This window comes from Anastrepha ludens, chromosome X (genome assembly GCF_028408465.1).
Source record: "Anastrepha ludens isolate Willacy chromosome X, idAnaLude1.1, whole genome shotgun sequence".
NCBI lineage: Eukaryota > Metazoa > Arthropoda > Insecta > Diptera > Tephritidae > Anastrepha > Anastrepha ludens.
In genome coordinates this window covers 57815316-58103673 of record NC_071503.1, presented here as the reverse complement: position 1 = coordinate 58103673, position 288358 = coordinate 57815316, and the positions used below count along the sequence as shown (strand labels likewise).

At 38.5% G+C, this 288358-nt stretch overlaps 4 protein-coding genes across 6 annotated transcripts; 1 reads left to right on the top strand and 3 right to left on the bottom strand.

Annotated features, from left to right (window-relative positions):
* Positions 1-31370: 31370 nt before the first annotated feature.
* LOC128870102 (uncharacterized) lies at positions 31371-31898 on the bottom strand. Its single transcript, XM_054112703.1, has one exon. It carries the CDS (start codon positions 31896-31898, stop codon positions 31371-31373), a length of 528 nt encoding a protein of 175 aa, XP_053968678.1.
* A 15942-nt stretch (positions 31899-47840) lies between these two features.
* LOC128870101 (uncharacterized) lies at positions 47841-50525 on the bottom strand. Its single transcript, XM_054112702.1, has one exon. It carries the CDS (start codon positions 50523-50525, stop codon positions 47841-47843), a length of 2685 nt encoding a protein of 894 aa, XP_053968677.1.
* Positions 50526-71074: 20549 nt separating this feature from the next.
* On the top strand, positions 71075-217489 carry LOC128869275 (GATA zinc finger domain-containing protein 10-like). 3 transcript variants are annotated; one of them, XM_054111811.1, is made up of 7 exons: positions 71075-71504; positions 92244-93464; positions 135206-135225; positions 136564-137912; positions 146772-146836; positions 191544-193964; positions 215654-217489. In XM_054111811.1, exons 6-7 carry the CDS (start codon positions 192699-192701, stop codon positions 215759-215761), a joined length of 1374 nt encoding a protein of 457 aa, XP_053967786.1. In that variant the 5' UTR covers positions 71075-71504; positions 92244-93464; positions 135206-135225; positions 136564-137912; positions 146772-146836; positions 191544-192698; the 3' UTR covers positions 215762-217489. The 3 variants fall into 3 exon arrangements, with proteins under 3 accessions (XP_053967786.1, XP_053967787.1, XP_053967788.1); XM_054111812.1 differs by having other exon boundaries at positions 135206-137912; positions 191548-193964; XM_054111813.1 differs by lacking the exons at positions 71075-71504; positions 92244-93464; positions 135206-135225; positions 136564-137912; positions 146772-146836 and adding an exon at positions 164875-165038.
* A 65002-nt stretch (positions 217490-282491) lies between these two features.
* On the bottom strand, positions 282492-283484 carry LOC128870100 (uncharacterized). The gene has a single exon (XM_054112701.1). It carries the CDS (start codon positions 283482-283484, stop codon positions 282492-282494), a length of 993 nt encoding a protein of 330 aa, XP_053968676.1.
* Between the last annotated feature and the right edge of the window lie 4874 nt (positions 283485-288358).

The window sequence follows — 288358 nt, the reverse complement described above, 5'->3', positions numbered from 1 at the left end:
GAAAAACGCCTTATATGTATCTTTTTTAACGTCAGGATCAGGACTTGTAGATGGTACAGGGCTTCGCGTGTCCCCATTGCTTGTCTTAAACCAAATTATGCGCGCCCCATAACATTTTGGCTTTTTTGGCAGAGGCAAAAACTTGATTGTAGCCATACTTTTGAATATCAGCCAGAATAATAAATTTTATTAAACAATGTTACGAATATTGCCATATTTTCCTTGTTTATGATCTGGAATTTCAGTTGGGCCCACAGATTTCTTGTTTTTACTGCTTTCAGTACTCCATCTTTGGTTATGTTTTGTCCAGATAATTGATTATTTTCAAAACTCTGCTCTGCATCTTGTCTCGTAACAGATTGCAGGTATGTACTTTTTCCCGGTGACTTTTTGTGCTTCATGCCCTAAAATGATTTGATTTTCATCATCGGTTAATCATTTTTTATATACACCGGATGCCTCTTTAATTTTGTATGTAGATCATAATCGTCATGAAATAGTTGTAAGTTCTCGGCTTCAGAGCACTGTGAGTCTAGCCACCTATATTTAGATTTCTTTATTGCATCTTTTATTAAATTTTGCAACCGCTTGTATTTAACTTCATCCATCTACTAAACTTCTCGTCTTTCTTCCATTAATTTCAAAATGTTGTCGTTCATACATGTCTGCTTTCTAGCGGTCTTATTTCTTACAAATTTTTCTACCTCTGCATCCGGTTTTCCCAAAGTCGGAGCATACACTTGGATTATGTTTAAGTTAAGTGGCTCGGAGTTAAGTCATATAAACTTCTTACATTACAGGTACCGATATTTAATTTTTTGCTTGTTTTACCTCCGGGGACTGTTAGCACCCCCTTAATGCCACACGTATATCATTGCTAATGATACAACCAGCTGTCGTTGCACATTTCTAGTTTTATAGTTCTTGGAGAGACTCCTCAATTTAAAGTCTTGAGAAACGTCAAGGGAAAAAAGTTGGAAGAAGATTGTTATTTAAGGGGGTATTCTAGTCTAGAGGCCCGAATTTCGAGCATTTTTTGACGATGAATAAAAAGAAAGCTATTGATATTTTTACGATACATTTTTTTATCATTTATTTATTCATATATTAGGAGCACACAAAATAAATTTGAAAAAAAAAAATGAATTTTCATGGAGTTATGCGTCCTTGAAGTGGAAGGGGGGAAAAAAGGCAGTGTCCCCGTCGTCACGATTTCTACCCTTGTGGTCATCTGAAAAAAAAAAATACAAATTCTTAATTAATATGAATGTCATTATCGTATGAACCAGAAAACACGAAAAAAAAAAATTTTTACATAAAATGGCGGCTACTCAAAAAATTGAGGTCGATTTTTCTCTTATTTTTAAGCTTTCTCGAATTGTTTACACATATTAAAAAATTGAAATTTCCAGTTTTTCGAGCTTCATACGATAGAGATATATTTAAGGAATATTTATGACAAATTTCAAGGAAATCGGTTGATTAGAACTTGAGATATCGTGCCGACCGTATCGAACGAAGTAGTTTCGAGAAACACGCGTTTGAATTTCGCCGTACGCTCAAATCAGTCTAGCTGTCGCGTCACTAAAATAGTTGTAATTTCGAAAATAATTCGAATTTTGCAAAATCCTTTTAGGGAGATATTTTTGAATACCTAAACTATCGAATTTTGAAAAAAAAAAATTTCGATTTTTTCAAATTTCTAGACTAGAATACCCCCTTAAAGGCGGCATCAACTCGCCTTGACAGTGCCAGTTGCAGGTTATGTGGGATTTTGTGTTCAAGCCGTAATAATGTCCCTCTACGGCCTTCCATACCCTAGCTGGCCACCCGCTACTTGTTCGGGACTACTTATTTGCGTAACTTATTCGCCGCTAACTTCTTTATCTAAAGGCCGTCCACTATCTGCAATATCTTAAATGTTCTGTTCGAATTAATGGGAAAAAGTGAATGTTTTCACTATTCAATAGGTTGGTTTCGATGAATTCTTCTTTTTTCACTTTTACAGGTTGTTCAACAAGTAGCTGTTGACTGCCTGAAATAGCTTGACAATCTGACATATTTATTACTTCTACAAGACTAAGTACGAGTATACCATATTTATGAAAATATTTCCATCTTGGATGTCAAGAGAGAATTTTATGACTGCTTTTAAGGTGCAAGGAATGATATGTTTGCCAGAGGAAAGGTTTAAATTTTAAAGGAATTACTGCGTTTTTGGTTTGATCTGTTGTTTTTTCAATTCTATTTTGGCTTCTAATTGAGTCCAGAATATCGATACCAATTAGTCCATCGAATTAGTTGTGAAAATCAAATCTCAGCTGTTTAAATTCGATAAAGTTTGGAAGAGTCCATTCTTTGTCTAATTTATATTTATGAAGAATTATTGTTATTGGTTTGCAGTTAGTAAGGTCTGAACGGTCAACGTATTTTGGACTTATGAATGTTCCGGATGCTTCTATATCGATTATAAATTTTATATCGAGAAGTCAATTTACAATAAGGAATACACACTGGTAGCCTTCCTTGATAGCGAGGGCGCATTTAACAACATCCTACCTAATACCATAATATAGGCATTGACTGATTTCGGGATCTCCGGAACTCTGGTGGAGCTCATCAAAAACATGCTCATGAGCAGATGTGTGATCGCAACCCTAGGGGCCTCAAAGATCAGGAGAAGAAACATATATATGTTTTAAGCAGCCACGCGTCTCATGGACAGTTGATGGTGTAAAATGTTGCGAATTGATTCGTGAGACACGCTATGGCCACGAGCTACCTCCCTCAAACTTAAATGATGATTTTCCAGCACCATTTCCTTGACTTTGTTGACGTTTTCATCCGTTGAAGACGTTGATGGGCGACCAGATCGACCAAAAGCAGTTTGCCCCTCGTAGTCCCGTGTTTTTGATAAAGTACACTCGCCATAGGTGTACAATCTGTAACATTTTCAACGATTCGGCACACGAAATTCCGTTCAAAATTACATTGATAAATAGCTGCCACATAGCCACATTTAGGTAAGTTTTTTGTTGCAGATTATCAATCTGATTTTTTGTTAATAACTGCTTAAAATGTATATACACAGGTGTGATTAGAGCCCGTTGCTGCGATCCCACAATTGTGATTTTCATTGCGATAAATAGCTGCCACATAGCCACATTTAGGTAAGTCTTCTGTTGCAGATTATCAATCTGATTTTTTGTTAATAACTGCTTAAAATTTATATACACAAGTGTGATTAGAGCCCGTTGCTGCCACCAATACTTTGCGTTTCATCAAAAAAAAAGAACCCAGTTTTAAATAATAGGCATTTATCCACGTAAGCATGGTTTCTGTGACAAAAAATAACACTGACACTTAGCATCTTTTGACCGCAGAAACGTACGAGGGTTGCTATTAATATTTTTTTAGCAGTTTGACATTTCAAAACACAAAATTGCTTTACCGGCTCAATATATTTAGTAATCATTTAAGTAAATTATAAGAAAAAAAATGCCAGAGAATAAGAAAATAAACGGAAAAAAAAGATTTCTTGAAGTGCTTTATTTTTAATAGCTTAAGATTTTTCGCGAAATAACATTTTAAGTAAATTAATAAAATTGAGATTTTTAGAATTATATTTAAAGTACAATAAAGGAAAGCACTCAAAACACTACATTTTTCTTAACAACTTTCGGGGAAGATTTTATCAAAAATGCCTGTGTTTTCTTTACTATTAATTTTTGGATTGAATCTATTAACAGACGAAATATGCCAAAACCAAGCTGTGTTTTGTGCCACAAAACGTGGACAAAAGAGAAAGTTAAGTTTGTTCATGTTCCCAAAGACGAAGTGAAAAGAAAAAAATGGATAAAATCATGCAGCACTTCGTTGAAGCCAGGCGAAAAAGTTTGCATGTATCACTTTTCGGCATAGGATTTCGAGATCGGACCAGATCGGAAAAGGGCTAAATTGTATAGTGATGCTCTTCCGATGCCTATCGAAATTTTGCATTGTTGGAATGAGCCTGAGACAGCCCCTCATTTAGTTGACGCTTCTACGCAAACAGAGTAAATTATTTTTTATTTGAAAAGTGTAGTTTTACTTAAACGAATTTTGATTTAGATCATTTACCGATTTTCGTGTATCTCAACTGGAAAAAGAATTGGCCCATCTTAAGGAACGACTAGTGAAACTGGATGAATTCAAATCAAACGTCAGTCAAATACTTTCTGAGGGGCAAATTAAAAAGTTAGAAGACCCGACCAAAACAATTCATTGGGCTTGGGACGATATGGCACAGGCTATATCCTTGCATTCTGCTGGGCGAAAGGCGTATAATTATTTATACAACAAAGGATTACCGTTGCCTTGTGAGTCGATTGTCTCAAAATGGCTGCAAAAACTAAAATTTGAGGACGGTATTTTAAATTTTTCATTGAGCATGATGCGCAGCGTAAAAGATGCCCCGTTAGAAGATAGGTTGTGTATAATAAGCTTCGATGAAATGAGAGTGGAATCGGTATTTGAATACGATTCTTTAACTGATACGGTGCGCAAACCATGTAAGAACGTGCAAGTAATGATTGTGCGAGGGTTAGGGTCTTCATGGAAGCAGCCGATATTTTGCGATTATGATTGCAAAGTTTCTAAAAGCATTTTAGGAAAGGGGAATCAGCAAATTATATGACGTTGGCTATACCGTTGTTGGAATTGTTTCGGATATGGGTTCCGCAAATCAAGCCCTATGGACGGACCTTTCATGTGGTACGTGAAGGTCGTTTAAAAACTAGGATTGATATTTTATAGATACTTATTTATATTTAGATCAAACATGGTTTGCCCACCCAGCGACAGACGGAAAGGTTTTCGTGTTCGTAGATGTTCGACATTTGCTGAAACTGTTAAGAAATCATTTCGTCGACACCGGGTATTTATACAAAGGCAAGCTCTTAACGGCAAGACATATCGCTCAGATTCTTGCGTATACGTCATTGTCCGATGCTCGAATAACGCAGAAGCTAACGGAGCTGCATCTAACCGTGCATCATTCAGGCCGCCAGAAGGTGAAGTTAGCAGCACAGTTGTTTTCGCACACCACAGCAAGTGCAATCCGAAGGTGTTATGCGTTGGGGCTCGATATGTATCAGCCCATGGAAACAGCAGAGTTCATTGATACGGTGAATGATTGATTCGATATTTTCAATACAAAGTTTTCGAATTTTCAAACTGCTGCTGCAAAAAAGCCCTATGGGATGGACTTGGGCCAGCAGGATGAAATTATAAGTAAGATGGACGCCTTGAACGATGAAACACGCGCTTATGGACGAATTTCAATGTTGCCTTTTCAAAGAGGCATACAACTAAGCAACAAGTCCCGCAGGGACTTATATCGTTGTGTTCAGGAAAAGTACTGCTTTCAGTACATTCTGACTTATCGATTAAATCAGGATGTACTGGAGCATTTTTTCGGGGCGATGCGTACCAAAGGCGGGTTGTATGACAATCCTAGTCCTATGGAATTTAAATATAGATTACGAAGATATTTATTTGGTGAATGAATGCATATATTACTCATTTCTGTATAACTTAACGATTTCTATTAACAGCACGAAATACTTCAATATTAGTTGATCGTGGCAATGTTGAGGCCGACGAAACTAACTGGCTCCGTCTCAATGATACTTCTTTAGAAACTTTACAAAGTTTGCTAACAGAAGATTAGATAGTTTCAGACGACTCTCTCTGAGGACGCTGACTTTGATAGCTTACACGAAGATGCCCTTGAATATATTGCCGGTTACATAATACGCAAATTAAAGTTGACCGATTGTTCATGCAATGAGCCTACATTTACTTGGGTTGACACTTTATCTAAGGGCGGATTGGTTAAACCAAGCACCGAGTTCTTGGACAAAATAAAATGTTGGAATCAGTGTTTAACCAGTTCAACGGCAGGGAGCTTTATGGTGGGATATAATTTTTACAAAAATTGTTCAGATTAAGTGAAAACGCGAGTTTACGCGATGATGTTAAACGATTTTTTTTTAAATGCCGGATGCACTTTCGAATAAAGCATCTTAACCGGTGCAATAAACAAAAGAAGAGAAGAATGAGCATTCGATAAGATAATTGTAAGTAAAGTATGCAATGCTTTGGGCGTCTACTTGTGTTTCTGCGTATATATAAATTTATCTTTTTTTAACACAGATTTTATACTTGTAACTTTGCAGGTAATCTCGTTAAAAATCAAATGTATGATTAGCGGACGTGACGAAATAAAAGTGGGTTTTCCTCGTTAAGAGATTCCACTATTCTCAAGTTGTTTTATTTATTACTTCAGTGTAGGTTTACAAGTGGCACATATAGATTCCAATCCGATGCATGGTCAAAATACATATATATGTGACACAAATCCATGGGAATAGTTAAGTTAAAAATATAAATAATTAAGTACCACTTATAAAATAACATAAAATTATTCTATGGCTTACAACGACCTTTTTCAATTTTTTACTACATTTTCAGAAAGGGGATAAACTTATGCCCTTTTTTCCCCTGCTTCCAAATTGCATCCATGGATTAAGTAGCATCCGAAATCAGTTGTCAAACTTTACTTAACCTTGTATAATTGAATCATGATCAGTAGTAGTGCACAGTGAAAGTAAGTGTTAAAACTGACAAGAAAGTGTTTTATTTGGTAAAGTGTTCAAGTGAAGCAGTTTCCAGGCATCAACCAAAGAGATAAAAAAAGTGCGTCAGAAATATTTAAGAGAAGATATTGTTTTCACATTTTCCAACGATATTTTCACGAAAAATTTACAAAATATATATTAATTTTGCAAATGATTGATAACAAGTGAAACAGTGAATAAATGGTGTGAAAAATACACACAACAGAAATCGGCAAAAATAATTAATATTTTTGAAGTTTTTCTTCTTCTTCTTAATTGGCGCTATAACCGCTTACGCGATTTTGGCCGAGTTTAACAAAGCGCGCCAGTCGTTTCTTTCTCGTGCTAACCGGCGCCAGTTGGACACACCAAGTGAAGCCAAGTCCTTCTCCACCTGATCTTTCCAACGCAGAGGAGGCCACCCTCTTCCTCTGCTACCACCAGCTGGTACCGCATCGAATACTTTCAAAGCCGGAGCGTTTGTATCCATTCGGACGACATGACCCAGCCAACGTAGCCGCTGGATCTTCATTCGCTGCGCTATGTCTATGTCGCCGTAAAGCTCATACAGCTCATCGTTCCATCGTCTGCGATATTCGCTGTTGCCAACGTGCAAAGGTTCAAAAATCTTACGCAGAATCTTTCTCTCGAACACTCCAAGCGTCGCTTCATCGGATGTTGTCATCGTCCAAGCTTCTGCGCCATACGTTAGGACGGGCATGATGAGAGTCTTGTAGAGTGTTAGTTTTGTTCGTCGAGAGAGGACTTTACTACTCAATTGCCTACTTAGTCCAAAGTAGCACTTGTTGGCAAGAGAGATTCTACGTTGGATTTCAAGGCTGACATTGTTATCGGTGTTAATGCTGGTTCCTAAATAGACGAAGTCTTTTACAACCTCAAAATTATAACTGTCAACAGTAACGTGGGTGCCGATACGCGAGTGCGCCGACTGTTTGTTTGAAGACAGGAGGTACTTCGTTTTGTCCTCGTTCACCACCAGACCCATTCGCTTTGCCTCTTTATCCAGTTTGGAGAAGGCAGAACTAACAGCGCGGTTGTTAAGGCCGATGATGTCAATATCATCGGCATACGCCAGCAATTGTACGCTCTTATAAAAAATTGTGCCTGGGCGATTAAGTTCTGCGGCTCGTACGATCCTCTCCAACATCAGGTTAAAGAAGTCACACGACAGCGAGTCACCCTGTCTGAAACCTCGTTTGGTATCAAACGGCTCGGAGAGGTCCTTCCCAATTCTGACGGCGCTGCTGGTGTTGAGCAACGTCATCTTACATAGCCGTATTAGTTTTGCGGGGATACCAAATTCAGACATCGCGGCATACAAGTAACTCCTTTCCGTACTGTCGAATGCAGCTTTGAAATCGACGAAAAGATGGTGTGTGTCGATTCTCCTTTCATGGGTCTTTTCCAGGATTTGGCGTATTGAGAATATTTGGTCTATGGTAGACTTTCCAGGTCTGAAGCCACTCTGATAAGGTCCAATCAGTTGGTTGACGGTGGGCTTCAGCCTTTCACACAATACGCTCGCTAGAACCTTATAGGCGATATTTAGAATACTAATCCCGCGGTAATTGGCACATATTGCAGGATCGCCCTTCTTATGGATTGGGCAGAGCACACTTAAATTCCAATCGGCAGGCATGCTTTCATCCGACCATATTTTGCATAGGAGTTGATGCATGCACCTTACCAGCTCCTCGCCGCCATGTTTGAATAGCTCACCCGGCAGTCCGTCGGCGCCCGCGGCTTTGTTGTTCTTTAGCCGTGTTATTGATATGATCACCTCGTCATGGTCGGGTAACGGAACGACAACTCCGTCGTCAACGATTGGGGTATCGGGATCTTCACATTCTCTATGACATGCGCAGCTGTCACCATTTAACAGGTTCGAGAAGTGTTCCCTCCATAATTTAAGATTGCTCTGTACGTCAGTCACAAGATCGCCGTCTTTGTTCTTACAGGAAAACGCCCCGGTCTTAAAACCTTCTGTAAGCCGCCGAACTTTCTGGTAAAATTTTCGGGCGTTGTTCCTATTGGCCAGCAGCTCAAGCTGCTCGCACTCACGTATTTCGGCCTCTCGTTTCTTCTGTCGGATAATACGTCTCTCTTCCTTTTTCAGCTCTCTGTAGCGATCCCACATGGCTCGCGTGGCACCCGATCGCAGCGTGGCTCTATAGGCGGTTTGGCAGTTTTTACTTAAGATATTTAAGAAAAGAGATTGTTTTCACACTTTCCGTAGATATTTTCAAGAAAAATTTCAAAAATATATATTATTTTTGCTGATCATTTCCCATTTCTGTTCTGTGTAATTTTCATTTCAACGCGTGCTCACAGTTCAATTATATTTCTAAAAGATGGCGCTAACAGTATGTTAATTTGAATTCCAGTTTAAAAACAAGAAAAGTAGCAATCAAGAGCTCAGAGTGACATAAAGAAGACTACTTTGATTCGGTGAAAGAAATGCCAAGAGGTAGAAGATATGCTAACATCGAACGTAATACACGTCACAATAGAAATGTGCAAAATCACAGACAAAATGAAAGTGAGGAAAATCATGCTGATAGATTCAGTCAACAAAGAGATCGTACTAGGTCACGTTCTCAAAATCGGCCAATAAATATCAATTCTGTAAATTTGAATGGTGCAGCATTTCAATATAATCCACAACTTGATTATTCGTCTCACAAATACGTTGTCATTCAAAACTGAAACATCAGGCATGTGTTGGGCTGCAGGAATAGTTCGTTTACCGGACATACAATATCCGCCCGAACCATTAACTACATTATTATCGGGAACATCACCCGATTCCAAACATTTTCTTGAAAAAATGTCCACATATAATTCATGTTTTCAAATGACATCTTTTGGTGCTGGAAAAATTATAACCGATAGCTTCGTGCCAACGTTCAAGGTAATACATAAACTTCAAAGTTCAACAACATTCGCTGACACATCTAATGAATCATAAGATTTTATGGACACAAATTATGGCTTTTTTCAGATTCAAGGGCAAGCATATCACTTAATAGGTTCATTACTACCACTACCCGATCAAGAGTCAAAATTTTTGCAAATTTATTTCATTAATGACAAAGATGATGAACTTGAAGGTGTGCATTTTTCTGAAATATAAACAGAGTCATTATGAGAGAGTTACAAGATTTATTACACACACTCAATGTTTTGGTGCAAAGTTTTAAAACAACAATCGAAAGATTGTCCTCTGATAATCATAAAATTAAAATTGATGCAAATAAAACGCCTGCCGGCGAACATCGTGGAAGATAAAATCAACCAACTTCAAGCAACGAGGTTGCAATTGTTATATCTGGAGATGAATTTCAACCAAGAGATATTGTTTTGCAAAGAAGAAATGATACACTGCAACGTGTTAATGAAACGCATCGAAAATATGATGCATTACAATATCCTCTTATGTTCTGTCGTGGTGAAGATGGTTATTCGATTGATATAAAACAAATAAATCCAGCAAATGGTCAAGAAACAAATAAAACTGTAAGCGCGATGAATTATTATGCATACAGAATCATGATAAGAGAAAATCAAGAGCATCACATTTTAAAATGTCGTAAATTATTTCATCAGTATATTGTTGACATGTATGCGAAAATAGAAACAGAACGATTGAATTACATTCGATTCAACCAAAGAAAATTACGCTGTGACGAATACATACATTTACGAGATGCAATTAACAACGATACCAACGTTAATAACATTGGTCAAATGGTAATATTACCTTCATCGTATACAGGCAGTCCAAGGCATATGCATGAATACGCCCAAGATGCAATGTGTTATGTCAGAAATTATGGTCGACCCGACTTATTCATAAATTTCACATGCAATCCGAAATGGGATGATATTAAGAATCATTTATATACTGGGCAATCAGCTACTGATAGGCATGACATTACTGCAAGAGTGTTTAGACGAAAGCTACAGCCTCTAATGGATTTCATTGTAAAACATAAAGTTTACGGAGATGTACATTGTTTCATGTATTCTGTGAAATGGCAAAAAAGAGGCTTGCCTCATGCGCATATTTTGATTTGGTTAAAACAAAAACTAACCACAGATAAAATTGATCATATTATATGTGCTGAAATTCCAGATATAAATGAAGATCCAGATTTACAGACTACTGTAACCAAAAACATGATTCATGGACCGTGTGGTACGTTAAGTCAAAATTCTCCATGTATGGTTGATGGTAAATGTTCAAAAAACTACCCAAGGCAATTAATTGCTGAAACAATGACTGGAAATGATGGGTATCCATTGTACCGTAGAAGATCACCAGAAGATAATGGAAAAATAGTCACTGTGAAAATAAATAATCAAGATGTGGAGATCAATAACCGTTGGATAGTTCCGTATTCCAAATTATTATCGAAAACATTTCACGTTCATATAAATGTTGAATATTGTAACTCCGTAAAATCCATCAAATACATATGCAAATATATCAGAAAAGGAAGTGGCATGGCAGTATTTGGAGTTGTAAATCGAAATGATGAAATTACTAATTACCAAATGGGAAGATACATTAGTAGCAACGAAGCAGTTTGGAGAATATTATCATTTCCGATTCATGATCGCCATCCAGCTGTTATTCATTTGTCAGTCCATTTAGAAAATGAACAAAGTGTTTATTTCACTGAAAATACTGCTCAACAAATGGCCGAACGACCACCAGCAACAACACTAACTGCATTTTTCAACTTATGTGAAACTGATTCATTTGCAAGAACATTGCTTTATTCAAATGTTCCTAAATATTACACTCGGTTTTGAGCCGAAAAACAAAATTGCCGATAACTCTTGAAAAATTTTTTTTTCGGGCGAACAAAAAGATACGTGTCTCATTATTTTGACCAGAGAGCAACATATTTGAGTTACATCGAAATCGAAGAACATGACCCGAATAGCCCGGTTGAATTGAAATGGAAAGCATCCATTGCAACTTTTCGAAACATATCGCCTTTCGTAAATTTCTTACGTATTCTAGTATGAAATTTACCAATTTATTTGTGACTGGTAACATCAAGTTTTGCTAATTTAATTACGGATATCTATAATATAACGTTTCCTTTCGGCCATAAGTTCCTTTTCACATTGTTGTCAACGATGACAACTACGTCGTTTATTTCGATTGGTAGAATCGGCGGGTGGAACCACTTAGACCGTCTGCTAAGGGAGGGGAGATATTCTTTGATCCAATGCTTCCAGAATTGGTTAGCTAGCTGGTTTGAAATTCAAAAGCATCGACAGAGAGCTGTCCCGCTGTCATCAGCACAGCCTGATTCGCGAATTCCGCTTGAGTTTCCTAACAGAAAGTGATTATTCGGAAGTGCAGCGTCGTCTGCAGTCTCCAATAGCACGTATGTCAGAGGTCTTGAATTGAGAATATTTTCAATGTCAACCAGAATAGAACTTCTTCACGTAGTATTGCTTCGTGCGCGATATCCATTAAAATAGATTTTCTTGCCGGCATCATTCGCTCCCATGCCCTACACAAGTGAAGAGCGGAAGGCGGAATGAAGAAGGATGTCTTCTGTCTAGGTCATCGGATGACACCCTTTCTATCTCGCTGATAAGTGCTTGGCTAGCGCCACGAAAGTTTGTGCCGTTGTCTGCAAATGCCCGCCGACAACGACGCCGCGATCTCAACGTGAACGGTACGATTCGTTAGGCACGTAAATAGAACACCCTAGTGCTTTTCACGCTGGCGCCCAACAGGTACGTCAATGGGGCCAAAATAGTCCACTCTTGTAAACGTGAATGACTTTGTAAATGGTGACAGTCGATCTACAGGCAGACTTCCCATTTGCGGTGGTTGCGACTTAGCTTTACGATTGCGACACATTTGGCATCTTTTGGCGCACTTTTTTACCACTGTCCGCAAAGCACGTACGGAGTATCGCTGGGGTATTTCATTGACGATAATCTCATTATGATGGTGGTGAAATTGGCTATGATAAAAATCAATTATCAAACGCGTTACCAAAAGATTTTGCGGGAGTATTACAGGCCGGATCGCATTGACTGCTACTCCTTCTAAGAAGTCGATTCGTCCTTTCACGCGAAGAATCTCGTCCAGATGCCTAGACCATTTATAGATAGCAGACAGCCGTTGAAGATTTTGACCGTGTTGTTGGCTCTCGATTTCTTCGTTATACGCATTTTCTAGGCTTACGGCTGCAGAAATTTTCTCTGCTGCTTCAATATCGCTCAATTTAAAAAGTTTTAGCAGCGAACGTGGCGTAACCTTCAAGATCCGGTGCAGCAATCGCCAAAAAATTTGTTGTGTGAAACGCAGTCTCTCCCATGTGATAAACCTTTGTACGTCTGGAAATATTACAAACTGGGTAGGGGACAATGGTGTATCTGTGCTTATGTGATGCAACTCTAATGTAGTGCCTACTAGCTCCGCTACAGGACAACTACCTTCGGACTGGACAAAGATCTGTTGCCCTCGAAACTAGCGTGCATTTTCGTCAAAATTGCTAACGTCGAACCATTTTGTGCCCACCTCCGCTCTTTAGTACAGGAACCCTCAAGAATTTCACCAATACATAACGCAAAGAATTGGTGGAATTTTCTTGCTTCTGAGCGCACCCAGCATATAACATTTCTGGAAGCTGTCCAAAAAATTCTACGGCTTACCTGAACAGAGAGTTGCTTGCCTATACAAATTGCTAACCGTAGACCCAAAACTGCTGGCATTAACTCCAACCTCGGTATTGAAATGGGCTTTAAGGGCTCGACGTTTGTCTTCGAAGACAGCAATGAACAGTTCACATCGTTACCAACTTCAGCACGAAAATACGCCACAGCAGCGAAAGCGTTAATAATAATTGCGTTACGACAATGTGCAACTGGTTACCCTGGCTACAGCTGGAAAGTAAGTAACAGCGAGGACTTTTCACGTTGTTTATAGAAGAAATTCTTTTCAACCAGTTCCACCAATTCCTGCCTTCATCCTCTCTGAGAGGTTCGTCCCAATTGGCAGTTTAGCGCCAAATGTCCTGTAGGACGATTTTTGCTTGTAGGACGACGTAATATTTTTATGATTGTACGCAAAACTTGTCGCTTCGACGGAAATGTGTGCTCATCAAAAACTTCTGCTGGAAACTTCTCCACAAATGTAAGCTTAAACCATCTGGATAGTATCATAGTATGCTGTCAGCAGAGAGTGCGGCCGAAGTTTGCTTGGAATTGGAGACCCAACTTTGCATCTCAAATCCTCTTTCGCTAATTCCTCTTTCCAGCGACCAACAGTGGTCAAACGCGATTACTCTTCCTCACTGTCAGCACTCTGAGGCTAATCATCGACAATAGTGTTATATATAATGGGCTGTACAGCTTCGGGATAAGTTTCGGAAAAACAGTGAGCATTTCGGTTTTTACGTAGTTCGCAAGCGATGGAGAAGACGAAGCGCCAAAAGTCATCACACACATGGCAAAAGGCTTTTCGCTGAAGTGAAGTAGAATGCCCATCATCGAGTTTAACTGATCAGGCCCTTTTAACAGTGTGTTGTTAATCGCAGTATCTTCAACTTTGGCTGCAGCGTCTCACCGTCTTTTGGTGAGCTTGAATGACGTTCATGGTATAGCGGTATTTGCTCATAACCGACGTTGCTCTTAACGGGAACAGGTGTATGCAGAAGAGCGTTGTGCCATCTGGCAGCCGTCAACTTCACACCTACTCTTCAAATTGCATCGGCGAACATAGTGAGAATTGAATAGTAAAGGTAAAGCCTAAGTAAAGGTTTTTCTCTCGTATAAACCACTTTGCGTTTCACGAACTAAAATTCTCGCCTTGTGGGAATTGCAGCCGCCGCTCTTCATTTCAATATTGTCAAAGGCGGTTGTGGATGGCTCACATCTCGTTACTCGACTCGCGCATGTAGTAAGTCCAAGAAGTCAGTCGTCAAATACAGCAATGTCGACGCGACTGAGCGACACATAATAGCTGCGCCAATTCAGCCTTTGATCGATTGGCAATTTAGTAACACAGGATCGTTTAAATAATCGGCCAGGCTAACCGCCTGTATTATAGCACGATAGTTTTGAACTCAGTTTCAGCTGCATTGTTTCATGAATAATGTTAGGCCATCGTAAAGCACACTCAGCGAAGCCACATCGCTCGGTGGACTGCTCGTAATTCATGGGGCGCCAGTCCTCAGGCGTGCCGGAAAAGATCGGTAAATCCTTCGTTATCACCTGCCTGCTGGAAATTCTCGTTGGTGTTAAATTGATGTCGGATGTGCTATATTGGCTGAAAACATTATAAGAGGCGTCATGATGGCATGATATTCGGCTGCATGAAAACAGAAGTATTTGGTGGCGGCGCCATGCGGCTATGCGTAGTCGCCTGTGAACAAAATGGCTGAAATATGTTATCGAACGGTCGATAGGTTAGTGCGCGAAAAAGCAGCTAAAGAGAGGTTAGATATGACACCATTAGCAATGTCGGGAATACATGTGCTCGTATATGCATTCACTGGCACGGTTTGAAACAGCGGTTCAAAGTGGTACATACCCTGTAGTGCGGTTGAGTTGCATGGTCTATTGTTATCATGGATGCGTTGTTCACGCCCGGTACTGTAAGTGTCGAAGGGTGAGTAGTGGGCGTTGATGCGTGACAATACGGTGCACTAATAAATGTCGATCCGATGTCAGTTGCTGTATCGTTGCTAGGTCTGTCAGCCTCATCAATGGTCGCTGCCGGTGGTATTTCAATACCACAAGTACCCTAATATGTTCCAAATTTCGATGGCTATAAGGAACAATAACAAATGAATCCAAGAACTATGAATGATCCAATGTAATTCAAAGGAAGTGAAGTATTTCTGATTTCAAAAAAGACAAAATATTTCAGGATGTTGTCCCGGCAATTGGCGGCCCACACTTGAATCAATACTTGAGTCTCCTTTTAAATGAGCTGAAATCTTTATTAAATTCAATTGATACAAGTTTTAATTATTCAATATGTGCAAAAGATTATTATAAAGAACTTACATTTTGTTTTACTTGCGGCGCCTGTGCGCCACAAAAATAACGAGAGAGAAATAACGTTAGCTGTTACATTTATAATTTGGAAATGTGCAAGGAATGAGAAAATCGCAGAATGCGATGGGTTGCCATTCCAATTTTTCGCAAAGGTCACCATATAGAACAAAGAAACTTAAACTTCCCAAATTCGATGTAATAATGGCCAAGCAAAGAAGTCGTGAGGACATAGGAAAATATCAACAGTACTTTTAAAAATATTTAAATTAACGTTAATTATTTAAAAAAAAGGTGGTTTTACAAACAGTTATTAGTTATTTTTATAAATTAAGCGAAACAAAAATAATTTTTCTTCATTTTTTTTAAACTTTATATAGGAACAGAGTTTGTCAATAAATTTTGATAGTCCATAAATCCGTACTTTTTATTGACAACGTTGATTTCGAAAATTACATGACTCTATTTAGATTATGGCCATAAAAGGCCTTTGTATTTTTGAGGCATCGGCCGCCAACTCCATCCCCATCAATTCCAAGGGCGGTTTTTTTTTCAAAATTTTAATAGAAAACACATTTGGAACGTCTATTTAATTGGTAGGTATTTAAATCTATCGTAGGGGTTCAATGTAATATGTTTTAATCATGCATTAATGATTAATATAAAAACAAAGAATACTATTAATTATTATTATTTTTGCGCCTGTTGAAGTAGTTATAGCCCTTGAGTATAACATGTTGTTACAAGTAATCCATTTTTTCCGATACTGTGTTGGTTATTCAAAACATAATAGTGCAAATTTTAATTGCATTAATTATTCTTGTTTTTTGCATATTCCGCGTTTCCATACAAACATACTATTTTCTAAACCATTCGTACAGCCACGTGTATCGTTGTGTAACGTGTAGTTTATCCCTCTTGGGGATAAAAGGGTTTCTCTATTATTAGCAAGTCCAAAAACTGAGAGCAAAGATACTCAAAACTCAATAAGTAACAACTTTCCCTCATTGTCACAATAAAAATACATAACCCCAAATACTTGGTTGCAAGCTATAAAAACTCCAACAGACCTCTGAATAAACATTCATGCTTCGCGGTTCACACAGCCCCAAAAAACGTTAGCACAGAAATTATAAGTATTTCGGAACTTAAGGACTGTAATTTACTGGTGTTAAGCCCTATTTATGCACCTTGTCTGAACGAAATGGCGGAGAGCGAAATAATCGAAAATTTAAGTGAACAAGGTGTTGTTTCAGTGTTCAAGTTCCTGAAATTTGTTACCGCTAGTCCAGCTCCTAGTGGATTAGTCTATTAATCCCCGCTCAAGTCCTAAGAGGATCTAGGCAGACATAAAAATGCTAACTGGCTCCGCATCATCATCCTACATCCCTACTATTCATTCACCTCATGGTCCTATGGATATACCCTTCCAAACACTTTAAATATAAGACTGGTCAACTTATAAAAGGAAATAATGTTAGGTTAAGGGCTATGCGCTGTTATTAATTTCAAGAGCTAATTAAAACTATCTTAAAAATATTTTCAGATATCCACTTGGCACAATTTCGGTGACAATGTTGCTGTTGTTAGTGCAGCTCTCGCTAGTATTGTTGTTGGTACTGTCGTTGTTTGAGCAATTTGTTGCTGCTAACATTCGTCCGTAAGCTTGGATTTATATGGCGTGGGAACATGCTGTAGCGAATATGTAGTTCTCGCACTTACACTATGGCAGAATTGCAAGCCCATGTCTGCTCTGTGGTGTCGTGGTGGAGAGGGGTTGTATGTGTTAACTTATTTGGCGAGGGAACACCCTGACCCGAGCAGTTCTCGCGAGTACACTCTGGTAGAATTTGTATGACATAATCTGCCCTGTGCAATGTGTTAACTGACCCCTCCAGTAAGTCAAGGCGGCCCGCGGCCGCTCTTGCAATCTCTGCAATCATTGCTTCTCTGTGGACCGCATTTCTGTCAGCTCTACATGCTCTCCATTTTTTGTAAACAAAGACTGCAATAATGGTGATTACTATCACCAGCAATATCACTATTGATTGAGTCGATCGTGTTTGAATTGCCTGATGCAGTTTTTCGATATACGCAAGTCTTTTAAGATTGACGTAGAAAAGGAACGCTAAGGATTTCCAAGTGTTCCGTTATATTGACGAACTGCGTCGAAAGGATTTCATGGTAAAGTGTTGTCATCACTTTGTAGTTGACAACTACCATTTATGCGGACTTCTTTTTCGAAAGCTAATTAAAAATTATCACTTAAAGTGACCGTAGAATCGTTTCCTCTTGAACTTCAACAGTTTGGTCATTTATGATGATGAGACCACTGTCTATTTCAGTTACTGGATCGAGTTGGCTGAGCATGGTTTTCCATGATGCCTTGTAGTTGTTAAATAACTATTGTACGGATGTGACATCTGTTTTTCTTTTGCAAAAACTAGCAGTTGATGATAGGAAATGCTGAGCTTCCACAGTCTGCAACTGCGCTGGTTTCCAAAAATATTGTCGTTTCGTTGTGTGCTACTGGAAATACCCTAACTAAACTGCAAATTTTCTTAATTTTTGCAAAATTAATTATAAAGTAAATCTAGTCTTGATTTCGTAACGTTTTTAAATTAAAATTACTTATATATATATTGCTTTTGCTAACTGTAAGAATCTGGCAACTTTACACGGGTGACAGCCCATTTGCTATCTATCACGCAAATGTAAACTCTCATTTCTACTTGAATAAACTGCATCGAAGCAAATGGTTGTGTCATTTTACTTAACAACATGCGTTCGATTTAGGCTAACAAAGGTTATGGGCCTAGAGCCCAAGTAAAGTTAAAAGGTCTAAAATAATAAAGTTGTTCGCGCAACACAAATTTTGTGGAAACCGAATTTAAGGAACGATGAATTCAACAACGATCACGAGGAGCCGATAAGCAAATTAGCAAAGTCAAGTGTTACGAGTGTGGAAGAAGAGGCCACATACGTGCTGAATGCAGAAGACGCAAAGTTCAACCTGCTCCAATTGCACTAATTGTAGTAAATTTTGCAGAGCAAAACGGATCAAAAAGTGTGGATATTGGACAGTGGTGCTTCGTCTCATATTTGCCCACATAAGTCATTCTCAAATTTCACAGAAATCATTTTAAATAAAGTGTTGTACATTCCGGATCTACAAGCAAACATTTTACCACTGAGCAAAGTGATAAAAAATGGAAATGAAGTTTATTTCAATGAAATGAAAGCGGAAGTAACAAGCAAAGGCAATAGAACGGTTTTCTCGGCTAAACAAGACAACGGTGTGTTTTATACCTATTTAGAAAAAACAATTAGCAACAACAACAAAGAGCAGTTAATGACAATGAAAGAGAGGGAATTAAAATTATGGCATCAACGGGTCGGTCATTTAAATTGCACGGATTTACCGAATCTGTCGAAAAGGGAAATGGTCCGCGGATTGGAATTTCGACCAGTAATTATATCCGAGAATATAAACTATAATACTTGCGCGTTATGTAAAATAAGTCGTAAACCATTTCCAAACTAATCCATTGCCAGCAGCTCGAAATTGCTAGAAATCATACACAGTGATATATGTGGCCCAATGCGTGTGTCTTCACAAGGTGGTGCAAAATATTTTATCACCTTCATCGATGATTTCTCTCGCTACGTTTGCGTTGATTTTTTAAGGAGAAAATCAGATGTATTCAATGCATTTAAAAGATTTTTAAATCAAGTTGAAAGGCAGACGGGCAACAAAATCAAAAATTGAGAAGTGATAACGATTAAAATATGTGAATTCTGGTTTTAAAAATTTTTTGGACAGCAATGGAATCGTACACGAAAAAACCGTTAGCTACACTCCGCAACAGAATGGTGCTGCCGAAAGGTCAAATCGGACGTTGGTGGAGATGGCAAGATGGTTGCTAGAAATGTAAAGCCTTCCACAGTATTTATGTGCCGAAGCAGTATATTCCGCCGCATACATACGAAACCGTTCGTGCACAAAAATATTAAAAAATAAAACGAAATTTGAGCGTTAGGTCGGTATAAAGCCTAGTGTAAAACACTTTAAAGTATTCTGGTTGTGAGGCCGTTGTGCTTGATAAGCGAAACAAAAAATCTAAATTTGAACCAAAATGTGTAAAAATTGTGTTCGTTGGATACGCGTCCAACACAAAAGAAGTCTATAGTCTTCTTAAAGTCTATAGTCTTTTAACTTAAAAGAAAGAAAAATCGTAATTGCAAGAGATGTTTTATTTTTTGAAGAAACTTTCCATAAAACTGAAAACGAGTACAAAATAGGAACATAACGAAAAGAAGAAGAACAGTATGAAATAGATTTAGGAATGAAAGAAGAAAATAAAAGCGGAGAAGAGGCAAAAGAAAAGGAACACGAAGAAAATTTGTAAAGTGCGAGTAGTGACGATAATGATCGTGACAGTGACTATGAAGACATAGAAATAATCGCAAGTCGAGTTGTGGCGCGAAAAAAGCACAATCGGTCGGGAAGATTCGGTAAATCAAAAAGAGTCATGGGACATAAAAACCGTGACTTACACGCTATAATCGAGAAACCAAATTCGGTTAAAGGAGCACACGAATCGTCACAAAATCGCGAATGGGAAAATATAATGCAGACGGAGTATAACGCGCTTATGAAAAACAGCACGGGAGCCTAGTAACCTGCCCAGAAAACAAGAACGTCATTGGTGGCCGGCATTGATTACACAGACACATTCACCCCGGTGGTAAGGCACTCAACTATACGTCTTATTTTTCGCCAGCAGTGCACTGTAAGCTACTAGTCAACCACGTCGATATTTTTTCGGCGTACCTTAATGGCGATCTCGAGTAAGAGGTGTACATGCGGCAACCAGAAGGCTTCATAGACAACAATTTTCCTGAAAGGGTGTACAAAGGTCCTGTGCGAAATCGGTTTCAAAAGATGCAAGGTCGACAACTGCGTATACAAGGGGATTAACATAATTTCAGTATACCTATGTCAATGACATTATACTAGCATGTTCGTCGGCGGAAGCATGTATGTATGTATATGCACTCACATGTCGAGGCAGTCGACAAAGGCCCTCTTAGATACTATTTGGGGATGGACATCCGTCGTGATGGACAGCGCGGTTCTATGTCTATACACCAATATCGATACGTGGCGGAAATATTAAAAAATGGAACATGGATGAATGCAAAGGAGCGCCAACGCCATCCAAACTAGAACAGTTCCATGGACATCCACATATAGAGCATATGTTGCCAGCAAAAATAGTGCTTAGATACCTGAAATCTAGGTCCCAGGGTAAATATGTAAACTTTTCTACCTAATAACCATAGTCTTATTTGCTTTGCAGATGGTGATTAGGCTTCTGATAGTACGGATAGATTATCGTACAGTAGATGCGCTTTGCTCCTAGGCGAAAACCGGATTGCGTGGGAATCCCAAAAACCAAAGGTGGGCTCACTTAGTACTATGGAGGCGGAGTACATCACAGTGTGTTCCGGGGCAAAAGAAGTGACATTTCACAGAAGTCTGCTGCATGAAGTCTAAATACACTAAGAAGCCAACAACAATCATGTGCGACAACCAGAGTGCTCAATTCTTAGTGAAAAATCCAATTATGCATCAGCGAAGCAATCACATCGACATTCGCTATCATTACCTTCGTGACGGTTGGCAAAAATCCTCCACTGAACTCTCCCCGAGGGTGCCGGCTGGTAATAAGTACCACAGTTTTCCTATTTTCAGGAGGTACTCAGCATGGTTAAGGGTACAATGGGCAGGGTTCGATACTCCTCAATAGTACAGTACTACTCAAAGTACTTTTAACGTGGTCGGGGGTGAAGGGCTGGATTAAGGCGTGATGCGACCCGTGCCGAGAATCTGTCAGGCTTGGGGCCCTTCTAATAAATAACCAAGTCTCTAACGGAGCTTACGGATAACTGGCGCCCTCCGTAATAACTAGCCTTACCCGTGTAGTTCGGAGCTATGCACGGGCGGACATCCTCTCTCCGACACTCGTGGGTACTAAATGCACAGTCCTAATTCAAAAACAAAAAAAGGAGGTCGGACCTCCTGCTAACAGACCGATAGGAACAATCAGTTCCGCAACACGAGCACCGATCGCACCGATCTCAAAGAAAACACCATCCATCGGTTTAATAAGTCGATCTAAGCAAATAGCGACAGCCACAGCGAAAGCGAGGCCAGTAGCTACACAATCAGTACTGGAAACAGGTCCAAGTACAAGTAGAGGTGCGCTAGCCCGACAGTCAACTGCGATTCAGCTCCCAAAAACAGTCCCGACCAGAAGCACTGCTACTGCTAGCTCCGGTACCGAAGGATGGCCGCTTGTGAGGGTGGTAGACCCAGCGAAGGCGAGCTACCAGGATCGTAGAAACGCCTCAAGGCTCCTAAGGAGGGTGTACGAAACTCACCCAAAGGAAAGCGAAATGTCACAGGAGTTGAAAGAAGCGAATGGAAGAGCGATAACGATCATTCCTGATTTCAACCCCGACTTCAAACCAATACAATCAGCTCCAAAACGACAGCTGTCCTTGAAAGATAATAAGCCAAGCGCAAAAAGGCATAAAACAATTGGCGGAGGTTGCAAAAGTCCTCATTATTATAGGAGTTCTGGAAGAAAACCATCCTGAAGGGATGATCCCCAAGGCCAAATGGAAATGGATTGAAGCCGAGCTAACAAAAGTGGCACTGAAGGTTATTCTGGAGAACCCCGGCCCCCTGCCTGCATGCGAACATTTAGGCTGACACCAAGGCCAGATAAAGATAATAGCGTGTGACGATGAGAGATCGGTTCAGCTGTACAAAGAGGCCATCTTTAAAGTCGGCGAAGTATACCCGAATGCTAAGCTAGTGGTCGTGGACAGGAAGGATATTCCGTCCAGGCCGCGAGCAAAGGTCTGGTTACCTTCAACTGTCGACCGGTAGAGATAATGAAGCTCATTCGGGTCTGCAATCCGGACATCCCAACGCAGGAGTGCAGATACGTAAAAACACTAAGCAACAAGAACAGCGTTGAATAATCGAAAGAACAGAAGCGCGCCACAATGCAGGCTCTCCTGCTCTTGACTGAAAACTCCATTGAACCGTTAGTGAAATGCGATGGGCAATTGAGATACGGTTTTGTAAAAGTAAAGCTTCACATCTACAAAACTTATACGGAAGCAATAGAGTTCCTCACCACGAGGGAAAGTACAAAGTCCGTGAGTGAACTAGAGCCCATGAGCGAAACAGAGCCAATGAGCGAAAACGACCATCCCACCGAATAAAATTTGAAGATAGAGAATCACTAAATGAACACGTACAAATCCTTCCGGAGGTTTTTAGATCTGCGCCAAATAAGGCCTGCCCTATCATTAAGTATAAGGGGAAGAAAAAGCCGCCCTGGTGGTCAGAAGACTTGACAACATTAAGATATGACAGCAGAAGACAGTTTAATAGAGCGAAAGCGACACGAGAGGGTAAAGACTGGGACTGCTGTTACAGTAACACATAATACTTATACAAGAACCATGGGTATGTCACAAGCGTATCTGTGGTCTAAGTGCTACGTCGTGGTGACAAATACTTCATTGTGAAGAGAATGTGAGACCGCGAGCATGTATTATCATGCCGAGGTTGATCGAACACACGATGTTAAAAGAGCTATGCTCCGGACATATCGTTGTTGCAAAAATAAAGTACTTGAAAAGTGGGAACAGTGTCGAAGCTATCATAGTTTCGGCCTACCTACCCTACGACTCTTTACAGCCACCTCCTTCGAGGGAGCTAAGAGAAGTGGTCAAGTACGCAGAATCCAATAATCTGGGGCTAATAGTGGGCTGTGACGCAAATTCACAGAAAATTGTGTGGGGAAGCAGCAAATGCAACCCCAGAGGTCTCAAGTTACTGGATTTTATCCTATCATCCGATTTGGTCATCCAAAACACTGGTAACAAACCAACTTTTGTGACCAGAAGGAGACAAGAGGTGATTGATTTAACACTTACCAATAGGTCAGTTGGAAATCAAATCAACCGATGGCGAGTTTTGGAAGAGGACTCTCCTTCTGATCATCGTCTTATCGAATTCCGACTGGGAATTGATACAATATCAATACCTTCCGGTAGGAATCCTCGAAATGTGGACTGGGACAGGTATGGTAAGCTTGTAACAGAGCGATTACCAAACCTGAGAAAACTCAAATCAGCAGAAATGATTGAAGATGCTACTAAGAAATTAGAAGGTACTTTAATCAATTGCTTTGAGGAACTGTGTCCTCTCAGGCAAAGCAGACAGGGGAAAGCGGTTCCTTGGTGGAACCCTGAACTGTCGAAGTTTCGTGTACGGTCCAGGAAACTTCTTAATAAGGCCTTGAAGACCAAAACAGAAGAGGACTAGGCCAATCATCGACTTACACAGAGAGAATATAAGAAAAAAGTACGGCAAGCCAAACTTGAATCCTATAGAAATTTCTGCAGTAACGTCGAAGAAATGAGGGAAACAGCGAGACTTTGTAAGGTACTTCATTTAGACCGCTCAGTAAGGCTGGATTCCATTCGAAAACCTGATGGTTCATACACCATTTCCAAATCGGAAACGTTTAATGCTCTACTCGAAACCCATTTTCCGGGTAGTAGAACTCTCTCTGAAGCTGAGAGTGGCATGAACAATGACGGTGGCAACGGTGGAACCTCTAAGTACAGCTGGTATATTGCTAGTCGGATAGTGACAAGGGAATCGATAAGGTTTTCCTTATCTTCCTTTGAGAACTTTAAGTCCCCTGGACCTGACGGAATATATCCAGCAATGCTTAAAAAAGGAGGAGACTGGCTGATTGAGGCCCTGAAAAGGATCTTCACAGCCTGTCTTGCATTTGGTTATATACCATCCCAATGGCGACGCGTACGAGTAGTATTTATTCCGAAACCAGGAAAAGATGACTATTCCCTAGCAAACAGTTTTAGACCAATCAGTTTGACATCGTTCATGTTGAAAAGTCTGGAACGAGTGGTGGAGAAACACATTCGAGTGGGGGTATTGCCGAGAAGTCCACTTAGTAGAAATCAACACGCTTACCAGAGTGGAAAATCATGTGAATCAGCCTTACACGATCTTGTTAGCAAGATTGAAGCTGGGCTGGAAGCTGACGAATACACAATGGGCGTGTTCGTGGACATTGAGGGGGCTTTTGAAAATGCCTCTTTCGGCACGATATGTTCTTCTGCCGAACGACACAGAGTTAATCAAGTCATTATAAAATGGATATATTCCATGCTCTCTGAGAGGCTGTTAACCGCTGGTGGGAGCGATGACGAGCAAATCACAGTCAGGGCCAAGCAAGGATGTCCCCAAGGGGGTGTTCTTTCTCCGCTGCTGTGGTGCTTCGTCGTAGACTCCCTATTAGCGGAGATGCAGGAACTCGGCTTTCACGTCCAAGCATATGCGGACGACGTCTGTGCGCTAACATCGGATAAATCCTTAAGGAGGCTTTGCCCGAAAGTGCAGAGGATTCTTGACAAAATCGATGATTGGTGCATGAGACAAGGTCTTTCCGTTAATCCGAACAAAACAACCATAGTCTTGTTTACGAGAAAACGGAAATTGGATGGACTCAGTCTTCCAACACTGAAAGGTGTGACACTTGGTTTTTCCAACGAAGGTAAATATCTAGGAGTAATCTTGGATAAGAAGCTGACCTGGGAGACACACGTTTCACTGAAGGTGAATCGTGCATTGAAGATTTTTCAGCAATGCCGTAGAGCCTTTGGCAAAACTTGGGGTCTGAAACCTGCTGTGGTCCTATGGATATACACGGCACTTATCAGACCAATCATCACTTACGCTTCTGTGGTCTGGTGGTGACGGAGCATGGTTAAGTCCACAATCCGGGAACTATACAGGCTGCAAAGAAGTGTATGTTTATGCATCACGGGTGCCATGAGTACAACCTCTGGTGATGCCCTAAATGCTATGCTTGATTTGCTCCCCCTGGATCTTAAGATACAACAGGAAGCAATAAAAGCAATGTGTAGACTCCATAAATATGGTTTCTGGCACGAAGAGGGAACTTCGGGACACAGAGAAATCTTTAAGTTGCTGTCGGAGCAGTATCCACTGTTTTTGGCACCTAAAGATGACCTGATACCCACAGTTTTATTCGGAAGGAAATTTGATGTCAGATTTCCATTGCGTGAGCAATGGAGCAATCCAGAATGCATGCAGGGAGGTTTGACGGATATTTTCTTTACCGATGGGTCCAAGACTGAAATAGGGTCTGGAGCCGGATGGTACTTAAACGATAGTAATAAGTATCACTATGCTATGGGGGGAATGGCAACTGTTTTCCAAACAGAAGTTTTTGCCATCCTAAAAGTAGCCGAATGGATAATCGAGAGGAGATGGAGCGGGAAACAGATTGGAGTCTTCAGTGACAGTCAGGCTGCATTGAAGGCCCTGGAGAACGCGAAGCAAACCTCAAAGATTGTTCAAGAATGTAAGAAGAAGCTTAATTCTGTCGCAAGACAAAACAGGCTTGTACTTATATGAGTTCCGGGACACTCCGGTGTTCAAGGAAACGAAATTGCCGACGAATTGGCCAACCGTGGATCAGCGGTGCCCCCACAGGGGCCACAGCCAATAATCGGAATCAGTCCCGCAGGAATCAAGAATTGGATCAACGATTATGTAGGCAATCTACATAAAGAGCGATGGTCCGGTCTAGAACGCTGCAGAACTGCAAAATGTTTTGTGACAAGTCCGAACAGAAAACTGTCAAACTTTCTACTAAAACTTAGAAGGAAAGACATTCGGTTGATGGTCGGCATCATTACAGGACACAACCCATGGGGTCAGCATATGACCACCATTGGAATTATCGAGGACCCGGTATGCCTGTCATGCTTGGAGGATGCGGAGAGCACTGAGCACTTTCTCTGTGAGTGTCCTGCCTTTGCTAGAGCGCGACTACGAGTATTGGGTTCCGATGTCATGGGAATGAGTAATATTCGTTCTCTAAAACTGGAGGATATTTACAAATTTGCCAAAGAATCTGGAAAATTCTCACAGGACTAACTATCTCTATCTCTGTCTCTACTCTTTCCTATCTCTTTCTCTGATACTTTTCTCCCTCCCTCCTTGACTATCTACCCCCTTTCCAGAGCTTTAAATACAATGGGCTTTTTAGCCTGAGTGTTTTAGGAGCCACCAAATCTCCTGGTGCTCCTTGGCTCGACCTCTTCAAATTCAAATTCAAGCTAAAAATTTACAAAAAAGAAGTTAGGAAAGCGAAAAGGTCTGGTTGGAGAACGTTCTGTGGAGAAATCGAAGGAACCACAGAGGCTTCCAGACTGCGTAAAATCCTTTCAAAAAAACACTATTCCACCGGATACCTCCAAAAACCGGATAAGAGTTGGACTATCTTGAGTCACGAAGCTCTGAACTTGCTAGTGGCCACACACTTTCCCAGCAACGAATCATCTAACGTATTAATCAACAATAGTACAGAAAGACCTAATTGTGACTTTGAAGAAATAATCACTGAATCCAGGCAAACCTGGGCAATGAACACCTTTAAACCATTTAAATCACCGGGTCCAGATGGATTATTCCCGGCCCAAATACAACATTCACTCAATTATATTATGGAGTGGTTAACGGCTATATTCAAGGCTACTCTGAAACTTAAAAGTGTCCCATCAGTATAAAAAGAAGTAATAGTTGTCTTTATTCCTTAATCGGGAAAAAATTCACACACAACACCTACGGATTTTAGGCCAATTAGCCAATCCTCTTTTTTTCTAAAAACAGTAAAAAGAATAATAGTAGAGCATATTAAAGCTAACATCCGCCCTAATAAGCTTAGTATCTCATAACATGCGTACTGTAAAGGGAAATCTACTGAAACAGCACTTAACTCACTTGTTGCAGAAATCGAGAAGTCAATTTATAATAAAGAATTCACACTGGTAGCCTTCCTTGATATCGAGGGCGCGTTCAACAACATCCTACCGTATACCATAATAAAGGCACTGACTGATTTCGGGCGCTCTGGTTGAATTCATCAAAAACATGCTCTTGAGCAGATTTGTGATCGTAACCCTAGGGACCTCAAAGATCAGGAAAAGAGTCAGTAGAGGAACACCTCAAGGTGGTGTGCTGTCCCCTCTCCTATGGGTGCTGGCATCAAACTCCTTGCTTAAGAGCCTAGAGGAGAGAGGACAACACGTCGAAGCATGGTTAATGGTTAATGGTTGTAAAGGGTTAAGGTATGGCCCTTTAGCACTGCGACCATATTGATCTATTGTGCACCCTATGCTGCCTATTGACTGTTAAGTATGCTTATGAATTGTACCAGCTCCTTCTGAGGGAGTGATTGAAGGTCTTCATCTGTAAGCATGAACTTGTTTAAAAACCTTTTCCTTCTATGCGTCAACCCCGGACATTCGATAATGAGATGTTCTATAGACTCCTCATCCTCGCAGCAAAATCTGCAGGTGCTGGTGTTAGTTATGCCTAATTTATGTAAGTGTTTGTTGCAGGTGAAGTGACCCGTGAGGGCGCCTGTGAGAGTGCGAATGCTCTTTTTGTTTAACGTGAGGGGCATGTTAGCTCTTTTAGCGTTGAAACTTAGGAACTTTTTGGAGTGTCTAAGGCCCTCTACGTTGTTCCAATGCTGATTTAATAGAGTTTTGGCCCAGTATTTTACTTTTTGTTTCAGGTTGTTTTTGTTGAATCCGAACATAGGACTAGGTCCGATGAAGTTTACATCTGCTCCTTTTTTGGCTTGAAAGTCTGCCTTTTCGTTGCCGTCATATCCCTCATGTCCCGGTACCCAAATTAATGAAACATTGTTTTTGGATGCCAGGTTATTGAGTGCCTTGTGGCATTCTAAGAGGGTTTTTGAGTTGTAGGTATAGCTATCTAAAGCTTTTAGAACTAATTGGCTGTCCGAGAGTATTTTGATCTTTACTCTCTTGTGGCTTCCATTATTGCGTATAGTTCCGCTTGGAAGATAGTGGTGTCCCTGGTGAGAGTGTACGATTTGTGGATTCTGGGCCCCACTACTTCTGCTCCTACACCATAAGGTGTTTTTGATCCATTAGTGTACCATTTTTGTGAATCATCATTCATCCATTTCGGGTTTGTTTTCCACTCGATCCTCTCAGGAAAGGTAACTGTGTATCCTTTTGTGAAACAGAGGGTTGGGTCAATGTGGTCTGAAACTTGAGCCATGCTTATGGTGTTTTTGATTTTATTTAGGATATTTAGGTGACCGGTGAGGTTGCCCAATTTGAAATTTTCTTTCATGTGTAGCATGAGTGCTTGCGTAGCTGCTTCCTCTTGGATTGCTATATGAAGTGGTGGGAGATTAAGGAGTGCTTCCATGCCAGCTTTTGGGGTAGTTCTCATAGCCCCTGTGATGCATAGGCAAGCAAGCCTTTGTACTTTTCCCAGTTTGGTTATCGCTGTTTGTCGGATAGATTTGCTCTACCATACTAGTGCCCCATACAGTATGATTGGTCTAACCATTTGGGTGTATATTCAGAGGACCATACTTGGGCTGAGGCCCCGGGATCTCCCTAGTAGTTGTTTGGTTGTCCACAAGGATTTCGTGGCTTTTTCTGTTATATTATTTATATGTGATTCCCAAGTGAGTTTTTTATCTAAGGTTAAACCTAGATATTTGACCTCTTCCTTTAGTTCTATCACTGTTTCATTTATTTTCAATGCAGGAAACTCTAGCTTTCTTTTTCTTGTGAAGGGGATTATTGTGGTTTTGTTAGGGTTGATCGACATCCCCTCCTTTTTACACCATTCCCATGTTGCGTTCAAGGCATTTTGCATTATGGGGTTTGCATATTGGGTTTGCACCTCTTTTCTCGAGTGCTGTTTGCATGGATTTGTAATTTGCGTTGTCGAAGGCTCCCTCTATGTCCATAAAGGAACATATTGCTATTTCTTTTTGATTTGAACGAGTGTGTGCAGTGCTGTGACTGTGGATTTCCCTTTTTGGTAAGAAAATTGCAGCTTATGAAGGGGTTTTTTGAAGATTACTTCTTCTCTTAGATGGTATTCAAGTAGTTTTTCCATTGTCTTTAACATGAACGACGATAGACTGATTGGTCTGTAAGATTTTGGAGAATCCGGGGGTTTGCTACCTCCCTTAGGAATAAATATTACCTTCACTTTCCTCTATATCTTTGGAATGTATTCCAATATTAGGCTAGCTCTGAAGATTTTCACCATGACTCGGATCAGTTCCACAGTGCCTTTGGATAGAAGTGCTGGGAATATTCCATCCGGCCCTGGTGATTTAAAGGGTTTAAAGGAGTTAATTGCCCACTCTACCCTTTCGAAATTTATGATTTTATTGACAAATGAGACCGTCGATCTCCGTTGATGGTGAGTTACCATGTCTAGACTATTGTCGACTGATGTGTCATGACTTTTACAATCTGGGAAGTGAGTCTTTAGAAGAAGCTCTAGTGTTTCTACGAATGTGTTGGTAATAGTTCCGTTTGGACCTTTTAGTGTGCCTATGGGACTTGAGTCACCTTTGGAAAGTGATTCTTGGATTCTAGCTGTTGCTGGAGTGTCTTTTAGATCCTCGCAGAAGTTTTTCCAAGAGTTTCGTTTGGATTTCCTTAGTTCTTTGTTATAGTTAGTTAGGGATTTCCTATTTTCGTCCCATTTGTTTGTTTTCTTTGCAGTGTTGAATAGTTTTCTTGTTGCTTTCCGAAGTTTGTCAAGTTCGTTGTTCCACCAGGGAACCCTCTTCGTGGAGGATTTCATTTTTAGTGGACAACAATCTTGATATGAGGCCATAATTGAGTCAGTCATGTCTGTTACTGTCTCTTCTAGCTCCTCTGTTGACGTTATTTTGCTTACGCTGTTATTAAGCTTAGGTGAAAGACATTCATTGTATCTTTTCCAGTTTGCTGTTTTTGAGCTTCTGTAAAATGTGGAGAACTTTACCACCCCATTTAGGTCAAAGAGTATGTGTTTGTGGTCAGACATTGAGTCCTCATCCAAGACTCTCCAGTTACTGATCATATTCAAAGATTTGTTAGTAATTAGAGTTAAATCGAGTACCTCTTGTCGTATTGCGTTTACAAAAGTGGGTTTATTACCCCTGTTTACTACTGTTATATTACTAAGTAATAAAAATTCAAGGAGTGACTCACCTCTGTTATTTGTATTCGTGCTCCCCCATGCCACATTGTGGGAGTTTGCGTCGCATCCAATAATGAGGGTTTGATTGTGGGTTTGGCAATACTCCACTAGGCCTCTGATTTTATCTGGTGGTACTATGTCGGCGTCTCCGGGGAAGTAAGCTGAGGCGATTACGACCTCTCTCTTGCTTCCACCAAACTCCGCTTCGACCAGTATTGTTGATGTGTCGCCATCCATGAATTCTGTGAATGGCAAGAATTTAATATTGGTATCTATGATTATCGCAGCCCTAGGTTTGACAGCGCTTTTGTCATAAATTACCTGTGTGTTTTGGACATTGAGGCCTTGAGGACGACCTCTGTAGATCCAGGGCTCTTGGATAAGCCCTATGTTGATACCTCCGGCAAATCTTCTGCTAAGCTCAGTGGTAGCAGCCTTAGCATGGTGAAGATTTGCCTGGAGGCACCTCATTTTGTTGGTTTGTTTTCGGAGTCTTTGGGAGGACTTTCATCCTCTTCTTGTAACTCCACTGCCTCCATTTGGTCAACTAACTCTTCGGTCGTTATGTTTTTAGATTTCAGCCTGAGGGTCACTTGGATGAAATGGTAGTTTACTCTACCATTGTACTCCTTCAGGTTGGCGGCTGATTTTTGATCTACCGCTACGACTAGCGTTACGTCGGAGCCTTTTTCGGCTCTTTTAAGCAGGCGCCAGGAATCAAAATTGAGGCCTTTATTCTGCCCCTGCACAAAGTCCAGTATCTTGGCTGTCTCGACTTTGACTGAGTTGGGAAAGTATCCCACTGCGATTCGAGAGTGAGGAATTTTGGATTTCTCTGTGGCCCACAGTGTTGCACCTTCCCACGGCGACGCATTTGAGATGGCCGCCTTGACCCATTCCGCCGATGTGCTCTCCTTACAATGCAGGACAAGGTATCCTGCCTTGTAAGTAGTGCCCAAGATCGCTGGTTTTGTGGCCAAGTTTTTCCCCGCCATTTGTTCGGTTGTCAGTACCGTATTGGGGTAGTCCCTAGCAAGTACTGCCAACCTGACTCCTGTTGTTACGTCTTTGTATGTGTAAAGGGGTATATCGGTCACCTGCGCCAGTGCCCCGGTAGCGCAGGAAGGCTTTTTTGAAATGGGGCCTCGCCAGTGCGCCCCAAGTACGCATACTAGCGACTAGATCCACCTCTAGCCAAGCATCCCTCGGGGTATGCTGTTCCACCTTGGATTTGGGATTTATACTTACCCAAGGAAGTTTACCCTTCCCGCCCGACTATATTAGCCAGGACCCCAACAGAGACATGACCGTGCTGGGGTATCCTGTTTCCAGTGGCCACCACGGGGAGGAATAGTCGCACTTCCAACAGTCTTGCAGTTACGGCACAAAGTCCACGTAGGCCTTTGCGTTGTTCCCCCTACAAAGATTGCCAGCAATGACCACCGTCAAATTCCAAATATAGCTCCGCCGACTCTAGGTGGAACGGCACTGTCATTTAGTGATGAGGCCCGCTACTTAGGTCTAATACTAGACAGAAAACTAGTTGGAAGGCAAAAGTCGAAGATAGAGTAAAAAAGGCGACAATAGCATTATACTCTTGTAAACAGCTGATAGGACTAAGTTAGGGTCTCTCCCCATCTATCGTATATTGGCTTTACACAGCAATTGTCAGACCAATCCTAACATACGACATACTAGTATGGTAGCCGGCTTTAGATAAGCTATACATTAAAAGAACCATGGTACATGTACAAAGAATGGCCAGTCTTTGCATCTGCGGGGCCCTTAAGACCACACCCACAGATGCACTACATATAGTATTATGCTTAACCTTTTACCAATAGAGCAATTCGGTAAGCAAACAGCTGCCAAAGCAGCTCTCAGACTAAGAGAAATCGGCCTACTCAGAACGAATCAAAGAGGACACTCTTCAATTTTAGAAAAATTCCCCTGTATTCCTGGCACAACGGATTTCTGTAAGGCCAAGGACATCAACTTAAATAAATCATTTTGTCACAGTATTTCCTTCGAAAGAGGAATGGAATAACGGGCTTATTGTTAAGAAAAATGATTTAAACATCTACACAGATGGCTCAAAACTGGACAACAAAGTAGGTGGAGCGGCTTACTCCGATAAACTCGGAGTATGCCAATCATTTCGCCTACCTGATCAAATGCAGTCTTCATTTACTCGGACAGTAAAGCGGCAATAAAAGCGCTTGAATCTAAAACACTCTCGTCAAAAACAGTTTTAGAATGTTTTAAACTACTAAATGACGTATCTAAGTGCTACAAAGTGCACCTTATCTGGATGCCAGGCCACAGGAATATAGCAGAAAGCTGCAAGGCGGATGAACTTGCTCGAACCGCTACAACGCTTGATCTCAAACCGGATAAGGCGCTCATACCCATGCCTATAGCCACTTGTAAATTACTTATAGACAGGGAGACCATCAAAAAGGTAAATACAAGCTGGCAAAACCTCACAACATGCGAACTAAGTAGACAGACATGGCCGAACTGGAACAGCGGTCTATCGAAGATCTTGCTAAGATTTAACAGAGAAGCTGTAAGAAAAATGATAGGGGTATTAACTGATCATTGTTTAATAGGCAGCCACGCTAGAAGGTGAGGACTCCCGTACTTCGATCTCTGTAGAAGCTGTCTAAATACAGAAGAAGAGGAAACAGTCAGACACCTTTTATGTGAGTATGAAAACTTAGCGACAAGGAGGCTCCGCACTCTTGGCATGGCATTTTCAATTGATGTAGCGGGCATAGCGCATCTAAAACTAACTACGATTTGCTCGTTTATTAAAGTTATCGGATGGCTTGAAAAGGAACACGTATGGTGAGGATAAGCTCCAGTGGTATCACAATGCAGCTATGAAAGGTCTAAGTGTGTCTTTATGACAACCACCCTACCTTTCTACCTACCTACCTTCGTGACAAATATCATGGAAATTAATTAAATATTGAATATGTCCCGTCAGATAATGTATTGTACGAAAAATATTGAAGTGTTTTTTTTGGATTCATTCAATACTATAAAGCAAATGTAAATTCTCTCATTCTCTCTTTTCTACTTGAATGAACTGCACCGAAGCGAACGGTCATATCTTTTTACTTTACGACGTGCATTGCATTTATGCTAGCACTAACGTTGACGCTGTACTCAGTGATCAATGTTTTTGAAATTTCATTGAATCAACAACAATGGTTTAACAATGCTTAGTTTCCCTAAAAGGACGGAATAAATGATATTGCCCAAGCCCGTTATTAGCGCTCTTTATCTAGCTATCAGTAATCCAAACAACTTCCCTATATCTATTGCATTTTCTTTGGTGATTTTTAAAATTCGGCTGACTGTCTCAGTTTTGTTTATTTGTAATTGTATTTGCATGTTAATAGAGAATTAACGTTCATTAGCTTCATTGAGCGCCGTGTCCCTGTATTTCACCTCATTAAAGTCGTCAAAGTCTGTCGTTCCGGCAATATATAATACCTGAGTTCCGTACCTATTAAATTTCTACGTTATGCATGTCTGTGATGATTTTAGAGAGTATCTATTAGTCTGATAATCTGGTAAATGTCTGCTTGGAGAATATTTTCCCAAATTGCAACTTTTCCATCTGTTATCGGTATATAATTTGATTTTGAAAAATCAGTTATTTTGCTCCCAATCGCTCACTGAACAGTCACATTAAAAATCTAAAAAGAAAAGGAAAAAATGAAAAAAATGAAAAAAAAAACTTATGAAAAAAGGTGCATTTATGAACCGCCTTTGTGTCTATTGGAAAGGTGGAACCTAAGTCCTTCTGTACCATTTTTTCAATAAAAATTTTAGAAAACTTACTTCCTATTCTTTTGTTTGAAGTCTAACAGACTTTATCCTCTTGATTGAAAACTCTTTAAAAATGTCATTTACCTATCTATCTTTTCGCAGTATAACGAAATTTTACTAATGGGAATTTCCTTACAATTTTATTCTGAATTTTGCCTAAAGTCGATAAATCGCATTGAATAACGTTTGCAAAGTAAGTATTATTGCATTCTCCAACTAACGCCACAATATCCAGTTTTGTTTTGAATGTGATTTGATGTCTTATCTTTTATTTGGAAACAATTTTCGGTATTAGTATTATTTGGTTCCGGAATGAGTGCACCGGGGTCTCGACTGCTGAAATTACTTCGAATAAAGACTCTTCACTATGCATAGTAACGGATGAAGAATCTTTTGAATGTTCTACAGCACTTATGTATGTGCTGCCGGGGCAATGCATCGGCAACAAGATTATTCTTACCGGGTTTTTAAAAAGGCTTAGGAGAAAATTCCTCAACGAATACTACCAACGCTTTATCTTTGCATTTCGATTCATATCAGAAACAGCAAAGGTTAAGGGTTAATGGTCCGTTAAAATGTTCAAATGCCTTACCCCATACAAATAATTTCGACGTTCTTGAAGAGCCCACACAATTGCTAAAAGTTCTCTTTATCCATAAAGCTCTTCGGCATATAATAACGTTCTCGAAATCATGGTACTTGGTCTTCCTCCCTGCGATAACACTATCGCAACAGCATGTGCTGATGCATCTGTTGTCAGATCAAAAGTATGATCAGGACACAGGAGAAGCACATTCTCTGACGACAAAATCCGTTTTGCTTTCTCAAAAGACAACAATGCGTCGTTTTCCAATTTAATTTTAAAATTTTTTGATTAATTATCCCCAATGTGGCCATTTTCTCCTCTTAACATAATAATAAGTTCAAAATTTTTTCATTTACAGATTCCGAAGCCGCCATTGGATATGAATATGATTTTGAATAAACCGGCTCGTCATCCACTGTCCTTATTTTAGCAACTATTTTACGGCCGCCGTACCCGAATGAGTTGGTGCGTGACTACCATTCGAAATTCGGAGTACGTTTATTTGAATCTCCGCACAGTGCGGCCGATTCCCGAAAAGCTGGCCAAAACTCAAAAAATTAAGTAATTGATTCAAAATTTCTTACTCGGGGGTTGTCGGGGTCGCTGATTACGAATTTGATCTTAAAATTTTGAAAATCCGCCCCCTTCCACCCCTATTGGCCACCCCCTCACGTGAAATAGCGTATATTCTAGAACATGATCAAGATGCATGTTAATTTATATGTTTTCGGGGTCGCTGATTACGAATTTGATCTTAAAATTTTGAAAATCCACCCCCTTCCACCCCTATTGGCCACCCCCCTCACGTGAAATAGCGTATATTCAAGAACATAATCAAGATGCATGTAAATTTATGTGTTTTCGGGGTCGCAAGGTAGCAGCTGAATCTTGTTTTATTCAGTAACCATTACTTTTTTGAGTAACCTTTAACAGGTTTCAAAGCAGCATATGACGGCGTTGTATTACTATACAGTTTGAAAACTCAAATTTTATAAAAAAAATTGCAAAAAATGTATCTACGTATTGCTGCAGCTAAAAATTTTGTGTCGAGGTATTGATATGTACTAAAGATTTCTCGTATTTTACTAACCTTCCGAAGATGATTCCATTTGGTTTTGTTCAATTTACTCCATTACAAAATCTTTCAAATGTGTACAACTTTCACTATTCATCGACAGTAATACGATGCTCAAACGAAGTCCACGTTGCGACTGAAAATACAGAGGATACTTAGGGTACAGGACGTTGCTATGAACGGTTTTCACTACTCAAGGCATTACTGTAGCCAACCCAAAGACAAAAAAACTCTATCTAGAAACTTTTTTTTTCGACTTTTGGCCAGCTTTTTGGGAATCGGCCACACTGTGCTCCGTGACCAACCAAAATGAAGAAAAAAAGTTGTTTTAAATAGCGGTCGCCTCTCGGCAGGCAACGGCAAACCTCCGAGTGCATTTCTGCCATGAAAAAATCTCCGCATAAAAAATATCTGCCGTTCGGAGCTGGCCTAAAACTGTAGGGAGTGAGCTAAGGTGAGAAGGCCGGGAACCCGCCACATAAAAATCCCCCCAAAGGAAAAGATTAAAAAAGCCTCGGATGAGACCTCCCTACACTGATGACGACCCCCGCAAACGAAATAAAGATTACGATTTGAGAGCATGCACCTGGAATGTCCGGTTCCTTAATGGGGAAGGTGCCACTGCCCGGCTGGTTGATGTCCTCGTGAGAGTAAAGGCTGACATCACAGATGCGATGGAAGGGACAAGCCAACAAAACCATAGGACCTTGTGACGTCTACTACAGCTGCCATGTAAAGGAGCGCCAATTAGGTGTTGGATTTGTTGTGGGAGAGAAACTTCGTCGCCAAGTACTGTCGTTCACTCGGGTGGACGAGCGTTTCGCAACAATCCGCATCAAAGCCCGTTTTGTTTAAGATGTCGGTAGTTTGCGCCAACGCCCCGACGGAAAAGAAGGATGATGCAACCAAAGATTCCTTTTATGAGCGCTTGGAACGTTCCTATGAGCGCTGCCTCCGCCACGACATAAAAATCGTGCTTGGCAACTTCAACGCCAGGGTGGGCAAGGAGGGAATTTTTGGTCCCACAGTCGGAAAATTCAGCCTGCACAACGAAACATCCGGTAACGGACAGAGGATGATCGACTTCGCCGGGCCCGAAACATGGTAGTCTGCAGCACCAGATTCCAGCATAAGAACATTCACCAAGCCATTTGGCTGTCTCCTGATCGAAAAACCCGAAACCAGATCGATCATGTTGTGATAGATGGAAGACACGCTTCTAGTGTATTAGATGTGCGTACGATCCGAGGACCCAACATCGACTCGGATCAATACCTTGTTGCAGCCAAACTGCGCACATGCCTGTGTGCAGCAAAAAAACGTACATCTACCTACGCACAGAATGTTCAACATCGAAAAGCTGCAATCACAACAGACAGCCAGAAGACTCGCCACTTGACTATCACTCCTGCTCTCAGAGAGTACTGCCCAACAAACCGGCACGCACGAACAATGGAGCAACATTTCTCGTTCTCTCCGTACCGCCGCCGAAGAAAAAATCGGATTCCGGCGAGCCCAAGAAAACAGTTGGTACGACGAGGAATGCCATGCTGCCGCAGAAAGAAAGGATGTCAGCTATAGAGCCACGCTGCGATCGGGCGCAACGCCAGCCATGTGGGATCGCTACAGAGAGCTAAAAAAAGAAGAGAGACGTATTATCCGAAAGAAGAAACGAGAGGCCGAAATACGTGAGTGCGAAGAGTTTGAAATGCTGGCCTATAGGAACAACGACCGAAAATTCTACCAGAAAGTTCGGCAGTTTACAGAAGGATTTAAGACCGGGGCGTTTTCCAGTAAGAACAAAGACGGCAATCTGGTGACTGACTGAAGATCCCGATACCCCAATCGTTGACGACGGAATTGTCGAGGTGAGAATAGCGATAACGCTGCTTAAGAACAGCAAAGCCGCGAGCGCCGACGGACTGCCGACTGAGCTATTCAGACAAGGCGGCGAGAACCTGGTAAGGTGCATGCATCAGCTTCTATGCAAAATATGGTCGGATGAAAACATGCCTGCCGATTGGAATTTAAGTGTGATCTGTCCAAACCATAAGAAGGGGGATCCTGCAATTCTAAATATCGCCTATAAGGTTCTAGCGAGCGTACTGTGTGAAAGACTGAAGACCACCGTCAACCAACTGATTGAACCTTATCAGTGTGGCTTTAGACCTGGAAAGTCTACCATCGTCCAAATATTCAAAATATGCCAATCTTGTAAAACACCAATGATAAAAGAGTCCACACACACAATCTTTTCATCGATTTCAAAGCTGCATTCGACAGTAGGAAAAGGAGTTACCTATATGCAGCGATGTCCGAATTTGGAGTCCCCACAAAACTAATACGGCTATAAAAGATGACGTTGCTCAACACCAGCAGTGCCGCCAGAATTGGGAAGGACCTCTGCGAGCCGTTTGATACCAAACGAGGTTTCAGACAGGGTGACTCGCTGTCGTGTGACTTCTTTAACCTGATGTTGGAGAGGATCGTACGAGACTCAGAACTTAAACGCTCAGGCACAATATTTTATAAGAGCGTAAAATTGTTGGCGCATGACGATGATGTTGACATCATCGGCCTTAATAACCGCGCTGTTAGTTCTGCCTTCTCCAAACTGGATAAAGAGGCAAAGCGAATGGGTCTGGTGGTGAACGAGGACAAGCCGAAGTACCTCCTGTCTTGAAACAAACAGTCGGCGCACTCGCGTATCGGCACCCACGTCACTGTTGACAGTTATAATTTCGAGGTTGTAAAAGACTTCGTTTATTTAGGAACCAGCATTAACATAGATAACAATGTCAGCCTTGAAATCCAACGTAGAATCTCTCTTGCCAACAAGTGCTACTTTCTCTACTTTCTTACCTCTCTAGACGAATAAAACTAACACTCTACAAGGCTCTCATCATGCCCGTCCTAACGTATGGCGCAGAAGCTTGGACGATGACAACAGCCGATGAAGCGACGCTTGGAGTGTTTGAGAGAAAGATTCTGCGTAAGATGTATAGACCATTGCACGCTGGCAGCGGCACATATCGCAGGCGATGGAACGATGAGCTTTATGAGCTTAACGGCGACATAGACATAGCGCAGCGAATTAAGATCCAGCGGCTACGTTGGCTGGGTCATGTTGTCCGAATAGATACGAACGCTCCAGCTCTGAAAGTATTCGATGCGGTACCAGCTGGTGGTAGCAGAGGAAGAGGAAGGCCTCCTCTGTGTTGGAAAGATCAGGTGGAGAAGGACTTGACTTCACTTGGTATGTCCAACTGGCGCCGGTTAGCACGGGAAAGAAACGACTGGCGCGCTTTGTTAAACTCGGCCAATTAAGAAGAAGATATATATTTATATATATATAATTGGCGCGTACACCCATTTTGGGTGTTTGGCCCAGCTCCTCCTATTTGTAGTGTGCGTCTTCATGTTGTGGCACAAAGGGAGCGACCTACAGATTCAAGCCGACTACGAACGGCAAATAAAGCGTTTTTCAGTAAGAGCGCTTCAACTTTTTTTTTGAATAAAACACAAACGGTTTGACTTTTTTAACTAATTTTTTTTTATTATCGAGTTTGAACATATGCATTTAAGTGTAAAATTCGATTTCTTTTGCATGACCACCGCGTGCACGTTTTACGAAGTCCAATCGTTGAACCCAATTTTCCACCACTCTTTTGCATAAATCGGCCGAAATTCCAGCAATTTCCCGTTCAATATTGGCTCTGAGCTCACAAATCGTCGCCGGCTTGTTACTGTAGACCAATGACTTCACATAACCCCAAAGAAAATAGTCTAGAGGCGTCAAATCACACGAGCGCGGCGGCTATTCGACCGGTCCATTTCTGGAAATAATGCGCTCATCGAACTTACTCTTCAACAAATCAATTGTAGCGTGTGCTGTGTGGCATGTGGTCCCGTCCTGTTGAAACCACATGTCGTCTAAGTCCATAGCATTCAATTGCGGCCAAAAATAATCGTTTATCATGTCGCGGTATCGATTTCCATTCACAGTAACGTGGCGATGGTTCTCGTCAACGAAAAAATATGGGCCAATTACGCCGCCGGCATGTAAACCGCACCAAACAGTGACTTTTTCGGGATGCAACGGTGCCTCATGAATCACGTGTGGATTACTTTCTGCCCAGTAACTCATATTTTGCTTGTTGACAAAGCCATTGAGCCAAACGTGAGCTTCATCACTGAAAATGATTTTTTGGAATTATTTGGATTTAAAGTAGCAGCAACAGAACGATTATTTTCATAAAAAATGTTCACGATTTGCTATCGTTGCTCAAGTGTGTAGCGTCCCATGATGAAATGTATACTAATGAAGTTACAAATGACAAGCGAAAAATAAAAAATATTGCGTCGTTCACCCTCCCTATCGGAAAAAAGTAGAAGCGCACCTATTGAAAAACGCTACATATCCACTTTTTTATCGAAAAATTGTGTTCAGCGACGAAGCTCATTTTTGGATCATGGGTACGTACATAAGCAGAATGGTCGATTTTGGAGTGAAGATCAGCCAGAAGAATTGCAAGAGCTACGAATGTATCCAGAAAAGGTCACAGTTTGGTGCGGTTTATGGGCTGGAGCTATCTTGCTTGACTTGGAGGATATGTGGTTTCAGCAAGACGGTGCCACATGCCGCTCAGCAAGCGTAACAATGGACTTGTTGAGAGGCGAGTTCGGTGAACATTTTATTTCACGTTCGGAACCTGTCAATGGGCCACCCAGATGGTGCGATATAACGCCTCTAGATTATTTTTTGTGCGGCTATGTTAAAACTGATGTCAATTCAGACAAGCCTACTTCAATTAACGCATTGGAAGACAACATTAAAGCTTTTATATGTGAGATACCGGTCGAAAAATTGGTACGAGTATGCCAAAATTGGACTAAGCGGATGGACCATTTGAAGCGCAGTCGCGGTCAACATTTGCATGAAATAATCTTCAAACATTAAATGATATGGACAGTACTATCGATTTAAATAAAAATTTCATGCCATTTTTCTGAGTTTTACGTGTGTTTTTTTGAAAAACTTTCCTATAGCTCTTAAAAAATCACCCTTTATATATACATTATATAAGTACACATATATATACATTTACATAGATATATTTATATATACAATATATATATTGGTATTATGTAGAAACACAGGTGCACGCATTCCACGAGCAAAGTGCATTTTTTACCGTTGGATTCCACGTAGACCCTAGAGCCGGAAGCGTTCTCGGTCGTGAAGCCATCCGTGAAAATGCGTACACAGTGTTTGCCGAGCTCATATTCAGATTTCGACCACAACTGAGCCTCTGGCAACACCACACCGTATCGCTTTTCAAGCGGAAAAGCTCCGGTGCAACAGATGGCCACAGTGCGTTGTAGTCTCGATAAGGTCCTCCTAACTCCCACGAGAGAAAGTCTACTGATCCAGACCACTGATGCACAGGTTATAATAGGTCTTATCATAGCCGTGTAGATGCATAGGATCTTGCTAGGAGATAGACAGCACGTTTTCCCAAAGACACCTTTGCACTACCAGAAAGCTGTCAGTATTTTGGATGCCTTTGTTTCAACGTGGGACTTCCAAAGAAGTGTACTATCAAGATATTTTACGATTGGATAGCAGGATTGTGACTCCTTTTAGCTTAAGCAGAACGAGTCTATTAAGCTTTCTCATTCTGGTAAAGACGACAATACCCGTTTTGGTGAGGTTTGCCGATAGCCCACTCGCACAGCACCAAGTGTCAATCAGATCCAGAGTTTTCTGCGCTTTTCTACAGATGCTGATAAGCAAAGGGCCCGTTAACAAACAGGCAACGTCATCCGCATATGCTTGTTGGTAGACTCCAGCATCATTTAAGGTGGTGAGTAGAGGATCTATCACCATGCACCAGAGCAATGGAGACAGCACACCACGTTGGGGACAGCCTCTATTAATCCTGGACGACACCAGCAGAGCCTCCTCCGCCCGCACCGTAATGATTTTTTGGGCTAGTATTGAACGAATCCAATTCACTAGCACCCGGTCTACACCATGTCTTCTGGTAGAGCTGTACATGCTGCCATTTATATCCAAAAAGATGCCGATAACGTAGTCCCTTCTGTCAATGGCCTGCTATATCCTAGCAACAAGGTTTTGTAGTGCCGACTCGCAAGATTTTCCACTTTGATAGGCTTGCTGAAATGGGGAGAATGGGTGAACCTTCAGCGACTTCTGACGCATATGCAACGCCACTAGCCGTTCGAGACTTTTCAGGATAAAAGAGGTCATGCGGGTAGGTCTGAAGCTTTTGCGGCTGGTGTAGTCATCTCTCCCAATCTTAGGGAAGAAGGCGACGCTCACCATCCTCGACGAGCGTGGTATATGTGTGCAATAGCAAGTGCCAGGCATGCGCTGAAGATTTTCTTCACAGCTGCAGTCACTGACTCTGTGCCTTCCTTTAGCATTGCAGGATAAATGCCATCTGGTCCGGAGGACTTGTAGACGCAAATCGAATGGCGGCTTAATTCACCATAGATCTGGCAACGTACCAGTCACGCCGAGAATGTGTAGCAAGTCTGACAACGTTTCGTTTAGGGCTGTTGCCGGCCAATGCTTATCTAATTTTCTGGAAAGTGAGAGTCCATCAGCAAGCTGAATGTCTTACTTTGCTTCTCCGTGAAGGAGCCATCAGATTTCCCAAGTGACCCCAGCTTTGCGGTTGGATCCCTTTTCAGGATCCTAACCAATTGCGCCATGTCACTTAGAGATTCAGTACTGCCGCAGAATTCCCTAAACGAAGCTCTTTCCGACTCACGAATCATCTTCTTGTACTTCCTCTGAACATTACGGTATCACTCCCAATCCATGCGAAAAGAATTTCTTCGCGAAAATACTGTGGATTGCGTAGCCGGAGTTGGACTGATGAGGGTTTATTTTTTTGAAGCGCGGCCGAAGGCCGGCTGCGCGGAAAGGATGCTACGCAAAAATACTCTGGATTTTGGGCCCGGATTTGGACTGATTAGAGTTATTTTTATGAAGCGTGACCGAAGGCCACCCACGCGGAAAGAAGTTCTTTTCGACAGAAGTTTCTTTTCAGGTTCTCTGAACCTGACGGTATCACTCCCAGTCCACGCGAAAAGAAGTTCTTCGCAAAAATACTGTGTATTGCGTACCCGGAAATGGTCTTATGAGGGTTATTTTTTTGAAAGAAAACCAGTTTTTTAATAAAGACAACTACAACCACCCCAGACATGATAATCGAATTTTTGGGGAGAAATCTGTTTATTAAAAGCATGAGGGCCTGTTTGTAAAATTGATCGAAGCAATACAATATACCTACTTATAAACCGTAATTTTTGGGTTTTAATTACTTTACTATTTTTTGCGTTACCTTTCCTGCATAACTTAATCAAGTCAATCGCACTGCTTTTATTCCAAATTTCCTCCTGCAACGCTGTTTTTTGTATGTTTATATTTTCAAAAATGTTTCTCAATTTTAAATTACAGCAAAAATACGTCAGATTTACAATCAACCCTCCACTGAACATCTCTGCATAGAAACTTCGTTTTTATTTCAGGTGTATGGCAACACCAACTTTTCTCTAAATTACACGACTTAAACAATAAATTACTGAAAAACTATAAGCCTCCGAAGGTTGCGATTTTCAGTTTTAAGATGGGGATACCCCCTCTATCCCCCCCTTTAAAACACCAATTGTTACGAATTTTCTTACGCTAAACTTCGAATAACACTCTCACAATAATTTTTTTAGTTCGACCACTAGGATGTCAAATTAATGGCAACACACTTGCTTGCTTTAGTGAATCATATTATTACTTTTTGTTTGTTCGCTTACACGTTTAATTTACGATTGAATACCCTATACACATGCGCTTCTGATTATTTACAGCTATCGTAATTTCTAGATATGGAATCTCGCATCTTCTGGTGAGTTCTGTCTCCCTATCTGCTGTCGCCAGCAAGACGCATTAATGTTTTTGTTTTGGCATCTCGTTCGCCCGCTATTGTAACCAGTCCGTTCGCAAAGTTTCACCGTCCGGAACAATATTATATCCCATAAGAGCACGTTTAGCTCCGTTAAAAAAATTAAATTATTTACCACTTGTGTTATATCAACCTCATTACCATGAGTTTATCATGGTTTCGTTAGTCAAAAAGGTACTTGACCAAATTTTAATTACTGACAAAATTGTAATACTCAATGACTGACAAAGAACCCTGTCAAACCCATGATTTGTTCATGTATGATTTGCGTCATTGATTCCTTAATACAATACCCCTTTGAAACCAACGGGCAGATATCTACAGGCACCCAGGGCAGTTGATGTGTAATGGAGAAGGTTAATGAGGTTTAAGTTGAAGCACTGCCCCAGGATGTTGAAGAAAGGAGCACCCAGTGACCTTAATCGTCTAGCTGCCAAGACCGGACATATCCAGGGAAAGTGCTCAACAGTCTCCTTCTCTAAAATGTCCCGAGTGTGAATGTGCCGATCGTCCAATGGTCGGTAAACCCAGCTAAGAGTTAAAAAATTGAATGGCGAGGAGTCACCAGAACTTTCTGTGGTCCTATGTGTGTATCTATGTGCATATATGTTGTTGGCAATGCAGATGTACTAAATTCTGCGCAAAGAAATGACGATGAGCAAGTGATAACAACGAAAAGTGTAAATGAGCAAAGAGCGAAATAAACGATGAGAAGAAGTTTGAGCGATGAAGAAGATAGCGAAGTGAAAGGAATAGGGTGAGCCCAGATTGTGGGTGATGCGAAAATAAAGTTTAAAACCTTAACATCCTTCCCCGGTTTTAGTCAACTACTCCAAAATAATCAGCAAATTATACTGGTAATTTGCAAATCTTTGATATTGCTCGTGTTTGTAGACCATTTCTGGTTTTTACTACCACTACACGAACATGACCATCGTCGCCAGGCTTGACTTCAGTGATACGACCTGTTGTCCACTTAAGTGGAGGTGTATTTTCCTCCTTTATTAAGACCATGTCATTCGTTTGTAAATTTTGGCATTCCGTTTTCCATTTTGTTCGCTGTTGTAAATTTTTAAGATACTCGCAGTGCCATCTTTCCCAAAAATTTTGGTGTATTTGCTGGACTATTTGGTAGCGCTTCAGTAAGCTATCATTACGGCCCAAAGAGTTCGAGTCTGGAATTGTTGTCAGAGGCCGTCCTATTAAAAAATGAGCCGGTGTTAATGGGCGCATGTCATTAGCATCTGTCGACATCGGTGTAAGTGGACGGCTGTTGATTATTGCCTCGGATTGACAACAAACAGTTTGAAGCTCATCCAACGTTAGGGTGGTGATTCCGATAGCACGACGAAGAAACTACTTTGCTAATTTAACTGCACTCTCCCAGAGTCCACCAAAGTGTGGAGACCTGGGAGGTATGAACTGCCACTCGATTCCATTCTCCAGGCATGTACGTTGAACCTCTTCTACATGTTCCTTGGTAACGAAAGCGGACAAAAGCTGGCGTAGTTCTCGATTGGCACCCACAAAATTGGTAGCATTGTCGGACACTATTTTGCGACTTTTCCCCCGTCGAGCAATAAATCTCTTTAAGGTACCTATAAATGCTTGTGTGGACAAATTGGGTACAACTTCTAAGTGTACTGCCTTAGTTACAAAACAAATAAATACTGCAATATAAGACTTAATTGGTGAACAGCCGCGAATTCGTTGAGTTATAAGGACAGGTCCACAATAATCCACTCCTGTCACTTCGAACGGGTAAGTTTGCTGGACTCGATCGGCTGGAGGATGCCCCATAATTTGCTCAGCAATAATTGGGTTACTGCGGTAGCATAATACGCTATCGTGAATTACCCTTCTTATAACATGGCGTGCGTTTGTTATCCAGAACTTATCTCTCAAAATGTTTTGAAGCGTTTGGACTCCGGCGTGCAAGTGATGATGATGAAAATGTCGAATCAATGTATTTACAAATGCGTGTGATGATGGAAGTAGAATTGGATGTTTACTGTTAAAAGGCAATAATGAATTTTTAAGTCGCCCTCCAACTCTGAGTAAGTTCTTATGCAAGAATGGCGACAATGAAATTAGCTTCGAGTTGAGATGTTGTTCTCCAATCTCAATGGCGTGGATGTCTTCTGAAAATGAAATATATTGAATGTGTCTGCATATCAATTCTAATGCTTCATCCATTTCAGGTGCCGATATGTTGATGTAATCATTAACTGATGACTGCTTTCGACATCCACGAATAAATCGATTTACATAAGCAAAAATTCTCAGCAATTTCATGTAGCTATTAACATACTTGTGTTTACTAATGAAGTCAGAAGTTGGAATAGCAATTAATGCAGTTCTTTGAAGCCGTTGATCTGGTAATTCGTTTTGTAATACATGCACTGCTGAAGGCCAATGATCACAGCTCTGTTGGATAAATTCTGGTCTGTGCCACCAAAGTGTATTTTGTAAAAGTTCGCTGGCACATGCTCCACGTGATACAATATCAGCGGGATTCTGGTCTGTTGGTACGTGATTCCAGGAAAAGTTTTTCGTTAATTGCTGTATTTTTGCTACCCTGTTGGCCACGAAAACGTTCCATCTCGACTGTTCACCTGCTATCCAAGCAAGCGCAATTGTGTTATCTGACCAGCAGTATACATTTGCGCTAGGAAGATTAAGTATGTTGTTAACTGCTGACATCAGTTCTGCGGCCATTAGGGCTGCACAAAGTTCTAGCCTAGGTAATGCAATCTCTTTCGTTGGTGCCACTCGAGATTTAGCACAGAGTAGTGACGAATGCTCACCATATGCATCACTCCATGCTGCATACACACATGCTCCATATGCCTTAGTGCTTGCATCTGCAAGTGCGTGAAGTTTAGTATCGATATTAATATTAGCATACCTGGGTATTTTTAATGTTTGTAAAAGCGGTAATTGTTTATTGAATAGCTCCCAATGAACCTTAATCCCGGGTGGGACTTCATCATCCCATGGCGACTTCAGCTTCCACATTTGTTGCATCAAAATTTTGCATGTTACAATCAAAGGATTGAGGAGACCTATCGGATCAAAAAAACTTGACAATTTTGATAGAATTGAACGCTTTGTAGTTTTAACGCCATTATCCACTACCAAATGAAATAGAAAGCAATCCTCAACTGGTGACCATTTTAACCCTAACGTTTTTACAAACTCAGTGTCGTAGAAACGAATTGTCTCTTCTTTGTCTTCTGGTAAAATATCGGCAACAATTTCGGATGCGTTCGATGCAAACTTTCGTAAAGGAAACCCCGCGCAGTAAGTTTATAGTTTGATTTTTGATTTCGATGACCTCGCCGATACTAGCTGCGCCACTTATTAAATTGTCTACATAGAAATCGCTTAGTGTTACCTTTGATCCGATTGGGTAAGTTTTCGCTTCATCAATTGCCAGCTGTTAAAGGCATTTTACAGCAAGGTACGGTGCGCAACTAGTACCATAAGTAACTGTTTGTAGCTGATATGTGGTAAGTGGTTGTTGAGAGGTAGGGCGCCAGATAATGCATTGCCATTGGGTATCTCGTTCGTCGACCCAGATTTGCCTATACATTTTGGTAATGTCAGCAATAATGACACATTTGTGTCTTCTGAATCGGGTCAAAATTGTGAATATCGTATCTTGTAGCTGGGGACCAACTCTCAACATATCGTTTAGGCAATATCCATTTGAGGTTTTGCAGGAGGCGTCAAAGACTACCCGCAGCTTAGTAGTCGAGCTATCAAGTTTTGTGACCCCGTGGTGGGGAATATAGTTAAGGCGATTTCTTGGTGAATATTCTAAATTAACTGGAATCATATGCTTCATATTGATATACTCTTCCATGAATTCATTGTAATCTCTGCGAAGATTTGAGTTTTGATTCAGTTTGGATTCTAACGAAAACGTTATTTTGCCTGCGGTTTCTTCTGAACCACCCAGGTGATGCGGGTCTTCACGAAATGGAAGGCGAACAATGAACTTATTGGTAACGGGACACCTGTGAGTAGTAGATCTGAAATAGGATTCACATTCGAGCTCATCCGATGATAGAATCGACGATGACGATGCCTGAATGTCTTCGATGGCCCAAAACCTTTCCAGGAGCTTATCTAAAATGGACTCTGATGTGACTGATGTGAATGCTTTGTATGGAGGTGATGGATCAGCTGCTGATATTACGTGCGCAGGAATTGCACCTGCAACCACCCAACCAAATTTGGTATTTTGTATTACTGGACCATTGAGACGTATTTGGCCCTTACTAAGTATCTCAAAAAATAATCCTGCTCCAATGAGTATGTCAATCTGTCCTGGTATGTTGAATGTCGGATCAGCGATGGAAATGGTATCTGGAATCGAAATGGTTGACTGATCGGTGCGACGACTAGGTTGACATGACGTAATGGATGGTATGATTAGTGCATCAATGGTAGCACTATACTCTTCGGTTAGAGATTTAATCGTTATGCAACATAAATGTTGTGCCTTTGCTCTCCTTTGACCTATTCCACTGACGTCAATATCTACGCCCTTTTGAGTTACTCTTAAATGTTGTGCCAATTTCTCCGTGATGAAATGCAGTTGAGATCCGGAATCTAGCAGAGCGCGAGCTCGGATGCTCTCTCCCCGAGAATTAAAAACATGAATAATTGCTGTTCCAATAACTTCTGATTGATCGAGACTCACCTTAAGAGCAGATGATGAGAGCAAACCTGCTCTCGGTGATATGTTGGTAATGGCTGAATCATTTCGATGTAATAGTGTATGATGTTTTACATTGCAGTGTTTACAGAGATTGACTGAAGGACAATCATTCGATTTATGACCTGATCCAAGGCAATTCAAGCACAAGTTCAGTCTTTTCACACAGTTATATCTTGCAAGTGGATCCATTGCACGGAACGTGTCGCATTTGAAGGCATTATGATGGGGAACCGCATTGCAAAATTCACACTTTGCTTGTTTGGTAGTCACCATAGCCCATTTTTCGTCACGTTTGTTGTGCCTATGTGTTGTTAGCTGAGTTCTTGGTATGATTGTTTTAGGCTGCCCGGCTTCCAAAATATCTGCAATTTGACAACGACGTTTTAAGAATTTTGCTAAGTCCTCCCAAGTGGGCAGATGAAAACTCATGGCAGTTGATCGCTGATCAAACAAGTGGGTAACCTCTTCCTCCCACTTGGCCTTCGTGTCTGTATTGAGCTTTGAGGATACCAGATGCAAGAGTATGCCATCTGACACTTGCTGATTTGAAGCTAGTGATTGCACAGCTCGTAAATTGGTATTGACGACGTCTATGAACGCCCTCATAGATGATGCATTCGGCCTTGTTTCTCCCTGTACTTCGAAAATATGTTGGATATGAGCTTGGAAAATTACCCGCTTGTTTCCATATCTAGACCGTAACAGATCCAACGCCTTGATATAATTTTCATCGGTCACCTCAAACGATTGTATTAGGCTAGCTGCTGAGTCGACGAGACATGATCGAAGGTACTGAAACTTCTCGATGTTTGCTAATTGGCTGTTGTTGTGAACGAGCGCTAAAAACATGTTATAAAAATCCATCCAATTTCGATGATGACCATTGAATTTCGTGAGTTGAAGCTTCGGAAGGTTGACTCGATGTGACGGAGATGCAATCGCTGTGCTGTTGAATATAGTTTCTCGGCGTGCGGGGTTAAGCACATTTATGCGCTGCACTATTATTGCCTTCGCCGCACAAAAGGATTCATCGAATGTATCCCGATGTGGTTGATTGAGTTCTTCATCGTTCATTAGCTCCAATTCTGATTGTAGATGGTGAAATGATTCGTACTGACGTTCCAGTACCGATAATTTTGCCTCGAGCTCGTGCACGGAAATATTGCTAAGATGCGGAAGTATGCGTTCGATGTTGATTCTATCCAGAATTTGTTGACGCTGTTTGACCTTGATGCGGTACTCATTTTGCGTTTTCAAATGAGCAGACGCATCATTAGCCTGAGACCACACGGATTGGGAAGTTCGTGGTGTTCCCGCCTCATGATGCACCGAATCGCTTTCTCTAAAGGGGGTTGTTGATGGTGGTGACGTATCCGCAGGTATATTGTGAGGCTCCATTTCCAATACTTGTATGTGATGATTAAAACTTAAGTCAATTGGTTGACAACGATGGCGATGGCCAGCTCTTCAAATCCGGCTCGAAGGACCAATTTATGGATGATGAATGGCCAACCCAATTGACTTAACTCCGCAAATTTAAACAAAAGGTTAAATTGAACACAAATCTTTATTTTAATAAACGTATGTGCCGAATATTTACACAGATTACTTAAATCCGAAGCGAAATAAAAGCAATGAAAGTAAATTACGGTTAATTAAGTGCCCGGTTAATTAAGCCCCGATACCGGGGCAGCTGATGGCAATCGAAAACGAAAAGTGTATGTCAAATGCTTAGGCTAATCCTTTTATAATGATTTTCAGCACCGCTATTCCTTTATTGATGCTAGGTGAAGGGGAAATTACGCGAAGACGAGGCGACGTGAGCTTTATGTATTGTTTGGTATACATATGTATCTATGTGCATATATGTTGTTGGCAATGCAGATGTACTGAATTCTGCGCAAAGAAATGACGATGAGCAAGTGATAACAACGAAAAGTGTAAATGAGCAAAGAGCGAAATAAACGATGAGAAGAAATTTGAGCGATGAAGAAGATAGCGAAGTGAAAGGAATAGGGTGAGCCCAGATTGTGGGTGATGCGAAAATAAAGTTTAAAACCTTAACAATAGATATGCATGAATTTCAGTGTTTTTCTTTCAACTGAAATGAATTATTTCGCTAATACGTCTTGTTACCAATTCGGATTTCATCATTGCTGGAGTGGGTTTTCATAAACCATGTCCGGTATTGGGATTTAAATATCAAAATTCCTTGTCCTCACATGTATCTTCTCTACTTATGTTGGCAATCTCAGAGACAAGGTTATCCAAGCCGTAATGAACTAAAACTAATTAGTTGTATACAAAAAATAATAATATTTGGTTTAGTGCGTGATAATCACCAAGAGCCTGGGCCCGAAGCCCAGTATGAGTTTCCATGAAACACCAAAGGGAAACAATTTGCCATCGACAGGCAATGGAAAACCTTCGAGTGTATTTGTGCCATGAAAAAGCTCCTCATAAAAAACCCAACTGCAGTTCGGAGGCGGCGTAAAGCTTTAGGTCTCTTCATTTGAGATAAAACGTCAAGACGCATACAACAAATTGGAGGAGGAGCTCGGCGAAACACCGAAAATCTCAGTAGCACCAAGGCATAAAACGCGAGCAAGATTAGGTCCTTAGAAAATTCCGTCACTTCTTATCAAATTTTATTACATTCAAGTTTGACCAGTTTACTCATAGAAATTTTTTAAACATTCTTTCATCTAAGTTCAGTGGGACAACAGAAATAAAATTTTTCGACTTTCGCATCGGATTAAGTCGAAAAGGGCTGCTATATCAAAAACAGTTTACAGTCAGAGTCTAGAAGAAGCTCGAGCTGAACTGAGAAATTTCTGAACTTCGGCATTATTTAAGAAATTGCGAAAGGATGCATTTCCGAAAACAGCCTCGAAAACTTTAGAGATTTTCAAGCTTTCAACTTTTCGCATTTAGGGGCATCTCTCAAATATTTAAGAAAATAATGCTGAATAAGACTCACCGTCAGAAAATTTTTGCCCGCCCAAGAGAGGCGTGCGCAAAGAAGAGTAGCTTATTGTAGAAATTTTAATTAACTGAATACTATTTCTTATTTCAATATTGATATTATATCATTCAACCCAAAATGTGTATGGGTGTTTTCTAATGTGGATAAGTGCATATAAAGTAATAACAAATATAAAAATGAATATCACATTTCAGTCAATATGGTTTCCGTTTGAACTTTTGCCCTTCTTTCACGAAATGTATTGCCTCGAAGACATACATATAGTATGTATATATTTTTTAGTCAAGCCAGTCACTAAGCCTACCAAAATTTGCTTAACTTAAAGGTTTCGATAATAAATTTTAAAATTTCAGATCACTCCTTGATATAAGGGCTAGCAAACTGAGGTCGTATTACTAGGCAGAAAAAATATTTTGATATTCTTCAAACATACATATGTATATCACGAGAGTGAGATACAGCGTTTTCAAGAAATAATAGTTTCAAATCACTGCGTAAACCAAACTAAATAAGTGCATGAAACAACATCACACTTTATACGGGAACCCCTTTTTTTTCTAGTAACTAAGTATTCACGTGTGTTCAAAAAATAAGGTGATTTTTAAAATTTCGCGGGCTATGCAGGTTCGAATTTCGATTATTTTTTTTTTATGTCGGTGCACTCGTCTCGAACATATATGTTAAAGGTTTTAGCAATATAGCACGTTTAGTTTGTTTGTGAGAGGCAGAAATAAGGCAAGTGTTTTGTGTGTTCGCCGATTTTCTGCTATCGAAAAAATGGATCAAAGAAAATGCATAAAATTTTGTGTAAAAAATGGAATTAAGTGCTCAAAAACAGTTGAAATGTTGACAGTGGCATACAGTGAGAGTACCCTGAGTCAAAAAAGTATTTACAAGTGGTACAAGCTGTTCACAAAAGGTCGAGAAGATGTGAAGGACGACGCTCGCTCTGGGCGCTTCAGCACATCAAGAACCAATAAAAATGTTGAGAAAGTGAAAAAATTGTTATGGAGAATCCTGATATCACATTTAGAAAAGTTGTTGTCGGTTGGCTCATGCCATGCAATATTTTCGGAAATTTTGGGCAGCGAAGTTCGTTCTTGACCAAAACAACGTCATATGAGCATCGCTCAAGAATCGTTGAATGACGTCAACGATGATACAGATTTGCTTAAAAGGGTCATAACTAGTGACGAATCATGGGTTTATGGTTATGATATCGAAACCAAAACCCAAACGTCTCAATGGAAGAGTCCACGAGACCCAAGACCAAAAAAAGCACAGCAAGTTCGATCAAATGTCAAGGTTTTGCTCACTATTCTCTTCGATTACTATGGCGTATTGCATAAGAAATTCTTATCACAAGGTCGTACGGTAAATGGGGAGTATTACCTTGAAGTTATGCGCCGTTTGCGCGAAGCAATACGAAAAAACGCCAGGAATTGTAGAAAAAATTGCAAGGCTTTTGCATCATGACAATACACCTGCTCACTCATCTTTGCCTGTGAGAGATTATTTGACCAAAAACAACACCGTTATCACGCCTCAGCCAACGTATTCACCAGATTCGCACTACATTTCTATAGCTCCAATGCATTGTCTAGCCGAGACTATGCAGAACAGATACCTCTGTTGGGCTCGTAAAATCACGTGGTCGTGTGAGGCAGACGGTATAAGTAAAAGAGGGATCGATGAGAATAACGGCATACAATTTACACAGTACCTCTTTCTTGTGTTGCCTCTTCTTACATTAGTGATGGATGGGATGGCCATTGTAATGGACGTACGCACTGTTATGCCATGGACTGCATCTAAGACAGCCAAGAAAAGATGGAAGCAAAAAGATTTTAACGCAGTAACTTGTGGACAAGTGTGGACAGGCACCTACAGCTTTCGCAAATCAGCAGATAAGATAGCAGAAGATACAGCCGTGCGGTTAGAAGCTTGCGAGGCAACGATGCCAAGATCTAAATACTGGGGAAAACGAAAGTCAGCATATTACCGGACGGATGAAATAGCCAGGGGCGGATCAAAAGGTAATTTTTGGGAAGGAAAAATTTTTTTCAGAAACAAAGCTATAACAATATATTGTAGTTTTTTTTATTAATGTTTATTTATTGAATTCTAAACTTTTTTTGAATAAACGTTCTACGTGAAAATATTTTATAAAACGAAACGACGAGGTCCGAGTTTTCCGAATCTTTCAATGACTGCTTCAGGACTGACTTTAATGTCTTGGTGTGTGTATAGCAAAGCCAACCCAATCATTCTTTTTTGTAGCATCGTTGACCTTAACCACGTTTTCATGCAGCGGAGAGTAGAAAAATAGCGCTCGGTACTTGTATTCGTCACGGGAAGTGTGCAAAATAGACGGAGATAAGCATGAATGGTCGGGAATATTCCCACATCACAGTTCTCTAAAGCTTGAAATGCAGTGGTTGGAAGTTTACTATTGGAACTTTCCTCTTCTGCTGCCAATAACATTTCCAGTGGTTCAACTCGCCTTTGAACTTTAAACGTTGTACGATGTTATTAGATATGAGTCCTTTGAATCTTTCCATCAAACAGCTGATAAGATTTTCAATCTCAGTCGTATCAAGCGCATATACTTTTAGAGGAAGCAGCAAACACAATTGGAAACCGATTTAAGATCATCGCAGATGGTATCCAACAAAGGAATGTACACCGAAACCCTGTATGTAGTAATCTTTGCTGTAATTATCGTTTGTCGTCCACAAGTTCTTGCTTTCTGTTCGATAATATCAAGTTTCTGTGCCAGTCCTTTTGCATCTGAATTAATACTTCTGAAGTTTGCATCAGCTTCTTCTCTTCGATTTTGAAAAGTTGCACGCAACGTACCTGTATCTATCATTGCCGATACTTTTGCATTATCGATGGATTCTTTCTGAAGCAGTACGCTGAATGAATGAGTAAAAGATAAAATATCACACAAACAGAAAAGCCCAACGATAAATTCAAATTTGCACAAAGCTGCTATGAGAACTGTTGGTTCCCTGCTGTTTCCTTGTTTATCCACTCACTTAGTTTTGTCAAAGCTTTAACAATTAACAACATTTTTGCGGCAAATTGAATAGCAGCAACATGTTGTTGAACCCATCTTGTTTCGCATAGCTGTATAAGTTGTTCTCCAAGTATTTTTGCTAACGCAGTTGAACGTTTAGGAAACGATTTTTTGAATAACTTGTCAACTTCGCGAATAGTGTTGCAAACCATTTCAATCACTCGAATTTTCGCAGACTTAGAGATAGTGCTGTTTAGTTTGTGAGAAAAACAGGGTGTTACTACCGCGTTTTCTGCTACTTTTCGAATTTCGTTGACAGATCCACGACCTGACAGCATAACAGCACAGGCATTAGTCCCTATTGGGCGCACAGTTTTAAGTCAAGATTCATCTTCTTCATCCCCGCCAGAACAATTTTCCCAAGAGCAACCTACGTGAGAGATATTTCCACATCAGTTTGGCTTTCTTCTTCAGTGGTCTCAGTAGAGGGCTCTTCATTTTCCACTTCAGAGTCGTTGGAGTCACTATCTTCTGTGGTGTCATTCTTTGACAGTTCACCAAAAGCATCAAGCATCATGTCATAAAATCTTCTCTGATGCAAGGTCCGTTTGCAGCAACATATCGCAGGATAAGGCCCACCTGCAACAATGCAAAGTACCAAATTTCTACATTATTAAAGATAACAATTTACATGGTGTATATTACTGTAAGGCGTTTTTCAATAAGTGTGCTTCAACTTTTTTCCGATAGGGAGGGCGAACGACGCAATATTTTTTATTTTTCGCTTGTCATTTGTAAACTTCATTAGTATACATTTCATCATGAAACGCTACACACTTGAGCAACGATTGTAAATCGTGCAAATTTTTTATGAAAATAATCGTTCTGCTGCTGCTTTCCAAAAAATCATCTTTTCCATATTTTCCAAAAAATCATCTTCAGTGATGAAGCTCACTTTTGGCTCAATGGGCACCGTTGCATCCCGAAAAAATCACTGTTTGGTGCGGTTTACATGCCGGCGACGTAATTGGCCCATATTATTTCGTTGACGAGAACGATCGCCACGTTACTGTGAATGGAAATCGATACCGCGACATGATAAACGATTATTTTTGGCCGCAATTGAATGCTATGGACTTAGACGACATGTGGTTTCAACAGGACGGGACCACAAGCCACACAGCACACGCTACAATTGATTTGTTGAAGAGTAAGTTCGATGAGCGCATTATTTCCAGAAATGGACCGGTCGAATGGCCGCCGCGCTCGTGTGATTTGACGCCTCTAGACTATTTTCTTTGGGGTTATGTGAAGTCATTGGTCTACAGTAACAAGACGGTGACGATTTGTGAGCTCAGAGCCAATATTGAACGCGAAATTGCTGGAATTTCGGCCGATTTATGCAAAAGAGTGGTGGAAAATTGGGTTCAACGATTGGACTTCGTAAAACGTGCACGCGGTGGTCATGCAAAAGAAATCGAATTTCATACTTAAATGTATATGTTCAAACTCGATAATAAAAAAAAAATTAGTTAAAAAAGTCAAACCGTTTGTGTTTTATTCAAAAAAGTTCAAAAGTTGAAGCGCTCTTACTGAAAAACGCTTTATTAATGACATTCTACAAAGAATATTTTGCTAAAATAATGAAGATTTTTATGGATGTTCAGTTATTATAACTGAATGTGTTCCTGAAAGAGTTTTTGCATTATAAACTCTTTCCAAAATCAAATGTTTGACAAAAATCTAAAAGAAACTCACACCAAATGAACAAATATATGATTCAAAAGTTTTTCATTTTAATAAAAATGTTAATTGAATGAAAAACTTTTATAAAAGAAGCAATAGAGTGTTGAACGTCTGATTAATGAATAAAATATAATGTTAATGCAAACGCTCAAACTAATTATATATGAACGAATAATGAATTACCTGAGCTTTTCCTGAAAGATCTGGAGATTCAGCAAACACAAGTGAATAGAACTTTGCCAGAGTAACTTTATTTAAACTTTTCTCCTGTATTTCAGCCTTGCAGCACTCGATCAATTGATTTTGGCTCTTCTTGCAGATATAAGTAGCTCGTGGAGATGCGTTCTGAAGATGAGTCTTCAAAATTGTATCACCTAAATTATCCATCAACCTTAGTGTTGCCCGAAAATTCCCCTCATTCTTCATTGATGGTTCATCTGTATTCATTGGGCCATCATCTCTGTGACCACGGATCGAAACGTTTTGCCTGCCCAAAAAAATTGTTGCTACTGCGAAGCGAGAAAGTTTCTCTCGATTTCTTTGTTTCTCTGCTGCAAAACTCTGATCGAGGAGATGATTAATATCATAATGAGGATTATGATAATTTTTCAGGAAGTCTTTCCCTGGGGACATCGCATTTTTATGATAAAACAGTTGCGAGTGAACTTGTAAAGCGCTGTTCTTTCCAACTAAAATTTTGAATTTCGTTAGCGGCCGACTGACGAGTACTCCCAAAGGAACGTTCTGTTGGTATCCTCCTTCATTTCCAGGCGTAAACCATGGAGAATATTTACAGAAAACCCATTTCTTTACATCGGATAGTACGAGCCAATCTTTATACAGGTCTAAATGTTTTTGTGAGATATAATGCTTTATAGCTTTACCAGAAACAGTTCTCGTTGAAAATGGAAAAGTATAATCTTCTGATGGTTTCCTAGGGTTTTCAAGTATAGCTTTTCTGACGTGCTTATCAATTCTCTTCCCTCTTCACGTCTTTCGAAGCGTTGACTGGTATGCGAGAATTTTCAGGAAGCGTCGGAGTTTTTAATAATGTGTAATATTTTCCATCGTAATAACGGGACATGGGTCGTTTTCTATCGGCGTTGAGTCCATTGGAACACTTGTATCATCTTCGTTGTCCTTTTTTTTCTTTGCAGGCGGGAAGAAAGACGAAATAGACTTTTGTCGAGGTGTCTGCAAATGAAACAATCAGTATAAGTCCAAATTTGCTTCTAGCATTTCACTACTTTAGATAAAAAAATTTTGCAGAAAAATTGATAACATATTCTACTTTTGCAGCTTTAAACAGGTCATAACAAGAAATTATGATTTTTGGTTATATTAAACACAATTAACAATAAATTTTGTTTGTAAAGGCTGTGGATTAGTGGACAATATCTCAAATAATTGGCTACCAAGAATTCAATTGGTATGAAGGCGTAGCATACTATAGGTGCTTGCGACTATAACTGCGCATTATACTCTGAAACTATAATATATTCCACGTGTAATTGACACCCTTTGAGAAAACTATCACATTCATGATTAACATGTTTCAAATTCAACTATATTACAAATGACTTTGATTTTTCTAGAATTATGTAGAAGTCAAAAAATCATAAAATTCTTATCATGATCTGCAAGAGCTAATATATATACAGGGAGGGCCATGTAGCATTTGCTTTTTGAACCACCTATTTTTTTAAGAATGGTAACACAAATGACATGTCAAATGTGTTTATAATTTACTTAAAGGTTTGACATTTACGAAATGGGACGCTATACGCTGGAACAAAATTGGGAATTATTGAAAACCTATTTCCAAAGTGGTGAGTCTTCTTCTTCTTCCGCGGTTACAGTAAATGGCGAGCGTTACCGTGACATGCTCAACGCGTTTTTGTTTCCAAAAATTGAAGAGGATGACATGGACGACATTTGGTTTCAACAGGACGGTGCAACTTGTCACACTGCCAAAGTTATACTCGAACTTTTGGCTACCGTTTTTGAATTCCGATATCAATTGGCCGCCTCGGAGCTGTGATCTAAGCCCTTTGGACTAATTTTTGTGGGGAGCCGTTAAGGATAAATGCTATGCGAACCATCCAGAGACGATTGATGCTTTAAAACACGAAATCGAAGTTGCCATTCATGAAATTGGAGCCCAAACAATCGAAAATGTGCTTAAAAATTGAGTTGATCGAATGGCCTGCTGTAAAGCCAGTCGTGGCAGTCGTTTGAACGATATTATTTTTCATTCATAAATGTCCATGTTCAATCTACAAAATAAAAAAGAAGTTTGAAAAAATATTGATTAGTTTGTTATATATATAGTCGATTCAAAAAGCAAATTTTACATGGCCCAACCCATATATATATATATATATATTGCATATTTGAGTTTTCCCAAAAAAAGATTGTTGCTTTTATCGAGAAGTTTATATATATATATATATATATTATTTTCAATGACATGGTCATGCAATAAATGCCGAAAACTATGAATATAAATTCTTAAAAACGCAATCCAAAAAAGCAAAATTATTTCTTTAAAGAGCTGCGAGAGCAAGCCGACAACGATTTACGAGAATTAGCTTATATTATAGTTATGAGCAAAATTAACTGACCAAGAGCGCCACAGCCAACTTGTTCGCTTCTAATGGAACAGTCTATGTCGTCGTAAGGCTCATCGTTCCATCCCCTGCGATATTCGCCGTTGCCATCGTGCAAAGGTCCGAAAATTTTACGCAGAATCTTTCTCTCGAACACTCCAGGCGTCGCTTCATCAGATGTTGTCATCGTCCAAGCTTCTGCGCCATACGTTAGGACGGGCATGATGAGAGTCTTGTAGAGTGTTAATTTTGTTCATCGAGAGAGGACTTTACTGCTCAGTTGCCTACTTAGTCCAGGGTAGCACTTGTTGGCAAGAGAGATTCTACGTTGGATTTCAAGGCTGACATTGTTATCGGTGTTAATGCTGGTTCCTAACTAAACGAAGTTTTTTACAACCTCGAAATTATAACTGTCAACAGTGACGTGGGTGCTGATACGCGAGTGCGCTGACTGTTTGTTTGATGACAAGAGGTACTTCGTTTTGTTCTCGTTCACCACCAGACCCATTCGCTTTGCCTCCTTATCCAGTTTGGAGAAGGCAGAACTAACAGCGCGGTTGTTAAGGCCGATGATGCCAATATCATCGGCATACGCCAGCAATTGTACGCTCTTATAAAATATTGTGCTTGAGCGATTATGTTCTGCGGCTCGTACGATGCTCTCCAACATCAGGTTAAAAAAGTCACACGACAGCGAGTCACCCTGTCTGAAACCTCGTTTGGTATCAAACGGCTCGGAGAGGTCCTTCCCAATTCTGACGGCGCTGCTGGTATTGAGCAACGTCATCTTGCAAAGCCGAATTAGTTTTGTGGGGATACCAAATTCAGACATCCCGGCATACAGATAACTCCTCTTCGTACTGTCGAATGCAGCTTTGAAATCGACGAAAAGATGGTGTGTGTCAATTCTCCTTTCGTGGGTCTTTTCCAAGATATTGCGTATTGTAAATATTTGGTCGATGGTACACTTTCCAGGTCCAAAGCGACACTGATAGGGTCCAAACAGTTGGTTGACGGTGGGCTTCAGCCTTTCACACAATACGCTCGCTAGAACCTTATAGCCGATATTTAGAAGACTATTCCCGCGGTAATTGGCACAGATTGCAGGATCGCCCTTCTTATGGATTGGGCAGAGCACACTTAAATTCCAATCGGCAGGCATGCTTTCATCCGACCATATTTAGCATAGCATGCACCTTACCAGCTCCTCACCGCCATGTGTGAATAGCTCAGCCGGCAGTCCGTCGGCGCCCGCGGCTTTGTTGTTCTTTAGCCACGTTATCGCTATTCTCACCTCGTCATGGTCGGGTAGAGGAACGACAATTCCGTCGTCGTCGATTGGGGTATCGGGATCCTCACATTCTCGGTGACGCAGCTATCACTGTTTAACAAGTTTGAGAAGTGTTCCCTCCATAATTTAAGATTTCTCTGGATGTCAGTCGCCAGATCGCCGTCTTTGTTCTTACAGGAAAACGCCCCGGTTTTGAAACCTTCTATAAGCCGCCGATTTTTCTGGTAGAATTTTCGGGCGTTGTTCCTGTTGGCCAACATATCAAGCTCTACGCACTCACGTATTTCGGCCTCTTGTTGCTTCATGCGGATAATACGTCTCTCTTCCTTTTTTAGGTCTCTGTAGCGATCCTACGTGGCTCGCATTGCGCCCGATCGCAGTGTGGCTCTATAGGCGGCGTCCTTTCTTTCTGCGGCAGCATGACATTCCTCGTCGTACCAATTGATTTTTCAGGCCCGCCGGAATCCCATTTCTTAATCTAATACACTAGATGCGTGTCTTCCATCTATCGCAGCGTGATCGATCCGGTTTCGCGTTTTTCGATCAGGAGACATCCAGGTAGCTTGGTGGATCTTTTTATGCTGGAATCTGGTGCTGCAGACTACCATGTTTCGGGCCCCGGCGAAGTCGATCAGCCTCTGTCCGTTACCGTTCGCCGCAAGATAGAAAATTCAACGTCGGGTTCTGCTGTTTAAACTGGATGAACAACCTAACCTATATTTGTTATACAGGCACCTATATATGCTGGGCGGAAGTCCAACGCATTATCTGCGAACGACTTCAGAAGCATCTAGAAAGCTCGACATATCTCTCGCAAAGCTAGATCTACGACCGATGCAATAAGAACGATGGTAGAAATAGTGCAAAGGGTTATAAGTGCCGAAAGATCAAAGTTTTAAACTGTGATCACCTTAGACGTTAAAAATGCTTTTAACTCGGCAAACTTTCCGAGTATCATCCGGGCCTTTAGAGGCTTCAACGTACCAGCCTACCTTGGCCGTATTAGCAACAGCTATCTGATTGACCGAATCCTGCGATATGACCGGTGGTGTACCACAAGGATCAGTGCTGGAACCAACTTTGTGGAACGTCATGTACGATGCAATTGTAAAGGTGAAGCTTTTGGCTTACTCCGAAATTGTGGGATGCGCTGATGATACACGCGGAGGTTTGCCATTGCCTGCCGAGGAGCGACCGCTATTAGAAAAATATTTTTCTTAATTGTTTTTTTTTTGGTCTTTCACCGACCTACGAACCTACGTTGTGAATTCCAAATGGTAGTCACGCACCAACCCATTCGGCTACGGCGGCCGCTGGAGCGTGAAAGTCCCTTAAGCTGAACATAGGTAGCCTCCGCATAATCTCGTAAAAGGCGATCAAATATCTTGGGGTCTGGATCGACACAAAACTTTGCTTCAGGCAGCACTTAGTAAACGCAAGTTCCACGGCGGCAGAATCAATGGTGCCCTGACGCTGCTTCTCCTTAATATAGGAGGACCCAGGGAAATCGCTGGCGACTACTGTCATTGGTTACTGACTCCATAATTCTTTATGCAGCACCTATGTGGGCGGGGCCAAAAAATCCAATCTACGGAGAGGCACCTAGACATACAGGCAAAGCGTGCTGCGGGAATCGTGCGCGCACAAAACGGTAGCTAATGATGCGTTCTGTGTAATAGCTGGAATGCTACCTCTGGACCTCTTGGCAGATGAAATGCATTGCAGCAGCGGTGGGATGAGTCACAAAGCGGGCGTTGGACTCATACCACGTGTTGTAGAGTGGTTAGTAAGAAATCATTGAAACACCGACTATCACCTTTTGCAGTTGCTCAGCGAGCATTGCTGTTTTCGGGAATACCTGCAAAGTTTTAAGCTGACAGACAGCCTTTCTGTCCAAACTGCCGGAATACTGACTAAAACGCAGAACACGTGATGTTTTATTGCGACCGCTTCAGAGAGGAATGAGCTATTCTCGAACCCGCATCATCAACCATCCCCCAGCACCCTCATACGAGATATATGCGCAACCAGCAGTAAAAGCGAGGCAACCCAAACGTTCGCAGATCATGACGTGACTCCGCCATATTGACTGGGAGCGCATAGCGATGCAGCATCAGAGAAGACGGACAGTTTCTGACGAGCCGACGACAAACACAGCATTTTGAGTGAAACACTCAATATCGTACATAAGACAAGACTGTGGTGGGTTAACATAACATTACTACAACTTTTACGAAGTCTCCTTTACTTTAGAACCACCTGTAAACACAGTGGAAGTAATTGGGACTATCGACGGCATATCTCTGCCTTCAACTGCCTGCAGGGAGGAACCTGGGCTCAGGTGCCTATTGTGTCTTCAGATATAAACGCGGGCCCACCCAGATGTTATACTTTTGTGGTCCCTAGGTAGAACTAGCCGACGTGGGACGATTGTTATAGTATTAGTGGATGCGTATCCCACATACCATTGAGGTGGCGACATCTTTGAGATGTTTCTAAAATTTTGATTTACACCCCCTTCACAAAAAAGTAATATATATTATTGATGGTACATTACATTATGTATTACACTTAGATGGTAGCGATAGTATGTACTTAACATTACAATAATAGTCACCAAGCAACAAATAAGTCAAAACATTATCTTGCATCACATTATAATAGCCTCATGAACAGGATTCACAACTGACCACTTATGTATATCTGACCATATAATCTAGGGACAACTGGGAGCCACCAAGTTTTACCGCTTCTTTGGATTTTACGAAAAAGCACTTTTGCCACCAAATTCATTACTTTGAATTTCTCTTGCTCTGCAAGGATCCAATTATCAGTTATTTCAGCCAAGAGGACACGCTTATTTTCGGTATTCGTACGAACATGGGTTAGTACCGGATTACCTGAAAGAAAATCCACGTGATCCATTTTGGCTCCCGCTCTATACCGAATATCAAAATCAAATGACAGCATGTATGTCCACCATCGATGAACTCTTTGTGTGAAATCAATTTTATTTCTCGTAGTCTTTAGGGAATTGCAATCGGTAAACACAGTAAAATGTCGGTCATGCAAATTGTGTCGGAAATGTTTCATCGAGTTAAATACAGCTAATGTTCCAAGCTCGTTAGAATGATATCGAGATTCAGTAGAATATGTTTGCTTGCTAAAATACTCAATGACACGAAGCTTAATGTCAATTTTCTAAAGAACAATAGCTCCATAATCATCCATATTGGCATTAGTTTGCAGTTCTATGGGCTATGGGCTACTGGGGACCAAATATAAAGAGCACACGTTTACCCGTCAATGTTTTTATAATTGCTTGGCGTATTTGCTCATTTACATTGGAATATTTTTTTTTTTTTTTTTTTTTTTTTTTGCCATGGTTTTATTATTTCAGAGAACCTAGGTACAAATTGCTAAATAGAAGGTACAAATTGCCAAAAATATGACGTTAGACCTATGAATTGCCTCAATTGAGTAACAGTTTATCCATGCTTAACTTGAAACCCAAAATACTCAAATTACTTATTTACTCAATTGAGTTCCCTCCATACGGACGACATGACTTAGCCACTTTAGCCGCTGTGTGGTGACTCATTTTACTATGTTAATAGTATCTCCGTTAAGCTCTTACAGCTCGTAGTACATTCGAATCCGTTAATCGTCATCCACGCGAGCAGGGCCAAACATTTTAGGAAGTACTTTCCTCTCGAAAGCTCCAAGAGCGGCTGCACCTGATTGTTTGACCGTCCAAGCTTCAGCACCGTTGAGAAGGGCCGGGATAATGAACATCTTGTAAAGTGTTGTTTTGTTCGTCGAGAGAGCCCAAAGTAGCACCCGTTGGCAAGAGTTATCTTTCGCTTGATTTCAAGGCTGGTTGATGGTAGCGGACCAATTGACCACATTGAATTTAACTTTAACCACATTTGTTAACTTCGATATGTGGTTCAAGGCACCGCGATTTCCTGCAGGACGCCATCACAAACTTGGTTTTGCCCTCGTCCACCGCCAGACGCAATCGTTCGAACTCCTTTTCAATAGACGTAAAAGTGGCGGCGATATCGCCCTTGGTATGACAGATGATGTCGATGTCATCAGCAAGGATCTGGAAACTTTTGAGGAAAAAATATCGGTTTCTTACATAACATTGTCGCATGACAATGGGTCACCTTGTGTGAAACTTCGAACGATATCAAGAGGTTTAAAGAGGCTCTTTCCTATCTTGATGAAGCTTTGCGCAGATATCGAACTCAGGCATTATGTGATGTAGTTGGTATCGAATAGCGCTAACAAAGCCTGCCTTGGTTATAATGGGTTTTTCCAGGATCTGCTTTAACAGCTCGCCAGGCAGGTTTTGTTGTTTTTGAGCAGCTGCATTGTAACTCTCACTTCGGCAAGACTTTGGGGTAGGATCGGCTCACCATCATTCCTGATTGAGGATTGCGGAATATCAACTCCACATTCAGGAATGTTGTGTATGCATCTGCCAACAGTTTGGAGAGGTGTTCCCTCCACAATCTCAGCACACCTTGTGAATCCATTCCAGCCGCTCTTAAAACCTTATGACACACACTTCACTTTTTGGTAAATTCTCGGGCGTCGTTCCTGTTGTTACTCATTTCGATTTCCTCTCGCTCGCGCCTTTCTTCTTCCAATTTTTTGCGTCTGATGAGGCGCCTCTATTCACTTCTCAACGACCTGTCTCGTTCTCGCACAGCATGTTGTCCCAGACTGCAGCGCGCTTCAGTAAGCAGTGTTTTTCGCCGCGATCGCCGCCTGGCGCTCATCGTCATACTATCGGTTACGTTTGACAGGGCGCTGGCAACCAAAGACATTTTCAGCAGAAATGTGCACTGAGCGCGATATGTGCGTCTAATATTTACCGACTTCGTCGTAACTTGGCTGCTAAAAGGAGGGGGTCGGAGTCGATGTTCTGACCCCGCCTGGTACGTACATCGAGGATGCTGAAAGCGTGATTTCCGTCAATTACAGCATGATCTAAATGATTCCTGGTTCGTTGATCAAGTGACAACTAGGTTGCCTTATGTATATCGAGATGTTGAGATCTGGTGCTACAGACTACCATGTTTTATGCGCCGGCTAAGTCGATCAGCCTTAGACCGTTATTTGAACTGGTGTGGTGTAGACTGAATTTTTGAATAGTCGTGCGAAATACTTCCCCTTGCCCAATTTTGAGTTGAAATCCCCAACAACAATTTTCTCACGGTTTTATCGAGTAGTGCGTAAAAGTCGCCTTTCGAGGATGAATCGACTCCTTCTCATCCGTCGGTGCATGCGCGCATGTGAGGCTGATGTGGAAAAACTTGATTTTAATACGTATTACGGCCAGCCGTTCGCCAACAGGTCCAAATCGCGACACGAGCAGTGAGCATTCGGCAACGGAGTCAAAACAAAATAAATAGAGTCATTAGATGAAGTCAGAGTACCAATTGGGTCGTCCACATGACACAAGTTTACACGTTTCGAATCTATCTTGTTTTGAAGAGCCGATTCTTGTCATCCAATACAACCCGATGGGATATGTCTAGGAATTCCACAGCAGGCAATTACTATACTCTTTGCGACGGATAAATACTTGCTGAGGTTAATGTCGATTTTTACTCGAACGGAAGCCACAATTTTGTGACCAATTTTTCCGTAGAAGTGGCATATAATGTCTCTTGCCTACAGAATCTTCCTTTTAGTAAAGTCAAATGCCGCAGCTCATTTGGCAATTCGTTAAGTGTTCTGATGTAGCAGTATGCGCCGATACAACAGACACGGATATTTGTTCCATTCTGCTGTAAATATTATTAGCAGTGGCTGCTAGTCTCTTTGCCTTTAAACTGTTGCAAAAACAATTTCTTGAATTCGCGCCATGTGATTCCAGCGAAACAAATTTGTGACAGCCAGATAGAAGCGCTACCTTCCAGTGATTTACTTAAGATAATGAGCAAAGCACATCCATACAGAGGATTTTCTGCTACTATGAGTGCCACCGTGGAGCACAAAGCAGCTGTACTAGCACCAGCAGAGACGGGTCTAAACTATGGCAGTAAAACTGCTTTAGATTCGCCTGGTGTTGACTGTGTGCCCCTATTTGCATTTACAACTTCGATCAGATTGCGATGCTGCGTTTCCAAAAGTATGCGCAAACGGTCATCGGAAGTGGCTTGGTGTGGGGCGATCCCACTTCTGATGTCATAGATTGGTTTTCTAATTCTACCAGATCATCTTCTTCCTCTCCTTCATCATAGCGCGAGTCTTGTGTTTCCTCATCGTTGACATTTTTCCAACTTCGTCACTTCAGCTTCAACTTTAGACTTCCTCGAATGTCACAATTATAATTGCATCATATGTGCACAGAGTATTGGCACCTATCAGTTGCGCACTACATTTCTTTATCTCTAATGCATTGTCTGGCCGAGACTACGCAGAGCAGATAACACTGTTGGGCTCGCAAAATCACATGATCGTGTGAGACAGAAGGTACAAGCGGAAGAGGGACAGATGAGAAAAATGGCTTACAAATTATGCAGTACCTCTTGCTTGTTTTGCCGCTTCTTTTGTTAGTGATGGTACATCACATTAGATATTACACTTAGATGGTAGAGATAGTACTTAACAATACCAATGAAAATAAACAACTAAGACGCGACGTGTTTGTAAGTAACTCAGTAACTCACTCACATTTTTTATATTTTATCCACCTATAAGGAGTTCGCGTCCGCTCAACAGAGGTTTTTGTTTGATTCGTTATGAAAACAAACCTTAATGTCTTTTAATAAGAGTTTCGCGTCCGCTCAATAGAGGTTTTGTTTAAATTTTATAAAAATAACTTGTTTTTACTTGAATAAAATGAATCGGATGTCGCGTCTTAATTTCTGTCGGAATCACCCTCCTTACCTCCCTGCATTCAGGAATCCTAGTTTAAGATCAACAGAGCGACGTAATGTAATCAATGGTTAAGTTGATTTGACTTGATTAAACAGCATACTCTCAACATTAAATAAAAATTCCACATGTATAATTTTTCACTTCCCTCTTCGTACGCTCACTTGCAGAATTGAACGAATGCAAACGATTTTTTTGAAGTCAGGAACCCCGTGGCCTAAAATTTCCGGGCCTATAACACCGTACAGTAGTCCCTTAATGTTAATTAATCTCAACCCATTGGAAGGTTGAAGATCTGTGCACTCTTTGCCTTTTGCTTTTAAAGTTGTTAACGGATTTATATGTAGATTGACCCTTTTTATTGGAACCAATTAATTTCCATATCCCGCAAAGAAATTTAACTTTCTTAACGGGCAGATATGAGAAAAGGAGTAATTTAAAATTAAGAAGTTACTTATTTTTCCCCGTTAATTCGATATAATTTTCAAACCGAACTTATATTGGTAATCCTCGTGACGACTTTTAAAAAATCAGACACAAAATATTTCCAATCAATATTTTACACTTTCGTATGAACTTTTTAAATGACACAGTATAAGAGGTAGGACTAGTCGGGTAAATTACGAAATTGTGTTCAAAGAAAAACAAAACATCGCTCCAGACTAGTTAAGTCCTTGAAGCGGTATTCCGGCATTCATTTGTGATTGTACTATGAACTAAGGAAAGTAAATAATGTCGATTGTGACAACATCGGCGATGCCTCCAATCTGGAAGTGGAGAGGAAAGAAACAGGGACAGATGGCAGGATTTGGCGGGTTGGGAAAAATTGGGAGGCATTTTAACCCTTGGTTATACGAGAAGTATAGTTAAATTAGAGCATATGCTTTACATAAATAAATATACACACTTAAACCCTCGTGTACTCATGCATGCGTGGGTATGTTGGCGTAATGTGCAACCTTTCTAATAATTTAGCGCTCAGGGGCCATAAGTGGTGGTTGCATTCGTTGCAATTTGCGACATATAAGTACAACCACACGGACATAAATAGTTGTGCGTATTTCTGAGTGAATGCATTCTGCAAAATGCAATCTGCTAAGCTGCCAGCAGCAGCAGAATTTTCGCAGTTGCAGTAACTTCATCAGTGTCAAAAGCTTTTCCTGCAACTCCAATGCTGTCCAATGCTTAGCTGGTTGGCAGATATAATTTACATTTATTGGCAACCACCACCAATAGCCACGGTAGTTACAAACGTAGCGAGCCAACTCGTAGTTTGACTACTTGATCACTCCTCGCTTCTACTTGTACATGTGTCTTCATAATGTATATATGCATGCTTAATATGTTTGCCTGTGTATGTAATTGCAAATTCAGCGGCAAGGCCGATTACTGGAATACACATATGTTGGATTTGAAATTCTGATTGGGCTCGGGTTGTTTCTCTCGTCGTTTCGGGCGTTTGGCTTAGTTACAGGAATAAGAAACGAAGCAACTCATTGCATTCTGTCCAACAATAAAACCCGTGAGGCAAGAGCTGAACATTTGATTGCGGGAGACTGCAACAACTAAAACGTAAAAAAAAACTGAGAGTGCCTCCGCCCAGTGCAGCACGTGAGTGCAATAGGATAGAAATAAACCCCTGAAACGGTCATTGATACAAAAAAGTACAAGCGCCACTTCAAAGCAGTCTGACCGAGAATAACTGAAAACAAAGTTAATCTAAGAAATTTAAAATCACCTATTAGTGGAAACGTTTGTCGCCAGTTATGCCGAAAATTTTACTTTCCAGATAACATACAATTTTTTAGTTCAGGTACAGCAAAATGGGCCATAATAGTGTTAAAAATTTCCTTGCCCCACTAGGTATACTCTAATATAGTCATTTTTAAAGCACTCATCGACGGAGCATACTTTGTTTTGTAATTTGTTAGTATTCCGAGAAAGTAGAACTATTATTGCAATTCGCTGAAGATGAGTTCAGATGAAAAGATCTGCACGTCAAATAATATTTTTAAAAGAATTTTTAATAAAAATAAAAGAGTAGATGATATTAATACAAAAAAAAGAAAAAGGAGAAATTCATATTCATTACAATGAACTAAACAAATATATCGAAAATTCTTTCAATTTTTATACAATTATACTGCAGTGAATTTTTTGAACTTTTACAGAATAGCAAAAGTATTTACAAAATTAAAGAATGTGCGATTTGCCAAAGCGTACATGTTTCAAGGCCAGCTGATTGTATTTTTAATTAAATTCAAAAGCATAATATAGATAAAATTTAAATATTAATTATTTTCATTAGTATGTTTGTCGCTTAATCATTTTGTCTAAAAAGATGATGATGACGAGAGGCGTAGAGCGGACCAGTGTAAGATCTGTCTCTCATTATCGTCGATGAAAGAGAACTGCCGCCTGTTTGGTGTGCTATTGTGTTCTTAGGAGCACCACCACCACCACGATTTCGATAGTTTAAGGCCGCCGCCGTAGCTGAATGTGTTGGTGCGTGACTACCATTCGGAAGTGCACAAGTTCGAAGCCTCGGCCCAGAAACACCAATTGATAGAAAATGTTTTTTCTAATGGTGATAGCTCCTCGGCAGACAATGGCAAACCTCGGAGTGTATTTCTGCCATGAAAAAGCTTCTCATGAAATTCCGACTGTCGTTCGGAAGTGACGTAAAATTGTCGGAAACCATCAAGACTCAGACCATAAAAAGGATAATATATATGTATATCCTACTACGATGATAAAACTTTGCTAAAACTGACATTTAATATTTTTAAGCATACATATATTTCATTGAAAATATTGTTGGAATGATTGGTATTTTATCACTCGGGGCTATGGAAATGTATGCTATGACTCAGCGCCTATTGCACTCATCGACCACTCAAGTTAAAGCTCAATACGTCGCACCAATGGGAACGAAACCTGGGACTCCATCTCTATGCTACCCCTGCATCTGCCTGATTGTACCATTACCTAGCAACTTTTACGTGTCAGCGTCGAAGATGACACGGACGCGGGTATCGCTAAATCGACGAACATCACCAATACGATCTCAACAACAGCAATGGCAGATGCAATTGTAGCGACCGCTGCTGGTATCTTCTGCATCCGTGGTGGTGTTTATGTTTAAGCGTACCGTAATGCAGTTGCCCTTAAAGGCCGAGTCCCGACCACAAAACGATTGCTAACGACGCTGAATTTGCCGGTGTCGTTGCCGCTGTTGTCACCAGCTCCGAAGCTGAAGGTAATTCCAATTGTCTTCGATTACGTTGACGCTGACGCCAACGTTGTTGCCGACGTCGGTGCCGATGACGACGTCGCCAACCAAGTTGGCCGTTTCGAGCTGTTGGCAACCTTTTTGTTTATCACATGAAAATTTTTTAACTCATAATAAGCCAATTGCTGGGTTCTTCAACACACACAACATCATTTTTTCCGGCAACCGATTTTTCCTAATTATTTAACTACAACCATACAACAACAATAATAATTAATAAAAATTGTACTATAACTAAATAATATATACGAATAAAATTTAATAAATGAATACAACAAGACAACAACAAATACAAAAGCATAATGCAGCAGCAACAAGAAAAAATAGTAACAGAAAAAAGTAAAACCAAACTAAGCAACTTAACAGAGAATGCAATTTTTTCAAGAAACCTAAATGCAATAGAAAAGTCCACAAACAACAATAGCTTCAAAGCAACATAAAATCATGAAATAACAGCTGTCTAACAGCAACCAAAAATATCAGCAGCGGCAGCAGACTACAGCAAACAGAAAAAATTAATAAATTTTTCCAAATGTACGTGGTAAAACCTAAATAAAAAGCAATTTGAACCCACTCAAACGCATACCGATCTCGAAAAGACCTTTTGATATTCCAAGTGTGAAAAGATATATATGTGGAAAAGATACATAAAACGAAAAACTTGCATGCGTGATACCGGTGCACATAAAACATAGAAATTCTAGAAATATGTATTGGTTAAAGAAAAAATTGTTGAGTTGTTACCCAAAGATGTATTGGAAACTTATTCTGAAATCCTTTAACATTACCAAAAATGTTTAATCATTTGTTTGTAGAAAAAAATGTAACAATTAAATGGTCCGTCACATATGCTCGGCAGTGAAATTAGAACTTTGAATGCACTCAAAGCTTTTCATAAAACATTTTTCACAAAATTTGAATTAAAAAATAATTTTAAAAATAATTTAATTTAAAAAATTAATTAAGAGAAAAGTACTATTTATTAAACTTAAATGAAATAAAATTTCATTTTGAAAAACAAATAATTGATTTTAATAAAAAAGTGTTTAAAGCAAACGAAAGTGTTTATTGAAATCGAATCATTATAATATTGAATGTAACTAATCGTTATATTATTTGCCCTTTCGTTGAATTTCTTTCGTTTTTAATACCTACGTGTATAAACAATATTTGTGTGCACCAAATCATTTGCTTTTAACAACTGGTTTGTCTAATCAAAAGCAGGATTTAAACCTTTAGTTCTACATAATACCATGAAGAAACCAAAATCTCCTTGGGATTTACCACATTATAATTTATACCACAAATTTTTCTAAGGGAAAAACAAATTTCCAAAAAAATTTGGTAAAATTTGAAGTGTAATACGGTATAAATCTCAGGTCCACCTATATCTGTGGAATAAAGTTTTGTAGTGGTAGGTACATATGTGTATACCACACTGATTTCAAAAGGTACTGGACAACTTTAAAATCTCCAGTCTCCAGTACCGAATCACCGAATGTCCCATGATAACAGAGTAGATCTGAAAATTATATATGCACGAGTATATCGCACTCTCTACGCTATTCGACAGTTGACTTTAGAACTTGCAGGCGTGAATTCGTTCTATGTACATGTGAACCATATTTTATATTTATTTATTTTTTGTCCTGAGCAGTTGTCCCGTGATGTAACTAATATGCTTGGTTGATGCATGTCTGCCTAGTTTTTCATGGTTTATGGTACTAGCGGTTGAAATTAAATTGAATAAATTATATTCACTGTATTTTTAAAAGATATATTATTAATGTTTAGCGATCTAGATCATAAGTCCCGCGGATCCGCGACAAGCAAAAAAATCAATCTTAGTATTTGTTCTAAGTAGTTATTTTCAGAACGCGTTATAAAGAAAGACGAAAAGGTCTTTAAAATGTACCTTTTTATTTTTAATTACGTGAGAACTTTTGAGAGTATGCTTTTATAAATTATAAATAACACGGTGTGACAAAAAAAAAAAAATTAAATATACTTTTATGGAGACCTAGCACAACTTGTAGGTATAGTAAAACTAAGAAACATGGTATAGGAGAAATTTCCAATACACCCCCAAAATCTCATTTTATGGCCATAAAACCGTTTTTCAGTAGGTTGATGTGAACAATCACTCCTAACTTCGCCAATTTCCGTCCGATTTCGAATTTGTTTCTTTAGTTCGAAAGAACAAAAACAAGCCTTTTTGACAGTGTGTTGACATTTTTCTGAAATGACAACTGACGAGACTGTAGACGGAAGTATTTGGAATTTTTTTATTTTTTCTCTATTTTTTCAACTTTGACATAATTTTTACGAAATTATCCGATATTGAGGATTTTTTTTAGTACCCTATTGTTATAATAAATTTAATTTTGCGTCAAATGAGCTATATTTGACTGTAATTGAATTAAAATTAAAAGAGTTGTGTGAGTTATAAGATTTTATTTTTTTTTTTACTAATTTGGTATGTAGGTATAGCTTGCGCTAAATGGGAATAAGGACGTGTTTTGATGCGTTATTATAGATACGTAATATTTATTGGAGTGTATATGTATACATAAGAGTACACTGTACTGCATACACCAGAACTGGTTAGAACTTACGAAAATATCTGACATATTATAGCACTTTTTTTTTTCAATAGAAATATGAAAAAGCTCCCAAGTGTACCAAAGTTCACACTGTACATTGATTAACGAAAGAAGTTTGTTATTATAATTTAACCTTATTAAAACGTCAAAGTTTTATTGTTTGTTTCATTGAAATTCAAGAGATATAAATCAAAACGTTGCCAGAGAAGTCGAATTTCTCAATATTCTCCGATGATGTGGCATTATCATAAACCAGATGATTGTTATTTTTGTAAAACGGACGTAAACGGTCATCATTATAAAACTCGAAAGCACATAAAGTATGCTGATGTTGCAACTGCTAAGAACCCCGTAGTCTTGGACGATATGATTGACTCAACTGCAAGTCATGAACTGAAGGAAGTTCAACTCATTGCTGATGATGATCAAACTGATAACAATAAACCTGATGATGAAGACTACACATTGTATCAAATTCCGACTTTCAAGATCTTTCTCGTGATTTACTTCTATCGGGAAGACAATCTGAAACGCTCGCTTCTCGATTTAAACAATGGAATTTAGTTGATGACGACTTAAGATGAATGATGATGATCGAATTTCTTACAGAGAAGTATTCAAAACTGATGAAGAGAATGACAAATGTACCGTACCATACTAAACTCCAAAGGGCCGTTTCCCATGCATTTTTAAATTTGGAACCAGTTCCGCACCGTACCGCACCGTACCATACCGTACAATGCTGTACTGCACAATACTCCAATAAATATTATGTGTTTATAATGACACTTGTTATCATTTTCATGTTTCGAAACGCATACCAAATCTCGTAGTAAAAAAAAAGAAAAAATCTTAAAACCCACACAACTCTATTAATTTTAATTCAATTACAGTCAAATATAGCTCATTCGACGCAAAATTAAATTTACTATAACAGCAGTGTACTAAAAAAAATCCTCAATATCGGATAATATCGTAAAAATTATGTCAAAGTTGAAAAAATAGAGAAAAAATAAAAAAATTCCAAATACTTCCGTCTACAGTCTCGTCAGTTGTCATTTCAGAAAAATTGTCAACACACTGTCAAAAAGGCTTGTTTTTGTTCTTTCGAACTAAAAAAACAAATTCGAAATCGGATGGAAATTGGCGAAGTTAGGAGTGATTGTTCACATCAACCTACTGAAAAACGGTTTTATGGTCATAAAATGAGATTTTGGGGGTGTATTGGAAATTTCTCCTATACCATGTTTCTTAGTTTTACTATACCTACAAGTTGTACTAGGTCTCTATAAAAGTATATTTTCACTGTCGCACAGTGTAATTTAAAATTCCACCCTTTAAACTCGATTTTATTTTATTACACTTATACCTAGCGGTGGAAAGCTTCTAATTACTTTCCTCTATTGCCTCCGTTCGGGCGGCAGTAAGCACAGATGGATAACTTATCGTTACGGTCGTCTTGATCATAGCCGTTGTAAACTTGCCGGGTCTTGGTTTGAGATTGTGGCTGGGCGTCCAAAACAATCTCTCAATCAATCATATTTCTAACTAAAAACTTCTATTGTTAGTGCCACTTTGTTTGGAAATAATAAGAGTATATTTTTTTCAGCTGTAATCGCATGATCTTTTTCTAAATAAGTCGTTGGATTGTTCAAGTAAAGCAAGATGTTAGAAGTTCCGTACTTCATATGGTATTTTTTGAGTTTAAGATCAATAAGAGCTTTAGACTCTTTATCACTGTTCGACTTTATTGCACCTTGTTATCATTTGCCATACACGACAGACATTTTGTGAGTCCCGCATGTTGATCCTGTAAATACTGTGAATTTATGGGATTGGATTCCCTAGTTAATACAAATGAGAGCTTCAAATCTTTTCAACATTACTTGAATCAATTCATGGGCATCATAGGTCCTATTACCGAGAAAATCATACAAAAGCCTTGATTTACTCTGTAACCAATTTTTTGTATTTAAATATTTTAATCTTTTGATTTTTGACTATAGTACTGTAGTTGACTGTAGTTACTATACATATATATATGAGTTATAGTTGAGCAGTTCTCTGATAGGTTTTCTTCACATTCGTTATATAGCGACTGAACTAGAGGGCTTTTTATTATATCAGGTCAGTCCATAAGTTCGTGCGCATTTTACCCATAATTTCACTTTTGTACAATTTCGGCATACAAAAAATTATTCGAGGAATATAACGGAACTATTTATATTTTCCATGATATACTATATTGTGCATTCATCAAGTGATGTTAATCGCGGATAGAAGTACGTGTTGCTCAAAAATAAAATGGAATCTTCGAACGCGTATAAGAGCATATTTTGTATTTTTTTTATAAAAGTGGTAAAAATGCAACAACTGCTACTGCAAAAATAAACACTGTTCACGGATAGGATACTGTGAGTGTAAGGTCTGCGCAAAAGTGGTTTTGAAAATTTCGAAGTGGTAACTGCGACGTGGAGGATGCCCCGCGCGCTGGTCGTCCAGAAGTCTTTAACTTCGACGCCTTCCTCGAACTCGTCGAAGCTGAGCCAAATTTGACAGTCGATATGATAGTTCACCCTAACTTTCCAAACTACAGTCTGATCTCCACCCGAAAAACATTCCTTTTTTCCAAAAGTCCGCCATTTTGTTATTTTTCAAAAAAAATGTCCCATTGTAGCACCTGCCAGAAGGACAAGCCTACAGAATAATAATCAGTATAACTTTTTCTATAAAAAATGAGTATTTGACCAGACGACTACCTTAATGTTAATGTTAAATTTTAGCCTAATGTTATATGCCCTTTTTTGTATTATACCGCCCTATGTCTATACCGCCCCATGTGTATAAAGATACTACTAATATAAGTAGTAGTAGTAGGAATTCTTTATTTGATTAATAAAAAATTATGGTTAACATTTGATTTGATTCATGCATATTTTGATTCATTTAATATTATGTATTAAAGTAAATAAGGAAATAAATAAAAATGTTTGTGACAATACGATGTTGTATGTCACAGCTCTTAAATTAATTAATAATAGAACTCTGCTATAAGAAAATCTCTATAGTGCAAGGCTGAGTATATGAAACTAGTTAGTGTTCTCCAATTTGGGCCATTTAGTATATACATACATATATTACTTCAGCGTCGTTTAGCTTCTCTGCATTTAAGTATCTTTGCTTGATTTTCTTCAGTACAGGGCACATTCCTACGAAGTGATACATATCTTCTTCTTCGTTTGAGTTGCATAGTGTGCAAATTTTTACCGCATTTCCATAAGCTATTGCATTCAGTTTTAACAAACCACATTTTGCTTTAAATTTTGTTGTTATGTCAGCTAGCCGCATATCTTCTCTAAAGTATGATTCTCCTTTTGCGTGATCTAAGTGTTTATATTATATATTCGTGTCGTGCTTGATAATGCTTTTTGCTTTGCCATGTTTAAATTTTGTATTAAATATTTGATGAAAGCTGGGTACAATGATCTTGCCAGTCCGTAGCAGTCAAGCTTTAGGCCGATCTTCATACATAAGTCATTGAGTTGTTTGGGCCAAAATACGTTTTTTCGTAACATGCACTGTGTAAGCTTGCGCGGGAGTCTACTGCTGTTTTATTCATAGATAGTTTTCCAAATGTATTTCATATGTAGTTCTAATGAATATAACTAGCTATTTTCTACGTTAGTTTTTAGCGTCATTGGATAATTCGGGGTGAAGTCAGGTAGTTTGAAAATTATTTTAATAAAAGAAGTTAAGTTTATTTACTTCTTCGAACAGTTTAGTTTAGCTAAGAAATGGCTCCATGTACAATTAATGCTAGATTTTGCTGAATTATTTCTGGCCTGCACATGTTTAGTTAAAGCCATTTTGGATGTGAGAATGACACCAAGATATTTATATTCTGCTACCACTTTTATTTCCTCACCATTGTACCACAATTTTTCTGCCTTGGCTAGTTGACCATCTTTTCTAAAGACCATCATCTCAGATTTCAATAAATTTACTTCCATGTTCATTTATTCCATCAATTAGTAGACCACCTTTCAAACAGTAATGTAGATCATTCAGGTATAATGTGAAGAGCAAAGGTGATAAGGGACAACCTTGTTCCACCCCTGTACCGGTTTCAAAGTAATCTGATACTTCCCTTCCTGTCCAAACTGCTGTTCTCGTATTCGAATATACAAAGTGAAGTCCAAAATAAACATTACTGAGCTAAAATAGCTAAAAACAAGCGCCGACAAACGAGCATCGACTTGATTTTGGACTTCTCCAAACGCGATTTTTTGGCTGGTGGCTCGTATGGGGTCTTCCATTCAGCACTTTGACGCTTAGTTTCAGGTTCATGTTGGAAACACCATGTTTCATCACCAGTTACAATGTTGGAAAGGAACTTCTCGTCTTTTCTCTCCTTCCCTTCGAATGTTGAATTCTGAGCAAGTGTTGGTCCTCAGTTAACTTGTGCGGAATGAAACGAGCACAAAATGCCATAAGTCGAATGTTCTGAAGATATTCAACTCCGATTCCATGAATTTCAACGATGATTTCGGTTAAATTTTATAAATTAACAAACACTTTTGATGGAGTTTTCAGTGATTACTGATTTTGAGCGGCCCCTATGTTCATTGTCATTTATGTCCTCACAACCATATCTGAAACGTGTAAATCACTCATGAAGTCTGGAATGTGATAGACAATAATCGCCATACACTTTTTTGATCAATTCAAATGTTTTGATAAACTTTTTACCGGTTTTAAAACGAAATTGGATATTAGCTCTTTGTTCGAGACTCTTTTTGTACCGATGACACGAACGTACTAACACTTTGGATGCAATAACTTTGCTTCAACTGAACCGAATGTCAGCAAGATTTCATTGGAAGCCAGCTAGAGATGTAACTTCCAACGCACTAACTCATTAAAAAGATGGTGCGATCAAAACGTTTTTATGACGCTAGTCTTGTTTATTTTGGACTTCACCTTGAATATTTTCAATTATATTTGTTATTTGGTTGTATAATCCCATCTGTCAAAGTTTGTAGATTAATGGCCCCCTGGGTACCCTGTCGGAAGCCGCTTTGATATCCACGAAGTATGCTTAAGCTTTTTTGTTTCATTGAACTTTAAATGTACTATAGGTGCAAGACTGTATATGCTATCCACCGTGGAGTAGTTTTTTCTAAAGCCGGGTTGAAATTCAGTGAGCATGTTAATGTTTTCTATCCAGTTTGCAAGTCTTGCATTAATCAATCCCATTTAAACTTTTGCGATACAGTTCATAAAGGATATTCCCCGATAAGTACTTTCTATATTTGCATTAACTTTTTCAAAGATTGGGAAAACTATTGTTTTAAATAATGCTTCGTCGATTCTTGCGCTCTCGAAAATGATGTTGTATACTTTCGTTAGCTCCATGATAAATTCTGTTGAGGCAGCCTTTAGTAGCTCATAAGGTATTCTGTCTTCTCCAGGTGCTTTGGTTATTTTAGCATTTTTAATTATTTGTTGGATCTCGATTATTGTTACATCTTTATCAAGGTCCGTATCTGTATGCAAAGCAGTTGGATAATGATTATCTTTTGTTAACTGAGGTTGATTTAGTAAGATTAATCATAATGATGAGATAAGTCGATTTAACCATGTCTGACCGTCTGCCATTACCCTTTAACCAAAATGCGTTCGTGTTGAAAATGCGCACAAAATGTCAATGACCTGTGATATCTCTCTTAATAACAAAGCATTATTACTCAAGTTTGCCATAAATGATTAATTCAAAAAAACTATACGACACAAATCTCAGTGCGTAACAAAAAAAAAAAACTAAAAATACTTTTATGGAGACCTAGCACAACTTGTAGGTATAGTAAAACTAAGAAAATTGGTATAGGAGAAATTTCCAATACACCCCCAAAATCTCATTTTATGGCCAAAAACAACGTTTTCCAGTAGGTTGATGTGAACAATCACTCCTAACTTCGCCAATTTCCATCCGATTTATAATTTGTTTTTTTTAGTTCGAAAGAACAAAAACAAGCCTTTTTGACAGTGTGTTCATAATTTTATTAAATTAAAAACTGACGAGACTGTAGTTGTAAGTTTTTGGAATTTTTTGTTTTTTTCTCCATTTATTCAACTTGGAAATCATTTTTACGATATTTTCCGATATTTTCCGATATTGAGGATTTTTTTTAGTACACTATTATTATAGTAAATTTAATTTTGCGTCGAATGAGCTATATTTGACTATAATTGAATTAAAATTCATAGAGTTGTGTGAGTTTTAAGATTTTATTTTTTTTTACAAATTTTGTATGCAGGTATAACTAACGCTGAATAGGAACTAGGGCGTGTTTTGATGTGTTATTATAGATACATAATATTTTTGGGAGTATATATGTATGTATACATAAGAGACGGTGTGGTACGGTACTGTACTGCATACAACAGAACTGGTTAGAACTTTCGAAAATATCTGAAAAATCCTGATTGAATCAATATTCTGAAAGAGATTTGTATTATTAATACTATAAAGTAGTTGATTATTATTTGCCACTAATATGCAGCGTAGTTTATAAAACGAAATCCTTTTTCCAAATTTTTGTATGCTGCTATTGTCTCCTCCAGCGTTATAAATTTGCTTCATAGAATTTCTATCATCAACTTTAGCCGACTAGCGAGATTCTGAAATCTTCCTGCAGCATATCGCGTTGTTTAAATTGAAACGCAAGCATCTTGGATGATACAATGTAATGGGAGCAGATAAGTAAATTCGAAATTTGTAGCAACTTTTTGATTTTCATTTTTCAAATTTCGCAGAACAATTGGCTCACGTGAATTGCGGTTCATACTAAAGGTCAAAGGTGGTATACGTAAGCATGCAACAAAAAGTCGTTGTGGACATCAATCACAGTTTCAAACGATGCTTTCAATCCGCGAATAAGCCGTAGATAAAAGAAAATTATATATATATATATAATTGGCGCGTACACCCTTTTTGGGTGTTTGACCGAGCTCCTCCTCGTATTTGTGGTGTACGCCTTGATGTTGTTCCACAAATGGAGGGACCTACAGTTTCAAGCCGACTCCGAACGGCAGATATTTTTGTGGAGCTTTTTCGTGGCAGAAATACACACGGAGGTTTGCCATTGCCTGTCAAGGGGCGACCGCTATTAGAAAAGTGTTTTTCTTAATTTTAGTGTTTTCACCGAAATTAGAACCGACGTTCTCTCCGTGAATTCCGAATCGTAGTCGCGCAGCAACCCATTCGGCTACGGCGGTTGGTTGAGATTATTATGACGCATTTCTTTTTCAATAGAAATATAAAAAAGCTCCCAAGTGTACCTAAGTTCACACTGTACATTGATTAACAAAAGAAGTTTCTGTACTGTACTATAGTGTACCGTACTATACTGTACCGTACCATACTAAACTCCAAAGAGCCGTTTCCAATGCATTTTTAAGCTTAGAACCAGTTCCGTTGTGTACTGCCACGTACCGCACCGTACCATACCGTACAGTTCTGCACTGTACTGTATATCTATACTCCAATAAATATTATGTGTTTATAATGACACTTCATGCTTCGAAATGCGCCCTTATTCCCATTTGGCGTCAGCTATATGTACATACAAAAATAGTAAAAAATAAATAAAATTTAAAAACTCACACAACTCTATGAATTTTAATTCAATTACAGTCAAATATAGCTCATTCGACGCAATTAAGTTTACTATAATAATAGTGTACTAAAAAAATCCTCAATATCGGATAATATCGTAAAAATGATTTCCAAGTTGAATTAATGGAGAAAAAAACAAAAAATTCCAGAAACTTACAACTACAGTCTCGTCAGTTTTTAAATTAAAAATATTATGAACACACTGTCAAAAAGGCTTGTTTTTGTTCTTGCGAACTAAAAAAACAAATTATAAATCGGATGGAAATTGGCGAAGTTAGGAGTGATTGTTCACATCAACTTACAGAAAAACGTTTTTTTGAGATTTTGGGGGTGTATTGGAAATTTCTCCTATACCATTTTTCTTGGTTTTACTATACCTACAAGTTGTGCTAGGTCTCCATAAAAGTATAATATCACTGTCGCACAGTGTTTTGAGAAATAAGTGATGTCACATCTAATTTTTGGTAAATACACGCCTATTTTTTGTACACGTATTGTTCCAGGCTTTATTTAGATCCGTCATAAATATTACTAGATCGTTAGATAAAGAAAAGTCTAAGCTCAGATGTGTGGTATATTTGTATGTAGCTTAATAAGCCTTTTTTTAATTATTTGTTTGTTAAATATGTTATAAATAAACCTTAGAGCCTTAAAAGCAAATCTCATTGTCTACGAGTGTATTTAATTCTCAAAATTAACAGTCAGCCCAAATTAAATGGCACTAAAATGTGCGTGATTATATAGAGTCCGATGCCACCAAATTTAGCAGTTCTTTATTCATTTTTCATTTGAATTTAATGATCTTAGGCTTGTATGTAACAAAGCATGCCCAATATGCGACGTTGCACCCTTTTATTACATAAAATACCTACATATGTGTATAAAGCCTTTGCATTCAATGCCTTTTTCGCTTGCGCGAACCAGCAATTCAAGACGATTTCGGCCATTTAGGTAAACGTTTTATGGGTACTTTAAAAACATTTATAAACTAACTAACTGGGGCTAACTGAACTGAGCTAAGAATAAAATGCCGTAGCAGCATCTTGTTCTTCTTAATTGGCGCGATAACCGCTTACGCGATTTTGGCCGAATTTAACAAAGCGCGCCCGTCGTTTCTTTCACCGGTGCCAATTGGATACACCAAGTGAAGCCAAGTCCTTCTCCACCTGATCTTTCCAACGCAGAGGAGGCCTTCCTCTTCCTCTGCTACCACCAGCTGGTACCGCATCGAATACTTTGAAAGCCGGAGCGTTTGTATCCATTCGGACGACATGACCCAGCCAACGAAGCCGCTAGATCTTTATTCGCTGCGCTATGTCTATGTCGTCGTAAAGCTTATACAGCTCATCGTTCCATCGCCTGCGATATTCGCCGTTGCCAACGTGCAAGGATCCAAAAATCTTCCGCAGAATCTTTCTCTCAAACACTCCAAGCGTCGCTTCATCGGATGTTGTCATCGTCCAAGCTTCTGCGCCATACGTTAGGACGGGCATGATGAGAGCCCTGTAGAATGTTAGTACTGTTCGTCGAGAGAGAATTTACTGCTCAGTTGCCTGCTTAGTCGAAAGGAGCACTTGTTGTACGCACTTATGAAATATTGTGCCTGAGCGATTAAGTTCTACGGCTCGTACGATGCTCTCCAACATCAGGTTAAAGAAGTCACACGACAGCGAGTCACCCGGTCTGAAACCTCGTTTGGTATCAAACGGTTCGGAGAGGTCCTTCCCAATACTGACGATCCTGCTGGTGTTGAGCAACGTCATCTTGCATAGCCGTATTAGTTTTGCGGGGATACAAAATTCAGACACCGCGGCAAACAAGTAACTCCTTTTCGTACTGTCGAATGCAGCTTTGAAATCTACGAAAAGATGGTGTGTGTCGATTCTCCTTTCATGGGTCTTTTCCAAGATTTCGCGTATTGTAAATATTTACGGTACACTTTCCAGGTCAAGAGCCACACTGAAAAGGTTCAACCAGTTGGTTGACGGTGGGCTTCAGCTTTCACACAAAGGCGATATTTAGAAGACTGATCCCCCGGTAATTTGCACATATTGCAGGATCGCCCTTCTTATGGATTGGGCAGAGCACACTTAAATTCCAATTGGCAGGCATGCTTTCATTCGACTATATTTTACATAGAAGCTGAGGCCGCAATGTTTCAATAGCTCAGCCGGCAGTCCGTCGGCGCCCGCGGCTTTTTTAATCTTTAGCCGTGTTATTGCTATGATCACCTCGTCATGGTCGGGTAGCGGAACGACAATTCTGTCACTGTTTAACAGGTTACAGAAGTGTTCTCCCATAATTTAAGATTGCTCTGTACGTCAGTCCCCAGTTCGCCGTCTTTGTTCTTACAGGAAAACGTCCCGGTCTTAAAACCTTCTGTAAGTCGCCGAACTTTCTGGTAGAATTTTCGGGCGTTGTTCCTGTTGGCCAGCATCTCAAGCTCTTTGCACTCTCGTTTCTTCCTCTCTTCCTTTTTTAGCTCTCTGTAGCGATCCCATATGGCGCGCGTTGCGGCCGAGCGCAGTGTGGCTCTATAGGCGGCATCCCTTCTTTCAGCGGCAGCATGATATTCCTTGTCATACCAACTGTTTTTTCGTGCTCGCCGGAATCCCATTTCTTCTTCGGCGGTGGTAGGTAGGGAGCGAAAAATGTTGCTCCATTGCTTGTGCGTGCCGGTTTGTTGGGCAGTACTCTCTGAGAGCAGGAGTGAGAGTCGAGGGGCGAATCTTCTGGCTGTCTATTGTGAGTGCATCTTTTCGATGTTGAACATTCTTTGCGTATGTAGATGTACGTTTTTTGCTGCACAGAGGCGTGTGCGCAGTTTGCCTGCAACAAGGTAATGATCCGAGTCGATGTTGGGTCTTCGGATCGTACCACCGTCGATCAGCCTCTGTCCGTTACCGGATGTTTCGTTGTGCAGGCTGAATTTTCCGACTGTGGGACCAAAAGTTCCCTCCTGGCCCCCCCTGGCTGTCGCCAAGCACGATTTTTATGTCGTGGCGGGGGCAGCGCTCATAGAAGGAATCTTTGGTCGCATCGTCCTTCTCTTTCGTCGGGGCGTGGGCACAAATTAGCGAGATGTTAAAAAACCGCTATTTGATGCGGATTATTGTGAGACGCTCGTCCATCGGAGTGAGCGACTGTACTTGGCGACGAAGTCTCTCTCCCACAACAAATCCGACACCGAATTTGCGCTCCTTTACATGACAGCTGTAGTAGACGTTGCAAGGTACTATAGTTTTCTTGCCTTGCCCCGTCCATCGCATCTCTTGGATGGCAGTGCTGTCAGCCTTTACTCTGACGAGAACATCAACCAGCCGGGCAGTGGCACCTTCCCCATTAAAGGACCGGATGTTTCAGGTGCATGCCCTTAAATCATATTCCTTATTTCGTTTGCAGGGGTCGTCATCGGTACAGGTAGTTCTCATCCGAGGCGTTGTAATTATTTTCATTGGGGAGGATTTTTAAGTGGCGGGTCCCAATCCCAGCGCACAAACAGCTATCCTGGAATGTTTCGCCTTCTCACGTTAGCTCACTCCCGAACGGGTGTTTAGAAGCTACCCAGAGGACACGTGGGCTAATCCCGGACGCTGTGAGCTGCTTGAACCATATGCAGAAGAATCGTCCTGGCCACTTTCAAGTGAATGGCGATCAGTAAGTTTCCCCACTTGCGTGGACTTCACATGGAACCATCCTCCCCGTAGCAGCATCGCCCGATTTAAAACTTGAAATCACTTAGCACTTCACATCGACCTCTCGTCGTATCGGACCCGCTCGAGGGCAAAGGTTTAAAGCATTATTAAAAGCGAAAATCTATATTTTTTATTTTACTTCAAATTTTTATTATTTCCGGAGATAAAAAAGAAACTTTTTTGTTACATATTTCAGAGTACTTCGAGGACTACAACTTTTTTGGCTTTGCCATTTAATAATATTGTACTTCCATATGAAAGGCATTCTGTACGGAAATCTATGCCAATATATTTGGTACTATATAAAAACTTTGGCCTTAAGCTTTGTTTATTGTAGTACTAATGTGATAATGAAACTTTGCAAACTAACATATCTTAGTGAAACTATTGTCCTCTCGGACGCACAATTATGCGGTTTCGTTAAAATATTTTTCCAGTATCGGTATATACTTCACTCGTTTATGGTCTGTACCATTTTACCAAATTTGGAGTCTATGTTAACGAATCCTTCGATATTTTGTACACTCGCGTCTCTAATACTAAGCAAATATTGAATGAACTCAGAATTAATATCATGAACACAGGCTCTCATATTTGTCGGCAAATTTAACTTTTTAACCGTTTGTCATAAATTCGATGTTTTAAGACACGCTTTGATAATGTCGGCTCGAATAACTTTTGCCACGACCGGTAATGTCTGACGAAAATCGCGACCGAACAAAAAAGTTACACCACCAAAAACTCATAGCAGTTTCCCAAAACTCTTAAAGATGGATCGAGAGCTTCTATATGGGAATGGTTACTCATAGTGCACCCGTCCTACATTACAAATTTGTAATGTTCTTTGTTTAAGTTACTTTTTCAAAAAAACTTAAATAAATTAATTCAAATTCGGTTGCCCTAGCCGAATCGGTTGGCCATGGTAAACCTCCGAGTGTATTCCTACCAGGAATACTCCGTTCAAAGTCGGCTTAAAACTGTAGGTCTCTCTGTTTGTGAAACAACATCAAGATGCACGCCACATATAGGAGGAGGAGCTCCGCCAAACACTCAAAAAGGGTGTAAACTCCAATTATATATATATATATATATATACATAACTTTAATTTAACCCTCTAGTGCATAGAAAAGATTTTTTATAATAAAATTATGTTTTGTACTAATTAGAGGCCATAAAACATAAATATAATATTATTTTTATTTGTACGACCCGAATTCGCTCTGTGGCCCTGGAAATTAGCACCCCGCCTCTGGACGGTCTTATGCAGGTAGCTTAAAAAAAAATTACTAAAAATACAATACCACTTAAACAAGTAAACAGAAAACGTGTATTTATAAAAACTTAAGTAATATATAAAATAGTATACAAATTGTTAAGTTTGGTTCAAAGTCTAAGAAGAACGAATATATGTACATATACATTTACTTAGAAATAACTTCCCATCATATCTTCAAAAATGTCCTTTATTCAGCATGAAATTCCTTAAAACATGATTTTTTGACAGGCATGCAAAGTGGTATGTTACATTTTTCGCAATAAACTTGAGTCTTCGATTTACATGGCTTGCTACGACATTGACGTTTACTACTTTTATCGCAGAAATTTGGCCAATGATCGAGACAATCATACCTTATATTGGGTGGTGGTAGGTACAGTAACTTGCTTCCCTTTGGTACTTCTTCGGCTTGTTTTTCTGCAGTAGTGGGGCGACCAAATTTTTTCGTTTCCGATATGAGCAGGAGAGTTTCGGCGATTTCTTCCCGAAATCGTGGAAGCTCGACACGCTGACGTTTTTCACGATTGATACGATGGTATAAAACGTAAGCATTCACTATTGCCAAGTCGATAACATGGTGAAATATACGAGATGGCCATTTACGAGTCTTCATGCGAATTTTGTAGTGACCAATTAGACTGTCCATCAAGTCCACTCCGCCCATGTGCCGGTTGTATTCTTTGACAATGTTTGGACAGCTCACATATTCATACTGTTTTCTATTGCGGTTATAGCGACGGGACAATGTGTTTCGGTCGCTCGGATTATTAGAGTTAAATGGCTGCACACCTGCATACGTTGACGCTAAACGAACTGGTTTGCTGTCCTTCCAAACAACAGTAGAAGTATCTACTCCAAATGCGGTGGCAACGAAATCCTCCAAATATCCACGAGGAGCTTTTTTCACCACTAGCTGTTCATCGGCAGATAGTTTACAGTTTTTCACACGGTTGGCTCGAAAAGTTCCAAGCGAATAAATTCCACGGGAAAGAGAAAGATCAGATACAGAAATGTTGTTTGCTGTTTCTTGTAGAAAGGAATCATTTTGATTGGGGACCACAAAATCTGGGTCATTCACGTCGTTGTCACTATCGAAATCATCGCCTTCAATTTCCTCATCACTGTTTTCGCAAAAGTCCATAAAGTCGTTGAACTCCTCATCTGACATCTTCGACAGGTCGTATTTGCGTTTGCGTCCCCACCGCGACATTTTCCTAGTGATAAAAAATATAAATCAGCATAATATGTGAACTTGAAGTTCAAAATAACTGAACTTTTTTTTTTGAACGCACTGCATACGGCCTCCTGTAGACGGTTGCAGCGTGAAGCACACAGTGGCACAATGTACATAAAAAAAAAACTTGGAGAGCACTTTATCTCACTCTACACTTCTCAATCTACTTACGAAATATTTTTTTAACTCAATATTCCAATAGGGCACTTCTTAGGAAGTCTCACAAAAACACCTTCTCAAAAAAATACTTTTTTCGGTTATTTGATCACTTCTTTTAATTCCACTTGCAAAATTTTTGTAATATGAGCACATGCAGCTTTTACGATCAAGGGTAAACTGAAGAATATGAATCGTGTAAGCTGCATGACAAACAAAAAAGCACTTTGTGTTTTTAGTTTATTTTTTTTTTGCTTTTAAGTGTTGCCCGCCTGTAGGCGGTTATATACACTAGAGGGTTAAGAAGAATATTTACAACAAAAACAAAATCCATAGTAAAATAACCTTAACTTATTTTCTGTGCTAACTGTACTGTTTTTGGCGTCAATATTGCGTCTTGCAACTGAAAAAAAATTCTTTCAAGAGTTATCGGCAATTTTGTTTTTCGGCTCAAAATCGATTTTTTTTAATTATATAAGAACATTTTTTTTCTAAATGCTCATAGCTTAGTCTAAAATTAACCGATTTTAATGATTCTGGATTCAAAATGATCGTCATTACTTACACGAACGACTTCATGTAGAAACAATTGCAAAAAAGTAGTTGAACATTTCTTATTTAGCAAAAAAGAAAAAAATTGAAAATTTTCCGAAATTCAATATTTCAAAAAGTGTATTTTTTTTTTTTATAACTTTTTCCAAATCAGGAGGACACCTCAAACTTCAATTGAGCTGAATGCCCAGTAGTTAAAATGAGGTGTTTTTGAGTAATGAATTTTTAAGTAAAAAACCTGTTTCGCACTTTTAGTTTTTTGGAAAATAAAAAATGTTCAACTACTGTTTTGCAATTGTTTCTACATGAAGTCGTTCGTGTAACATCGGTTCATTTTTGACTAAGTTATGAGCATTTAACAAAAAAAAGTCTTATATAATTAAAAAAAATCGATTTTGAGCCGAAAAACAAAATTGCCGATAACTCTTGAAAAAAAGCAAAAGATTTCTTTCCGGCGAACAAAGAAATACGTGTCTCATTAGTTTGACCAGAGACCAACATATTTGAGTTACATCGAAATCGAAGCACATGACCCGAATAGCCCGGTTGAATTGAAATGGAAAGCATCAACTTATTTTAAGGCTACTTTAAGTCTTTTTGAGTGATTATTACATTGCGAGATATCGGAAGTTAATATGAACTTTAATATACCGTGAAGGGTCACTGCACGACTTTAGAAATACCCGAATTTGTGTTTCAACTCTATAAAGAAATGTATATATAATATAATATATACAGTAATATACAGAAAAAGATTGCTGAACATATGTTTTTAATTACCTCTACAGCTCAGTGCATCTTTCTGTTTTTGAAAATAAGGTGGTTGGCCAAGGTAGCTGGGTCTCAAATAAAAGTTTTACAGAAGCTGACAAAAGATGTATATTGAGGAAAATCAAGAATGACCCAACCATAAGTGCACCATCGTAGACTAAAGAAGTTCAGCTGGTACTCGGAAAGTCTTGTAATTCCGAAACTATTAGAATAATTAATTCTGCGTGATGCTGATTTTCACAGCTCGAAATAATCCATTTTTTGCGCAAAATATAAAATACAGAATGTAGTTTATTAATTCATGTTTATTTATGTTAATAAGAATACAAAATTTTGGAATGACGTCATTTTTGCTGATGAAAACAAATTTAATATTTTCGGTTCCGTTGGGAAGAACTTACGAGGAGCTCTAAAGCACAGTGGAAGACGTTTATGGTTGTGTGTCATCAGCATATCAAATATTATATATTGTTATGGATTTGTTACGTTTCTATTCAAATAAAATGTCCCAAACTAGTTCCTCTGAGTTCGATCACTGGATTGTTAAACAAAAAGTCACACATTAATGAAAACACAACTTTCTTGGTTTATTGAATCCTTTTATTGCTTTCCTCTTCGTTTACACGTTCACGCGCTTAACTTAAGACTGTGTTTGTATTTCTGTTTATAATATATGTAAGTATAGTACAAGTGCTCAATAACTATCTTAATTTCTAAATTTGGCAACCCGTTCTGGCGATTTCTCTCTCGCCTTGTTTTGCCTTGTCATCTGGTGTCAAGGCAAATTCATGTTTTTGTTTTAGGATCTCATTCTTTCGGCATTGCCACAATTGCCAGTCGGCGCGCGAAGTTTCGTGTTTGCCGCAATATTGGTTTTTGAATGTACTTTGAATGTAAAATTGAAATTTTTTGAAAATGTAATAAATAATAATAAATATCACACATTTTCTTTCAAATAAATCAACACTCGAAATAAGCTGTGAGCCACTGTAATACTTTGTGTAGAAGTATAGATAAACTATACTTAACTTCAAATTTCCGTAAATACGGCGAGGATAATTTTTTTAAATACGGAATAATAACACTGTGTGACAAAAAAAAAAAAAAATTAAATATACTTTTATGGAGACCTAGCACAACTTGTGGCTATAGAAAAACTAAACAAAATGGTATAGGAGAAATTTCCAATACACCCCCAAAATCTCGTTTTATGGCCATAAAACCGTTTTTCAGTAGGTTCATGTGAAGAATCACTCCTAACTTCGCCAATTTCCATCCGATTTCGAATTTGTTTTTTTAGTTCGAAAGAACAAAAACAAGCCTTTTTGACAGTGTGTTGACAATTTTTCTGAAATGACAACTGACGAGACTGTAGGCGGAAGTATTTGGAATTTTTTTATTTTTTCTCTATTTTTTCAACTTTTACATAATTTTTACGGTATTATCCGATATTGAGGATTTTTTTAGTACACTACTGTTATAGTAAATTTAATTCTGCGTCGAATGAGTTATATTTAACTGTAATTGAATTAAAATTAATAGAGTTGTGTGAGTTCTGACATATTATCACACTTTTTTTTTCAATAGAAATATGAAAAAGCTCCCAAGTGTACCAAAGTTCACACTGTACATTGTTTAACAAAAGAAGTGTGTTATTATAATTTAACCTTAATAAAACGTCGAAGTTTTATTGTTTGTTTCATTGAAATTCAAGAAATATAAATCTAAACGTTGCCAGAAAAGTCGAATTTCTCAATATTCTCCGATGACGTGGCATCATCAGCCTTATCATAAACCAGATGATTGTTATTTTTATAAAACGGATGTAAACGGTCATCATTATAAAGCTCGAAAGCACATAAAGTATGCTGATGTTGCAACTGTTAAGAACCCCATAGTCTTGGACGATATGATTGACTCAACTGCAGGAACTGAAGGAAGTTCAACTCATTGCTGATGATGATCAAACTGATAACAATAAACCTGATGATGAAGAGTACTTTCCGTCTGGTTCTAAGTCTTCAGAACAACACATTGTATCAAATTCAGATTTTCAGAATCTTTCTCGTGATTTACTTCTATCGGGAAGACAATCTGAAACACTCGCTTCTCGATTTAAACAATGGAATTTAGTTGATGACGACTTCGGATGAATGATGATGATCGAATTTCTTACAGAGAAGTATTTAAAACTGATGAAGAGAATGACAAATGTACCGTACCATACTAAACTCCAAGGGGCCGTTTCCAATGCATTTTTAAGTTTGGAACCAGTTCCGTTGTGCTGCACCGTACCGCACCGTACCATACCGTACAATGCTGTACTGCACCATACTCCAATAAATATTATGTGTTTATAATGACACTTGTTATCATTTTCATGCTTCGATGCCTACATACCAAATTAGTAAAAAACAAAATAAAATCTTAAAACTCACACAACTCTATTAATTTTAATTCCATTACAGTCAAATATAGCTCATTCGACGCAAAATTAAATTTACTATAACGGTAGTGTACCAAAAGAAATCCTCAGTCTCGCATAACACCGTAAAAATTATGTCAAAGTTGAAAAAATAGAGAAAAAATAAAAAAATTCCAAATACTTCCGCCTACAGTCTCGTCAGTTGTCATTTCAGAAAAATTGTCAACAAACTGTCAAAAAGGCTTGTTTTTGTTCTTTCGAACTAAAAAAATAAATTCGAAATCGGATGGAAATTGGCGAAGTTAAGAGTGATTCTTCACATCAACCTACTGAAAAACGGTTTTATGGCCATAAAACGAGATTTTGGGGGTGTATTGGAAACTTCTCCTATACCATTTTTCTTAGTTTTACTATACCTACAAGTTGTACTAGGTCTCCATAAAAGTATAAAATCACTGTCGCACAGTGTAATTAAAGTTTTGCAAGTTTCGAAAATTATACAAGATTTTTTATCTTACTTTTTTTATTTTTACAGCTTCTTTGAAAAAGAGTTTGATATGAGCTTTATCGTAGAAATCCATTTTTTTGTAAGGTTCCTTTATTCAAAACCAGCGTTATTTATTTATAACACTATATCTAAAGGAAATAATTTTGTTCAACATATCATTACATTGGCCCTAAATTGTTCGCTTATTACCTATCTTTTAGAGCACTCCACAAAAGAGAAGTCTGACGATAAAAAAACTTGTATTTGGGCCACGCTGTTCTGTAAATGCGTAGACAAAAACTTCTCTTAATACGTGAATGCGCTAGCCTTTTATTATTTTTACAGCCAAAACATTACCCATGTAATCTGACATGTTTTTTCTCTCTTTTTTACAGGTCATCATAATTTAAACTAAATGCAATAGACCGTCAAATGTTTTAACAAAATTTTGCATAAACAGGCAATAGAACTCCAGAACAACCACTCTTAAGTTATGTAACCCAATAGAATGGACAAATAGTTTTAGTTTGAAAAAAAAAAAATTATAAATTGATACCTAATATATTTTGAAAGCGGAAAAAGACAAGCTATGAAGCAACAGCAAAAGTGTGAAAAGTTATAAGAAACCGTGCAAAATTTGGCCTTAAAGCAACTAAATTAAAAATGAAACTAAACTTAAAAAAATATATTTAAATTTAAAAAAACGAAAAACCTAGTATAAAAGTAAACAAATTAAAAAAATCGAGAATTAACATATTTTAAGAGAAGTCGCATATCACGCAAAGTTCTAAATTTAAACGAAACGGCTAATGCGTGGCAACGTTAGTTCAAATTAAAATTTCGTAGCAATTTAAAAAGCAACTAAACGAAATAAATAAATAACTTTGGTAACAAAAAGTACAAAAAGAAATTTTTTGCAACGTCATTAAGCCCTCTCACTGGCACGAGCGCATCTACACTAAAAATAAAAGGAAAATAAATGTAACAAGTAGAATTTTGGATTTTATATATAAAACCTAAAAGTTAAAATTCGAGCAGGAGCAGCAAAAAGCGTACACAGTGTTTTAATTAGAAAAAGTTTCAAACATATTTTCATGTCTAATCATTAAAAAAATTAATAACACCAATAAAATGTTAGCGAAAATATTATGTAACTAAATTTTGGTTAGCTAAGCTAGAGTTTTGAAATCTCCACAGAGACCACAAAAAATTAATAAAGTGTTGTCAGGCCGAAAACTGCTACTTGGAAACAAATAAGTTTTCACATAATGCCAAAGCTTATGCGTAAAACAACTGGAGGTAGGCAATTACGTATATAAACTGTTATTGCGTGAGTTACTCAACTCAGTTTTAATCGCTGGTGAAATATTCAATGCATAAATAACTTAAAAAAACGGAGCCCCTAATGTATTAAAAAACGCATAATCCCCACACAACATTTCCAAAAATACAAATGGAGTAATATAAAAAACCGTGCGAAATGCTTACACTTTCACACAAACAAGCATATCAAGGATAATTAAGCAGACACGCAAGCAATAGAGGCGAATGAAAAATAAATAAAAAAACAACTACACTTATTTCAATAAAGTCGTCACAAATGGCAACAAAACAGCGTACGTATACAAGTACCTCAATGGACAGAGATATAGCATTTATAATAAATGACGTTAAACGGCATTATTTAACAGGTGTAAAGGGTGTTTCTTAGAGGTATAGAATATTTTCAAATAAAAAACAAGATAAAAAATTCATGGCTGATACAGAAGGTTGCGTATATTGGGGTACCGCTAATCGGCACTCAGTGAGTTTGATAAAACCAAGTGCTGGGCTAACGTAATAGTAGGGATTCGTTAATTTGATTTTTTTGAGTATGAGCAACCGCTTTCCCTCTATTTATTCCCTTTGTTTACATTTAGTTCTCCCACACACCTCGTGCAATCGTGTATTCTCTCATTCTTGGGCAAAATCAGTGAAATTACCAATTCTTTGGGTTCCAATAAAGTGATACTATATATGTATATTTATTGTGTAAAGCACACTGTTGGATATTTAACATTTTGGTGTTAACATTTAACAGGTACTATGGCCAAGAGGTGTTGATGTGAAAAGCTAAAAGTGCGAATAGGAGTTGCCAATATGCCGCGAAGTCTGAATTTGTTGGCTATGCCGAAGATATTGATTAACAACCGCATTGTTAGTTTTGCTTTTCCAAACTGGATAAACGTTTGGGTCTGGTGGTGAACGAGGACAAAACGAAATATCTCCTGTCATCAAACAAACAGTGGACGGGAACGCGTGTCGACACCCACATCACTGATTATGTTATGATTAAGATATGATTTCGAGGTTGTAACAGACTTAGTTTATCTAGGAACCTAGGAACCAGAAACCGATAACAATTTCAGCCTTGAAATCCAACGTAGAATCTCTTTTTCCAGCAAGTGCTACTTTGGACTAAGTAGACAATTGAGTAGCAAAGTCCTCTCTCGACGAACAAACTACCACTCTAAAAGGTGCTCATCATGCCCGTCCTAACTTAAGGTGTAGAAGCTTGGACGATGGTTATATCTAATGAGGCCTCTCTTGCAGTATTTGGGGACGGCGGGCATCGTAGGCGATGGAACATTGAGCTTTATAATGGCATAAACTTCATGCAGCGAGCAAAGATCAAGGGGTTTTGTTGGCTAGGTCGTTTCGTCCGAATGAATATAAACACTCCGGCTCTGATTCGATGCGGTACCAGTTGGTGGTAGCAGAGGAAGAGGAAGGCCTCTTCTGCATTGGAAAGAACAGGTGGAGAAGGGTTTGGCATCATTTGGTGTGTCCAACTGGCGCCGGTTAGCACGGGAAAGAACCGACTAGCTTATAAGAATTTTCTCTTATTCACCACCAGGCATTCTTGTTCTGAAGAGGAATTTGCGTGAACGTGTGTGAATTTGTATGTGCCTTTGTGCATGGGTTTCATTCCCAATATGGAAATTGCCCATCATACAAATTTATTTTAAGGCGTATAGCACCCGTACATACTCTGTATGTATTTCTATCACGAAAATGCTGTTCATAGATATCGACTGCAAAAAAAAAAATAAACAAAATCTACCATTTATCTAGTTCAAAAGCTGGTTCTGCCAATTTCATTGCGAAAGGGGTAGCCATATTGCGTTATGTAAAATCTTATCTGTGCTCAACGCTGGTTTAGAGGAGACATGAAACTGTAACTTCATCCAAAATTATTATTAGTATTATCATTGTATTATCTGAGAAGGAGCTCGGCCTAACACCCAAAAAAGGTGTAGATATTATCATTCTTATTATTATTAGCACCGAAACACCGGGCTCGAAACACCAACTGATAGAAAACGTTTGTCAAACCTACGAGTGTATTTCTGCCATGAAAAAATTCTCCATTAAAAAAAACATCTGCCGTTCGGAGGCGGGACAAAATTCTAGGTAATTCGTGGAAAAACATTAAAACGCGCTCCACAAATAAGGCCAAATCCCCAACAAATGGTGTACGCGCTAATTATTATTATGTTATTATCCCACGCCCCTCTCCCTCCCACACACCGCGCGAGGCGGGGTCCATTTTCAACAAGCACGACGGCAGCTTCAGGCTGCAAGTCAAGTTCTATGTACTTCTCTATTTTTTCAGAATATTTCTTGTGTATGTTTGTATCACTTATGGTGCTAATTTCAATGAAGAAGGTGGTTTTATTGGTGTTGTTAATGAGTGTTATATCTGGTATATTGTTAGTTATGGTTTTATCTGTATGTACCAATACCGGCAAGTATAGGACATCCTGTCGTCTGACACGTTCGAATCTTTCAAAACGTATTTTTGACAATAACTTGATTTTTGTGAGAATAACTTGATCCTGAATGGCGATCGAAAATCCTTCAGTTTCAGACAAAAGTTCTCCTTTCTGTAGCCAGGTGTAGCTACTCTTCAGGTCAATATTTTGGTCCCGCATTATATATAAATGTCTGACGTGTAAATCTTTCGGCGCGCAAATGGCTTTTTTTCGTTTATTGCTGTACATGTTATTATATGATCTGTAGTGTGAAGATTTAGTGGGGAGAACTTTCTCTATGTAGATTAGATGTTTGGCTTCCGAAAAATTCTTCAAGATTATTTATATGATTGTTGCATAGGTTGTGAATGTCTATAACGCCAGTTCGTCCTTCTTTTCTCGGGATTGTAATTCGTTGTATACATGACTTCGGATGCAGGTACTATATTTTGTCATTTGTTTTCGAGTTGCTATACCCATCCTATAGCATACATATGAATTTATGGCGTTGGTAAGATTTTTGGAACTCAGATATGTTTTAAGGATTGTTTTGATTCGTTTTTCACATTGTTTTTAATAGTTGTGTGGTTGTTGTTATTGTTGTAGCAGCAATACTAAACCCTGTCAGTGTAGTGTAAATTACTAGTCGTCCTCGTCTAACGGTAGGCCCAGGAAGCTTGCTGTTTCGCCAGGTGCGGCCCAGAGGGGGAGAGGTATTAGATGAGTGGGTCTTATGGGGCACGTGAAAAGGTGGTTAGTGTCGTGCTTGGTGCCTTCATTTAATAGGTGTCTGGGAGGTGGCTCAGGCTTAAGCAGGTGTCTACTTGGGTGAAACCTGCGGTAGCACCGAAGTAGAAATTGTTTGCTGAGCAGTTTGCTGTGCTCCTTTACAGGAAGCATTTGTGCCTCGTTGTGAAGGTGTTGAAGAGGGGATATCGGGAGGCAACCCATCGCTGTCTGAAGCTGTATCCATTGCGAGTCACTAGCTCCAGACGAACAAACGGGCGCAGCGTAGTTTAGAACCAGCCGGCCAATTGCCTTAAGCGGACAGATACCTGTAAACGGCCATATTTCCCTGATTTTCGTAAAAATTATTCAAAATGAAGAAGTCAATATATTTTTTTCAATATTGGCATACAGTTTATTTATACATTAAAATAATATTATTATTATATATTAATATTAATCGGCAGCCAATAGCAAACCTCCGAGTGTATTTCTGCCACGAAAAAGCTCCTCATAAAAATACCTGCCGTTCTGAGTCGGCTTGAAACTGTAGGTCCCTCCATTTGTGGAACAACAACAAGATGCACACTACAAATAGGAGGAGGAGCTCGGCCCAACACCCAAAAAGGGTGTACGCGCCAATTATATATATATATATATATACTAGCAAACCCGGCCCGCTTCGCTGGGCACACTAAAATAGAATAGATATAGTTTAGAACAGAAAAGATATGGTTTTCATATTATTTATTTCTTTATTCTTTATTCAAGCGCTTTGGCATAAACAATATTTTTTGTTTTTCTATTTGTTTTTGAGTAAATATATAATGTTGTTGGCTTCCCAACACGTGAACAGCCAACGTATAGTTGACCATGGGTGAATACTGGTTCTTCTAAATTCATCCCGCATATTTCTAAAGTTTGCCCTTGTGATTTATTGATAGTTATTGCAAATGCTAAACGAATGAGCAGTTGCAAACGCTTGAACTCAAATGGCATTTCAGGCGGAATCATTGGAATTCTTGGTATTAGAACGTCTTCATTCTTGAATTTGCCAATTAAAATAATTGCTTGGATAACATTATTCATCAATCGTTTGACTACTTCATTTTGTTCTTGACGTTCTTCTGATGTCGCGTTATTCCGGGCATTTGTCATGCGCCTATTAATATTTGTCGAACGACCAATATGATTACGTGATTGTCTTGGCATTTGTACTGTAATAAACATGATTGTAATTATGGTATTCTGAGATTTTAAAACATGTTTTTTTTTTCAATTTTGTGGATTATACTTTCGATGCATATGTGTTTAAAAGCCCAAGTCCACATGGTCAGGATTATTTTATTTTGTTGTGATTTTCTTAAATCATCTCTTTTCTTCTGAAAATTGTTGACAATTTGCATGATAAGACTATTAATTTTTTCATCAAAGTTACGCATTTTTCGTGCTCTTCTTTTGCATCCTTTAACAATTTCTTTTGTTTTTTATTTTTTTTTTACCATTTTTTTCACTCATGGTGTATCGTAGCTTATCGCATATGAACCGAAAAACTAAATCCACAAAACATAATTTCATTTGAACATTCGGATTGCACATTAAATTCTCAAATTTCGTAAGAAATTATTCACTGTTCCAAAATCCACTCCGAAAAAATTCACAAAAAATGTTTACACTTTGCACTTACGTCTTCTCCTTATGGCGTCCAAATCAGAAAGAAATATTGACACATTGTAACTCACACTGTCAATTTGACAGTTCAGTTCCATCCCAAGCGTTAAAAAAGTAAGCGACATTATGGCTGGTTCAAAAGTACGCGTTGCCGGTGTTCCGAATTACACCAAACTTTACGAAACCCATTTTCAATACTTACTTAACAATGTGTGTAAGTTTGGTTTAATTCGGTGCAAAGACACGGCGGGTCCACGTTTTGGCATATATTTCGAGACCCTAGTCATCAATAGGTATAAAAATTACCCCGTATTAAAGCACTTATCAACAGCTTTCATTTGATGCCAATATTGTACATACACAACCAAAGGTTACCCGGGTCCACGTTTTGGCCTATTTCTCGAGACCCTGGTATCCGATTCTTAAAATTCAAAACACAAACCTTCTCCACATGTGTCTCTTCAATGTGGCAAAGTTTGGTTAAAATCGGTTGAGCCATTCTCCGTCAAGTTCATCACAACGCGAAAATCGGCTGAATTTTTATATCACTACATATTATAAAACAAAGTCGCTTTTTCTGTTCCTATGTCCCCTTGAACGCTCAAATCTTTAAAACTACGCAACGGATTTTGATGCGGGTTTTTTTTAAAGATAGATTGATTGAAGAGGAAGGTTTATATCAATATAATGTGCAGAAATATATAAAGGGGGCGTGGCAATCGGTCAAAATATGGAAAAAAACATAAATTTTTTATTTTCACGGGCATAAATCATAAACGAATCAACCAAATAAAATGAAACTTTCTTGAAGTTTAACTATGAAATATTTACTTTCGTTCTGCATCAAAAAAAAAAATTGATTTATTTGTTATTTAACCAAAATTGTTTAACCCTTCTACTATGTTTGGGTCAATTTGACCCAATTTTCAGTAATACTCATCGAAATTCGCCTGTTAGTCTAGTCATATTGTATTGATTCTTCTTCTATTTGTTAACTGCAGTAAAAGGAATAGATAAATATGAAAATTAATATAACATCTGTTTTTTATGTTGCTGGAGGATGCCAAATGTAATTTCCTTACACTTATTACGTTGTTGGGTCAATTTGACCCACCTAGTATTTTGAAACAATTTGCCGTTTATTATTACATCACTCGATCAAAAACGCAGACATAGAAAGCTAGTTATCGAAGATCGAGTATATTTTGCACAGCTCTATGTTTATATGTATATTCTCGATAAATTGATAGCCTTTTCGAAAAAGGGGAACTCCCGTTTTATGCACCTGTCATGATCAGTCACTTCCAATTTCAAGAGGCAAAATTCCGCGAAATCAAATTTTATATCAATGTCTTGGCTCATCAAAGCGTGCTATTTCTATGGTCACAGATATAAAATCCTCTTTTGATATTTTCATGCCCTCAAGTATAAAAAACATAGTGGTAGAAATGAGCAACATCAAAGGATTGCAGTTTTTTGGAGACAATTGGAAAATTATAGACCTTATAGAATTGGAAGCATACATAGGATTGCAAATCTCAGCAGGAGTATACAAATCGCACAATGAAAGTCTAATTCATTTGTGGGATGAAAATAATGGCAGACCAATTTTTCGGGCCACAATGAGCTTGGAAAGATTTATGATCACGATGCCTTCGTTTTGACTCCGCTGCAGACAGGGATGAGAGAAGACAGCGTGATAAATTAGCACCAATAAGAAACATTTGAGATCAATGGAATCGGCAGCTCAGGTCATATTATCACTTATATGAAAATGTAAGAATAGATGAGCAGTTAGTACCTTTTCGTGGTCGTTGCATCTTCAGGCAATACATTCCAACGAAGCCCGCAAAATACGGCTTAAAAATATGGCTCTATGTGATGCAAAAAGCAAGTATGCCTGGAACATGGAAGTTTATTAAGGACGGGCAAGAAATACGCAACCGGAAAGGAACCAAGGGAATGCATTTAAAAATTTGGCTTCTTGTATGTCTCAAACCTATGTACAGTATAAATAAACCGTCTCTATACAAATATTTTTAGGTGAACGTGTTGTTCTATCTCTATCAGAGGTCACACTATTACTTGCGATAACTTTTTTACGACGTACAATCTCGCCGTTCAGCTACTTCGCAGGAACATTACTTTAGTCGGTACATTGAGGAAAAATAAGCTTTTTTTGCCACGAGAAATTGTCGACATGAAGAAAAATAACGTTTTAGAAAGCCAATTTTTATTTACGGATAATGTAACTATTAATATAAAAAATATAAATTTGTTGTAGCATTGAGCTCCCTTCACCATTCTCCACTTGTCGATGAGGGTGACAGAAAAAAACCTGAAATAATACTTCACTATAATGAAACAAAAGCTTGTGTGGATGCGCTTGATCAGCTGGTTGCTAACTATACATGTAAACGTCAGACCAAACGTTGGCCAGTTGCCCTCTTTTCGAATATGTTAGATATTTCGGCATATAACCCATACGTAATATGGACAGAGATAAATACCTCATGGAACTCCAACAAGCTTTATAAGCGAAGACTTTTTCTTGAAGAGCTGGGAAAGCAAATGATCGAACCAAATATTGTCCGCAGAGAGAGACTGCCGCGAGGAATCGCTGCTAAGAATATAGTAAAAAATACTCAAGAAAACTCCAAATCTGCAGAATAAGCGTCTACTTCTAATATTTCTACCAGAAATGAATCCACCAAAAAACGACAGCGATGTTTATTCTGTCATCATCCTAAAAATTCGAACAAATATTCAACTGTTTGCAGTACAAGCCAAAAGTTTGTTTGCAAGGAACATAGCAGCTTAGTTTGTGAAAATTGCCGTTAAAACATACATATCTCAACTATTTTCTACAATTAACATACCCTTAACTTGATTCAAATAAAAAAAATATGAATTCTTTCAATAAAATAGTGTTATTAGTGGAGTTTTTATCAGTGGGTCAAATTGACCCAAAACACTATATGTGTAATTCTTTCCTATCATAGCTGAAGGGTTAAACAAAAGCAGCTCTTTTTCCAAAAAAAGCTGTTTGTGTGTTTGTTCGCTGTCAACCGAATGAAGCAACAGGCGTTAAGCGATAATCTCACCACACCTTATTAATGTTGAATTACATCGTATGGTAACGTATGTATTAGGGTGGTCCTTATTTTTCGAAATCAAAATTTTCAATGCAGGAATCTCTCATTATGTTGTTTTTGATAAAAAAAAAATATTTCCTAAAGTTTCATACCGATAAATTACCGTTATCACGTGCCGCAATGCCATTGAAATCATGCTTAGAAAAGATATATGAAAAATTGACGATATGTTTCATTAAAAAAAAAAAACATAAATAAAAAGAAATTCAAATAATAGGACTATGAATAAGTTAGTGCGGTTTTTTTTCGAAATTTGAAACTTTATTGACGTAAAATGGTTACAAATTTAATATTCAAAATATTGTCCATCGCTTACTACTACTTTTTCCCATCTTTCTGGCAATTCACGGATTCCCTTTGTGAAAAATTCGGTCGGTTTTGCCGCAATCCACGAATCGATCCATTTTTTGACTTCATCGTAATTACGGAAGTGCTGGTCAGCCAGGCCATGTTGCATCGATCGGAAGAGATAGTAATCGGATGGCGCAAGGTCTGGACTATACGGCGGGTGGGGTAGGACATCCCATTTGAGCGTTTCTAAGTATGTTTTGACCACTTGTGCAACATGTGGCCGAGCATTGTCATGTTGCAAAATAACTTTGTCGTGTCTATCGGCGTATTGCGGCCGTTTTTCTCGCAGTGCTCGGCTCAAACGCATCAATTGTCGTCGGTAGACATCCCCCGTAATCGTTTCATTCGGTTTCAGTAGCTCATAATACACAACACCCAGCTGGTCCCACCAGATACACAGCATAACCTTCAGGCCATGAATATTCTGCGCCGACGTCGATGTTGAAGCATGGCCAGGGTATCCATACGTTGCCCGACGTTTTGGATTGTCGTAATGGACCCACTTTTCATCGCCAGTCACAATTCGATGCAAAAAACCCTTTCTTTTGTGCCGTTGAAGCAGTTGTTCGCATGCCATAAAACGGCGTTCAACGTCTCTTGGCTTCAATTCATACGGCACCCAATGGCCTACCTTTCGGATCATTCCCATGGCTTTTAAACGTTTGGAAATGGTTGATTGATCAACTCCCAAAGTTTTTGCAACCTCTTCTTGCGTTTGAGCCGGATCTTGATCGAGCAATTCCTCCAATTCGGTATCCATGAACTTTGGCGGCGCACCCTCGCGTTCTTCGTCTTCCAAGCCAAAATCACCACTTTTAAAGCGTGCAAACCACTTCTGGCACGTTCGCTCAGATAGAGCATGCTCACCATAAACTTCCACCAAGATACGATGACTTTCGGCTGCTTTTTTCTTCATATTAAAATAATGAAGAAGAATTCCCCGCAAAAACACATTATTTGGCACGAAATTCGACATTTTCAAGTGTGGTAAAAATATTGTTGTTTACGCTTCAAATAAAAAACTTATACTGACGTTTGTGCCTTACGACAGTAGCTCTCCAATGAATGTTTGGAAATGTGGATCGATGGAATAATAATCAAGTTACGCCATCTGTTGTAAAACCGCACGAACTTATTCATAGTCCTATTAATTTTTGAATAAAAACTTAGTTCACTTGTTATTTTTGTTACTGAAGTCGACACTCATAGCCTCTCTGGTGTGTTTAGGGTAAGTTTTTCTATATTTCTCCACAACCTATAATTATAATATAAATGAAAATCGTTAATTTTTAATAAATAACAAAATTTTGTATGACGTGTTTTACTTACTTGAAGAACGAACTGCTTTTGGTTTTCATTTTAAGTGAAAGAATTGTTGAATTCTTCCATCAACTTCACCCCCCTTTCAGCTGTATCGTTGACTACATTAATGTTGTCCAAGATTTTTTTCCCTTCAATATATTTCGGGTTAAGATGCCATTCAGCAGCATTTTCATTCAAAAATGCGGGATTTATATTGATGCGTTCAAATAAATTCATTGAATTTTCAGTTATTAAACAACTTGGAAGGTCTTTTTGTAAAAAAATTTTCAGGTCCATGTATTGAACAGAAAGTTTTTTCGAGGCATCGGTTTCATTTTTTGATTCACTTTGTTTATCCTGCATTATATTTTTAAGCTTTTGCGCCATCTTCTCTCTTTCTTTAATTGGCACATTGTGATCAAATAATGAAAACACGACCGCCTCATCTGCCAAGTACCAGAGATGATTTATAAACTTCATTATACATGCTTTTGCCACTGTTTCGTCTTTTTGTAGGTAATTATTCAAGTTTCTCAAAAGACAAGTATCTTGCCATGGAGCCTCGATTGCTCTGTTTGCTCTAAACCATGGTTTTATGTAGTTAACAACAATAAAACCACATATTCTGCATAATGCTTGTTTTTCATCTTCCGTTGTTTCGACTTCATTCCGTAATAGAAATATTTTTATACTATAAATGGCCTTTGCCATCCACCGAGCTTGATGATAAGCACCTGGCTTTCGTATGATATTGCCCTTAGGAAGTGTTCCACCCAAGAGTATTATCGATAATTCAAGGAATTCCTTATAATCATTACGTGGTTGGTGCTCTTTTTCAAGTGTTGTCAAGCAAAATTGTAATATTTCATCGCGTTTTCCTTCTAATAATGTCATTAACATACTGCTTGTGCTAAAGTCACAGATATTTTGTGTATTGATTTTTGAAAAGTTAGCTTTGAATTTTTTAAATAATGGAATGTCCGGACCAGTAGATTTAAATAGTTTTACACTTGAAATAGCCGATTGCAGCACCAACTCATAAACATGATGCCGACAAGCTAGATATAAAATGCTGCGACCAAGTTTCATTTCCAACATGGCACAGGCTCCATTTAATCGGCCGGTATTGGAAGATGTTGTATCAAATACAAAGGCTTGAACTTTATGTTGCAATGACCACTTTTCTAATGTGTCATAAACTGCGCTGGAGATTTCTTTTCCACATCCTGAAGGAATATGTGGAACTCCTAAAAGCTGCTCGATTACAGGCGTTTTGACTATAACGGGTAGGCGGTCAACTTTACTCGTATTGGTCAAATCTGGCAGTAATTTGGTATCCCAGTGCACTATTGCAAAGTCAACGTTTAAGCCTGAAAAATTTCTTTCGATATCTTTTGCTATATCTTTGCGATATTTATGTCTTGCTCGTCTAATAGATGGCCGATTTATGACAAAGTCCATTGGATCTAAAGAAAGACTTTCCACACAAGCATTTAAAATATGTACTGCATCCCTATCACTGACATGACATTTATCTAAAGCAGCAGCAAGTCTTCCAGTCAGAATCAAATTTCTTGCTCTGCGGAGTTTTCTATTATCAGGCACAAGCGATAAATTATTTTGTTCTTCCCATGATGCTGTAGGATCGGAACAAGTATTGAGAAGTCGAGGTTCTGCCTCACCAAAAACGCTGCCTCTTTCAGAAGTTTCTGAATCAGAAGAAGAAAATCTGGGAGTTGGAACTAGAAATCAAAAATATTTATTTATGTATTTTAATTGCTATTTTATAAATTTAATATATTACTTACCGTAGGTTTGATTTTTTTCCTTTTCAGCTTGTAGTTTTTGCTTTTTCAACTCTTTCTTTTTTTCAGTTACCGCTTTTCGTTTTTCTGCTGCAGTTATCTTGTTATCTATGCCAAGCATACTACCTGCACGATTTGGTTTTCTTTGGGCAATTAAAAACTGTTTGTCTTTTTCAATAGACATAATGTTCAAAGCATTTGCATGGGCAATGTCAAACAGATTATTTAATTTTTCGCTGAACGCCTTTTCTTTACCTTGTTGGTTATCTGTTCTTCGTTTACAGCTTTTTTCTAAATTTCGCCATTCTTCATACAATTTTTTTAACTTTTTCACACTATCACTCTTGTCTTTGGTCGGAATTCTTGCCTTTCGCCAAAATATTTCACACTCGTCGATCACTAAATTTGCCGCTTCTGACAAATTCAAGCGCACATTTCGCATATTATTAAATAAAACAGATAAGCAATCTTGATTAGAAGGCAGCTTGCTGCCAAGAATTTGATTTTTCATTGCACCTACTAAATAAATTCCTTGTCGCGGCATTTTAAAGTTTTTCTTAAATGACAAATTTATGCCTCTTAATTTTTACTTCACTTCACTTATAATGAATCACACAAATTGCGTGGAGCTTAAAAAATTTTTAATGCAACTACAACGCTAACAGAATAACGGAACTATTCGCAAAATAATTACAACACATATGTGTTATTTAAAGCAGTCAATATGCCCTTTATTGCTTGCTTCTTTTACGCTAATTATGATAACGGTAAAAAGAAAACCAGAAGATAGCAAAATAGCAACACAGCAGTGTATGACAATTTCGTCACTATTGCCTTGACAACGTAACTTCAGTGGCATTGCGGCACGTGATAACGGTAATTTATCGGTATGAAACTTTGGGAATAATTTTTTTTTATCAAAAATATTATATTGAGAGGTTCCTGCATTGAAAAGTCACCAAAATGTTTCATGCAGTACATTTAAGGACCAGCCTACATATTGTAAAAGGCCCGACATCCTTTGCTCACCTAAGCACTTTACAAGGTGTTGTTTACAATACTTATCAAGCAGCATGCAAAGCTATGGGGCTCTTGGAAGACGATTTTCACTGGGAAAATACATTATCAGAAGCAGCTGTTTGTAGTTCAGCTACATTATTAAGATATTTATTTGCCGTCATAGTAGTGTTTTGTCAAGTAACTGATTCTGTTAGTCTATGGAATAAATTTCAAGAAAATATGGCCAGTGATATTCTGATTCGGCGACGGCAAGAGTTAAACTCTGTTGATGTACAATATGACCAAAACATATTTGACGAAGAATTATTTGAATTAAACAAAATAGTGCAATTACTTTCGGGTAAAACGATCAAGGATTTTGGGCTGCCGATGCCAGCTTATACTATTAACTCTGATTTAACTAACAGTGCCGAATACACAAGAGAAACATCATACGATCAAACGAGACTTTTACAAAATATAGCTCAAGATGAGGCACGATTAAACATCGATCAGAAAAAAGTACTCACTGCATTACTATCAACAATTGATAACAATGAAGGGAAATTATTTTTTCTTGATGCCCCAGGAGGCACAGGAAAAACATTTTTAATCAATCTGCTTTTAAAAAAAGTGAGACCTACCGGAAAAATTGCGTTAGCTGTTGCGTCATCCGGCATTGCCCCTACTCTTTTGGAAGGGGGCCGAACCGCACACTCTACATTCAAGCTCCCGCTGAAAATTGCCACCGATGATGATAACAGCGTCTGTAGTGTTTCTAAACAGAGCAATACAGGAAAATTGATGCGTGACTGCTCATTAATAGTCTGGGACGAAGCTACCATGTCAAACAAGACGTCTGTGGAAGCACTGGATAGGACAATGCGCGATTTGCGCAACAAAAATTCACCTATGGGTGGATGTACAATTCTGTTCTCAGGAGATTTCCGTCAAATCCTACCATTTGTGACTCGAGGAACACGTGCTGACGAAATAAATGCTTCGCTAAAAAGATCCCACCTTTGGTCGCATGTCAATAAATTAGAGCTTACAACTAATATGAGGGTTTCGTCATCTTCACGTGAGAACAGGCTATTTCCAGAGAAGCTGCTAAAAGTTGGCAATGGAGAACTAACACAAAGTGAGGGAAGGATTAACCTAATATAGAAAACCTTTGTGTTTTGATAGACAACATCCAAGAGTTAGTCAACAATGTCTATCCTGACATTGATAACATAAGTTATAAGACAATATCTTGGTTGAAAGAAAGAGCTATTCTGTCACCAACTAACGAACAAGTAGATAAAGTAATATAAATAACTTGATTATTTCAAAGATTGATGCGCCGACGAAAATATACTACTCGGTCGATACTGTTCTCGATTTGGAAGAAGCTGTTCATTTTCCTACAGAATTTCTAAATTCTTTGAACCCGTCTGGACTCCCTCCTCACAAAATGGAGCTGAAAATAGCTTTTCCTGTTATTTTATTAAGAAACCTAAATCCACATAAACTTTGCAATGGCACGCGTTTCCTGGTAAAACCACTGAAAACTTTCATAATAGAGTGCACAATACTCACAGAATGTGGTACCGGAGAAGATGTATTGATTCCCCGAATCCCTCTGATACCATCGGATCTACCATTCCAATTTAGACGCTTATAATTTCCGGTAAAGGCATCTTTTGCAATGACCATTAATAAATCTCAGGGTCAAACCTTCAACGTTGCAGGATTAGATTTGAGCGTTGACTGTTTTTCATATGGCCAACTGTATGTCGCTCTTTCAAGAGTAACCTCTAGAGAAAACACGTTTGCATTGTCTAATGACAAGAAAGCTATGAACGTTGTATATAAAGACATTCTGTAATATATTAATTGTTGTAAAAATGAAATAAATACATATGTAAAAATGCAAAAAGTAAATATGTAAAAGTGTAGGGTATGAATTTAGATATTCCAAAGATAGCAGGAAATCTTCATGCTGTAAAGAAAGGGGAATTGTGTTACTCCAACTTTAACGCGTGCGGGCTACGGGCAGTAATGAATAAGCCAAAACTACTGGATCGATTTTAATAATTTTTTCAGTGATTGACATAGGATATATATTTTATACCCGCGCAAAGCCGGGCGGGTTGCTAGTATAATATAATATATAGATATAATTTTAATCATTTAAAATGGCAGATGTACACTCAATTCTTCTAGGAAGGTCGTAGTGGGGCTTCTAAATCGGCGGACATTGAAGCATCGGCGTCAGTGACCTGAATACAAGCACCCAAACCTTTTTTTTTAATTAATGTCATAATTTTTATATGAAATAAAAAAAATTCGCGGAACCAAATGCTTCAAAAAAAAAAGAATTATTTTGGGGCGAATTTTCCTACTATATTCGCTTCGAAAAAATTATTTTTTTGAAAAATTTTCGAAAACTTGTAAATTCACATAGACAGTAATATTATAAAAAAGATTTCAGGGATATCGGTCAATAACTTTTCGAGTTATTTTACACGTATCTGTCCCCTTAAATGTCGGCAGCAACATTTCTTTGCCTTTTCCCCAAGGGCTGCCGGCAAGCGATTTGAGGACCTTGTTGCGATTTGCACTTTAGTGGAGAGCAAACTGTCGAAGGTTACACCCAAAATTTTGGGATTGTTAACGGTCGGAATTGGTATGTCATCGACTTTGACCTGCTTTGTCCAAGTGGTAAAGAGGGTCGCTGTGGGTTTTGTGGGGGAAAGTTGTTGCAGTGAAAAAGCGAGAAAGATTTGGGAGGTAATAGTTCACTTTGACGTACAGGCCATCAATTTCATTGCCCGACACCATTATCGTGCAATCGTCAGCGTAGAAGACTAGGGAGACTTCCTCTGGTGGCTGGAGGTGCTTCGATATATAGAAGTTGAATAGCAAAGGAGAAAGGACACCACCTTGCCGAGCACCTCGCTTTATCTTCCTCTGTTTAGAGATTTGGTCTCGAAAACTCACTGACGAGTGTCGACCACTCAGATAGTTTGCGGACAACCTCTTCAGCCGTGGCGAGAGTGTCGACTCTAAAATGTCATCTAGTAGCGTGGAATGGGTGACAGTGTCGAAAGCCTTCTTCATGTCCAAAAACTAGGACAGTCCTCTCGCAGCGACAGTTTTGGTTAAGTCCGCTGTTAATCCGGGTGTTTATGACGGTGAGTGCTGTGGTGGGACTGTGGACTCGTCAAAAGCTATGTTGGCTGGGGCCAGGTGTTCCGTGAAAAGCGGGAGTAGGAGGGCTTCCTGTGTGTACACTACTGGGGAAACGAGTGTTATCGGCCGATAAGATTACCCTTGGTGGGCGGGTTTCCTAGTTTCAGTAATGGGACCACTCTCCCTGCTTTCCAGTTGTCAGGAATGATGAGAGTGGCCATAGGCAAATTGAAACCCCTTGTGAGACACTCTACTCCCAATGGACCCAGCTTTTTCAGCACCAGCATGTTAAGGCCATCAGAGCCAATGGCTTTTGATGCCTTGGTTTTGTTGATGGCCCCCTGAACCTCAACACAAGAGAAAGTAAGTGGTGCACTGGTGTTCGTTAGTTTGCGCAGCCGTCTGGTGGCTCGACGTTTGGATCTGTCGAGCGGAGGATGCAGTATGAATTGCCGACTAAAATAGCTCGCGCATCTCGTCGGATCCGACGAAGTGCAACCGTTGAAGGTCTTAGCCGCCTTATCGAGGTGTTTTCTTGGGTTCGACAAGGAGCTTACGGTGGACCAAAGCTTTTGCCATTATAAGTTTCGGAATTCGAGGACGTAAAGTTTGATCTATGCCTTCCCATTTTAATTTGTTTGTTTGCATTTCACTTACATTTGTATCTAATACATTTCTTGTATCTTCTATTCTGTATTTATTCGGGCTATGCTCAGCGTTATTGTACATATTTACCGGCGTGATTGTCTATTTGTGGATCTACAGTGACTCCCAACTTATTTGATGCAGGAAATACTTTTTTAGAAAAAAGACAATGACTCGACGTCTATTAAATTTAATAAAAAAGATACGACTTCTAATGAGATATGTATGTACTGATTACTAGTGCAGAAAGAACAAAAACAAAAACTAAGCTTGCTGAAAAAATAGAGAAACAGATAGTTTTCTCAACAAAATACGCTCACAGCTTAAATGATGCAGTGTATTTTATATTTTCTCTGAGAATGCAATAGCGGTGAAATGTATTTTTTTCTTTTTAGCATAGCGTCTTAAGTCATTCTCAAAAAATTTTTGTAAAGAAAAGTTGAAAAAATTTAAATTTTTTAAAATGGTAAAACTGATCTCACAAAGTCAACGAAGAATTGCAGAAATTGTTGCTATTAGTTCCTCAACTGTCTAGCATATTAGAGAAAGGGCTCGCCACGAAAAGAGGATGGAAGATAAGGGCAGATCAGCGCCAAATAAAATATTTCATGATGTGGATAAGAGGTGGATTGTTCGCAAAGTTAAAGAAAACCCCGATTTAAGCGCTACAAAATTAACGAACGAAGTCGAAAAATACTTAGGCAAGATCTGTAACCCTGAAAGCCTGTCATGGAAGGACTGCCCAAAATAAGCCGTTGATTAAGGCTCGTAATAAAAAACCAAGAATAGAGTTTAGCCGACAACATCTGAACAATGACATTTCGTTCTGGAAGTCCGTTGTTTTTGCGGATGAAAGCAAAGTTAACCTTTTCAGGTCTGATGGGAAGTCCTGCGTTTGGAGAAAACCAAACAATGCGCTTCAACCATGTAATTTGCGCTCTACATTTAAACACAGCGGGGTAGTGTGATGGTACGACGTTGCATACCCTATTCAGGCGTCGAAAATTTTACATTTATCGAAGGAAACATGAATAAAGAGATGAGTCTTGATCTGCTAAAAGATTCACGCTAGAGCTTTTTGGAAAGCTCTTTTCACGTGCTAACACGTGTTTGATTAATTGTTGTTTGCTTTTAGTCGTTCATGAGTTATAGCGTCGCAAACATGGAGCAAAAGAAAGAGAAAATACGGCATATTTTACAGTACTACTATGATAAAGGCAAAAATGCATCTCATGCTGCCAATAAAATTTGTGCAGTTTATGGACCCGATACAGTTTCCATTTCCACCGCACAACGATAGTTTCAACGTTGCGATAAAATCGCTGAATTGATCGAAAGAGACCGGCATAGTAGCAGCCGTAGCATCGGCCAAGAGCTGGGCATGAGTCATCAAACCGTTATAAACCATTTGAACAAGCTTGGATTCAAAAAGAAGCTCGGTGTATGGGTGCCACACGACTTGACGCAAAAAAACATTTTTGCCCGTATGGATGCATGCGAATCGCTTCTGAATCGCAACAAAATCGACCCGTTTTTGAAGCGGATGGTGACTGGCGATGAAAAGTGGGTCACTTACGACCACGTGAAGCGCAAACGGTCGTGGTCGAAAAGCAGTGAAGCTGCCCAGACGGTGGCCAAGCCTGGATTGACGGCCAGGAAGGTTCTTCTGTGTGTTTGGTGGGATTGGCAGGGAATCATCCACTATGAGCTGCTCCCCTATGGCCAAACGCTCAATTCGGACCTGTACTGCCAACAACTGGACCGCTTGAATGCAGCACTCATGCAGAAGAGGCCATCTTTGATCAACAGAGGCCGAATTGTCTTCCATCAGGACAACGCCAGGCCACACACATCTTTGGTGACGCGCTAGAAGCTCCGGGAGCCGGGATGGGAGGTTCTTTTGCATCCACCGTATAGTCCGGATCTCGCACCAAGTGATTACCACCTATTTCTGTCCATGGCGAACGAGCTTGGTAGTCGGAAGTTGTCCACAAGAGAGTCCTGTGAAAATTGGCTATCCGAGTTTTTTGACAATAGGGAAGCGAGCTTCTATAAGAGGGGCATTATGAAGTTGGCATCTCGTTGGGAACTCGTCATCGAACAAAACGGCGCATATTTGACTTAAATCGCATTATTATAACCAATTTTATGAACAATTCAAAATTCAATAAAAATACCGCAAGACTTTTTTGACAACCTATATTTGATATTTTAATAATTTCTTTTGGCCGCATCAAATAAGCTGTAAGTCACTGTTTGTTTTGAGTGTTATTGTGTTCTTCTATCCGGCTACTTTCAATATTATTCCCTAGTTCGTCGGCACTTGTTGTTTTATATTTTCAATTTCTTCGAGATCGTTTCTTTCTCGTGCTCGTCGACGCCAGTTCGCCAAGTCCCGCTCCGCCTGAGCTTTCCAACGCAGAGGAGGCCTTCCTTTTCCTCTGCTTCCACAAGTTGGTACCGCGTCGAATACTTTCAGAGCCGGAGCGTTTGTGTCCATCCGGACGACAGCCAACATAGCCGCTGGACCTTTATTCGCTGCGCTATATCTAAAGCTCACACAGCTCAGCAATAAATGACGCCTTTTACAACAGTGATTTGGGTGCCGATACGCGAGTGCACCGACTGTTTGTTTGGAGACAGGAGGACTTCGCTTTGTCCTGTTTCAACACCAGACCCATTCGCTTTGCTTTTTTATCCAGTTTGGAAAAGGCAAAACTAACAGCGCGGTTGTTCAGGCCGATGATATTGGTCTTCGCCAACATATGTACGCTCTTATAAAAAAATGTGACTAAGCAATTAAGTTCTTCGGCTCGTACGATCTTTTCCAAGATCAGGTTAAAGAAGTTACACGATAGCGAGTCACCTTGTTTAGTATCAACAGGCTCAGGACGTCCTTTCCAATTCTGATGGCACTGCTGGTATTGAGATCTTGCATAGCCGTATTAGTTTTGCGGGGATACCAAATTCAGATATCGAGGCATACGAGGTGTGTTCAAAAAGTTGGCTCGTGCCATTCGATTTTTTTCATTGATTTGGGTAACTGCAAAATTCGTACCAAAACCGCTCAATTCCGACCAAAAGCAGAATCGCATGAACATTGCTAATGAGATGTTGGACTCTGTCCGCGACGAAATAGATAGAAATTAATGAATAAATAAATATTTTTTGAAAAAACAGAAAATTCACGATACTTTTCAAACACGCCTCGCGTATGTAACTCCTTTTCGTCCTGTCGAATGCAGCTTTGAAGTCGACGAAAAGATGGTGTGTGTCGATTCTCCTTTCATGGGTCTTTTCCAAAACTTGGCGTATTGTAACTATTTGGTCGATGGTGGACTTTCCAGGTAGAAAGCCACATTGATAAGGTCCAATCAGTTGATTGATGGAGGGATTCAGTCTTTCACACAATACGCTCGCACGAACCCTATTGGCGATATTTAGAAGATGCGATATTTGGCACAGATTACATGATCACCTTTCTCATGGATTGGGTAGAGCACACTTAAGTTCAAATTGGCGGGCATGCTTTCATCCGACCTTATTTTGCATAGAAGCTGATGCATACACCTTGCCAGCTCCTACCAACGATGTTGAAATAGCTCAGCGGGCAGTTCGTCGGCTCCCGCCTTTGTTGTTCGCATTATCGCTATTCTCAACTCGCCATGGTCGGGTAGCGGAAGGATAGTTCGGTCGTCAGCAATGGGGTATCAGGATTTCCACATTTTCCGTTGCATGCGCAGCGGTCACTATTTAAAAGGTTCGAGAAGTATTCCCTCCATAATTTAAGTATTCTCTGGATGTCAGTCACCAGATCGCCGTCTTTATTCTTACAGGAAAACGCCCCGGTCTTAAAACCTTCTGTAAGCCGCGGAGCTTTCTGGTACAGTTTTCGGGCATTGTTCCTATTGGTCGGCATCTCAAACTCCTCGCACTCACTTATTTCGGCCTCTCTTTTCTTCTTTCGGATAATACGTCTCTCTTCCTTTCTTAGCTCTCTTAAGCCATCCCAAATGGCTCGCGTTGCGCCCGATCGCAGTGTGGCTCTATAGACAGCATCTTTTCTTTCTGCGGCATGGCATTCCTCGTCGTACTAACTGTTTTTTCGTGCTCGCCCGAGTCCCATTTCTTCTTCGGCGGTGGTAGGTAGGGAACGAGAAATGTTGCTCCATGGCTTGTGCATGCCGGATTGTTGGGTAGGACTCTCTGAGAGTCGGAGTGAGAGTCGAGTGGCGATCCTTCTGGCTGTCTGTTGTAAATGCAACTTGTCCATGTTGGTAATTCTTTGCGTAGGTAGATGTACGTTTTTTGTTGCTCATAGACGTGTGTGTAGCTTCGCTGCAACGAGGTAATGATCCAAGTCGATGTTGGGTCATCGGATGGTACGTACATCTAATCACAACATCTTTCATCTATCACAACATGATCGATCTGATTTCGTGTTTTTCGATCAGGAGACAGCCAGGTAGCTTGGTGTATTTTCTTAAGCTGGAATCTGGTGCTGTAGACTACCATGTTTCGGGCCCCGGTGAAGTCGATCAGCCTCTGTCTGTTACCGGATGTTTCGTTGGGCATGCTCAATTTTCCGACTGTGGGACCAAAAATTCCCTCCTTGCCCTCCCTGGCATTGGAGTCGCCAAGCACGACTTTTATGTCGTGGCAGGGGCAGGGCTGGTAGGAACGTTCCAGACGGCCATAGAAGAAATCTTTGCGTGAGCGCAAATGAACGCGCTGTTAAAAATCGCGGTGTGATGCGGATTATTGCTAGACGCTCGTCCACCGAAGTAAACGACAGTACTTGGCAACAAAGTCTCTCTCCCACATCAAATCCAACACCGAATTTGCGCTCCTTTACATGGAACCTGGAATAGACGTCAGAAGGTCCCATGTTTTTCTTGCTTTGCCGCGTCCATCGCAATTTACTCTCACGAGGACATGAACCAGGCTGGCAGAGGAACCTTCTCCAATAAGGATATTCTAGGTGAATGCCCTAAATCGTAGTCCTTAGTTCATTTGCAGTGGTCGTCATCAGTAAAGGAAGTTCTCATCCGAGGCTTTGATCGTGTTTTCTTGGGGTTGAGGTGAGCATTTTTACGTGGCGGGATCCAAACCCAGCGTACACCCATTATCCTGGAATGCTTCGCCTTCTCACGTTAGCTCGCTCCCGAACTAGTGTTCGGAAGTTACCCAGAGGATAGGTTAGGTTTGGCAGCCGCATCGCACATAGAGACAACGATGCCACTTAGACCACGAAATGGGTCCGTTGTGAAGCCGCGGGGGCTGAGCTACATTTCCCTCTCCATATTAAACCATCCTGAGCTTTTGACAAAGCGTAAAAGGTTTGTTGATACCTAAAATGTATAGATTATCTTTATTCGTTAAGAAGTAGGATTTTAAAAATCGATTCCTGCTTCTGGCTAGAGCTGGGCATGTGCAAAAAAGGTGTTGAATTGTCTCCAACTCCTCGTCATTTTTGCAGCTACGACAGAAATCATGCGTGTAAACGCCTAATCTCTTTGCATGATTTCCTATGAGACAATGTCCTGTGAGGGCCCCTACTAAGGTCCTGATTTGAAGTCTATTCAGTTTTATAATGCTCTTGGACAGACGTAAATTTAGCCTTGGCCATGTTTGCCTAGCAATTTCACAGGTGTTAACGCTAATCCATCTCTGATTTGTAGACCTGATTAATGCGTCCTTAATGAGAAGCTTACAAGTTGCGAGAGGTATCTCCATAAAATAACTTATGTCTGGCAAACAGGTACTTTTCTCTCACAAGTTGGTCTGCCCTACAGTTCCCTGGTATATCTCTGTGGCCTGGAACCCAGCACAAGATTATACGATATTGTTTGGCCATCTCATTTAGAGATTGGCAACAACGTAAGACACTCCTTGATGTTGTTTGGAATGCATCCATGGCTCGTAGGGCAGCTTGGCTGTCTGATAGAATGCAGATATCCGTTGATGATATTCTGTTTATCTTTAGCCATTTTAAGGCTTCATGAATAGCGTTTAGTTCCGCTTGAAAAACACTACAGTGATCCGGTAGTTTAAAGGATTCACTAATAGAAAGCTCTTCGCAAAATAACCCTGATCCTACACCGGTATCCATTTTAGACCCGTCCGTGTAGATCTTAACGGGTGTGTTGGGTGTTGGATCTTCTTCAAACCATTCCAGTCTAGAAGGGATTTTCATTAGGAAATTCCTTTCGAAGCAGAGAATGGGAGGGTGATAATCACAGTCACTGAGTATATCCGTGTAGGAGTCTAAGATGGTTGAATGTCCCTGTGTGACAGTCTTCCATTGTGAGCTCGCTTTGAGCCTTACAGCGGAGCAGGCCGCTAAGTATTTGCAGAAGAGATCTAGGGGTGGCAGATGTAGTATGATATCCAAAGCCATGGATGGCGTGGTTTTCATGACGCCACATATTGCTAATTCCTCTGATCTCTACACCTTATTCAATAAATTAGAATAGGTTTTTTTCTGCATAGCACACCACCAGACAACATTTCCATATAGAAGAATGGGTCTGACGACAGCAGTGTAAAGCCAATGAGCAACCTTAGGTTTCATTCCCCAGGTCTTACCTAAAGCTCTCTTACAGGCATAAAAAGCTAGGTTCGCTTTCCTGACTCTTTCTAAGATGTTTGACTTCCAAGTCAGTTTCCTATCTATGATTAGTCCCAAGTACTTGGTTTCTTCCGAAATCACAAGAGCTTCCCCCTTGAGCATAATTGGACTTAGTTGAGGGATTTTGTGTTTCCTAGTGAACAATATAAGTTGTGTTTTGTCTGGGTTGACTCCTAGAACACACTTTCCTGCCCACCTAGAAAGTATATCTAGAGCATTTTGTATTAGGTCTCTTAATGTAGATACAAATTTACCAGAGACAGCAATAACAACATCGTCGGCGTAAGCTATCACCTTACAGCCCACCGATTCCAGTATTAACAGAAGTTTATTTACAACTGCGTTCCATAGAAACGGTGAGAGGACCCCGCCTTGCGGTGTACCTCTACTTACCAATCTCCTGAGCACCGATTCTCCTAGTTCCGCTTCAATGATTCTGCTATTTAGCATTTCGCCAATGAAGCCTACCAAGCCCGGTTCTACCCCAAGATCAGTGAGTGCTGCAGTAATTGCCCCCCCCCCCGCCCCCCCTTCGACATTGTTAAAGGCCCCTTCAATATCAAGGAAAGCGGCTAAAGTAAATGCCTGTTTGTGCAGTGAACTCTCTGCCGTGTAAATAAGGTTATGTAGAGCTGTCTCTACCGATTTCCCTTTCGTGTAGGCATGTTGTGACGTAGAGATAAGATTTCTATGTATAGTTAGGCTTAAATAAAATTCTATCAACCTCTCCAAAGTTTTCAATAGGAAGGAGGAGAGAGATATCGGTCTTAAGTCTTTTGGATGGGTATGTGAGTTTTTACCCGCTTTTGGGATGAAAACAATTCTGACTTGTCTCCAATTAAGAGGTATATGACCGTAGAGAAAGCAACCTTTGAAGATTGCTAGCAGCCAGTGTGCTAGATATCCGGCGGTCTTTTGCAGTTCCACTGGGTAAATACCATCTGGACCCGGTGATTTAAAGGGTTTGAAACTTTCAATCGCCCATAAGAGCCGATCCTCAGATATAGCATCTATTCTGACTTCACGGCAGTGTACTGTATCTTCCATATCATGCCCAGTAATGACTGAGCTGCCTCGAAAATGAGTGTCGAGTAAAAGTTCTAAAGACTCTTTACTGGTTGTAGTGAAAGTACCATCACTTTTCTGTAGCAGTTCCCAATTTTGAGGGTTTCCCGCTAAAATCTTACGAAGTCTGGAGGCCTCAGTTGCCCCCTCAACCTCTTCACAAAAGGATTTCCAAGATTGCCTTTGGGCATTTCTGATTTCCTTCTTGTAGATTCTCAGAGCATCTTTATAATCTTTCCAATCTTCGGCGAGACGTGTTTTCTTTGCCTTATTAAAAGCACTTCTGCTTGTTTTTTGAAGCTTGCTTAGTTCAACCGTCCACCACTTAGGCTTGGGTTTACCCCTCAGTCTTCTTATGGGACAGGCTTCCGCTAAGGCAGCATTCATGTTGTAGGTAATTTTGTGCACCAAATTTTCTAGTCCTTCTATGCTTTGCGGTACCACTGATGGACATGTTCCTAGGGTAACCCCGATACAATCTACATACTTTTCCCAGTCTGTTTTCCTGATATTTCTACCAGGCTTAGGTTTCGGTAGATTTTTACTAACCTCGAAAGAGATATATCTATGGTCAGAGAAGGAATGTTCTTCCAAAACTTTCCAGTTCCTAATTCTGTTAATAACGGAGTCAAAAGCAAAAGTAGCGTCTAACACTTCCTGCCTATTACTAATGACAAAAGTAGGTTTATTACCTTTATTGCAAATCTGTAGCTTAGTACCTATCAGATAATCAAAGAGACACTCACCTCTAGCGTTAGTATCAGTGCTGCCCCATATCTCGTGATGCGCATTTACATCCGCACCAATAATTAGCTTTGTGCCAAGCTTCTGCGCCTGCGCTACCAGATCTTTGAATATTAATCTCGGTAGCTCCTCGTAGTCATGTGCGAGGTAACAGGAAGATAGCCACATCCGTTCATTTCCCGACTCCAGGCTAATGGTCAATTGATCGGTGTCGCTGTAATTAGAGAGCATGAAAGCATTTATCCCTTTTCTTATTAGTACGCACGCTCTAGGATTACCTTTGTTGCGAGCATACATCAGTTTATATTTTTGAGTCCTTAGTCCGCACACAAGTCCATGTGTGCAACTTTGAGACGCAACTTTGAGAGGTGAAGGTTAGTTTGAAGAACCCGTAACATCATGGTTACTGGGCTTCCTCTCCACCACCGTTTTGTTGGGCTCATCTGAATCTGACGCCAGTAGCTCTTCCTCATCAGTGAGAGTAGTATCAAGTACTCTATCTAACAAGGAAGAGATACTGCCGTCAGCAGATGCCTTCCGTAGCGCTGTAGCAGTGTTAGGACCAGAGCCAGATTCCGCCGTGGGACCTATCTCAGCTCCAGCCGGGTCCTTTAAGTTAAGCGCCTTGTCCTTATTGTAGACCCTCAGAGTTATGGACGAAAACCCATAGCTTACTACACCGTCAGATCGCGCCAGTGCGTCCACGGAGTCCTTGCAGACTACGAAGGTAGCGCTTCGGTACTCACCTTTGGGATCGTCCAGCTTTGTGGCCTTCCACGACGATGTAGGAAGCTCCGGATTACATACCCGAAGCATTTCAAGGATCCTCTGAGGGTCCGATGGCTCCGCTGGTAACCAGGCTCTAGCTCTTGGTAAACTGGGGATGTCATCCCTTGAAATTACCTCGAGTTAGACCCAGGCCATACTTCGCCGATCCTTGAAATCGCTATTTTATATAGATCAGTTGATCTCTGATCGGCACAGGCGATAAGTTTCACGTGGCTCTGATGCCATCCACTATCGCGACAGAAAGGAGCAGGACCAGGATTCTCCTTCAGAATTTTGAAGAAAACGCTTGAGAGTCTGGCTTCCACTTTCTTCCAGTTGTCAGGCGAAATAGTGCCGTCAGGGTTGCTTTTGTCAACCACCGCCCATAGTTGTTGGCCTCTGACAGCTTCGCTGTGTGTAGCTGGAGAAGTCTTGGTGTTTCGCGGCGTCTTCAACGTGCTGGGGTTGCTGGGTGGGTCGTCCGACAACTGACGTTTTGGGTTCGGTTCAGAACCCCGAGGGGACTCCTCCGTTACCCTTGTCGCCCAGCTGAAAGAGTGCTTCTGCTTGTCAGACCACTCCCCCTCTGGAATCGTTTTTAGGCGCTCCAGTAGCCTGAAGGCAGCACGTCTCTCCTTGTAGCCATGCCGTGCAGGCTCTGCTACTGCGGAGGTATCAGTCGTTTCAGACTCAGTTTTATCACCTTTACCAGGGCTAGTCCCGGTATTGGTGGTACAGGAAGATGACTTCTTGGCCAGAGGTTTGTTGTAGGTACCGCCACTTCTGCTGTTGCCAGGTTTGTCCTCAGCGCCAGCTTCCGCCGTACGAAATGGGCTAGCCGTGAAGGGCTTGGATGTACTGACACTTCCACTAGGCTTGAGTATCCCAGCTTCCGCCGTACTAGAAAATATCTGGTTTGATCCAGATTTGGGGGTGGAAGCTATAGCTTCCTTTGCATTTAAGGACTGCTTGTCCATAGAGATTTTTGGTTTGAAGGACTCTTATTAAAAGGAAGAGGAAACATAATGGTCGACCGTGGCAGCACCCCATACCACGGCAAGGTCATGGTTATACCCCGAGGTGACCCGGTATCGAGGTAGCTCCGTAGAAATACAGTCGGACAGAAAACCCCCTGACTGCAAACCACCCAATAGGCACGGGTCGCATGACACCTTGGGTTAGGGGGGTCGAGGAGAGGAAATGATGGAATGATGGGAGTTTAGGATTGACAGGGGATCTTCGTCGGTACGGTGATCTTCATATGGTGATTGGATGGCCACCAATTTTGCCGTAAAGCGGATGGATGGCTAGCCAATCCTCATATGAAGCTTCCCTCTTAGTTCGTGTTGGGTTGGTCCCCATGATATGGGGGTCAAACCACCACTTAAGCCTCATCCCCGCGGAAAGGAGACCAGAGGATTATTGGGATGATTCTGAAAGTTGTGAGCTGCTTGAACCATATATAAAAGAATCGTCTAGACCACTCCCAAGTAAATGGCCATCAATAACTATCCCCACCTGCCTGCCCTTCTAGATATGAAACAATCCTCTTTCCAATTCCTATGCTAGTCAATTACGCCATTAACGAGATCAAAGGTATATGAGACAGCCTGAAAGGTACCTCTGTGACTTAATGCAAAAAGTGTAATCAATCGACAGCGAGATTCGTAAGATGGTTTCGGGTCTGAGAAATTGACTGAATGTAGTCCGAAACTCAGAAAAATTTTTTGAGCCCTCTCCACTCGATTTATACGGGCTGATTGATAAGGTATCGAATTAAATCACCATAATCTAATTTGGACCGAACAATCGGAAAATATAGTAATATATCTTAAGGGTATATCGGTCAGTGCAGTGCGATGAGTGACGTCTTACAAAAGCGAAAAGAGCAAGTGAATATAACAACAGTGGAAGAGCCCTGGGTCTTTAGCGACCGCGTCTGTGCTTTAGCGCGTTGAAAGGGGCCACGGTATTATATAACAGGAGTTCAAGTAGACCTAGGACCGGTCTTATAGTATCATTCCATCTCACTGTGACGAGTCTTAAGCAATTTTGTTCCCAAGACCTGGAAGCTGCTGAGGTGTATTATAAGGGTAAAAGCAGATGGCTGAGATTTGTAATTGCATCTGGTTATTTTCTTACGATGCCCTGGAACCACCACCTCCTGGGAAGGCCAGCAGTCTCGTAAGGTTCTGCGAGCAACGCGGTCTGGGTCTCGTTCTCTGCTGCGATGCTAATGCCCAGTATACAATCTGGGGCAACAGCAAATGCAATGAACGGGGCTCTCGGCTGTTCGAGTTTATCGCTTCCTCTTACCTAGATATACACAAAAAGGGCAGACAGCCTACGTTTGTTACTGCTAGAAGGCAGTGAGTGATGGATCTCACCTCACCAAATTCAAAACTTAAGTGGTCAATCAGGAACTGGAGAGTCCTTGCCGAAGATTCGCGCTCGGACCACATGTACATTGAGTTTCAGTGTGCCGAAGAGGCACAAATACAATTGCCCTCCAAAAACCCCAGAAAAACAGAGAAGCAGAAGTTTATGGGGGCGTTGCGGTGCTTTGACGTGACGCCACCAAGACTTCGTAAAGAACAGGGGATTGAGGGGATAGTTGAGAAACTCAGCGCTGCCTTAGCTGAATGTTTTGAGTCAGCCTGTCCAATTCGACCTCTCCTTGTTCGGACTCCGATTCCGTGGTGGAACCGAGAGGTCCAAACATTGAGGCATGAGTCGAAAAAACTTCTAAACCGGGCCCTCAAGACAAATCTTGCCGAGAACTGGGAGCGATACCGTCATGTTCAGAGGAACTACAAGAAACTAATTCGTGAGTCGAAAAAGGCTCCTTTTAGGGAATTCTGCGGCGGTATTGAATCTCTGAGTGACACTGTGCAATTGGCTAGGATCCTGAAAAGGGATCCAACCGGAAAGTTGGGGTCACTTGGGAAATCTGATGGCTCCTTCACGGAAAAACAAAGCGAGACATTTAGATTGCTGATGGACTCTCACTTTCCAATCAATCAGATAAGCAGTGGCCGGCAACAGCCCTTAACGAAAGAGGCTACTATCAGAGCTGCTACACCTTCTCGGCATGACTGGTACGTTGCCAGATCTGTGGTGAATTAAGCCGCCATTCGATTTGCCATCGAAATTTATTGCGGCTACAAGTCTCCCGGACCAGATGGCATTTATCCCGCCATGCTGAAGGATGGCATAGAGTCAGTGATTGCAGCCCTGAAGAAAATCTTCACTGCATGCCTGGCACTGGCTTATATACCACACTCATGGAGGATGGTGAGGGCTGCTTGCATCCCTAAGGTTGTAAGAGATGACTACACTAGCCACAAAAGCTTTAGACCTATCGACATGACCTCTTTCATGCTGAGAAGCATCTAACGTCTAGTGGAATTGCATATGCGTCACAGGTCGCTGAAGGTATACCCACTCTCTTCATTTCAGCATGCCTATCAAAGCGGCAAATCCTGCGAGCCCGCACTGCAGCATCTTGTTGCTAGCATGAAACAGGCCATTGACGGGAGAGACTTCGCTATAGGCATCTTTTTGGATATAGAGAGGGCTTCTGATAATGCTAATTTCGACAGTATGTGCAGCTTTGCCAGTAAACATGGTGTAGACCGGGTACTGGTGAATTGGATTCGTTCAATACTAGCCCAAAGAATCATCACGGTGCGGGTGGAGGAGGATCTGCTGGTGTCGTCCGGGGTTAACAGAGGCTGCCCCCAAGGTGGTGTGCTGTCTCCATTGCTCTGGTGCATGGTGATCGATCCTCTACACACCACCTTAAATGATGCTGGAGTCTACACACAAGCATATGCGGACGACGTTGTCCGTCTGATAATGGGCCCTTCCCTTATGAACATCTTTAGAAAAGTGGAGAAAACTCTGAATATGACTGATACTTGGGTGTGGTCCTCTTTATCAGAAGAAGGATGCTTGATGAACTCGTTCTGGAGTCACAGTCCAGCTATCCAAAGAAATCAAATATCTTGGAGTACTCCTCGATAGTAAACTTCTTTGGAAGTCACACGTTGAAACATAGACATCTAAAGCATTGACAGCTTTCTGGCAGTGCAAAGGTGTCTTTGGGAAAACGTGGGGTGTATCTCCTAGCGAGGTCCTGTGAATCTACACGGCTATGATAAGACCTATTATCACCTATGCATCAGTGGTCTTGATGAGTAGACTCCCTCTCGTGGGAGTTAGGAGGACCTTATCGAGACTACAACGCACTGTGGCCATCTGTTGCAGTGGAGCTTTTCTGATTACTGCAGGCCCGACATTACATGCTCTGATTGGTCTACCACCACTTGATGCTTTGATCCAAGGAGAGGCATGGATCAAGAGTTCTACTTGAAAAGAGATACAGTGTGGTACTGCCAGAGGCTCAGTTGTGGTCGAATTCTGAAAATGAGAGGGGAAAACTCTGTTTTCGCATTTTCACGGATGGCTCCAGAATCGAGCACGGCCCGGCTCTGGGGTCTACGTGGAATCCAGCAGGACAAAACTGCACTTTGTTTTTGGGATGCATGCATCTGTGTTTTAAGCGGAGGTGTATGCAGTTCAAGAAGCGATGAACTTTGTTGTGGAAAATATATGTGTCTGCAGCGACAATCAAGCTGAGCTCATGGCCTTAGACAGCCCCGCAACCACATCGGGGGTAGCGAGTCCGGCAAATCCAGGCTGAACTATGTCGGTAGACATAATAGCCTGATGCTAACGTGGGTAACGAAACCTCTGACTCCTTATCTAGGATGGGCTCTGAGGCCAACTTCTTTGGCCCAGAGCCCATTTTGCCACTCCCTTCTGCAGCCATCAAAGTCACGGCAGTGACTAAGGACTTGACTGATGTTATCTGTCATGTCCGACCGACTGTCGCAAGCGATCCTGTCACTAAGCAGAAGGGAGTGCAGACGGCTGGTTGGACTGATGGCGGGCCACTTTCTGTGCGATGAGACGGCGGACCGCTTCCTGTGCGTCTGGCCGGACTTCGCTCGAATCAGGCTTGAGGTCTTTGGCACTGATGTATTAAGAAGCGACCACCTTGGCTCCTTTAAAAAATTAAAAAGGAAGTTAAGTGTAGTCCAATGGACTTAATTAATGTCTGAGTGCTGCACTTGCTAGTTGTCCCGAGCAAAATAAAAAGTAAAAAAGCAAGTGAATTGGAACGGCATAATTTAAGTGCGTGATACAATTAGGCTTTGTATCAAAGAAAACCCCTTAAACTTTTATCACATCAGACGAAGCAAGATATATATAAATAATATGATAAGAGGTAATAAGAGGGTTTGTAGCTTAGAAAATGAATATTTATGACATTTTCCTATATTAAGAAATATACGATTCATAAAGCATCAGTCCAGACTGTAGGACGGCTGATCACTAGAATTTTTTGTTTCAGCATAAACGTTTAGATCCTCAGCATAGAGAAGAAAATTGGCGAAGGGAAAACACGAAGAGATATCATTAATAAACAAAACAAAGGACCTAAAATATGACCCTGAGGTACATCAGAGGTGGAAATGAATTGTTTCGAAGAAACTCCATCGATAACTGAAGCACTGCATTTCTTTATTAAATAGGATCGAGTCCAATCAATGAAAGTTGAAGGAAAACCAAGACATGACAATTTAGTTACTAAACCCATATGGGAGAATGTATCGAAGGCTTTAGAGAAATCTGTGTACATCGCGTCAATTTGGCAACCATTCTGGAAGCCTGCGGAGCCTCTACAGGAAAAACGGATAAGGTAGATAACGTGGATTTTGCAAACTACAAAACCAAGTTGTCTAGGACTAATCAGACGTTTTACGCTAAAAATATAACTTGTCTTTGATAACATATTCAAAAAGTTTAGATATAACAGATAATTTTGAAATTGATTTCAATTTGCAATATCGCTGTTACTAACGCTTTTGTAAATTGTATTCACTGAAGTCAGCTTCCAATCATTGATAAATATTCTTTCAGCCAAGGATTTGTTAAAAATAATTAAAGAGAGAGAAACTTATTAAGCAATGTTACTGAAAGAAAATCGACATCCGGTTGCGAAGAGGTTTTAATCTTTGACAGTCCCTCAATGACATCAACGTCTGATAGAACAAGTGAACCGAAGTCAACTGTGGAAGAACAACTGAAAGATGAAACGAAGTCGGAAAATAAATTTACTGCATCCCTGACAGAGAAAGCAGTGACGTCCTTATCAAAAACAGTATTGGTAATATAACAAGTCTTTTTAATCGATTTAATATATCGCCAAAAATTCTTCGAATTACTTTTTATGTTAAGCGCAAAATTATGAATGTATTCTTTATAAAGGGTTATTCAATAGGTGCGGTTCAACTTTTTTCCGATAGGGAGGGCGAACGACGCAATATTTTTTATTTTTCGCTTGTCATTTGTAAACTTCATTAGTATACATTTCATCATGGAACGCTACACACTTGAGCAACGATTGCAAATCGTGCAAATTTTTTATGAAAATAATCGTTCTGTTGCTGCTACTTTAAGAGCATTACGGCCATTTTACGGTCCATTTAACAAGCCGTCCCGTTTTGGGGTTATGTGAAGTCATTGGTCTACAGTAACAAGCCGGCGACGATTTGTGAGCTCAGAGCCAATATTGAACGCGAAATTGCTGGAATTTCGGCCGATTTATGCAAAAGAGTGGTCGAAAATTGGGTTCAACGATTGGACTTCGTAAAACATGCACGCGGTGGTCATGCAAAAGAAATCGAGTTTCATACTTAAATGTATATGTTCAAACTCGATAATAAAAAAAAAAATTAGTTAAAAAAGTCAAACCCTTTGTGTTTTATTCAAAAAAGTTCAAAAGTTGAAGCGCTCTTACTGAAAACCCCTATACAAAGACTTATTTAAACTATGAAACTTATACCTGTGTGAAACGGGTTTCTTTAGTTAACTTGAACTTCTTAAAAAAACTTTTTTCTCAAATTTTTATGATGTTAGTTCTTTCGTGAACCAGTGAATCTTATTATTCACATATAGGAACATGTTTAGAACACAGACCTGGCACTAAAGTTTTAAATACCTTAAAGCATTCTACTACTTCAATATTGCCTAAAAACACTTCTCAATCAACTTCACGTAAAGCGTTATCAAAAGCTTGGAAATGACATCTGGCAAAATTAAAGAAAGGATGAGGACTGATTTCAAGATATTCAAAGCGTAGCTTTAGACGATTATGGTGAACATTAATCAGCTATATTGAAGAAGGAGTCTGCGAACAACAAAACTAATTTTGTCGCTTATAAAAATCAAATCTAATAAAAGACTCACACTATTAGTTAACCCATTACTTTGAGTTAAGCCCTTGTAAATTATCACTAAAATAAAATATATGTACTATATAGTATACAAACAATTATTTGTGATTCTTTGCTTCTAACGATGAAAATAAATATTTTACAATAACTCTCTGAGTTCGATCACTGGGTTGTTGAATAAAACACAAAAATTAATGGGAACAATCTTGCTTTACTTTATTTCAACACTTTGCTTCTAAATGTAAACGTTCAGCTTAAGACCGAATCACTCTATTACTTTTTGTTTTTTCGCTCACAAGTTTAATTTCCAACTGAATACCCCATGCGCATGCAACTCGGCTTATAGTATATACATACATGTAGGAATTCTTTATTATTTAGCAATTATTTACAAAGTTATTAGTTATATTAAAAGTAAATCTATTACATAGTTCATTGTTCATTTAATACGTACACTATTGAATCGCTCACATGTACCTCACTGTTCACCACTCCGTTCTCCAATGTCTATTGTATTCTAACATCTGTGGCGTCCGTTCAGTTTGATGTTTGTTCGTCGTGTTAGGGTTGCCGTGCAGGGGTGCATTTTATCCTACATTCGGCGATCCTGACAGTCATTCGTCCCGAATGATAGGTCCCCATGGCTTCATGAATTCTGCCACCGATATTGTTTTAATAGGCCCTTCGTGTTCCCCTACTTTCTCTAAGCTATATCGGTCATGGTTAAGGATGTCTGTCACTTTATATGGTCCAAAAAAACGTGGTCTGAGTTTCATGCTCACTCTGAATTGTGTCCTTTTTATGGCAACTAAGTCACCGACCTTATATTTCTTTGCTTTTTGACGGTTTCGGTTAAAATATTTGCGGTTTTCTCCTTGAATTTTTTCTATGTTTTTTCTAGCTTCGGACCGTACTTGTTCTCTTTGTTCATCTAACTCGTATAATTCTGCATTCTCTAGTAACTCTCGCAAGTCTGGATTTTCAGCAGTTCGCATGTCTAGTCCAGTTAGAATTTTAAAAGGTGTTAGTTTCGTGCTACGCGGAAGAGTATTATTTATTACGCGTTGAACCTCTTCCACACGATGGTACCATTGGGTGGGATTACTCTGACATAGTTTACTAACCATTGGAACGATTACACTGTGGAACAAATTCAGGTTAGCAAAAATTAGGTCCATTCTGAGAGTGGCGGGTGAAAATAGAGGCGAAATTAGAAGACCCGTATCGCGCCGTTTTTTTATGTTAGTTCGAATTTTTTTTAATCGGCCTTCGAAGTTCGAAATCGGAGCAAAATTGTTTATATGGTTTTTCGGCTATAACTCGTCGACTAATTGATATTTTTTCAATCTGTAAAAGCCAAATTATTGCTAGAGACCTGTGCAACAATTACAATTTTTGAAAATATTGATTTCGAAAATTTTTATGGTACTTATGAAACAATATACTGATAATCGGCATTTGACTGCAAACTTCGAAGGCCGATTAAAAAAAAATTCGAACTAACATAAAAAAACGGCGCGATACGGGTCTTCTAATTTCGCCTCTATTTTCACCCGCCACTCTCAGAATGGACCTAATTTTTGCTAACCTGAATTTGTTCCACAGTGTTATTTGACTTTTTTACATTCAGTTTCATGTTCGGAAAATGAATTTTTAGTAAAAATAAACAAAATAAACTATGAAAAGAAGCTATTTTTCTTGTTGCGGTTACACTGTGCACCAAATTCAGGTTAGCAAAACTTAGGTCCATTCTGAGAGTGGCGGGTGAAAATAGAGGCGAAATTAGAAGACCCGTATCGCGCCGTTTTTTTATGTTAGTTCGAATTTTTTTTTAATCGGCCTTCGAATTTCGAAATCGGAGCAAAATTGTTTATAAGGTTTTTTGGCTATAACTCGTCGACTAATAGATATTTTTTCAATCTGTAAAAGCCAAATTATTGCTAGAGACCTGTGCAACAATTACAATTTTTGAAAAAATTGATTTCGAAAATTTTTGTGGTACTTATGAAACAATATACTGATAATCGGCATTTGACTGCAAACTTCGAAGGCCGATTAAAAAAAAATTCGAACTAACATAAAAAAACGGCGCGATACGGGTCTTCTAATTTCGCCTCTATTTTCACCCGCCACTCTCAGAATGGACCTAATTTTTGCTAACCTGAATTTGTTCCACAGTGTTATCATGTGCATGCGTTCAACCTGCCCGTTGCCGCGAGGAACGCAAGTTGCTATCAGGAGGTGTTGGATACCTTCATCCGTACAATACTTTTTAAATTGATTGCTCCTCTATCTGTAACTATACGTTTTGGATTACCAAAACTAGCTGCTTGTTTGCGCAAACGTTCTATTACAATACTTCTTCGGCACCTGTCGAAATCGTGGGATACAACCAAACAAATTTAGAAAAGCTATCTACAACCACAAGAATTTGGTTATTTTGTTTTCGTGTCTCTGACAAAGGACCCACGTGATCTATATGATACGTTCCTAATGGTTCAGAAGATTTGTCAATTGGAGTTAACAAACCTTCCTTCTTCCCTGCCTTCGCATCAGTCACTAGACATTCTACACAGCTTTTCACAACTTTGTTAACCTTGTCACCTCACTTTGGTATGAAATATCGATTTTGTAATAGCTCCTGCGTTTTTTTAGCCCCTATGTGTCCCTGTCGATGTGCTATTTTAATAATTTCTTCTTCCATGTCCGTTGGAACTACCAGAAGCTCTTTATTCGGGTCCTTATATAACAGTTGATTTTTTTCATAATAATCGTCATAAACATCTTTCTCAAGTACTTTCTTCACCGCCCGAATCCAGTCATATCTACACTGAGCTTCTTTTAGTCTACATTTTAATGAATCTTCGACTAGTAGTAGACAGTACACGCGACTGAGTGCGTCCACGTGTTTCATTCGAGTTCCGCCTCTATGTTCAATTGTGTAATCAAATTGTTGCAAATACATTGACCATCTCATTACTCGGTCTGGTATGTCTCCTTTCTTCATGGTCATAGCAAAAGCATTGCAACCGGTCACTATTTTGAAACGTACGTCCTTAAGGTATACTCGCCACTTTTTTAATGCCTGGATGATGGCTAAAACTTCAAGCTCGTATGAACAACACTTTTCTTCGCAAGGTGTGGTTTTGCGGCTGAGGTACTCGACTGGATGGAAACTTTCATCTTCAGAGTCTTTTTGTAGTAGTACTGCGCCATAACCATATTTCGATGCATCTGTATGTACTTCCGTTACAGCTTGTGGATTATATAATTTTAGAGCTGGAGCTACTACCATTCTTTGCTTCAGCTCTTTCATGGCTAAAATTTGATCCTCATTTATCACAAATTTAGCGTCTTTCCGAAGCAAGTCTGGCAGAGGTTTGGCTATCTCTGCATATTTGTTTATAAATCGGCGGAAGTAAGATGTTAGACCCAAAAGTCGTTGCATATCCTTTTTATTTTTTGGAACTGGAAAATCCTGTATTGCTTCCGTTTTACATTCCGACGGTAAAATCTTACCATCCTTGATAACGTATCCTAAAAACGTGATCTGTTTTTCTAGAAATTGACATTTTTCGCATTTTATTTTCAGCCCATATCTCATAGCAACTTCTAACACTTTCTTAAGCTTAACCATGCCCTCATCGACATCCTTAGCTGGAATGACGATATCGTCCATGTAAATTACTACTATTCCTTCTTTGAGTAAATCTCGAAAAACTGCCTGTATGTACCGACCGAAAACTGCGGGAGAGTTGCAAATACCGAACGGTGCGTAACAAAATTCAAACTGCCATGGGTAACAAAAGCTGTATATTTCCGTGAGCTCGGTTCTATGGGCACGTGAAAAAATCTTTCGCTAGGTCTAGGGTTGTAAAAATGTTTGCACTTTGCAATTGCTCAAGTACTTCGTCTATAAGAGTCATAGGAAAGTTGTCCCGCACTATTTTTCCATTTATTTTCCTATAATCGCAACAAAGACGTTTGGTGCCGTCGTTTTTAGAAACTAGGACTACGGGTGTCGCGTATTCAGACGTACTTGGAACAAGTATTCCATCTTTTAACGATAAGTCAATTTGTTCATTGATAAATTTCCTGTCACCGAATGACATTCTACGTGGCGTTTGATATACAGGGATGTCATCTTTGACGATAATTCTCATCTCAATTGGTGATTTTGGAGTCTTATTAGGCTTGAAATTACGGATCCAATATTCTATTGTTAAGGCAACCGACTTTGGAAGATGAGTCAAATTTACCGGACAGTTGGGTACTCCACCATCGATATTGATACAACATAAAGCTGAAAATTCGTCAAACAAGTGAACATCTGGATTGGGCTTACCCCAGTTTTGGGTAGACTCTACCGCTTTCAATGACACCAACAATCCTTTCTTTTTGAATGTTGCGCCTGCTTGCCCTATAACCATGTCGACCTTCTCAAAAATACTACTGTCTAGTATTGCCGAGTATACCGTATCCTTCTCACTCACAACATAAAAGGTGACTTTTATAATGATATCATTAAGCTTAATTCCCGCATCGAAACAACCAAGAGTGGTTAATCTACCTTCCCCAATGCCACTCAAATGAACAATCTCGTTCTTTAACTCAACATCCCCAAACATTTTTACCATATCGTATCGAATAATGCAAAGTTCACTACCAGTATCAACAAGCGCGTTAAATGTTTTATCTTTAATTTTAATATTTGTAAAAATCATGTTACTTTTCGGATTTTCTTTCGATAGAGTTTTTCCAAGTATATTCACATGTTCACTTTTTACTACTTGTTTTGCCGGTTTATCTTTACAATCCTTTACGAAATGCCCCTTTTGTTTACATTTGAAACAAACTATTCCTTGTCTATTAAATTTCCTAGCTAAATGAGTATTAGAACCACATTTGAAACATGCTTTCTTATCTTCTCTTGGTCTATGTTCATTCGTTTTTGATATATTCGTTGGATTTGTTTTGCTTGATGACGGAAAATTCCCACGAATCTTTTCAAGAATTTTAATTTTTTCTTTCAAGACTTTCAAAGTGGTGGCTTCATATAGCGTAGCTTTATTTAGTCGCGAATCAGGTATTCCATCTATAAAATACTCAATGACGCTAGCCTCATCTAACTTAATTGGGTTTCCTATCTCAATCAAGGCATAAAGGTATTCGTTGAGACTTTCTTTTGGCCGCTTATGCCTCTGTCTCATTATTCGATGTATTTCAGCAGCGCTTAACTGCTTTCCAAACTCTTCAATCAATTTCTCTTTTAGCGAAAGACAGCTCCTTATTCCTACTAAACCTCTTACAAACAACTTGGCTGCACCCCGCAGCAACTACTCTGCGTACACAAACTTTTGCAGATCGCTCCAACCCACAGTGTCAGCAATATCCTCAAACTCACGAACCCAATGGGTTACCTCGTAATGATCGTCTCGGGAGAAAGACGTTACGCTATCCTCAATGTCACGTAAAGTAAAATTAACCTTTTCATAGTTTTTCCTGAGTTGTTTACCTGCAGTCGTTCCAGTGTAATTGTTGTTGTGTTGTTGATTCGTCATCACTGCAACCTACCCCTAAATGGTCCATCAACCGGCCACAAAGAGTTTGCTTCCGTCCTGATGTGTCTAAATTTAGTTCTTTCAATTTTTCTTTTAACTCAGTTACGGTAATTGAGCGTATTGTTTGTCCGTCAATTATATCAAACAATATAATTCATTTAAATATTAAAGGTTATATAATGAAAAAATTCTTATTAATAAGTACATAAGCAAAATTATAAATATATATATTCCGGCTGCTAAGGAAACTGCTGCAAGTTGACTGTCACCTTTTGCTCTTTGTTGGAATTGTTTCACCGTATACAAATATGACAAACATATATGCTTCTTGTTCACTGTTCCACGCAACTAGCTACTAGTCCTATGCTTATTCGCTCTTCTGTCTCATTCAGAATGTCGATACCTGAACGCAATGCACAGCGACTCTCGCAATGATCCTTTGTTTAAATGTTCTGGTCTCCTTTCGCAATTCTTTCAACGCTCTCTTTAGTTCAATTGCCTCTTTCTTTCGCACTGCACCAAAGCAAAATCTTAAAATGTTTAAATATTCTGGTCTCCTTTCGCAATTCTTTCAACGCTCTCATTAGTTCAATAGACTCTTTCTTTCGCACATAATCTTATCGGATTATGCTTACATACCTCGCTGAGTACCCTTTAACATTTCAATAACGCAAATTGATGCGACTCCATAGATGCAGCAAACTATATCGCTTACACTTTCGCATACTTTGCAAATGACGCCACTAATGTAGGCATGTACATACTATATGTCGTAATGGCTTGATTTCTTTGAGTAGATCCGCGCTTCCCAACGGAGCACCACTTTAGATTTGAGGTTATGTTTCGGCGCCTACGTATTACACGTGTACTGCTCAACACACGCACTATTAGTTTTTGAACTTTGAGTTCTATTTAAATTTTAAAACGATTCACTAAAACTCCGGTTTGCGTAACTTTTGCTAGTTAGTAATCCCGGTTGAGCCCCCAATTTTGTAGGAATTCTTTATTATTTAGCAATTATTTACAAAGTTATTAGTTATATTAAAAGTAAATCTATTACATAGTTCATTGTTCATTTAATACGTCCACTATTGAATCGCTCACATGTACCTCACTGTTCACCACTCCGTTCTCCAATGTCTATTGTATTCTAACATCTGTGGCGTCCGTTCAGTTTGATGTTTGTTCATCGTGTTAGGGTTGCCGTGCAGGGGGGCAGTTTATCCTACATACATGTGCTTAATAACTATCGTAATTTCTCGATCTGACAGCTCGTATCTTCTGACGACTTCTGTTGTAGCAGCAGTTTACTAGTCACCTGTCGTCTTCGTCTAACTCATATAGCGGTAGACCCAGAAAGAGTGTACTGTCCCGCTATCAGCTGTGGCCATCAAGACTAATTCATGTTTTTGTTTTGGTCTCTCGTTCGCTATTGTTGACAATCTGTTCGCAAAACTTTGGGATTATAACACTGCCCTCTGCTTAAGTCTGATCGTCCCAAATAGACACCAAATCTTTCGGTCTAAATGGAGTCAATCTTTCCAGATGTACTACTTTGACTTTTTTTCAGTCAATCTTTTAATCACCTCCTATAGACATTCCCAGGGCGCTTGTAATTTTGGAGAAATCCTATTCTTTCTTTGCGGATCACAAAGATGTACCAAACTTCCTTCGTGGAATACTTCGGAGTTCATCTTCATCCTTCATCTTGTTACTTTTAGCTGGATATGCTGCTTCACATGATGGTGTGCTCCTCCAGAGCACTTTCTTTATTCGAATTTGAAGTTCCTGCATTGGTCTGAATGCAACTCAGTAGGTACTCTAAACGGAGTCACTCAATTCTGCACAAAAGCCTCGGGAATGGCTTTAACCTTTTGGTTTGGTAAAGCGTACATTTCTGGCCACTTACTGAAGTAGTCCATAACAACGAGCACATATTTATTGCCGGAGTCAGTTGCTGGAAACGGGCCTGCAGCATCCATGGCCACTCACTTAAATGGTGATCCTGCGTTGTATTGCTGCCATCTTCCACGACTTATTTCCATACACTCGTCGCAATTTCCAATCCATTCGGCTAATGATTCTCTGCAATTTACCGAGTAAAACCGCTACTTAATCTTTTCGAGCGTTTTGGTGAAACCCAAATGTACTCCACTTGGGCCCTTGTGGAATTCTTCTAACACAGATGCAGTTCTGCATTAAAGAACTATAGTCAGATCATGGGAATGGTTTCCATCTTTACTTTCCCATACGCGATGCAGAGCTGAATGAATTATTTTAAGACCAGTCCACAGTACACCATACGCCTTAGCCAGAGGACTTTCGTTCGCCATTTAATTTTTAGATGGTCTCTCTCCAGTCTCTTTCGATTCCATGATCTTTCCCAGGTCAGCATCATTCAACCGGCTTCTTCTTATTGCACTTGGTTCCCACTCATCTTCAGGTTGCAACTGCATTAGTCTGATATCAACTATCCCCTCATATCGGTCCACTTTGAAACAATGCTTACCCTATATAACACAAGGTCGCCGAAACAGTGCATCAGCATTTCCATCGTTTTTTCTTTTTGATGCTCGATCTCAAAGTTGTAAGTTTGCAATCTTTCTATCCACCGTGGAATTTGTCCATTCGGATGCTTGAACTATGGTAATGCTGCATGTTTGGTTCTTAATTGGAATCGTTGACCGTACAAGTATTTGTGGAAATGTTCTACGCACTCAACCACAGCTAACAGTTCTCGTCTGGTCACACAGTAATTCATCTCTAGCTTTCCGAGGACTCTGCTATAGTATGTGATCACTTTTTCACACAAACGCGAAATTTTTCTTAGCGAGATTATATATACTCCGCCAATATATATATTCCCTTTCCGTCCAATTCGGGAGACAGAGGCTGCGCGACATTAAGTTGTGGGAACCATTTCTGGCCCTTCGGAGCTGGTTCGTTTTAATATAACGCCTGCTGTGCATCGGGGGCGGCATTGTCAGTTTCATCGCTGCTTTCTCCTGGATTCGTCTTCGGTTGGCTGCGTGGTATACCTATTGCAATTGCGAGTTATATGTCCTTACCGCAGTTGTAACACTTTAAATCCGAGCTTCTTAACGGAGGAAATGACTCCCTTTTTTCATGGTTTTCTCCAGCAAGGTGGGCTCGTCAACATCAGCCCGATAAACTGTGTGATTGCTCAAGAGAGCTACTGTTTCCTGTGTCGGCGCAAATGACACTGTTTCAGCAAACGCACCTTTTTTTGTAGCGATCTCGTATACCTGTTATGAATGCCTGGCACTTAATCTTCTCAACGAAGTCTGCCGTTTCGTTCGTATACGCCAAATGTGTTTCAAAAAAACAGCGAGAACTTAGTTGCGTACCTTACTATATTGCACACCTAATGTACATATGCTCAGCAGTATATTTTTTCTGCACAGTTCCTCTTCTATTTAATATTTTTGAACCCCAAACCCTTCCTTAGTTGCGTGCATGGTTCTAATGACAAAACCATTAGCTTACAAATTTTTTATAATAATTCTTTCAAATGAAGAAATGTGCTATTTCTCTGTCCATATACATACATATGTGAGCTATTTAACTTAAAAAAAATAGAGAAAAAACAGTTTTGTAGTTCGTATATTTTTACTAAGCTCAAAGTTATATATTTTCAGTTCAATTCAACAATAAATACGTAAGTGAAAACAAATGTTCGAGGAAAGCGATTCTCACAAACAATGACAGTATGCCCACACAAAATAGGAAAAATCTGTAATTTCATATGATGATGTAAAAGTATATAGCTTCAAACATACATAAAAGGAACAAAATGCAAAATAACTACCATGAATAACATTTACTTAAAACTTTAAATTTAAAAATAACATAAAAAATAAAAATAAAGTAAAAAGTTAAACCAAAATCCATTATCATCAAATAATAGATAAACCACTTTAAATAAAGTGTTATTAATTTCGCTCAAGCACAAACTTTAGTAGTAGGAAATAAAAAAATAATCTAAAAGAACAGTTTAAAACTGTTAATATGAATATGTCAATATCCAGTAAATACTCATCACATATATTTTTGTAAAAAAAAAATTAGTATAGAAAATATATATTAGTAATAATAGAAACAAGTAGAAAAAAAATTCGCAGAAACACTGATTGAATATACACTAACACAATTTCTATAACTTCTTCAACTTGATAGAAATTTCGTTTAGTGCGGGCGATATTCAAGCGAAACAAAAATTTGTGATCAACCGAAATTCGTAAATTTTTCAAAATTCATCGTAATGTAATTGAGAGAAAACACACTGACACCGGCACATACAGTTTTAAATACCATTTACCATACAGCTAGCATTTGCTAAATTATACAAAAAAAAGAATAAGCAGCAACTGAAAAACAAATAAAATAAGCAAAACACAAAACAGCAGTCACAATTACAGGGATCAGGGTAGCAAGCAAAAAAAATCGCGCCTACTAACCACTTAACACTCTTATAAACACACTCACACATATTATACTCTTAGAAAGTTAAAATAAAAGAAAACATACTTTATTTCATTGTTTTAATATTTAAAAATAAAATAAAAAAATACAAAATCATAAAAAAACACAAATCTGTACAAAGACGCTAAAATAACAGGACTAGGGGGAAAAAAACTTAAGTAACAAACTCGGTTCTTAAACACATACGTACACCTAGTATACTTGCATTTTAATATTGAAATTTCTGATTCAACTTAAACTTATGTGAGATTTTTATAAAGACAGCATAACAAAAAAAGTAATGGAAAGAACGCGAATTAAGTAATATAAGTTTTTAGTGATTAAATAAAAAAGTTAGCACGAGATGAATACATCATTTCTGGTATAAAAAATACGTAAATAAGAATCTTAGCTTACTTTAACTCCATCTGAATGTTTACGGCGATCAAGAAATGTTATTATGCCAACTTAAGCGGCGCAGAAAGTAGGCTACAATTTTAGTTAAAAGCTAATATTTTTCACAATTTGCAAACAGTACCAAAACACTATAAACAATAAAATGATGTATGCAAATCTAAGTAATAGAATATAATATAATTCAATAAAATATAATATATCAGAACATAACATAGTATACATAACATGAAGTCAACGCTAGTAATTAAAGCGAAATTTAGTGCGCAAAACCAAAAACTCTGAAATAGTGCGCGACATAATATAAAATAGTTGTGAACTAAAATCATACATATATAAAATAGATGCATAAATATTTAAGCACCCGAAGAAAGTTCCACCTGAAATCAAAATCAAAACAAAAAACACAGAATTTTATACTACAAAAAAACAAGACTGACATATGAAATAAAACATGTTGACCAAAAATTAAACAGACAATTTGTTGAACATGAAAATTAACAAAAACCTAAAACGACTACTGCAAAAAAACCAAATTAAGCTTCAAGAAGGCCATAGTAATTCGCCAAGTGATAATTTTGGGCTACAAGCACGTATACCCACAGATAGTGCAGTGTAATTAGGCGGAGATATCAAATATATAAACATAGATGGGTTATCAAGTATCACAAAACCATAAACATATATGCATACATACATATGTAAGCGTATACGCAAATCGTCAATATGCAACGAATGAGTTGAGTAAAAAACATGGTAAAGGAAAATAATAATAGAAGAAAAAAAAGTAAAATAACAACACACAAATATCCAAAAAATTAAATAAAAATAAATAGCCCATAGAATATATGACCCACATTCATAACCTAAAGTAAATATTAAAACGCAAAAATCGACGAATAATAGAAAACACTTCAGAATTGAAAGAAGTATGGTCTACACGGAAAGCAGATAAGCAGAAAGTAGTAAAACAATTGAAAACTTTTCTATTCCCAAATTGAAAACAAGGATTAACATGAAATTGAAACGCGACTGGGAAACGTGGTGCCTTAGCTTCGCCTTTATTTAATGACACAAAAAAAATCACATAAACACACGAAGCATGCAAAATTAAGAACATAGAAAAACAGTTATTTAAAGAATTTTAAGGTCAGCGTTCCAAAATTAACAACAGCATGATTAAAATTTTAGAAAAATGAGCTCACTAGCGTAAATACAAAAAACAAACAATTAGACAAAAAAAAAAAAAACAAAAAATAAAAAAAATAACAACCTGGAAAAAAACTTCAATGCCGTTGTCGTAGTATAAAGAACAAAAAAAAAAGAAAGGGCTGTTGAAAAAGATTCGACAAACAGCACGCTTAATTCAAGCAAATACAATACCGCGCTTTTAACGAAAACCATTCGAATCAGTTGGGGTTCCTTCATTACAAATAATCGGAATCACCTAATTACCTAGAAAAATGACAGGTAAATATAAAATATTGTTTTGCTTTTGTAAAAAAATGTATTGCATTTGTTTTAGATAGATTGTAGAATAAGATTTGGAATGTAAACTTCAAAGCTGAGGTTATTAGTTTTGCAATTAGCTGTTAGTTTTTAATCAGCATGATAACCTATTTGCAAGTGTTATTGATTTGCAATTCAAGACAAGGTATTGTATTCACCAAAGAGCTTAGGCGATTGCTTAGACGTACCTACCAAGATGCTATTGCCATAGCAATGTGGAATCAAACCTATGTACCATTATTATGGATATTGATAGCACAAGTTGAATACGTTTTTTTAAATGGCTATAACAATATTGTATATGCTTAAAATTTTGTTAAAATGCTCTACATCGACTTTTTCACTATCACTCAATAATAAAACGTAATTTGTCTATTCATTAATCTGCATCAGATCTATCTCGTAAATCAAAGTAAATTTTCGAAGGTTAGATGGCTCAGATATGTGTCTACCAGCACATGTTTTTTAAAAGTTTTATACCTAATGCCAGCAAAGATAAGGCAGCAATTTTGTTTCCAATTGCAATTTAGAGACGATATAGAAATCTTTAACACAGAGCTACACGGAAAAGTATTTGTTACGAACAGTCTGGCAGTACAGTCAGAGTAAATCCCACTATTGCTCAATTGCAGTACTGCAATACGTGTCGGCCGCCGTATCCGAATGGGTTGGTGCGTGAATACCACTCGGAATTCGGAGAGAACGCAGGGTCGAATCTCTGTGAAACACCAAAGCAGTCGGCAGTCGGCAGTCAATGGTAAACCTCCGAGTGTATTTCTCCTATGAAAAAGCTGCTCATAAAACCATTTTGTAGGTAAATTAAAATATAAGTGGCGTGTCCACCAAACTTTTTCTTCATTTTGGTACTTCACTGAGATTCGAACCCACGTTATCCCTGAATTCCGAATGGTAGTCCCGCACCAACCCATTCGGCTACGGCGAGTGCCAAATATACACTGAAGAGCAAAACTGTAACAAAATGTAATACTTTCTATTTCAACACATTTTTTTTTAGACATGTTTTAACAAATCAAATATTTTTTTTGCATAACTTTATTGGCATGTATGTACTCTCTCTCTCAAACCGGTTTGGTGTCAATGCAACAACAACAACACTAGTAGCAAGCAATAATGCAAATAAAGACAAATGTTACAGTTTTGCACTCAACCCATTTTTTATTTTTTACAATAAATAAAATAAATATTAATAAGATGTCCAATATCCTTTGGATTTTTTCAGCTCGTGGATACGATTGGGCATACTTCGTGTATACCTCAAGACAAAGTCAGTCGGAATAGCATCCCATACATCGCGTGTTCGCTCCCACAGCTCATTAACTCCACTGGGCGGACTTGAATATTCGGCAAGCTTCGATTTTACATGACTCCATAAATTTTCGATTGGGTTCATGTCCGGTGATTGTGGAGGCCACTTCAAGTTACGAAATTTTTGGCGTTGCATCCAATTTCGTACAACATGTGCGGTGTGCTTAGGGTCTTTGTCTTGCTGAAAAATTACTTTTTCAGCAGCAAGACCCATACTTTCCACTACACCCGGCAGATTTTGTTGCAATATGGCCAGGTATTCCTCTTTCCGCATTATACCGTCTATTCGTACTAAAGGACCCACACCATTTTTGGAAATGCAGCCCCACACCATAATGGAGCCACCACCATGTTTTACTGTCTGCTTGATGTGATGTGGCTGGACTGCATTTGGGTCTTTAACCCAATACCAGGCCCGACCATCTGACTGAAATCGATTGATTTTGGTTTCATCAGACCAAATAACCTGCAATCGTTTTGAAATTTTATGAAAAAAGGTCTTTTATAATCCATTTATAAAGACGTACCTGATCCCAATCTTCAACTGTCCAGCTTTGGTGAGCCGCAACAAAATCCCGCCTCAACCGCACATGTATTTTTGTCAGCATTGGCTTGGTTTTCTTCTCCGCTGCCTTTAGCCCCAGTTTTGACAGGCTGCGCCTGGCTGTCCACTGACTGGCATCAATATCCAGCATCTTTAGTGCTTCTTTGGGAGTGACCGCCTTGCTGCTTGTTACCAAATTTGCCAGATGGCGGGCATCGCGGTCGCTTATCTTCCTTGGCCGGCCTCCTTTGTTACTGGGAACAGCGTCTGGTACATTTTTCCGCAGCCTTTGCACAGCCATGTGGCTCACTTCGAATTTTTTAGCTATTTTTCTTATAGACTCGCCCTTCTTCAGCAAATCAATTATTTGGCGTTGTACTTCCCGATTTAACATTTTGTCTTATTCACGGTCACGTTTATAATAATTAAAAATCCACCAAATATATAATTACGAGAAAAATAACGGAAAATTTGAAAATTAAGAGTGAGTGCAAAACTGTAATATTTGTCTTTATTTGCATTATTGCTTGCTACTAGTGTTGTTGTTGTTGCATTGACACCAAACCGGTTTGAGCTCTCTCTCTCTTTACATACATGCCAATAAAGTTATGCAAAAAAAATATTTGATTTGTTAAAACATGTCTAAAAAAAAATGTGTTGAAATAGAAAGTATTACATTTTGTTTCAGTTTTGCTCTTCAGTGTATATATATATATATATATATATATATATATATATAATATATGTAGATCGTTGATTGGTCTATAAAAAAGTGAGAGAAGGGGTAGAAACTTAGTAAAGCAGGAGTCGCGTGCGCAAAAAAAGAGGCATAATTTTTAATCGTTTCTATATTTATTTGCAAAAATTGTTCTCATTTTATCATTTTTAGTTCTGCCCACACCGTGCGTGCGGTGCATCGCAACAGCTTGAATGTTGGTAACGCGGCACCCATTTGGAAAACACCTTTTTCATACCCAAATATTCGTGTATTATGGTGTGTACACTGCCTGCTGATATCTTTAGAATGTCAGCAATCTCCCTCACTTTCACTGTACGGTCAGACATAATGATTCTCAGTGTTTTTTCAACGTTTTCCGGAATAACAGCGTCATTTGGCCTTCCAGTAGATGGAATGTCATCGGTGTCTGTACGACCACGTTTGAATTCGGCATACCAATAACAAATGCTTCTTTTTGATGGAGCAGAGTCCGAATAATGTTTTTCAAGCCATTCCTGGCATTGAACAGTACTTTTTTTTCATTAAAAAACAATGATAAATCAGCACATGGAATTGCTTTGAATTCGTTTTTTTTTTTAACTCAAAAGTAGCGTCACTTAAAGCACTGTAACTTGTAAACAAATGATCGGATTAACATATGAATTTGACAGTAAGCCTAAAAAGGTTGCCAACTTTCGAAAAAAATATTGATTTAGTACTAGTGCCGCCATCTATGTGTCACACACATTATTGAACGCTCTGGTAAATTGTATGGAACTCTTTCCGCACCTAATATGGCGCCCGCCATGCTATCCGGTGAGAGTACTCCTCCAGGGAAACTCACCGATCAATCCCGTTCACTCTATAAACTCTGTTGGTTCGGAAGGGATCCGCCGCCGGGCTGAGCTAATACAAGAGCAAAGTGAAATTTTAAGACATAGATAGGATTTACTAAGAGAAAATCATAGCTTTTTGAATCGCAAAGACGCAATAGGTTTAGACGATGACATATATGATAAACAATACAATCTCCGTACGTTTTCAACTTCTGCACAAGATTCAGTTCCATACTCAACGCAGATTATAAGCCACCTCCAAATTTTATTACACCAGTCAACACAGCTGCTTCTACTGCCCCGGATGATTTCAATTTGATAAGAGCATCAAATGCTCAGCAGCCAGGGATGGTCTAGCAGCACCGGTTCTTCAATTCCTATTAGACAGAATACAGTACCTTGGACAGCAAGTATAAATAAAAAACAAAAAATAAATAAAAATAAATCGAGGACGTTCCCCGCCACAACCGCAACCGGTGCAAACTTCTTTGCTAACAACTGGGCACGTTTAGTTTATCTATCTGTTTCGGTTTATTGACGCCTGACTAGAGACCATAGTTAAAAATAGAAATAGTTGCCCAAATATGATGGCAAGCCAATAGAGAGACCGTTGTTTTAGGCCGCATATAACCAATCGACGAAGGTTTGTGGATTTTCTGACGATGAGAGTCTTATAAGACTGCGTCAGGCAGAACCAGCGCGGAATGCAGTTAAAAATGTACTGCTGCATCTCTCTTATATATATAAAAAAAATGGGCGCGTACTGGCCGAGCTCCTCCTCCTATTTGTGGCGTGCATCTTGATGTTGTTTAACAAATGGAGAGACCTACAGTTTTAAGCCGACTCCGAACGGTAGATATTTTTAGGGCAGAAATACACTCGGAGGTTTGCCATTGCCTGTCGAGGGGCGACTGCTATTAGAAAAAACCTTTTCTTAATTTTGGTGTTTCACCGAGGTTGGAACCTCTGTGAATTCCGAATAGTAGTCACGCACCAACCCATTCGGCTACGGCGGCCACCTTTTGCGTGCCATAAATTATTTCTACCCTTCAAATGCGGAATGGACGACCAGAATTAATAATCAGTGTTCTACAGCGACAAATTCGCGAGCTTCCTTCACCGTCAGAGGGACAGCTGGGATCGATTATCGACTTCGCCGTAGAAGTGCAGAATATCTGTGCAATGATGACAGTGCCATGCCTGACCAGTCATTTGAACGATCCCGAATTCGAATAGAAGCTGGTTTCTAAATTTCCTGACATGCTACCAGCTTATTGAGGAATGCATAAGCAAAGTTTAGCGATCTGTAATTTATTTATTTATTTATTTATTTATTTATTTATTTATTTATTTATTGTCTTTAAATGGATACATTCTTACAGACTATATTAAGCTAATGTACAATAGTTTAGTAGTTACTAAGAAAAGAACGATTTAAGATGATTGACTAAGATCCCATACGGCCACGTAAAATCAGCATCGGAAGAATTGAAAAACATATTTAAATCTGCACATGCCCTAGGAATCGGAGCATTCACCCCATAGTTGGTTCTCGAGAAGCCAATTTTAAAGGTTTCGTACTGTCGGAGCCTCATATTGGGTATATTAAATTGAATTTTACTTAAAAGAGAAGGACAATCAATAGATCCAGAAATGATACGAATAATAAATGAGCACGATAGAATAGATCGTCTGCTATCAAGAGGTTTTAAGTCAATCAATAAACATCGAGAGCGGTACGATGGTACAGGTTCAGAAAAGTTTAAAGATCGGAGCGCAAAACGAAGAAATACTTTCTGAACTCTCTCAATCCGATTAGACAGTGTTACGATGTGTTTCGCGCCTAATGACTCAAAAAAGGTGCGCACATCCCGCGCAAATAATTATCCTTTTAATACAGTAAGCTGTAGCATTTGTGAAGAAAATTGCAGTAATGTCTCTAATTATGTCCCCTTTAAGGAAGTACCACGTAGTCAAAATTGATGAAAAATATTACCACTGGAATCCTATTCAAATGCGGTACCACAACTATTGATTGGTTTGAACCACGGTGCGCTGAGATCTCCGATGAAATCTTTATATGACCCCGAAAATTAGCCAATAGCAGAGAAGTTCAAACTCGGATGGATATTGAAAAGACATGCGTGAAATACCAGCCATGAGGGTACACACCCATTCTTTCACATTTGCGACTGCTCTGCACAGGCTGAACTTGCTCAAATTATAAAACCGATAGTTTAGGCATGTCAAGGGTTCATCTTCGCCCTTGTTCTTCGCAGTGTATAATAGAAAATCACTACGTCGACGACATGTTAGTTAGTGTAGATACTGAAGTAGAAGCTATTAAATTACCGAGAGATGTGCGTCACGTTCATACGAGAAATTTTTGTCGGATTCAAGTCGTGTGCTACCTGTCTTAAATGGAAGTTCCACTGACGCACTATATCTCGATTTTGAGAACGACCTATCAACTGAGAATGAATACAAGCGCAAATTTTTGAGCTTGGTTATGAATATGTATATACTACCCAATTGGACTGATCGGTTTCTACGTGATATATGCCAAAGCTATTTTGCAAGAAATAGGCGACTGGAGCGAACAAATTTACAAAATGGCTGCGGTGGCTTAAGCTTATTCCACAAATAGAGAATTTAAGGAATGAGCGCGCCAAATTTTATGATACACATAAAATAGAGCTACATGCCTTTGTCGACGCTAGTGAAAGAAGCTATGCTGCTGTATGCTACCTATGATACTCATGGAATTACAATTGACTATATGATGAGCGCCAGTAAAACAAGAGTGGCTCCGGTAAAATTAATGTCCATACCACTGTAAATAAGGGCAGCACTGTAGGGAGCTCGTCTTGTCAAGCATATCATCGAATCGCATTCTATCTACATTGATAGTTCTGTATACTTATCAGATTCACGAATACTATTAGCGTGGCTGCATGCCAATCATCGGCGGTATATACAGTTTGAGGCTTTCCGAGTCAGAAAAATTCTAGAACTTACCAGCGTCAGTGAGTGACGCTTGGCTCCAACTGCGGTAAACATTGCTGACGAAGTCACCAAATAGAACGGTTATCCGATGGCTGTTTAGAGGACCATTCTTTCTATACATTCCGCGTGACGGATAGCCCTGAAAAGTACTTCAACAGAAGAAGTCCGTCCTCAGTTTATTGGTGCTAATTATTTACTTCAGCACAACTTCTTATTGCGCTCAAGCCTGAGAGATTTTCTACATGGGGCCGCCTCATTCGAGAAACCGCCATGACCTTGCAATGTGCTCGTATTTGGTTAAGCGTAGTCCGAGATAATCATGTCTTACGCAGCGTCCCAAATACCGACGATTTTCGTAAGGCAGGAAACTATCTTTAGAGGAAAGCCCAACATGACTTTTTCAATGATTCAATAGCATCTTTGTCGGTTAGGAAAGCCGTTGCCAAATCTATAAAAATATTCAAATTATCACCCTATCTATGGGTATGGGTGTGAAAATAAGTTTCCGTCCTTTTTAGCCAAAGTTACGAATTATTTAAACAATTAAATAACACATGATATTATGTGAAGTAATATATATGCCATTGGAAGCTACAACTTTACTTTACCTTCAGCCAGCACACGGATTCCTCTGACGAAAAATTCGAGTTCTTCTTACTTGATCCATTCATTGAACCTGTTTGCGATGCTCTCGTAAGAGGCGAACCGCTCTTCAATAAGGGCTGACTGCATTGATCGTAACAGATGGTAGTCCGAAGGGCAATGTCTGGAGAATACGGCGGGTGGACCAAGATTTCCCAATTCAGTCCCTCTAAATATATCTGGGCCGATTTAGCAACGTGTGGCCTGGCGTTGTCATGCAGCATAATCAGTTTGTCATGTCTACCGTTCCATTCCGACCGCTTTTCTTTGAGAGCTCGATTCAAACGCATTACCTGCAGTCGGTAACGATTGCCAGTGATGGTTTTCGATGGTTTAAGGAGTTCATAATAGATGTCACTCTTCTGATAACCTGATACCGACATAACCTTTCATGCATGAGTATTTGTTTTCGCAGTCGATGGACCTGGTTCACCTGACAGGCTCCAACATTTTCGACGTGTAGGGTAATCATAATTGAACCATTTTTCATCGCCAGTGACGATGCTATGCAGAAAACCCTTTCTTTTCTGCCGTCCAAGAAGCATTTCACACGTCACCAAACGATATCCCTCTCCTTCAATTGATGTGGCGCCCAGTTACCTGCTCTCTGGACCATTTCCATCGCGTACAAATGTTTAACGACAGTTGATCAGTCAACATCCAACTCTTTAGACATATCATCAAGGGTTCGACATTCGGCTTCATCCAATAATTGTTGTAGTTGAGTGATTTTTATCAGTCACAACGAAATTGTCACTTTGGAAGCTTCGAAACCACTCTTTACAAGTTGTATTTGATGAAGCGTGAGTACCGCAAATATTGATCAATGTGTCGCGGTAGGTAATAATGAAGGATGACTTTCCGCAATGCTGTTTTTCGGGACGAACGTAGAAATTTATTCGTCAGATAAAAAAGGATCTTTACGCTTCAAACGAATATCAACTACTGCGATCGAGACCTCACATATACACCATCAAATCACTAACATATTACTAGAGCGAACAAAAAAATAGTATCAGCAGCGGCACCTCTTTTACGTGGGCGAAAACTTATTCCCATACCGTAGATGACTACGATGCCTTCCGAATAGATGACCGAGTTAAGATAATATAATAGGGCAAACGGACTAAGTTCTGCTTCCTCACAGTCACCATAGTATGTACCTGATTATAAGGCACTTTCAAATTAAGTAAATAAATTTATTACGGATTTAAAAAAATTGAATTTTACCAGTATTAATGCAGATAAAATGAGATTACGTAAGAATACTTCAATTGTACATATTATTGGTCTTTCTACAGAAGGTTGGTGGAGTTTAAAAATTATCGGCCCGCAAAGACTGGAGCCTACAGTTTTATACTGATATTCAGCCTACTTGTGATAAGATTAAGCTCTTAATATGTATAATATAGTAATATCTGTTCAGAGTGGGTCATCTAACGTTTGGAACAGCGCGGTAGCTAACGAACATTTCTAAAACGGCTAATAACGTAATTGTTTTTTAGTTTCAGAAGGGAATCACCTATTTGACAATGAAATTTTTAATATTTTCCAATTTTGTTTAAGCGTATATCATAAGCTGCAGATGTTAACCTAACTTTCTGCTTTAATACCAATATATTGTATTTAGAATGTTAAGAACTATCACTAGTTCAAGTTTCAATCGTTTGACGGCCCACCCTTAATTTAACTTAGTGTTGACTATCACTCCAGCTGTGTGATTTTACTTTTCACTATGATCTTTCCAGGAGAACGGCTCATCATGTACAGTATGACGAGGATGCTTTCCCAAGAAATCGACATGTTCAGTAAAGTAAGTCATATAAATAAGCGAGATACACCACAAAAAGTAAAAAACATTTTTTAAGGATTTCAAAGTCAGAAAATTCTTGCTTTTATTCTTTAAAATCTGGAATTTTTCCCAAAATTAAATGTTATTTTTTAATAAAGTTTGTTTTACATAATATTATTATTTATGCCATTCATTTAGTTCATGTCCATAAATATTGTAATAACATATGAAAGGCGGAGCAAATACAAATTTCTTTAACTCGTCAACATCGGGAATAGGTTATGTTCGGTTAGGTAGTGATGGTTGCCCAGAGAGTGGTCCCACTTGGACGAAGAAGTTTGGTTCATCCTTTGTGATACCATTGCTAGAGGGGAAAAAGAGGTGAAGGAAAAAAGAGGACGAAAGGGAAAGGGATGGGGAAGGTTTTGTGTTTGTGGACTACGAACGGTGACTCTTTATGCTGCTGATGAAGTTCATCGGATTTTTGTTTTCAATACCTGCTATATCAGCAGGCGCAGAAAAGAAGTGAGAACCAAGGTGCTTGAATCTTAGTCCCGCGGGAGCTGATCAGCCGAAGAGCAGGTGCTGAGATGAGTCCACCTCATCCTCCATACAGCTGACGCAAAAAGGACTCGAAGTAATTCCGAGTCTCACGGTATGTGTACCTCGCGGACAGTGCCCCGTGATGATGCCCACGAAATTTGAGAGATGACATTTTGTCATTCCCAGGATATCCCTCGAACGCCTCCTATCCAAACGTGGCCAGAAGGACTTCGCGACCCTATACATTCGTGTACTTGCCCAGCGTTCGCTGAGTTGGTGCATAGCCCATCCTTCCAGGAGTAGAGCGCAGGTTGTCACAGGTCCCCTGTCTGGCCAGCTCGGCGGCTTCGCCGTCTCCTGCAATGTCACTGTGACCAGGTACCCAAATTATCTTTATATCGAAGAATTCTGATGCAATCGAGAGAGAGACCAGGCATTCCCTGACCAGTTTCGAATGCACCATCACAGAGCCTAGGGCCCTAATTGCCGCTTGGCTATCGGAGTAAATATTTACCTTCTTAACAGTTATTACGCACATTAAGTAGCCAGTCAGCTACTTCTTTAATTGCGGCCACCTCTGCGTGGAACACACTGCAGTGATCCGGTAGCCTGAATTTGAGTTTGATGGGGAGCTCTTTGCAGAATACTCCCCCTCCAACCTTACCGTCCAGCTTCGAGCCATCCGTGAACAGGTAAACTAGGCCCTGTCCCCAAGTGTTGCCACCGGTCCACTCCTCCCTTCTTGGAATGTGGGTGGAGAAAGTTCCGCTGGGACTAAGCGAGGGCACACACTGATCCGTCAAGGAGGAGATGAACTCAAAGTTTCTGAGGACGCTTGAGTGGCCATATGGGAGATTGAGCTTATAGCCCAAGCCCCTCAGTCTGATTGCGGTACGTGCAGCGGCAATTCTGCCTACGATGTCTATAGGTACCACATTAAACATTACATTAAGTGCCAGGGAAGGAGCATTTCGAAGCACCCCACTGATTCCAATGAGTGCAGACCTCTGAGCTCTCTCTAGCTTTTTAACATATGTCGCCCTCTCCAGTGAGTTCCGCCTGACAACGACTGCATATAACAGGATTTATTATGGTGAGAGCCCCATCTTTTGCCAAATGCGCCCTTGCATCCATACAAGGCGATTGTTGCCTTCCTTACTCTCTCCTCAAAGTTGGGCTTTCACGTTAGCTTACTGTCAAGGATTAGACCTAGGTACTTCACCTTGCCAGAGAGCTCCAACGAAGCGCCCCCATCGAGGGGAGTTGAGCTCTAGGTATTTTATATTTCCTCGTGAAAAGGACGGGCTCCGTCTTAAGAGGATTCACCGATAAGCCGCAGTCTGCTGCCCCTCGAACAACTATGTTCAGATATCCCTGCATTAAATCGTACAGGCTATCTATAAACTTTCCTCTAACAATTAATGCCCCATCATCGGCGTAGGCAATCACCCTACAGCCCCTCCTCACCAGCTCCTCCAGCAAGTCATTGATAACAATGATTCAGAGAAATGGTGAGAGAACACTGCCTTGCGGCGTGCCTGCTCGCGGAGAGAGACTCCGCCCCACTCTGCGACGACCGTTCTGTCGCTAAGAATTCTGTAGATGAACCTGGAAAGGTCGGCTTCAACCCCCAGCTTTCCCAGAGATTTAGTGATTGCCTCCAGGAGAACGTTATTAAAAGCCCCCTTAATGTCGAGGAAATCGCCAACTGCGAGTTCTTTCTGATACAGAGATTGCTCAATATCCTTAACAATTGTGTGCAGGTGTACAGTAAGCATGTTGGGTGTGCGAAAACGCCCCCGAGGAATTTCGCTTTTTACGTGTAGGTCAATCAGCCTCTCAAGGGGTTTCAGCAAAAAAGATGGGAGGCTGATTGGCCTAAAATCCTTAGGATTCACCGATAAGCCGCATGACTGGTCTGTCCGTTCTCCTCAGATTCCTGTAGGAGGGTGTTTTCGGACGGGTTTCAGTGAGAGAAAATTGAATATACCTGTGATCCGAAAAGGAGTGGGTGTTAAGCACCCTCCAATCGGAAATTCGGTTTAACAGTGAGAAGGAGGCCAGGGTAAGATCCAGCCCCTCTTCCCTGGTTGCAGTAAAGAAAGTGGGGCCTTACCCCTATTGCAAATAAACAAATCTTCGTTTAAAATAGAATCAAAAAGTGACTCCCCTCTTGCATTTACGTTGGACTTCCCCAACAGGTGTGGTGGGAGTTTGCGTCCGTCCCTACAATAACGCCGGTTTTCTTGCGCTTCGCTTCAGCCAGAGCTTTCCCTTAGCACCCTCATGAAGAATTTGAATTTGAAGAGGATGAGCCAAGGAGCACCAGGAGATTTGGTGGCTCCTAAAACACTCAGGCTAAAAAGCCCATTGTATTTAAAGCTCTGGAAAGGGGGTAGATAGTCAAGGAGGGAGGGAGAAAAGTATCAGAGAAAGAGATAGGAAAGAATAGAGACAGAGATAGAGATAGTTAGTCCTGTGAGAATTTTCCAGATTCTTTGGCAAATCTGTAAATATCCTCCAGTTTTAGAGAACGAATATTACTCATTCCCATGACATCGGAACCCAATACTCGTAGTCGCGCTCTAGCAAAGGCAGGACACTCACAGAGAAAGTGCTCAGTGCTATCCGCCTCCTCCAAGCATGACAGGCATATCCGGTCCTCGATGATTCCAATGGTGACCATATGCTGATCCCATGGGTTGTGTCCTGTAATGATGCCGACCATCAACCGAATGTCTTTCCTTCTAAGTTTTAGTAGAAAGTTTGACAGTTTTCTGTTCAGACTTGTCACAAAACACTTTGCAGCGTTCTAGACCGGACCATCGCTCTTTATGTAGATTGCCTACATAATCGTTGATCCAATTCTTTATTCCTGCGGGACTGATTCCGATTATTGGTTCTGGCCCCTGTGGGGGCACCGCTGATCCACGGTTGGCCAATTCGTCGGCAATTTCGTTTCCTTGAACACCGGAGTGTCCCGGAACCCATATAAGTACAAGCCTGTTTTGTCTTGCGACAGAATTAAGCTTCTTCTTACATTCTTGAACAATCTTTGAGGTTTGCTTCACGTTCTCCAGGGCCTTCAATGCAGCCTGACTGTCACTGAAGACTCCAATCTGTTTCCCGCTCCATCTCCTCTCGATTATCCATTCGGCTACTTTTAGGATGGCAAAAACTTCTGCTTGGAAAACAGTTGCCATTCCCCCCATAGCATAGTGATACTTATTACTATCGTTTAAGTACCATCCGGCTCCAGACCCTATTTCAGTCTTGGACCCATCGGTAATCGGCGGAGACGGCGGACGCTACCCTCTTCCATTTCTCCCTGGAAGTAGCGCCGTCCTCCCTACCGCTGTCCATGACCCCAAGAGTGATGTAGCTTGCCAGTTTAGCGACTTCGCTTAATGATTTGGGCAGACCGGCATCAGTCCTGGGTCTCTTTTCGAGGAAGACTTCCTCCTCCTGGGATCGCTTCCTCTTTACCCCCAAATCCACTTGTGGTGCACCCACTCCGTTTCCTCTGCCTTCGCAGAACCTTCCTGGCCCACTCAAGCGTCTAAGAATGTTTCTCAGATAGCTGAGAAGCATTTTGGTCGCCGTATCGTTCCAGAATTTTGGTAGCAAGACCGTGTGCTTTGCCCTACTTGCTGTTTAAGCTTATCAGGGGGTCGCCGAATAGGCAACCCCGAAGCCCTCGGAAAACTGAGGGAGGACCCCTTACTGGTACTGGCCACCCCATCCAGTACCGCTAAATTTGGAAACGCAGACGGTTCCGCTTGCAGTCGCCTACATACCATAAGCGCGTTCCCGCTTGTGACCCCCACGTTCTTGCTGGAAGTGGGTTCCGACTTCCCCTCAGTGTCCCGTTTGTGTTCTACCCGACTAGTTGATTCCGACATTTTTCTGCCACTAAGAGCTTCAGCCCTCGGGGTTGTACCCCACGGGAATTTGCGAGGAGGCGATTTCGCCCCTCCTCTCTTACGAGAGAGGATTTTAGGACACGGCTCCGAGTTCCCGCTACCACCTGAAGTTCTGTGTGTTGGTTTGTTTTGTTGTGCTTGTTGAGTTCGTATTCATGTTTTATTTTAAGTGGGTCCCCACTCGATGCCGCTATCGTAAGCCCTTAAAGTGTAGTCGTCCCTTAGAGGTCCCATGGTTGTCTATGCCGCGGCAGGCATCGCCACCACCAACCTAATGGCTAATGGTTTGGAACGGTACTGCGAGACCTGCTGTTTTAATGGGGCGGGAGCGGTCACGGCATTAGCCCACCAGCCATTTCTGTTAAGTTTCACCCTAACATATTCAGGTGGCAGAATGCCGCAACCACCAGCACAGGAGTCAGAAAAATTCTAGGACGTAAAAAAAGTAGGATTAGTCCAAAGGCGAATGCAGGGGTCGTCACCGTTCAGGTTATCAAAAAATGGCCGTTAAGGCCGCAGATCATTTAACGCTATCCAGGGTGCACCACGCGGAGGCGATCTGCCTTACACCCTATCGGGAATAGAACCCGTGTATATATTTTTATGATTTTTTGTACAGTAGCTACTTCTGCCTTCTACATGATACAAATAATTTTAAAAAATTTCTCCCAGGCTATACTGTATAAAGTACAACCGGCATTACTATGTATATACATTTTCTTCATTTAATATAATACTGCACACGATTTTATTTTTGTTTTATTATAAGCACGCAGGATATGTGTTTGTAGGTGCATAAGAGTGCGTCGCCAAAAATATGCTATTTTTTCTACGGGATTGTAAAGTCTATTATATTTATTTTAAGACTTCTGTAAATTTACAATATATTTCGGAAAAATAATATAAAATATTTACGTAAACTTACCTATTTAATATCTTGAAAAATAAATGCATTCTTGTCACAAATTTACATATATCAATATTTTGATCACTTGAACCCTATCTTCATCTACATAAACCTCATCAAATTATTTTGAGTCAGTTACTAGGTCTAGCTCGGGTAAACTGGTGATCAGATGAGGATTTTCTGCATTAATAGTTTCACTATCATCACACAATAGAGTATTAACACTGCGTCAAGACCTCTAAAATAATTTTGGCCACGAAAAGCAATTTTCTTTGTAGTAATACATTTACTATGTAGGTACATTATGCCGGCTGTACTTTAAAAAGTACGCTAAACTTTCGCGCATATCAAATAAAATATAAACCATCTTGCAAAAAATCTTAGATAAAGTTTATTATCTAATATAACTATTAACTATTGTCTTCTGGGACACTTTTTTTCTAAGAATGTTATTTAAATCACTTTTTATTCTTTGCAAACACGCACTGCTTAAAAGACGGCACCTTTGATTTTGCATTGCTTTGTCATAGCTTACATGTCGCATTGTATGGTAGTATAAAAAATTTAAAGTCTAGATCGGACTTTCAATTAAACTTCAGAGTGGCCACTCAGAAAAATTGGCAATAGTTTGCCCGTTAAAATTTTGGAAAAGCATCCCATTTTTCTGTACTTTATGAAGTACAAATGGCGGAAATAGGCTAAATAAAATAAAATAATAATTATTGGCTTTCTTCATTTCATTTTCTATTCTTATATACAACTTGAAGGTTTGAACCATTTCTGGGTTGCCAACAATCACATCAAGCAGTCACTCTGTGCCGATATATTAGCTGTTTAAAAGTCAGGTGCGGAGTTCTCAATCCCCATTTGCTGCAATTATACAAGATGTATTTTGAACAAGCTCGTGGTCCAATTCGAGTTGTTCTGAGGCAAAACTAAGGAAACGATAACGAAAGGTATATGCATTTACTTTCAATTCTTAATGCAATTGGAATTGGTAATCGTCTCCCCAAAACTTTCACTACTCCGAGTGATTTGCACAATCTGCGCACATCGCGCAGTAGTACTATTGTATTATCCATGATTAAACCTCAATATTCACTCATAACGGCTGTCAAGCAACAAAGATGTATAATCGACACTAAAAATTATGCTATTCAATGACACATGCTGGTTAAAAGAGTTCGTGGAATCTGTTTTGTAGTTTTCTTATAACAATATCTTAAATAATAATAATCGGATATAAAATAATATCATACTATCTAATTTATCGAATTACGTCGAAGTAAACAACACAAAACAACCGACTTAAGTTGATACAATTGATTTGAAAGCGTTTAACTATATGCGACCCGATTATTTACACATTTTGGAGTAGTAGAATACAATTATTCTTATATATTGCTATATATACATATAATTGGCACGTATACCCTCGTTGGGTGTTTGGCCGAGCTCCTCCTCCTATATGTGGCGTGCGCCTTGATGTTGTTCCACAAATGAAGGGACCTACAGTTTCAAGCCGACACCGAATGGCAGATATTTTTATGAAGAGCTTTTTCATCGCAGAAATACACTCGGAGGTTTGCCATTGCCTGTCGAGGAGCAGCCGCTAATAGAAAAAAAATGTTCTTCATTTGGGCCGTTCACAGAGATTCGAATTTTTTTTTTTTCTTTTGTCGGGATAACTAGCAAGCGCGGCAGTCAGACATTAATTAAATCTATTGTACTACACTTGGTTTCCCTTTTAATTTTCTGTAAATTTACCCGATCTTCGAAGAAATCTGAGTAGATCTTGTGGTGCCAAGGAGCCATGATGGTCGCTGCTTCGCGAAGGCCGGCCAGACGCACAGGAAGTGGTCCGCCGTCTCATCCTCCTCTTCACAAGCTGGGCAGAGTACACTGTCTGAGATGCCTACCTTTTCCATGTGCTTCGTCCATAGAAAGTGGCCCGTCATCAGTCCAACCAGCCGTCTGCACTCCCTTCTCCTTAGTGACAGGAGGGTTTGCGACAGTCGGTCGGATATGACAGATAACATCAGTTTACTCCTTAGTCACTGCCGTGACTTTGATGGCTGCAAAAGGGAGTGGCAAAATGGGCTCTGGGCCAAAGAAGTTGGCCTCAGAGCCCATCCTAGATAAGGAGTCAGAGATCTCGTTACCCACGTTAGCATCAGGCTATTATGTCTACCGACATAGTTCAGCCTAGATTTGCCGGACTCGCTACCCCTGATGTGGTTGCGGGTCTGTCTAAGGCCATGAGCTCAGCTTGATTGTCGCTTCAGACACATATAGATCTGCCTCTCCTTTTATTTTCCACAACAAAGTTCATCGCTTCTTGAACTGCATACACCTCCGCTTAAAACACAGATGCATGCATCCCAAAAACAGAGTTCAGTTTTGTCCTGCTGGATTCCACGTAGACCCCAGAGCCGGGCCGTACTCGATCGTGGAGCCATCCGTGAAAATGCGAAAACAGAGTTTGCCCGGCTCATTTTCAGAGTTTGACCGTAACTGAGCCTGTGGCAGTACCACACTGTATCTCTTTTCAAGTAGGACTCTTGATCCATGCCTCTCCTTGGATCAAAGCATCAAGTGGTGGTAGACCAATCAGAGCATACAATGTCGGGCCTGAAGTAGTCAGAAAAGCTTTGCTGCAACAGATGGCCACAGTGCGTTGTAGTCTCGATAAGGTCCTCCTAACTCCCACGAGAGGGAGTCTACTCATCAAGACCACTGATGCATAGGTGATAATAGGTCTTATCATAGCCGTGTAGATTCACAGGACCTCGCTAGGAGATAGACCCCACGTTTTCCCAAAGACACCTTTGCACTGCCAGAAAGCTGTCAACGCTTTGGATGTCTTTGTTTCAACGTGTGACTTCCAAAGAAATTTACTATCGAGGAGTACTCCAAGATATTTGATTTCTTTGGATAGCTGGACTGTGACTCCTTTTACCTTAGGCAGAACGAGTTCATCAAGCATCCTTCTTCTGATAAAGAGGACAACACCTAAGTGTCAATCATATCCAGAGTTTTCTGCACTTTTCTACAGATGTTCATAAGGGAAGGGCCCATTATCAGACGGACAACGTCGTCCGCATATGCTTGTGTGTAGACTCCAGCATCATTTAAGGTGGTGTGTAGAGGATCGATCACCATGCACCAGAGCAATGGAGACAGCACACCACCTTGGGGGCAGCCTCTGTTAACCCCGGACGACACCAGCAGATCCTCCTCCACCCGCACCGTGATGATTCTTTGGGCTAGTATTGAACGAATCCAATTCACCAGTACCCGGTCTACACCATGTTTACTGGCAGAGCTGCATATACTGTCGAAATTAGCATTATCAGAAGCCCTCTCTATATCCAAAAAGATGCCTATAGCGAAGTCTCTCCTGTCAATGGCTATGTTCTATGCTAGCAACAAGATGCTGCAGTGCCGGCTCGCAGAATTTGCCGCTTTGATAGGCATGCTGAAATGGAGAGAGTGGGTATACTTTCAGCGACCTCTGACGCATATGCAACTCCACTAGCCGTTCGAGACTTCTCAGCATGCAAGAGGTCATGTCGATAGGTCTAAAGCTTTTGTGGCTAGTGCAGTCATCTCTTACAACCTTAGGGATGAAAGCGACCCTCACCATCCCTAATGCCCTACTTTAGGAAGAATTTTTATAAAAAAATGTGCGAAAACTACAATATTATAAACATTGTGAATATGTATAGAAAAAAAACTGAACTGGGTATGTCGATATTTACACTTGTGCATTATGTACATATGTATATTTACCAAATATTTTTTTAGAATCAAAAAAATATATTTTGAACAAATATTTTTTCGAATCATTTATTTTGCATTGTACTGTATTTCGACAGATACCGCCAGTGTAAAATATAAGTGGTTTGGAATTTTTTTTTCAGACCAAATTCAATAATCACAAAATACAAATTTTTAAAACATTTCTAGATTTTTAAATATTCTCAGTATTTATACATTCTGTCAAAAAAGAACCGGAATTCGTTCATTGAAACGCAAAATAGTTTTTTAATCATCAAAATTTATTTTGTCGCCTTTAAAATAGGCTCCATTCGAAGCAATACACATATGCCAACGATTAGTCCAGTCAGCAAAGCACCTTTTAAACGCGTTTAAAGAGATCTTCTTCAGCTCTTACAGCGAATTCTCTTTAATGACTTCTATCGACTCAAAGCGGCGTCCGCGGAGTGGAAATTTAAGTTTTGGGAAAAGGGAAACGTCACATGGAGCTAAACCCGGTAAATGCGGTGGTTGTTCGATGATATTTGTCGAGTTTTTGGTCCAAAAAATGTTCACAATATGAGCCTTGTGAGACAGTGTGTTATCACGATGCAAGATCCATGAGTTTTTTTCCACAAATTGGGGCGTTTCCTACGCACATTCTATCTCAAACGAAGCATAACTTCCAAATAATATTCCTTGTTTACTCTAGAACTATTTGGAATGAATTTCGAGTGCATAACATCATGATAATCAAAGAAAACGAGTAGCATGACTTTCACTTTTGACCGACTTTGACGTGGTGTTTTGGGTTTCGGCTCATGTGGATAGCGCTATTCAGCCGCCTGTTGACTGGTTTGCATGTCAAACTCATATACCTACGTCTCATCGTCTGTTATGATGCGCTGGATAAACGTTAGATCAGAATCCACTTGCTCAAGCATGTCTTCAGCCACCTTCTTCCGATGAATTTGAAAAAAATTCAACTCTCTTGGAACCGCCCTCAAACTTAAATGATGATTTTCCAGCACCATTTCCTTGACTTTGTTGACGATTTCATCCGTTCAAGACGTTGATGGGCGACCAGATCGGGGCAAGATCTTCCACGACTTCTCGGCCCTCTGCAAATGCCTTTTACCACTCGTAGACCCGTGTTTTTGATAAAGCACACTCGCCATACGCTTTCTGCAACATTTTCAACGATTCGGCACAGGAAATTCCGCTCAAAAAATAAAATTCAAAACAAATTCTTTATTCGATATTTTTATCCATAGTGATGACTGATATAATTAAATGCCAAAAACAAGATAATTCACTGATCACGCTCAAACTATGCGACACTATAGAGGACAGTTGTACCAACATTCCACCAAAAAAATTAGACATAGGTGCAACACGCGCTTTTTAAATGAACGATTCCCGATATCTTTTTGACAGAATGTAGTCACTACATTTGGTATAAAAATACCCATTTCTTTATGTTCTACAATCAATTTAACTAAAAAACATTTTTCAAACTTCCATTTCTTCCTTGTGCGTTGTTATATACATACAAGGTGAATTCCAAAATAAATATAAAAATGTTTTTGATGGCACCATCTTTTTAATGAGTTAGTGTGTTGGAAGTTGCATCTCTAGCTGACTTCCAATGAAATCTTCCTGACATTCTACAAAGTTATTGCATCCAAATTGTCAGTATGTTTTTGTCATCGGTACAAAAATGAGTCTCGAACAAAAAGCTAATATCAAATTTTGTTTTAAAACCAGTAAAAAGTTTACCGAAACGTGTTTGAAAATGCATAAAAATTAGTCGGAATAATCGTTGAAATTCATGGAATCGGAGTTGAATATGTTCAAAACATCGATTTATGGCATTATAACTGATCATGTGGGTTAACAAAAGGTCTGTGCACGTTTCATTCCGCACAAGTTAACTAAGGACCAAAAATTGCTCAGAATTCTACATTCGAAAGACCTCATTAAAGAGGCGCGAAAAGACGAGAAGTTCCTTTACAACATTGTATCTGGTGATGAAACGTGGTGTTTCCACCATGAACCTGAAACTAAGCATCAAAGTGACTAGTGAAAGGCCCCAGACGAGCCACCAAACAAAAAATCGCGTTTGGAGAAGACTAAATTCAAGTCGATGCTCGTTTGTCGACGCTTGTTTTTATGATTCCTAGGGAATTGTCCACAAGGAGTTGGTGCCAATGCACCAAACCGTCAATGCAATTTTCTATCTTGGCGTTTTGAAGCGTTTGTTGCATCGCATTCATCGAATTCGCCCTGAATACCGCGAAGGAGGAAGCTGGCGCTTATTGCATGATAATGCACCATCACATCGATCCACTCACTATTTTTTTGTCTAGAAATAGCATTTTAACCATCAATCACTCACTGTATTCGCCTGATGTGGTTCCCTGTGACTTCTACGTATTCGGTTTTGCGTCCGTAGAAGGTATCCAAAAGGCTTGTACCGACATCCTGAAGGACATTCCGGTCAATGAGCTGAAACACTCTTTCGAAAGCTTTTAGATCGCGCAAAACAGGGTATCGACGCCACATTGTTCGTAACACTATCCAGCTGCAGGGCTACCAGCTCCCTGGCAGTCGGCCCTTCCTGATATGGAATCGTCCCCGATTCCGTTGTCTTCAGAATCGTTACTACTTGAGTAGTCATCGTCGAGTTCAGGAGAGATGCCAGGGTTTAAGTTTGCTAGATTTGTAACCAGAAGAAAAATTACGCGATCTTATGAATTCTTCTATTATTTTTCGTCTATCGAAATTTTCCAGTGGTTTCGCTTATGCCGTCGTGTACGGCGGCTACTAACTGATTGTGTACAATATCGTGCAAATTAAAGTTAAATATTAGCTCATTTGGACTATAACTGGTTGTTTTATTATTTTTTGAGTTAATGCTTAATTGCAAATCTTGTAATACCAAGTTCCAATATTTCGGAATATCAACGGAAGTACCTAAATAGTTTAAGATAGTTTGGTTAGCACGCTCGACTTGCTCATTAGACCGTGGAGTTCGTATGGCAGTTTTAATGTGTCTTATACCGTTTTGCTGGCAATGTGAAATAATGTCGACGTATAGGCGGTCCCAAGATCGATGATTACTTTAACCGGCAATCCGAAATATCCGGACTTAACTAGAAGATATTTGGAGAATGCGTCGGAAATTGCTAATACGTAACAATTTCCCTTCTTACTACGAACAAACGGACCGAAGTGATCAATGTGAATCAGGCAGAAAAGTATCGATTCTAACGGATCGAAGTGCATTGGATCTTCTACCTTACAGGGTTTTGCTTTCCGATATCAGCATTCAGCACACGCCGCGATATAATTTTTAATATATTTATGCATTTTCGCGAACCAAACCTTTTTGCGTAGTTTTATATTTTGGATCTGCATGGTATAAACGTTATTTGCATGACGTTATTTCGAATATAGAACCGGCTGGATCCACATTTTCAACGTGCTGCTCAGACAGTCACTAAGCGAAATTTCTGGCAAGTGTCGACTCGCGGTGTCTGTACAGTGACGACTGTAGTACAATGTTGATTGTCATGTCTTATCGCCGTACGATTGCATCACTACGCTTGCGGGCCTGATACTTCTAGCGTCGATGTGAACCTCATCCTGCGCACATTGGTCGTAGAGGGCCAACACTGGAGTGGTTGTCAAAAGTTTGTTAACTCTTTCAAACACTGTCTGCTGTAGCTCAGTCCAGAAAAAAATATTTTGTTCGAATTTGTGTAAAAGTGTTGTTAATGGCTATATTATCAAGGAGTAATCAGGGACAAATTTTCGGAAGCCTATGAGACACAAGAATCATCTCAGATCCCTTAGTTTGCAAAAATTTGCAATTGTCGATTCGGAGTGTCAACCCACTTTTTTTAGAAGAACCCAAAACTTCTCGAGATGCTGTAGACCTTCCTCAATAGAGCGACTTGGTATAATGACGTCATCTAAATATGCCAAGAATTCCCGCGGTTTCATTTCGGCGGCCAATCTATTCATTACTCTTTAGAACACAGTCGGAACGTTGACCAACCCAAAAGGCATTCTATTGAATTCATAGTGGCCTTCGTTGGTAACAAATGCCGTAAACTGCTCGAATGTTCGTCGAGCTCTATTTGATAATACCCCATTCGTAGGTTTAATATGGAAAACTATTAATTACCTGCTAGCTGGGCGAAATGATCATCCATCACTGGCATCGGATATGATGTTTTTTTCGTTACTTTATTCAAACATCTGCAGTCTACACAAAGTCGAGAACAATGGGTAAGGCAAATCAGGACTCTGATGGTCGTTACTTTATTCAAACATCTGCAGTCTACACAAAGTCGGAAACAATGGGTGAGGCAAATGAGGACTCTGATGGTCTTATAATTTCGTTTTCGAGTAGATCTTTTATTATATCTGCCACGATCGGACGTTATAGACATACATAGGATAGGTCGACATGGTTTCATATTCACAGGTGTTTCAATTTTCATTTTTACTGACACTTGTTTATTTTTAACTTCACCTTGTATATACAATTTTTATACCCGAGCGCTCTTGTGGACAAGAGTTATATGTATCCTCAACTATCTGCGCGATTTTTCTGCCAGAAAAATGTGAAACACAGATGGCGCTCCTAGCAGTAAGAAGGCGTTGTTCCTAAGCAACGACAGGTGGGCATTCCCACTACTTAGGACTGGTAGCGGCAGGCTAATCACCTACCCTGTCAGAAATCAAAATGGATTAGCGAAACCAACGCAAGACTGAGTCTTGTCAGGGCCCTATGCGCCCGAGAGGAGTGAATAAGGAAAAAAATGTTTAAGTAATAACATAAAGAAATCGAGGTTTATATAGACGTACACATATATACCTCAGTATGAGGAATTAAGGCCATTTAACAATACTCTTCCGTTCGTCTGGCCGTGCGCACGATAAATCGACCAGCAATGAATATACAATATGTACATAGTTCAATGAAACTTGGCATATAGGTATATTAATTTTTGTCGGAAGTGGGTATTGAAAATGGGAGAAATAGGGCCACTTACCTAACTACCACAAAGACGTTATTTCAATAAGGAAACAAACGTGATATATTCTTTATAAATAAAGCAAAATTACTTAAATTGGTACAAATGATGGTCCTAGAAAAACAAATTCACCACAATTAAAATTGTGAATAATTGGGTAACTACGTGTTTCTCGATAACGACTCAAACGACCAACTCCAACTCAGCTGATAACTAGAAAAAATTGTTAAATTAAAAAATTTACAAATTAAAGTTATGTACATACATACATTGCAAACTCACAAAAATACTCATCCAGAATGGAAAATTGATAATGAGTAATGTTATGAAATTAAAGCTGGAAAAAGAATTACCTAGTGTTACAGAAAGGTATAAATAATAAATAAAGGTAGCAAAAAAAAAAAAATTATGAATCCATAAAACTAGATCAAACATGGTACACGTATTGCTCCATGTCTCATCTAGGTCAAATATAAATATCAGAGAAATTGGATTAAAACCAAGCCAACTTTTTATTATTATAATACTAAATTTCCGTCCTTCTGTCGAAATTTGCAAACTATAATTCTCATTATCAATGAGTTTGTTTGACTCCAAAAATTAGCAGTCAGCCTTAATAAAACTGTACTAAAATGTGCAAGGGTATATAAAGTTTGCCCGGCCCAATTTAGCACTTCCTCGCTTGTCTTATTTAATATAAATTTCACATAACTTGTACAGTAGTTTTTGCATTACGTCCGGAAAATATGAATTTTGTTCTTTAATTGGACCTCTAATACAGTAGTCAAAATCCTTAACTTTAATATACCCCTTTACTGATGGCGAATTATAAGTGATGATCGTTCTTTTAACACCCTTTTTGGGTGTTTGGCCGAGCTCCTCTTCCTATTTGTGCGAACTACAGTTTTAAGCCGACTCCGAACAGCAGATGGTCATTGCCTGCCAAGGGGCACCCGCATTTGAAAAAATGGTTTCTATCGTTTGGTGTTTCAGGGACGGTTTATCGTACAGCAGAGTCGTCCAATATCCTGTACGCCTGTAGTTTGTTTTTGATTTTCAGTGTTAGAATTTTGTTTTTGAATAGTCGGCTTCAAAATTTCTACAAGCTCCTTAAAGGCTTTTTTAGAAATTCTGTAAAATGTCTAAAATTTTAAATCGGTTTAATCAATTATGTAAGCAAAATTTGAAATCATCGTCTGCTGTTTGAGTTATTCCTAGTGTACGGATGCACCCAGTGCCTCCTGTTTCTTTTATTTCTGCCCTGATGGAGAAGATAATATAATAAAATAAATATAATAAAATAAACATTGGTTGGCCGAATATTTTCAGGATAACTGCTCAAGTTCATTTATTCGCATCCTTTACTTTTTTAAGGATAGGAAAATTGTTGTACGCGTGCATAAAGATGGAAAATCATACTCAAATGTCGAGAAAACCATCAGCAGGACTAAAGCAACAGTGCAAAAGAGAATACATAGATTCAAAAGAGAGAAAAGGATCGAAAATAAGCAGAGATCACACCGCCCTACGAAGTTTACTGAGAGAGATGAATGCCTTATCAAGAGAAAAATATAAGAAAATTCTTTCGAAAGTGATCCGAATATAGCTACTGTATTGCAAATATCTCTAAACACCATTGTTTTATCGGACACAGTGCGAAGGTCAATCAAGAGAAATGGATATAAGGCATGTATTACTAGAAAAAAACCTTTTGTCAGTGATACTAATAGAAATAAAAGGCTCGAGTTAGCCAGAACTTATCAACTCAAAGAATTTGGCTTCTGGGACAAAGTAATTTTCTCCGACGAATCGAAGTATAATATTTTCAGATATGATGGGCAACTTAAAGTGTGGAGAAAACGAAATGAAGAATTAAATCCAAAAAAGTACAACTAAAACGGTCAAGCATGGAGATGGAGTCGTCATGGTTTGGGGCTGCATGATGTGGTCATGCTATTAGTCATGATGTTAGCAATCTTGTTTTTTATGGATAAATAATGACAGAAGAAGTATAGTTACAAATCCCTCAGGAAAACTTGTTACAAAGCGCTGAAAAAATGGGATTGTCTGGTGGATTTTATTGTATTTCCAGTAGGACAACGATCCCAAACAGATCGCGCACATAGAGCCCAGATATGAACCCTATTTATGGGAACATTTGCCAAACGATTAAGGAAATACCACATAACTTCCAAAAATCAACTTAACATCTTGCTACAAGTCGAATGGCAAAATATAAATTCGGGTTATACAAAAAATTGATTCTCGAAATGCCTGATCGATTAAAAGAAGTTATTCGATTACGAGGATATCCTACTAGATATAAAATGTAATTTCTCTCAAATTATTAGCAAACTTTTTCCTACATAAATGCTTTATTGCAAGAGTATCAACCGGTTGCTATGCGAATTTTCAGATTTTCTATGGTTTTTTCTTTCTTATTTGAGAATGAGACAGCTTATATTGTATATGTTCTTATATTTCACACCGGGCCAATTGGATTTATTTTGAATTTTGAATAAAGTATTAAAACACTCAAAAACTTCAGTGATATTTTTTATAAAACATCTTCGAAGTGGTAGGGTGCAAAGACTTCTGCTGTACACTATATGTGTAAATAAATACGAAATATATTAAAAATACTTTCTATTCTCAACTAATTTATTAACAAGAAAATTTTTTTGCAATAACCATTTTCTTAAAATTAAAATAATATACATTTTTTAAAGTCCAAACCTTCATTTAACATAAGTTTAACATACTAAAAGTTTGAAAAAAACGACGTACATTAATGTTAAATCGATTATAAACCAGAAACAAATGGATATTTTTTCAACAAATGGTACTTTATTTTTAAGAAGTTGCATGAAATAATTCCAACACTTGGAAAAAGGGAAGCGCACTTCTGAAATTGTCGCTCAGTAATCAAGCTAGTTTTTGTTAAAATTATTGCCGCCATATTAATTTTTTTTAATAAGTGGAGATTTGTTTCACTGTGTTTCTAGATACTGTTGTACTCTTGACAATTGTTTTCTCTTTCCTTAATTTCTTATCCACTCGCATTTGCGTTTGGCATACTTACGCGTAATATTGTATTGCACACCGTCTTATCAACGGTCGCTCGACGTACGCAGCCAACGAACACATTCTATTGATGCTCCTTCATGAAAGAGTTGACATTAGTTAAAATTCAACACTTTCGTGAATTTTGTAAGCAATTGAAGGAATTTAAGAGATGACTAAATCCGTCTTCTGCACTCAATTTCACGAAGCGCCTGTGTGTATGTTTGTATGTCTATATGAGGCATGCGTGGGAAGACTGGGCACCTTTTATTTAGTTGCATCGGAGACCGAAAAAAGCAGCGATGACTTTGGAGAAGACGAACTCCACATATACACACCAACAGGCAGATACACAAACAAGTTTAGTAACAATAACAACAGTGCACTAACAATACTTTAGGCGCTGTATGCAAGACCTTTATAGTGAGAGCACAAGCAGCACTTCCAAAAACAATGACTAGGGTGACGATGTAGAATACAAGAATTATGACGTTGACGTTGGCAAGGCAGTTTGAAGGTGGACGTCTTCGCCAAGACGTTCATCAACTATAGCTAAGAAGGCTTCAACGCAGGCTGCTTGCGTGGTGTGTTCTGTTGTATTTATTGGTGTATTTGGTGTGTTTTGGCATGTATGGTGAATGGTGGCTTCTACTGATACACTGACTGTGGCGTTAGCACTGGACGTCTTAGGTTGGGGACAATCAACGTCTTAAGGATATTTTCTTTCTTAGGCGCGCAAAATTAGAAAATGTGGTTAAGAAAAATAATATTTATAGTTGTGGAAGCGCAGCAACTAAATTAGTTTGTCGGCAACACTCGGGCCATCAACAGTAGTACGAATATAAACGGTAGTTTCTCAATAAAGCAGCGTATCAAATAACGAGAAAGCGCGGGCCAGCAACACTAACGTTGAATGGCCGTTAAACGTCTTACAACTTTAAATGAAAATATAAATTCAAATTGCGGTAGTGTTAACAAAGGTCGAGCGTGATTTATTGTTCTTAAGCGTTCAGATCATAGCTTTCTTGGAGAGTGGGTCAGATGCTCTATGCTACAACCGACGAACCAAATAAACTACTCGTTTTTAGATGTATAAAAATTAAACAAATGCCAATACAAAATTAAAGCAAGTCGGCCCGCCTACTCAGCTTGGCCGTTGCGCTATAGTAGATGAGATGGCCGATGGCCCATAGCTGTTAACCTATTGCTCGCCGAGTGATATAGTGTTTAGCAATAAGATAACAGCAACAATTCATTATTCGTACAATTGGCAAAAAATATGAAATTGACATTGAATGGTGGAAATAACAGAAAATTCTATTATAGTACCAGTATACATATATGTATGTCAACGCTCAACGGCCCAATACACTGATAAAGTTTACTCGTATATAGATTAACGAAGCGCCACATATGTATGTATATACATATATGTGTGAAATTTACAGCTTTTTAAATTTTAATTTAACTTTTAATTTTAATTTTAGGTTTAGTTTTAATTTTAATTTCAATTTTCAGTTTCGTTTCAAATTTACTTTCAGTTGTAATTTTAGTCTGAGTTTTAATTATAATTTTAAATTTAATTTTATATTTATTTGTTAGAATTTATTTAGAATCTTTCATGGTTAAAAAATATATAAAATATAGTTTGTTAAGTGTTTATAAGTTTCAAAATATAAAGATAAATTTTAGCTATTTGTATAGCTTACTATATTCTTGTATAACATGTGGATGGGTTCAATTTTTTCAACAATTCGCTGGGCTTATAGCAACATTTTCTTTATAATGCCGCATAATGAGGTGACATTCTCAATCCTCTTAATGTCTGCCATGAAAAGCTTCTTATTAGAAACCGTCCGCGTTTGTAAGATATCATTAGCATTTGATGTACGCAACAATTATTATTTTGTATGCACATACATATGTAAATGGTCTTTCAAAAGATGCGCCTAGGTGTTGGTTTAAAACAAAACATTTAAAAATTTAGATTCCTACCAGTTTCAATATTTTTATTCAAAGTACGGCTCTTAACAGATATACATGTATGAGCACCTCCACAGGTAAAATCCGTCAAACAGTCGATTCATCAATGCCTAATTATTGGGAACGTCGAGATATTGATGTTGAGGTTTGTTCAGGAACACTTTCGCTACGCCACCAATATTCTCAACAGAATGTCCAGATTGCGGTCTGCCAATCCTTTTTCTATTCTTAACAAGACCAGTTTTTTGCAATAAAGAAATATAATTGTCCCTACAAGCGATCAGTCTTCATCTATTTCATAAAATTAAAATTAAATAAAATTATGTTTAGAGAATGTTTCATTATTGATGGTGAAACCCTACAACGTACAAAAAAATTATAAGACCAAGATGATAATGATGATATCTACTAAATCAATAATAGGAAAATTTCCCATTATCGTTGATTGTATGTTTAAAACGGTATCTCATTTCATTAATTATTACGCATTTATTTTAGTAAAGCGCAAATTCTTGTTCTGTGCAAGACGAAATAATTATAAGACCAAAAACATTTGCTTTTAATTTAAAAGTTTACAATGTAGGTTATTACAATTGCTCAAATTGTTATGTCTTTTCGACCGCTTTGTCTCGTTCTCACATTTATGTCGTTGTTTTGGTTTAGAAACAAAAAATATGCCGCGCGGAAAACCTTTGTCTGAATTTGAGGAGGGACAAATTTTAATATGGAGAGACGAAGGTCTTACAATGTGAGAAATAGCTTCAAAATTAAAAAGAAGCAAAACTGGGGATTTCTATTACTTTCATTTGAAAGAAGAGTACAGATATACCAAAAGAAGCGGTTGGAAACCTAAACTTAAAGCTAGAGATGTTCGGGAAATCAAGCGTTTAGCTATAAATAAGTCCAATAGCCCGCGGAAATTAAACATATCCTTAATTGTAAGTTACTACCCGGTATTCAAAAAATTTTTCAACCGGATTCTGGTCTAAAATATGTAAAACGAGTACCTAAAACTAAGTGAACCGCACGGCACAAACAGGCCAGATTGACATTTGCAGAAAAGTACCAATTTTGGGAAGATTAATGGGAAAAAGTAATTTTTTCTGGAGAAAAAAAAAATGCAATCTAGACAGATAAGATGATTGCCAAATATATATATCCTTCTATTTCTTCCGTTCATAACTTCTATATATATTTATATATATATCCCTTTTTGGGTGTTTGGCCGAGCTCCTGCTCCTATTTGTGGTGGGCGTCTTGATGTTGTTCCACAAATTGAGGGACCTACAGTTTCAAGCCGACTCCGAAGTGCAGATTTTTTATGAGGAGCTTTTTTCATGGTAGAAATACTCTCGGAGGCTTGCCATTGCCTGCCAAGGGGTGACAGCTGTTAGAAAAAACTTTTTCTTCATTTTGGTGTTTCACCGAGATTCCAACCTGCGTTCTCTCTGAATTCCGAATGGTAGTTACGCACCAACTCATTCGACTACGGCGGCACTTATTACGAAGCACATATTAAGAGTGGATTTTCTAGCATTACAATGCAGCCGTTCATGCTTCTAAAGCAACAAAAGAGTTTTGGCAGTGAAAAAAATACCAATTTTAGAATGGTATGATTGAAGCCTTCACCTTACCCAATAGAAAATGTATTTAAGGCAATATTATTAAAATAACTAGTGTTAATTTCACACATGGTTAAAATCGCTAAATTATGTACTAATTTCTAGGTACCTTATATCATATTTATTGTAAAAGATATATACAAATCTATATTCAAACATTGACACTTCGTATCTGTCTCAATTGTCAAATCAAATTTTAACGGTAAGATCTGTACATATTCAAATTCATTATCTTTGTTGTTTACTATCGTAGTAGTCATGTGGCGAAACAAAATTATCGGCTTAATGCGTCGCCACCAATTCTAATGATACTTATTTTCGGTAATGCGTACTAAGCCGAACGTAAAAAGTGGACATTCATCATTCGGCTTCGCTTTTTTGTTGTTAGGACGATCTTTTGGTAAAGAAAATTATTATTTTTATTTCATAACCTGTTAGTTAATAGGTTTTCAATAGAATTTTGTACGGAGCCATACAATGGAAGAAAAGAGAAAAGAAATTGACATTGACGGCAGGAAAGTCATAATTAAATAGTGGAGAGAAGGCCAAAACTATCGAAAAATAGGAAGAATAGTAGAGAGGACATAAATGTGAGTTCAGACACGAATTAAAAGTTATGAAAAAAACCGGAATCATAACTTCAAAGCGTCCTAGTAAACTAGCAAAAGGGAAAAGCGCAGGATTATAAAGTGTGTATAGAAAGATGCAAATATAACTGCTTCAAAAGTGAAAGATGAAATAAGGAATAAGGATCGAAAATATGTTTGTGCTTCAATTGACAGAAAAGTCTTTAAAAAAGCTGTCATGGAAGAGTTGCTAGAAAGAAGCCACTTATATCTCTAGTAATACCAACAGTGAAACATGGAGGTGGTGGGATGATGGTATGGGGGTGAGTGATAGCTGGATAAGTTTGCTTATTTGGATATTTTTAAACAAACTTTAAAACAAGGAGCTGAGATGCTCTGGTAATAAGTTCACACATAACAAGATTAACTATTTCTTCGACCTTAACTCCCACCCAAATGGGTCTCCCTAAATTATAAAGTTACCAAGCCAAAAACATGAAAATACTCCACCAAACTAATTTCTATGAAGAGAAACTTTTCAAAACAGTCTTGACAACTTATTGCCAGTTTTGCAGCTAATCATAATGGAACGGGTAGATAAATTTTTGTGGATTTATTTTACTTTTAGGGAAGTGCTGGTTTCAGCGTGGGTTGCAGCAAGCTTCTTAAAACGCGCATGTTTTTTGGAATATCTTAAATTTATTATAAATGAGCGCAGACTATTGAAGTATGTCATTTTTGGGTTTGAAATAAAATCTATGAACTGTGCATTTTATTTAATATGTTCAATTTGGTTATATAGTTAACAAATAATAATTCCGAAAGCTCAAACGCCGCCGTAAAGGGGCATTGACTTATGATATTACGAGGGGAGCCTTTTATATGTCGGGATTAGAGAACAAAAACAAATTTTAATAATCGAAAATCACTTTATTGTTTTTCAAAATATTCTCCATGAAGATCTATACACTTTTGCATGCGTTTGAACCAATTGTCGAAGCACTTTTGCCACTCTGAATGAGGTACCTCCAAAACATGCATTCTGAATGCCGCAACCGCTTCTTCAGGTGTCGAAAAACGTTGACCTCTCTGTTTGTTTTTTACGTACGGGAATAAAAAGAAGTCATTCGGTGCCAAGTCAGGACTATACGGCGGATGACCCATTAATTCGATGTTTTGGGTACTCAAAAATGCAGTTGTTTGAGCCGATGTGTGAGAGCTCGCATTGTCCTGGTGAAGAGTGATCCGTCTTTGGCGATTGGTTTTCCTAATTTCTTGGAAAACAACTGGCAAACAAATGGTTGTGTACCACTCAGAATTTACTGTTCTGCGTTGTTCTAGTGGTACGGTTATGACATGTCCAGGTTTTCCGAAAAAACAGGCGACCATTTGCTTGGAAGTACTTCGTGCGCGAACAACTTTTGTTGGATTTGGCTCATCTTGAAACACAAATACAGTCGACTGCTGTTTACTTTCGGGCTCATACGCGTAAATCCATGATTCATCACCTGTCACGATGTCATAGACGTGTTTCGAAGCCCCGCGATCGTATTTTTTGAGCATTTCCTTCGACCAATCGACACGAGCCTTTTTTTGAGCGATTGACAAATTGTGTGGGATCCAACGCGAACAAATTTTTTTGACAGTCAAATGTTTATGCAATATTGAATGTATGCTGGTCCCACTAATGCCTAAGATTGTCTCAATCTCCCGATAGGTCACATGACGATCTTGCAATATCAGTTCGCGCACAGCATCAATGGTTTTCGGAACAACAACTGATTTTGGACGACCTTCACCAAATTCGTCTTGGAGTGAACTACGACCACGATTGAATTCACCATACCATCGATAAACTCTCGTCCTTGATGGAGCTTCATCGCCAAAAAATGAATTAAGTTCATCCATGCAATGTTGCTGAGTTAATCCACGTCGAAAGTTGTAAAAAATAATCGCACGAAAATGTTCACGATTTAATTCCATTTTTGGACCGAGATGAATCTTTTAAGTTACCGTAAACAACACAAACAGCGCTGGTATTTCAAAACGTTCCGAGTACGTAAAAGCCAAAAAATGTCAAACTTTGGGATACAGCTGTCAGTTGCCAGATTGCAACACCAAGGTTGCCAAATCCCGACATATAAAAGGCACCCCTCGTATGTGTATGTATGTATTTTAACATCGATATACTGTTTTTAATTTGCCCATTGGTTTCAGTTCCTTTCGAATTTTTCAATTTTACAAATTTTTTCATTGAAAACGAACACAAATTTTTTTACAACATTAAGAAAAATACTGAATTATGGCCCAAAATTAATTTGAATTTGAATATAATGACCCAAAATTTGAGAATAATGACCCGAAAGAATTTACGTTACTTTTGTTTCAACTGTTGCCCAGAAATTTTATCCGAAAGAATATTGTAATGCTGAATTTAGAACTATTTCCGCGAACAATAACAATACAAAACGTTGATCGTTTATTATTATCGAGATTAAAAATTCGAATTACCGGTTAAAATATGATAAGGAGGCTTCTTAGTTAATGAGTGTAATCCCATTCAAGTGTATTAAGAGTAAATTATTAACACATTCACACCAGTGATTTGAAGCTTTCTGAATAAACAAATTATATTTATAAACGGCTGCTGCCGTAGCCGAATGCGTCGGTGCGTGACTACCATTCGGAAGGAGTAGGCTCGAAGTTCCTCACATGAAACAGGAAAATGATTGGAAAAAGTTGTTTCTAATAGCGGTGGCCCCTCGGCAGGCAATGACATGCCTCCGAGTGTATTTTGACATGAAAAAGCTCCTCATAAAAATCATTTATCGTTCGGAGTCGGTTTAAAACTGTAGGTCCCCCATTTGTGGAACAACATCAAGACGCACACCACAGAGGTGTACGCGCCAATTATTTATATTTTTTTTTATAAAATTTTACCCTTCCACTAGTTATTTCGCCTAGCTTCTCTTCCCATTTGTTTTTGTTTTGGTTTTTTTTTTCATCTTGATGTTCTTTCACAACTGAAAGGGCCTACAGTTTTATGCCGTCTCCGACCGGCAGACTTAAAGATATTTCCGAAACTATTTAATAGTTCATTTAAAACTAAATTGAAATTGTATTTAGTATAAGATAAACCAATGGTTTGAGAACAGATTGAACTCTTTTAATGCTCTATGAATAAGATATGTAGCAGCATATTAGATCTGACTACTGTCAATGAAAAATGTCATTATACCTGAGGCTTTCCTGCGGAATATTAAAATAAATGCGTTTAGGCAAGGATACAGAATCAATAGCACAGCAAAATGAAGTGTAACGATTTCAGGTTAGTGAGCATACATCTGGCACTGTAAGAATGCTTAAGGCCACTAAAACTAAATGAATATAGGCATACTTCAAAAAAAATTGTTCCAGTCTATTGATGATAGAATAAGAATAAGATTTTGCGATGGTATAATTTAATTGGCTTTGAAATGAGAATCACGAGTCTCATACCACACCTAGGAGTATGGGTGATTTGTAACTATAATGTATATTCACTTGTATATTCATCGTATAAATGGGATTGTGCGTCGTTAAAACAGTTAGATGTGTGATTGACACAGATTAAAAACGATATTTTTAAACATATTTTAAAAATTTTTACTTTTTATATTTTATTTTATTACACAACGACAGTTAGTGAGTTACGAATTTAACCAAGTTAAAAAATAAGTGAGAATGAGAAATAAAATTCGATACTACCAAATTTGAAAATTAAGATTAAGAGATCACTAAACTTTTCAATCGCCATTGAAAAATTTGTGTACACAGTATCAAGTTGAGCCCAATTATTAAAAGCAGATAAAGAGTATTCGGAACATGCTGCTAGATTTGTTGGTAGGTTGATCTACCAGAAATAAAACCATGTTTGTTAACAATTTGTACGCGATTAACTGCAAAAAATATTTTTTATTTAACAACATATTTAAATAATTTTGAGGTTGTTGGTAATTTCGAAATAGACCTATCATATAATTATTATTTGCTTTTGTAAAGGTGTAACTTGCGTTACCTTGTATACAACAATAAATTCGCCCCGTTCAAAGGGCAATCCACTTCTAGATTTGGCTCTGCTTCGAAATTAGAAGCTGCAAAAAAAAGCTGCAAATAGATTAACAGCTTCTAATGAAGAATGGGATTGCATATCATTATAAAAAACATTAGATATATTGGTTGAGCACTATTTTTTTATTTAACAATTTTCAAAAAGCCCTGAGGTTTGATTTTATGTCACTCAAACCTACGCACACAATATAAAATTAAAATATTCGTATCAAATATCATTAAATTGAGTATTCGCAAAAATAGTTTTGAGCGTACAAGGTTCTCATTGCAACGTAAGCGGAACATGTAGACCAGGGTCTTAATTATAAAGCTGGAGTTCAGGCTTTACAGGCGTTGTAGGAATTAGAAGTAGACATATGATATGATAATTTTCAGGCCTGACATTTACTCGTAATGTTTATGTTCTGCAACGAAGATTTGCGGACGTTACAGAAATTTATTTTCTATTGTTGTAAATATCTGCGCATTTGCCACTTTTTAGTTATATTTAATAATAAAATTAATATCTTCTCGATTTTGACCGGACCCGGTGGTCTAGAAATGTCAAAAAATCGATTTATTTCGAAAGGCTAGTATCTTAAGACTGTGAAATTGTCATGGGGAAAGTCCCAACATTCTAGCTCCTACAGCCCATTAACTAGGTAGAGAGTGATCCGCGCGCTCCTGTATCACAAACTTTAAGCCCATTTATCTCGAAATGACTTTTTTCGGCTATATTTCACTTATTTCGTATTTCTGTGATTAAAAGACTGACAAAAAAACCTAAAAATTGGTGTTAAATTACAATACAAACTGCGCCATTTTCTTTTTTTTATTTTTATTTTAGTACAGGATATAGTTACAGCCATACTGCTTAATAATTTTTTTTTATACAAAAAATTCCTGAAAATACCCAAAATTTTTTAGACCTCCGGGAACCCTTAAATATCAAATAAAACATTGAAACGTACAAATATCCAAAATGTGCGTGAGTATGTAACATATATGTATAACCAAAATAATTTTCAGACAAGTAATTTATCGACTAAAAAAATTCGATGATAATAAAAATTCTTATTTCAAACAATTTTAATTTATTAACTACATTGCAGACCTTCTTCAAGTATTATTAGCTTAATAAAGAAACTTAAATAAAAAATGTTTAATTTGTAGAGTAAAATACCCTCGCCATTTCCTGCCGAAGGTGACCGCTAGTAGAAAAAAACTTTTATATAACTTGGAGTTTCATGTCCACACTAGTTCTCAAACCAGGACCCTACCGAATGGCAGTAACGCAACAACCGATTCGTCTGCGCCGGCCATAGCTGAATGAACTTCAACTTTTCATAGCATTTAGCCTTCCAATGTCAAACAAAAACTAATTCTAAAAGTTTTTGCAGAGTATAAGCTACAGTGGCCATTTAAAACTCCTGTGTCGGAATATTGGAATTAAAAAAATTTGAAGAAATAAAGTTGACAAACTCTTTGAGTCTCTCCATGATCCAACCACTTCTCTAATTGTAATTTGACGATTCTCTATAACAATTTTCTTCACTTTCCCAACATCTTCATCGGTTGATGATGTGTTGCGGCGTCCAGACCTTCTCGACCTTTTGTGAAAACCTTGTACCACTTGTAAACATTTTTTTGACTCAGAGCACTCTCATTGACAACATTTCAAGGATTTTTGAGCGCTTAATTGCATTTTTTACACAAAATTTGATACAAACTCTTTGATCCATTTTTTTTTCGATAGCAGAAAATCGATGAACACGCAAAACACTTGTCTTATTTATGCCTCTTACCAACAAACTAAACATGTTAAGCATATATTGCTATAACCGTGAAATAGCTTCGATACTAGTGTACCAGCATAAAAAAAATAATCGAAAGTCAAATATACATAGCCCTCGAAATTTGAAAATTCAAGTTATTTTTGGACCACACCTCGTATGTGGTTGTTTTGGGTTAGAAACAAAAAATATGCCGCGCGGAAAAGCTTTATCTGAATTTGAGGAGGGACAAATTTTAATATGGAGAGACGAAGGTCTTACAATGTGAGAAATAGCTTCAAAATTAAAAAGAAGCAAAACTGGGGCTTTCTATTACTTTCATTTGAAAGAAGAGTACAGATATACCAAAAAAAGTGGTTGGAAACCTAAACTTAAAGCTAGAGATGTTCGGGAAATCAAGCGTTTAGCTATAAATAAGTCCAATAGCCCGCGGAAATTAAACACATCCTTAATTTGTAAGTTACTACCCCTTTTGCAACAAATTTTGCAAACGGATTCTAGTCTAGAATATGTAAAACGAGTACCTAAACCTAAGTTAACCGCACGGCACAAACAGGCTAGATTGACATTTGCAGAAAAGTACCAATTTTGGGAAGATTAGTGGGAAAAAGTAATTTTTTCTGGAGAAAAAAAATTCAATCTGGACAGATAAGATGATTGCCAAATGTATTGGCGAGATAAACGGGAGAAAAAGGAGGATAGAATGGCGAAATGGTTTCATTTCCACAAAAATAAATAGAGTTAAGTATATAGAACATCTAGACGAGGTACTCATTACGAAGCAGATATTAAGAGTGGATTTTCTAGTATTACAACGCAGCCGTTCATGCTTCTAAATCAACAAAAGAGTTTTGGCAGCGAATAAAATACCAATTGTCGAATGGTCTGACTGAAGCCTTAACCTTAACCCAATCGAAAATGTATGGGCAATACTTTCCCTATGAGTTTCCACAAATGAAAGACATTTTGATAGCGCTAAAGCCTTTAGAAGTGCGATTATTGTCGGATGGTCAAAAATTGATCAAAATATCATACAAAATTTCATCAAATTGATGCCTCCGCGACTTCAACAAGTTATAATGAAAGGAGGATCCAACACAATTTACCAAGCTTTAAATCATAAACTAACCCGAAGAACTCTATTTGTTTATTTAAAATATAGGCACGTTTTTATGATGGAACTAGTTTCCCACAGCCCCCAGGCCGCACCACCACTCTCATTCGTCACTAATAATCGAGTGTTTGCTTAAATTTAATCTAAAAAATCTTAGTTTTTCCTATTTCCCACTATTTATAGCACACTCTAGACTTCATAATCCGCATAAGCTGTTCAACTATGACCGAAATGCAAAGTTCAAAAACGGTTTGAGATAGAAAATTAATAAAAATAATTTTGCTTGATATTTTTCTGATTGGTTGTTTTGATTTTATTCAACGAGGCATAGCAATTGATGCCGGGCATTATAATATTATAGTTATTAATAAAAAAATATTTTCTACGAAATTATTTTTTGTAATTCTTTTATATACATATCCTAAATCCCTCAAAACTACTCCTACGCGAGCGGGGCCGCGGGTTAAAGCTAGTAATTAATAATTACGGCCGCCGTAGCCGAATGGCTTGGTGCGTGACTACCATTCGGAATTCACAGAGAGAACTTTGGTTCGAATCTCGGTGAAACACCAAAATTGAGAAAAACATTTTTCTAATAGCGGTCGCCCCTCGGCAGGCAATGGCAAACCTCCGAGAGTATTTCTGCCATGAAAAAGCTCCTCATAAAAATATCTGCCGTTCGGAGTCGGTTTGAAACTGTAGGTCCCTCCATTTGTGTAACAAAATCAAGACGCGCACCACAAATAGGAGGAGGAGCTTGGCCAAACACTCAAAAAGGGTGTACGCGCCAATTATATATGTATATATATAATAATTAATTTAAGTTTCGAGAAATGTGTGCTTATTTTTGGATATTCTTAAAACATTTGCCATTAAAAGTTTAAATATTAAAAATATAAATTGTTAGCCCTAAACTGATAATGAAAATATAATAAATTTAGTTGTTCTTATAATTGCTTCTTGTTGTATATTTTCTAAGAAGTCTGATGCTTTTCGTATACACACTTATCTATAAGTACAATTATGTATTCGGGCTTTTGTTATTTTTTTGGTAAAAATCTACTGAACTGAGCTAATTAAGCAAATGCACATCACTTGAATTGCCTTTTCTCTTGCCTACTATACAAATTAATTAACGACTACCGAAACTGGGTTGATATGTGACAACCATAGGATTGGTATCGGGTTTAGACGTGGAAAATCAAATTATACTTAAAGTCTGTATGTTTTAATGGCTGCTGTCTCTCGGCATTTCAGCATAAATCTATAAATCCCATCATTTGTGGAACAGCACCAAAACAGAAACCAGAAAAGTGAAGATAATTATCCAAGCCATAAAATGAGATGTGTAAGCTAATTTGATTAATATAGATATGAAGCAATTGGAAAATATTTTTATTCAGTGCCCAATTGTTTGTACCATAGACTTTTGAAGACAACTTTACAAATAGTGAAAATAAAAATATAAATCAAAGTATATTAGTGGAGTAATTACACGAATCGTCAAATTTATGATTTCGACGGTTAAAACCATTTTAATACATACCATTTTTATATATTATTATGGCATGCCCGAAATTTTCAATTAAATATTAAAAAATTATAACTTAGGCTATTCACAAATATATATTTTTCATAAAGTTTCAAACTTTCTCTGCCCTCTAGCTGATGCTAATATGAAATTATGAACATTGTCAGCAGAATCGGATCTCCCTCTACTGCGCTGCGTAACGCGGAGACAATCTGATCAATCCAATCTCTATAGGTTTTTTCTTTCAGATCTGGCAGGGTAATGGTCGCTGTTTGAGTGCCCGCATATACAATTACATCTGCAATTTCCACATCATCAAAACCAGCCAAAGATTTGACCGCTTTGGTCACCTCTTTACTTCATCGATGTGCTTGCATTTTATCGTGATACGATGAGTACGTGCCTTCACTGTAGCTTCACTACCTAAGGTGATCAGTATATTTTTGGCACTAATTTGTCAATTCAATTAGGAGAGCGCTTTTTTGAGTTCTCCTTATTTTCTATACTGATTAAGCGAAATTCTTGAATTTATCGTCGCTTTTCACTTTCTTTAGTATGTCAGCGTAAGAACTGTTACCCGTTTTTTCCGGTATTATAGCATGGGGTCTAACTCTTCATACCGTTTTTGTTCACAGCTTTTTGAAAATTTGGAGAGACACACAGAAGACGTTCGTGTACTACTCTCATTGTAGGATGTCCCGCCTGAGTTGCGTTACACATTTCTGTGGTGGTAGAGGGATTTCATGTTTGTCGATGGCGGCTAAAAGTATTTTGTTGAATATTTTCATAACTATGGGTAATAAAGAGCTACCTCTCCAATTGTTGCATTTTTTTTATCACATTTTTTCGGTAGTTTCACTATTATAGACTCCTTCCACTCATACCGAAATTTGGTAAGAGGTTCAGGCCTTATTTCCCCTTATGTTGGGGAGTGGTGTTTATTCCCCGGTTCGGGCTCAATTGCCTACATGATATGAAATCCAAGGTATCTCCTTGCACTGCGCTCAAAGTTCTGTCAAAGTGTATTTTCCATATTTCAATTTGCTCCTTATAGCTGTTGTCACCTGCCATTTTCATCTTCTACAGGTGAGTTAATGACAAACTTGCTGCCGGCTATTGATTTCATCTCACTTTTGTAGCTGCTGTTTGTGCTTGCTGCCCCAGGATGTCGTATTAGCTGAGCTTCTTGAGATCCCAGCAAAGCGCAGCGAGCGTTTTAATTTTGTTCAATATGGATCGATGAGCGAAAACCCAAGGTATTTTTGCAGATGTCTTGTAGTTTATCTTTTCCAATATATAAGTACTTTTCCGGTATTTCCGCAAGCTTGTCTTTGCAAGCGCGTAGTTCTAGTTGTATTCGTCGCATCGGTTCACGCTAGAACTTTTTGGAAAGCTCTTTTCACGTGCTAACACGTGTTTGATTAATTGTTGTTTGCTTTTAGTCGTTCGTGAGTTATAGCGTCGCAAACATGGAGCAAAAGAAAGAGAAAATACGGCATTTTTTACAGTACTACTACGATAAAGGCAAAAATGCATCTCATACTGCCAATAAAATTTGTGCAGTTTATGGACCCGATACAGTTTCCATTTCCACCGCACAACGATGGTTTCAACGTTTTCGTTCTGGTGCAGAGGTGATCGAAGATGCGCCACGGTCCGGAAGGCCTGTCGTCAAAAATTGCGATAAAATCGCTGAATTGATCGAAAGAGACCGGCATAGTAGCAGCCGTAGCATTGGCCAAGAGCTGGGCATGAGTCATCAAACCGTTATAAACCATTTGAAGAAGCTTGGATTCAAAAAGAAGCTCGATGTATGGGTGCCACACGACTTGACGCAAAAAAACATTTTTGCCCGTATGGATGCATGCGAATCGCTTCTGAATCGCAACAAAATCGACCCGTTTTTGAAGCGGATGGGTTCTATTCTATTAAGTTTGTATAACCCATATTGGGCCACAAATGCCGCCATTTCTCTTGTTCTACCGTATCCAATTGAGCGTAATTGAGTTTATATGTGGAAGTGAATACACTTATAGTATTTATCGGCCGCCGTAGTCGAATGGGCTTGTGCGTGACAGCCATTCGGAATTCGGAGAACGTAGGTTCGAATCTCCATGAAACACCAAAATGAAAAAAAGTTGTTTCTAATAGCGGTCACCCCATGGCAAGCAATGGCAAACCTCCGAGTGTATTTCTGCCATGAAAAGGGTCCTCATAAAAATATCTGCCGTCCGGAGTCGGCATTTATGGAACAACATCAAAACGTACACCACAAACAGGAGGAGGAGTCGATTTAAAAGTGTAGACGCACGCCACAAATAGGAGGAGGAGCTCGGCTAAATAACCAAAAAGGATGTAAGCGACAACTATATGTATATATAATATAACGGGTGATTTTTTAGCTATTACCTTTTTAAACAGCTGACGCACGTTTCGTGTTTTGTTTCACTGTCAAACATCTTCAGTTTGGTCAATAATTTAACCATGAATCGTCTTACAAACGAACAACGCTTGCAAATCATTGAATTTTATTATAAAAATGCGTGTTCTGTTAAGAAAGCTTAAGATCCACTTTTTTATCGAAAAATTGTGTTCAGCGACGAAGCTCGTTGTTGTATCAATGGGTACGTAAATAAGCAGAATTGTCGATTTTGGAGTGAAAATCTGCCAGAAGAATTGCAAGAGCTACCAATGTATCCAGAAAAGCTGGAGGCTGGAGATATCATTGGACCGTACTTCTTCAAAGATGCTACGTAACTGTGAATGGGGAGCGCTACCGTGAAATGATATCCAACTTTTTTTTGCCCAAAATGCAAGAGCTTGACTTGCATGGCATGTGGTTTCAGCAAGACGGTGCCACATGCCACACAGGACGCGTAAGAATAAACTTGTTGAGAAGCGAGTTCGGTGAACATTTTATTTCACGTTCGGGACCTGTCAACTGGCCATCCAGATCGTGGGATATAACGCCTTTAGATTATTTTTTGTGGAGCTATGTTAAAGCTCAGGTCTTTTCAGACAAGCCTGCTTCAATTAAAGCATTGGAAGACAACATTAAAGCATTTATATGTGAGATACCGGCCGAAACATTGGAAAGAGTATACCAGAATCGGACTAAGTGAATGGAGCATTTGAAGCGCAGTAACGGTCAACATTTGCATGAAATAATCTTCAAACATTAAATTATATGGATTGTACTATCGATTTAAATAAAAATGTCATGCATTTTTCTGAATTTTACGTATGTTTTTTTTGAAAAACTTTGCTATAGCTCTTAAAAAATCACCACATATGTCTTTATCGTCAATTCTTTGTTCATTGATTTTGCGATAGTCTAATACTATGTATTCTGTATTTTTGTTTTCCGGAGTTGTCTTTTTTCTTTGGTACTTTTATCAAAGGATATGTATATCAAGACTGACTTTTCATAATTGTGCCTTGCTCTTCCATTTTTTATTTGATTTCGTACTTCAGCTTCATGTTGTGGATGATATCTATACAGTGTGGAATGTATTTGGTCATTTCCTGTTATATCTCCATAGTACTCGTCAATCGATCACCTTTAATCGGCACTAATGACGCTAACTTCATTATCTATTGCTTCTAATGCACACATTTCAGAAAGGTTATAGGGATGGTTAGCAATTCCCTTTCCTTCTGGTTTAATAATATTTTTTTTGTTGCATATATATATTTGCATATAAGTAGTTGAGTAAATCAGTTCCTATTATAAACGTGCATTTTCTTCATATAAAAGATATTACTTTCCATCTTACTCTTGCGTTTTTTGGTAAGTTGTACGCTTTTGGAGCGTTTGTGTGTACTTCTTCATCAATTATATCTTTGTTGCCACATCCTCGTTACCAACTTGTTTAAAGGTTATTTACATCATGATTATAGCCAGTCTTTGCGGCTTAAGAACCTTATGAGTTGATTGGCATCTAAGCCAGACAGTTGTTTGAGACTCTCGAACAGCGGTTTGCCCAGGGCTAACATTCTGTCCTTCTACAGGGCAGGACATTCACGGTTGTTTGCAATTGCGACAGTATGTGTTGTGAGGGATGCCCATTTTGGCTGCTCGTTCTCCCACAGGCCAAAAGACAGTTGTGACTGCCGTAAGTCTCCAAGCGTCCCGTCGTTTCATGTTTATCAATATTGACGATTGCTTGAGGGTGTAGGTGGGTCATAAAGTTCTGCTAATTTCGCACTTCGTCTGGTCTATCCATCTATTGTACAATTCGCGATTCGGAGGTATTTTAGAAAAATTGTATTCTTGACTGCACCTAATGGTATAAATACCGATTCTGCCAGATCGTTATTCATTGGAAATCCTCCTCTTGCCATTTCATCTGCTTTTTCTTTACTTTCAATGCTCCGATATCCCGGGACCCAGATTAAGGTAACTTTATGGTTTTCACTCAAAGCGGTATTCCTACTTTGTTCCACCAGTTTAGAGGTTGTTGTGGCCGAATGCAGTACCTGGATTGCAGCTTGGCTATCCGAAAGAATAGAAATATTGCCCTTAAAAGAGAAATCAGCTATTAGTAACCCACAAGCTTCCGCCTTAAAGACACTTCAGGCATCGGGGAGACGCACAAACTTTTCAATTTTAGTAATATGAGGATATACATATATCAGCTCCAACACCACAATTCATTTTACTGGCATGTGTATAGACTGTAGTGTCGAAGTTGTTAAGTGAAAATCCCTTATTCCATTCCTCCTTAGATAGAAAGGGAGTTGCAAAATTCTTCTGAATGTTACCGTCGGGCCGATGTCGTCAGTCCTCACCGAGGTTAACTGAGTTTGTCGCAATAAAAGACTGGCATGAGCATAAGTTTTTTCTTCCCAGCGACCAGCTTCCTTTAGCCTAAATGCACTCATGGTTGCCGTCTTCTTAATGTGTAGGTCTATTGGAATAGCGTGGCTCAGTGCGTTGAGTGTCTCCCTAGGACATGATCTGATTGTACCGACCATTATTGTACAGGCTGATCTGTGAATTCCGCCGATTAGTTCGGTGTTGTATTCTCTCTCTAGAACTTTCCACCAAACGACCGAGTCATGCGATAAAATGGTCGTATAACCGCCTTATGCCATTACAATGTATAATTGATTTGAAGAACCCATCTTCTTCCTAGCATACGTTTACAGGTATATAAAGCGATTATTGCATTCTTTACCCGTTCTTCAATGTTTAATTTCCAGCTAAGTTTGGAGTCCAAAATTACCCCTAAGTACTTTGCACTGGTTGATAAAGACAGAGTTTGTCCGTTGATATTTGGTAGGGTAAAAGTTGGTACCTTATATCTGGTGGTAAATAGTCTGTTTTACGCGCGTCTAAACTTAGGCCACATACTGTTGTCCAAGAGTTCAGCTCACCTAAAGCCCTTTGAATGTTCCTACTGATCGCATTAGGAGACAGTCCTGATACCTTTAGCACCACGTAATCAGCGTACACAACCATTTTTACCTCACCTTCCTTAAGCTTTATTAAGATTTTACTAATCACACATAACCAAAAAAGCGGAGGTAGTACTCCCCCCTGTGGACCTTCTTAGCTATGTTCATATTACATACAAGCTCTGATGGTCCTGGTTTCTAGCGTTCTTGCTGATATAATTTTCCACCCCTAGGTCTATTAACGTCCGGTGAATACCATCAGTGCTAACGTTATTAAATGCGCCTTCTATGTCAAAAAAGCTGGCATGGTATACTTCTCGTTTACTAGAGACCCCTCTATTGTTCAGATTACCTCGTGGCACTGTCTTCGTAGATTTGCCTTTGAGGTAAGCGTGTTGTGCAATTGATCTACTAGTGCTCTCCAGCGAGCTTCTAATGTGTATGTCTAAAAGCCGTTCAAATGGTTTTAAAAGGAAAGACTAATTAGCCTAAAGTCCTTCGCTGATTCATGTTCCATTCTACTAACCTATAAATACTACAATACTTTAAACAGTTTCTAGCTATTTGCATTATAACCCAGGTTTAGACACGCTTTGAAAATTTCCATTAGCCATGGTAGAATATTATCAAGAGTTTCCTGTAACATCTTAGGAAAGATCCCGTCAGGGCCGGAAAATTTGAAGGGGGAAAATGATTTGATTACCCATGCAACCTTCTCTTTTGTGATTATTACATCGGCAAGATGCTGTGGGTCATAGTGGCTCCGCCGGATTCTACCAATATCGCAAACGTGAGTGCTACATCCCGGAAAATAAGAGTTCAAAAGAAGTTCTAGAGATTCTTTCCATAGAACTTCAAGTACCATCTGGCTTCTTGACCCAAGAAGCCATTGAATGGTATTTGGACAAAATAAGGCTGAGCCTCACTGAATCTCTTGTAGACTCGATGGAAGAACAAAAATCTCTCCAGCTCTCTTTCTTGGTGGCCCTAGAAGCCATTGAATGATATTTGGAAAAAATACGGCTGAGCCTCGCCGAATCTCTTGTAGACTCGATGGAAGAACAAAAATCTCTCTTGGTGGCCCTAGTTGCATTCTTGTAATGTCCCGACTTTCTCTGTACAGTTTCTAATCACCTGTTGAGTAGCGGTGATTAAATTTTGATCTGGCTTCTTCCCTTAATTTTGAGAGCTCATTACTCCACCAAGGATTATAAGATTGTTTGCTATATTTAATTGTGCTGAATGTATTCTCCAATGTTGTAACCCGCAAGAATGGTTTGGTTGATCGGAATTCGTCCCAACCTATTATTTATTATTACCTTCTCCAATTAGTTCTTAATGGGTTCCCATACGGTAAGGGTGGACTCACCCACAGATCCAGCTCGTAAGGGATCAGGCTGTGGTCCGAGAATGATTTTTTGTTCTAGACCCTCCATTTGTCTACCCTTACTGAACTGTTTTCGGACAATAAAGTAACATTAATCCCTTCCGCCTATCCCCAAAAGTACTCCGTACAAGGAAAGGTAAAGGTGTGAGTATTACTATTGTTACATACCGTCAGGTTAGTATTATTAATAAAATCGTCAAAGGGTCATCTCGATCGCTCCTTCCGAGCTGCCCCATAGCGAATGCCACGCGTTGGCGTCGCATCCGAGCAGCAAGGTTTTGTTCTTAGTTTCAAGCACAAGAGTAGGGTTAGGTTGTTCGTTGTAGCCCTCGAGTGCTGGAGATTTATTTGGACAACCGTAAAATCCATGCTGAGTGGTCATTTTACAATTTACTGGCATCGTCAAGCAGCACTTCTAGGTGCTACTCGTCAAAGTCATCGTTTCTGGTAGGAGCGGCGTCGTCAAGTTGTATGCCCGTGAGCAAGTCGTTGGCGTTGTCAGCCCCATCCTGCTCATCCTTCGGATTTGCAGAACGGAATATCTTCAGTTGCGCTTTTCTCACGCCAAACCGAAGCTTCTTCTCCACTTTTCTCACAGGCTCGATGCTCTGCTCCGATATTTTGAGAAGAAAATACGCGGAGCTCCGCTTTTATGATGCTCCAGTCATCAATCGGAACATTGCGGTTATGAGCTTGCAGGTAAGGAATCAGCTGTTTGGCTTCGAGCTCCATGTTCGGTATCCAGATGCGAGCCCTCGGCCGTCGTGGGGTCTGGCTGGACGGGATCCCAACTTCCTCAGTTCGCTAGTGTCTGTCCGTTCAGTCCATTTGTCCATCTGTTTTGTCATTGTCATTTGTCCATCCGTTTTTCTGTCTACTGTGTATCTGTTTGTGCATATTATCCGAATTTTTGGGTTTTTCTTTGTTAATTTCTGTCTTGTATGATCATCTGCCCCGCCTAGGGGCTGCACATGTAGCCTTGTGTGGTGCCAAAGAGGATATCGGGGAAATAACCGGTCGACCATGGCAGTGCCTCATACCATGGTAAGACCACCGTGACAACCTGAGGCGGCTTGGTAATAGTAATTTGCAATATTCGTTAAGCTTAAGCGGTAATAAGCTTTTGTAAATTAGAGTGACTCCATTTCGACCCATTACCGCCCTTATTTGCCTCATCAGTTTTCTGTGCTAAGTTTTTTGTGAGTGCTTCCTTGATTATATCCCAATTCTCCGTTTATAGGATATTGATGACTACACTTTTAGCTTATCCTTGCATTAGTCGGCAGTATGCCTTGTTCAGCTCGATGTATGTTACCGTCGATAAAAAACACTCAATACTTTTCTGTTGTGCGTTTGATTTGCCTAAGGATGGGCTCCTCGTTTGTTAATCGCCACAGTGCGTCGTTACTGACGGTGTTTGGTCAGAATATTCTGCAGATGATGCGAAGGCATTTGTTGATGAATGATTATAGCCTCTGTGTGATGGGGTTAGAGACCAGCCATGTTCCACTTCCGTACAACAATACGGACTTCCCGCATGAGCCGAATATTCGTAGTTTAGTGCGCCTAGAGATTTGCGAACTCCGCCATACTGTATGCATTCGCCCGAATGCCACTCTTGTGATATTTAGCCTGCAGTTCACATCTTCAGCTGCTCCCCCATCTGTCGTGATGATGCGGCCGAGGTAGCAAAATGCTTTCGACGAATTCCACCGGGAATTCGTCAACCAATATCTGCTTTGCATTATTGTGGTTAACTCTCATAGCAATTATTGTATCATTTATTCTTGTTATACCCTAGAGGGTCTGGTCAACGTCATAACGTTGGCTACAGATTCGCAGGAATGAAGTTGGATATTAATTGCATAAAATAGGATAATTTAACTTTCCCTCCGAACGTGGTTCGAATCACTGGATCTCTAATAAGGATATTCAATTTTACTTTTTTACTGGATCTTTGATAAGGATATTCAATTTAACTTCTTTTTACGAAGATCCTACATTTTATAAAAATTTGGATTCTTTCAGGTTTCACCATTTCTATTCAAAATACGGTTCTTAACAATTATATGTGAAAAAGTGCATCATTTGAAAGTCCACCATGAGCACGTTTACATCTATAACTCGCCAAACTGTCAATTCATAAATGCCTAATTGTTGAGAACGGCCAGATATTGATGTTGAAGGTTATTCAGCAACACTTTGCGCTACAGCAGCAATATCCTCAACCGAACGTCCAAGTTTTGATCCGCCGATCCTTTTTCTATCCTTAACATTACCAGTATTTTGCAATTTTTTCATCATACTTTGATTTGTGAACTTTTCCACATGATTATTTTCACTAAAAAATTACGAATTTTGTGATATGTTGTTCTTAAAGATTGACCATTTTCATAATAAATTTCAAGGATTTTAACGCGTTGTTCTGTCGTGTAAGTACCCATGGTTAAAATTTTACATCTGTCTATTTGACAAGTGTCAAAGATGACGTAAAAAAGGTACCGTCTAGAAATTATTCTCCCCTGACATCTAGGTGCCACTTTTGAAAGACGTTTTAGTTAAGGTCTCCATGTTTTCTAAATTAAGTTAAGTTTTGGCTAACAAAAACTCAGCGTGGTATTATGGCATAAATCAAATAAAATTATGTCTAAGTCCTGGCTAATGCAGTTTTATCTTATTAGCGTTTTCAGTCGTAGTTTCTCTCAGTATATTTTATAAAAGAGGTCAGATGCAATAATGATAGAATACAAGATAAGGATATCAGAAAAAAAATGTGAGAGTATCTTTGACTTGCTACGTCATAGGGGAGTTGACAGCACTGATTTCACACGTATTCTTACGCTCTTCCCATAAGTCGTTGTTCAGACGGCTACGAAATAATATGAGCAGTGGCTGTATTGATTTTTTCATATATGATCAACACAATTTCAGTTTTTCCCGACATCTGTTCTATACAAACCGCTGTCATTTCCTTATTACGTCACCAAATCAGCTGATTCCTTCAAAATCACTGAGCCGATTAGTGGTTTGCTATTAGCGACATCGTGCCTCCTAAGTTATATACTTAACTTATACTTTTACTATTAAAAAAGCGTGTTATGCAACGGCTTAAAGATAAGATTTAGAGTAAAGTTAATGCAAGGATGAACGTAAAAATAATTATGTAGTTGAAAAAAGTGATAAAGGCGAAGATGAAGGTAAATTTAATCGCTTCGGTTGCACACCTCGGGTCTAGCTGGAACCCTATGAATTTACATGGAAAATATGGCAAATGCGCGATCATTTATAAGCATCGCAGGTATATATTTAAAATTTCTTACCTTTCTCATTGGTTTTGGCATGCATTGAGCTACCTACAGAAGCAAAAAATATTCGCTGAAAATATTTCGATTTGTAAAGAAAAACCTTTTCTGTTCGTTTTTTTTTGCTCTTTATTTTGACTCATTTCGAAGAAGGTTGAAGAAACAAAATGCGATAGCAATAAAATGTTTGATGAAATATGAAATAATCTTTACTAAGGGTTCAGAGGAAGGCAAGCAAAACATGTATATGAGACTATTGAGTGCTGTTGACATACTGGATTCATGCATCCAGTACAATAAAAACGAGTTTTTCGACGAACTTTATCACCCCCTTGTAAACAAAGACGACAATCTCTTTTCGGTGCGAGTGTATCGGCACTGGTTGGTTCATTAACTCCGATATTCACAGGGATATTTATTTTTGTGTTGTAAAATTATTCCATAGCCAAACGAGTAGTAAATTGAGAAATAATGCTTTGATTATTCATACGATGCAACGACCAATGTATTCGATAAAGTCGTCAAAAAATTGCGCCTAGCATCACTTTTTCTAAGCCAACCGGACTTCCTTGCAAATACGAAACGCTGCCAATGCCATGACATCCAACATGTTGCAAAAGAAAGCAAAGTTCCATCGACTTGTTGGCCGTTTTGGTGTGAAATGTGTGACCATTTGATCCATACAATCGACGCCAGCTTTATGTGCATTATAATACAAAATAGCCGATGGTTTTTTGTCTCGCCTTCACACTCTTTAGTATAATGAACAGAGGAAAGTAAATTGAGAGCTTTATTCTTCTTTGGCACATAGCTGCTGATTGAAACAAGGTTTTCATGAAAACCAAATAATGCGAAAGCACTGGTCGAGAATTGTTCTTTTTCATATCTGGTGGAAGACAACGTTTGTTGGATCGTATGGTGCCAACTAATGCGAGTCCTATAGCAGCGAGACGCTTAGCTCCATTCAATGTGACGAAAAATTTGTCGGCTATTATTGTACGGCCGCTGTTTAGGTATCGGTATAGGTTGGTTAATTGTAGCATCACATTTTCCCCTTGATCAACTTCAAATTCTTCTCCTTTTGTTCGGCCACAATACAACTTTCCTTGCCAAGGATATTTTGTTTTGGAGTCACATTCCCACCAGATTTTTTTGCCGTATTTCCCGGTTTTGATGGAATATATTGCGTGAATTTTGTTCGGCCTCGAAATGGAAATAGTTGCTCATCGATAGTAGTACTTTCATGCGGGTCATAATTGTCTTTGAGGTTTTCACAGCTTTATCGGTTCTTTGGCGGGTTCGACTGTTATCAAAACGAATATATCTTGTCAAAATTCTGAATCGATGATAAGACATAGCTGAACGAAAAATAGGCAATGAATTCGAACGCCACAAAACTACTGCTTTCTTTATATTATTCTGTGTTACACCCATGGCCAAAAGAATACCAATAGATGCATCAAGCTCAGTGCTAGTCAAATCAATCCAAACTCTTTGTTTTGAATAAGTATGTGCTTCACTCCAGTTTTGAATGGCCTCTGTTGCATATCGATTTGTTTCCGAAATGATAATGAATGAATTCTCTGCCGTAGAAAGAATGCTCTGTAGCACTTTGTTCTGGCGTAACCGTCGGCTCATGCAATAAATCGTCCTCGATTTCTTCGTCACTGTAAAGTATTTCATTTGGTTTGATTATTTCTTCCTGCTCAATATCAGATGCATCTTTTTCAGGCAAATAATCAACATCTCGATAATCATTTCCACCATATGTATCCTCTTCCTCATCGTCTTCTTCATTTCTATTTCCACGACGAATATCACTCAACAAAGCTGAAGAAATTCGGTCGTAAAAATCAGTACTTAAGCTTCTCCTACGCAATCTTGTGTTATAAACAAATTCCACTTCATCACTCATTATGATCAAAACAAACGAAAAAAAAAAAATATCACGTAGATGACGCTTTATTTGGCGCGAAATTAACATTTTTTTGTCACTAACGTGTTATATGTTCAACGTTTACTGGGCAACTGATGAACATAATGAGAAAAAGAAACGACGAAGAATACATAGAAGGGTAGTTAAGTTTCAAGGGCCGGTCTTGATTTTGAATAAAATACAATTTTTTTAAGAAGTTTTTGTCATTTCTCTTTATTATGATAATATTGGTATGGCTCAATTACGTATGGAAAATACGCTGAGGCATAATTGAGTTTCTATGTCGTTAATGTGCCAAATTATCTAATCCTTTAGCTCTTGAATTGTTGCTGGCTTATTGACGTACACTTTTTCTTTCAAATAACCCCAAAGAAAGAAGTCCAGCGGTGTCAAATAACATGATCTTGGCGGCCAATTGAGATTATTCGGCCATCAAATTTTTCGCGCAAAAGAGCCATTGTTTCGTTAGCTGTGTGACAAGTGGCACCGTCCCGTTGAAACCACATATTGTCCACATCCATAACTTCCAATTCGGGCCATAAAAAGATCGTTATCATCTCACGATAGCGAACACTATTCACAGTAACTGCCTGACCGGCCTCATTTTGGAAAAATACGGCCCAATGATGCCGCCGGCCCATAAACCGCACCAAACAGTCACTCTTTGTGGGTGCATTGGTTTTTCGGCAATCACTCTTGGATTATCATTCGCCCAAATGCGGCAATTCTGCTTAGTAACGAATCCACTGAGGTGAAAATGTGCCTCATCGCTGAAGATGATTTTCTTCGAAAATTGGTCATTCACTGTTGCCATTTCCTGCCACCATTCTGACCATTGACGACGCTTGAAACGGTCAAGGGGCTTTAGTTCTTGAGTCAATTGCACCTTGTACGCGTGTAAATGCAAGTCTTTATGCATAATAATAATAAATAATCAACCACACTATCGCAAACAGCAGCAATTATTTTCTGCAGTACGAGCTGTACGATCATGCACTGGTGTTTTCACATCTCCTACAGACCCGGTTTGCTCAAACTTTTGACCAATTTTTCCGATTGTACGCACATTTGGACGATTAAATTGACCGAAAAATTCACGAAGTGCGCGGTATGTATTTTGATTTGAACGCCCGTTTTCATAATAAGCCTAAATAACTTTAACGCGTTGCTCGATTGTGTGTCTTTCCATGGTTTAAATTGAGTTAGTCTGAAATTGAAAAATATCAAATGAAATGCAGAAAAAAAATTGATTTTAGGTGTGATTTACATTCAACATCGGCCCTTAAAACCAATACACACAATCACATAGGGTCCAGTTTCACTATATTCGTGTTTTTGTTCATTATTTTCGCGCTATTTTGCTATGCTTTCAACGTGCATTATTCAGTCCAAGCATGTTTGCGTGTGAAAACATATATATTACATATGAGCTAAAGATTTACTATGAAAAACAAAAAAAAGCAGGTAACATAGTCAAAATGTATCATATCACATATGTTTCCATACATTTTGTATGGGAGTCCAGCCAGGCCCGAGGTGTACAACCAAAGGTGCAACTTTTTACATCATTTTTTTCCTCCTGTTCGCGGATTCTGTTAAAATAGTTGTATTCATATAGTACATCGATAGAAAATTAAATTTTAGGAAGCTACCTAGAAGCACAAGTCGTAAGCTATAAAATAAATATTTTAAATTCACGTACAAAGTCAAAAAAGGTCTAGGCAGAACCTGGTGTACAACGGAAGGTTGACATAAAGACAAACGTAACGGTACATTTCTAGAAAAGGAAAATAAAATTAAAGATAAGGGCGTATTAAAGAAATGAACGCTTTTAATATTCCATCAATAAAAGTTGTGACTATGTTTATTAGACCGCTTTGGCATTTCTAGTGTTAACGCATAAGTAATTAAGGCTATCGGCTTGAGATATAGATGTTTCACAAATGGAAGGGTTTGCAGTTTAACGTCGCCCCTGAAACTTAAGAATATATTATAAAATCTACAGGTTCTTAAGCTTCCAATTCGATTAGTAGTCGGATGTCTTACGTACAGATTACTACCAATGATTTGTAAATAAAATAATAAATATCAACACCAAGAATCCTTCTTAAATCGCAAATTCCACCGTTTTGAAATTTTTCCCACAAAATATATGAAGGTCGATAGAGTCAATAATATCATTTAATTTTTGGTTGTATTAAATTTCAGGTTTTCAGAAAATTTGTCGTCACAAATTGTTGAGATTTAGGTTTTGAGCACCACCGGTTTGAGCTAAAATTATTCAGTGAAATCGGAAAAAAATCAATGGCTTACTCATAAGGGGTTAACTTTGTTTCGACGGGTTTGACTAAACCCTAAAAGAGCATTAGATGTTTAGGTTTACGTAGGCATGCGAGGAGTTAGTATCAAAAGTGGTTAGTATCACATGTATGCACTGGTATCACATAAAAAAGCAATTTTATATACAAAATTTAGCCTTGAATTGGTGTAACATCATCCACGAACTGATGTGCAAATATATTAATATATTTATTTTCCTTTATTTTTGCTACCTTATACGACACACACTTGCAAAAACTATTAAAAAAAGCCCTATATTTATAATTATTATCAATGTTAACAAATTTTGTTAAGGATATATGTATAAGAAAATTACTAAAAAAAATCTGTTATCTACATAGTTTATATGTTATAATTTCTTGTTTCTCTATTTCGTATTAAAAAAATTAAACCAAACTCTTTTCATCTTCAAAAAAAAAAAGCTAGATTAAACAGAAAACTATCCAGCGAGTAAACGGAGTGGAACTCTCAAACGGAAGAGAAGTGCACGAAAATTAATTAATATCCAACATAACAACGCTATTATATGTTGAGAAAAAATATTGAGGAAATAACACGAAGCTCAAATTTTAAGTAGAAAAGTGTCCAGCTAATATCAGACTAATCATAAATCGAAATAATCTTTAGAACGTAGCTTAAACATGAAAGAATATATAAATGAAGCGAAATTAAAGCAACGAAAATAATTCATTACCCAAAGGAGACATTAATCATCAGCGACGTCCATAAGGTCAAATACTAATCGGAATAACTACAATAACTTAAACCACATTAAAAACCAAAACCTATATTAAAATATAAAAAAAAACCGCAAAACAGTTATAAAAAATGTAAAGTGAGTTAGTGAAAAGGCGAGTACTTCATGTCAAGCGTCAATGCAAACCAACAATTTAGTAAGAAATATCACCAACAAAGCATTAATCCGCGATTTGGGAAACCACTTGCTTAACTATTTAGTGCCAAATTGTCTAAAACCAAGAGCATCCTGCAAAAGCCAAATATCCGATTTTTGCACGGATCCCAAGTAAGTGTTCTCAGCTACGAGTGTGTGTGCCACAGCAACAGCCACACTGGGTCAAATAGCTCAGCAACAACTGCTTGGCTCGCACACGTACACGGTGGATCAGTGGCTGTTGCAGCAACTAAAACTAGCAATAGAAGCAAATTTCGAATATCGTGCCACTGCAGCCAATGTAGCCGCCGAGGAGCAAGCGGCGGTGGCGGCGGCGGCAGTAGCAATACAACTACAAAGATTAAAGGTAGCAAAAGTAACCACAACAACGGCAAAAGTAAAAACGGCAAAAACATCCGACGCAAAAACACCAACAAAGGCGGTCGCGGGTACATCAGATAAAGCGAAGAGTAGCGGTTGCAATAACGGTTTCAGCTATACCTCGAACAACGCTGAAAAGGCGGTAATAGCAACGGGAGCATCAACAGCGGTGGCAGACGAAGTTGCCATCGCTCAGCTTCAGATACCGACTCTGAAAATTAATTCCCTTGGGGAAGGCATTCTATCGAATGCACTCCATATACCGCCGGTGGCATCCACTTTGGCCGCTGTTTTGCACGCGCAAATGACAACCGCCGTACAGCAGCAGCAACACCAACAACAGCTAATCCAACTTCATCCGCACCATCAGCAGCACTTGCATCCCCATCAGCAGCAGGAACCGCTACAAGTGCTCTCGCATCAACACCAGCAAAAACAAAAGCTACAGGAAGAAGGTGAACAAGAACAGCAAGAACTGTTCCAACTACGCACAGAAATTGTCAAAATGGATTCTGACTTTTGGCAACAGGCGCGTGGCCCCTTCGGTCTACATGCCGCCGCCGCACTCGCGACCAACCAGTTGCACCACCACCATCATCACCAACAATCGCCGCAGCAGCAGCAGCCAAACCCAGCGCAGCAACAGCACATACAGCAAACGCACCACATCCAACAATCATCGCATTTGCCTGGGGTAGTGGCAGTGAATTCAGAGCAACTACAACAGTCGCCACAGACGGTTCCGGTGCTGCCACCAAATGAGCAGCACCAGCAAAATCATCATTTGTTATTCAATGCGGCTGCAGCAGCAGCAGCTGCCGTGCACCTAAGTGGTGTTGTAAAGTCAAACGAACTACAGAACATTTCCAGCGATTTAATTGTAGAAGGTGGTTCCAGCGTTGTCCCAAACTCCAGCTGCAGTACAAACGACATCATAGCCGCAGGTAGCAACAGAAGTGGCAACAGTACTAGCAGTTGCCATAATACCGCACCCGCCAGAGATTGTCTTGCTATTAGCGTGAAGCAAGAAGTGCAGACGGCGGTCGTAGCCGCCGCAGTGTCAGCGAACAATCATCACCTGCAGCAGCAACAACAACAACAACAGAAATACCAGCCGAATGTACACAATGCCATAGATGCGCTACAGCAGCTCCAACATCAACTGCAACAGCAGCACGAGTTGACGCCGCGCGCCAGTGGTGGCGATGAAACTGACGCGTTCAGCAACCAGTTGGAAGTGCAACAAGTAAGCGTCGAACAGCAACATGTAACAAATGCGCATCAACAACCACCACAGCCCCAGCAATCACAGCCGCATCATAACACACACCCACATCAACCACAACAACAGCAGCCATCGCAATCTCAGTCGCAGCAGTTGCGACAATCAAATGGGCAACAGCAACAACAACGCGATTCGGGTGCAGGCCCAAGCAGCCCGTTGCGCATGCATATTAGCAGCGTCACTGCGTTGGTACCCTCGCAATCGCCTCAATCACTGACACCGTCCGGGGGCAGCTCAACGCCCGACATTAAGTACAACAGCGAGAAGTTGGTAAACGAAATACAGGTGCGTATGAGGAGCATATTTTAGTCACTATAATCAATGTATATATGTATATATGTAAAACGTACATATGTATATAAAAAATTAAAAATATTTACTCTATGGTAACTAACAGTCTAAGTACTAAGCAATCAATATAATCATAGGAAAAAATACAGATAAACTATAATTGTTAGATTAATTAATAGATAATCAAAATTAATTAGTACATTAACATAATTATAGAATTTGAGAAATAGTCACCTAACTTCCTAGTATATAATGCTTTGATAAGCTGAAAGCCGTTAAATCTGCCACAACTCAAAATCTTCGAAGGGAATGGAGTTCTATAGGCTGTACCTTTTATTACAACGTTATGCGTTTCAAGATTCACTGATTACAATGTAAAACAATATAACATCAATTTAACTATTTATCTAGCATTCATTAGGTCGCTTTCTTTAGACGTCGAGTTCTTTTTAAACGTCGTTTTGTGCTTTCTTCACTTTCAACAAGTACCTTGTTGTTATCTTTTCGATTTCTTCGTATACTGTTGCTTTATTAAAAGTTGTTATGTTATCATTTTTCGTGTGTCTGTCAGACATTTTTGTTTGAGTGTTGTCGTTGAATTTGTGCTATATGAGACTTTTTAGCCGTTCCCCACACCTGTAGTCCATATAGCCAGATTTGTTTAATCATAGTTTTGTGCACTTACAGCTTGTTCTGTATAGTAAGTCTGGATTTTGTACAGACTAACCAATAAAGTTGTCGAAGCTTTTCTCTTATTTGTTTGACCTTTTGCTTTATGTGGTGATTCCAATTTAGTCTCGAGTCCAAGCAAATTCGCAAGTATTTAGTAGTTGGTTCTATTCTAATTGATTTGCCATTTATTTTAATTGGAACGGCAGTAAATTTTGTTTTGGTAGTAAATATAACCTGTACGGTTTTGTCTTCATTTATTTTTAGTCACCAGTTATTAAACGGCGACCGCCGTAGCCGAATGGGTTGGTGCGTGACTACCATTCGCAATTCACAGAGAGAACGTCGGTTCGAATCTCGGTGAAACACCAAAATTAAGAAAAACATTTTTCTAATAGCGGTCGCCCCTTGGCAGGCAATGGCAAACCTCCGAGAGTATTTCTGCCATAAAAAACCTCCTCATAAAAATATCTACCGTTCGGAGTTGGCTTAAAACTGTAGGTCCCTCCATTTGTGGAACATCAAGACGCACACCACAAACAGGAGGAGGAGCTCGGCCAAACACCCAAAAAGGGTGTACGTGCCAATTATATATATATATAGTTATTAAACCATTCCTTAACTGCGTTTGTGTATCGCTGCAGTTTTTCAGTAGCGATGGTTAAGCTTTTGTCTGATGTCAATAGTATCGTATCGTCTGCGAACGTAGCAATTGATGAATTAGTTTCGTTAGGAGATTCTATGTCTGCGGTGCACGAAACATATAGTAGTGGTCCAAGAACGCTGAACATTGATTATCGTATTTAATATTAAAACATCGGTCGGTTAAGTAGCTTTTTATGATCAGATAGTAGTCAAAAAGTAGCATTATTTTTATTTTGTGGAGTAAGCCTTTGGCACCACTTTGTCAAACGCTTTAGCTACGACCAAAAATACTACCGCACAGTAACGATTGTTTTCAAGGTCTGATTGGACTTTATTTGTAATTCTATGGATCTGTTGGATAGTCGATCGTTTTTTGTTTTTAAATCTAAATTGATGGTACGGAACTATATGTTTTTGTTCAGAATTTGGCTTAGTCGATCATGTAGTAATTTTTCAGCAATTTTAGATATTGTCGGTAGTAAGCTTATTGGTGGATGGTTGGAGCTTTACCCGGTTTTGGCAGTGTAATAATATTTTCTACTTTCCAGAGTTTCGGAAAATATTGTAAGCGAAACATTGCATTAAAAACATTTCGTAAAAATTTATATGCCGTGGTTGATAGCTCCGCTAATGCTTTTCTTGTTATCAAGTCATATCTGGGTGCTTCTTTATGTTTAATTCCTTTTTGATGCAAGTTATTATTTCCTGTGTATTCGTCCATTTAATTTTGTAAAATCATGATGGCAGTTGTTTTGGTTGCCGATTTCCTTTTTTTATAAAATTTTTGACAGAATTTAGATACATATCTTAAATACCCGCTGTACAAGGCCAATTGTGGGTGCTTACTTTAGAATCGACAGCAGGCAAACGAGAATTGACCAACAGGGCAATACTTTAAAAGGAGAAACGATAGTTTCCCTATTAAGCGGCTGCCTGGTATGCATCGGTTTCCGATGGAGTAAAAACACTTCTCACCTCACAACAGGTAGAAAGTGTGTCGACAATCACGACCTCAGTAATCGGCCGGTTTTTTGTTAATTTTTAAATTTTCGAGAATACTAGTGGTTTGTTTGGCTATTTATATTTCTGACTCAGATATTGAGACGACTGCCTACTGTTGAGTCAGCTTATTTTGGCATTGGACGATCCTGGAAGACTGATCGCTGCTAAGGACGCAGAAGCATCCAAAATACTCACGGATCTCACAGCCTTTATGTTTATCAAGTAGTCTCTTCGAGATAATCCCGTATAATCCAATTTAACTTCGTTTCTAAAAATTTGTTTTGATGCTATACATATATTCAAAATTAATTCAAGCAAAGTAGCAACAAGTCTTAATTCTACCTTTTTTTGTATGCATGTATGTCTGTGCATTCGATAGCACGCTTTTGATAAACAGAATAACGGTAATTATAAACCTGATAAAAATCCCCGCTTTCCTAAATCACACTATTTTTGTAACCCCTGTGGTATTCACATTTGTACCCACTTTCTCACCACTTATATTTGAACTTCACCATAAGCTCAGTTGCTTACATCATAATTTATTAGCATTTAACAGCAATAGAGAATTGCGGCGTGCGAGTAGTTGTAACAGCATAATATAGCAGAATTACATTTAACATCATTAGGATCTCCTGCAAATAAGAATTACAGAAAAATGTTCTATTAAGAAGGGGAATAAATGACTTCCACATTATTGGAGTAATAAATTCCACAAAGGGATAGAAAATTCAATCCACTTTAGTGTATTTATATATATAGATGTAAATATCTGAATACATAAATTCTTTTGTCATAATATATTTACATATACGTATTTACATATATTACAAAATCGCCGAACACGCAAAACATTTGTCTTAGTTATGCCTCTGACAAACAAACTAAACATGCTACATATATTGCTAAAACCCGGAACATATCTTCCAGACGAGTGTATCACCATAAAAAAATAGTAATCGAAAGTCGACTTTTGAACAAATCTCGTATTTCTATTTCACTTTATTTGCTTAGATGAAAAGCTGTTAGTGTTTCAGATCGCCGGGTTTTGCGGAAATCGCTACCTGATTGGAAAACACTGGGGAAACTGATATTTACATCAAAGATTTAACATTCTCTTTTTAGCAGGTTAAGGCATTGAGCACACACAATTGACTTTTGCTTTGAAAGTAGTCTAGTCCAATAAAACCCTATATAAAATATATTGTAGTTTCATTAAGAGAAGTTAATCAACATCATAATACATTTCAGACTGATTAATAAATTATTTGATTGATTGACTAATCAATTTTTATTTGGCAGCAAATTTTTTCGCAAGTAGTTTGTTTTTGTCGATAAAATGGAAAAAGATCATTAACTAAAGGTTATTCACTTTTTATCTTTGGATGGAAATCCATGCGAACCAATAAAGGGAAAATTGAAAACTATCTATGGAAATCCTCTTCCATCGTTATATATTACAGACGAAGGGTTTCAACTCCGTCGTGAGACCCGCGTTCTCACACAGGAAGAACGATCACAGGCTAGTAATACGTATTTAGTACTACGTATTATTTAGAGTTCCGTTTGGCTAAGAAAACATTGCTATCTTACCCGATAGCGCTGCAGCAGATTCATCCGAAATTATGGATACCAAATTGTATGAATTGGGCCCACCTAACATGGCAGCGACTTTTTTCTCTTTTTCAACATGAAAACCTGGTTCGCCGGGACAGAAACCTATTTCAAAGACTGTGTATTGAATTTTTTGAAGAAGTTATGGCAGAAACTCGTTGTAAGAGGTAACATATTGCTGATCCTCTTATCTGCAAACTTCCAGAAAGAGACGAAGAACACAGATCAAAGGCAGATAAATTTAGATTTGCAGTATGTATGTCTGGGGCATGGTGGCTGATAGTAGGTTAAAATCCACTACCAATTCAATAGCTTGTTTTGCTGTCCACATTAGATTTTAAGAATGATTAGTCCGGGTACCGACTCATTTGCTTCAAATACAGAGTAGGGGTTTAAATATTACTGCAGTAGTCATGGAACATGTATGGTAGTTGAGGCTCAAGTAGAAGCATGAACCAGCTCTATCTCAGTCATCCATTTTAAATCTGAATTGTCATTCAACTCTCATATTAAACGTCAGTTTTTAACAAATGGCAGCCGTACAACCGCAACCCTATGCAGCTTCTGTAGTACCGTTGGGGATATACACCTTGCCTTAGACCTTCGACGAAATTGGATATAAGATGGTCATATATGAATACATTCGTAAATACATATGTACTATACGTATCCATGTGTTAGCAAATGCATTTCTCTTCGTTGGCAAAAGATGTGTGCTGGTTATTTGCCGTTAGCTACAAATGTCCCTACTGATCTTTTTCGACATTTTTGAGATTATCTTGTTGTTGCTGGTTTTGGTTTTTTTGACTTCGCTATTCAATGTTTGCTCGTATATGCATTTCGCATGCATGAGAGAAATATTTATAAATACAAACACGCTCGATTCATTGTTTTTCCGTATAAGTTTTTTTCCTTGGATAGCCCATTGAACACATGTATAAGCTTTTAAGCTTAATAGTATATTCACGTTACTCCCTGAACTCGAGCTTAAGATTTTGTGTTTCAGAACAACTATCTCATTGGGATGTTTAAGAAACTCAGAGTCTGATTATTTCTGTTTATACACATTATTTTTATTATTTAAGAAAATGCCTTCCAATACAAAAATGGTTTTTTTTTTAAATTGGATATTGTTTGTATTTTTATTAATCGCGCAATGAGGATGTGATCTCTGAATAAACAATGGTTTCTATTATCAAATATTTTAACAAATTATGCGATATTCTTCCGAATATGGAGAATAAGAGCATACATTTTCGAAAAACCATTAGTATAGAGAAGCGTGTCTCCTTTGCTTATATTTTTTATACTTTATATATTAGAATTTATATTATAAATTAGAAATGTATAAATTGAATTGTCAAAATTTATAGTTGCATGTACATAAGCACAAACGAAAATATTCGTATGTTAAACTTTAAAATAACCTATAGTATAAGAACGACTATACGGTGCAATATGAACATATGTATTATAATAGTACAACTTTTCAGTTAAATTCAAACTCTACTTGACATGACTTTAAACCAGAAGTACAGCCAATTATAAGTGTGCCTGGGTTAAGTTTTTATTAAGTTTAATTTTGTAATGTTTCGAACATTTCCAAACACATTCAATCAAATAAAAACAAAAAAAAACATTGCCCAATTGAGATAGAAAAAATAATTCGATGTACATTCGCGTCCGTCAATTTCTCCACAAGTTTACTTAAATCTTCTCTGGAAAATCACTCATGCGTACGCTTAAGTAGATATCATATTATGCAAGCCATTATTCACACTTCGTTTCACAATAAGAAAATTGAGGAATTAATTTCGACTCATCTCTTATTGAAGGTCGTTTCGCACAAGAAAATCTCCGAGTGTCAGAATAGTAATGCATCCGATTAATACAATAATTTCTGTGGTCATACAAGATTTCTAGATTAGCTTATAAAGAAAAATTAAAACTTGGACTACCATTCACCGATAAGTCCGTCTGATATGCTCCCGAAAATCTGACAGTATACATAGACCACTCCGTAAAAAAGATGCCCTTAATGTTAATACGGATACCTAAATGCCTAAATCAAAAGTCCTTTTGGTCTATCCTGACATTGATCTGTTGGTACATAAAGCATTGAAAAGTGTTTTCTAACATTGGTTGCCCTTCGGCAAGATATGCTTAACTTTGAAGTACATTTATGAAAAAACTTATAAAGACTATCTGCCGCTCAGTGGCGGCATTAAACATTTACTTGCAGGACAACTTTAAGACGCACAACAGAAATTGACAAGCGTCAAACCAGTTGTTCAACGGTAATACTGCAGAAGTGTAATCACAGTGAGGAAATATTGAAAAGTAATTCGGAGTTATGCTATGGACATCTACTATTCTTAGTGTATGTTACTTAGCAAAAAGCAACAAACAGAAACCATCACGAATGATCCAAAGTTTTCAAATGGTGATAAAAAGCAGAAGGAGTAACGAAATGACAAAATGAGAAGGGCGAAAGGGTGAAATGTAAAAAAAAAAACGAAACAAGGAGGGGAATTTAAAAAAAAGGGGCACAGAAAAAAAGGAAGTAGCAAAAACATAGAACGAACAAAACGGAAATCATTCATAGAAATACAAATATATTGGCAGTTTTGGTTGTAGTGGTGGTCGTAGTAGCAATGGCGTCGGGGGTGGCTGGAGTGCTGATGAGAAGTCAGGCAAAGCAGCCAAAGAAAAGCAATATCGCAGCGACACACACACACGAGTACCAATGCAAGCAAGGGTATACAAGTAAATAATGTAAAAACGCAAGTTCCAGTTAAAAAAAAGAAAGCGCTCATTATTGCATAAGTATGCGTACACACCAATCGACTCACACAACTGCAAGCAACTAGTTTGTGGATAAGAGCTAAGACTCACACACTCCAGCACATGGTCCGTCTTAGATACAAAATTAATAACTGGAATAGTAGTGACCGGAGAAAACTGCTCAGTAGAAATACACGCGCAATACGTGTGGTGTTGCGTGGTGCGATGAGGCAAGACATGGGGTGAAGATTAGATTTCCCCTTTTGTAGTGTCGTTTGTACTTAACTCCTTAAACGTTAGTACCGCGCTGCAAACTCGGCTTTGCTCGTATCCTTTCGCTGTCTTTTTGGGAAGTTTATGTTTTTTATATTTTGTTGTCTGCGCAATTATTTTATTAGAAGAAGGTAAAGAAAAAGGAAAACGGAGAATGTCTTAATGCGAGCACAACGAGAACGCTAAGAGCGTTGCCTATTATTAGCAGAGCGGCAACCGTGTATATGAGGACAAGAATAATAAAACACCGGTACTTATATTTATACTGAACCAGAAGGGGTAATATGGACAATACGCTAGCAGTATTAGTAATGGTATAGTGGTGCGTAACTTACCATTTGGGCGGTCGGTCGACGGCGTTTGATATAAAAAGCAGCTCGGAAAACGCCGTAGCAAAGAAAATGAACTGGCAAAAAGTGCGCGGCAACAACGAAGGAAGCAAATGTATTCAATGAGAAAGGAGGGACGCACTGCTGGCGTTTGCGTTGAGGGTAGACCAATGGAGAGCGAATAGCAGTACGTTTCCCATATTTAAACGTCTTAGAACAGTGCCCTGCGTAAGCAGAAAGGAGGGGCGGCAAACAAGGCACACAACGGCCACAGTTATTGTAGTAACTGTTCAAGAAGGTTTCGTTGTCGGCGACGATGGCGGTAATGATTTTGGCGTTGGCGTTATTGCTTCATTTTCAATTGGGGGCAGCGCGTTAGTTCGTTTATAGTGTTTCACTACGAACAAATTTCGCAGTCGCTAGCTAACCTTGTCCCGTTTAAGTTCGTTTGAGTTGAGTTCAGTTTAGTGCCCCGGCCACCAATACCCCATCCAACGTTGCCACCGTCCCTCATCAGCAACATGCTGTAACTGCCTTCTTCGGTGTCGTTGCCGTTGCGGTCGCGGTCGCGGTCGCCGCTACCACAAAGTTAGTAGACTAAGTTAAGCGTCGTCCAGTCGCACCGTTCCTATGAAATAAGGGTCAGATCCAAGCAAAGCGAAGTAAAGCAAATGATATTATCAAAACGAAATCGTCATAGCAAAGCGTCGTGCTGCGCCTTCTTGGGTGATTTCTTTTTAGTCGCGCTGCGATTTCTTCACCAATGACAGCGTCAAAGTCTTACTAGTGTTTAAAAGTGTCCGTTCCTCTTCAGCCGCAACTAAAACACAATTTCTTTTCTTAGTTGATTTCAAATTATTGCCAACCATTCAACTTGAAGGACGCGCTCGCGTAAACATACATATAACAGTATAAGATAGAAACTTACAAAACGTGCTGGATATTAAAAATATTTCAATTTGTAGGACGCACTTTAAATATTTAGTGTACAAAAAATGGATATAAAAATTTGATGAATTCAACATAATAAAAAAAGACCAATAAACACAAACAAAAAGAAATTAATGAAAAATCATTTCAGTAAAATATCAAATCAAACTATTCAACAATATATTATGAAATTTATACAAAAAAGTAATGTCGCATCAATCTATTTAATTATTTATGTTTTGTAAAAAACGGACCTTCGGGATAATGAAATGGTTTCCAAAACTCAAATATTATTGGATGTTAATTTTTCAGTGAAGTTTCGTCAAGGTTTAATAAATGAAATAATTGTTCCGGCAGCCATGTTAACGGAGTCAACATTTTGTTAAGCGTTTGAAGCCGTTGCGGAGAAGTGTCCAGAAAAAAATATTTGTTCACATATATACTTGCCAACGTAGCTAATATGGAATAATTTTTTAGTTACAAGTGCAGTATTCGAGTAAACTTATACGAACACGAATTTTCAAAATAAGATTACTTTATTTAATAGACAAAAAATGTTCAAAAAGGTGTATGAAATTTCATGGATAGTTCCGGTGTGAAATTCAGTTGATGGTTGATGATGAAATAAGAGTTTGATTATAAAGTTTTAAAGCGCCTGAACCATTGATTGCGGAGTTATGTTTAATGTTAAATGTTTTTTGCGCAAGTCTAGCCAAGAAAATGCGCATTGAAGACGTAATGTTTTTTATATAATCTGTACCTTCGCAATCAAAAGACTTTTGAATTGGCAAACTAAAGAAGTGATTATGTAGGAAAGGTTAAAAAATTTTAAATAATTCATATACCGTTTTGAAGATTCTGATCTTCTAGTGTTGGTATATTGTTTTCTTTTTACCAAAGCCTGATTTTTCGCCTGGTATTGAATTCAATTTTCATATTCAAAAAGATTAAAAATTTCTATATATTTTTATATGTGACTAAGCTTATCTGGTACATACATTAACGACAAGTGTTCGAGCCGAGCTCCTGTTTATATCTGTTGTGTGCCTGTTGAGTTGTCATGCAGTTTAAAGTTTCCCCTGTATTACTACTAGTAAAAAGTTTTCTCATTCGTAAATGCTTAAGGAAAATTACCTTTACCGGCTGATGGGCGCCTCTTGTGAGATAAATATTTTAGTGTTTAAAGTAATTGAAAGGTTTATAGTATTAGAACTGAAGACACTTCCTGTTGGTAGCTTTTGTAATCAAAATGGGGTTTCACAAGTTGAAAAATTGCAGTGGTCGAAGGTCGCGAACTCCATAAACTATCAGCAGTAATCCATACTCAGCAGGCAATGTCCTCATTTGCTCGACTAAAGGATCTGGAGTAGGCCATTGACAAAGGACCAACGAGATTACTTCAGCTCGGCACACAGTTGTTCTTAATGTATAAAAATAGGGTTCAACAGTCGTAAATAATGTTGGCAACAGCGCAAACGTATTCGGCCAAGGTAAGGAATTTCTTGGTTTGCAGAAACTTAACCTATCTGCAACGAAGCAAATATTTAAAAGCAGTAGGTATACGAATGTGTACATACTGCTACTGAAAAATTCTTGAAATAGTCAAATACTGTTTTTAAGAAAATTTCCAAAATTTCATAAATATTAAATTACCGTTATATGTGTATTGTACATCCCTTTGGGCGAGAAAAATAAATGTGGCTGAGTTCCGAAAAGCATCAAATGGGCAATCAAGGCTTTGTCAATAGTTCCTAACGTCAACTAAAAAATATATTAGAATATAGAGGGTTTCAGGGCCGACATACGATAAATACAAAAACGGGCATCGTTAATTATTTTGTCACAGTTTAAATATTGAGTTATATATTTTGTTTTGATTCTGAAATATGAAATATGTAAAACAAAAAAAAAAAACATTTCTTAAGTATCTGGATTATTTTGAGTGAAGGTGGGGTGATTAATTCATCTTTTTCTTATAATTTCTTGTTTTGTCTGAATATTTCTATCTCAAACTTGGTATTTTTTTTTTTTTGCAAACTCTAAGGTAGTTTTTTTTATTTCTTCACCTAATTCTTACAAATAAATGAAATAGCAGTATGAGTGGCACCGTGTCAGAGAGGGAGGATTCGTCGTTTGTTTTGAATGTGATATGTACAGCTAAATCTACATTAAAACCTTTTTTAATAGTACTTCAAATACAAAAACCGAACACAATCAAAAAATCAATTATATATATATATAATTAGCGCTTACAAGCTTTTTTGGTGTTTGGTAGAGCTCCTCCAATTTGTGATGTGCGTCTTGATGTTGTTCCTCAAATGGAGGAACCTACTGTTTTAAGACGACTCCGAACGACAGAAAGTTCCTTTGAGGAGGGTAATTAATTATCGTTATTCAAGAACGATTTTAATACATATCTTCAATAAGAAAACAAAACATAATGAAAACGAAATGGCATTAAGATCAAATAGAGAAAAAAGGAAAAAACGAATTTTCAATTTGTTTCATTATAAAACCAAAGCCCAAAAGACAGAGGCTAAGATGGAGTGAGCGGAGTGAACTCGCTGCTCTCGACTTGTGGGTTGAGCGGGTGCAGGAGCACCGTGAGCTGCGGGAAAAAGCAGTTCCAATTGATATCTCAAAAAAAGGGTGTCTTTTCTATAATAAAGGAAACGTTATTGATTGGGACGAAATTTAATTGCATTTCATTTACTAGCTTCGTTCCAGTTGCATTTTGTTCTAGTGCTGCAAAGAGCAAAGAGATGTTTCCGGCTGTAATCAAAACTCGATTGTATTGACTGGGAAAGCTCAATATATCTATTATAAACTAATACAATTCGTTATTTTTTCTTCATTTTCCTCACAAACAATTTTTTAAAAAACAATTATACATAATATATGTACATACATACTTTCAGCTGTCAAATAATAATTATGTTGGCTAAATTTTATGTATGGAAATACCAAACTCAATGCCTTAATTTAAAGATTAATTGCAGAGGAAACTCAGGTTAAATATGTAAAAAATCGGTCAAAACAATAAAAATGCCGGCTGTTTCTACATTTTTTCACTTACGTGTGCTCGAATACCCATCAGTTATATAAAGGGTTTTTCTATTGGGTCGATTTTGACGCCCTGTGGCAGCCATTTTGTTTTGTTGACATCTGTCAAATTTTTTGCTTATTATTCAGTTGTTTATGCCAAATCATCATGGCAAGTTACACGATTGAACAGCACGTTCAAATGATAAAACTTTATTATCAAAATGAGTGTTCATTAACGCAAACGTCGCGCGCATTGCGCCCATTTTTCGGTAGACGTGGTGGCCCTTCCAATTTCTTATGGCCCATATTGAACCATATGGACCTAGACGGCATGTGGTTCCAGCAGGACGGCGCTACGTGCCACACAGCAAACGCCATTTTATTCCATTTCAACATCTACCCGCCCTTATTGAAAAGCCCTTTAGTATAGTTGCTAGTTAAGTTACATAAATAGGCACGTGTGAAAAAAAGCTAGTATAACACAACATGCACGCAATCTCTTTTACACACACATACATGACTAAATGATTTCGCTCGTTGAGTTGCCGGATGTCGAGCATTTATCGCCAGCCTTGCTTTGCAATAATTGAACATTCATCTTCACGTGGGCCCTTCTAGAAGAACAAATACATGTAGAGGGTGAAGTGTTACCTATTCAAAACACCATAACTTTTTTGTGTGAAATTAGTTTTTATTGATTTCAAAGACAAAATTGTTCAAACATGATTACAATTTTAACATATATTCACTTTAGTTCGATATGACCACCTTTTGCCTTGACTATAGCCTTCAAACGGTCAAAAAATGAGTTGCATGCTGCTCGAATATGATCTTGAGGTATTGTGACCCATTCTCGTATAATCGCTTTTTTCAGCGCATCCATACTGGCATATTTTTTAGTCCTCACCTTGTACTCCAAAATGGACCAGATGGAATAGTCCATCGGATTTGCGTCTGGCGAATTCGAAAGCCATTGTGTGGACGAAATGAAGGGTGGAACACGATTTTTTAACCACTCTTGGTTCACACGAGCTTTATCAGACGGTGCCGGGTACTGTTGGAACATCCATGGTCTACGACCGAAATGTTTGCGTGTCCACGGCTCTAAAGCAGCTTCTAAAATATTTTCCTGACAATAAGTCGCATTCAGTTTGACACCAGGCTCGGTAAAAACGATTGAAGAGCATCCATCAGCGGTCACTGCGGCCCAAACCATTACTTGCGATGGGAAATTGCTTCGAGTGGCCATACGTAGGCTCAAATTCTCGTATGAGGGTTCGGTCAAGTAAACACGATCGTTTTGAGTGTTTATGAACTGCTCAATTGGGAAATTTTTTTCATCAGAAAACACAATGTTAGGAAATTCGCCACGTTCGTGAAGGGCAACAAGGCCTTTGCTCTTTCGCACCGAACTTTTTTTTGCTGGGGTGAAAGATCGTGTGCTTTTTGGAACTTGTAAGCCTTGACCTTGAGCTCATTTTTCAATATGCGTCGAACACTGTCTTGCGATGTTTTCAGTTCTTTGGCCATTTTTCTTCCACTTCGACGTGGATTTCGTTCAAGTCGAGCCTTCACTTTCCGAACCATTTCTGGCGTTGTTGCGGGTTTTTTTGGTCCACCTCCATAGCGTTTTGCAATGTTACCTGTATCATTGTACCGTTTTATAGTGCGATACACAAGCATTTTATTCACTTTGAGGTGACTGAGCTCACGAACAATGGCTGGTTGTGATTTTCCAGCCAAATATAACGCAATCACACTATTACGTTTGAATTCCATCACCGAAAAAAAAAAATTCAACAAAACTGAGACGTAAATGCTTTTGATGGCTTATAAACAATATATTAAACTATCATTAGAACAATTTTGGGGTTGATGTCATGAGCTATTTTACAGATACAAGCAGTGTGAAGTTGGTAACACTTCATATCGTTCATCCTGTATATACCACAGAAAATACAAACCTATTTGTATACGAGTATGCCTGAATGTTTTTACTTACGTAGAAAACAATATAGACCATTCCGAGACTATTCAGAAAGGTGTTCTACAATGTAAGACCAGATTTTAATTTAAAGTATGGTTTTAATTAAAAGGTGCCTTTACTTACGACTATGTTATAACTTGAATTCAGTTCGTAAATTAAGATGGCCGTGAAAATATTGATGAACATTTTCTTTACATTTACTATATCAGCGTCTGAATTTATTAGATTAATAAGCATTTCCGGTGGTGAAAAAAAAAAAGAATAAATGGTAAATAAATTCTGAAATGGTCCTAAAATTTCAGAAAGGCACAATAGCAAAATTGGGATATTACCTTCCCTCCATATACCCAAAGAATAATGTTTTTTAGCGACCAGATTTCTGTAGCCGAGTGGGTACGACTGGTACGGTGGGTCCGATCAAAGAATTAGGTTTTAAAGGCCAATGATTAGGTTCAAGACCAATGATTTGTGTGCAATTCCTCGTAGTCGATTTTGCTCACGTTACAATATTCGACAAGTTTGCACGGCAACCCGCATCAATCGTACGCAAGAGAGCGGCTGCCCTTGGGCTTCCCAAAAACTATTGTGTATTGAGGAAGAATCTTAGACTTCAACCTTTCAAAATTCAAACCGTGTAAGCGCTTAAACCCAACGATTACAATTTGCGTTAAATAATTGCGAGACAATGTTGGAGCGATTTCGTACAGTAAGCACAATCTTTTGTATTCTTTGTAATAGTTATTGAAATAAACATTGATCATTAGTAATTCTTTCTTAAATTAGCTTTTAATTCCTAATTATGCCACTGGACACCCCGTACGTTGCAGACATAATGCATCTAATTATAGAAAAACAATTTCTGATAGCGGGTTACTCATTGACTGGCACGGCGTTTTGTAATAATTCGCTCAGAACTTGGATATGGCTGTTCTGCAATGTTAATGCAATGTCGTCGGCATATATGTATAGGGTTTTTCAGTAAGAGCGCTTCAACTTTTGAACTTTTTTGAATAAAACACAAACGGTTTGACTTTTTTAACTAATTTTTTTTTTATTATCGAGTTTGAACATATACATTTAAGTATGAAATTCGATTTCTTTTGCATGACCACCGCTTGCACGTTTTACGAAGTCCAATCGTTGAACCCAATTTTCGACCACTCTTTTGCATAAATCGTCCGAAATTCCAGCAATTTCGCGTTCAATATTGGCTCTGAGCTCACAAATCGTCGCCGTCTTGTTACTGTAGACCAATGACTTCACATAACCCCAAACGGGACGGCTTGTTAAATGGACCGTAAAATGGCCGTAATGCTCTTAAAGTAGCGGCAACAGAACGATTATTTTCATAAAAAATTTGCACGATTTGCAATTGTTGCTCAAGTGGGTAGCGTTCCATTATGAAATGTATACTAATGAAGTTTACAAATGACAAGCGAAAAATAAAAAATATTGCGTCGTAGGGAGGGCCTATCGGAAAAAAGTTGAACCGCACCTATTGAATAACCCTATATTATGTCATTACATCCAATATTTTGCAGTTTTAAGAGTAACAAGATGAGATGCAATTCGAGTTAATTTGTTGTCGGATATGGACGTCCAACGCTTACCGCCTTATAAATTTTAGACGATGAGTCAAGTCCACGGAGAAAAATAAACTCTGCCTTAAAGGAGTCCGCTCATCAGTTCTTAAAAATAGCGTACCTAAAGATATTTTTTATGAGGAGCTTTTTCAGGGCAGAAATACGCTCGGAGGTTGCCATTGCCTGCCGAGGGGCGGCCGCTGTTAGAAAAACTTATTCTTCATTTTGGTGTTTCATCGAGATTCGAAACTACGTTTTCTCCGAATTCCGAATGGTAGTCACGCACCAACCCATTCGGCTACGGCGGTCGCCTGTCTTGAATCGCTTTACAGAATTTTCACCCTATTGGAACGGTATGTATATCACCGATATCCACGTCGTTTTTCGGTTTCCAAATTTCTCGGGGTTTGGATTGTAAGACAGACCTGGATGCACATTTCTCCACTGCTCTACTGTCCTACAGACATAACCAGATGTCGCGTAGTCTATGACACATATGAATGTACTTTTTTTAGTCAGTACATGTCAGTAGAGGTCATGCCTCTATTTTTAGTCACCATACTTTAAGTTCTTTTGTAATAGACTACACTGTGTGACAAAAAAAAAAATTAAATATACTTTTATGGAGACCTAGCACAACTTGTGGCTATAGAAAAACTAAAAAAAATGGTATAGGAGAAATTTCCAATACACCCCCAAAATCTCATTTTATGGCCATAAAACCGTTTTTCAATAGGTTGATGTGAAGAATAACTCCTAACTTCGCCAATTTCCATCCGATTTCGAATTTGCTTTTTTAGTTCGAAAGAACAAAAACAAGCCTTTTTGACAGTGTGTTGACATTTTTTCTGAAATGACAACTGACGAGACTGTAGACGGAAGTATTTGGAATTTTTTTATTTTTTCTCTATTTTTTCAACTTTGACATAATTTTTACGAGATTATCCGATATTGAGGATTTTGTTAGTACCCTACTGTTATAGTAAATTTAATTTTGCGTCAAATGAGCTATATTTGACTGTAATTGAATTAAAATGAATAGAGTTGTGTGGGTTTTAAGATTTTTTCTCTTTTTTTACTACGAGATTTGGTATGCGTTTCGAAGCATGAAAATTATAACAAGTGTCATTATAAACACATACTATTTATTGGAGTATTGTGCAGTGCAGCACTGTACGGTATGGTACGGTGCGGTACGGTGCAGTACACAACGGAACTGGTTCCAAACTTAAAAATGCATTGGAAACGGCCCTTTGGAGTTTAGTATGGTACGGTACATTTGTCATTCTCTTCATCAGTTTTGAATACTTCTCTGTAAGAAATTCGATCATCATCATTCATCCGAAGTCGTCATCAACTAAATTCCATTGTTTAAATCGAGAAGCGAGCGTTTCGGATTGTCTTCCCGATAGAAGTAAATCACGAGAAAGATCCTGAAAATCAGAATTTGATACAATGTGTCGTTCTGAAGACTTAGAACCAGACGGAAAGTACTCTTCATCATCAGGTTTATTGTTATCAGTTTGATCATCATCAGCAATGAGTTGAACTTCCTTCAGTTCATGACCTGCAGTTGAGTCAATCATATCGTCCAAGACTACGGGGTTCTTAACTGTTGCAACATCAGCATACTTTATGTGCTTTCGAGTTTTATAATGATGACCGTTTACGTCCGTTTTACAACAATAACAATCATCTGGTTTATGATAAGGCTGATGATGCCACATCATCGGAGAATATTGAGAAATTCGACTTTTCTGGCAACGTTTAGATTTATATCTCTTGAATTTCAATGAAACAAACAATAAAACTTTGACGCTTTAATAAGGTTAAATTATAATAACAAACTTCTTTTGTTAATCAATGTACAGTGTGAACTTTGGTACACTTGGGAGCTTTTTCATATTTCTATTGAAAAAAAAAAGTGCTATAATATGTCAGATATTTTCGTAAGTTCTAACCAGTTCTGGTGTATGCAGTACAGTGTACTCTTATGTATACATATACACTCCAATAAATATTACGTATCTATAATAACGCATCAAAACACGTCCTTATTCCCATTTAGCGTAAGCTATACCTACATACCAAATTAGTAAAAAAAAAAATAAAATCTTATAACTCACACAACTCTTTTAATTTTAATTCAATTACAGTCAAATATAGCTCATTTGACGCAAAATTAAATTTATTATAACAATAGGGTACTAAAAAAAATCCTCAATATCGGATAATATCGTAAAAATTATGTCAAAGTTGAAAAAATAGAGAAAAAATAAAAAAATTCCAAATACTTCCGTCTACAGTCTCGTCAGTTGTCATTTCAGAAAAAATGTCAACACACTGTCAAAAAGGCTTGTTTTTGTTCTTTCGAACTAAAAAAGCAAATTCGAAATCGGATGGAAATTGGCGAAGTTAGGAGTTATTCTTCACATCAACCTATTGAAAAACGGTTTTATGGCCATAAAATGAGATTTTGGGGGTGTATTGGAAATTTCTCCTATACCATTTTTCTTAGTTTTACTATACCTACAATACAAGTTGAACTAGGTCTCCATAAAAGTATAATTTCACTGCCGCACAGTGCTATCGCAACGTAAATTTTTTCCAGCCAGCATAGTCAGTTTTACTTTCAATTTTTCGGAAAAGTTGTTTGTCAATTCAAAGTCTTTTGTGCCGGAACAGTTGTAAGAAAATCTTTTTTAAGTAAGGCCAAACAAGTTTAAATATTGTTTACTGAGTGTAAAATGTTTCAATGTTGAAATGAAGAATAGCATATAAATAAAATCATCAAAAGTAATATAAACAGAAATTAAATAAAATTAAAATCATCACACAATACAACTAATAAAGTATCTACTATATCCATAATAATTCATTAACAAAGAAAGGAATTAAGCATGAAATACTGAAATTAAACTCATTAACTACATTTTGTAAAACTCGGGATCGAGCGAAATTTCTTACGACGCCAGTCAGCGTCGCAGAAAGCGCAAACAATATTAAGTCTAAGAAAAATGACCCTAGAATGTGCAGAGGAACACGATGTAATTGCTTTGTCATGATCAATTCTTGCCTTTTGATTTCCAAACTCGCCTGCCTTGCTTTTGGTTTCGTTACGATATTTTTTTGTATTTATAATTTCCTTTAATGTATTTTGGATATTAATATCGGACTTAAAGGGTTTATTTGATGCTTACTTATAGTTCCAGCGACATTAAAATTGTACCATACCATCTAGTCTTTTAACCAAAACTTGTTTACCACGGTACGTCCAATTACTTGATTTTAGCTCAGAAATACGTAATCTCCATATTTTAATGGAATTCATCTGGATGTAAATCAGTGCGAACTTTTTCAAATTGAGTGCAAACTACTGTCTTCCCTAATTTTCAAGCAATTTTCTAGTTTTCCAGAACAAACCTATAAAATTTAAATAATTCATTAAAAAGGCATTTAATAAAAAGGTAAGTAGTTTAACTGTAACGAGGAGTGTAGAAATAGGGACTTTGAATATGGTAGAACACAAGCTCGTTAGGCTGGGTCGATAATATGGTGTGTAAAATTTCGTGTCCCAGATCATGAATTTGATTGGTAATTCTTGGTTTCATAATACTTCAGTCCATAGGGAATTCAAAAGCTGTAAATCGCATGATCTTGATTACTAATTCGAATCGTCACGATACAAGGAAACATCATTTCCGAAACATCCCATCAAAACTCTTACCAGTTCGGACTTTTACAATGTACATACCTTGTACGCTTAGTTAGTTATGTCTGATTGATGTCGGAATTCAGATAGCACTAGTAGTGGCCATTAACAATCCATACTTATGCAAATGTGGTTTTAGGGACTTTTATATATGTACATTTGTCCTTTTTTATCATTTTATTTTATAAAATTATTTGCTCTTAAATATATCTATTAGAGATTTTCACAATTAGTTTTTAACAAAAGGATTTTAATTCCTTAATAAGTATACAATAGTATATTAAATATTTATCTTTATTTGAAAGGCTCTTATATAAATTTCTGCAATTAATTCTTTTATTTTATAGAACTGTTTTCACTAATTGTATTTTAAAATATTTAATAATACTTTTCACTAGTTTTTGGTTGAAAATATCTAGAACTGGGTCTAGACTGCAGTTACAAGTTTAGTCTATAATAAATAGTAAATAGTGACTAGTGACTGCTGTCTGAATACAAACTGAACCTGAATGTTTACAAATGGCACCTCTCTAATAACAACATTGTACGACAACTGGGCTGTACTTCAGTGTGCCGTCATATGTCTTTTATGACCTGATTACTGAAAATATTTGTAGTGAATTTCGTAAAATATTCGTGGGAGGGATTTTCAATGGCCAGGAGTCATTTTTCAATGGTCAGGAGTAATCTTTCAATCGCTTTTAGTAAATCTTGAACTAATTGCAAACACTATCCACTATCGCTCAGCAACGGTTTTACTATCTGAGACCTGTTACAGATTTTTTTGCTAGGCGGCAATAATAACAAAAGCTCTTCTCACTTAATTTCGTTGAAGCGGATGGTTTATTACAATAGATCATTTAATGTTTTCTTCAAAGCAGTACTTATACAGAAATTTGAATTGATTTTTCAAACATGAAGTTGGGTTTTTACGCAAAATCATCTTTAGTGATGAAGCTCATTTCACACTGGATGGATTTGTCAACAAACGAAATTGCCGCGTCTAGGGAGAACCCTTGAGTAATTTCAGAAATATCATTACATCCACTAAAATGAATTGTTTGGTGTGGTTTTTGAGCTGGTGGAATAATTGGCCCATTGATGAAAATGAAAGAGTTGTTACTGTCAATGGACATCGCTATAGACAACTGATTGAAGATTTTTTATGGCCTGAGCTTAAAGAAATATATGTACATAGGTGACCTTTATTTTCAACAGGATGGAGCCACAATTCACACAACATGGGAAAATATTGCATTATTGTAATCTCAGTTTCACGCTGTCACCATAAACTGGCCACCTAGATCATGCCATCTAACTCCACTAAACTACTTTTTGCGGTTTTTTAAGTAAAATCTATGTGACTAAGCCAACAATTATTCTAGAGCTGCAAAAGAACATTTGGATCGAGAACTCATCTTATAATGTCTGTGCAAGTCCTCCAAATTTTAATTCTTCCATTGTGCTCATTGTGTTCATTGTAAACATTTAAATTATGTAATTTTTCCCATATAATTGTTAATAAAATAAAATAGTGAAACCTGGAAGAATCTAAATTTTTTCATATTTTATTTTTAAATAACTAATTTTATTTTAAAATATAACAACAACTTCTTCTTTTCAAAGCTACAACCTGCTTAAATTTTGCTCCTTTAGCTCCAATACTCTCCGGTTATACATACTAGCTTATACTACATACTACATATGTATATACGCTCTTGAAGATGGGTCTAAAATGCATTTTTCTTTCACACTCATGAAAAAATTTATAGTATGCTTAATATTAATTTACTATAATTGAGTGTTTGCTTCGCATACATACATACAAAAATTCTCATGTGTAATAAAAAAAATTAATTTTTACCCAAAATATGTGTACTTATGTATGCATTGTCCTAAAATGTTGTTTTAATTGTTTAAATTTTAAGTCTCACATATTTTTGTATTACTAACTGAATTAGTCCACAGTTTACATGAAAGAGAAATGCTTTTTTAATTGGACCTGTAATACACGTATGCATTTATTCAGTCTATAGTACGTTCAAACTTCCAGATTCCGATTGTCGTTTGAAATCTGGGCTGTACTGGTCATTCCATGTTCCAATTGTTTTTTCAGCAATGTTCCAATTTAAAACATATTTAGAGATTTCTTTGTTATGTATTCACATCCGTATCAGCTTTTTTCATGGTCCACTAAAAGTAGTTATGGCATGTTAAATATGTTTTTTCGCGCTTTTTTCGTACGAGGAACTTTTGACTTCATGGTTCTCATAGAATGCATCAGTTTAGTTTCCTAAAGTACTTTTATTCCTAAATATTAATTATTAAAATCATTTTTGCAATATTCAGGACGTTTTTGTATATAGATACCCTCTCGACTTTGTTATATACGGCAGTATGTGTATCCAAAAATATGTGAATACATATAAACATTTTGAGTTTTAAAAAAATTTTCCGCCCGAAATCTTAAAAGTTTCAGATTATTTTAAATTAAATATTGTCCAAATAAAATTAGCATTTCATGGTTCAATTTAAAGTCAAACCTCGGATGAATACCATATTGTAAAATAAAAATTGAAAATAGAATTGAAATGGTTTTACTAATTAAAAGAAAGTTATGTAACCAGCTGCCAAATTTTAATTAGATCTGCGTATTGAAGACGGAATTATAGCCCATTTGTTAAAATATGATTTTGGAATCAAAAACTTCAAAACTCATTTATCAACGTAAAGAGGGACAAGAGTAAAAAAAAAAGATGAAAACATTAGGTATTTTCTATGCGAGGAATAAAAATTCGCGTATTAAAAAAAAAAAAAAAACAATGGCACTGCTTTCATTGAGTTACTTTTGAACCTTTTTTTCAATATTTGGCCTACATTACAAAACGAGTACGGTGCGCAAAAGTAAACGTTTCCGGTAGTCTTTTATTTTTGTTTTCCCATTTTCAAATCACTAATTATACCTATGCATGTAGTCTAAATAAGTATTTAACGAAAATGTGACTTATTAAGAAAAAAAAATCTTACTGCAAATAAAACTAATCTAATATTTCTTTTGTGTTTTCATGCTAAATAATCAACATCGCCGAAAATGTCAAATCGAACAACAGCTACAATTATCCCGCTCAAACAGCGCCGCCGCCATCAGTGAACGCACTTTAGAAGAATGTTGGTCGACACTGCAACGTGTGAGTTGGCATCTCTTCCGTTGTGTATAGTACTCTTCCACGTTAAAAACACGCATACACATTAACACAAGCACATATGTATATATTCATACACGTATGCATATAGTATACTTACATCTATGTATGTAGATGTGTTGGAACATGAAAATTAAATTTGAAATAGTAAAAAATTAAAATCAAAATATCTAACAAACGAAACGAAGCATTGAAAGCTTAGCATTTTTAAAACAAATGTTATGCTTGTATACCGAATTGTTTGCTAAAATTTTATATTATGGTGAATAATTCATCGGGAATTGTAGATTTAAGTGAAAGTCAACAAAACGCATCCAATACCTTAAAATTCACTTGTGGTCCGGCATTTAGCATTTTAGTCGTATGAAAACAAGAGCTAGAATCGGAATGATTCTAGCATGCCTTTTTCTTTCGGTAGTCTTATTTCTATTGATTATTACATTCGTCACTCTTTTTTTCAATATATGTACATTATTGACCACTGTCTCTGCAATATATGCAATATAGCCAATAACCTCGCCGGATTTAGCAAGATGATCAAAGGGTTGTGCCACCAAAATTAAATAATTTACATATTACCCTGATCCCTTGAACTCCATTCTTAGTCATGTTCTCTGATGTATTTCATGTATTTAAAGTAAAGTTTATGCACATATAGAAGAATATATAATGTTTAAAAATATTCTAGTGGTTATTAATTGTTTACCAATTTCGCTTTTGAGAATATTACAGGCAACGTGCTTTGTTCTTGCTTGCCTTTGAAGTATCTGTATAAAATTAAACTACATTAAATGCTTATAATATCTTAAGTCCAACTTTGATTTGTCAAACTGGTTTCAGTGGTCATGAAAAATATTATAATCAAGCCAAAGTACAGCCGATCACCTAAATTAAATATATTCTAAATAGAAAATATCAATATATTTTAAATTTATATATTTTTTATCATTGCCATTTTAATTTTTATGACCTTGTTTAAAAAGAAACAAAAAAAAAAATCCAAGGAAGGCATTTGTAACATATTTTAATTTATTGTACATTTTTTATGCTTCAACACATACGAAACAAATGGAATCATTTAAAGGAAGTATTCATATTGGTAAACTAAAGTTTAATTTGCTTACATATGCATGTGTGTAAAATTCTCCAAACTCTTCGCCTCTCGAATATGACACCCTTTTCTGGCCAGTGGTTAGCACAGCAAACTTAGGTTTTCACATTTTTTCCACAATTTTTCTGCTTGCTATCATCGACATATTTTTTACCTGTACACTCATTTGGCGCTATTTTTCTCTTTGAAGCATGAACTAACAGTTTTTATATCTGAATACCCCGACTTTTTTGCGCTATTTATAACTTTGCCACTGGAGTCAGGTTCCATTCAGGCAAAACCGGCAAATTCCTACTAATGTGCAAGGTGGCGCAAAATTTATCATTTTTGCAAACGGCGCCGTACGTCAATCCTATTTAACAATTGGGAACTAGACAGTATCTAGTAAAAAAGTTAAATTTGTGCCACTTTGCATAACTACAAGAGATATCCAATTTTGCTGATATTTATAACTGGTGGTAAACCGCAAGCAATGCAGTAAAAAATTAAGTTTCTTGAGGTTCCTGATTCACGAAGCTAATTTTCCCTTTGAGATAAAGTACTTGTTTCACGGTCTCTAGTATAGACATATTCATAATATATTCATTCTTACATGTAACAAAATCTTCAGAAAGAGCTTAGCTTTCTCTTTATACAGAGTATTTTAATAAAAAATATACTTTTCTTTTCATTTTGTAGTTTTATTTCCTTCAAATAATTTTTTTTTCGGTAAGTTAAAATATTTTTTTTATATACCTTATATTTAAGTAAAAATAGTAAATAATAAAATTGATAGCATTAAAAATATACGAAGTTATATTTTCAAAAGCATTAACGAAATAGGAATTTTCCATACATTAATTAGTGATTTTAGTAGTGGGGCTACTAAACTGGCGTCTAAACTACATTATCTTAAAGCATCACTGACTTGAGATATTATGTTATGCTTTTATATACAACTAGCGTACTCGCTTCGCTAGACGATAAATTCAATGATTTGCTGAAAGAGAATAAAATTAATAAGAAACAAAGCAAATTCTTTGATACAATTTCATTCGAACTTTATTGTAACACTTTTTGGTAGACAACGTTTTTGGTTTTTTCATCTTTCGCATGAATAATGACGATGGTTTGCCAACTCGTGAGCAAGCTACATACAATTGTCCATGAGAAAAAATTGGGTATTCTAAATTAATACCGCACATTTGTAGAGACTGTCCTTGCGCCTTATTAATTCTCATAGCGAAGGCAAGGCGAATAGGGAACTGCAAACGTTTGAAATCGAATGGTAAATCCGCCGGAATCAGTGGAATTCAGGGTATCAAAATGTCTTCTCCTTTGTACTTCCCTTTCAAAATTGTTGCTTCGATAACGTTACCCATTAGCTTCTTCACAGCGAGTCTGGTACCGTTGCAAAGTCGGGGCACATTACTATTGCGCAGCATAATAATCGGTGCTCCAATTTTTAATCGTAAATTATGAGGTGGTAAGCCTGGCAAATCGAGTGAGTTTAAGAATTCAGTTGGATAATTTACGACCTCATCTTGATCAGTAATAGTGTTCATTGACTTATACGCAACTATGTCACCAGGTATTTGATCTAAAATAGCTGAATTTATATCATTGACGTCCTTATTTTTTCCAGCTAAAATTGCTCTTTCGCTGAGTCAATCATGGTTTTTGTAATGTTGAACTATGTTTGGAAATACACTCTGTATCAATGCCTCTTTAGACTGTGCAAAAGTGCAGAAATTGTTAGGCAATGTTATCATTCCTGTTGTTTTTGAAAAAAGGTTTATTTTTTTTGGTTAAAAAGTGTTTTTTGAAGTTTTGAAAAACACTTCGCTCTAACAAATTTCTTCTCAGTTAATTGCTGAAAATTAAATATTTTGAAAAAACTATTTTTTTTTAATTTAACGTTTTCGAGAAAATTTTGTTCTTGAAAAAATTTCATACTTTTGTAAAAGTTTAAATTGATTTGTTAAAAAAGATTTTTTTCCGCTTTGAAAAACACCCCCTAGAAAAAATGTATTCTCTATTAATAGTGGAATATGAAATGCTTTGAAAACACCATTTTTTTTTTCATTTTTTTTGGTTTTCAGAAAATTTTGTTTTGAAAAAATTTCATACCCTTGAAAAAGTTGTATTATATTATTTTTGTTTAAAATTTTTGAAATTTTTTTTTTTGTAATTTTAGAAAAACACCTCTTCGAAGAAATTTCTTTTACCTTTTTGAGGAAAATTTGGTTTTGAAAAAATTTCACGCTTTCGAAATTTTTTTATTTTACTTTATTTCTTCAAAATTTTTGAAAACAATTTTTTTTATAATTTTCGAAAAACACTCCTTTGAAAAAATGTTTTCTATGTGTCATAGTGGTATTCCATTAACTTTTAGGATTATAGTCAAATACTTACAAATATCTACGCTTTCACAAATAGCAACAATAAACAAATTTCCTCAAAACCAAAAAATTTACTTTTTTTCTAAAAAAATTCTAAACAAACAACGTAATAAATTTAGAATTTTGTGTTCACGAAAAAACAGTATTGTTTTTATTGTATTAACTGAAAACCAAAATGTTGCAAAAAATCAAAACAAAACTAAATTATTTTTTTGTGTTCATTTGGTCCATATGTTCCATAAAAAGTTGATATGGTAAATAATATGCAGGGTCTGATACACGCAAATTTCCATTGACCATTATAGTGACAAAATTATCGATCACCAATTCCAACAGGATTTCAAAATGAGAGTTGGAATGAGTTGTTGTGTGGTGTACTTCTGAAAAAATGAGAAATAAACAAAATAAATCTAAAAATTCGAATTCTAACTTTATCTTGTGTATGTTCTTATTACCTTTGAATTTTTCCAATGAAGCACCATTCATTTTAAATTTTCCAAGAATTTTTTTTATCATTTCGCGTTTCTTTCCTTTTTCATTCGATTCCAACATTTGTTCATAGCCGAAAACATCGTTTGCAAACGCATTCATTTCCATATAGAATTGGTCAAAGAAAGCATTGCTCAATTGAATTGAAACATTATTTTCATAAATACTTAGGACCTTAACTAATGCACCTTGGTACATACCTAACGCAGATATTCATCGCGACCTTGACATCGATACTATTGATGAAACAATACAAAGCGCTAGCAGAAGATACATAAATAGACTATTAACGCATACAAATCCTATGATGAGAAGACTACCAAATAAAGAAAAATCTACCCAAAGTCGGCTTAACCGTCAAACACCAACAGATCTTGCAAAATCCTTGTAATCAATTGTCAACTAATCGTATATGTCATTGTTTGTTAACCACTTGTTTTTAAATAATATGTATATATTTCTTCTAAATGAGCTTGGGGGCATTGGCCCTTCAATATCACTCTCATTCCATCTTTTTGTAAATCAAATTACTTATTGTCTAACGACAGGTGTAATATTTTATGGAAGAAATAAAAAAAAAAAATTTCATTCGAATCATTTGAAATTTCTGTATACAATAACGAAAAATTCAAAAAAAGTTGTACACATAAAATGAATGTCGATTCGAAACTTACTTTAATCTAAGAATCGAGCAAGTTTTGTTTTGTACAATATTTTGATTTTTTCTTTTTTTTATATGAAGAAAATATTTAAAAGAAATTTTTTTTTGCTAAAAACCTTCCCCTAGTGGATCCCTATAATATGAAAAAAGAACGAATAAAATTGGCCTCGTATCGGCCCAAAAAAATGCGTACAAACGAACATCATTTCATTTTTATATATATAGATTTCAATGTTCCATTGAAGAATAATTTTTGGCATTACATTTAGGTCGAATACATTAAATTTCATCCTATAATGTTAAGGTTTCTGTAGTGCTGTTGAAAACTACGCCGTTCGCTTGCTTGGATTTCATGCATGTGAAGATAGAGTTGGTATTCACATAGTATAGTACTTAACGAACTTAAGAGCTGGAAAATTGAAAAATAAAAATAGAAAATTAGTTGTCTTTACAAATAACTACACATCGAATAAACAAAAACCTCAGGACTCGCCGCTCTCAGTTGCGCTATATTTCTATTTTTCAAAAGTAGAGATCTAGGCAAAGTAAAACAAAACCAAGCGTTTAATAATATATGCGACTGGTCATAAATTGCTGTTACCTATACAGTGAAAACAAATGCACAACTTTTCGCATTTTTAGGAAACAAAAATATTCCATCCGGACTAAATCATTTTCTGATACCATATAAGTATAAGCACTGCTGCAAAACAAACATTAATCTCTTGATTATTTGGGTTTCTCCAACTTAGCAAGGCAAAACGATTTTACCCGAGAAACATTTCGGAAAAAATTAATATGAATTAGTAAGAGTTTCGTGCATATTTCTACTATAAATAAAATTTTATGATTTGTCTCCCTTCTTTTACAATTAAACTTTTCGCGCAACAATTTTAATGAACTTGTGTACACAGATAAATTAAATCGCGTGGACAACGCTCACCCTTAATTTTTGTATAGGGGCAAAATGAATGCAACATTAGTATAAAAAAAGAAAACAGCGTAAGTTTGATATCTCTTATTCTAAGCAACTACTGTCGATGCTTGCTTTTAAAATAAAAGCCATTGATGATTTGATCAGCCTTTGATTATGCATGTAAACTCATGCTGAGCCATCAGCGGTTCACAATAAAGAATGCCTAATGGAATCAATTAAATTATGTATATCACAAAGCATTGAAACCTAGAATGTCTCATATATAAAAATAAAAACAAATAATGTAGTAAAATATTTATTGTAAGAAAACTTGAGATTTGCAAGTATATAAATTTTGGTATGCTGAAAATGCAATAAGATTAAAGATTTGAATACAGGTGTATAATTGTATGTGCTTGTCTTTCTCTGTCAGGTACATCAGCCCGGCGACCACCTTGTGCGCAAACACGCAATCAGTGGCAGCGAACGAAGTAAATAACTGTAACTTACCCTTTGGCCAACTGCAATGAGAGAATAAATATATACATAAATATATATATGCATGTAAATCTTCATAAATATATACCTATATATTAATACGGAGAGCAAACTTTTGTCGTACCTTTTTTTAGTATTTATAGTCAGAGAAAAAAGTTGAAACATATACCAATGGATAGCATATGTGGAGACGGTTTGCACAATGTATTAAAATAGATACATAAGTGAATAGGTGCAGGTAAAATTAATCAAACTATTTTACCTGTATTATGATATATCATGTTATAATATGTGTCATGATATTATATTATATATACATATATATCATGATATAAAAGTTGATGAAACAACTGGAAACTTATATATTGTGAATCAATACTATTATAAATTTGATTCAGAAATTATGATGGTCATGGATTAATTAATGATTGTTTTTTATTATGCTTTTTCAAACAAAATAATTTTTTTTTCCGTAATACATGAATTTAAATGTTTCCAATTCATGAATAAAAAAAAATTATGTATAAAAATAAATAATATTATTGTGAATCCATACTATTATAAATTTGATTCAGAAATTATGATGGTCATGGATTAATTAATGATTGTTTTTTATTATAAATAATTTTTTTTTCGTAATACATGAAATTAAATGCTTCCAATTCATGAATAAAAAAAAGTATGATATTTAAAATACACAAATATAGGATCGCTTAATACAGGTAAAATGGGATATTTTTCACATTTAATTTTACTACATCTATTCACATATATCATTTAAAAAGTTTCAACATAAGCTACCAATTTATATATGTTTCAACTTTTTTCTATGAATATAAATACTAAAAACAGGTATGACTAAATTTTGCTCTCCGTATTTATATAACGTCGAAATTTCGACGTATGGGCGATCCTAGTACTATATAAATCTTCAAGTGTTAAAGCCAGGTGATAGATGTTCGCCATGTGCTGAGCTGGCTGATTGCACATTTTTCCCCGGAATTTTATCGCCTACTTTTGCCATTTTGCCATTGTTCCTTTTTTCTACCACGAACTGATATTTAATGTTTTCTTTCAAATAACTGAATATGTAATGTATAATGTTTAGTTGCAACTAAAAATTTTTTCACAATTAACCGACTAACAACCACAGAGAGCACTAAACATCCATTAACTTCAAGACGACCACCCAAAACTACTCGTTTATACAAAACTACCTAGGCGCCCTTTAACACTGGCATTCCGTTGCAAATGTTGCTCTATCTTTTTGTGGTTATTGGTGAAGCAGAAGATGCAAAAAGTATAATGTTGTAGTTAGATGAGTATAACTGCCAATTGGTTTTTTATATGCAATTAAAAGTATTTCGAATATTCATGCATACAAATATTTACAAATCAAATTTGTTAAATAAATTAGTTTATACTCTATTCTAAATCACTATTACTATTGCGCCCGCCGTAGCTGGATAGGTGGGTGCGTGGCTACCATTGGGTAGTGCCCAGGTTCGAACATGCTGTGGTCACGAAACACCATAGTTTCAGAACAATTTTTTTTTAATAACTGTCGCTCTCGGCAGGCAATGACAAATCTCCGAGTGTATCTCTGCCACGAAAAAAATTCCGATCGGAGGTGCCGTAAAATTGAAGGTACTTCCATTTGTAGAAAACATTAAGACGTACACCACAAATTGGAGAAAGAGCGCGGCCTAACAACTAGCAAAGGATGTTGGTTATTATTTGATAACTTTTTTTACCACTGGTCGAGCATTTAAGTCTACGGCGTATTAGGGAAGTGCAAATTTCTTCGCGGCGATAGCATTATCTAGATTTAAATATGTCCCATTGTATGACGCAGAAGCTTAGACGATGGCAATAATTCAGGATTTATATCCTTTATAGGCATATGATTTCGTTCTTCATCTCTGGAATCGTCTCAGGCTTATTGACATACCATATGCCACTCTTTACATAGCCCTAGAGAAAGAAGTCCAAAGGTTCGTCTTATAAGCTATTTAATATCGTTCGTTCATGATATTATGCGCCTTGGGAACTTCTTTCGCAAGTTTGTGTGACAATTGCCGCCGTCCTGTTGAAATCAATTATTATCCAAATCCATTTCATCTAATACAGGGTATACAAAGTTTGTTACCATTTTACTATAACGTTCACTGTTCAAAGCTTAACCCCTGTAAAAAAATAATCGTTCGAAGAACTACGGTCCGATGACTCTGCCGTCCTAAAAACCACAACAAACACTGACGCGTCCTGGAAGCAAGGTTTTGTTTTTTTTTGCACAACATGCGGATTTTCAGTTCCCAAATACAACAGTTCGGCTTGTAAACGTATCCGTTTACATCAAAATGCGTTTACCTAAAATTACCAACCACTATTTTCATAAAAGGATTGAAACGCTTTTACGCGTTGTTCAATAGAGTATCGCTGCACGACTAGGTTTGCGAAATAAAAAATAACATGTCACACATTTGCATTACCCTTGAATCATCCTATATAGTGAATCACTCAAATTTTTAGCGAGTGGTTCGAAATTGGAGAAATAGTATTAGTTCTGAACCGCAAATTCTATTCCCTATGTAGATTAGATGTTCCTTGCCGGGTATGAACATTTATAGAATATATGGATGAATAGAATATGTGTCGTATACACATGAGTATATAAGCAACAGCAAATCATAATCTACGGTGCCCGTAGTTTTTAAAATTGGTTTATTGTGTTTTTTTTTTTTTGTTGTAGCACCATTAATTTTTATTTTTTAATCTTGAATAACTCAAATATTCGAAAAATCGTAACTTTTATGTAGATCATGCAATTATCTATGCATATACACTTATATTGGTGGCTGTATCCCTATTTGTTTCCAAGAAGTCCTTTATAATATTGTAGATGAAATGTAGCATGATTTCGGCACGTTTTAATTTGAAAATTAAGAGTACTCGAAATTTGGATATATTTTTTAGACCAAACGCCAATATTTAATGTGGTGGTAGAAAAAAACTTAGGAAATATCGGGCACAATAACAAGTAAGGTCATGTAGAATAATATTGCAGTGTCTGATTACACTAGTTTACACCAAAAATGGTCCTCCACCAAAAGGCGTTTTTTAGACTAATTTGAGGTCGTTGAAACCAAAAATGAATTTTTTTTTTTCAAAGAACGGTTTCCGAGATATTCCGAAAAAACCTGTTTTTTGGGCAATAGTGCAGTTATTACCTGCAATATCGAAAACAGTGCGCGCCATTTCTCTGAAGTGCATAAATTTCGAAAGGCACACATATAACCTACATGGCAATATATAAATCGTGCCAATGGAAGTCGTAGTTTTCGTAAAACAGCTGTTGAAAGTTAAAAAAAAGGCATTTTTGACGTTTTTTACTAAATTATCAAAGTTTATTAACTTTTTTCTGGTACAAAAAATTTTGTTATATCGACATAAGATAGGTTTTCTGAAAAACAATTTGTCACCTACATTTTAAGTCTAAGTTTGTCTGAATCGACGAAAAATTGTAGAAGTTATGCCCATAAAGTCAACACGTGTGATTTTGCAGCTTTTGACTTGGCTATGTTTGAGGTCAAAAATACGCTTTTACTCTCAAACTTCTTCTTTTATGTTGCACGGAATCTTCACGAAGTTGCATGCAGCAGTAGTCGCTCATCATTTCTTGATCCCAAAAGCCCTCATAACGCTTTTCAATCGTAGCAATATCTTGATGAAATCGCTCGCCTTCTTCATCACTTTCAGCCCCCAAATTCGGAGAAAAAAAATCCAAATGACTGTGAAATAGGTGCATTTTTAACGACATACGAGCACCTGTTAACAAAAAAAAAGTTAATTGTAAATTTTCCAATCAATTTATGTGATAAATATATTTTGGAGTATGTACGTTTTACAATACTAACCAATCATTGTATGAATCAATTGACGGTCCTTGTTGCTCCTGTTGCTTCCCAAGAATCCATGAACAACTCTTTGGAATGCTTTCCAAGCTTAAGCTTCGGAACTGTCAAGGCATTGTTGATATTCTGTGTCCGTAAACAATTTCTTTATCTGTAGACCGACGAATATACCCGCTTTGATTTTCTCTGTTAACAATCTTGGGAACTTGGTTTTCAAGTATTTAAGGGCTGTGTTTTCCGGTTTTTTTGCAATAGCTTTCACAAAATTCTTCATTAGCCCTCTGTTGTCGTGCACAAATTTATACTTGCAGAAATATGGCGCCACCAAAAAATATACACAGACGTACAATGTTCATACCTAGCTCTTACTTAGCTGGAATTGGTAGAATGGGCAATTAGCTGGAATTGGTACAATTGTATATATATATAGTAACAGTAAATCATGCCAGCCTGCGCATTGGGTCACGCAAAATAACTGTTCTTAGGCTCCCTATAATTAAAAACAATATTTATTTCATACAAATAAATATAGGTATATATGGCTGGCTGGGATGATTTACTTTTGTTCGAAACCGTATTGTATACATCAAAAGGATATACGACAGACGATGAAATTGTCTTCATTTATAATACGTTATAACTTCTATAATTTTTCGTCGATTCAGACAAACCTAGGCTTAAAATGTAGGTGACAAAATTGTCTTTCAGAAAACCTTTCTTATGTCGATATAAAAATTTTTTTTGTTCCAGAAAAAAGTTAATAAACTTTGATAATTTGGTAAAAAACGTCAAAAATGCCTTTTTTGTTTACTTTCAACAGCTGTTTTGTGAAAACTATGACTTCCATTGACACGATTTATATATTGCCATGTAGGTTATATGTGTGCCTTTCGAAATTTATGCACTGCAAAGAAATGGCGCGCACTGTTTTCGATATTGCAGGTAATAACTGCACTATTGCCCAAAAAACAGGTTTTTTGGGAATATCTCGGAAACCGTTCTTTGAAAAAAAAAATAAAATAAAATTCATTTTTGGTTTCAGCGACCTCAAATTAGTCTAAAAACGCTTTTTGGTCGAGGACCATTTTTGAAAGTGAAAATCCGTAAACTAGTATTATTTAAAGAATCTCGGTGGAGGCATTTCTGCCGGGCGAACAAAGTAATTTCAAGATTGAGGAAGTATTCGCAATGAAGTTAATGGCAACACAAATACAATGTATGTCTGCCCAACTATGCATCTACAAAGGTTTATATATGTATATACATGCATAGGTATATTTTGCATACATGTACGAGGTGTGTTCAAAAAAAAAGGTTAGTTTTCAAATTTCACGAGCTACGTACATTCGACTTTGGATTATTATGTTTTTTATGTTGGTACACTCGTCTCTAAGATATGTTCACGTTTTAGCCCTATATCAAATGCAATGTATCAAAGAAGTTGCATCAAATTTTGTGTAAAAAATAGAATTAAGTGCTCAAAAACACTTGAGATGTTGACAGTGGCATAAGGTGGAAGTACTCTGAATCAAAAAAATGTTTATAAGTGGTACAAGCTTTTCACATAAGAACGGGAAGAAGTGAATGACGACGCTCGCTCTGGACGCCCCAGCACATCAACAACCGATGAAAATGTTGAGAAAGTGAAGAAAATTTTTATTGAGAATCGTTGAATCACAATTAGAGAAGTTCCTGAGGATGTCGGCACATCGATTGGCTCATGCCATGCAATCTTTTCGGAAATTTTGGGCATGAAGCGTGTTGCAGCAAAGTTCGTTCCAAAATTGCTGAATTTTGACCAAAACAATGTCGGATGAGCATCGCTCATTAATTGTGGAATTACGTCAACGATTATCTATATTAACTTAAAAGGGTCATATCTGGTGACGAATCATGGGTATATCGTTATGACATTGAAATTGAAGCCCAATAGCCCTAATGAAAGGGTCCATGAGAGCCAAGAGTCGATAGTAGAAAATCGCAGAACACGCGAAACACTTGTCTTATTTATGCCTCTCACAAACAAACTAAGCGTATTGGCAGCCGCCGTAGCCGAATGGGTTGGTGCGTGACTACCATTCGGAATTCAGAGAGAACGTAGGTTCGAATCTCGGTGAAACACCAAAATGAAGAAAAACATTTTTTTAAAGCGGTCGCCCCTCTGCAGGCAATGACAAACCTTCCAATGTATTTCTGCCACGAAAAGCTCCTCATAAAAAATATCTGCCGTTCGAAGTCGGCTTAAAACTGCAGGACCCTCCATTTGTGGAACAACATCAAAACGCATGCCACAAATAGGAGGAGTTCGATCAAACACCCAAAAGGGGTGTACGCGCCAATTAGAGGTATCGGATTTTAAATTGAGGTAAAACAACGAAGATGCAAATTGATTGGGCAATCTTTCAAAATTTTGGCCGTTACTGCGCCTTAATCACCAATTTTGAATAACTTGCTGGAGGACTTCGCTCGGTATCTCGTGAGTAACTTTAATAATGTTGGCTTCCAATGCCTCAATCGAAGCTGGTTCATCCACAAAGCATTTAGACTTTATATACTCCCTCAAATAAAAGTCCAAAGGTGTAATATAACATGATCTTGGTGGCGAATCCACTGATCCGAACAAGTTCTTTGGGATTTTTACAGCCGCCTTTCACAAGCCAGAATGTAATAAGCACTGATAGCTATTACAACAACCCTAGAGTAAGTTTTTATGAGATTAGCTTAATGTATTATAATTGCAAAATTCGCAATTCAATCGGAATAACTAGGATTTTAAGGGTTACACTTATTTTATTCTGAGCCGTTTATTTTTATTTTATATTATATTATTATAGTGTATAGTGTATTTATTATATTATTATAGTGTAAGATTCAAAATTTAATAGAGTATAGGTGAAAAAAGTGAATTTTGGGGATTTGTGATCTTAGCATTATTTGAGCTTGATAGCTCGTAAGGCCTGTTAACGTACCCCAACGCGGTCTGGCTATCTAGATTTTATTAATTTTTCGAGTCTTGCGGCTCAGGGTGATCTGCTCTTAGACGAAGAGCTTGGAATGCATGTACATGTTGAAAGTCAAATGAAAAAAATTAAGACAGTTAATTTGACAATTTATGACACCACATTATTTCACTACAAGTAAATATGTGCACATATTTCAGGTACTCACACAAGTGAAGTGTTCTTTTCCAAAATCAATGCCCAATAAAAATATGAAATTAGTGTTTCAGTGATCAGTTCTTACAAATTTTGCTTAAGTAGTTCTGTGAATAGGCAAAATTATCTCATTTTGAATGACAATAATTCGACACCCGCTGAAAAATGGACTGTTTGGTGTGCTTGTGGGCGAAAAGGGTAATGAGATCTTATGAGTTTTCTACCAATATTCAGCAACGAATAACGGTTTTTTCTTTTCAAAATTGTGTAATCGTGGTCAGGAATACCGCCTCTAACAGGATGGTACTGCCTGTCATACGTTCACAAACCGTTTTTCTTTTTTGTGGAAGACGGGACTGTTCGAGGATAACATTATCTGCATTGCTTCCAGAGTTGTATTGTTTTATTATCAGGAAAATGTTTTGGCTATTTAAAGGTCAAGTGGTTGCGTTTGTTTGCGCTTAAGATATAACAGGGGAGCCCGTGCTAGAATTCCTAATTAATTACTAAATATTTTCCACCAATTTTTCACTGATGACTATGTATTTAAGTAAAGCTATTATATTTCATTTTAAAAACTGCACTACTTTTCTGAGACTGTTCAGTTGTAATAACGAAAAGGCGTTCGTTTATCGTTGGTTTCTTTCGGCTCGACTTTTTCTATTTCATTTCTACGTCTGCATCGCCTGACCACAATCCGACCATCACGACATATAGCCGTTCAACCAACCAACCATTTGTCCATTATATACTGCAACAAAAAGAAAGCGTGAAAAATAAATTGCAAGGTATTTGCTGATGTGCTTTTATGCGTGTAAACAAACGATGACGGTAGCCAACCAGCGTGCAGAGCACAGTTCACCAGGAATGTTTCACCACTGTATTTTTTAGTTTTTACGACGTCTACCAACCAACGAACTATCCAACGCCAGGACAAATGTGTCCCCAAGTTGCTTTTGCAATTCAATGCAAACTAAACGGTTAAAACACCTACACAGAAAAAAAGGACCGATGATGAAACAGCTATCGTACGGTCGCACTCCACATTTTTACATGAAAAAAAAAATTAAATTAAATGAGGGCCTGCCTGCTGGCTACCAGCTGCTAAGCTGCCAAGTTGGCTGGCTGCTTCCCTGCTGACCGCCTTTTTTCCGACTGTTGGTTAACGCACCGAAAAGCGACCGCTGCGAGCAAATGCACGAGCGAAGGCACTAACACAAAGGTAAGAGAAAATGAATGAGCCGACGAATAAATGAACAGACGACCAACCAACCCACAATGAGCACCATGACATTTTGTAGGGAACAGATGGTGGGATAATGGTGTAACGAACGAATTTCTTTGTAGGGTAAATTTTTGCTTGAACGCTTTTTAAGTATTTTCGCTTTTTCTTTAGCTCACCTTTGTATTGCCTATTTGTGATGGAAGTGTGTGGACGTTACTGATAGCGATATTACAATTATTTCTCGATTTCCTCAAGTTAACATTTTCTAACATTTGCGCTATTATGCATAACCTACATAAGTACGCATATGTATCCTAAATAATCCATAATCCTGCCGAACTTAACTTGGTAAGGATATGTTTAAAATCGAACGCAAGAGAAATCAGGTTTTAGTATCGAGCACACTATATGTTAACTAAAGATCTTGATTGGCGCTTAGCCTTTAAAGGATAGTTGGATGGTGAAAGTTCACCCGAATGCTTTTTTGATGGCTGCTTCTTCTGCTTGGTACTATAATCATGAACATATTCCTCAAACCAACCATCTAACTTCAAACCATCAGTGAAAAAATTCTTTAGATCTTGGTTCCTTTTTGGGTTACATAAGTCCAGCAGCGCCAAAAAGGCGCTAAAAGAAAAACCGTTTCTGGAAAGGATAACAATAGAAATAAATATAAAAAATATATGTATACATTGTTTATTAGTACATAAACTTTATAAAAAAAGAGGTTGTCTGTAAAGTCGTTTTACTGACGATAGTTTAACGTGACAACGTCATAAGAAAATATTGATGGAATGGTTGCAATGGTTGCAAAACAAAATTTTAATTTTATTTGTTTGATAGATATTTTGTATGGATATAGAGGAGGAGTTAAATGGAATTGCAATGGAATAGGTCAAGTTACATTTACACAAACGTGAAAAATGACGAAACATTTATCAACTTCATGAAAGATATCTTCAATTTCGATTGTGCATCAGACGTTAATAAGTCAACAACACTAAGAGGCAACATCATCGATTTGCCTTTTTCAAGACACTTTACACTCGAAACACTCCCTTTCATTTCCTACTTTTCCTATCATCGTCCTATTCTCAACAGAGAAATGGTTCATTACCATGCACACAGGAAGAAGGCATATGCAAATACAAGTATGTGAATTTATATACCTACATATGCGCATATACATACATATATATGCTCACTCAAGTAGGACAGAGCCAGATGTCGAACGTTGCCGAACGCGGGGGCCGATTGTGCTCTTTGTCGTTCGTTCCGCGCTCTCGCTTGCAGTTCAAGCACATTAGCTTACATTTGCTTGCGTACGGAATAGATTCGTATGTTTGATACAGTATGCAAAATTCGTATTAGTACACCCCTTTATAAATAAGAAAACCACGTATATTTTCTAATTAATTTTAAAACAAATGCTTAAAACCATTTTATTTTATAGATAATTAACTAAAATAAGGCCAAATAACAAAACCGCTCACAAAGTGTATTGAATTGCAAAAAAAAAAATAAAAAAGAAAAAAATTAACACTTTTCACAGAAGCAAAATTCGTATTAGTACACATGTATTTTTAGTGATTTAAAGAGTAAATAAAAGATAGTTCAGAAAATTAATATTTTGTAGGATACCCTAGTTGCCTTAGAACAGCAGACAAACTCTTCGGCATAGATTCCACCAATTTTTTTTGTGAGATTTGGAGAAATCTTCTTCCACTCGGTTCCTTATTTGATGATGTTTCAGTTGCTTTTTGAAAATCGACCATAAATTTTCTATGGGATTAATTTCCGGACTTTGTGGTGGTGTTTTGAGATAATTTGGACAGTTATAAACGCCGTGTGCTTAGGGTCGTTATCTTGTTGGAATATAAATTTTTTTTTGCAACCCAATTTTTTGGCACTTTTGCGTAGATTCTTTTTTAAAATATCAATATATTGCCTCGCAGTCAAAATTCCATCAATAAAATGCAACTTTCCTACTCCGTTTGCCCCGAAACATCCCCATACCCTCAGAGAACCACCACCGTGCTTGAAAGAAGGCTGCAGATTTCGTTTTTGAAGGCTAGTATTACACTCTCTCCAAATTTTTATGCGTCCATCCATTAAATTTACACTCGTCCGAAAAAATGACCCTTTTCCAAAACCGCATATTTTTGATTAAATATTGCCTGGCGAATATAACACGCTTTCTTCTATTGACTGAGCTTACATACGGTTTTCTAACCGCAGTTCTGCTTCTAAATCCCAATTTTTTTACATAATTGCGCACTGTTTGAGGTGTAACTTTGAGAGAAAAGTATTTTTCTAGTTCTGCAGCTAGTGAAACTCCACTGACGGTGGGATCTTTCCTGATAAGGCGTATCAAATAAGTTTTGTGCCTCTGTCCAAGCTTTGCCCTGTTCACATTTCGAAGCTTTTTGTCAATCATTCCACTGTCTCTATAAATTTTGACTACATTTTGTATTATAGACACACTTTCCTGCAATGTTCTCGTAATTTCGCGTAAAGACTTTCCGTTTTTGTTCATATTTATTATTAATCTCCTAGTTTCGTTTGATAATTCACTTACTTTAGGCGACATTGCAAACTAACTCCGCGAACTTCAACAAATGGCTACTAAAACGCAACTGCCCAAGGTTAAACATTGAATGTTTAACACAATCGTTTCGAAAATACCGGTAAATACCAACAAATTGTTTACAAATTCAACGCATACTAAGTGTACTAATACGAATTTTGCCTGCAGTAGAAATAGCTACACTGCTACTAAAGCTATTTTTTTCAATTCTATGCAAATGTTTCGGAGTTTTTGTTATTATTCTATTTTTTTATGAATTATACAATGCCGCACTACGATTGAAATCAATTGCTTTAAAGTAAATTTGAAAATATACGTGGTATTTTTATTTGTAAGAGGGTGTACTAATACGAACTTTGCATACTGTATGTCCATATGATTTGTATGCATCTTTACATATAGATTTGTTCTTTTTGAAAATTGCGCGAAATTGTATATGTATATGCATGATTATATACATATATTAGAATACAACATATCTTATGAGGTATATGGTAAATATTACCATACATTTTTCCTTCATATATAATAAAAAAATTAATAATAATAACATTAAAACAACAGGTATTATTAACAAACTTGGTTTTATTTTAAATTTTTCAAGTAAATCAAATTAATAATAATCAATAAGAAGCCGTATGCAAATACAAATACGTGAATTTATATATGTACATATGCGCATATATACATACATATATACGCTCACTTAAGTAGGAGAGAGCAAGATGTCGAACGTTGCCGTTCGTTTGCTTTGTTCGTTCCGCGCTTTCGCTTGCAGTTCATTCAAGGTAACGACAATGAGCAAGGTAACGACAAATGAGCAAGGTAACGACACATTTTTTCGTGCGTGCAGCCGGCTAAATCGAATTATAAGACGTTATCACGTCAAAAATTTATTTTAATTTTTCTTTACAAAAACTAGTATATAAAAAATCATGTGACCCAAAGTACAATGAAACAAAAGTTGCTCCACGGTCTCCATCATTTCTCCTTGAAATGTTGAAGGATCTGTAAAAAGTAAAAAAATTCTTGTAAAATAAAGTTGTAGTTATAATATGCCGAGCCAAAAAATTTTGCACTTTACGGCATTTTAAAAAAAAGTATGCGTTTTGCGTCATAAATGTCACACTTTAATTATATTTATAAATTTTTTTAATAAAATCCGGCTCGTCAGACTATAGAGAAGATACCTTCGAGGTAAAAAAAACCGCATCAAAAAATATTAAAAACTGTATGAGATATTATGCAGACCGTACCGGAAAAAGTAGTTTCGAGAAAAACGTGTTTAAACTTTCAAGTGGAAACGAAAGACATCAACCTGTGCGCACCAAACTCTCGTCGGGTTACATTACACTATAAGGAATAATAATCTGTAAAAACCAAAAACGATTTTTTGAAAATTCTGGACGTATGTAACCCCCTAATTGTACTTTATCAATTGTGAGTTGAATATCGCCTTTCAATTCTGGTATTGATATTTGACTTTTGACTTTACCCTTTTCTTTTTAAAAATTCCCAAATAATCAAAACGTCTTAAAGCGATAGCCGTGGTCTTTTGGTAAAAACAGCATGTTTACGAAATTTAATTGTTTTTTAACTCAAACCAAAAATGGTTACTATAAGACCAGTATGTATCAGTGATGATATTAGAGATTTCAGAATTGTTCTAAGTCATCAGTCTTGTCATCTAAGACTACAAGATTATTGATATTAAAATCAAAGCGGTTGGTTAGTTAGATTCTTGGTATAGAAAAATAAGCCTATTTCTAAAGCGTTTTTCAGTAAGAGCGCTTCAACTTTTTTTTTGAATAAAACACAAACGGTTTGACTTTTTTAACTAATTTTTTTTTTATTATCGAGTTTGAACATATACATTTAAGTATGAAATTCGATTTCTTTTGCATGACCACCGCGTGCACGTTTTACGAAGTCCAATCGTTGAACCCAATTTTCGACCACTCTTTTGCATAAATCGGCCGAAATTCCAGCAATTTCCCGTTCAATATTGGCTCTGAGCTCACAAATCGTCGCCGGCTTGTTACTGTAGACCAATGGCTTAACATAACCCCAAAGAAAATAGCCTAGAGGCGTCAAATCACACGAGCGCGGCGGCCATTCGACCGGTCCATTTCTGGAAATAATGCGCTCATCGAACTTACTCTTCAACAAATCAATTGTAGCGTGTGCTGTGTGGCTTGTGGTCCCGTCCTGTTGAAACCACATATCGTCTAAGTCCATACCATTCAATTGCGGCCAAAAATAATCGTTTATCATGTCGCGGTATCGATTTCCATTCACAGTAACGTGGCGATCGTTCTCGTCAACGAAAAAATATGGGCCAATTACGCCGCCGGCATGTAAACCGCACCAAACAGTGATTTTTTCGGAATGCAACGGTGCCTCATGAATCGCGTGTGGATTGCTTTCTGCCCAGTAACGCATATTTTGCTTGTTGACAAAGCCATTGAGCTAAAAGTGAGCTTCATCACTGAAGATGATTTTTTGGAAAAGATGGAAAAGATGATTTTTTGGAAAGCAGCAGCAGAACGATTATTTTCATAAAAAATTTGCACGATTTACAATCGTTGCTCAAGTGTGTAGCGTTCCATGATGAAATGTATACTAATGAAGTTTACAAATGACAAGCGAAAAATAAAAAATATTGCGTCGTTCGCCCTCCCTATCGGAAAAAAGTTGAAGCGCACCTATTGAAAAACGCCTTATATTTCGTTCTGCCGCTAAATGTGGTAAAATAAAAGATATTGCACTAATCGAAATCTTACTGATATAAGGTCAGTCCATAAATTCGTGCGTATTTTACCCATAATTTAACTTTTGTACGATTTTTGCATACAAAAAATTATTCGCGGAATATAACGGAACTATTTATATTTTCTTTGGTATATTGTGCATTCAACAAGTGATTTTAATCGCCGATAGAAGCACGTGTTGTTAAAAAATAAAATGGAATCTTCGAACGCGTATAAGAGGCATATTTTGTATTTTTTTATAAAAGTGGTAAAAATGCAACAACTGCTGCTGTAGGAATAAACACTGTTCACGGAGAGGATACCGTGAGTGTAAGGACTGCGCAAAAGTGGTTTTCAAAATTTCAAAGTGGTAACTGCGACTTGGAGGATGCCCCGCGCGCTGGTCGTCCTCAAGCCTTTAACTCCGACGCCTTGCTCGAACTCGTGGAAGCTGAGCCAAATTTGACAGTCGATATGATAGCTCAGAGCTTAAATTCATCGCATGAAACAGTTCACAGGCACCTGGTTTAGTTGGAAAAGGTTTCAAAGCTGGGAAAACAGGTTCCGCATAAACTTTCCGTCGCCAACCTTCAGCAGAGAGTGAATGTGTGTTCTCTGCTGCTGCTGCAACGGCTTGAAAATGAAAGTTTTTTGAACCGTATAGTTACTGATGATGAAAAATGGGTCCTTTACAATAATCCTGTTCGCAGACGCCAATGGTTGGATAAAGATGAGACACCAGAACCGACCCCTAGAGATGGCCTTCACCCCAAGAAGATTATCCTGTCTATTTGGTGGGATATGGCCGGTATTGTTTATTATGAACTTCTGGAACCAAACCAGACGATAACTGCTGATTATTATTCCCATCAGCTATCAAACCTGAATGAAGCACTTAAAGAAAATCGACCGTCTTTAGTGAATAGATGCAAAGTTTTGTTTCACCACGACAACGCAAGGCCTCATACCGCAAGGCAAACATTAGGCAAGCTGAACGAGCTCGGATGGGAGCTAATGCCGCATCCACCATACTCTCCGGATATTGCACCTTGTGATTATCACCTTTTCCGTGGACTTCAATCCCATATGAGTAACAAGAACTACTCCTCAAAAGAAGCTAATATGACTATGAATAAGTTCGTGCGGTTTTTTTTCGAAATTTGAAACTTTATTGACGTAAAATGGTTACAAATTTAATATTCAAAATATTGTCCATCGCTTACTACTACTTTTTCCCATCTTTCTTGCAATTCACGGATTCCCTTTGTGAAAAATTCGGTCGGTTTTGCCGCAATCCACGAATCGATCCATTTTTTGACTTCATCGTAATTACGGAAGTGCTGGTCAGCCAGGCCATGTTGCATCGATCGGAAGAGATAGTAATCGGATGGCGCAAGGTCTGGACTATACAGCGGGTGGGGTAGGACATCCCATTTGAGCGTTTCTAAGTATGTTTTGACCACTTGTGCAACATGTGGCCGAGCATTGTCATGTTGCAAAATAACTTTGTCGTGTCTATCGGCGTATTGCGGCCGTTTTTCTCGCAGTGCTCGGCTCAAACGCATCAATTGTCGTCGGTAGACATCCCCCGTAATCGTTTCATTCGGTTTCAGTAGCTCATAATACACAACACCCAGCTGGTCCCACCAGATACACAGCATAACCTTCAGGCCATGAATATTCTGCGCCGACGTCGATGTTGAAGCATGGCCAGGGTATCCATACGTTGCCCGACGTTTTGGATTGTCGTAATGGACCCACTTTTCATCGCCAGTCACAATTCGATGCAAAAAACCCTTTCTTTTGTGCCGTTGAAGCAGTTGTTCGCATGCCATAAAACGGCGTTCAACGTCTCTTGGCTTCAATTCATACGGCACCCAATGGCCTACCTTTCGGATCATTCCCATGGCTTTTAAACGTTTGGAAATGGTTGATTGATCAACTTTCAAAGTTTTTGCAACCTCTTCTTGCGTTTGAGCCGGATCTTGATCGAGCAATTCCTCCAATTCGGTATCCATGAACTTTGGCGGCGCACCCTCGCGTTCTTCGTCTTCCAAGCCAAAATCACCACTTTTAAAGCGTGCAAACCACTTCTGGCACGTTCGCTCAGATAGAGCATGCTCACCATAAACTTCCACCAAGATACGATGACTTTCGGCTGCTTTTTTCTTCATATTAAAATAATGAAGAAGAATTCCCCGCAAAAACACATTATTTGGCACGAAATTCGACATTTTCAAGTGTGGTAAAAATATTGTTGTTTACGCTTCAAATAAAAAACTTATACTGACGTTTGTGCCTTACGACAGTAGCTCTCCAATGAATGTTTGGAAATGTGGATCGATGGAATAATAATCAAGTTACGCCATCTGTTGTAAAACCGCACGAACTTATAAATAGACCTATTATAAAAAGGGATACGAAGCGTATTTTGGCTCCAAGGACAAACAATTTTTTGAACAGCGAATTAAAAATTTGCCTAAACGTTGGGAAGACATTGTAAATAATGAAGGAAAATATATTATTGATTAATAAATACTTTAAACATCTTTTTTATTAATTTTAAAACCACCTTTAAAAAAGGCACGAACTGACCTCATACATTGTTGATTTTGAAATTGTATTGGAACCACATAAATTGTATTTCTATATTTTTTAAAGTTAGTTGCGCTAAAAAAAGTATAATTGTACTTAAAATACCATTGGCGTGGATTTTTCGGCCATAATTGAGTCCTAAGAATTTTGTTTACTTCTTTAGTTTCTTCGCTGAGTTTTGTTTAATATATGTATGTAAGTACATACTTATTTAAGCGCGTATGAATCTATAAGTATGTTCATATTTGCATATACTCTACTGTGTAATTATTTGATGAAACTGTTAGCTGATTGCGTTAATTGTTGATATCACGCCCCGAATAAATATCATACACATTCGTTATTCGATCGCGATCGCGCTTGCACTCCAACTCCCCTTTTAGCTCACGCCAGCAGCAGGTGTCGGTGAGAATATCAGCTATTTTTGTTGCTGTGTTTAGTTAAGCGCGCTTGATCGCAAGTACACATAACGTAAAAAGTTAAACTGTGAGGCAAACGCTTGATTCGGTGTAACACAAGCGTAAGAGCAATTTCAAATATTTTTCTAGTAGATGCTGCGGCCTAGTGAAGTTTGGAATGCAATTGTGCGAGGAAAAAGAAGAGCTCAAAAGTTCTTTCAATTAAAAAAGTAAAAAACAAATAGCTTATACCGAGCAAAGCACAGTTTTTAAGTATTTATATACACACCATATACAGATAAGTTAATATGTATCCATGATTTTATACACCTCAAGTCTTAGCCAAGATAGCAAACTGGTCTCGTCTTTCAGAGCAAAAAGGTACTGAATTTAATATTTTATTCATTCATAATACTACACACATATACATATATAAATGTACCAGTCTTTAAAATTGTTTACTACAAATAAACCCAGGCTCAACGCCCTTAGCGGCCATAAATTGCAGGCCATCATTGATAATATCTACTGTACTGATCGACTATGTAATCAGTTGTAAATACATATGTGTATATATAAATGGCTCAAATGTGATTCTCTGAATTTCAGTATGCCGTATAATAGGGAATATAGGGAAGATATTTAATTTATCGAGAAAAACGATTAAAGCACGACCTTCCTAAAATCATGCGATGAGTTTAAATGTACTGAATAACTTCGGCTAATGGCGTATGAACGACGTATGTGATCAAAGCGGTTTTCGATTGCCAATTAAACAGAAAGTCGCTCGTTGAATGTGTATGTATTTAACAGCTCTAAAATATTTCGTTAACACTTGACGAAAACGAGTTGCAAAGGAGCAAGGTACAAAAAAAAAAAAACAAAAACATGTGCTAACTTCGGTCCGGACCAAACTTTATATACCACACAAATTTTTGTAAAATTTATATTAAAAAGTAGCTCCCGAGATGAACTCATTTACCCAAGAATAGGGGTGGTACCGCCCATTTCCCAAAAACTTTCGTTATTATTTTTCACTTTTACCAAATCTGAAGGATTTTGATTCATTTATAACAAAGATATCACGTTGTTTCCCTTTTTCACAATTAGCATTATATAGTTATTTACCGATTTCGCCCTTTTTGAATTTGCATCTCCTTATTTAAAAGCAAGTGCAAAAATATAAATTTTGTCTCAAGTTATATCTTGTAGCATCTGAACTTTAGTCTTACATATAAAAATCAGGCGAACTTTTTATCAGATGTCGAATATAAATATGGTGGTGAGCAATACGTGGTACCAGCGACATTGCGGGAAACTGTGAGGCGGTGAGCAGGCCGGACAAGGGACATGTGAGGTGATTTCCCCGCGAAGGGCGAGAATTGGGATCCCCTTGACTACCTGCGGTCTGCTCCTGGAAAGATGGGCTCCACCCCAACTCAGCGAGCTAGTAAGTACACAAACTTGTAAGGTAGCGAAATCCTTCTGGCCACATGTGGATCGGGGGCGCTCGGGCGAGCTTCTGAGGTTGGCAAAATCTCAGCTCTCGAACCTCGTAGGTTTTCTTATAGACTTGGAATTACCTCGAGTCCTTTTTGCGTCGGATGTATGGAGGATGAGATGGAATCATGGAACGCAGCACAGTCATCGTTCATAATCCACACACTTTAAACCCATCCTCCTAACCATCCTAACACCACCTCTCCCCGCCCTCTCCTTTCATCCCCTCGGTTTTCTCTTTCACCTTACATCCTTCACAATGGTACCACAAAGGACGAATCCGTTTATCTTCTTCCAAGTGTCCCCTTTCCTTGGGTAACTATCCCAAACTAACCTAATACGTGGTACCACGTTTAGGCTCGCATCATTCTGAGTCATTCGGTAAATATATGTCTACATCTAAAGGGTATTTCAAAATAAGTGCTTAGATGTTTTAAAAAAAAAAAGTTTTAAAAATTTAAATTCTTTCAGGGTTCACTGTTTTTATTCAAAATACTGATTTTAACAATTATATCTGGAAAATTACATAATTGATTAATGAATGCCTAATTGTTGAGAACGTTGAGATGTTGGTGTTGGAGGATGTTCAGCAACACTTTGCACTGCGGCAGCAATATTCTCAACAGAACGTCCTGTTTTTAGTAGCCAAATGGATTTGTGCGTAAATACCATTTGATGGAACCCTCGCCCGAAACCCATTGTGGGTGTTTCAATGACACAAAAGGATTTTTCTTATAGCGGTCGCTCCTCGGCAGGTAATGACGAACCTCCGAATGTATTTCTCCCATGCGAAAATCTCCTCATAAAAATCCATCAGGTCCTCCTTAGAGGTCCCTCCATTTGCGAAAAACATAAGACGCACACCAAAAATTGAAAACAGGAGTTCGGCCAAGCAACCAACAAATTATACATATATAAAAGGGGGCTCAAAATTGATCACCCGTCGGGAGATTTTTAATTTTTGCAAATGGCGTCGTACGACAATCATAGTTGACACTTGTGAAATGGACATCCACAGTAAACAAAAAGACGAACAATGGAGCGCGCAAAGGTCAAAAAAATATTTCCATCTCCGAAAAGATCTTTTTTCTACACTAAAAAAGTTACTCAAAAACAAAATTGATTGATTAATCTTGCGCCACCTTGTATATGTATCCATATACATACTTAAACTCGTAAAATTTTCCACCCGCCCAAAATCCACCTTCTCCATGAGAACATGTGGATTCCTTTACTCTTAAGTTCAACAGTTCCTTTTGTTAACAAATGTTGTGGTAATTGCCGTGGTGAAAATGAGCTTCATCTGGGCAAATGGTCTTTTAGTAAAAATCTTCATATTCAACCAAGCCTAATTGAGGCGTAAATGGACCCATTTTATAAGTGTTTAACAATAAACAAATTTCTGATACATTTCGGATGTTATTTTATCTGTCAAAGCTAAAGAAATTTATAGTTCGAATTCAAAACGTTAGATGAGCCACCCTGCACATATAATGTAATCTACCAACCTACCATCAATAAAAGCATCGAAACATATTTTATTAACTTTTTCGGGTCGTACATCTGTATACACATATTATATAGGGGAGAATGGGGAGTTGTGAGACACAGGGAGTTGTGAGACATTGTTACCGTTCGGCATTATTCATTTGTTTACATTCGATTTTAAGTGTCAACAAGTGTTCTCGATGCGATCTCACTTTTCAGCTAGCATTGGTCATATTTACACGCATTCGACGCGTCTCTCCAGTTACTGTGTTTTGGAATGTCTCGGTAAGTTTTTTTCATCATTTGTTTTGCGATACATTCGATCAGTTGTTATAGCAAATTGCAAATGTCAATATATACAAATTATTAATTGTCCTATTAGCTTTGAATTTACACATTCACTTGGGCATGAACGTTCGATGTGTTTATGACTACGCGGCCATTTATAAAAAAAAACGATTTGGGGAGTTGTAAGACAACAAATATGGGGAGTTGTGAGACACCGTTTTTTTCGACGTTTTAACGCATCTTTCATAAGTACCTCGCAATATTCATGCATTGTTTGTATATATATCATCTGCAAAGGTGCAATGCCGAAAAAGTTAAGCAGAAACAACTCCATTCATTGCAATGTATGCGATCGAGCTGTGCACCTAAAGTGTGCCAATTTACGAACTGGTTATTATACATGTTCTCACTGCGAATCATCAGATTGATGTCATTGCATTTTTTATACACTTTTTTATAACAATTGTCTTTTCTTTTTTCTTTTTCATCTTAATAAAGAACTAACAACTAAAATAAGTAATTTTTATTGATTTAAACCATGGTGTCTCACAACTCCCCACATTTTTGTATTTTGTATTACATTTTACATTATTATATACAATTTTAATTTTAAGGAAAATTGTAGTTTTGTTAAATAGGCCATACCAATAGCTTCCAGTACTCATTGACTAAAGATTCCATCGTTGACATATGCAGAATATTGAGATTTTGAGTAATACGAGTCCAAAAACAAAACCCGTCTCAAAACTCCCCATTCTCCCTTAAGTACTTAGTACACTACAACTACTGTCTACTAATATATTTGCAACAGTTACATATGTATGCTTTTTCAGCTAGTGATTAGGCAACAATCAAAAAGCAGCATAAATTTATCAACAACACAGACATTCATATACATACTTATATGTACACATATGTACATATTTATGAAGGCGCAAACATCTAACGTCAGGTGTTTGGCCGAACTCCTTCTCCTGTATGGAGTGCATCTCGGCGTTTTTACACAAATGGAGTGACCTTATATATGGTACAGCCTCCGTAACAGCAAATAGTATTTTATGAGAGGCTTTTTCATGGCAGAAATACACTCGGAGGATTGTCATTACTTGCCGACGGGTGACGCCTACTACATATATATATACATATATCGCGTATATCCTTTTTGGGTGTTTAGCCGAGCTCCTCCTTCTATTTGTTGCGTGCGTCTTGATGTTGTTCCACAAATGCAGGGACCTACAGTTTCAAGTCGATTCCGAACGGCAGATATTTTGTATTAGGAGATTTTTCATGGCAAAAATACACTCGGAGGTTTGCCATTGCCTGCCGAGGGGCGACCGCTATTAGAAAAAACTTTTTCTTCATTTCGGTCTTTCACCGAAATTAGAACTTACGTTCTTCCGATTTCTTACTAAAAAATGTTTCATGGTTTATACAATAATATTTGGAAATACAATATGCAAATATATAGTATACAAACATGATGCATAAAGGGTTTTCCAATAAAAGGTATTATTTTAATAAAAGATCAATGGTTTCGTTGCTTGTGTGGCACGTAGCTCCCTCTTGTTTAAAATAAACGTTGTCCAGATCAATACCATCCGATTCCGGCCATAAAAAATCGTTAATCATCTCCCGATAGCGCAATCCATTAACCGTAACTGTTGCTCCAACTTCATTTTCGAAAAAGTAAGGTCCAATGACTTCGCCGGCATAATGGCATAGATTCTACTTGTCAAATATCAAAAAATTACAGCTTCAGAAGTGACATCTACCGAAATAGCGGGCTATTCAAAATAACACCTCTAATTGGAAAACTCTTTACTAATAGGGTTCGCCTATGTCATAAAATGTTATCTTATTTTATGACAACTTTACGAAAATATTGGCATACGCCCTGCGAAGATAATGGATAATTCATTTGATAATAAAACAAACATTTCCATAAATTATACCATATATAATATTAATTACTGCCAGCCGCCATAGCCGAATGGGTTGGTGCGTGACTACCATTCGGAATTCAGAGAGAAAGTAGGTTCGAATCTCTGTGAAGCACCAAAATGAAGAAAAAGTTTTTTCCAATAGCGGTCGCCTCTGCAGGCAATGGCAACCTTCCGAAAAAGCTTCTCATAAACAGTATCTGCCGTTCCGAATCGGCTTGAAACTGTAGGTCCTTTCATTTGTGGAGCAACATCAAGACGCACGTCACAAATAGGAGGAGGAGTTTAGCCAAACACCCAGAAAGGGTGTACGCGCCAATTATATATACATATATCTTATATATAAAATAAAGTCAACTTTTTGTGTGTGTTCGCTAACCGGCCGTGTCTTTGCACCGAGTTAAACCAAACTTACACACATTGTTAAGAAGGTACTGAAGATGGTTTCCGTATAGTTTGGATACCTATTGGTGGATAGGGTTCGAGATATAGGTCAAAACGTGGACCCGGGTAACCTTTGGATGTGTATGTACAATACAGGTATCAAATGGAAGCTGTTGGTGAATGCTTTAGTTCAGAGTATTTTTCATGCCGCTCCGTGACTAGGGTCTCGATATAGAGACCAAAACGTGGAACCTAGAATGTGTTTGTACAATATGGATATCAAATTGAAGCTGTTGGTGAATGCTTTAGTACAGAGTATTTTTCATGGGGTCTCGAGATATAGGTCAAAATGTGGACCCGAGTAACCTTGGGTTGTGTATGTACAATATGGGTATCAAATGAAAGCTGTTGATAAGTGCTTTAATACGGGGTAATTTTCATACCTATTGATGACTAGGGTCTCGAAATATATGCCAAAACGTGGATCCGCCGTGTCTTTGCACCGAATTAAACCAAACTTACACACATTGTTAAGTAAGTATTGAAAATGGGTTTCGTAAAGTTTGGTTGTAATTCGGAACACTGGCAACGGGTACAGCGTTCTTTTGAACCAGCCATAATGTCGTTTACTTTTATAACGCTTGGGGCGAAACTGAACTGTCAAATTGACAGTGTGAGTTACAATGTGTCAATATTTCTTTCTGATTTGGATGCCATAAGGAGAAGACGTAAGGGCAAAGTGTAAAAATTGTTTGTGAATTTTTTTGGAGTGGATTTTGGAACAGTGAATAATTTCTTACGAAATTTGAGAATTTAATGTGAAATCCGAATGAAATTATGTGTTCGTGGAAAAAAAATTTTTTTCGTTTTTTTTTTCGAAAAATATAAATGGATAATGGTCAAAAAAACTCCAATGCTTAATAAAACATATAAATTGAAACGAAAAATTCATGGATGATCAGGAAAAAAGACGATTGTTTCTTAGTTATTCATTTGCGTTGATTTGAAATTTAAAAACAATCTTCTTTTTTTTTCAATTTTTATTTTATATTTACTCAAAAACAAATAGAAAAACAAAAAATATTGTTTATGCTAAAGCGCTTGAATAAAGAAATAAATAATATGAAAACCATATCTTTTCTGTTCTAAACCATATCTATTCTATTTTAGTGTGCCCAGCGAAGCGGGCCGGGTTTGCTAGTATATATATATATACTAGCAAATATAGGTATATAGGTATATCAAGTATAATAATATATATATATTGTATATATACACTGAATGTAATAAAATAGAATTACTTATTGTACCTCCAAATTTTTGCCAAAGTTAAAGCTTTTGCACAACTATTTGGCAAACTTGTGGACATAGATAAATTAAATCAAGTGGGCAACTTTCACTCTTACTTTTTGTAGAGGGTAGAAAATGACAAACATTCGCCTGGTTTGAGAGTATCTGTTTGCGAAAAGATAACGCAACCCTATGAATATGCTGAGAAAAAAACTCGAACTTCTTTTTCGGTATACATTTTTAGAAATAGAGACGTATTTATTTTAGTTCTGCACCACTTTGTGCAAATAGTTAGGTGGAAATAGTGAATAAATACAAATAACAATGAATTATGTATTTGCATTATGTTCCTTGAAGGCCAACTCTTCGAAATTTTACATTTCTAGGTGTTTTTATAGGTGTAGTTCAGGCTGTCCCAAAGTATTTTTATAAGGGACCCCAGCTATAGAAAGTATCACTTATAACCTATTCTGCCAATCTGGAATAAATCAACTCATACTTCCCTTCTTAAATTATACATATATATATCGTGTTCAAGTGGGAACGAAATCGGCAAACTATTGTAGTTTATTTTTAAGTCAACTGGGAGCACACAAATCAAAATCCTGTGCTTTGATACATGGGACCATGAATACGATTTCTATAATTATCTAAATCAAGGCTACAGATAGCGGCTCCATTTTCTGCAAGAAGATTTCCTTTTAGTTACGTAATTAATATTCTCGTAATTACTAAATCGCACCATGAAAACGATTCATTAGAATATGTCGATCGCAACTCCAAAAATTAAATATTCATCAAAATCGCTGTTAACCGGAAAGTTACTGAAATTAAAAAATAAAGTAAATAACAAAAAAGTATCACTGGAACAATAGTTGTCAGGATACCCCACTCTTCTTGTCCACATTCCACTGGTGGAAGCTTCAATAAATCATCTCATAACTGCGTTGAGGCCTAGGCCTGAATTGTGGAATAAGAAGACATTAAAAGCTTACGAGACTTTCATGCTTTAGCACGTTAAACTATACTAATGGACCCATTTTTAAGGAAAGCGTACGTATTGCCAGAACTAGTTCGGGGGGTTTCTATTTCCCCCCAATATACATTCGCCGGCAGCTGCACCATCTGGTAAAGAGACGTTATTGATGCTGATGAGCTCAGGGCCAAACAAGTTGAAGTAATATCCCCAGAGTTTGTCTTCTCTGCACTCGCTGTGCCTTAATTGTGCTCGCTTTTCATTCCTTACTTACCCCCGTAAACTCATTAATAAATCAACTTAAATTGCAGGAATCTAAACTGTGTGAAAGGTACCATATTGATGCCTTAAAAACTAGCGAAATCTCTGCATACAAATTCAAAAAGACAGCCGTAAAAAATGTACGTCACTTGGAGGAAAGCCCGTGCTCGTCCATTCTTTCCAAACCCCATGCGATGCAAGTAAAGCATACTTGGGAACATTGCAAAGGTCTCCTCACCTGCGCCATTTGCAGTTTCCCACCACATATAGGGTCCGAATGCTCCAGAAAAATGTACGCAAACTATGCTGACGACCACTCATCAGTTTGAAGCAAATGCACAAACTTCGTACAAGCTAAATAAATACGCCGCCTTAGCCGAATGGATTAGTGCGTGACTACCATTCGGAGAACGTTTGTTCGAATCTCTGTGAAAGACCAAAAGGAAGAAAACCATTTTTCTAATAGCGGTCGCCCCTCGGCAGGCAATGATAAACCTCCGAGTGTATTTCTGCCATGAAAAAGCTCCTCATAAAAAAATATTTGCCGCTCGAAGCCGGCTGAAAACTGAAGGTCTCTCCATTTGTGGAACAACATCAAAACGCACGCCACGAATAGGAGGAGGAGATCGGCCAAACACCTAAAAAGAGTTTAAGCGCCAATTATATATTGTATATAATATTTATAAATAAATACTTAAAATTAAAACGACAAATAAAAGCAGTACGCTTGAAGCAACAAAAAAATGCAATGCAATGCTTCCCCCGTCTCTAACCCCTCCCCCTCAACATTCCCACAAATCATCGCAAACTCTTCTTCTCCTACAAAAAACACAACCATGCAAACAAAATATGGATAACAACCAATAATTCGATAACAACATAGTGTTCTTTTGCCACCGCTTTAACTAATTGTTCTCAACCAACAGATTTTCAAATAGCAGCAAACACATCTCCTTCAACCAAAAATTCTAATATATTGTACAAACTTCAAAATACTCGACAGCAGGACAAAACTCGGGATCATTTAAATCATCCTAAGGTGCAATATTTCACACAAACAAATATCCATCGTTTAAAATGTATCTTCCATAGCGCCAGAAGTCGACGTTCCCCACATAATAAGCATTGCCCTACATATCCACCCTGCACAACAAATTGTTGCAAGTGATATCTTAAGCATCATAAAACAACTTCCCTCTAATATGATTATGGCGGGAGTAAAATTTCAGGTTCCGCGTATACCAACTCAAAATATTACAATTCTCACTGGTTCAGGTAAGCAAACTTTTGCCTCATTAACTACACAAATGACATTGTCAGTTCTCAATTCAAAATAGCCAATTATTCTGCCTTCTTCTACGCTTCTACCTCAAACGGTCCAAACTTTCGCTCTGCAAAACACGTCTGTCTAAACAACCAAGCAAACATCACAAACAATTTATCACCCTCTACCAGGAAAATTTAATCAAAAATCACTTTCAGTGAATTGAAATTAGCGCTCTCTAACGTAAGACGTGTGGGTTTGATCGGATTTCTTATTATATGATTTAAAATCTCCCCAGTTGCACTAAATACTACCCTGACTAGAGTACAAGTATTACCCCCAAGCCTGGAAAACTTCCTTTATCGTACCAATTTTGAAACCTAATAAACCTTATGTTTTTTGTTGAGAGCTATAGGCTCATCTCTCTTTTACCATACCTGGCTAAAATAATGGAACAATTGGTTGCAAATAGGCTAATGTGTTATTCTACGAATAACAAAGTTATTAGTTCTAACCAGGTTGCTTATTGATACCTTATTGCTTCTTGACTATGTCATAACAAATGCACTTTCGTCAAGAAACCATGTTTCACTTTTAGTAATCGATTTGGAGTATGCTTTCGCCCATATCGGAATGCAATTAACTAAGTGAAAGGTCCAAAAATATAAACTTTCTTAAAAGTTTCTTCACTAACAGTAAATGCAGACGAAAAGTCAATGATTTTACTCCAACCATTGTAAATCTAGATAATACGAGTACAACGCCATAAGGGTCACCACTCTCTGTGTTTGTTTTTATAACAACGTTCAATGAAATTTCCAGCTGTCAGCGAATTATCCCAGCAAACACAATGTTATTTTTTCATGAATATAATCTATTCCTGATCTCCCTTCAATCAATAAATCGCTAATCTCCCTTCAGTATCGTGTATTTTTTAAAGTATTCTCCGAGCAATAAAAACATGGACCTCAGCCTCAGACGTATCGATTTCTTTCGAAAAATCCAAAACTTCGCACAGTTGCAAAAAACTTAGTTGCACTGGGCTACCTACCGCGTCTTATAAGAAAAGAAATCCAAATATTACGTCCGTTATAGCTATATGTTTGAACTTGCAAAGAAGACTTGAACTGTCGCACAGCTGCAATGTTACCTCCAAAACGATGCAGAGACCAAAAGAACATACAGTGAAGGAGATATATGTAAGTTAATGTTTTACATTTCGATTTTAATTTTTAAAAAGGACAATCGGACTATTGTCCGATTCATTTGTCTTTATTCGTTTAAGCTCAACTTAAGATTAATCACATTATGTTTCTTTCTTCTACATTACATTATTTTGAAGTTCTTGTTTTTTGTTAAGTAGGGCTATGTTTTCTTGGCTTTGTGGTTCTAACTGTTGGGGGATGGATTCTACTACCGAAAAATGTGTCTATTGGTTTATTTTTCGTCGTTGAGTGTATTGAGGAATTGTATTCTTGTACAGATTTGAATAAAAGTTCTTCAAATGTTATTGTCCTTTGATTTACCTTGAGGCATCTCATAATTTCCGAAAGTGTGCTGTGAAACCTTTCTATTTGCCCATTGCTTGTGCTACTGAGGGCCCAAATTATTGCCAACATTTCTTTTTCATTCGCGGTAAAACTTTCCTCTGTCTTATTGAGTGATCGGGATATGAAGGTAATTGGCTTTCCTGATTGTTCGAGGACAGCACCTAGAGCATAGTTTGATGCATCTTTGAAATTGGGGTATGATAAAATAACTTCTTCTGAAGTTAACGCTGTTTTTATATTCCTGAAGGCAGTTAGGGCGTGACTATTGAACGTAACTAGCTTTTTGCTGGAGGCATTTTTGGACACTCGTCCATCTTCCCCTCTCAAAAGCGAGGTCAGAGGTTTTGCTAGCTTGGCATAATCTCTGATAAAGCGCCGATAGATAACAATGTTTTTGGACATGGAAAATTTTGAATTGCACTTACTTTGACGGGATTGGTTTTTATACCTTGCGGGGATGTGATGAATCCTAAAAATTCCACTTCCTTTCGAAAAAACTCACACTTGTCTAATTGGACTTTCATATTCGCTTTTCTAGCGTGTGAAAAATTTTTTCGACATTTTGGAGGTGGCTCTGTTCGTCTTTGCCAAACACTATTATGTCGTCTATATAGACATAACATGTTTTACCGATATGTTCCTTCAAAATGACGTCTAAAGCTTGCTGAAAAATAGCGGGTGCATTCTTTAGACCAAATGGGAGTCTAGTAAACTCATATTTTCCGTTATTAATTGAAAAGGCTGTCTTCTCAATGTAGGATTCCTTTAATGGAATCTGATGGAAGCCACTTTTCAGGTCAAGAACGGAAAAGTATTTGTTATTTCCTAGTTGTGAGATGACTTCGTTAATTTCTGGGATTGGGTATTTGTCGGCTATAGTCAATGTATTTAATTTCCTGTAATCTATTACTAACCTGTATTTCTTTTTGCCAGATGCATCTAGTTTTTTGGGTACAACACAAACGGGTGAGTTATACGGTGAGCGGGACGGTCTAATAGTTCCGTCCTTTAACAAATTTTTTATTTCTTGCCTATCGAAGTCTCTCATCGCGAGGGTGTATGGATAGTACTTTGTGTACTGAAGAAGTCCTGATTTCTCCAACTACCGTAGTGGTGTAAGTAAGTTTTTCGTCCGGTTCGGTAAAAAGGTGTGGGTGCTTATTAACTGTAGGGGCTCTGTTTAATTTTAATTCTAATGCCATTACCTAATGTCAGGGTGTCGTCATGTATGTATGTTAATTGTAGCACGAAGTTCTTTTAGACTGTCGTTTCCTATAATACCGTCAAAGGATTTTAATGTGGGAAGTATGAAAAATTTTAAGCTTGTGGCATTTTTGCCGAAAAGATTGACAATTGTATGATGAGTGATTTGGATTTGGTTTGCAATGGAGTTTGCAAAAAATGGTTCGTCATTAGGTATATGTGTTGGGACATGGCAGGGTTGTATATAATTTTTGCTTGACCCTGTATCGATAAGCATTTTGAGGATTTTTCCGTTCTTCGTTTTGCATTCTACGTATGGCAACGAAGAATTGTTCATTCTAAAAAATTAATGTCGATGTGGTCCTGGGTTTCAGGGAGTGAATTTCCTTCAGCGTATGTCTGAGCTGATTGTCCGTTTTCTTCAGCTGTTAGTGCGGCTTCATACTCCTGAGGAGTTGGAGTGCAGTCTTGTTGGTAGTACTGATCTGTATCGTATTGTCTGTCTTGCTGATAGTCTTGTTGTTCGCCTGCTTCTATGTGGAAGTTTCGCTGTTGTTTAAAAGGAACTTGTTGTGAAAAATTTGATGTTCTTTTCATTTGGTTATTTATCTGTGGTCTGTTCATATAGTTAACAGCTCTTGAATGAAGGGACTTATCGACGTCCATTGGTTCTGGCCGAGGGAGTTGAGGTTTAGTAAGAGGTTGATTTAATGGTCTGTAAGGTTGGTTATTGGATGATAGTTCTTCATAAGAGCCTGAGAGCGGTATTGATTTGAAGGGTTTTGTTGGTGCATTTGGGGTCTTGGCATATATGCCGAGACCAAAAGAACATACAGTGAAGGAGATATATGTAAGTTAATGTTTTACATTTCGATTTTAATTTTTAAAAAGGACAATTGGACAATCGCCCGATTGATTTGTCTTTATTCGTTTAAGCTCAACTTAAGATTAATCACATTATGTTTCTTACTTCTACATTACACCTATTTCGACCATCAATATGCTGACTGTTGTTGACTCATTATTGTTGCTGATCGATACATTTACTAATTTGATGTAAATGTTCGTGGAATGTTGATGCAGCGTCAGCGGTTGTAACGAATTTACCGGATGTATTATCGGTGCCACTAACCCATGGGGCTATTGTCCAATTCGAGGTTTTGTAAGGTGTGGTGTTAACTCCTCCCCTCTTAAGTATGATTGTCCTCGATCATTAACAGAAGGGTAAGCCGTTGAATTTTACCATTTTACCAATTTATCATTACTTTCTTGAGGCGGGCTTCCTGCTTTAGGCTTTGATACTTCTTTCTCGATGTATTGTATCTTTATTAATTTTTTTCTTTAGCAAAATGAAAAGCGCAATGGTTATCACGGATGTTATGGATATTAAGCCTCCGATGGATAGTGTTGCCTTTTTGAGAGAAGTTATTCTATGTGTGTTGTTCATATGTAAGTCCTTTAGGGACTCGAGCGAAAGTATCTCGATATGGTCCTTCTCTAATGGAGTTGGCTGTAATATTGCTGGGATAGATGTAATTGGCATTTCTTCTACATATATTACTATATTCTTTGTTGTTGATTCTAATGGTAGCGTTGTAAAATATTACAACATGGGTCCCGTTTATTTCCTGTGCCATTTTATCGGCTTCTATTTTACCGCTGAATTTATTGAGTAGAATTACGCCTTTGTTTATTTTTTCTATTGTTGGTATGTGGTGGTCATTGGTGGTATTATACGTAGAATTTAAGCTATTTATTATTCTAGATATACATAAATCATTACTAATATCTATGACATCTGCTTCTTTGCAAATCATTAAATCATTGTAAGCTTCACATTTATTTTTGATAACATATAATTTATCTTTTCCTTTTAGAATTTCTTTGTATTTTGTTTCAATTATAATATTATTCATTTTCTTAACAGGTCTTACAATTATGCCTTTGAATGTTTCACTTAATGTTAGGGGTATTTTAATAATATAAATGATTTTCATAACTTTACTCAAAACGTTTATTTTTGCTAATCTTAGTACATCTTCGGCACTCGTAAATGGAACATTTCCCCTTTTTAGTTTGCTTATTGAAAATTCGATTTCTTCTTTACTTAGTAATACAGAGTTAATTATATCGCTCGTTGCCCATTGAATGGTGTATCCTATATTAATTAATTCTTCTTTTATTAATCTAATTTTGTTTTGCAAATTTACTATAGTTTCCATTACAATACTATCATCTTTTCTGATGGTGTTCAACATCTTATTTACTATGCCAGTTATATTATTTATACGTCTTTCAAATACATTGTTTATTACTACTTGTTTGTCATTGTTTTCATTTAGATTATTCAAATTATTAGTTATTATATTTAAGTCTTCGTGATCACGAGATCCGGCTATAAATTTCCATGCCGTTCCTAATAATATATATCAATTGATCTTTTTCTTTTAATGTCGTTAATAGGTTTTAGGGTATTAAAGATTTCGAAAGTTTGGATTGTTTCGTGTTTTAGGACGGGATATAGGAGGTTGTCTTTGGGGATTTGGCCAGTTATTTCGTCGTAGGTTTCCGTCAGAAATTGTTCGTATTTTTCCAGGTCGATGAGATGAATAAGTCTGAATGTTGCGTTCTGTATTTTGAAGTTCTTGTTTTTTGTTAAGTAGGGCTATGTTTTCTTGGCTTTGTGGTTCTAACTGTTGGGGGATGGATTCTACTACCTAAAAATGTGTCTATTGGTTTATTTTTCGTCGTTGAGTGTATTGAGGAATTGTATTCTTGTACAGATTTGAATAAAAGTTCTTCAAATGTTATTGTCCTTTGATTTGCCTTGAGGCATCTCATAATTTCCGAAAGTGTGCTGTGAAACCTTTCTATTTGCCCATTGCTTGTGCTACTGTAGGGTGGTGTGGCATAAATATTAATTGACATTTGGTCTCTGAGTAGGGATGATTATAACAAGTCATTGTCGATTATAACAAGTTTGGGGATTCCGAACGCTATCATTAGTTCTCTAATTGGGTCTTTAATATATTCTATTGCCCTGGAAGGTATCATTTTCACCTGGGCGCACTTAGAGAATTTATCTATGGCGGTAAGGATTAGTTTTTTTTCGGTGGAATATATGTCGACATGGACGATTTCACCTGGGGATTGTGGAATGGGGATCGGTTGAATTTGTGGTTTGGTTGGATGCCTATCGTATTTATGTGCACGACAAGTTGAACACTGTTTAACAACTTTTTCGATTTTTGCGCGCATGCTTGGGAAATAGAATTTTCGTAGAATTTGCGTTTTGTTTTCGCGGCTGTTTCTATGATCTCGCCGATGGTCTTTTATTATAATTTGTTCTTGTTCGGTGTCTGATGTGATATCCTGGAGAAGAGTTTGTGTGTAGCGAATTTTTATGTTGCTAAGATGGAGTGGGAATATTTCTTGGATTTTACCCATCAGTCTTTCTGTGGTGTATAGTCCGTTGACGAGTGAAGGGTCGAGGTAGCGTTTAAATATGTCTATGATGTCCTGGTTAGAATAATTTGATTTTGTAACAGTATACCTGTGGAAACTAGGAAATGGTAACTGGAATGAGTAGCTATCGGTGTTGCCAATCATTAAGAACAGTTGGTTTTTAAAAGCGCTTATGGGGAATTCAGTGGCCGGAATAAGGAGGTGTGAGAAACTTTCGTCGCTATGGTCTGTAGTTGTAAGAGTATTAATGCCCGTTTGTGGGGGTCTCGAAAGTGCGTCTACTACGACGTTGGTTTTTCCGGGTTTATACTTCATCTCATAGTTATATTCTTCGAGGATGCACTTCCACCTTTTCATTTTTCCATTATGGGTTTTGTTGCTTAATGCAAAGGTGAGCGGTTGGTGATCTGTGAAAATTACAACTTTAGCGGATACGTATAAATAGTTCCTCAGTGAAGTGAGGGCCCAAATTATTGCCAACATTTCTTTTTCATTCGCGGTAAAACTTTCCTCTGTCTTATTGAGTGATCGGGATATGAAGGTAATTGGCTTTCCTGATTGTTCGAGGACAGCACCTAGAGCGTAGTTTGATGCATCTTTGAAAATGGGGTATGATAAAATGACTTCTTCTGAAGTTAACGCTGTTTTTATATTCCTGAAGGCAGTTAGGGCGTGACTATTGAACGTAACTAGCTTTTTGCTGGAGGCATTTTTGGACACTCGACCATCTTCCCCTCTCAAAAGCGAGGTCAGAGGTTTTGCTAGCTTGGCATTATCTCTGATAAAGCGCCGATAATAGCCTGATAGTCCGAGGAAAGATCTAAGGTCTTTCAATGTTTTCGGACATGGAAAATTTTGAATTGCACTTACTTTGACGGGATTGGTTTTTATACCTTGCGGGGATGTGATGAATCCTAAAAATTCCACTTCCTTTCGAAAAAACTCACACTTGTCTAATTGGACTTTCATATTCGCTTTTCCTAGCGTGTGAAAAATTTGTTCGACATTTTGGAGGTGTCTCTGTTCGTCTTTGCCAAACACTATTATGTCGTCTATATAGACATAACATGTTTTACCGATATGTTCCTTCAAAATGACGTCTAAAGCTTGCTGAAAAATAGCGGGTGCATTCTTTAGACCGAATGGGAGTCTAGTAAACTCATATTTTCCGTTATTAATTGAAAAGGCTGTCTTCTCAATGTCGGATTCCTTTAATGGAATCTGATGGAAGCCACTTTTCAGGTCAAGAACGGAAAAGTATTTGTTATTTCCTAGTTGTGAGATGACTTCGTTAATTTCTGGGATTGGGTATTTGTCGGCTATAGTCAATGTATTTAATTTCCTGTAATCTATTACTAACCTGTATTTCTTTTTGCCAGATGCATCTAATTTTTTGGGTACAACACAAACGGATGAGTTATACGGTGAGCGGGACGGTCTAATAGTTCCGTCCTTTAACAAATTTTTTATTTCTTGCGTATTGAAGTCTCTCATCGCGAGGGTGTATGGATAGTACTTTGTGTACTGAAGAAGTCCTGATTTCTCCAACTACCGTAGTGGTGTAAGTAAGTTTTTCGTCCGGTTCGGTAAAAAGGTTAATCTTAATTCTAATGCCATTACCTAATGTCAGGGTGTCGTCATGTATGTATGTTAATTGTAGCACGAAGTTCTTTTAGACTGTCGTTTCCTATAATACCGTCAAAGGATTTTAATGTGGGAAGTATGAAAAATTTTAAGCTTGTGGCATTTTTGCCGAAAAGATTGACAATTGTATGATGAGTGATTTGGATTTGGTTTGCAATGGAGTTTGCAAAAAATGGTTCGTCATTAGGTATATGTGTTGGGACATGGCAGGGTTGTATATAATTTTTGCTTGACCCTGTATCGATAAGCATTTTGAGGATTTTTCCGTTCTTCGTTTTGCATTCTACGTATGGCAACGAAGAATTGTTCATTCTAAAAAATGAATGTCGATGTGGTCCTGGGTTTCAGGGAGTGAATTTCCTTCAGCGTATGTCTGAGCTGATTGTCCGTTTTCTTCAGCTGTTAGTGCGGCTTCATACTCCTGAGGAGTTGGAGTGCAGTCTTGTTGGTAGTACTGATCTGTATCGTATTGTCTGTCTTGCTGATAGTCTTGTTGTTCGCCTGCTTCTATGTGGAAGTTTTGCTATTGTTTAAAAGGAACTTGTTATGAAAAATTTGATGTTCTTTTCATTTGGTTATTTATCTGTGGTCTGTTCATATAGTTAACAGCTCTTGAATGAAGGGACTTATCGAAGTGCATTGGTTCTGGCCGAGGGAGTTGAGGTTTAGTAACAGGTTGATTTAATGGTCCGTAAGGTTGGTTATTGGATGATAGTTATTCATAAGAGCCTGAGGGCGGTATTTATTTATAGGGTTTTGTTGGTGCATTTGGGGTCTTGGCATATATGCCAATTGGTGATGAAATTCGTTAGTCAATTTTTTGGGTGGGAAAGGTGGTCGGAAGTCGTGAGGCTTCCTATTTTGACTACTGCTGTTCAACGCGTATTGAGAACGGAAGTTTTGGTTCTCTAGCTTTAGGCAAATGTGAAGCGCTTGAGGAAGATCTACTACGATATGTCCGTGTTAGTAGATGCATGGATTCTGAACCCATTTCCATGCAACCCAGTTTAGTTAGAATGAAGGACAGGTTGGAATAAACACGCTGGTATAATTCCTGGATAGTGAGGTTGCCCTGCACTAACGAAGTCATTTGGTACTCAAGGGTACCTATATCTCGCTTATCAGCGTAATGAAGGGTAGGTAGGTAGGTAGGGTGGTTGTCGTAAGACACACTTAGACCTTCGGCAGGTCCATTGTGATACCACTGGAGCTTATCCCTACTCTACGTGTTCCTTTTCAAACCATCCGGTTACTTTAATAAACGAGCAGAGCTTCGCTAGTTTTAGATGGGCTATGTCCGCTGCATCGGTTAGAAATGCTGTATCGAAAGTGCGCAGCCTTCTCAAAGCTAGGCTTTCACACTCACATAACAGGTGTCTGACTGTTTCCTCTTCTTCTGTATTAAGACAGCTTCTACAGAAATCGAAGTAAGGGAGTCCTAACCTTCTAGCGTGGCTGCCTATTAAACAATGACCAGTTAAAACACCTATCATTTTTCTTATAGATTCTCTGTTGAATCTTAGCAAGATCTGCGATCGACCGCTGTTCCAGTTCGGCCATGTCTGTCTGCTTAGTTCGCATGTTGTGAGGTTTTACCAGATTGTATTTACCTTTTTGATGGTTTCCCTGTCTATAAGTAATTTACAAGTGGGCATGGGTATCGGCGCCTTAAACGGTTCGAGATCGAGCTTTGTACCGGTTGTTGCAAGTTCATCCGCCTTGCAGTTTCCTGCGATGTTCCTGTGGCCTGGTACCCAGATATGGTGCACCTTGTAGCGCTTAGATACGTCATCTAGTAATTTAAAACATTCTAGAACTGTTTTTGACGAGTGTGTTTTTAATTCCAGCGCTTTTATTGCTGCTTGACTGTCCGAGTAAATGAAGACTTCATTTGCGGATAATACTCTCGTTTTTATTTCTTTAAGACCCTCTTTTATGGCAGTGACTTCTGCCTGAAATACACTGCAATGATCAGGTAAGCGAAATGATTGGCATACTCCGATTTTGTCGGAGTAGACCCCTCCATCTACTTGGTTGTCCAGTTTTGAGCCATCTGTGTAGATGCTTAAGTCATTTATCTTAACAATGAGCCCGTTATCCCATTCCTCTTTGGAAGGAAATACTGTGACAAAGGATTTATCGAAATTGATGTCCTTGGTCCTACAGAAATCCGTTGTGCTGGGAATGCAGGGGAATTGTTCTAAAATTGAGGAGTGCCCCCTTTGGTACGTTCTGAGTAGGCCGATTTCTCTTAGTCTGAGAGTTGTTTGGCAGCTGTTTGCTTACCGTACTGCTCTATTGGTAAAATGTTAAGCATAATATTTAGTGCATCTGTGGGTGTGGTTCTGAGGGCCCCGCAGATGCACAGACTGGCCATTCTTTGTACGTGTGACATGGTTCTTTTGATGTACAATTTATCTAAAGCTGGCCACCATACTAATATGCCGTATGTTAGGATTGGTCTGACAATTGCCGTGTAAAGCCAGTATACGATAGATGGGGAGAGACCCCAACTTAGTCCTATTAGCTGTTTACAAGAGTATAATTCTATTGTCGCCCTTTTTACTCTCTCTGTCCTCTCTCCTCTAGGCTCTTTAGCAATGAGTTTAGTGCCAGCACCCATAGGAGAGGGGACAGCACACCGCCTTGAGGTGTTCCTCTGCTAACTTTTTTCTTGATCTCTGAGGCCCCTAGGGTTGCGATCACAAATCTGCTCAAGAGCATGTTTTTGATGAACTCATGAACTCCCGAAATCCGTCAGTGCCTTTATTATGGTATCCGGTAGGATGTTGTTGAATGCGCCCTCGATATCTAGAACGGCTACCAGTGTGAATTCTTTATTATACATTGACTTCTCGATTTCTGTAACAAGTGAGTTAAGTGCTGTTTCTGTTGATTTCCCTTTACAGTACGCATGTTGTGAGATGCTGAGCTTATTAGGGCTGATGTTAGCCTTAATATGCTCTTCTAAAATTCTTTCTAATGTTTTTAGCAGAAAGGAGGATAGGCTAATTGGCCTGAAATCCTTAGGTGTTGTGTGTGAACTTTTTCCCGCTTTAGGGATAAAGACCTTTCAGTTTCAGAGCAGCCTTAAATATGGCCGTCAGCCACTCCATGATGTAGTTGAGTGAATATTGTATTTGGGCCGGGAATAATCCATCTGGGTCCGGTGATTTAAATGGTTTGAACGTGTTCACTGCCCAGGTTATCCTAGTTTCAGTGATTATTTCTTCAATGTCAGGGTTTGGACTTTCTGTACCATTGTTGATTAACACGTTAGATGATTCGTTGCTGGGAAAGTGTGTGTCCAACTTCAGAGTTTCGTCACTCGAAGTAGTCCAACTCCTGTCCGGTTTTTGGAGGTATCCGGTGGTATAGTGTTTTTTTGAAAGGATTTTACGCAGTCTGGAAGCCTCTGTGGTTCCTTCGATTTCTCCACAGAACGTTCTCCAACCAGACTTTTTCGCTTTCCTAACTTCTTTTTTGTAAATTTTTAGCTTACTGTAGTAGCAGTCCCAGTCTTTACTCTCTCGTGTCGCTCTCGCTCTATTAAACTGTCTTCTGCTGTCGTTTCTTAGTGTAGTCAGGTCTTCTGACCACCAGGGCGGCTTTTTCTTCCCCTTATACTTAATTAAGGGGCAAGCCTTGCTTAGCGCAGTTCTACAGACCTCCGTAAGGATTTGTACGTGTTCGTTCAATGATTCTTTGTCTTCAATAATAATATTTTGGGAATTTGGAAGTCTTTCCTTAAGTTCCCGTTTATATATATGCCAGTTGGTCTTTTTCAAGTTCCTGCTGGCGGGCGGGGCCCGTGAGTTGTTTCCCCCAAATTTTATTTCTATATAGCGATGATCGGAGTAAGAGTGTTCATTCAGAACCCTCCACTGCGTCATCTTTCCGTAGAGGGTTTGACAAACTAGCGTAATATCAAGAACTTCTTGTCTATTGCGCGTAATAAATGTAGGTTCGTTGCCTTTGTTACACACTAAAAGCTTGCTACATATAATATAATTAAAGAGGGGCTCACCTCGTTCGTTTGTATCCGAGCTCCCCCATACGGTATGGTGGGCATTGGCATCTCCTCCTAGGGCTAGTTTGCGGTTGTGTGCTTTGCAGTCTTCCACAAGGCTTCTTATTAGCGGCGACGGCAGTGGACCTGTGTCGTCTCCAGCAAAATAGAACGAGGTTAGCCAGATGTTGCTTCCGCTCACTTCCCAGCTAACCGTCGTAGTATCAGCGTTACTGAAATTTTGAATCATAAATATATTAAGATGTGCTTTTGCCATTATGCATGCTCTTTTAGTACCTTCACAATTGGTCTTGTATACTTTATACCCTGATGTCCTCAGACCGCAGATTTCGCCATTCCGTACCCAGGGTTCCTGGATGAGGACTACGTCCGGCTGGTCTTCTGCCAGACGCTCCAGGAGGGCAAGGCAGGCTTCTTTACAATGATGAAGGTTTATCTGTAGAAGATGCATCAGCTGTTAGCGTTATGTCTGGGTCTTCTTTGCTTTCGCATAAGAGTTCCCTTTCGGAATACTTACGCTGTTGTGTGTAATACTTACCCTCCCGTTCGAAGTACAGCCTCCCGAAGCCCATTTCTGAGCCTGAAGAGGCGTATTCTTCTTCGGTGGGCGGTCGTCTTCGCTCATTGGCTCGGTTTCGCTCATGGGTTCTAGTTCGCCCATGTGCTTTTCACCTTCCTTAGTGGCGAGGAACTCAATTGCATCTGTGTCGGTTTTGTAAATGTGAAGCTTCACCTTTACGAAACCGTATCTCAATTGCCCATCGCATTTCGCTAATGGGTCGATTGAGTTCTCTGTGAGGAGCAGGAGATCCTGCATGGTGGCGCGCTTCTGCTCTTTCGATTCTTCCGCACTATTTTTGTTGGTAAGAGTTTTGACATACCTCCATTCCTGCGTTGGGATGTCCGGATTGCAGACCCGAATGAGCTTCGTAATCTCTTCCGGGTCTTCGACGGTTGAAGGTAACCAAACCCTTGCTCGCGGCCTGGACGGAATGTCCTTCCTGTCCACGACCACTAGCTTGGCATTTGGGTACACTTCGCCGACTTTGGAGATGGTCTCTTTATACAGCTGAACCGATCTCTCATCGTCGCACGCTATTATTTTTATCTGGCCTTGGTGCCAGCCTAAGTCTTCGCACGCAGGCGGGGGTCCGGGGTTCTCCAGAATAACCTTCAGTGCCACTTTCGTTAGCTCGGCCTCGATCCATTTCCATTGGGCCTTGGGTATCATACCTTCCGGGTGGTTCCCGTCCAGGACTCCTAAGATAAGGCGGTCTTATGCAACCTCCGCAAATGATCTTCTGGGCGTCACGCCCATTGATTTGTGCCTTTTTGCGTTTGGCTTATTATCCTCCAAGGACCGCTGCCGTTTTGGAGCCGATTGTGTTGGTTTGAAGTCGGGGTTGAAATCAGGAATGATCGCTTTCGCTCTATCAATCGCCTCTTTCAACTCCTGTGACATTTCACCTTCCTTTGGGTGAGTTTCGTGCACCCTTCTTAGGAGCCTAGCTGCGTTTCTGCGATCCTGGTAGTTCGCTTTCGCTGGGTCTACCACCCTCACAAGCGGCCATCCTTCGGTACCGGAGCTAGCAGTAGCATTGCTTCCGGTCGGGACCAGTTTTGGGGGCTGAATCGCAGTTGACTGCCGGGCTAGTGCTCCCCTACTTGTACTTGGACGTGTGTCCAGTTCTGAGAGTGTGTCAGCTGTCCTCGCTTTCGCTGAGGCTGTCGCTATATGTTTAGATCGACTTATTAAGCCGATGGATGGTGTTTTCCTTGAGCTCGGTGCGACCGTTGCTCTTGTTGCGGAACTGTTTGTTCCTGCCGGTGTATTAGAAGGAGCACCGATCTCCTTTTTTTTATTTATTTTTTGATAGTCTCTTTGCATTTTGGACCCACGAGTGTCGGAGAAAGGATGTCCGCCCGTGCATAGCTCCGAACTACACGGGTAAGGCTAGTTATTACGGAGGGCGCCAGTTATCCGTAAGCTCCGTTCGAGACTTGGTTATTTATTAGAAGGGCTCCAAGCCTGACAGATTCTCAGCACGGGTCGCATCACACCTTAATCCAGCCCTTCACCCCCGACCACGGGGTAAGGCACCTTGAAATGGCCTTCCAGTCTAACGGAGTGTTATAGGATTCGAGGGCAATGTCGGCGTTGCCCACAACTTTATTCCTTGTAACGTTCAGGATACCCTAGTATTTCGGCGTTCCATTAAGAGGTTCGTAGATCTGAAGGATGCGATCTACACTTTTCTTCCAAGTGTTATACTCTCCTGGATTACCGTAAAATTCGCGGAGGCATCTAACTACGTCTGGTATTTTGTCAAGCTCTGTGATATTATTTAAGTGACTTGCGTCAATAGTTACGTCCGTTATATTTGCAAAATTTCCATTGGTATTAAGGGCTGCCTGGACTACATTCCGTCCTTCTTGTCTTGTAATATTGTTCACTAGTCCTGTCACTAAGCTAGTCAGTTGGTCCATGTTAAATAAATTGGAGTTGGAATTGGAAACACCTGGTTGTAGGGGTGCGTTAAGAACAGGGGGTCGGCCAAGATTATTAAAGTTTGCCATTGTTAAAAATTTACTTAATTTTGACTTTGAAAAATTAAACTGAAAATTTATTTAATTTTTGTTTTAAAAATTTGAATTGGAAATTTTAATTTCTTTATTTTAAATTTTTACTAAATTTGGTGTATTTTTTCCTTTCTTAAAGTATTTTTTATTATGTTTTCTTTTATACTTCTCTGGAGGGTCCCTTGGGTGGTGAATCGCAGAGAGTTTATTTTTTATTATAAGCTGGAGGGTCTCCCGTTAGGTGCTGAATCGCAGCTTTAAATTATGTTGTATTATTGGCTGTACAGGCCCGATATTATATTTGTGAGATTATTAGTTGATGAGAGAAGAAAAAAAATCTCGTTAAATAAGCGTTTTTTTTTTTCTTTTAGATATTTAACCAATATTTTTGGTTGCACAATTTCCGATGATTCTATATTTCTAAATAAGTTTTTACTTTTACTTTTTATTACACAAAATTTAAATTTCAAATGTACAGTTAATGTTATCCTTGTTTAAAATGTAATATTACAATTTGTTCACTATTTTGGTGAGCTTAATAACCTTTTTGGTTTAATTTTTACTTTATTAGTTTGTTCAAATAAATTTTTTACACTTTTTCACCATTTGTTAAATATTTTCTTAATTTATATACTTAAAATAACTTACTTATGTCCTCCTGATGTTGCGGTATAATTTCCCTTTTGCTGCAGCTACTCGTGGTACCACCAAACACACTTTGAAGAGGAGTGCGTTTCTGTCCTACAGGAATTTAACGCTGCTGTCTTCTGGACCGGCTCTTTTGTTCACGTTCCTTGGGGGTATTCCTACTTCGCATGCGTGGTATGGAAGTCCTTTTGGGATTATTCCACTTCTTTTGCACGCAGACCAATGTCCTTGTTGCAACCTATTCCAATTTATATGCCTGATGTGAATTTCCTTTTGTGAGTGTCCGCGCGTTGATTTTCGGCTGTTTTTTTTTTAATTTTATTTTTTCTCACAGGCGTTTTATCGTCACTTATTAATTTTAAAAATTTCGCGCGTTGATACTTCAGCTGTTTTTTTTTTACAGGCGTTATTATTTTTTTTTCCACTCAGTACCGATACGCGAACTTTAACCGGTCCCTGCTCGGGCGCCAGTTTATGGTTTACATTTCGATTTTAATTTTTAAAAAGGACAATCGGACTATTGTCCGATTCATTTGTCTTTATTCGTTTAAGCTCAACTTAAGATTAATTACATTATGTTTCTTACTTCTACATTACACCTATTTCGACCATCAATATGCTGACTGTTGTTGACTCATTATTGTTGCTGACGATACATTTACTAATTTGATGTAAATGTTCGTGGAATATTGATGCAGCGTCAGCGGTTATAACGAATTCACCGGTTGTTTTATCGGTGCCACTAACCCATGGGGTTATTGTCCAATTCGAGGTTTTGTAAGAAGTGGTGTTAACTTGTACAAAGCACTGTTCCTTGCAACCAATGTTCTCTGCTTTTAAAGCAGAAACAATGGCATTGATACATGCCTCCATTTATGCCAAACAAATTAAAGGCAAAATAATTATGTCAGTCATGCATCAATGCCATCGGGTGTCCAACACACAAGCAAACCGAAATTAACATTATAAGAAATATAGTAAAGTATAGTAGTATAATAATTATGTAGGTTCCATGACATTCGGGGATTAGCGGCAATGAAAACACTGATCCCGCAGCAAAAAACATCTCCAAACTACCATCAACGCTCCATAAATGCGGTTCTAAGAAGGATATCCTCCTAGATATTTCAAAACAGAAACGCATTCATCTGTTACAAAACTGGAGAAACTATCAACTATTATAAAGACATCCAAATTAAAAGTATAACTTCCTTCCAACCTTCCATTAAAAATGCTAAAACCATATACCCGCCTACGTCTTGGTCACACAATTCTCACACACGCACACCTTTTCTAATGCAAATAAAAAATAGTTTAAAAAAACTAAAAAACACGCTTTTATTGCTAATCGAACTAAAAGGTAGAAAATAAATTTTAATGACAAAGAGACCTATAATGAAGTAATAGCAAATCGAACGATCAGTCATAGTCAACTACCTCAGAACAGAATTATAACAAAAATTAAGATACAAATAGAGTAATTCAAATTAGAGTTAAAAGCGTGGGATGCTTGATATAGTAAATATTACAATCATTCTCTTGGCAACTACCTGTGTACAGAGGGTTATGAAAGTGAAGCAAAATGCATCCCACGCTTTTAACTCTAATTTGAATTGCTCTATTTGTATCTTAATTTTTGTTATAATTCTGTTCTGAGGTAGTTGACTATGACTGATCGTTCGATTTGCTATTACTTCATTATAGGTCTCTTTGTCATTAAAATTTATTTTCTACTTTTTAGTTCGATTAGCAATAAAAGCGTGTTTTTTAGTTTTTTTAAACTATTTTTTATTTTCTACTTTTTAGTTCGATTAGCAAAAAAGCGTGTTTTTTAGTTTCTTTAAACTATTTTTGGCTTATTATGAATGAAAATTATTGTTATCATTGCAGTCAGTGAATAAAGCATTCGATATATTCGTGTTATATTTAATTCCTTTCTTATCGACTGTGAGCCTAAAGCTATGCAGTTATCGGCCGTGATAAAGAAGTAATCGGGATGAAGAACTTATTTCGTGGAGGGAGCCTGAGAAACTGATTTACAAGAATAAAAAAAGATTTTTCATTTTACAACCAAATTCACCTTACTTTTTGCCCACAGGTAAAAAAAGAAAATATAATCCTGGCAATCCTAATAAGGAGAATGGAAAACTTTTATCAAATTATTGCATTGTCATCGGTCCTTGATAGGTGTGCAAAATTTCAAGTCGATCAGATTTTTAGAAGCCAGTGACAATTAAGCTCAAAGATTCCGTTACATGCATACATACATACATACATACATACATACATACATACATACAACCCGACCTAATAAAAGTGTGTTAAAAAAAGATTTTTCATTTTACAACCAAATTTACCTTACTTTTTGCCCACAGGTAAAAAAAGAAAATATTAATCCTGGCAATCCTAATAAGGATAATGGGAAACTTTTATCAAATTATTGCATTGTCATCGGTCCTTGATAGATGTGCAAAATTTCAAGTCGATCAGATTTTTAGAAGCCAGTGAAAATTAAGCTCAAAGATTCTGTTACATGCATACATACACACATACATACATACATACATACATACATACATACATACATACAACCCGACCTAATAAAAGTGTGTTAAAAAAAGATTTTTCATTTTACAACCAAATTCACCTTACTTTTTGCCCACAGGTAAAAAAAGAAAATATTAATCCTGGCAATCCTAATAAGGATAATGGAAAACTTTTATCAAATTATTGCATTGTCATCGGTCCTTGATAGGTGTGCAAAATTTCAAGTCGATCAGATTTTTAGAAGCCAGTGAAAATTAAGCTCAAAGATTCCGTTACATGCATACATACATACATACATACATACAACCCGACCTAATAAAAGTGCGTTAAAAATATTTTTCATTTTACAACCAAATTCACCTTACTTTTTGCCCACAGGTAAAAAAAGAAAATATTAATCCTGGCAATCCTAATAAGGATAATGGAAAACTTTTATCAAATTATTGCATCGTCATCGGTCCTTGATAGGTGTGCAAAATTTCAAGTCGATCAGATTTTTAGAAGCCAGTGAAAATTAAGCTCAAAGATTCCATTACATGCATACATACATACATACATACAACCCGACCTAATAAAAGTGTGTTAAAAAAAGATTTTTCATTTTACAACCAAATTCACCTTACTTTTTGCCCACAGGTAAAAAAAGAAAATATTAATCCTGGCAATCCTAATAAGGATAATGGAAAACTTTTATCAAATTATTGCATTGTCATCGGTCCTTGATAGGTGTGCAAAATTTCAAGTCGATCAGATTTTTAGAAGCCAGTGAAAATTAAGCTCAAAGATTCCGTTACATGCATACATACATGCATACGTACATACATACATACAACCCGACCTAATAAAAGTGTGTTAAAAACCAGTCGATTGCCCGTTTTGTGACGAAATTGCAACCATAGATCACATCCTATAATCTTATCGATATCTAGACATCTCCAAACAACAATTCTTTGGATCTTCTCAAATTCTTGATTTTTTTAAAGAGCCCATTGCATGTTACTGTCTATGACCCACTGCATGGTACTGTCTAAACAGCTTATATTTACCGCTGCTAGTTTAGCTGTAAGCATTAATTAAAAAATTAATTAAATACATACCTTTTCTTTTGTCGGGACAACTAGCAAGGGCAGCACTCAGACATTAATTAAGTCCATTGTACTACACATGAATTCCCTTTTACTTTCCTTTAAGCCTACCCGATCTCCAAAGAAATCTGAGTAGATCTTGTGATGCCAAGGGGCCAAGATGGTCGCTTCTTAACAACACATCAGTGCCAAAGACCTCAAACCTGATTCGAGCGAAGGCGGGGAAGACACACAGGAAGTGGTCCGCCGTCTCATCCTCCTCTTCACAGACTGGGCAGAGTACACTGTCTGAGATGCCTAACCTTTCCATGTGCTTCGCCTACAGAAAGTGACCCGGCATCAGTCCAACCAGCCGTCTGCACTCCCTTCTGCTTAATGACAGAAGGGTTTGCGAGAGTCGATCGGACATGACAGGTAACACCAGTTTAGTCCATATGCAGCCTCTCTCAGCCTGCCAAGCTCTCTTGTGGGTGGTAGTTACCCATTTGCTAACCGTGGCTATGATGGCCGCAAAAAGTTGGCCTTAGAGCCCATCTTAGCTAAGGAGTCAGAGATCTCGTTACCCGCGATACCCACGTGTCCCGGGACTCATGTTAGCATCAGGCTATTATGTCTACCAACATAGTTCAGCCTGGATTTAAAGGACTTGACTACCCCTGATGTGGTTGGAGGGTTGTCTAAGGCAATAAGCGCAGCTTGGCTGTCGCGCGCAGACACATATAGATCTGCCTCTCCATCGCTTTTCCACAACAAAGTTAATCGCTTCTTGCACTGAATACACCTCCGCTTGAAACACAGATGCATGCATTCCAAGAGCAAAGTGCAGTTTTGTCCCGCTGGATTCCACGTAGACCCCAGAGCCGGAGCCATGCTCGATCCTGGAGCCATCCGTAAAAATGCAAAAACAGTGTTTGCCGGGCTCATTTTCTGAGTCTTCCCACAACTGAGCCTCTGGTAGCACTACACTGTATTTCTTATCAAGTACGACTCTTGATGGCATGGAGAGAATCGTTCGATCGACGTCCATGCTTTCTCTGTGCTTCATTGCCGGACAGGATCCGCACCATTTCCAATTGTGTTTCAGCCTGCAGTTGGCCTTCAAGACCACTCCTTGGATGAAAGCATCAAGTGTTGGTACACCAATCAGAGCATCTAATGCCGGGCCTGAAGTAGTCGGAAAAGCTCCGGTGCAACAAATGGCCACAGTTCGTTGTAGTCTCGATAAGGTCCTCCTGACTCCCACTAGAGAGAGTCTACTCATCCAGACCACTGATGCATAGGTGATAATAGGTCTTATCATAGCCTGGATCTAGGACCTTGCTAGGAAAAATACCTCACGTTTTCCCAAAGACACCTTTGCACTGCCAGACAGCTGTCAGAGCTTAGGATGTCTTTATTGCAACGTGTGATTTCCATAGGAGCTTACTATCGAGGATTACTCCAAGATATTTAATTTCCTTGGATAGCTGGATTGTGACTCCTTTTAGCTTTGGCAGAACGAGTCCATCAAGCTTCTTCCTTCTGGTGAAGAGGACAATACCAGTCTTGGCGGGATTTGCGCATAGCCCGTTCGCACAGCACCAAGTGTCAATCCGATCCAGAGTTTTCTGCACTTTCCTGCAGATGTTCGTAAGTGATGAGCCTGTTACCAAACAAGCAACATCGTCCGCATATGCTTGTGCGTAGACTCCCGAATCGTTTCAGGTGGTGAGTAGTGGATCGATTACCATGCACCAGAGCAATGGAGACAGCACACCGCTTTGGAGGCAGCCTCTATTAACCCCGGATGACACCAGCAGATCTTCCTCTGCTCGCACCGAAACGATTCTTTGGGCCAGCATCGAACGAATCCAATTTACTAGCACCCGGTCTACGCTGTGCCTACTAGCAGAGTTACACATACTGTCAAAAGTGGCATTATCAAACGCCCCCTCTATGTCTAAGAAGATGTCCATAGTGTAGTCCCTCCTGTCGATGGCCAGCTCTACCCTAGCAACAAGATTTTGCAGTGCCGACTCGTAGGATTTTCCACTCTGATAGGCATGCTGAAATGGAGACAGAGGGTGAGCCTTCAGCGAATTCTGACGTATGCGCAATTCCACCAGTCGTTCGAGACTTTTCAGCATGAAAGAGGTCATGCTGATGGGTCTAAAGCTTTTGGGGCTGGTGTAGTCGTCTTTTCCAACCTTTGGGATGAAAGCGCCAGGTATGCCAGTGCCAGGCATGCCGAGAAGATTTTCTTCAGGGCTGCTGTGACGAACTCTGCGCCTTCCTTCATCATGGATACATGCCATCTGGTCCGTGCGACTTGTAGCCGCCAAAAGATTTGATGGCAAATCAAATGGCGGCCTCAGTCACCACAGATTTGCCAACGAACCAGTCATGCCGAGAAGGTGTAACAGCTCTGACAACTGCCTCTATCAGTAAGGGCTGTTGCCGGCTGACGCTTATCTGATTACTAGGAAAGTGAGATTCCATCAGCAAGCTTAGTGTCTCACTTTTTCGCTCCGTGAAGGTGCCATCAGATTTCGTAAGTGACTCCAGCTTTGCAGTTGGGTCCGTTTTCAGGATCCTAACCAATTTCGCCGTGTTACTCAGAGATTCAATATCGCTGCAGAATTCCCTAAATGAGGCTCTTTTCTATTCCCGAATAAGCCTCTTGCAGTTCTTCTGAACATCACGGTATTGCTCCCAGTTCTCAGCAAGGTTAATCTTGAGGGCCCGGGCCTTCTTCCAGTCTGTTTTTCTGGGGTTTCTAGAGGGCAATGGCATTTGTGGCTCCTCGCCACACTGAAACTCAATATACCTGTGGTCCGAGCATGAATCTTCGGCAAGGACTCTCCAGTTCTTGATTGACCACCCAAGTTTTGAGTTTGATAGGGTGAGATCAATCAACTTCTGCCTTCTAGTTGTTACAAACGTTGGCTGTGAGCCCTTGTTATGTATGTCTAGGCAATAGGACGCGATAAATTCGAATAGTTGAGAGCCACGTCCATTGCACTTGCTTCTGCCCCAGATTGTATGCTGGGCATTAGCATCGCAACATAGGATGAGGCCCAGATTGCGCCGCTCACAGAACCTCACGAGACTAGTGGCCTTCCCGGGCCACCAGCCCTTCCAGAGCATCGTAAGGAAAATAAGCAGATGGAATCACAAACTTCGACCATCCGCTTCTACCTCTGTAACACACCTCAGCCGCTACCAGGTCTTGGCCACAGAATTCCTCAAGACCCGTCACAGTGAGATGGGATGCTACTATAAGACCGGTCCTAGGTGTACTCTAACTCCTGTCATATAATAACGTGGCCCCTTTCAACGCACTTAAGCCACAGAGACGGCCCCTAAAGACACAGGGCTCTTGCACTGTTGTTATGTGGGGTAATGTGTGCAGCTGGGTAAGCCTTCTACTTAATAGTGCAGTAGCGGCTTTGGAATGCTGCAAGTTAATCTGCGTCACCGTCAAGGGACGGTAGCTATAACATAATTACTTAACGCTGGACCTTATTTAAACTATATTTTTTTTGTTATCAGACATCCAATGGTCTATGCTGCTGCTCCTTAAATTTGTATAACATGTTATTATTATTTATATAACATGTTATTATACAAACAATGATAATAATAATTTACACAATGTATTATATAGTGTAAACTTGTCTCTTTGGTATTGAGTCGTGTTGCATTTCCAGATCTTCAACGGCCACTAAATCCAAATCTGGGCAAAAAATGTTGAACGAAAGATTATTTTCTCAGGCAGTAGTGGGGGTGCACAAATATTGACCTTAAGAAATGCAAAATCCTGCTGTTGGCCAATTAGGAAATTAAAATGCTTTAGCTTGAGACGAGATGACGACGGTAATAGCTATTTTCTTCAGCACTTCAAATTACGTTTTACCTACATTTTCAAACATATTCCCTTTCATTTTTATACTTATACACAAATATTTCAATCGCAGCATACTTATTTTCACAGAAAACCAAAACCGTAAAGAGTTTGACGATTGAGTAATAATATGGAGTCACAATCTCGAACAAAAATTATTTTATATGTGGAGTGCTAGTACCGGCACCCCATTTCCACTCAAATAGACTTTCCGTCCCCATTTTACATGAAGTAAGGAGTATAAAAATAAGAGGATACGCCAATCATCGGGTGGAGGTGTAAAGGCGACCAATGAAGGTGGATTTGCTCGTATACACAAAAGATAAACGACACAGATTGCTACTGCTCATGAGCAAACATGGATGCATTTTGATAACAATTTGTTCCTTACGCTGAATCCTTTATATTCCGGTTTGTATTTTTGTTATATCATAGCTTTTATATTTTCCATGAAATTAAGTCTAAAATGAGAGTTAAACTTTTTTGTTACATTAAAGAACATTTTAGAATACTTAGCGGCAAAGCGGCCATCGCGCTGCACATGCTGCTGCTTCTGCGCCTATAAAGGTATTTATTTTATAAGTACAAAATTTGGAATATCAACAATTGGACGGCAAATTTCATTGAATTAATAATGAATAAAGGGCATATATTTTTATTAACCTTTCTAGATAAATGCAATTAAAGGGTGATCAATTTTTGAGGAATCAGATTTTAAATTGAAATAAAGAAACGAAAATTCAAATTGATTGGGCAATCTTTATTATTTTTTACAGATAATCTCTTTCATAACAAACTTTATACTAACGGAAAAACCAGCAGAAGCCATTAATAACGAACGAAATTCTTAATTTGACGTAGTATCTGACATATCTACTATAGCACCTTCAATCCATTAGCAAAAAATATGTGAGCTTACCGTCAAGTAACGATGAGTAGTTCCGAAACTGATTTTTAGCTCTAACTTCAATTTAAAATTTTATATGTTGCATATATGTATGGATTGAATTTTAACTTTACACGATTTTTAATTTTTTGGTAATAAAAAAGAATTGTTTAACTTTTTTCAAATTTAAACTTTCTTTTGTAATAAAAATAAATTGAGTTAAATAGCATTTTTGAAAAAAAGTTGACTTTAAAATTTGAGGATATCTTCCATCAACTTCAGAAAATATATTAACAACTATTTCCCGAAATATTTTTTTAAATTTAGTTCGACAAGGAATATTTTGGTCATTTAACTGGGAGATCCAAATTATTCTCCAATTTAATAAATAAGAAATTAAATCGATATGAAAATGTGGATTGCAGCTAATTATTAAACTCTTTAATTTTTGTAATTTTGTATTTGTTAGTGATTGGGTTTTTCGACCAGCTCTCAAAATACTTCAGGAAAAAAGTAAAGCTGAAATGAATTTAGTAAAATATGTATGAAAACTTTGAGCATGTAAATTTGAATCGCCATCCCGCTTATGGCCTTTTTGCATATCTAAAAAAGTTCTATAAGAATATGTTCTTGGATTGTGTTGTGTACACTGCACTTACTATTCGAGATGAGGTCCCGATTTACACGAGGAGACATCTGGAAGGGAGACACTGGAAATTCTCTTTTGTTGTTTCATTCGCGTACACACGGGCAAAAATGTTTCCGCGACATTTTGACATTTAATACTTTTGCATCGTCTGGTTCGGATGTATTCTAGCACGCGCTTACATGTAAAGCAGAGAGCGTTCGACAACAGTTTCTTAAATATATGAATGAAAAATGCAAACTGGTTAAATAATAAATAATTTGTTGTTTTTTTTTATTGAAATACAATATATTTATAAATTTTTATACTTGAATAAAAAAAATTAAATTAAAAATACTTCATATGTAAATAATTAACTTAAAATTAACTTGAGTATCTAGAAATGCAGGGAAAAATTAGAAATCAACATAAACATGTCCCATAACTATTTTAAATTATACCTACTTTACTAGCAAAAATAATCGTGCATTTCCCAAGCAGCGTTCGGATGTTTGTCATTGTTGTTATCTTCCGTTTGATTGAAAACCAACACATAACTTAGAACTTTCTTCCACAAAAGAAGAAAACGAATGAAGCAATTGTCAAAAATTGCTTTAAGATAAGAAATACGAATAAGAAGAGCAAAGCGTTTCGCCGAGTACGGAAGACAAAATCCCTTCTCTCTCACCCGACCGTCCTTCGCCCTTGAACAAAATGTTTCCCTTCCAGATGTCTCCTCGTGTAAATCGGGTCCTACAATCGGTTGCGTGTGTGTGACGGAGTTGACGATTTTCCTCATTTATTTTTAAATTTTGAAGTGGGCACATGAGCAGACAAATGGCAACATTAAGCAATCGTGCATCCAAATTGATCGCCTGTTTCCCTCTTCTTTTCCTCTCTTTGTTTTCATGCACAAATAAATATCACGCATTATAAACATTTCTTTCCGCTTTCCATGTTTACTCCTCGACGATAAGCGTGAAACTAAAATTGTCACCAAATCCACAAGTATGTGGCAAAATAAGTTTCAACCGATTGCTTAGATTTATTTTTCGTTTGTGGCCCGCATAAGACAACGAGTGCCATAAATATATGGCATCCTTTTGTTACACATTTTGTCATAACGTGGCACACTTTTAGTGCTTCAACTAAAAAAAGTGCTAACTGAATGTAAAGCGGAATGTATATCCGCAATTGTATATATTTATAAATTCAAGAAGTTTACTTTTGATGGCATTTGCAATTCGACGGTTGAATACATCAATGAATCCCAAAAACTGGCCTTAAATTTCTCTGAAAGTCCTTAAAATTGTGTTACTGAAAAACAAATCATATTATTCTTTAAATATAAAACTACGTAAATATTAAACACAATTGTTATCGATTGGCAACAATTGATGTGTCATCAAGGGTAACTGAAACAAATGACGTCTTTTAATTTACATTTAAATTCGCTTGTTTGGCATCAGCCACACTCTAAATTATCTCATTTCATTTTATCTATTTATATATGTATCATATATTTACAAATGTATATGCATATTTGACAAATAATTTCGAAGTGAATGTTTATGCCTTCGCATGTACTTTTTTAATATTGGGTCATATTTCGAAAGCAAGAGTAGTTGCGCAGTCAAGGAAATGCCGTTTTGCGTTTAACAAAGTTTCCTATTCGTCGTGCCCACGAAAAAACAATGCCAACTAATCTTTGAAAAACTCTTCAATTGTGATATGGAATTGTATTGCCCAGTATCATCTGATAACGGTTGAGATAAAGTGAGCTCAATTCTCTGTTTACCGAAATTGTACATTTTTTGTTCAATTATTAAAATTATCCTATGGGGACCAATTCCACACATTTTTCTCGTTTGAGAATATGCAATACCAGCAGAACCGTCTGCTCAAATTTGAACATCCAGAGATTCATCGAATACACGGATCTATTAAAAAAGTGCGAGAATTTTACAAAAACTTTCGGTCGGCCCCACATGTTCATTGACGACGGAATAATTTGTATACGTAATGGTACCAGAAAAAGTTCGAAATGTCATAAAATGATACCAGGAACGCATATAACGTAAGAACAGAAAAACTTAATACGCTAATGGCCGCTGCGGATAACTGTTTCAGATTTGTTTGCAACACGCTGATATTGCTACAATTTTGCGCTTCAAGATAACTAACAATGATTCAACTATTTTTGATTTTTTTGTTTAATAACAACATTAAAAGTTGGCATTCTATTTCCTTTCTTTAAAACATAATAGAGCTGAAAGAATTTAATTTGGGTATTAATTTCTAGTATTTAAAAAAAGTGAGCGCTAAATGTAGTGCCTGTACTCACTGCAAAAGCCTATCTCGAAAATTTATTGTATATTTTCATTTTAACAACCAAACTTCCTTAATTCAAAAGTTGCGGAAGCTGACTTCAAAATTTCATACAAAAAGTCTCCCACATTCAAAATAACGAATGCTGTAACATGTTTGCAAATTCTGGACTACTTTTTCCAATAAATCTGCCCGTATGGCATAGATGATGATTTGAATATTGCAAAAAAACGAACAAATGTGGTTGATGATTATCTGATTAATTTTAGTAACAAAACTTCAGTCAGAATGGCTCGATAGCGCTGGCCATTCACCGTAACGGCAGCTCCTCAGTCATTTCGGAAGAAATAAAGACCGATAAAGCCACCATCGTGTAAACCGCACGTTAAATAAACAAAGTGCTCTATGAACTTCGCGAACAGATTTACGTTTTTCAAAGTAAATTTCCACAATTTGGAAGCGTTGTTCTAGCATCAAACGATTCATGATGACTTGTCAAACCTTACTGAACAGAAATGTTCACATAGTTTGACCTTCTCAGCTGTCAAATCATAGCTATCAACATCGAAACACCCGTGCTTTTAAAAATAACGATGCATCGATATTAAATCGGTGTGTCTTTTAGCACTAGAATGCGCCAAGTAAGATGATTCATTCCATATCGTTACGATCTTATGTAGATGACTACGCAACCTAAATGTATTTTGTATCAATGAATTATGGTAATTGACAACGAATATGATAACACATGGGCTGAAAGTCCCGGGCCTAACAAAGAAAACACGTTTTTTTGTTCAACATTAGCTTTATTCATCAACGTAATTTCCATCAACAAGAACGCAATTGTTCCAGCGCCACTCTAAGATTTCAATACCACTTTTGTAGAGCGATTTTTCTTTTGCCCCAAAATAGGCCTCAGCTTCAGCTATAAGCTCTTCACTCGAGGGGAAAATTTCTTACTGGCGAGCATTTTTTTAGGTCTGCGAACTGCCAGTAGACGCTGGAAGCCGAATCTGGTGAATACGGTAAATGTGGGAGCAATTCGAAGTTCAATTCATTGTTTTGATAGACTTGTGACACGGTGTGTTGTCTTGATGAAACTAAATTTTTTCCTTTGCCTCCTATTTGTGGAGTGCGTCCAGATGTTGTTCCACAAATGGAGGGACCTACAGTTTCAAGCCGACTCCGAACGGCAGATATTTTTTATGAGGAGCTTTTTCATGGCAGAAATACACTCGGAACTTTGCCATTGCAAGCCGAGCGGCGACCGCTATTAGAAAAATGTTCTTCTTAATTTTGGTGTTTCACCGAGATTCGAGCCGACGTTCTCTCTGTGAATTCCGGATGGTAGTCACGCACCAACCCAGTCGGCTACGGCGGCCGCCGTTATATAACCATTGAGAATTTTCATTTTGAAAGTGTACCTAATATGTGTGATATCACTGAGCAAAATTTGTTCAAAATTTTATTTCACAACTAATAATTTGTTAATCTGAACTCTACAAATCTATTGTGATTACTGATAAGAGATGTTACAGTTACTCAGTTCGAAGTGAAATCAAAATACACCGTACTACATTATCCCGTTATCTGCTGAGACACTCTAATCGACAATAGTGAATTTCTAAGTGTTGCCAATTTAGAGAATGTTGCCAATGCCAATGAAAATGCAATAAAATGAGTCTTTTGCCTTTTCATTATTTTATGAATTTGCGTGATTTATTATTTGTTTTTCTACTAAAACGTATGCAAATACGAAAAAGGATATCGAGTCCCCTTGCCTTCCCATTGCCATCCACGAGTATACTCGTCTTTGGTTTTCTGCTTGGAAAATAACTCACGAAGAATGAATAGAATATCATTAAAATTTAATAGTTGTTTATTTATGGTTCGTAAAAACCGAAAGAGAGGTGAATGAAATAAAACTAAAGCCATCTACACATCCACTACATCCCAAACAATGACGTTAGCACTACCATGATGCGCCATTTGCCTAACATTTTTGCGAATTTATTAAATTTACTCAAAATATTTGGGTGCGAAATCTGAGTTGTGGTTTTTGCTAGAAATGCCTTTTCACAGCACTGTGAACTTTTCACACCATGGTTCCTTTCTTTCGTAATGATTTGCTTTTTACGACTCATTTTTCGGAATTTACTTTGTCAGGAAATTGACTAGACTGAATGACAAATTGAGTGGTTACTAAGTTAGAAAAAAGATAAAGTCACAATCACTCAATTTCTGGCAAACGAGCATATTGATGCGTGGCGGTCGTGGCGAGTTGCAATTGGCGAAAGCAATGCCTTTGCTCGTATACACAAAACGAGTACGACACGAAACAAGTGCGTTGTCGATTTGTCTTTGCAAGCGTACGGTAAACACACATCCAGATGTACATACATACAGTGTACAGCGAGAAGTCCTGATACCCTACCACTTCCAAGATATTTTATAAAAAATATAACGAAAGTTTTTGAGTATTTTAATATTTTATTGAAAATAAACAAATCAAATTACTCCCGCGCGAAATGTAAGAAAATATATACATAGTAAAATAAAAACTATCTCATTCTCAAATAAGAAGGAAAAAACCATAGAAAATCTGAAAATTCGCAGAGCCCAAGTGTTGATACTCTTGCAATAAAGTATTTACGTTTGAAAAGTTTAATAACAATTTGCAAAAAAAATACATTTAGTATATAGTATAATAGCCTCGTAATCGTACATATAACCACTACAGAAAAAAAAAACAACAATCTGGTTTCAAAGTAAATTTTCTCACGGCTATATTACTTATTTCGTACATTGTTTGTTAATTGGATAATCCCATACGTGAAGATATATCTTAATTAAGTACTCATATTCTATAAGATACTAAACATGAATAGATTTGAAATTTTATTGTAGTACAAAATGTCGAGGGCGTAAACTTTTTTTAAGCTATTGGCGGGTTTTGTTTACATCATTAGTGTTTGCTTCTGCGCGCACTTCACGCACAGCAGCTAAGACAATCACCATTCGCTACGATTGTCGCCATTCTGTCGCGCATTTGGAAGACATATTTATGTATATACGAGGTGTATTCAAAAAGTATCGCGAATTTTGTGCTTTTTCAAAAATTATTTATTTATTCATTAATTTCTATCTTGTCCCCTTCAAAGTAATCCCATGAGATATTATGCACTTATGCCAACGTTTTTTCCAATCTTCGAAGCACTTTTTTATTTTGTTCAGCTCCTCCTTCAGTGCCGTCTTTATCTCGTCAATCGTAGAGTAGGGTCGTCCTCTCATGGGCCTCTTCAGTTTCGGGAACAAGAAAAAGTCACAGGGGGCCAGATCTGGGGATCTGGCTGTGGCATCATCAGTGTGTTGTTTTTGGCCAAAAAGTCGTGCACAAGCAACGATGTGCGAGCAGGTGCGTTATGGTGATGCAAGAGCCAATTTTTGTTCTTTTACAAATCCGGGCGTTTCCGGCGGATTGCTTCATGCAAATCGCGCATAATTTGCAGGTAATATTACTTATTGACCGTTTTACGCTGTGGCAAGAACACATGATGGACAACGCCCCTGCAATCGAAGGAAACGGTAAGCAAAACTTTTACATTGGACGAATTTGGCGCGCTTTTTTCGGTCTTGGTTCGTGCGGCAGCTTCCATTGAGATGATTGAGCTTTGGTTTCCACGTCATAACCATAAACTCACGATTCGTCACCAGTTATGATCCTCTGGAGCAAATTTGGGTCGTCGTGGACAGAGTGTAACATCTCATTGGCAATGTTCATGCGACGCTTCTTTTGGTCCAAATTGAGCAGTTTTGGTACGAATTTTGCGGCGGCACGTCTCATGCCCAAATCATTGAAAACAATCGAATGACACGAGCCAATCGATATGTCTAGGTCCTCAGCAACTTCTCAAACGGTGATTCGACGATTGGCCAATACCATTTTCTTCATCTCATCAATTTTTATGTCTGTTGTTGAGGGCGTTCGGTACGCTTTTCGTCGTTCACATCTTCCTTGCTTTCTGAGAACATTTTGTACCTCCGATAAACGTTGCTTTGGCCCAAAGTAACTTTTCCGTATGACACAGTCAAAATTCGGAATGCATCCGCGCACTAAATTTCTTTTTTCACACAAAATTTGATGTAGGTTCTTTGATCCATCTTTTTGAATAGGTAAAAATCGAAGACGAGCCGAAGCACGTGCAAGCAAAGTAGCTGTCAACAATTAACTGAACATACTAAATGGACGAACTCGTCGGCATGAGTGAGAGATATGAGTACCAACATAACGCCACAAAAAACTCGAAATTCGAATATACGTAACCTGCGAAAATTCAAAATTCGTGATACTTTTTGATAACACCTCGGACAAATGGATTGCGTATGCATATTCGGCGGCACTTGGCACGACAAAAATTGATGGTTCACCACATATTTTTCTTCTTCCTTCCAAGTGAAGGAAGGTTCGTTTTATGAATGAACGAGTCTTGCTTTGAGAAACACGCACTTGCGTTTTTGAATGAAATAGTGTTTTTGCATTAAAGAATGTTTTACAATATTTAACGGTAAACCGGCCATCGCGCTAGTTAAAGACTTGCTTGATAGTTAAAGAATTGCTTGTCTTTGGAAAAATATAAAAATTTATTTTTATGAATTTAATTTTAGGGTAGTTCTTAACACTATGCTAATAATGGACTGACTGCCAATATATTTGACAGTAGTATTTATGTAACTTATGCCTCATCTTACTGTTTTAGGTACACGATATGTTAGTTTCTTAGTTTGCTGTTTAGCAAAAACATGTTTATCTTTTGTTATTCCTAAAATACATATTTTTATCTTTTGTTATTCTTAAGATATGTTTTTCTTTTGTTGTTCTTAAAATACATATCTTTGGATTTGTGCAGCCCTGCATGATTATACTTAGAATTTACTTAACTATTTTTTATTTATTATTTGTGAATGAAATCATTCCTTAACTCGCCCCTAAATTAAATCGTCCCGATTTATACCGAATTATGATTGTTCCTTGTTCTTGCCTAAATAATTTTTAGGCAAGATGTAAATATTGTTGCAAAGGTAAATTTCCTTATAGATGGACAATTTGTACATACTTAATTCTAGGTTAGGTTAGGTTAGGTTAAATGGCTGCCCTAGCTAAAGGGCTCACTTGGACAAATGTTAAGAAATTCGTCCGTTGTGGTGCCATACATGGGAGAGGAGAAAGGAGATGGGAAGGAAGAAGGAGGCTTTGGATTAGATACGATGATGACCATACATTTTACGACGGCGCCGACGGGGGCTGATTTACGTTCGTAGTTAGCCGTAACAAGCTACTAATGAACTTCAACAAATTTATGATACTTACGCCGGCTATATCCGCAGGCGTAGCGAAAAAGTAGGAGCCCAGATTTCTAAGTCTTTGCCAGACGAGAGCAGGGCAGCTGAGAAGAAGGTGTTGAGATGATTCCACCTCGTCCTCCAGACAGTTTCTGCAGAACGGACTTGAGGTAATCCCAAGTCTTACGGCGTGAACACCTAACGGACAATGTCCGGTAAGGATGCCCACCAAATTTGAGAGCTGGGGCTTTGTTAGCCTTAGGAGTTCCCTTGAGCGTCCTCGATCTGCCCGTGGCCAGAAGGATCTCGCGACCTTGCACGTTTGCGCACTAGCCCAGCGCACGCTGAGTTGTCTCGAGGCCCATCTTTCCAGGAGCAGACCACAGGTTCTCAGGGGAACCCCACTTCTCTCATTACGCGACGAAACCGTCTCCAAAGTTCCCTGTCTAGCCAGCTCATCAGCCCAGCAGTTTCCCTCTATGCCGCTGTGACCGGTAACCCAAATGAGCCTGATGATGAAGTATTCGGATGCAGTCGAGAGAGAAGCCAGACATTCCCCGACTAATCTCGAACGCACAAACAGCGAGCCCAAGGCCCTAATTGCCGATTGGCTATCGGAGTAAATATTTACTTCCTTAACGGTAATTACCGAATTAAGCAACCAGTCCACCGCTTCCTTTATTGCGGATACCTCCGCTTGGAAAACACTACAGTGGTCCGGGAGCCTAAATTTAAGTTTGATGGGAGGTTCCTTACAGAATACTCCCCCACCAACCCTTCCGTCCAACTTCGAGCCATCCGTGAACATGTTTGCCATGCCTTGCCGCCGAATGTTGCACCCCACCCACTCATCCCTTGAGGGAATGTGAGTAGAAAAAGGTCCGCTCGGACCTAGCGTGGGTGTACAGTGGTCCAGCACCGTAGGGATGAACTCAAAGTTATTAAGAATGCTAGAGTGTCCGTAACTTAAGTCTAGCCTATGGCCCGAACACCTTAATCTGATTGCGGCGCGTGCAGCGGTAGTTCTTTCTACAATGTCCACGGGCGCCACATTCAGCATAGCATTAAGTGCACTGATTCCAATGAGGGCAGACTTTGTACCCTCTCCAGCTTCTTAACTGATACCATCCTTTCTAGCGAGTTCCACCAGACAAGGACTCCGTATAGCAAGATTGGTTTTATAATCGTATTATAAAGCCAAAAAGTGACTTTAGGCGAGAGGCCCCATCTTTTGCCGATAGCGCCCCTGCAACCATGCAAGGCGACTGTTGCCTTTCTGATTCTCTCCTCAATGTTTGGCTTCCATGTAAGACCTCTGTCAAGGATGAGTCCCAGGTACTTCACCTTGTCAGAGAGCTCCAACGGAGCGCCCAATATTGAGGGGAGAAAGACTCTTGGTATTTTGTATTTCCTCGTAAATAAGACGAGCTCCGTCTTCAGGGGATTTATCGATAGGCCGCAATTTGCGGTCCAATTTATAACTAGATTCAGATAACCCTGCATCAGTTCCATCAGAGTATCTAGAAACTTGCCTCTGACAATAAGTACCACGTCATCCGCGTATGCAATCACCTTACAGCCCCTCCCCTCCAGCTCCTCCAGCAGACCGTTAAGTACGACAATCCAGAGTAGTGGCGAGAGAACACCGCCTTGCGGAGTGCCTCTGTTCACTTGCCGGCGGAGAGAGGTGTCACCCCATTCTGCCACGACCGTTCTATCGGTAAGCATCGTGTGTATAAGCCTTATGAGTTCGGTTCCGACTCCTAGTTTACCTAGCGACCTGGTGATTGCCTCCGGGAGAACATTATTAAAAGCCCCCTCAATGTCGAGGAAGGCACCCACAGTGAACTCCTTCTGGTGTAGGGACACCTCGATATCCGTAACAATTGTATGCAAAGCAGACTCTACCGATCTGCCTTTACAGTAAGCATGTTGAGCGTACGATAACCGCCCCCGAGGAATTTCACTCCTTATGTGCAGATCAATCAGCCTCTCCAGGGTTTTTATCAGGAACGAGGAGAGACTGATTGGTCTGAAATCCTTAGGGGATACATGTGAAATCTTTCCTGCCTTGGGTATGAAAGTTACTCTCACAGCCCTCCAAGATCTGGGTATGTAGCCCCTATCTATGCAGCTCGCGTAGATCGGAAGAAGCCAATGACAAGATACCTCAGCAGATTTCTGCAGTTGAGCCGGTATAATGCCATCGGGCCCAGGTGACTTGAAGGGCTTAAAAGAGTCAATCGCCCAAGCCAGGCGTCGCTTATTCAGCCATCGGTGGTGGGTGCGTGGAGTGCTATGCGTCCTATTCCAGCCGATATTAAGCGAGTCCGGATTTGTCGGAAAATGGGCGTCAAGGATTAACCGGAGTGACTCCTCGCTGCTCATGGTCCAGCACCCCGAGCTGTCTTTCAGGTACCCCATAGGCGTGGAATTCCTCGAGAGAATACGTCTGAATCTCGCGGCCTCATGACAGCCTTCCACGCTTTCGCAGAATCTCCGCCATGAGTCTCGCTTCGCTTTCCTGATATCGGACTTATAAATTCCCAGTCCTACTTTGTACAGTTCCCATCCCGAGGGAGACTTAAGTCTTCTGGCTCTATTAAAGAGCCGCCTACAAGAAGCCCTGATTTCCGTGAGCTCGGTTGTCTACCAAGGCGGCGTTTCCTTTTTGGGGGGCGATCTTAGTGGACAAGCGCTCTCGAGAGCTCTGTTGCACGCAGCGGTGAATGTCTCCAGTTTCGTTTAGTTTTTCGTCCTAATTCCAGAGATACCGCTACTGCTCAGCCACGGATCCTGGATCAGGACTACGTCAACTCCACCTTGCTCAAGGTGGATTAGTAAGTTAGCGGAAGCTGCCTTAGAGTGCTGGAGATTTATTTGAAGAATCTTCATCTTCAATAATCTTCTCCAACATCCTGAGGTCAGCCTCCTCACTATCCGAGGCCAGAAGCCCCTCCTCCTCCGCCCTGTCGAACAGTTGCCCGATACTGAAGACTGACCCTGCTAGAGAGCGGACGTCGTCAGCACTGCCCCCATCCGACATGACAGATTCCACGTCCATCTCCACGGGAGCTTCCACTACCGTGGGCCTATCCCCTCCCAGCATTACCGGAGTTGCAGAGACATCACCTCTGGCATCGGTCTGGTAAACCTTCATGACTACCTTCTCGAAGCCATAGGTGATGATCCCTTTAGTTTCAGCGAGAGGCCCGAGGGACTCTGCATTTAGCAGAATCAGCGCTTGCCGAAAATGTCCTTCGGACTTCTCCACCTTGACTACCTTCCAGTTATGCGTGTGAAGTTTGGGGTTACAGTAGCGGAGGATTTCCTCCATATCCTCTGGAGCAGAGGGCTCTGAGGGAAGCCAGACCCGGGCACGCGGACGAAGAGGTAGGTCCTTTTTGTCCACAGCTTCCAGCTTGGCTCCCTTCCAGACCTCCCCCACCAGAGCTACTGCCGCCCTGTACATTGTGGCCGACCGCTCATCGGCACACACAATTCGCTTAAAGGTGCCGTGGTGCCACCCGGCACTCTCACAGCACGGTGCAGGTCCAGGGTTTTCCCTTACCACATTCATAAACACCGCAGAGATGGCCGATGCCACTACTTTCCACTCGTCCCTGGAAATGGCGCCATCTTCCCTGCTGTTGTCGACCACCCCCAGAGTGATGGATCCCGCCTGCTTAGCGACTTCGCTAAAAGATTTCGGCGGACCGCCCCCAGTCCTCGGTTTCTTCGGCCGGAGAATTTCCTCCTCTTGAGAGCGTTGCCGCTTCACTGCCGATTCTACTGGCGGTGCTACCGCACCCACCCTTTCCACTCGGCCTTTCTCTGCCCCACTAAGTACCATCTCAGGCCCACTCAAGCGTCCTTAAATACTTCTCAGGTACCTGCGAAGCATTTTGGCCGCCGTAGCGTTCCAGGATTTTAGCGGCTATGCGTTGGTCAGAGAAGGCCTTCCTGCTCTGTCCTGGCTGCCGTTTAGGCCTAGCAAGGGACCCCTGAGGAGAAGTCCCAGAAACCCCCGGAAAGCTTGGGGAAAACCCCTTACTGGTACTGGCCATCCCCTCCAGTCCTACCTCACTACGGGTCGCAGGCGGTTCCGCAAGCGACCGTCTACCTACGTAAAGCGGGTTCCCGCTCACCCCCCCTGGGATGGTGCACGAAGTCGATTCCGACTTCCACCCAGATAACGCTTTGAGCGTCGACTCCGACACCCTTCCGCACCTACTTGTTTTGTCCCCCGGGTTTGCCTCTCGGTTAGGGCTGGTTAGAGAAGGCGGTTCCGCCCCTCTTTCCTTAAGTGAGGAGACCTTGGGGTTCGGCTCCGAATCCGCACTGCCGCCTAAATTTTTCGGATTTTTGCTTTTGGTTTGTTTTTGTTGTTGTTGTTGTTCTTTTAATTCATGTTTGTTTTATTCCGTCCCCACTCGGAGCCGCTATCTATGACTCGAAAGTGTAGTCGTCCCTAAGTGATCCCACGGTTATCTGTGCCGAGGCAGGGAGGCCGTGCTAGGGTTGACGCATACCCTTATGAGGTATGCGTTCAGAGCCAGATCGGACGCAAAGCGGGAGTCATCTCAACCTACACCACCAACCCAATGGCGACGAGCTTGGAACGTACTCCGAGGCCTGCCAGGGTTTTAACGGGACGGGGGCAGTCACGACATTTGCCCACCAGCCGTTTCGGTTGAGTTTCACCCCAGCGTACTCAGGTGGCAGAATGCCGCAACCACCAGCTCAGGAAACGAAGTTCAAGTCCATAGAGTATAGAGAATGCCGAAAGAATGCAGGGTCGTCACCGTTCAGGTTTAAGGCCGTTAAGGCCGCAGATCATTTGGCGTTACCCAGGGTGCACCACGAGGAGGCGATCTGCCCTACACCCCTTGCTTAATTCTAAGTGGTGTGAATTTAAATAGTTTACAATGATTATTTATGATAGGATATTTGTAAATAGCAATGATGGGAGTTTTAGTTCTTATTAAATATTTGTTCGTATGATATGGTAATTTCTTGCCAATTAGTTAGGTAGAAGAAAAATGTGAATTCATCAAATAAATATGCATCGTCGGTTCTAGTTAGAATATATTTCCTGCTAGTCATGGTTGTTATTTTGGTGTCTCTGTGAATAACTTTTCCCTCCTTAGTCAAAATCGTGTCCTCACGATCTTCCTGCACTACGTACTTTTTGTAACGACTGTCGCTTTTACTTCTGATGTTAGTCCTTAACACCCAATATCTGGTCTCCTTGTTTGAAAGTTCGGTGTCTAGTTCCCTGGTTTAGACGTTGTAGTGTTTTCTCCTATTCGTCTTTTAATTTTATTACTATGTCTTCCTTGCTGTATGTTATTAGGTTAAAATGTATATCCTTTGGTTTTTTTTCTGTGACGGTATGGGTTATGTTGTTCAATTCCTTTATAGCTACAAATAGCTCCTCGGTTGCTGATGTTGAGTTCTTTATTCTTAATATTCTTGCAATTTCTGTTATGGAATTGTGCGTTCGTTCTACCTGACCGTTTGCCTTTGAGCTATATATTGGTGTCTGTATTTTGTTGGCATTAGTTTTAACCTTGGTGTATTCAGACAACTTTCGTTATCTGTCATGAGTCGCTTACAGTTCGGAAAATTGTTGATAAGAATTTCTTCTACCCTTTCGACCATTTCTGTTTTTGAGTCTAATTGACTAATAGTTATGTATTTTGAGAGTTTATTTTCTTCTTCTTCTTAATTGGTGCGATAGCCGCTTACGCGATTTTGGCCGAGTTCAACAAAGCGCGCCAGTCGTTTCCTTCTCGTTCTAACCGGCGCCAATTGGACACATCCTTCTCCACCTGCTCTTTCCAACGCAGAGGAGGCCTTCCTCTTCCTCTACTACCAATACTTTCATAGCCGGAGCGTGTGTATCCATTCGAACGACATGACCCAACCAGCGTAGTCGCTGAATCTTTATTTGCTGCGCTGTGTCTATGTCGTTGTAAAGCTCATACAGCTCATCGTTCCTTCGTCTGCGATATTCGCCGTTGCTAACGTGCAAAGGTCCAAAAATCGTACGCAGAATCTTTCTCTCAAACACTCCAAGCGTCGCTTCATCGGATGTTGTCATCGTCCAAGCCTTGTAGGGTGTTAATTTTGTTCGTCGAGAGAGGACTTTACTGCTCAGTTGCCTACTTAGTCCAAAGTAGCACTTGTTGGCAAGAGAGATTCTACGTTGGATTTCAAGGCTGACATTGTTATCGGTGTTAATGCTGGTTCCTAAATAAACGAAGTCTTTTACAACCTCGAAATTATAACTGTCTACAGTGATGTGGGTGCCGATACGCGAATGCGCCGACTGTTTGTTTGAAGACAGGAGGTACTTCGTTTTGTTCTCGTTCACTACCAGACCCATTCGCTTTGCCTCTTTATCCAGTTTGGAGAAGGCAGACGCTAATATCTAAAATTTTTTATTTTCATCATGCAAAAGCCGACAACAAGTATGTGTGACACGAAGCAAGTACGTGTGTCACCCGACACGCACACATGTAAGCTGCTGGACATACATACTTGAGCGTCACCAGGAGCTATATCTGGTTGTGTTATGTCTTCGAGTTTATTTGGTGTATGTACGAATTTTATATCTGTGAACATGTTTTTTATAATTTGTCCGTATCTAAATAAATCCTCACCTGTTGTTTGTATTTCTGCGATTTTTTTGGCTGCAAAAACCTTTTTAATTCGGATATCAGATAATTTTCGTCAGTAAAGGTTATTGTGTCACGTATTTTACTTTGAAATATATTACGTGAACTTGTCTCATTCTTTTGTGTGTTTGGTATCAATTCTATTTGGATACCGTAGGTATTTAGCGGTTGGCGGACTGCCTTGATTATGTCGTACCTATAAAAGATGTGTTAATTATTTGTCGTGACAATGCGTCAGCTACAAAATTCTGTGCGCCTGGTTTATACATGACTTTTGCTCCATAGTCTTCCATAACATTTTTCCATCTCTTTAGTTCATGATTCGGATTCTTATCCGATATGGCGTAAGTAAGCAATTGATGGTCGCTATATGTATATGGTTGAGTCGTATATGCCGTATATGTAATTTCCTAATTTTTGTAGCGACCATATAATCGCGAGTAACTCTTTCTCGTTGGTACTATAATTTAGTTCTGTGGTGCTGAGAGTGCGTGATAAAAAATAAATTGGATTTTTATTTTGACAGCTCCAATCGCTATATTGGAAGCGTCTGTAGTGAGTTCAAAAGCTTTCTCATAATTTGGCTGGTATAATTCCACCTGCTCCTTTAGGCAATTTTTCAATTTATTTAAGGCTTCTATGGCCGCTTGGTCTACACTTATTTTTGTGTTCTAACTTTTTTTTTCGATATGAGAATTATCTCCTTTGAGATGTAATGTTAAGGGTCTAGCTAGAGCTGCATAGTTTTTTACGAGTTTTCTATAGTATCCAGTAAGTCCTAAGAATCCTCTAAGGTCCTTTGAGGGTTTCTGGTATATCGTTTTTGTTTTATTCGGATCAGTTTAAATCCTAAATATTCTATCTCTTCCATGAAAAATTTTGACTTTTCATTGGACACTTTTAAAGAGGCATTATTTAATGTGTTAAAAATAGTTCGGATGTGTTTTATATGCTCTTCATAGGATGAGGAGTACGGTTAACATGGGTGAATTGTATAGGCTGTAGCTTTTTTGTATTATTCCCTCCTTCAATAATTTTTCAATTTTCCTATATACGAATTCTACGCCCTTTATATTACTTGTATATTGTTTGGTTCATACAGGATCCTTTGCATCTCTCCGTATGCTAGCTTCAATCCTTGTAGTGAAGGGTAACGGTCCTATGACATTATTGACCTTCGTTAACCTATCGATTTCTACTCTAAACGTGTCTATCCCTATAGTGTAATTTGCATAATTTTTTTTCTAATTTTCGACTTTCTTAACACATTGGAGATCTTGTTCAAATTTAAAACCGCGTTCAATTTCTTTATTCCGTTCCATCCTAGTATCAAATAAAATCCATTTATGAGTTTTGGTTGTTGGTATTAATTGGTGAACTAGCCACTGTTACCTCGTGATCTTTTCCAATTTTTATTGTTTCTATTCATGTCGTAGAAGTTGTTTTGATGCTGAGTTGGTTGCCTGAATTTTGTGTTTCCAGACGTTGTGTCCATGGGTTCTGGTTTTGGTAATTGTGATGACGGCTGGTTATAGTTGTATTTCTGCTGAATCAATGTGTTTACGTCGATGTGTTCCATAACGACAATGGTGTCCAAATTTCTTCGTGCATTAAGTTTATTACGTTTATCCAAAGATTTTCTCATCTCCTCCTTTCTATGAAAATTAATATAGATCACTTATTTTTTAATGGAAGAAATGCGAATAGTTTTTCTATCACTAAATTTTTTATTTCTTCACTGTATTTTCAGTTCTTTTCCTTACAACCTTTATTTTTTTACATAAGATTTTGTCTTTTATTATGAAGGATTATCTATGTATGTCCTTGCTGCGAGAGGGATGACAGTGGTCCACTCACTGGAGCATCAATGTATATGATACTCGTGGCAGGATCGCCAGTTAAAGACTTGCTTGTTAGTTAAAGACTTGCTTGTCTTTGGAAAAATATAGTAATTTATTTTTTTGAATTTAATTTTAGGGTAGCTCTTAACACTATGGATTGACTGCCACAATACTGGACTGACTGCCATCGACTGGGGGATGGC

Excerpts from the sequence above, each read along its gene's own strand:
- LOC128870102 (XM_054112703.1), bottom strand. The coding sequence starts at position 31,898 with ATGGCGGGGAAAAACTTGGCCACAAAACCAGCGATCTTGGGCACTACT.
- LOC128869275 (XM_054111811.1), top strand. The coding sequence starts at position 192,699 with ATGACAACCGCCGTACAGCAGCAGCAACACCAACAACAGCTAATCCAA. Across the intron at positions 193,965-215,653 it reads AGTTGGTAAACGAAATACAG|CTACAATTATCCCGCTCAAA; the intron begins GTGCGTATGAGG and ends ATCGAACAACAG.
- LOC128870100 (XM_054112701.1), bottom strand. The coding sequence starts at position 283,484 with ATGGTACTTAGTGGGGCAGAGAAAGGCCGAGTGGAAAGGGTGGGTGCG.
- LOC128870101 (XM_054112702.1), bottom strand. The coding sequence starts at position 50,525 with ATGGAGCCTCACAATATACCTGCGGATACGTCACCACCATCAACAACC.